Below are 288,358 nucleotides of genomic sequence, written 5' to 3'. Positions count from 1 at the left end.
CTAAGCCGAATTTACCTAGACCACATCACAGTCTGGTAGTAAAATGGTCATCTTCCTGATAATCCAAGTAAGTGTATACCAATATTAGAATAAGACTGACAATAATACTTCCCATTCCCTCCTAGTGTATTAATAAACCAATTGTGTTTCTCATCTCTGTTGTCTGCCTCATTGCTCTTCTTGACCTCAGTCTTCCCCGGGGGGTGCCAGCGTGGGTCCGCATCCCCTAGAGGCGCACCCCGACAAAGGCCGCGGGGGTGGGTACTGAGACCTAAAAGGTGGTGAGGGTTTTCCCACCACCTGGCAGGGGCCCAGTATTGCTGGAGAGTCCCTGGGCACTAATAAATTCACTAACTTAGTGTGCCATATTCTGTGTAGTAATGAATGTAAGACAGATTTCTGAGGCAATTATGGTTAGACAATAGCGAAAAACTTTTATCATTTAGAAAGTATGCATAGAGCCCCATGCAGATATAAAATTGGCTAGAAAGTACATATACGCAAATTGCAGGGCTCTTAGTATCAGCAGCCTTTTTTCCTTCAAATATGCAGCAGTGCGACATATCTTTCATGATTCTAAGTGAAAACACAGGGAAATAAATTCAATAAAACATTTAATGTCCTGCACCAATAATGCTATTGCATCAAAGGCCAAAAGAAAATATGCTAAACGTATCTACAAGGGAGGGGATGCAAGGGGCTGAGAGAGATGGCAGCAAACAAAGTAATGAGAGGCATAGAAGAGACAGCATAGACAAAAACACTTAAATAATTTCCGGAAATTAGTAAAGATACCTACTGATTCTGGATGCTTCTGCTCAAAATTACCAGACCTTCATTTTCCTAATTGTCTACTCAATAAAGTACAAAACAAAACAGAAGAAAAACAAGCAGTCTTGTAGCATCATATAGAGTAACAATTTTATTTATTAGGTAATGAGCTTTTGTGGGTAAGATGCACTTCATCAGAATTTGTTTTACCCACAAAAACTCATTGCCTAATAAATAAAGTTGTTAGTCTTTAAGGTGCTACAAGACTTCTTTTTTTGTTAATTTTTTGTGAAGCTACAGAATAGCACAACTATCGCCCTAAGACTAATTGCCTACTGTATGATCTAATCTTATACTGTGATGCTATTAGAATGTATCACTCCAGCTACTCTTTATTAGCCAGTCAAGAAAGAGTAGGGAGGGAAAAACTAACAAAGTCAGGAGAAATCACATGTGAAAATCACACTGGTGCAAGAAATCACATGTGAAATTCCCTGGATTTTAAAACAGTGGAAATTATTCCTAAGCTAACAAGCAACCTTATCTGACATTTTTGTAAATTCTCTTCTAACAAGTTTGCCAGTGGCAAGCTGTGTTTTGTTGACATTCCTTTAAACACACAGTAAAATTACATTTGTCCATGGCTCTGAATATCCTTACACATTTCCCATGTGGCATGTGAAAATATTCCTGAAGAGTACTGACAATGGTAAAATTGTAGTACAAGTATAAGAATCTCTCCCCACTCTTTCAGTTTTATTATACAGCTGCAGAAACATTAGGTTCTCATTCCTAACTCTCACACATATTCAGGTTTCCCCATTCCCCAATCATATTATCTTACATACAGATTCTAAAACAAATATATGTGTCTTTCTAGCACCAAGACCTTGTGCTTGCTTTCATTTTTGTTTTTCCTTTTATATATTGGGCTTCTTCCTTCTGTCCCAGTATCTGTTTGTTTTGTGATTAAGTTTTAAGTATTTCCCTTCCTTAAAGCTTTCCCTTTCATCTGTCCCTCTTGCTTCTTTCTCCTAGTTTCATTCTTCTGCCCTAGTCTGGTTTCTCCATCATTAGATATTTTCACTCACCCCCTTCGATCTCCCTCAGTTACTGCACTCATGTAGCTGTAACTTTAACTACTTTGATGCACAAGCCAAAATATAATCACTCTCCTTCTATTTCAGTACTTCACTGTCAGTGATTACAAGAGCAAAAATTATAACTTATTTTTAAGGAAGTATAAATGATAAGAACAGCTGTTAAGTAAGAAGGTACAGATTTTTCTTAATTTTGTTTCTAAAATGAATCTTTCTCTCTCTCACTCTCTCTCTCGCTGGTAGTTAGCACTAGCTGTCTAAATTAGGTGATATTAATAAGAGAACATCACCAGATCATGCCTCTGCTAGTGGTATAAACAGATGTTAAATTTGCTGTAAGTGGAAAGATGCCTCTAGTGAAAATGCTGTGAGCCAGAGGTAGCATTGCTGGAATGCACTGGTTAGAAGTAATAAGTTTGCATAACTTGGAGCGACTCACAGATTGTTCTAAGAGGCAATAGGGGCTGCCGAGTCCTTGGCTGCTGCATGGATTGAGATAATATAAACATAGCTTAATATCTCCTTGTTCTTCCTGCTCCCTCTCAGCTGCTGTCAGTCAGCTTGTGGTCTGGTTCCTTAATTCTTGCATTCCCTGGCAGTTTTGTATTTAAACTGAACATTAATTTTGCTGATCCTCTTGAATTTTTTGTCTTCAACTTGACCAGAATGTTCATCTTGGCTGTGTCTATGTTAGAGAGCTTTGTCAACAAAACCCGCAGAGCAACTACAGACAAAATGCATTTTGTCAACAGAAAATGTCAACAAAAATACCAAGTAGACACTCCAGGGGAGGAGGAGGGCACTTTTGTCAACAGAGCAGGTCAAAAGATCGATCTACTTTCATGTGTAGATGCTATCTGTTGACAGAAGTTTTGTTGAAATATCTCTTCCAAAAGTAACTTCTGTAGACAGATGCTTTTAGGGTAGACATTGCCTTTGTGTCTTTTTTTTTTCTCCTCTTGTTTTCCTCAGTTCTTCTTCAACTGAGGATTGGCCTTCATAGGCCTTTCACATCTAGGTGATTTTAACTCTGAATAAATCAAGGTTTCTTTTAGAATTTCATTTACAATTTAACTTTCAAAATTACACAAAATAAATCCACAACTCGAACCACTCTACTTACATGGTTATATTCATTTGGTGAAACCCTCTTCATTCATCCTGAACATTTCTCCCACTATCAACTTTGTTTGTTGTGTGTTGGGACACTAATGTCAATGGGAAAGTGTTGAATACAACAACTAATGATGGTAGACTTGAAATTCCATTCTCAATATGACTCTTCAGTACATTGGCAAACCAAGAAAGAAATCGATTGTTTCTTTTAGCTTCTTTAGATATATAACCAGTTATGGAAGGACCCAAAATATATTTGCTTGAAAGACATCCATGAACACTCATTTTGAAAAGTATTTTGGATAGATTAAGTCATTTTAACATTCAAGAAAACCATTATAAATCATACCCATGCTTGTGGTGATAATGTAGTCAAAGCATCAGGATAGGGAGAAAAAACATGTTTTCAAAAGTTATTGCTTTCTATTATGTTATCCTGACAATCACATTTCCATGTGAAAGTAAGCTAACGCTGTCATCTAAGGTTGCACGATAACTAAAATAGGTGGAGCACATTTTTTCTTTTTTGACACATTTGTGCTCCTAAATCACTTAGATGATTTTGCAACTCCCACATTCAGTCAGTGGTGATTTATAATTGTTACCATAGGATAGATATTAAATATCCTGTATGAAGGGAGTATGATGGGCTCAATCCATTTCCCAGTGAAATGATGACCAAATTACAGAGACACACTATGTAATTAGTACTAATTCATTCCCACTGTGGTGGTCTCATCAAAGAAACAAGTGATTGAATTATCAAGTTGCCCATTTAGCACTATCAAAAGTACCACTAAGTCAAAGAGTAGGTATATTAGGAATGTAATATACCAGTGAATGTACAGCCTGCTGCCTGTCTGAGCCAGGTGTATTTTGTCCACAATTGCACAGAGGAGTTAAGTATCCTGGGCTTCCAAACTGACTCCTTTGAAAGAGCAGACAATATCAATATAGAAAATGTAACAAAGTTCAAAATAACTGAAATATTTAGATTTCTGGAAATTGAAGTTTTCAGCTCAAAATTCCCCTTTTAATTTTAATGCATTTGTGGCAGTCAGCTACAATGAACAATAAATGCTAATTTAAAAAAAAATCTAAAATCTGTTTCCATCTGTGAAAAGGGACGTATCTACAGAAGTTACTGTTGGAAGAGATGTTTCAACAAAACTTCTATCAATGCAATAGACTGTTTAAAAACCATAAAGACACATTTGTAAAAGAATGACTGACTATTTTTGCTTCTTTCTATGCATATACTCTGTGATGTACTGGAAAATGAAGATTTTAGTTAAAATTGGTACTGCTGAACTTGCTGCTGATTGAAGGACATTTTGCTCAAAGGCAGAAGAGATTTCAGTAGCAACAATACAGGAACTTGGGGTAAGACACTGTAAACCACTACTGAAGCGGGCTAGATAGAATATGGTTGACCGTTACTCAAAAATTGCCAATGTAAGTTGGAAAATTGATTTTAAAATGTAGTTCCATAGCGTTACTTTGCAGATTAGAAGCATTTTCACATGGTTTTAGTCAAGAAAAATTATGAACAGTTTTATTTAAAGGGCTAACGGGAAAGTAATGTGCATATTAAGTTGTTTGTATATTATGTTAGCAGGCCTTACTGCACGTTCACCAGAGACTCACATGCAGAGAAGTCTGTGACCAGAATGTTTAATTCTGACATTTTTCATTTTAACCAAAAGTGTGAAATGTTTATCCACAATAACAGTAAGATTACTGTGAGACATTTGTTGGAGTCAATGAACTCCTGAGTAGGAAAGGATTTATGGTCTCACCTGTAGATGAGTGTTGAACCTGGCCTTATACTCCAACTGCCACTAATATACATCCTGGAGAGATTTGATTTCCTTCCAGCTGTAAGGCATACAAAAGGAGAGAATGGGCTTCAAAGCTGGTCTGCCTGCTGAGTGACCTCTCTGAGGCCATGTCTACACTAGCCCCAAACTTTGATATGGCCAGGTAAATGGCCATTTCGAAGTTTACTAACGAAGTGCTGAAATACATATTCAGCACCTCATTAGCATGCGGGTGGCTGCGGCACTTCGAAATTATTGCGGCTTGCCGCCACGCGGCTCGTCCCAACGGGGCTCCTTTTCAAAAGGACCCTGCCTACTTCAAAGTCCCCTTATTCCCGTCTGCTCACAGGAATAAGGGGACTTCGAAGTAGCTGGAGTCCTTTCGAAAAGGAGCCCCGTCGGGATGAGCCGCGCAGCGGCAAGCCGCGTCAATTATGAAGTGCCGTGGCCACCCACATGCTAATGAGGAGCTGAATATGTATTTCAGCGCTTCATTAGTAAAATTCGAAATGGCCATTTGCTTGGCCATTTCGAAGTTTTTGGATGGTGTAGACATAGCCTGAGTGTCATAGAAGACTCAAAAGCTGTCAGCAGCAGAACTTGCAGCAACAGTTTGGATTGGACTTTGTTAATTTATTGATCATTTGTGGGTTCATAAGGTCAAACCTCAGTAAGGAGAAATTGCTTTAAAAACATGCATTGCTGCATTGAGTCACAAGTAGGAAATTTACCTAATCACAGACTGCTCAAACGGCTGAAATATGTCACAACAATGTGAAATAAGAACGTATTTTCAGCATTATATCATTTGTTGCCCATAGTGAGAGGTAAAAGGTTCACTGAAAGTAAGGAATTACTTAATTCTAATTCCAGTTCTTCCAATGTGTCACCATGTGGCCTTAGGCAAGTCATTTAAGGTATATATATTCTTCAGCTGGAAGTTTGCTTCCCAGATTAGGTAGAATATGTCACATTATCAGCCTTTGAAGTCATTTATTGTCCTATAAAATACAACACTAATCACATATGTTCTTTCATATCACACAGTTTGATGTAATAGTCATTATCCAGATATAATTTTCTTTTCTTGAAAAAAATACCTGCTTTTTAATGACACTTTTATTCTTTACCTGGATTCAGCAAAGCAAAAGAAAATGTACAGCTCAAAAGAAAAAAAATCTTTACACCTATCGTCCTTTTAGTCTCCAAAATGCATGGTTTCTTTTTATAAAAACCTTCTGGCTGCATCTAGATTCAGTCCCGCTTCTGGCAGCATGATGCAAATGAATGCTTATTTGCATATTCATACAGCTCATTTGCATATTTGTAGCAGAACAAAAGCCGTGTAGATGTGTCTCTGCCCACAAAAAACACCTCTTTCACCAGCCCCTTACCTCTAATTTTTTTCAAGGATAAGGAGCTGGTAACAGATGGGTTTTTTCGCTGGTAGAACCACATCCATATTACTTGTTTTCTACCATTAATATGTAAATGAGCCACGTGAATATGCAAATGAATGGCCATTTGCAATGTTGTGACTCCTCATTTGGGTCATGCAGCTGGCAGCCAGACTGAATCTAGACACAGACTCTGTGTTTAAAACAAACAGAAGCATAAAGTAAGTTTGACTATGAAAAAGCAAACTTGCATTATATTTGGTATTGCTCCCTTATGAATAAATAGGAATAGATATTATTTTAGTTTTAATATTCAGCATGTTTTAAATCCAAGTATTTTATTCAAGGTATACTATCATGTTCATTGTTATACAATAGTATTCACTCTTTCAAAAAATAAAGCAATACTAGCTCTGGCTTTGGTGAATTCAGAAAATATTACTAATACTGTGATTTTTTTAAGTCAATGGCATGAAAAGCCAGTCATGGTGAAAGCTGCTGTTTCTTTCTAACTCATCTTTTAACCATCTATGACCATGATTCCTAACTGACTCCTACACAAACTTTTGATTTACAATTGATATTTTAATCACTTCTGCTTTAAAGATGAAAGGCTTGTGTCTAATTATTATTTGTGATATTGTATGGTTTTAAAACAAAGCTAACACCCCAAACTTTCCCTCACCAGACTCAGATGAAGGGAATGACTTTGGGATGGCAAGAGATGCAAACATCCCTTTGTATTTCTGCATACTTTCCTCTTATGAGTTTGACTGGAACAGGAGGAGTCTCTGTGACAGACTAGTTATTGGAAGGGTGAACCATTTCAGTAGGTTATGCTATAGAATATAGTTTGCCACACTGCCACAGGTGCCCAGTTTCAAGGGTGGGTCTTGTTTCTTGACACACTGGAATCAGAAGCAGAGTAGAAGAATAAAGTTGGGTGACTAACACCTGATAGGGATAAGACAACCGTCACTATTCACTCTCCATTAAGGCAGGAAGACAATGGGATTGTAGCGTCATGCCTATAAGAGGTATACAGATCTTTTTCTAGACGATAAGGTAATATGCCCACCAGTGCTCCCTGCCCCTCACCCCCCGCCAATCCCACATCTGGGACTGTTGAGGTGCTAGTACTCAATACCAGCAAGTACCTGTACAAAAAGTACACTGCACCCACCTGATTAATGGACTAGGGGTGCTATCATGGATTAGAAAGGACTCTGAGGAGGCATAAACAGGGGAATTACAAGTAGAAATAGAGAGGTTATTTTACCTTTATATATTTAGCACTGGTACATACATAATTGCAAGATTGTCTCCAGTTCTGTTGCTCACAATTCAAGAATGAAGTTGATAAATTAGAATGGGTTTAGAATGAACCACAGTGTATGATTAGAGGATTAGAAAATATGCATGATTGAACTCGTTGAGTCTATCCATGATCCTTTAACAAAGAAAAGGTTAACAGGTGACTTGATTACCATTTGTGTGTACCTACACAGTGAATAAATATTTAATAATGGTCTCTTCGGTCCAACACAGAAAGGCATAACATGAGCTTAGACAAAACTCAGAATGAAAATGAGGTGTAAACCTTACATGGTGATAGTAATTTAAAATTTTATAATTAGAAAGGATACATAACCTGTGCAAACTGGTTTCCAGTTTAATTGAATTTAAAGGCCAGAAGGGATGATTAGTTCATCTAATCAGGCTTCCTATTTAACACAGGACTCGTTTACCAACAATTGTTCTGGATTCTTTTCTACAGTTGTTTTTTTTTTTTAATCAAGATTTTATGTTCTTAAAGACAAGATCAAGGAATTATTTTGGGAAAATTATATAGCATGCATTTTATGGGAGGTTAGGCTAGATAATCATGGTGGTCCCTTCTGGCCTTAGCTTCTATGACACTATGAAATGCTATGATAGGTTTACTGTCACAGATTATAAGGCCAGCCTGGGACCTTTTGATCATCTACCAGAGTTTCCCAAAATAATTTGGCCACAGAACACTATTGGGCTTGGAATATATTGATGGAACACATACATTCATTCTGGTTGCGGGGGGTGAGGTGGGGTTCATACTGAAAAATTGCCTCCCATAATGCTCAAATGTTGATGTAAGAGTTAATTTTCAGAGGATTTTTTTTTTACAAGGAACAAAAACCAACAAAGCTATGTCTACACGTGCACAAAAAATCAAAATAAGCGGCCCTTTTCTGAAAGAGCAGGAGGAGCGTCCACATATGTGAACCCATCTTTCAAAAGAAAATAAAAAAAAATGGGGTGTAGACTTCGAAATCTGAACCCCGATCCTAGATCTGGGAGATCGGGCCCTTTCGAAATACTAAATCCAAAGAGTACACATGTAGACGCTCCACAGTCCGCTTTTTTTGAAATACGGGTCCGCCATGGCTCCTGTCAGCTGGGCCGCAGGGCCACTCCAGCTGGCAGCAGCAGGGCTGTATGGTCCCTGCGTTCAGCTGCCTTAAAGCTGCACACACACAAGAAACCCATGGCAGGAAGCTGAGAGAGTGCTAGAAGACTCTGCATGTGCTCCAGCCCCACACTCCAGCGCCGCAGCATGGCCAGCAGCCAGCCCTGCTGCAAGCCCCATGGCCCCGCTTCAAGCCCCCGCTGGGCTCCCAGGGGGCAAAAAAAGAAAAGGGCCCCCTCCTGGATGAAACGGGAGCTGTGGGACCTCCTCAGCCTGTGAAAGGAGGAGGTCCTACATGAGATGGGAGGGCTGGATTGGTAGCTGGTGTGATTTTTATTTCCCGCCCCCCTATTTATTTAAATTCTTTCAAAGCATTTAAAAGTCTCATTCCAGGATGCGACCTGCATCTCTTGTGGAATTTCCTTATTATACAAAGGCAGATTTAAGTGTGCTCAGGTACATAGCTTAGACTTTCTCCTTATAGCATATGCCGTGCTCTCTGAGACCATGTCTATACTTGTGAGCTGACACTCAGGAGGGTGATCTTCCAGAGTTCAATTTTACACATCTAGGGCTGTGTCTACACTATAAAAACAACTTAAGGCTGCTTACTTACTCCACACACACCCTACTTCTAAGTGAAGGCCACAACTATAACAGCATCCAAGAAAGAATTATATGATGATAGAGTCATCAATAACTATTAGCCAATAGGGTCAGGGACTCACTCTTGTTCACGGTGTCCTAGCCTTTGACAGCCAGAAGCTGGGAACGGACAACAGGATATAGATCACTTGTTGATTTGCAACCTTATTCATTCACTCTGAAGCAACTGTCATTGGCCACTGTTGGAAGACAGGATATTGGACTGGATGGGTTATTTATCTGACCCACTATGATCATTCAAATATTCTTATGGTGAGTTTGGCAAGGTTGGGAGGTTGTTTCAAGCCGGAAGAAGAGGTTTGCGAAAGATTTCTTTTAAAGCATGATCCTCATTTCATATGGGTTGTGATTGTTTATTTGATGACCCCCACCTCCCCCGCTGCCTTCTCCCTCCTGGCACAGGGCCTCCGCACCAGGGATCACCCAGAGTGTACTGCAGAGCCCATATGCTCCAAGGTAAAGGAGCTGCAGCAGGTCTATGCCCAGGCAAGGGACCAGACTGGCTGCTCCAGGGCAGCTCCAGCCACATGCTCTACTACCAGAAGCTCTAGGGTATCCCGTGGCCCCAGGACAGCTCGGCTGAGGACCTGCAGCTGGAGGAGGAGGAGCAGCAGCCTAGATCGGGGACCCAGGAGGACGAGGGGACCACGGAGTAGTCGAGTGAGAAGGGGGACCTCACCATTGTCATCCCTTCCTGCTTCTGCAGCTGGGCTACTGGGAGCCAGACATCCCTGGAAGTCACCAAGGGACCTTCTGATATATACAGGGAGGGGAGCACACCCACACACAGGACCAGTGGTCCAGAGCTGCACACAGGCCAGCCCCCACATGGTGGCCTAACAGCGATGCCCAGCACCCACCTTCTGTGGACAGCACTGTAAACCACACAGAGGCAGTGGCCGGTCAGTGCTGGACAGCACCTGGGGCCTGCACACCTCAGGCCAAGAAGGGTCACCTGCATGAGAGACCCCTGGATGCACTCCCGGGCCAGGAGGTCCAGCCCAACAGGGTGGGTCGGTGCCTCTTGGGTGGCCAGTGTCCTTTGGGAAAATGGGGGCCTCATGGGGTGGGCTTGGGCGTGTGGGCCATAACCAGGTCCCCGATATCTGGGGCACATTACTGACATACTGTCCTCTCCTCCACACAGTCGCACCATCCATGGGTCAGGAGAACCCTGTGCCTTCCTTCATCCTCAAGAGCCCCCGTGCAGCCCTCGGAGGTGCCTGGACACCACCCTAGGCAGTGCACTGTCAGGACTGTGGCCAGAGGGCCCCCTGCTGGGCTGAGAAGGACCCAGCCGCCAGTGCCGGGCTGAGGTGGCTGAGCAGCACGTGAGGCTCACCCAGGCCGAGATGGAGTGGTGCAAGTCAGCCTGGGAGAGGCTGCTGCCCACCCTGGAGGGCATTGGCCACACACTCCGGGACCATGTAGCCACCTCCTGGCCCCCCAGCAGCTCCTCCCACTGAGCCCACAACCTCCGGCCCTACGCTCGCCAGCATTATCTGCCGGTGCTACCTGCACCCTCCCTTTCCCACCAGGGACCCCACAACCCAGAAGGCAGGGACTCCAGGGACTGACAGGACTCATGGCACACCACCCGTGCCCTAGAATGAGTGCCTCACCCCTCTCCAAGTTAGGTTCCCCCTGCCCCCTCCATGTTAGGTTCCCACCCCCTGTACATATTTAATAAGAATAGTGCAGATAAATGTTTATTTTATTGTTCACCACTCCATGCTGTGCTCCTCAGGGGGATGGTGGGTGGTGGATGTGCGGGTGCAGTGCTGGTGGGGGTGGAGGGGACGGAGGGTGGTAGATGTGTGTGTGCAGGTCAGAGGTGGCCATCAGCAAAGGCCTGCCTCAGGGCCTCCCTGATGCGGTAGCCATCCTGGTGGGCCTGGTGAATGGGGGTGGTGCCCCGCTGCTCATAGCCAGCACCAGCCGGAGGGGGCTTTTAGCTAAAAGTGGGTTTAGTTTCTAAGGTCACAGGTTCATTTACTTCTGCTGATGGCCTGGGTCTGGTAGCCTTGCAAGTTGGGTGTTGTGTGGGATGAACTGCTGGAAAGTATGAGAAGGTTGAGTTGTGCTTCCTCATCTAAGTGAAGTATGTGACCCCCCCAGAGGCACTGAGACCACTCAGTCACATGGCTTTAGCTCTAGGTCACACAGTCATTCCCTCCTGCAGATGACACATTTCTGTCAGCCTTACACATGGATCTGAATCTAAGTGCTCTGTTTTTAACTCTGCTGCCTCTGAAATACAACTTAACATTCCAGGAATGTTTTGTTATTTGTTAGCAACTGTCTTGATAACAAAATCTTGCCAGCAAGATGGAGAGAAAAAGACCCTCCAAAGTGCTGGAGCTGATGGTTATGTGGTATACCTGCAAAATGCTTTGTATGGGGGCAGGGAGAAGAGAAGTTTATTAACGCTGTAATAATTTATCCTTACCACTTTTATGATGGTCAACCTTAGTGACACACACAAGACAAATGCTGTGTCCAAAGTGTCTTGCACAACAAACTGATTCAATAGTATAACACTGGAATGCAGCTGGCTTGTTTTGAATCTTTGGAGCTGCACCAGCTTACAGAGCACATTCATCTCTGAACTTCAAGTGCCCAGTATGATAATGTCAGTTAGTTACAGTAGTAAATAATAAAAAATAGCTGTCCATAACATTAGCACTGCCAAATGATGACTATTTAGAGAAGGGGAAATGTCTTGGCTACAATTCTAATTTTTGTGTGATAGGCATGGCTCTTGGCACTAATAATTCTGTAAGTGTTTGTTTTTTGAAAGGATGTTTCTTATTCGTGGCAATTCTACAATGGTTGCACTGACAACTGCACTGTGATGTTGTTAATTCCACTATTTCAAATGGCTCCTTCTTATGAAGACTTAGAAATTGGATAATTAATGAAGTCTGAGGGTAAGACCGCTGCACTGAACATGAAATTGAATATGACCAATGGAGATAATTCATAAATAAAGAGCTTTATTCTGAATACTGCAGAAAAAATCAAACCTCTCACACCAAACAGAGAAAGCTTATCACTCATAATTCTGTTTTTATTTTCATATTTGTTACTATTGCAAAGAAATTTAGGTACAATGAATTAAAATAAGATAAGCATTTGGGACTTAGAAGAAAGGTTTGAAGAGCAAATTGCTATTAATTTGCAGGATGCAATAGCAGAAGAAAACTATGAAGTAAAATGGAGAGAATTGAAAACTTTCTTCCTTTCTCTTTAATTTCTGCCTTGCTTGGTTTTCTCAAGTATATCTTTGGTTTTGTCTTTATAGCTAGAGATGTGTCAAATGTCAGTAGAACAACTCTGAATTTGATATTTTTATCCACAACACAAGTCCTACACTGCACAGGCCTGTGATATTTTCATTCTTTGACTATGCAGTTTGTGTGTTCTTTTGCTCATTCATATTAAGTGAATGAGCTCAAGGCAGGACAGTACCCTAGAGCACACACTGTGTACTTAAGTAACTACTGAGTATACAGCATGAATTTTCGCAGCGTGGCATAGATCCTTGATATGTATGGAGACCCACAACTTTGCCCTTTAGATTAAAATATACAGGATATAGAAAATGGAAGAGTAGTATTTCCTCTTCATTTCCATAGCTAAACAGACTGGAGGCCATGCCTTTTCTTTGTTCTGTATTGTGGCAACACTCAACAGACAACTGGAACTGACTGAAAAATTGTTGCACAAACTAAATGAATTAACTAATAAATCAAATCTGTTTTATAAGAAATATTTTGAAAAATTTCCAACTATCTGTGACAATAACTAACTGGTATCAATTATACACTAATGCATTCTACTGATGCAGAGATGATATAAAATAATGAAAGATTATAATGTATGCTACATTCAGTTACACTATTCGTGCTTTTGCATTTTAGTATTAAAAAAACCTTACCTTCAATCTAACTCTTTTGGCTGGATTTTAAGCATATAAAAGTTGGCTTTAAACAGAAACATAACTTACTGTAAATGTATTGATCCCACCCCACTTTAAGACCCTTTTATACAACCATTACTCATTCTGTGTAGTCTCTTGAAAATAGGATAGGTTGTGAGTTCAGTCCTTGAGGAGGCCATTTAGGGACAGGGACATATAGATGTCAGGGATGGTCCTTGGTTCTGCCAAGAGGGCAGGGGACTGGACTAGATGACCTCCCAAGTTCCCTTCCAGTTCTAGGAGGGGTGTGTGTGTGTATCTGTGTGTGTGTGTAACAAGTTGGTCTAGTTTAAAAAAAAATGTAAAAATAGCCTCCATCCTTATTTCCTGACCCACACAAGAGACAGCTGCAGCATTATTGATCTTGAGATCTTGATCTATTGGGCTATTTTTAGAACCAAAATACTGTGTGTTTTAAGTCACCTTGGAGTTTGCATTTTCTGTTGTTTTTTATTTTATTTTATTTTATTTTATTTTATTTTCCTGCTGTGCAAACCTGCCTTTATTTGGTTGTCAGTGGACCTCAGAGGTGACCTGTAGCAATACCTGTCTTGATCTGAGACTCCTAATAAATTCAATCTGCCAGATATATAGTGGAATTGTTTTTTGTATCATAATTCTTTCCTAAATGCTTATAAATATTTATTCAGTATTTTCATTATCTCATATTTTCTGTAAGTGAACATACACTTGAATATTGAATAGAAAAAAATGTAAAGATGTATTCCCTCTGTGGAAGCTGTGGAAATATTAATTTTCTGTGAAATGAATATTCCAGATGTTTGCAGGAATGTGAGAGCAGAGTGAACAAATTAAATTCAGTAATGATGTACCATTTAGCATAGACAGGTTATGAGAGTTGTAAATGTCAGAATCATCATCTTCTCTGTAAGCTCACAGATGAGATTCCAATTCCACTGGGGCTTCATAGTTCTGTCACTAAGCAGAGAAGTGCTCCAACTGTGTGGACTTTATTTTTTTCCCAAAAATATTCATTTGCTGTGAGTTTATCCTCTGAATAAATTGATGATATATTTGTAAAGGAACAAATGTGACTGGCTCATTGTTATAGATTGTTTAATAATCACTGGTAAGTAAAAGACAAAAATAATAGACAATCTGGTTTGTGTCATACATGACATGTAAACATTAGTCAAGGTGATCTTATGAATATCTTTCAATATACATTAATCATCCTTTGCTACTACACATTTGCAAAGTATTTACACAGTGAAAAAAATACAATGTTTGCTTGTGGCTTCTCAAGCTGCAAATCATTAATATTTTATCATTGTTTATGAGAAAAACGATAGAAATGAATAGAGTTTGCTAAGCAGAATTACACTAATTCTCAGTGATAAGAAGGGCACCAACATCAAATGAGCCCCTGAGTTACATGAATTGTCCAACACGTAAAATAAAAACACATTTTTGATCAAAAACCAATTATCTATTTCCCCCACCACCACCCCTGAAGTTTGACATTTCACCGTGTAACTGCACAGGAAATTAAAACTCTTTTCACAGGTTTAATAATAGATGAGAAATAGGCTTTGAAATAATTGTTTTTATTGAGCTCTGTCATTCTCTAGCACAGTGTGTAAGCTGCAGTTCACAACTTGCACCTCTGTCAGATCCAAGATGAATTAGAAGAAAAGCACTATAGGGTTTCATTTGGAGCCCCCAGGAAACAAACAGGTACTGGAAACAAAAGCAAATTTCCAACATTTTTTCTTTTCATTCTGAGTTCTTGTTTTCACTCCTATTTGCTTGCCTGGCACAATATAGTGTAGACTCATGTGTCTTCTGCTACATTTCTAATGTGTATGCCTCTGCAGTCCTATATCATCATGTGACAGCCACTGCATGTTTTCATACTATACCTCAGATTGTGTTTTCATGTAAAAGAACACTTTTAAACCTCCTCTTAGTGCCTAGAGGAATGTAAGTGTGAATGAACATTACATCTTATTAGACAGGGGCCCCTATCAGAACAACCACAGTGCAGAAGGTTGTTAAATACTAAATTGGATTTTAATATTACAAATGAAATCATAGCCATGGAGGGCTGGAAGAGACTTCCAGAAGTTATCAAGCTCCGCCTTCTTCAATGTTACAAGAACAAGTAAATGTCGGCCATCCCTGACTGGTGTTTGTTTAGCCTGTATTTAGAAACCTTCAATGATGTATCTTCATAACAATCTGAATCACAACTATAGATCCAAACTTAAAAGCATTTGAGCTCCAGATCCAGAGTAGAGATCTGCACTTAATTCATTACATTGTTCCAATTTCACAGTGGTGTACTTAGACAGAAGTAGAGTCACAAAGTAGAGTAACACAATAATGAATTAGACACTCTTCATTCTTTCCCTACATTCTCTTTGGTGGACTCCTGCAGTCCTTATGGAAAATAAAGAATTACACAGACTACACTCTCATTTAACTTGTCAGTTTTGCTTAAAGCATACCTTGTATGAGTATAAGAAGCTCTGCTTCTGTGTGTATAAAAAATTGGAAGACTTTTACTCCAGCCAACCTCAGCCAAAGAGTTTGTGGGGCTCAAGGCATCATGCTGATGGTGGGGCCCAGCCAGTGGGTGATGGACGAGAGCATGGGACCCTGACTGCACAGGGCTCAAGGTAACCACCTTGTCCTAAGGCAGGGCCTGATTCCTGGTAGAGGCTGAAAAGAGAAAGTGCTGTAAATTATAGTACATAATTTAGACATTTGTTGAACAGGAATTTGAAAAGCCAGCTTTATACATTTGTCAGAAATTATGGTTTTTGTTTTCTTTTGCTTTCATTTTTTGGTTGAAAATGACTTGCTTGGTAGATGATGTCAATTCAGAAGCAGAGAAAATTGGTGTTCCCTGTTAAGGAAGAATAAGAAATAGGAATGCATGAGATCTGTGTTGCCTAGTAACCCTCAATAAGTAAGCCTTTAAACAGAGGAAAGTGAATAAGTCTGAATCTCCTCTCAGGTACTCTGGTTTTATAGGGATACTTTTGACTTGAAATATTGCTTTTGCCCTACACTAGCCTTTCTTTTAACAAATAGATCTGTCACTGACACTTTCAGCTGCTCATCACAGAAATGTAGAGCTGAAGGAACCTCAAGAGGTTATCAGTTCCAGCTTTTGTGCTGAAGCAGGAGCGAGCATTCATATTTAAATACTATGGTAACTTCTTAAAGCTTAGTTTCCCTGAGAAACATGTGTAGGTGATAAAGAACTATTGATGCCCTGAATGTCCAGAGAACACAAATATGAAGACACTGTTTTCAATGGGTATATAAAATAGTTATAGTATTACATATATAAATTTAACCTCATGTAATGTTCTTGAAACATTTCTATCAGACTTCATTCATTGTGAGTGTGTAGAAGTAGCTATGGTTATGAGTCTAGGCCATGGAATCTCATGGATCACAAAGTGAGCTCAAACAGGTCTAGGAAAGTTGTGATCACTCACCCTTTTCTGTTAGACAGTACCTGACTTTGTTTAGCTAAATAGGATGTCCTACTGCAATATGGAGTTATGGTATAAAAACTTGTGAACCTGTGTTGGTAAAACAAAATCAATAAAGTAAGCAGTAGGTTTATAACCTTAACACAGTCAAGTCTAGACTGAATAGTTCTACAGGGAATCCACTAAAGTTTCCTAATTTGGAATAAATGAGGTAGATAGACCATTATTTGCATTGACTAAAGTAGAGTGAAGTAATTTACGTATACTGATCTGAATGAAAGTGTGCCTGCTACCATCTTTTTTTTCTGGTCAAGAGTTATGCCACTTCCTGATATCACATGTCTCAAAGACGAAAACTTTGCCATTTCTAGCCTGGCACTTAAAAACATTGCTGTTCAGTATAGTCTTACCTACGCATTCAACCTCAGCAATTTTTAATTTTCTTTATGGTGTCTCACAGTGTTTCTATAAACTATAATACTATCCAGATAATTAAACCACCTAGACTGGCCTTTCAAGATCAGTGACATAAACAATTTGTAGGTTTAAGCCAGTAAAAAGGACCATTAATGGTTTCAGATTTAAGAACTGAAAACTCTGCAGGTAAAGTGTCACCAAGGTATTAAGGCAGCAAAACATAGGATTGCTTTCTTCAAATAAACTATGAACTACAGATGAGATTCTTTAAACTTTACACTCTGAAAACACTGTAGGTAAATACATGCTGTCTGGATTGATGTAACTGCACTCATACCTAGCACCAGTATAAAGAAATGGGAATTTGCTCCAGGGGTTCAAATGTCAAAATAGCAAAGTATTTTATGAACATGTGAAAGTGAACTATAGTTATTTATGCTAAGGGCTATTAGTGCCAAGGAGCAGTAACTTCATGAAATTGAGTTCTGTTGTGAGAATTTGCAGCTTATTTAAGCCCTTTAATGAGTGTGAACATCTCTTGTACAGAATCTGTATTACTAGCTGTGCAGAGTATGCGCCCCTAAAAGCATGATGCAATGGAAGTGGCTAGCATTCATGATGCTTATTGTATTTATGAACCATACTGTATTTTTGACTCCTCCACACTGAAGTTCATTTGGGAGACTCCAGTGTTAAATTAGTGTTTGAATATGATGTACAATAGCCTGAGCAGTCCCTTGTCCACTGCTATGGTTTATGCAATTAAGGTAACTATGCATAGATTTATTAAGTGATGTCCATTTCAAGTGGTACTCAATCATATGGCCTACAGTGTAATTTTCCACCCATCCCATTTGAGGTGGCCTTATATAGTATGGGAGACTGTATAGAATCCTGACCTTTCTGACATCTCCAGATAAGGCGTGAACAGCAGCTTGTGAATTTGAAGAGTGTCAGGGACCAAAAGCAAGTTGTTCCTAACTGTGAGCAACTCTTCTGTGAGAGGGAAGAAGGTGAAGCTGTTGTACCCCTCCATAGTAAGAGGAAGGCACCTCTTAAGGGATGTAGGAAATTATTCCCACCACCATAGACAGGAGAGATGGAATATTTTCAACCATCCCTGAAGAATTAGAATTTAGATTAGAAATTTTTCACAGTGAGTGTAATCAGTCATTGGAACATCCTTTCTTGAGATGCAGCTAGTGGTCTATAACCTGAAGTTGTTAAATCAATATTGAATATAATTTTAAAGAACATGTTACAGTGTATCCAGAAGTTATGGGCTTTATGCAAAAATCATTTGGGTAATTCTATGGTATGTGCTACATAAGTCAGACTAGATGGGTTAGGTAATGCTTTTCATTGGCCCAAGGACTATTGGTGAGAAAGATAAGCTTTGAAGTTTACACAGAGCTCTTCTCAAAATATATTGTCTCACCAACAGAAGATGGGTCAATAAGAGATACTGCTTCAACTACCTGATCTCTCTCACATCTTGGTACTGAAACTACTACAATAACAGTCAGTCTAGATAATCAGTCTAGTCACAGGTCAGTCTAAAGAATCGGTCAACCCATTAATTTTATATTTTTTGAATATTTATCCCCCTCTTTTCTCTTGCAAAATCCAACAAGTGGATGCTGTATAGCAGCCAGAGGCTGATGTTAACATAAGTCGGCAATATAGTATATACAAGAGTTTGGTGGCAGCCACCAAAACAGTTAACAATTTTAAAATGTGTGGATGGATTGTGTATGAGGAGTTCAGGTTAATTAACCTTAACACAAACACTATAAACTTAGCTCTATGATAAAGTCAATGCCGTGATTACATATACAATATAAGTAACTGATTGGTCCATTGGGTTGACTTTATCCCATTTGTTTTAATGCACTTCTACCAGGAATAAATTTGGCCTGTTTTCTCTTGTATAAGTGTTTCCCCGGAGCTGGCTAAATTTTCAAGGAAACACTTCTGAAATACTTTAATTATGTATTTATTTACTTATTTATCTGTCTACTGTTGTCTTGGCAGCTTCATATGCAGTTCCTGTAAAGTGATTTACAATTCTTGTAGTTTGAGTATTTGTGTGTGATCCTTAGAGACTCAGTAAGTAAGGCTCCATATACTGACCACAATTTATAAGCCCATGGCGGCTCCTGTCTGACAACTTGAACCAGCTAAGTAGGGGCTTATTGTAGACTAGAATAATTAAAACAATGATTGATGTAAAACTCTGTGAGTGAAATTATTCTTATTTCTGAGTGCCTGTTATACGGTACTATATTATTAGCTGTAGGAATATTGTTTGTGTCACAATGATTTGTGTCATTTTAGGATTGAATAAAGATCCATCTATGTTACCAGCAAAATCAGACCTGCTGATCTCATTGTAATTTGGTTGCAAAGTTCTTAGTAAGGAATATAATTAGCAAATATGTATATCCAACTGTGATGCAAAGATTGTAGCAAACATAGGCCGTGTCTACACCAGCCAAAAACTTCAAAATGGCCATGCAAATGGCCATTTTGAAGTTTACTAATGAAGCACTGAAATACATATTCAGCTCCTCATTAGCATGTGGGAGGCTGCGGCACTTCGAAATTGATGCGGCTCGCTGCCGCGTGGGTCGTCCAGATGGGGCTCCTTTTTGAAAGGACCCCGGCTACTTCGAAGTCCCCTTATTCCTATGAGCAGATAGGAATAAGGGAACTTCAAAGCAGCTGGGGTCCTTCCAAAAAGGAGCCCGGTCTGGACGAGCCATGAGGCGGCGAGCTGTGGTAATTTCGAAATGCTGTGGCAGCCCACATGCTAATGAGGCGCTGAATATGTATTTCAGTGCTTCATTAGTAAACTTCGAAATGGCCATTTGCATGGCCATTTTGAAGTTTTTGGCTGGTGTAGATGTAGCCATAAGGTTCTAAACACATAGACCTCTTTGCACTCTGCACTGCTAATGAATGCTGCAGAATATTTAATATTTAAATATTTTAGGATAATATACATAAAGGGGGTAATTTTTAAGTATTCTTTAATTCCCATACTGCTGAGAAAGAGAGAGAGAGAGAAGAGGTTTTACAAAATGAAATATCTCAATTTTTGTCCATTTCTATAAAATTCTTATGTGTGCAAATGGTAGCAGGTGAAACAGTGACTGCTCATGAGTTTTGTTTTACAACAACAATAACAATCACAACAACAAAGAAAAAAGAAAAAAAAAGATGTTTCAGATGTAGCACCCTTTTACTTAGAAACCATCCTGCCTCTTAAAGTTCTTGAAATAGGAGTGCAAATATAGTGTTTTACCTTGCCGCCATTACTGTTAATTCTGCAAAATTTAAAGGAAAAACCCACACAACTCTTTGATCTTGGAAACCAAATGTCTCTTTTTTTTAAGTGTCTAGACATGATATATTTAGAAATAAATAATAATACAGGCTGAACCGCTCTAGTCCAGTACTCTTTTATCTGGCAACATCCGTAATCTGGAATGATTTTAGTTCACCAGATGACCACTTACGATTGGTGTGACCAACTTTCCTGTGGTCCCATTAGGTTTGTTTACAGCCACCAGTTTGGGCTGTCAGTGTTCTGTGCTGTTATTTAGCTATAATTTACACCAAAAGCCTACTAAGGGTCCAGTAAGCAGTGGAAGTATTGGTAATGTGCAACAAAATATTAACTTTCTGTCATCTGGCAAAGTCTCTTGTCTGGCACTGGTCAATCCCGAGGATTCTGGATTAGAGAATCTCAACTTGTATTAATATATGGTCTCTACAGGGGGATGAAGAACAAAAACCTGGGACTTATTCAAAGCAGGAGGTGTTCTTTCCTGTGCAAAGGAGTTGATAAGTCCCTTAGGAGATGCAGATATAATTTCTACCACTGGTGGACATAGCACCACTATCTCTGATCACACTACAACGTATAAAATAGTGATGCAGTAGTGCCTCTGCTTCTGGCAGTATAATGGGCTAGATGTCCCAAGCACAAATCTATCTTAAACCCAGGAAAAACTCAGGGCACCTAGCCCATTCCACTGTCCATGCAGTCCCACCTACACTGTTACTTTTAAGCTGTGTCTACACGTGCACGCTACTTCGAAGTAGCGGCACTAACTTCGAAATAGTGCCCGTCGCGGCTACACGCGTCGGGCGCTATTTCGAAATTAACTTCGACGTTAGGCGGCGAGACGTCGAAGTCGCTAACCTCATGAGGGGATCGGAATAGCGCCCTACTTCGACGTTCAACGTCGAAGTAGGGACCGTGTAGACGATCCGCGTCCCGCAACGTCGAAATTGCTGGGTCCTCCATGGCGGCCATCAGCTGGGGGGTTGAGAGATGCTCTCTCTCCAGCCCATGCGGGGCTCTATGGTCACCGTGGGCAGCAGCCCTTAGCCCAGGGCTTCTGGCTGCTTCTGCGGCAGCTGGGGATCTATGCTGCAGGCACAGGGTCTGCAACCAGTTGTCAGCTCTGTGTATCTTGTGTAGTTTAGTGCAACTGTGTCTGGGAGGGGCCCTTTAAGGGAGCGGCTTGCTGCTGAGTCCTCCCTGTGACCCTGTCTGCAGCTGTGCCTGGCACCCTTATTTCGATGTGTGCTACTTTGGCGTGTAGACGTACCCTCGCAGCGCCTATTTCGATGTGGTGCCGCGCAACGTCGAAGTTGAACATCGACGTTGCCAGCCCTGGAGGACGTGTAGACGTTATTCATCGAAATAGCCTATTTCGATGTTGCTACATCGAAATAAGCTATTTCGATGTTGGCTTCACGTGTAGACGTAGCCTTATAGTGTGCTAGGTTGATGAGAGCTAATGCAGACATGTCTACCGAAGATGGAAATTACACTTCCAGCTACAGGGCAGACATACCCTTAGTCATCCAGGCCCAGATCGCCAAAAGGAATTTGACACATAACTACCCGAAGAAGAGTTCTGGGTATCATCACCCTAACACACAAAAAAAAGATCCGAGCCACCAGATAGGAAATTCAACTAACAGTAAATTCCCAGCAGGTTTTGGCTATTAGATGACAAATATAGCAGAGGAATACTGAAATGTTCATATTTCCAAAGTGCCTGAAGGTATGCCAATCTATTCAACCTATCTCTGGAAGCTGCATATCCATAGTTGCTATAAATCACGTACTATAATGCAAGGGCTTTTTGTTTTGTTTTGTTTTATTTATTTTTTTCAAATTCTGTTCTGAACTGGACTATAATGCTTGTATAATAGAAGTGAAACTAAAGAACAAAAGAGTAGAGATAACTATAAGTGAAAACATTATTGTCATTGAGCGCTGAACTACTCTTCTTTACCCTTTAAGTATTCTGTGCTTTGTGGTGCTTTAATTCCAGCTCAGCTGCCACCATCACTGAAAATCTAATTTCAAGTGAGACACTCTGAATTGCCCAGCCCTGGATCATTGCCACTTATGTCCCACTGTTAGTTCATTTGTGGTTTCTCAATAAAACAATGTGCAGAAGTATCCAAGAGCAAGCCCCCCACTCCCTACAACAATTGTCCACAGAACAGGAAGGCTCACTACTTAAACCCAAATGATCTTTAAGGGAAATAATAGAAGACCTTCTGATTTCGTAGGGTGAACAAAAATTAAATATATTTCATAAAATACTAATGTTACTCCCAAGTTGGGCTGCTTGAGAGTCATGAGCTAAATATACAATCAATTAATGCTGCAAAAATTGAGGTATGATCTTTTTGTTTTTTCATCTCCCAAAGGTTGGATCTACACGAGCCCCTTCCTTTCAGAAGGGGTGTGTTAATGAGAGGGTTTGAAAGATGCGAATGAGGAGCTGATATGAATATGCAGTGCCTCATTAGCATAATGGCAGCTGCGGCAATTCAAAAGTGCGGCTTTTGAATCGCGCACCGCCTATGGAGACAGGGGCCTTCTGAAAGGGCCGCCCAATATTCAAAAGCCCCTTCTTCCTGTATGGTGTTAGGAAGAAGGGGCTTTTGAAAACTGGGCAGTCCTTTCAGAAGGTCCCATCTCCATGGGCGGCAAGTGATTTGAAAGCCGCACTTTCGAATTGCCGTGGCCGCCATTATGCTTATGAGGCATGGCATATTCATAGCAGCACCTCATTAGCATCTTTTGAACCTGCTCATTAACATGTGTAGACACAGGGAAACTGTTTAATAGATTTTTTATTTTTTTTTAAACAAAGCAAGGAAGTTTTGACTGTTTCATTTAGAAATAATAACATTTTCAGAATTTGATTTGGAACTGAAAAATACTCACTTTTCTTTATTAGTCCCTGATTTTTCTTTTTTTTTCAGGAGATGTGGGGCACACAGGTTACATCTACACTTCAGAGATCTTCTGAAAGAATCCTTTCCAGAAGCTTTGTTCCGAAAGAGCTTCTTTCGAAAGAGTGCATCTACACACACAAAAGCAGATCAAAAGAGTGATGTGCTCTTTCAAAATAAAGCTTCCACACAGCCTCTGCTCTTTTGAAACAATGGGCCAGGGATCAAAAATGAGGAAACTTTCAGGAAGGGGAAATTATTCATCATCCAGATTGCTCAAACTGAAGAAATGTGCTATACACAATATTTGAGGGGAAAAAAAAAAAGCATTGGCATCTTTTTTCATGAAGTGAAAATGTCACTACTCAGTTTTGGATGCCAGGTATCTTTGGTGGGAAGTGCTAATAAGCAGGAAGAAGGTACTGCATATTTTTAGTTATACAGTAAATCTTCATATCAAAGTCTTACAGAGTTCAGAGATGTTGTCTGCCAAAAGCTCCTGGAGTTAGGATTCTTCATTTATCCTTTACTTTGATTGACACATGTTGGAAGTTTAATAAATAAATAATTGGATTTTTTTCAAGGTTCATTTGATGTTAAGACCAACATAGGCCTTGCCAGAATGTTTGAGGTTGATTGCCTTTGCCTCTGAGTGAGTAATACTATGTTTTTTGAACATTGTGGCTAGAGATGTTCACTTTAGCTTCCTTGCCTCAGAATGGGTGCCATATTCTCCACCTCAAAGAACTGTAGTCAGGAGAAATGTCTTTTGTGCAAAATACTTAAACTGTTTTTGTTGTATTTTTGATGCAGCCTAATCTTTCCAAATCAAAATATTGAAGCACTTAATGATGTATCCTTCAATATATATCAGCTACTACATTTATTTTGACTTTGAAGACCGTTATGAAGGTAGTGTGTACTGATGGGACAAAATCTCAAAAAGCGTTTGTTCCATAGGAGACATGATTTGCTTACAGAGTTCACATTTAGTTATGCTATTAAGAATCATACACAGATACCTGTGTGGCTTATATGGAAAAGTACAACCACATTAATCCAGTTATTTAAAACATGCTCAATTAAAGACAAAATGGGTTTGCTGCATACTGATATTCACTACCACTAGCTGCTTTAACCTGCTTGGTGCCATGATTGCACTGCTGTTTTGATTTTTGTGATGTCTATATGATCACTTGCAGAGTTAATTAAAATGATGAACAGAGGAATGTTACTAACTCACAGGAGGTGGACAGAAGTTGAGAGTGCTTTCTCTGCCTCCTTTCATTACTTTTGTATGCGTTCCCTGTAGCCATCAGTTGTTAACCAAGTCTTCAAAGACTGAAATATTTGTCACACATCATGGTTGCATCTACAGCACATTCCCCTTTCGAAAAGGGAATGCAAATGAGTGAGATCAGAAATGCAAATGAGGCTTGGATTTACATACCTTGTACTTCATTTGTATATACTCATGTGCTCTTACTTCTGGAAGAACTGTTTCCAGAAGGAAAAACAGCCATGTAGATAGGGTTCCTTCAAAAATAAACCCCGTTTTCAAAAGAACCCTTCTTCCTGAAACAAAATAGGAAGAAGGGTTCTTTCAAAAATGGGATTTATTTCCAAAGGAACCCCAGCTACAGGGCTGTTTTTCCTTCCAGAATAGGCTCTTTCAGAAGTGAGATCATATGAGAATATTCAAATGGGGCACAAGGTAGGTAAATCTGCATCTCATTTGCATTTCCAATCTTGCTCATCTGCATTCTCCTCTTGAAAGGGGAATGTAGTGTAGATGCAGCCCATGGGTCCATTGATCTTACAAGATCTTGTTTTAATGTTTATGTTTAGTACTTCCTCTTTACCTTCCTTTTATTCTTTCCTGGGCACAATGGTCAGTCCTAGTAGGCCTAGGTCATATGTCCAAAAGGTTGTATTTCTTTCTTTCCCTTAGCCCCTCACAGCAGATGCATAGAATCTCTCTGCACCTTTGTTTTAAACATAAATCACATAAGCCACATCTTTCTTTTTACTAAAGGTAAGGGATTACATCAGATTTGGAATAGGGATTTTTTGGGTGAAGAGGAGCTATAGCATTTCACCACAGCTTCACACTGTGGGCAGTGTGGCTCCCTCCATCCCAGAGGGTGAATCAAGAGTCATCTGGTATGATTTGTCAGAGAAAGTCTTTGATTTCACTCCAGCTATACCAATTTACACCTGCTGTATAACCAACATCTTTTGAACCTTCCTACTGATAGCTCGTGCAGAATTTCCCTCTTTCCCACGCTATGCTGCTGCACATGAAGTCACTTAGTTCTGCTGGTGGATGCATAGGGTTCAGAAGCAGGAGGAGTTTGAATCGAACTATTCCTCACTCCTCATTTCTAGTGAGACCTTGGGTAGGAAAAGAAGGAAGTATCTAGGTATTCTCAAGGTCAGGGTGAAACGGTACACTGCCCACGTAGGAAGTGCAAGTGGTTGACTGCTCCTTACAATCAGGGTGTGGTCACACTTGGCCAAAATTTCTAAATGGCCATGCTAATGGCCAAATCGGGGGATACTAACAAGGCACTGAAATGAATATTCAGCGCCTCATTAGCATTCTTCTACCAAACCCTTCTGCCTCAGTAAGGAAAAAAAGAGCATGTGCAAAAATAAAAAACTGACTTTTATATTTTTTCCACACTCCATTCCCACTAAGGTGCTTCTAAATGGTCTGCCCAGGAAAGATGCAAACATGGCTGTCATTTTTGCTTCCTCCCTCCCACCCCATATTTCTACTGCTTCCCTTGTGTTTTACCCTGGAGGCACCAGCCATATTTGGCCACAGTTCGGACTCTAGAACTGAGGTTAATGCTCAGTTTTTAATCAGTACCCTAACTTAGGCAAAATTCCCTGCAAAAGGTTTTGACTGTGTAAGGTCTTAGGGGAAAAATAAATAACTAATGGACTTTATGATTTGGTTTCGACCTCATACAAAGAACCACTGAAATCAGTAGAAAGACTCCCATTGACTTGAATGTGTACTAAATTAGTACTTAACCATTGGAATAATTTAGAGTGGGTAATGGGTGTTCTTCAATGACAATTTTAAAATCAAAATTAGGGTTTTTTTTTGTTTTTTTTCCCTGAAATATATGCTCTGTACTTTGGGAGAAATACTACATCCTGTGCTATACAGGAGGTCATCATAATAGTCCCTTCCACACTGGTAATCTACAAATCAGTTCTGTGGTAAGTTTAATGCAATATTAATCATGCAATATTAATTACTACATTATGTCAAAGTAAAACAAAAGAAAAAAGCCACTCTAATTGCACGATGTCAGTGTCACTTGCTGCAAAGAGGGGATGTGTGCTCAATTTCTCTAGGCAACTATGGAGGCATATTTTATAAAGGCATGATGTTACTATAGAAGTGCACCCACATCTGCTTACTCCTACCTCTTACCAAACTGTGAGTAGATTTATGTCCAAATGGATTTTCTCATATATATTCTAAGAAGGCTAATGCCTTGTTCATCCAGTATCCCTAAGGCAAGCGAGAGGTGAGGGAGGGAGAGAAAAGTTTTAATACATCAAAGCTGCTCATTTCTCAGCTTGGTTTTTCAGATAATTTAATGCCTTTGGAAATCACACAGGAGTTCCGACTGTCGATGTGGCATTAAACTGCATTTTAAGTGCCAGTATAAGATGCAACAACATCATTACCTTGAATTAAAGTGCAAGAAGAGCATTCTACTGGGAGCATTATGATATCCTACATGAAGAAAGTAATTCATGAGTACTAGTCATAAAATTAGCCTTATACTTCTGTTCTAGAATAAATGAGAGAACATTCTAAGGAATGTGTGCTAACTCAGAAAAAGGCTACCCCTCCTAAATCTCGATAACTGTCTAGGGTAGTCTTTGACAGCTGGGTGCTATTGCAATTCGTACTAATGGTGACAATGTGGACTGTGCTAAAACAGAGCTTATTTCTACTTGTCTAGCATGGGCATGAAATTAGGTGATATGGTAATGAGCTGATACAAATGACTTTTATGACTTTTGCAGTACTACCCAGCTGATGTAGGCAATCAGAGGAAAGCTATTGTCTGCCTTTTGTGATCATTTTAATCACTGAATATGTTTTGTTTCATTTAATACTGATGTTGGTTAAAATGCTAAAGGAAAATAAGTCAGTTTTTCTTCCCACCCAACTCCCGCAGATAGCAAAATAACACCGTACAGGTAACAGGAATGAGGACAAATAATTAAAATTTGTATCCAAGAACTAGTGAATACATGTTTGTGCCATTAAATAGATTTTTTCCCTCAAAGAGGTTTTGAGAGAGGAACCAGTATATTCTTTTAATAAATCCAGAAAAGTACAATAAGCAAACAAGTATGAAGCTAAGCAAATATCTCCTAACTCATTTACTTCTACTTTTCCTAAACTAATCAAATATAAATACAATGAAGTATAAAATTATGGTTCTAAATGGAATTTAATCAATTGATCAATGGGTAATTACATCAGTTTATTAATCTAACATAAAAATTACTTTGACATTTTATGGGAAAGTTAAGAATGGAACACCTTTGATTTAATTTAATCATTAGACTGAACATCTGTTAAAACTGGACTGTTCCACCTTAAGTTTTTCTGAACATACAACCTTGTGATATATTCAGTTGTAATGGGGCACTACTCACCACCATAGATGAATGTTGCTGGTCATGTGGAAATTGTCACATACAGACTCTGGAGCATCCTCTTCTTGCCCATATCATCTTCACTACTGCATCATTCAAGAGTTATCCCTTACCGGGCAACCACAAACCCCCTATGCCCACCTTGCCTCAGTGACCCACTGCCAGTATTCATCAAGCCCCTTACCTCAGGGGTGAACTGGAGTCTGAAATACCCTCTCATCATTTGCAAAGGATTGGACCTACTGCCTTCCACTGCCCTGGTAGCCTCTCTACTGCCCTTTTACCTTCAGGTTTTGTCTCAGGCCCTGCAGCCTGGGGATTGCTTGCTCAAAGCTCTCCACCTCAGGGACAAACTTTGTCCACTTAGAGATTTCAGCATGTTGGTTATAGCTCATCATGGACTATTAATTTGGAACTTTGATGTGAGGTCATAGTAGCAGAATACACTCTGAGAATATTCTGCTGGTGAATACAAGACATCTTTGTACAAGGGACATGTGATAGGACTGTGAGAAAGAGACAGAGCTCCCAATAGATTTCCATCTAGCACTCCTATTTTAAATTACCCTTTCATACATCCATTACAATAGTAAGCATGACAAGAGAAAAGGAGCCAGGGGGAGAGAGCTGCAGGAGAGTGTCCTGGAAGCCCTGTCTGTCAACAGAAAACCCCAAGAGGCCAGGTCTACACTACAAAGTTTTATTGACAGAAGTTACTGTCAGAACTTACTCCCTGACAGAATCTCTGTCAACAGAACTCTTACACACTTAATAAAGGCTTTCCCTGTTGATGCCGTCTGTCAACAGAGAGTGGCCAGACTGCCCAGCCTTCTGTCAACAGAACAGCCAATAGGAAACTCTGCAAACAGAGCTTCCTGGTGAACCAGAAGTCTTCTCTGTCAACAGAAGCCAGCCCCGCCCCCCAGAGTGTCTACACTATTTTTTTGTCCACACAATCTGTTGACACAAGCATTATGCCTAGAACAGGAGTAACAAAACTCTGCCAAGAAAACTGCTGCATTCTGTCAAAAGTTTCTTCACAGAATACATTTGTAGTGTGGACGCTCCTTGTGGTTTGACTTCATTCCTATTAGCACTACAATCTTATTTTGCTGTCTGCGGGATTTGGACGGGAAATAAAACTGACTTATTTTCCTTTTGCAGTTTAACCAACATCAGTATTCCATTGTCTAAATCATTGATGAAGGTACTGAACAGAATTGGCCCCAAATCTGATCCCTGTGGAACCACACTTGTTATTCCCTTCCAGGATGATTGTGAACTATTAATAACTACTCCCTGTCTATATCTACACTAGCACCCCCTCTTTTGAAAGGGGGATGCTAATGAGACACTTCAGGATATGCTAATGAGTTGCTGCAATAAATATGTAGTGCCTCATTAGCATAATGATGGCCACAGCTCTTCAGAAGTGCAGCTTTCGATCACACATGGCTCGTCTACATGGGGTCCCTTTCGAAAGGACCCCACAAACTTTGAAATCCCCTTATTCCTATTTGGTTGTAGGAATAAGGGGATTTTGAAGTGTGCAGAGTCCTTTAGAAAAGGACCCAGTGTATATGAGCTGCACACAATTGAAAGTGGCACTTTTGAAGTGCCATGGCCACCATTATGCTAATGAGGCACTGCAATGAGTATCATTAGCATATCCCCAAGTGTCTCATTAGCATCCACTTTCAAAAGGGGGGGGGCTAGTGTAGACATAACCTCTATGAATGATTATCCAACAAGTTATGCACGCACCAGCTAGTAAACCCACATAGTTTGGATTTCCCTAGTTTACTGATAAGGTGGTCATGTGATACTGTATCAAATGCCTTACTAAAGTCCAGGTATACCATATCCACTCTTTCCCCTTTATCCAGAAGGCTTGCTCTTATTGTGGAGGGCAGTGCTATAAAGCACACTGAACAATTTGCGTGCACTAGGGGAAAATGAGGCACGACACAAAATTTAAATTTTGTTGATTTTTTATGCCCTCGAGACACTCAGCCACACCCCTAGAGATGCTAGCAGAGTGCCTCACTGGATTTTACCCTGCAACCCAGCGCAGTGTGCACGGTGGTTGATCGCAACGGGGTTTGCAGGGTTGTGGTAAGAATCCACAGAAATGGTGCAGTAACTGTCTGACCCTGAAAAAAGGAGTGAGGCCCTTTAGGGTGACAAACACAAAGAAGTTTATTAAAGGGCAAAGGAAACACACATAAAGATAAACCTAAAATAACAGACTAAAGATTTCCCTTTTCTCTACTAGTGTCTAGCACAGGGTTTATCTATTTACAACACTAGCCCTTGAATTGTGTGACGCTGCAATGGACAGCACCCTCAGAATGTCCCTTTACTTACAGCACATCCCAAGAATCCAATGTCTTCTTCGCTGAGTGCTGCAAAGGGGAAAGTTATTAATGCACAGTATTTCACAGTCCTCTTTTACAGAGGTGCCAGTTAACGGCTATAAGTAGTATATGACCTGCTATGGGGTGTTATTCCCACACAAGCGGGGGGGAGACCCACGAGGCTCTCAACCCTAGTCCCGGAGTCACCGCTTACGATGATTCCGGATGCTCAACCTCCCTCTCGATCGGGGGGAGCAGATGGAATGGGACCGCCTCCTACGACAGTTCCCGGGTTTTTGCGATCGCCTCTTATGATGACTCCCTTTTTAGGATTGCCTCCTACGATGATTCCTGGTTTGGACCGCCAGTTAAACAGCGGATCCACGTTTTTGGGACCACCTCTTATGGTTGTTTCCCAAATACAAATTCTATGCCTCTTACTGGCTGAGTAAATTATGCCTCTACAATGCTATGAGGGTTGAATAGTATCTCGGGCTGGCTATAAATAGCGCCCCCTGTGCTTTACATTAACTAGCAGAACAAAGGGTTACACAATTTAATCGTGTTGGTCAAACTGGGGCAGTCCCAGCCTACCACCTGTAATGTGCTGCTATTGCTTAACACATCCAGCAGCAGGCGAAGATACAACAACAAGCATAAAACATGCACATTAAGTAACTCATTACAAATACACCCTTTAGTTACCTCTCTCCTTAGCTCTGTTTCCAGGCGCTGGGCCTGCAATCACTTCATTAAGATGCTAGGAAGTTATGGCTGCACAGGTGCGTTTTTACAGCACTGCGCTAGGCCTGAAAGGAAAGAGGAGAAATAAGAGCAGGAGGAAAAAGGACCAACATGGGAGACAAAAAACCTCCTGCAAGCAAATTTGCAAACAAACCAGGAAGTTTGCAGTGATTTCAGAAACAGCCTTTAATTCTCCCCACCGGCCACAGCAATGGTCGATGAAGAGAAGGGCAGGGCCGCTGCTGCGGTTTGCCTCCAACGCAGGGGTGCGCTCATTAGGCGACACCTCCTGGGTAAGGCAAACCCTCCTGGAGATCCGGAGCCTTCAGCGATGTTGTTCAGGAGCTCTTCTCTGTCCCTTTCTGACTATAGGAGCAAAGTCCGAGTTCCTGTAGTCGATCCTCTTCTTGTCTTTGACGGCCCACGACAGCTGGGGTACGACGATTGACACGAAGATCCGACATCTTCTTCTTTCTTCTTTCTTCTTCAGCTCTTTTAGTAAGTTCCCTCTACTGCTGCTCCAATGCAACTTGAAGGAGAATCAGGGTCCAGAATGCAGCCAGGGGCCTCAGGCTCCTAACTTTATAGAGTCAGTGAGGACCTGGTTGAAAACCTTGTTGCATTTTGGTTGCCACGGCAACCAAGGAAAGTTCTCTGTGACATATTTATAAGGTATCGAAAACTAACCAATTGATTATTAGGATTTCAAACTTCAACTTATACATATTAACTACCCCTTATAAATATTAACACCAACTGTCATTCTTGTTTACTTCATATTACACAGCCTTTTATAGTGTTTTTAAGGGCGATTTTTACACTAAACCTTTTACAAAGCGTTTCTATGGGTTTGATAGGGAATAAAGTCACAAATTAAACAACATAGATGTTTAAATGCTCAGTTCCTAAGGTTTTTGGTTAAGATGCGGGGAGAAACACACAGACACCACAGCCCGTGGCCAGGGACATATTAATCACCTCAGACGAGGATATTTCAACAGTTATCCATATAGCTATTGAGTTGGTTTGAACTGATTGATTCTTTACCAATCCATACTGACTCTTACTTACCACCTTATTATCTTCCAGATGTTTCCAGATGGATTCCTTCATTATTTGTTCCATCGTCTTTCCTGGCACTGAAGGTCAGCTGACTGGTCTGTAATTTTCTGGTTGTCCTTATTTCACTTTTTATAGATGGGCACAATATTTTCTCTTTTCCAGTCTTCTGCAATCTCTCCTGACTTTCATGACATTTCAAAGATGATAGATAATAGATCAGATACCTCCTCTACCAGCCCCTTGAGTATTCTAGGATGCAATTCATCAGGTTCTGTTGACTTGAAGACATCTAACTTTTCTAAGTCTTTTTTAACTTTTTCTTTCCCTATTTTAACTTCTTAACCCACCACATTACCACTAGCATTCACTATGTTGAGCATCCAATCTTCATCATCCTTCTTGATGAAGACTGAAACAACAAAATCATTAAGTATTTCTGCCACTTCTACATTTTCTATTATTGTTTCTTTCTCTTCATTGAGCAATAGACCTACCCTGTCCTTGGTCTTCCTCTTCTAAAATACTTGTAGAGTGTTTTCTTGTTTTCTTTCTAGATTGAGCTGATTTTGTGCTTTCGCCTTTCTAATTTTGCCCCTTTGTTCTTATGTTGTTTGTCTTCCTCCTTTGTATTTTGACCTCATTTGACCTCCTTTCCACTTTTTACATACTTCCTTTTTGATTTTTAGATCATTCAAGACTGCTTGGTTAAGCCAAGCATGTCTCTTGCCACACTTCAAACTTTTCTTATGCAGAGGAATGGTTTGCTTTTTACACCCTTAGTAACATCTCTGAAAAAAAAAAAACAACAAAAAAACTTTCAACTGTCTTCAATTTTTCTCCTTGTAGTTCTGCTTTCTTTTGGATCTTACCTACCAGCTCTCTGAGATTACTAAATTCCTGAAATCCATTGCCTTTATTTTGCTGCTGTTTCTTCAACCACTCCTTAGAATCATGAACTCTATCATTTCATTGTCTCTGAGAGGTGGCTGTGGTGTTCTGTTACCAAACATGCCAAGAACAGAACACCACTGGTCATTACCTACAGCCCCCAACTCAAACCACTGCAATGCATTATTAAAGACCTACAACATATCCTTAATCAGGATGCCACACTCCAGAAGGCCCTAGGTGACAGGACTGTTCTCTCCTACAGACAACCTCCCAAGCTTATGAGGATTCTGACCCACAACCACAGTCTATACCGCAGGAACACCAGTCCTGGAACTTTTCCTTGCAACAAAGCCCTCTGCCAGCTTTGTCCACATATCTATGCTGGAGATACCATCACTGGACCTAACCAGGTTATTCACAGAATCACGGACACATTCTCATGTTCCTCAACTAACATTATATATGCCATCATGTGCCAACAATGCCCAGATGCTTTGTATATTGGACAGGCTTCAAAGTCTGTTAGCAAAGAGTTAATGGGCACAAACCAGACATAAAAACACTCCTGATCCACAAACTGGTCAGTCAGCATTTCAATCAAGTGGGCCATTCTGTTAATGACTTTAAAGTTTGCATCTTACTGAAGAGGAATTTTCACAACACTCTTGAAAGAGAGACTGCTGAACTCACTTCTATATTCAAATTTGACATATTGAACTGGGATGGGAATTTTCTGGGTCATTATAGGGGCTCATTTGCATACTTGGCTTAATCTAATTCTTGACTCCCCCTCCTTCCCTTCTGCCCCTCTACTCTCTGATTTGCTCACCCTAATATTTTTTTTTCTGATTTGTCCACCTTGATTACATTTTTTGGTTCTCTGTGCCCTAAATATTGAGTCTGTTCTGGTATGACTATGGTCTGAAGAAGTGGGTCTGTCCCACGAAAGCTCATCACCTAATAAATTATTTTGTTAGTCTTTAAAGTGCTACTTGACTGTTTTTTTGTTTTGATAGTGTGTAAACTAGCATGGCTTTCTCTCTGTTACTATTCAACATGCAAGGCACTCCCTTTTAGCAGTTACCTTTTTGGCCCTCTGCTACTCACAAGCTCCTGTTGATCGCTTGGCCTCTGGATTTTAGAATAACTTACATCTTATTAGAATAATTTACAGATATTGGAAGAATTTACCAAATTTTTATGAACTCTGGCCTTACTTATAGCAAATAAATGCACTAGTAATTAAAAAGCTCATCTATAAACCCCTTTATACTGACATAGTAAGAGCTGAGGTGAACGTGGAAGGGTCATATGCTTGATCCTAATGCAATTCAGACCAATGGGAAAATTCCCATTGACTTGAATCCACCCACAGAAAGTTTTGTTCCTTGAGATGTTTTCTTCCATTCCTGAGAAAAAGTAACAGAGAGTAAGCCATGCTAGTTTATACACTATCAGAACAAAAAGCAGTCAAGTAGCACTTTAAAGACTAGCAAAATAGTTTATCAGGTGAGCTTTCGTGGGACAGACACACTTCTTCAGACCATATCCAAACCAGAACAGACTCAATATTTAAGACACAGAGAACCAAAAACAGTAAGCAACCACTCCTCTACTTAAGATACATTGATGACATCTTTATGATTTGGACCCATGGTACAGAGTCTCTAGAAGAATTCCACAGAGACTTTAACAATCTACACCCCACCATCAACTTATGCCTCGATTACAACATGCAAGAGATACATTTCCTGGACACTACAGTACTAATCAAGGATGGCCTGATCAGTACCACACTGTACCGAAAACCTACTGATCGCTATACTTATCTACACTCTTCTAGTTTCCATCCTGCACATGTGACTAGATCCATTGTTTACAGTCAAGCTTTTAGGTATAATCGCATTTGCTCTGATCCAACTGACAGAGACCAAAAACTACAAGAACTTTACCAAATATTCATAAACCTGAATTACCCACCAGGAGAAGTGAAAAAAACAAATCGACAGGGCCAGACGCATACCCAGAAACCAGCTACTCCAAGATCAGCCCAAAAAAGCCAAGAACAGAACACCACTGGTCATCACCTACAGCCCCCAACTTAGAGCACTGTAACGAATTATTAAAGACCTGCAACCTATTCTTAATCAGGATGCTACACTCCAGAAGGCCCTGGGTGACATGCCTGTTCTCTCCCACAGACAACCTCCCAACCTCATGAGGATCCTTACTAACAGCCACAGTCTATACCCCAGGAACACCAGTCCTGGAACCTTTCCCTGCAACAAAGCCCTCTGCCAGCTTTGTCCACATATCTTCTCTGGAAATACCATCACTGGACCTAACCAGGTTACTCACAGAATCACGGGCACTTTCTCATGCTCCTCTACTAACATCATATATGCCAACATGTGCCAGCAATGCCCAGATGCTTTGTATATTGGACAGACTTCTAACTCCCTTAGACAAAGGGTCAACGGGCACAAAACAGACATCAAAACACTCCAGATCCACAAACCAGTTAGTCAACATTTTAATGGAATGGGGCATTCTGTCAATGACCTAAAGGTATGTGTGTTACTGAAGAGAAATTATCGCTCCGTTTTAGAAAGAGAAGTGGACGAACTGACATTTATATTCAAATGCGGCACATTAACACATGGTTTAAATCGTGATGGGAACTTTCTGAGTCACTATAGGGGCTCATCTGCATACTTGACTCAATCTAATTCTTGATCTTCCCCCCCACTCCTCCACTGTCTGATTTGCTCACCTTGATTATCTTTTTCTGATTTGTCCTCCTTGCTTACTGTTTTTGGTTCTCTGTGCCCTAAATATTGAGTCTGTTCTGGTCTGGCTATGGTCTGAAGAAGTGGGTCGGTCCCACAAAAGCTCACCTGATAAACTATTTTGCTAGTCCTGAGAAAAGTTTCTTTATCCAGTCTATCAAGAAAACTACCTACTGCTATCTGTATATATAGGCAAGTACTTCCTGTGTGTTTGTTTCAGGCTTTCTGAACGTGAACAATTTATGTAAGTATTTGTTCTTTGTGTAAGGAATGTGGCAGCACAAGCTAAAGGATTTGAGGAACGTGTTCTTCACAGATCATTTACATGGATATGGAAAGAGTTCATGGTGTGTTTATGTAAATAATTACTTTGCAAAACCTCCTTGGTAGCAGGAAAAAAAGCAGAAAAAGATAATCAAGGTGAGCAAATCAGAGAGTGGAGGGGTGGGGGGAAGGTCAAGAATTAGATTGAGCCAAGTATGCAGACAAGCCCCTATAGTCTGCATACTTGGCTCAATCTAATTCTTGACCTTCCCCCCCCCCCCACCCCTCCACTCTCTGATTTGCTCACCTTGATTATCTTTTTCTAATTTGTCCTCCTTGCTTACTGTTTTTGGAAAAAAAGCAGTGGTGTTTCACCTATAGTAAACAACTTATTGTTGCAAATTCACAAATTAAACTACCACCCAATGTAGAAATTGTGGAGCATCACAAAGTCTTGTGGGGGTACAGAGCAGTCATCACTGCTGTGTAAGATGTATCAGAGAGGTAGCTGTGTTAGTCTTTATCTTCAAGAACAAGAAGAAGTCCTGTGGCACCTTATAGACTAACAGATATTTTGGAGCATAAACTTCTGTGGGCAAAGACCCGCTTCGTCAGATGCATGAGACATCATGCATCTGACGAAGCGGGTCTTTGCCCGTGAAAGCTTAAGCTCCAAAATATCTGTCCATCTATGAAGTGCCACAGGGGTTCTTGTTGTTGCTGTGTAAGAAGTGGATCACACAGAGCTCCCCTCAGCAGAGCACTGTGAATTAGAAGGAGAAAGGGATACTGATTGAACCAGCTGGCTGGGAGCCTTTTGGCTATGCAGTAATAAGTCTGGTTTGACTAGTTCTTCTCCTCCTCCCTCCGCCCCCCCCCCCCCCAACTGTTCAAAGATAGAACTAAAGGCCAGACCAATGCTAGGGTCTGTGTTTATTGTGTGAGAATCTACCCAGGTGGATACTGAGATTCTTTTGGCTAGGCCCAGACCTGAAATCACTGGTAGCTGAAACCACAGAAAGCTGAAATCACGGGGTTTTGCCCAGAACCAAACCCACAAAGCAGCAGATATTTAGGTCTTTAATGACCAATATGCATCCGTTACATATGGAGATTTGATTTGGGTTTTTGCATAGGGAAACAGAAAAATCACACTACTTCTTCCAGTGAGTTTGTTTTCCTAAATAATGTGAATAATGTGAATAATGTTTCATGCTATCTTTGTATGTGGAAAACGGTAATATTTTTCCTGTAATTTTGTGAGCTGTTTTATTGGGTTATTTTGAGTGGTATGGCTGGTCTTGAAGGCATTTTCTGAACTTTTTACTAATCTTTAATCTGAGATGCATAATTTTCAAAATATGTGGATGTCTGAGAAGCTTCTTATTTGAAATGTCTTAATTTTCCACAATGTGTAATGTAATGTCACTAAATCTCTTCTTAAATTAGATTCCATGTCAGACAAGCAGAAGCTGTGGGATGCAGCATTCTGGAGCATGAGAGGGTGGCTAAATAACAACTGCATTAACAACTTTTCAAAAGATACAGTTGGAATTTAATTTTATGCATATCCATCATAGGTCATTCATTGCCTTCTGTTTAGATATTTACAACATCAATAGCATATTAAATTTGTGCAAAGCTTAGTATGTGGTGTGAAAGCAAAATCCAGCTGTAAAATAATTTGTTATATTTTGTGAATTTCATTATCAGAGCTTAAAACTATTTTATTAAGTATGTGTAGAGCTACTCCAGAAATATCTCATTTTATGATATATTTGCTTTGCTTGCTTTATGTGGTAATAGTTACTACTACAAATATGTGTGACAAATTGTTTGGATGAGATGCTAGGTTATTCACTCCCTATACTTTCCTGTCCTCACCTAGTGGCTGTCACTACCCATCTTCATCATATGAATCTAATGGCATTCTCACTTCTTCCACCTTGTTATTCTAAAATGGAATTCTTTTTGCATCATAGACTGGTGTGAATATAGTCCATTATCAGGAAAGTGAGAAAAAAAAACACTCTGTTTATGTAAGAAATGAAGTTGTTATATCTCTTCTCCCAACATTGCCTTAACACTGACTTATAATGAACACTGGTAAAGATTCCACACCTGGAATTATGGATTCCCTCAACATGCTGCCTCTGAATCATTTTCACTCTTCACAGCAAAATTATCATTTTTTTGTGTGTGTTTGAGGTCCGTAGAAGTTTTTCGTACTTAAAGATGAATGTCACTGTGAACATAGATTTTTGTATCTGATGCTTTTGCTAATGGGATTCCCAGTTCCTCCTGTAATATTCCATACTTCCAAGACTTCAGCATAAGCTCAGAGTTTTGTCTCATGAATGTGATTCCTAATGTGTAGTTGTGTTACCTTGTTAACTATGAGACATTTTAAAATCTGTGGAGTTTCTGTATTATTTCAGGCATTTTTTTCCTTCAATATTTGTCCCCAGACCACAAAAAGGGTATGAGCATAAAAGCTGTACAAGTATTTTTATTGATACTAAAAGGCCTAGAATTTTGAAAAGCTTGGGGGGTTAATAAATATAAATTTTGTCATGCCAGATCCCCAAACTAACATAAATCTGTATGGTTGTATTGATATCAGTAAAGTTACACTGATTTCCACCAGGTGAAATTCAAGTCTTTTGAAGGAACAGTAACCAAAACTTGGGTTCACAGAAATTTACTACAGGTTGAAACTCTCTAGTCAAGCACTCTCCCATCTGGGAAAATCAATAATCTGGCAATTATTTTAGTTAGCAGGGCGACCACTTATCATGGGATTAGCCAAGTTTCCCATGGTACCATAAAGTTTGTTTACAGACACTAAACCTGGCTTTAAGTGTTATGTCCTGTTATTTAGCTGTAATTTACCCCTTAAGGTATTTAAAGAGCCCAGTCATGTAATCCAGAGTTAGGGATATTTGGATAGAGATATTAATCTGGATAATGGCTCACCAGTCTGACCTAAGAATTTGAGGTTCGACCTCCAACTCGGACTACAGTTACCAAGAGCTAGATAAGTTCTGTGAAAAGAGGTAGTTCTCAGGACTTCAACAGTCACACGCACACACATATTCTAGCACGTATCAGAGAGGTAGCCATGTTAATCTTTATCTTTGAGAACAAGAAGAAGTCATGTGGCACCTTATAGACTAACAGATATTTTGGAGCATAAGCTTTCGTGGGCAAAGATCCACTTCACCAGATGCATGAGTGGGAGGGGGTGGTCTCAGAGGGATAGTTAAAGAGTGAGGTCACAGTAAAAGGGAGGGCCAGGGCTGAGAAGGTGTGTTCAGTCAGAGTGGAAAAGGCCCACAGTATTCTAGCTTGGTGCTCTGCAACTGGTGTGCTGTGGCACACTGGTGTGCTGCGAACTGGTACTAAGTGTGCCTCAGACTCACATGCCAGGAGTGTTGTCTGCCGCTCTGAACATGGGCCCCACAGTTCTTTAAGATAAGTGCATGCTGGCAATGGTAGCAGTGGTGGTAGCAGCTGTGGTGAGTCGCCGACATTGAGTTATTGTGCGGAGTGCTGGGGAGGCTTGGCTCTGGGGAAGAGGTGGGAGATTGGGTTATGGTGGGGAAATGGTAGTGCCTGGTTCTGGAGGAGAGGAAGGGAACTGGGCTAGAGCAGGAGGCTTGGGTTGTCTTACTCTGGGGGAAAGGAAAGGAGGGGATTGGATTATGTATATTGGATGTGTCGTAAAATTATAACAAGTGCTGAAGTGTACCACAAGGTGATAAAGTTGCTGAGCACTGTTCTAGTAGCACAGTTTTATTACAGGAGTAGGATTCTACACAGTCATACATATGAGATACTGTTTGTATACCAATTAGATTGCTCTGATTGATTACATAAATATGGCTTGCATATACAATTACCTCTATGCTTTACCTAGGCCTGGTAAAACATCATGCTCACACTCCTTCATAACAGCCCAAGGAGTTAAAGAACCTGCTCCACCCCCACTGCTGGCGAGAAGGAGAGCAGAGTGGTATAGTACTAGAGGAAAACTTTAAGAAACTGAAAGAGAGTGAGATTAGTACTAGTAGACGAGATATAGGATTTTAGAAAGGATTCTTAGAGAATCTTTAAAAAACACCTATAGAACTCAGTCTCTTTCTACTTTCCATGGGGTACTATAGGCCTTCTTCTGTTACTTTGTCCCCACCTTCTAATACCCAAATTAGGCATCTGTTCCCTAGATGTACAGATGTCTGATTGGCAGAATTAAACTAAGACACCATTTTGAATAGCGTGAGATATGATGTTGCAGCTACATTAGCAAATTCAAAAAAAGAGCATCACATGTAAAATACAAAAAAATACCACCTGGTGACCTTTGTTTCTCTTTTTGGGTGAACAGGATGGCTGGTGTACCTGGGCCATGATATTTTTTGGCACTTGATGATGCTACACCAGATAACTGCCACTTTTTTTTTTGTCAGAATTCGGTTAGAAAAGTGAAGATGGGACATCAAATATGGATACTGGAAACTCACCTTATAGGATATTTATAAACTTATTTTGATACATATTTTTAAATATCTACCTACAATACTAATGTGTAACAAAACAAAACAAAACAAAACAAAAACCCTGCTTAAGCCAATCTCTTGCAGAGTGTGAACTCTGTAGGCCCTTCACATTACTACTAAAATAGAGCAATTTAAATAAATAAATAAATAAAATAGAATAAATTGGAACAACTAGGAATATAGGTCAAGTATGTATAGGCTTAATACATATAGGCTCACAAACTCTAAATCCTACATATCTATAAACTTCAGGCTACAGTAAGCAGTGGAAGTGTTGGTAAGGCTGCTAGATAATATTGACCCCCAGCAAATTCTCACATTCAGCACAAGGCAGGTGCTAAGCATGCTGGACTAGACAGATTCAACCTATATTTTGATATAAATGAATATAAGAACATATCCAAATTCAAGCTATGTCTAGACTGCAGGGTTTTGTCAAGAAAATGGTTATTTTGTCAACAAAACCTGGGCCACATCCACATTGCAAGCATAAACCCTGATAGGTTCAGATGTCTGGTATATGGCTTCATCAGCCATGGCATGAGGGGGTAAACTGCATTGCCCATGATGCAGAGTGGTATCTCTATGTCCCCAACCACCAGATCATGGTGAGGGACGAATATACACACCTCCAGCTTCTAGCTCAGTCTGGAATTGTGGAACACATGGGCTTTGTGTGCCCTGTCTGACCACCTGACGAAAATGTCTGTGAAACAGGTGGTAAACCAGGGCCTGCAGCACCATGGAGAAGAAGCCCTTACTGTTGGTAAACTTGGCTGCACGATGCTCTGGTGTATGGATTGGGATGTGGGTCCCATCAATGGCTCCTCACAGATCAGAAACCCCAGGGCAGTGAATCGAGCCACAATCTGGTCTAGGTCTCCTAGGCAGATGACACTGCACAGCTGGATTGAGTTGATGGGCTTCATGATCTGAAGAAGGAGGCGAACAAACACGCATAACAGGGAATGAAGGAGAGAGCAACTGACCCCTTGGGAGGTGCATGTCTCATTCCTGTCCCCTCTTCCCCGAGCACTCCAGGACCCCACCCCGGGAGGCCACTGTCCCAGCAGCAGGGCTATGTGAGGGTGGGACAGCAAAATCCCCCCTGGATTGAGTCCCCCCCGCAACATATGCGCACACTCCACCCCTCACACCACACAAACCTGCTTCCCAAGGGTCACTCTTCAGTGGAATGTCTCCTCACCTCCTGACCCCATGGGGACTGCAGCCCAAAAGTGCCTCACCTCCATGAGGAGGGCCCCAATGGTTGAATTCCCCGTGCCAAACTGGTGGCCCACCAACCAGTAGCTGATGGGGATGGTGAACATCCCGATGGCAATTGTGACCTGCTTCTCCATGGAGGTGGTGGGCCACAGCTGTGTGTCACATCATTGGAGGGCAGGGGCGAGCCAGGCACAGAGCCCCAAAAAGGATGCCTTTCATATGCAGAAGTTTCAGAGCCACCACTGACTGTCCCACTGGTCCACGAACAGTCCAAATTGGTGTGGTGCCTCCAGATCCTTCTCTCCATTGTGGGATGTGTTTGCCAGGGTGTAGCTTCCACAGCCATGGAAACAGTCCTGTAAATGAGCTCAGGGTCGAGCTCACTGAAGAACAAAGCAGCAGCTGCCAGAAAGTGCATCACAAGTCACAGCATGTCCATGTGGGGCCGTTTCAAGCCCAGGGGCCTCTCTTACTGCATGGCCCAGAGAACAGCTGTGCCATCCAGAAACACGGGGCAACCACAGCAGGCACTGCAAGAGCTTTGCTGTCCCTTGAAGAGACAGACAAGCCCACAGCAGGATCAGGGGAATGGTTATCCAGAGGGGTCCTTTTAAGTGTGTGGCTCTGAAGGGCTCTGGCAACAGCTTTCAGAAGGAACTGGTGACCCACAACACTGGCTGACATGGTTTTGGGTGGCCTTTAGCTGAGTGAGCATCTCACCCATCTGGCTGCTCTCTGTTGGGAAAGCAGATTGCTTTCTTCATGTGCTTTGGTGTCTGGACATGCTCTGTCAACAAGTTTTTTTGGGAAGATTTCTTTAGAGAATACATTTTTTCTGACAGAGGCCTTCAGTCTAGATATAGTCCAAACCTTCAAAATGGCCATGCTAATAGCCAAATTGAAGAATGCTAATGAGGTGCTGAACTGAATATTCAGCACCTCATTAGCATTCACACTCTTCCAGGTGCAGTGCTTCGAGCTGAGCGGGATAAGGGAATTTTGAAATATGTGGGGTCCTTTCGAAGTGTCATGGCCGGAACCATGAGAATGCTAATGAGGCACTGAATATTCAGTTCAGCACCTCATTAGTATTCTTCCATTTGGTCATTAGCATAGTCATTTTGAAGGTTTGGCCAAGTGTGTCCACAGTCTAATTGGGCCAAGTTTTAGTTAAAAGTCAAAGGAAAGAGATTTTATTTAAAAATCCTACTAAGATATCAAAATAAAATGTACTCCCATGCTTGTCACTCATAACAACAAAAACAAGAAGACAAGGTCGGAGGATGAAAGAGAAATTTGAATGCTTTGTCTGGATTATACAGGCACTTAGGAGATTTTGAAAGTCACTGCCCAAGAACAAAACTCCGTCCCTCAACAGACTCCACTTCTGGTGTGTTCAAGGAGAAAAGAGTGGAATTTTTCCAAATCCTTTTGAAAAATTAGTCATGTAGCACTTTAAAAACTAAGAAAATAATTTATCGGGCAATGAGCTTTCATGGGGTAGACCCACAAAAGCTCATCACTTAGTAAGTTATTTTCTTAGTTTTTAAAGTGTTACATGACTTTTTTTTTTAAGATACAGACTAATACTGTTACTTCTCCCTTACATTCTTTTTGACACAGTCACATGGCATCTTTCTTCTGAGGGTCCCAATGTCTCCCTATCTCAGTCTTCTCCCCACTGAATCTGTGCCACCCAACTTTTCCAGCCATGCAGGTTTCTCTAGTTCTTGTCTATCAGTTATTATCCACTGTATAAAGGCCACAAGCAATTGTATTTTAGAAAGCGCAGCACCTCCCTTAGTCCCAAATCCAATTTAGTTCACTGCATAATACTATTTATGCAGATGGCAAAGGAATGAATGTCATTGAAAGAGACTAAACATCCACAATGTAGAATAAAACTGAGAACTAAGCCGTAATGTGTAATCAAAGCTATGATGAATATGTCAATGTACATTCCCAAACTCAGGGACGTAAAAGGACTAAATGGACTTTTATAACGTAATATTATGTTAAGGGACACCTAATAAAAATAGCAAGATTAAACAGCACTTGAAAAATGTCTGCTGTGCACTCATAATGAGAGACTTCTTAATAGAATAGTGATGATTTTCCGAATTTCAATTATACCTTCAAAGTTTGCTATGCTTTTATACTATTATTTTCACTACTTCAGTTGCTGGGCATTAGACACTTCATTAACTTACGTTGCCTCAACAGCATATTAATCATCACTCATGTTGATTCTTTTCTCCTCATGGTATGTATTCTCTTAATATCTCCACTTTATTTTGTTCTAAATTCTGAAAAAATGCTATTAGTTACTGCTAGCCTGCAGATATTTTTTAAAGTTGCAGATTAAACATATCTTAAAACTCAGAGGCTGTGTCTACACTGAATGGTGCTGCCAGCAGCTTGATGAAAAGGAGGACTTTCGAAAATTCACATGGCCATTCATTTGCTTATTTGCGCACGATCACCTGCCGGCAGATGCTACTGCCAGCAGAAAACAAGCAGTGTTAGATGTGATTTTGGAGGTAAACCCCGCCTTCGTCAGCAGCCCCTTATGCCTAGGAAAAATCAGGGATAAGGGGCTGCCAGCGAAGTGGGGTTTTGCCAGCAGAACCACATCTACACTCCTTGATTTCTCCTGGCAGCAGCCTCTGCTGGCAGGGTGATCTCATGTGAATATGCAAATGGACAGCTATTTGCATTTTTAAGAGCCCTCTTTTGCATCAAGCTGCCGGCAGCATGGCTCAGTGTGGGTGCAGTCAGAGATTTTCAGTGCCTGTGGAGTATAGCTGAGTGTCTTAGCATCCATGTTTGGCATGAAACACCCCATGGCAAAAGCACTATGTGATCTCACGTTTTCTGAGCTAGGGTCATCAGGTAAAGATGATTTGTGCTTATATGGTTGTTGAAAGTGATACTAACAGCTAGAGTGATAGAAACTCACCAGATGCTTGCTGATTTATTATGTAGCAGAGGGCATCCGTTTCTGATCTTGCTGCTGTCATCCAGAAGAGGAAACTTAACATTTATTGACATGTAAAATGGTCATCAGTAGCGCTGTTATAACTATTTCATATTTGTCCCCTTTTGGTTATGACTACACTAGCCCCTCCCTTTCAAAAGGGGGATGCTAATGAGTCACTTTGGGATATGGCAATGAGGCACTGCAATGAATATGCAGAATCTCATTAGCATAATAGCGGTTGCGGCACTTTGAGTATGCTGCTTTCCATCCCATGCAGCTTGTCTACATGGGCTCCTTTTCGAAAGGACCCCACACACTTCAAAAACCCGTATTCCTATCTGGCAGGGGACTAGACTCAATGACTTCCTGAGGTCCCTTCTAGTTCTATGACATGTGTATCTCCGTTTTTTTTTTTATATTTATAAAGTGGCCTGTTAACACCTTTGCGGGCATCAATTAAAAAAGGGGAGGTGGACAGATAATGCGTAGCAGTAATGTCATTTGTGAAGACCAGAAATTTAATGTTGAGCAAGAATATGAATTTAAGGACCCAGACTCCTCTTCTGAAGGTGTTACGCAGGTGTTTTTTGAGGGTGAGGGCAGAGAGGTCAGGTGATGTGTGACATTAATAGACAATAGGTTTAAAATGACAAAAAGAAACGTTTCACCGCACAATCCACAATCACCCTATATAACTCATTGCCAGAGATGTGTGAAGGCCACAACTATAACAGAATCCAAGAAAGAATTATCTGATGATAGAGTCATCAATAATTACTAGCCAATAGGGTCAGGGACTCAAATTCTTGCTCACGGTGTCCTAGCCTTTGACAGCCAGGTTGGGAGGTTGTTTCAAGCTGGAAGAAGAGGTTTGAGAAAAATTTCTTTTAAAGCATGATCCCCATTTCATATGGATTGCGATTGTTTATTTGATGCCCCCCACCCCATCCTGTTTTTAGGGTGGATTGGTAGCTGGTGTGATTTTTATTTTCCTTTTTTTTTTTTTTTTGCCCCTCTATTTATTTAAATTCTTTCAAAGCATTTAAAAGTCTCATTCCAGGATGTGATCTGCATCTCTTGTGGAATTTCCTTGTTATGCTCTGAGACCATGTCTATACTTACGTGTGAACTGAAACTCAGGAGGGTGATCTTCCAGGGTTCAATTTTACACATCTAGGGCTGTGTCTATACTATAAAAATAACTCAAGGTTGCTTACTTACTCTTCATACACTCTGCTTCGAAGTAGGGCACTACTCCATTCCTGGGACTGGAGTAAGGACTTCAAAGTTGGGCTCCCTACTTCAAAGTTAACTTCAAAGTAAGGGACAATGTGTGTAGACTCTCTGCTGGCTACTTCAAAGTAGTGCCTAACTTCGAAGTTAGTTCCTAGTGTGGACACACTCTCGTTGTGCTGAATTGAACCTCGAGAGCCTTGTTCTCCAGTACTTCTTGCAGTTGCACAGAGTAAAAGGAAGTCAATAGAAGCATTTCTCCCATCAAGCTACTGCTGTGGGGATGATGCCAAAGTTGGAGCACGTTGACTCTAGTTATGCAATTGACATAGCTGGAGTTGCATATTTTAATTCAAACTTAGCTGTAGTGTAGATGTGTCCTGAGTGCCTACATGTAGAGGACAGCTTTCTAGGTGAGTTGCATGTTTTTGTCAGTTCTACCTGCCTGACTCGGCAGGGCCTGTGAGCAGCATGTGGCAGTGAGTAGGTTGTTAGCCGATGGCCAAGGATGTTTGGTGAGGTGCCAGCTATGCCCGTTTTATACCATCCGTGACTTTAACCACTAGGACGCACTGTCCCTTCGCGGCGGGCAGCCCGGGCTAGGCTGACGGATGCCCCAAGGTCCTAAACACCCGTGACTTTAACTGCTAGAGCTCAGAGCCCCTTCGCAGTGGGCAGTCAACACTGACTGACAGGTGCCCCAATGGCAGCACTAAGAGCCTTTCCACACCCGTGACTTTAACTGCTAGAGCTCAGAGCCCCTTTGCAGTGGGCAGTCAGGATTGACTGACAGGCGCCCGAAGAGTTTGCCCCGTGGAGGCGGCACAACTCAACGCTAGGCTCTTAGTACTCTCACCTAATGGCCAGGCTTTATAGCCAAAACGGCTGAGGTTCTTTAATTGTGTTGGCTGCTTTACAGTAAACCAGAGAAACAAGTCAGGCTTATGCACAAACGGTTACCAAAATTTATTAACCTAGATTCTAATCATGTGGTTACAAAATTGCTAGTGCCTACTTATTTAAATGTATAGATGTTACACACACAAACAAGTTACAAAACTGAAGCCACTATCCCAAAGAAAGAAAACAAAGTCTAGAGCTCTATTTCAAAATATGTGTACACTAAAGATAGGAGATCAGGTGTGGGTGCTTCTTACCCTCCTTGCATCTCTCGATTCCAGCGCTGCCAAGCCAGGATCGGTCACTCAATTCCGCAGAAAGACGAATAAGGGACAAGGCTTAGGGACCCTTTTAGCTGCAGAAGCCTTGGGAGGCTGTCACTTATCTGACCAGCAGATAGATAGTGAAAAGCACTCAAAAATCATGGTGCTGTAGGTCCCATACTTATACCTCTGTACTCCTTTATTCTCTTTCTCCTTTCTTATGCCAAATTGGGGCTGGTCTGTCTGGGTGATGCCAGCTCTCGCAAGAGTAGTTTACACTTGCAAGGGAGAGAAACAATAAGTTTCGACTACTGGACATTCCTTTTATTAGGGTAAATATTTTCCCACCTAGGATGTTGGTGTGTGTGCATCACGTTATTTAGTAGGGGCTAAGAGCCATGTCTGTCACAGCTTCGCTGTCTGCTGTGAGCCTAATCCTTGTATATGTTCCCAGAGGCACATTGCAGCAGCACACCCGTGCTTCTCACAGCTTCAAAGGCTGTGCTGGAATTTATGTTAAGTGCCCTGTTGTTTTGGCTCCCTTGTTCCCAGCAATGCTGGTCTGAGAGGGGGCTGGCTGTCTGGCTACAGTAGGTATGTGGAGGAAAGTAGTGAGGATAGTAAGCCTGCCTTGGGGACCATAAAACACGGGAGAGAAGGAGGAATGATGTGCAGAGGCAGCACACATCAATAGTGGGGCTTGGGCTTCCTGGGCCTGCAGTGGGGAAGTGAGGAGAGCGGAGAAGGAAGCGCAACTCTCATCTGTTGAGCCAGATACATGTCACTGTGCAATTCTTTTCTTCCACTCCAGCCTTTTCATTTTTCCTCAGTTCTTTTGTGGCTGTCTACACCCATCTGACATTCTCTCTCATGATCAGTCAAGGATTCATCTTCAACATTCATAGCTGACAGTATATTCATTTTCATAATTACCATGTGTGATGATGATTAAAGTAATTTAAAATCTGACAAAAGCCTGTTAGGATTTTATAATAAGGGTGGCTCAGGCAAGGCCTGAGTCAAGTGTATGGAAAACAAAACAATAAAAAAAAGTTGCCCAAAAATAAAACCTGATTCTGATAGTCTACCTTTGTTTCACCTTAAGAATGGCTTTTTCTCCCTTCCTGAAAGACCTATTTGTCAAGCCCTTCTACTCTTTGGTACAGTTAATTCTGGTCAGGAAAAGAAACTGGACCCAGTGACAAAGATGACCAACTGCACAAGGTTAATAAGGAAGAGCAAGTAAATGCAGCTTCCACAATCCAGATGAATTGCACTAGAAGGTGCTACCCTGTATCTGTTTTATCAACTAATGAGGTTGAATAAATAATAAATAAATTATTGAATAAATTTACCTATGATGATATTTAAAGGGATGACAAGTAAATTAGAGATGGTAAATGGAAATTATAATAATCCCTATTTTCACTGAGCATATTTAGGATCAGGTGACCTAATAAGTCTAGACACATGAGAATTAGCACTTGTTTCCTCAGGAGCATTTTTAAACTCATTGTTGCATTTCAAACTACCATATCCTACGCTTTGATAATAGTTATAAATGTAATTACGATAAATTCTCCAATTGTATCATATTATTTTCTAGGCAATCTAATGAGAGTATTGTGACCTTCTTTCTGGAGATCTTAAAAGATGGAACTTCCTGTAAGGATTTTTTAGCATTAAATATTTAGAAGGCAAAGGAAATATCTAACTCAATTACAAAGTAATGTTGTAGCTTTATTTTCAGTCAGACTTCTTGTACCAAGAGAATTAAAGGATATTTGCAGATCCTTAGAGCTGCCTGTCTAATTAGCCTAGTTAAATTAAAATATAAATCTCAGTGGGATAATAGATTATTAGATTATCTTTCCAATATTGGCAATCACACTTTCTCTTAGAAGAACTTTCCCCCAAGCAACTCCTTTTCCTTTTGTTAGCCTGTGCCTTTAGGCTTTGGGGACTGAAAGTGATTAGGGCTGGTGGACCCTAATAATGAAAGAATACCAGAGGTATGAGTTTCTCATTAAATAAAAATGTATCTCAAATGGCTTCTGCTCATGTAGTTGTCCACATTATTAACAAGAAAGAGAGAAAAAAATGGCTATTGGGAAAAATCAGTGAATGAAAGGCCATTCTTTTGTAAGTGATTTAAGAAAGATGTGAACGGTATCAGCATATTTGTACTATTGATTTAATTTAGTTCAAGAAATATAAACAAGAGGTGCTTGGGTTACATGTGAGTCAGAAGATATAAAATGAAGCACAGAAAATATCTGTTTTCCTTATTCTAATGAAGGTCCTTGCTCAATGTTTGAAGAAACTGACACTTTCTGTCTCTCTGTGACACTTGGTCATTCTCATAATGAAAGGAGAAACTGATTTATTCAACTATGCAAACAATGCTTACAGTCACTACGGCCGGCTGTTCAGGAAAATTTCATGTATTTCATCTGAAATGGTTCATCCAACATTAGTGACAAAAATATGCTGGCTTCTGCTTTGTTAAACTACTTGCATTAAACTTTTTTCTTGAAATGCCTAATAATTAAATCCTACCCTACTTTAAAAAGTTGTTACCGTCAAGTTTTCACACTGCTACTATCTCATAATTAAAATGCTGGCCTGCCTATCTCCCTTTCTTACCTGTAGTCACATTTTCTGATGTATTAATTGCCTGTCTTTTACTTCTACTTGGTAAAGTTGCAACTTATGTATGAGTGCTTTATCAAGCTGAAAAAAAATATACTTTGAACTTTACAAGATGTATCCACAACATTGCAGACAAAAGTTACAATGACATAATTACTTGATGACATGAATTAGGATGAATGAATGTTATAATTTTCGTGTAGGACTTATTTTGGAACTATGAGAGAAGACTTAAGATTGTGTATCACACAATGAGGTGTGAATAAAAAGGGAAGACTTCAGAAATTAAATTAGAACTCACATAAATACAGTTTGACTTTGCCGTTGTATAGGGAACATGTTACTCAGAGTTTCAAATAGTTTTTGTGGTATGTAGCCAGACAAAGTCTCCCCTTTACAAGCCAGCTTGCTCGCTGCCCCCCCCCCACTCCACTGAGGAGCCTCGCAAGCACACACGGCACGGAAATGGCTGCTGACAGCACAGTCTTTGATGCGTCTCATTGAGGCCCAGATGTGCTAGCTCATCGTGACCCTGAGAAACAGAAAGTACAGATAAAAGGCTAACAGGCCAAACTGTCAACAAGAGAAGGGGGGGAGGGGACCTCAGGAAATCACCCCAGCTGGCATTGATGGATATGATGACCACACAGCCATCCCAGAAGAGGAAGTCTCCACCCACACAAAAAGAATGCCCTTGTAACAAACTGGCGTCACAAAAGACAGACCTGTACGATCTGGCACCTTAAATAAGAAAGAGAATATGTAACCTAAAAGGGGTATAAAAGGTGGGCCCAGCAGAACTCTAACATTGAGTGCATCTCCACCAACTACCTGCTGGTCGGGTCAGGTGATTGCCTCCCGAGGTCTGCAACTGGGGACGCCCAACCTCGTATTCGTCTTTCCACGGAATTGAGTGACCGATCCTGCTTGGCTACGCTGGTATCGAAAGATGCAGGGAGGGTAAGATATACCCATGCAAGGTCTCCTTTTTTTTTGCACAGTTAAAGAATTAGAGCTCTGTAACTAGATGTCATTGTATCAAGATAGCATTGTGTTAGATGGTAACAGATATCTTTGCATTGGATTGTAACGTAACCTGTTAACACCTGTACTTTGCTAGCATATAAGAAGTAGACAATAGCCTTTTGTAACCGCACACTTATAACTGTAGCTTAAATAAACTTGTAACTAGTTAAGATCTAAGCCTGACTGCTGTTACTCTTTGTCACTGCAACACAGCTGGCACAATAAAAAGAACTTTAACCATTTGGTTACCACAGCCTGGCCGTAGGCGAGAGTGCTAGGAGCTCCCTCCTCTAACAGTAAAAAACTGGGTTGTTTAGGACCCAGGGGAATACCTCACCACACTTTACCTGGCCACCGGCTAACAAGGTAGTGCAGGTGGTCCTTTATTTCTGTCAGCAAAGGCTTGTGCTTTAACCAAGGAGCCTGGATCTCAAATCCATGAAGATAATGTTACAGGTAATATCCTTTGTGGGTGTTGATGGAGACTTTGCTTGAGCTTCATTACGTAGCTGTTTCTGCCCCACTGTGGCTCATTTTTCCCTTCTCTAGAGCTGCAGCTACATGGGGTGCTGCTGCCAGCAGGGTCATGTAAATGAGGGCGCTCAACAATGCAAATGGCCACTCATTTGCACAGTCATGTGCCTCATTTGCACAGTCACACAAGATCACTGTCCTGGCAGAGGCTTCTGTCATCAAAAAACAAACTGTCTAGATGCGGTCCTGTTGTCAAAACCCCCCTTTGTTGACAGACCCTCATCCTTGAAAAACATGAGGGGGGCTTTCACTGACAAAACCCCTTTTACATGGCTTGTTTTGTGACAACAGAAGCTTCTGCTGGGACAATGATCTCATGCGGCTATGCAAATGTGGTGTGAGAATATGCAAATGAGTGTTCATTTACATTGTTGAGTGCCCTCATTTGCATGACCCTGCTGGAAGCAGCAACCCATGCAGACATAGCCAAGTAGTTAGATTATGAATGTGACTCCCTTGTCCATTCATCTGCTGTGGTTGAACTCTGGAGATCTGGATCCAAAATGATGATTCTCATGAAAGCCTACATTACAACTCAATCAGATGAATTGGGCTACAAGGTGCTACCCTGTACCAACACTACAGATGTGTCTCTACATTACACACAAATTCCAAAAGCCTGAATTTTGAAAATTGGAATAGAAAGATGTGATTTTGAAACAGTGCGTCTACACACACAAAGTGGATCATAATACAAATCCGCTCTTTCAGAAGAGGTTCTTGGCCTTTCAAAAGGGAGCCTCCACACAGCAACACAAGCCCTTTCAAAAGAACAAGCCAGAAAACACCACACACGGGGTTACATGGCTGACAAGCCCTTCTGGGGCTTGCAGTCATCTGTCCTCTTAAAGGGCCCCTCCCAAATGCACTCACACTGAACACACAGAGGGCTGCTGAACTGTGGACTGCATTGCAGACACCCTGCTCACAGCAAAGGCTGCAGTGCATGGATCCCCAGCAGCTGTCTGAGGGTGACATCACTCCTGACCCCAAGGCTCAGCTGGTTATGGTCATCCTGGCCCTGCTGGAAGCCCTGCAGTCTATGACCCCTCCCACAGGGGTCCTGCAGATCCCAGCCAAAGGGCACTCACAGTGCCCCATTCCCTGTCCCCTCTGGCACCCCTGGAGGTACCCCAGCAGCAGAGACTGGTGGAAGAGGCTGGTGATGGGCCAGTAGGACAATGAAAGCTGGCTCCAGAAGTTTAGGATGTCGAGGAAGGCATTCATGGAGCTGTGCCACTGGCTCGTACCCACCATGCAACATGATGACACCTGCATGTGGACTGTGCTCAAGAAAAGAGTGGGGATCACATTGTGGAAGCTCACCGCCTCAGATAGCCACCGTTCAGTTGGACACCAGTTTGAGGTAGGCAAGGCCACTGTTGGGGCAGTCCTCCTGGAGGTAAGTCAGGCTGGAGTCCCACACCCACCACTGGAAGGAAGGAGTAGGTTCCTGGGCTGGGGACCCTGCAGAGGACCAGGTTGGGGCATGGAGGGACACAGGGCACCCCTCTATGCATTCCCAATTGTTGATGTCCTCCCTCACACAGGTGGTCCAAGCGATCAACTGCATCATCCTGCAGAGGGCCATCTGGATCAGCGATCTTGATGATGCCATGGCAGGATTTGCAGCCATCAGGTTCCCCAACTGCTTCAGCACCCTCGATGGAACCCAAATAGTGATCTATGCCCTGGATCATAGTGCAGGCCACTATATAAACTGAAAGGGGTACTACTCACTGGTGCTGCAGTCCTTTGTGGATGCCAAGGGCTGCTTCACTGACATCTGTGTGGACTGGTCCAGGTGAGCCCATGTTGCCTGGGTATTATGGAACTTCTGGATGGGGCACCAAATGGAGGAGGGCACCTTACATCCCTGCCTGGGAGATCCCCGTGGGGGCCATCATGATGCCGCACTGCATAAAGGCCAATGGGGTACACCCTTGAAGCCGTGGCTGATGCGCCCCTACACAAGGCGCATCACTCCCAGCCAGGACACTTTTAACCAGTGCCTCAACCACATCTGCAATACAGAAGAGCAGGCTATCGGCATTCCTGGGCTGGCCAGTGCTGTGGTGCAGCATGCCCTCATCCCCCAGAGGCTGAGACGTTCTTTTACCCTGGCCTCTCTCCATGAGGGGCACCTCCTTTACTGGTCCTGGCTGGCCTCCAATGAACCCTTTGGCTAGGAAAAGTAGGACTCCTGGTGGTCCCAGGGATCTTGGGGGCTTGCCATCCAGCTGGTGGGGTGTTTGGCTGGAGTGTGGGAGCAGCTGCACAGTGTGCCTGATAGATCTAGTGCTCCTGAGGCTGTCAGTACACACTCAGCTTCCTGCATGGGGTTTCTGGGTTCTTTCAGCTTTAAGAATGGCTGGACCCAGACACCATAGAGCCTAGCTGGGGCTGGCAATAGCACCTCTGCACTCCCTACAGCCACTGCCATGGCAGAACCGCTTTTTTGAAACAGCAGGCCACAACATCTACATATGCCCTCTTTCAAAATTCAGTTTCGAAAGGGGCCACTCTACCTGAAATTGGGTGGAAAGAGCGATTTCGAAATGCGCACCTCTTTCTGCCAAAAATAATTTTGGAACAGTTCGTTATGTGTGTAGATACTCCATGGTCTCTCTCAAAATTAGGCCCCCTTTCAAAATTGATTTTGAAAAAGGTGGCTAGTGTAGATGCACCCTATATGAAAATCAAGTTAAGCTGTCATGTTTTAGTTCCCTGCTGCTCTCTCCATTGTTCTGATAGAAAGAAAGCAGAAGAGAGAAGCACTTATCAGAAAGTTTTCCTGTTTGTTTGTTTAAAGAAAGAAAGGAAGAGATAGCAGGTTTGTTTTAACCCCATTATTCCCTATATAGCCACTGGGTCAGCGTATAAGGCATCAGCAATACTTTACACACACTAGTAGTTCTCCTCATTATTCACCTCAAACACCACTGGTGCCCCATGGGAGTTGTCATCAATGAACCCTAATGAGTCTACTAGTCTCCAAATGCCAGTTCTGAACTGCTCCCAATGCCTTTCATCCCTCCTCTGGCAAATCCAATAAGGTTATCATATATTAGACTATTCTTTTACCCTGTGTTTAAAAATAAACTTAAGATAATAGAATCTGAACATTAATTTACTGCAGTTGTAATGTCTGCTGGCCTGATCTTGCAGTTCTGACTTATGTAGTTCACACCGGTGATCTCAGGTAAAAGTGCTAGGACTTGTTGCATTGACAAATCATGCAGTTATAGCTTTAAATAAGGGGTTCTATAGCTACCTGCATCCTCCTGCTACACCATGGAACAAATTGTACTGTAAGACACTTCTTCAAGTTCATCTTCCATGGCAACTGAGTAACAATTTCCTCATCTACCATTACCCATAGTCCACTAAGTCTTCCATCTGTATCCTTCTATTTTCTGTACCTCACAGCTCCCTTTCTTCTGACTACCACAACGCTCACTGCTGCATCCCCTACATACTTATTCTCTCATATTATGCTACATTAAATTATTTATCTGAGTATTGCATAGCAAAAATGGACAAATTCAACTGTAGAGACAATCAATTTAGCACTGAGAAAGAAGCAGGTACTCCAGTTTATGAGGAGATGCTACGGACAATGAACCACTTCTAGCAGAAAATAGTTACATTTATATGAAGGAAGAATCTAACAAGTACTCTTCATAAATTAATGATTTCGATCTACCCTCCCCAAATCCTCCCTTGCAACTTTTATCATATGGCTTAGGGGCCATGATTGCGGGGGGTGGGGTGGCGCAGGGTGATATTATAATTGACTTATTTGTAACAGATGTCAAGCAAGTCAAGAAGCTGAGATTTTTCAGGACTGTCACAATATTCTTCATTTTGGGTAATTGTTAGTTGTACACCTAGATTATTGGAAAACCAGTGGATTGATTAATGAAGCAGGAAGTCATAGATATAATAGGATGAGAGGAAGATGATTCTTTTGTGCTTCACTCTAGATGCACTGGAAGAGGAAGGGCAAAGAAGGGACTGGGCATGCTGAAGAGGAGGCAGTTGCACAAACAAGAGATTTCTGCCCTAGAAAATAGAGGGGAATGGTTAGATTTTACTTATTTTTTTCAAAGAAACAAAAAGAAGCAATTATGACTGTAGTGGACTCTGAGCTGTTATAAAGACATGCATTAAGAGTTAACATTGGGTGTGTCTAGTTATAGATCCATTCAGGATCACTCCAGTAACAGTTTAGTTGTGTCACAAGGGTGTTTTCTTTGTTCTTGGGCTACCTGATATTATATAAGTTGATTTTAATGTAAGAACCATCACACGTCTGCTGACGTCCAATTGGCAGAATTGTTGCTTAAAATCAGAGTGATAATAGCATTCAGGTATCTACTGTTGCAATAGCTCTGCCCACGTAAACTACAGTCCTGTGAACTGTTGTTGTTAAACAAGAGTACTTTGATCCTACCTATTCATTCCAATTATATTTAATTAACTTTTGGATATATTAACAAAAAATCCTTGTTGGTGAGTGCTGTAGTGGTTGGCTTGTATTCTCTGTTGACTGCCAACTAAGTCAAACATTTTATTTGGTTAATTGAACAGTGTTCCTTGCAATGACAGTTAATAGGATGCTGGTTTCAGGTTCCAAATATGTCGCTGTCATTGTTACAGCATTTTTGGTGATAAGCCATCGTATAATATATTCCAAACATTAAAACATGCATGTCTCATTCCAGGTTAAGATGTTTAAAATGTTAAATGTGAGCCACAAATATAATTTACTACATACGACCAAATATAATTTTAAAATATATATTTTCTATGAAATGCAGTAATCTTAATACAACAGTAAGTCTGTACAATAAAGATATTAAAATGTCAGGAAATATGAAGATTCCAACAGTGAAGTGAACTCATCCATATAATTAATTTTAAATGTGTAGCATGTCTTTTGTTTACTAGAAAAAATAACATTTTAATCAGAACTGGCTCCAAATTAAAGCTAGAAAATCTGGATGCAAATTTTGGTTATTGAGTGAATCTACTAAGTTACACAATTAGCTAAAAAGAAAGGCATAACTGCCGTGCTTTAATATTAACATTAATGGATCTGTTGCAATTTTAAGTATGTAATCATGATGCTCCATTAAAGTTTAGATGTAAAAGGTAATATAATCCAGTTTTCACATTTTTTACATTTTTGTAATGTTTAAAGATGCGAAGTTATATTGTTTTTTTTGGGAAATAGTTTTTTATTGGTTGGATGGCTGACTTTTGATTTACAGAAAAAAAGATTTTATTTATCCCACTTGTTCTTAGATAAGACCAGAAATTCTAATTTTCCATGTGATTTTATGTCACCCTAAGTCTCTGGACACTATGGTTGATCAATATGCTTCTTGGTGAAATATCTGCCACCTCTAGAGAATTTTTCTTGTCCATTTAAATAGGTTTAACCTGTATAGTCTCTGGAGACCTAGGCTACGTCTACACGTGCACGCTACATCGAAATAGCTAATTTCGAAGTAGCGACATCGAAATAGGCTATTTCGATGAATAACGTCTACACGTCCTCCAGGGCTGGCAACGTCGATGTTCAACTTCGACGTTGCGCAGCCCAACATCGAAATAGGCGCAGCGAGGGAACGTCTACACGGCAAAGTAGCACACATCGAAATAAGGGAGCCAGGCACAGCTGCAGACAGGGTCACGGGGCGGACTCAACAGCAAGTCGCTCCCTTAAAGGGCCCCTCCCAGACACACTTTCATTAAACAGTGCAAGATACACAGAGCCAACAACTAGTTGCAGACCCTGTATATGCAGCACGGACCCCCAGCTGCAGCAGCAGCAGCCAGAAGCCCTGGGCTAAGGGCTGCTGCCCATGGTGACCACAGAGCCCCGCAAGGGCTGGAGAGAGAGTATCTCTCAACCCCCCAGCTGATGGCCGCCATGGAGGACCCCGCTATTTCGATGTTGCGGGACGCGGATCGTCTACACGTCCCTACTTCGATGTTGAACGTCGAAGTAGGGTGCTATTCCCATCCGCTCATGGGGTTAGCGACTTCGACGTCTCGCCGCCTAACGTCGATTTCAACTTCGAAATAGCGCCCAACACGTGTAGACGTGACGGGCGCTATTTCGAAGTTACTGCCGCTACTTCGAAGTAGCGTGCACGTGTAGATGCAGCCCTAATGAAATAAAACAGGAGACTTCAAGAGAGCAACTGAGAGAGGAAAAGGTTTCAGGTCTAAATGCTTTGGCGTTTTGTTTAGCTTTGGACAATTTTAGTTACTTGGTTTGAGGAAGAATGGGCTTTTGAGATCAGGGGATCCTTTTGAAAGGACCCGGCGACACGGGCGGCATGAGTTTTGAAAGTGGCAATTTCAAATTGTACGTGGCTGCCATTATGCTAAAGAGGCACTGAATCTTCCTGTCTGTGCCTCATTAGCATCTTCCAAAATTCCTCATTAACATGCCCCTTCTGAAAGGAGGGGACTAGTGTGGCCACAGTCTAAATCTATTCAGAATGAAAGAATATATTTTCTGTACAGAATAAGGATGCGAAAATATAATATTAGAGGGAGAGGAGAATTTCAGTAGTTGAGATGTGGAACACATTAAATAAGTTGATACTATGGAGAGTCATTTTAAGACAACCTCATAATAGATGCAATATTTTTTTCCTGCTGAAAATACAATACAGGTGATTCTTTATCTGTTTTTCTCTTGCTTTGTGTATCTCTCCACCCCACACATGCACTTTTGTTTTTAATTATATGATAATCATCTGGAGGAATGTAAAAAGGTACCCAAGACAAGCACCTGGGGAAGAAGAGCTCAGAGAATCTGAGGTGCAGCAGAGAAGGAACAAAACAGCATTTCCATGAAGGGATACATGTAGACTCTTAAGCCCATTTTTGGAATTGAATTAGGAGCAGCAAACATTTTGAAGAGCTTTAGATCAGAATTGAAGCAGAAACTTAAAAAAAATCAATCTTTAAAATAATTTCTTATGGGTTGTTGTTTAGTATATTTGTATAGAAGGCCCTTAGCTGAGGTTGAGGCGCTGAAATGGCAGGGGCCTGTACAAACCTGTAGTAAGAGACAGTCCACTAGCACACACTGTTACACCCTCCATAGTTCTAGCAGTGACCAAACTTCAAGACAGTGGGGAAAAAAAACATTCACCAGGATATGTTATCTGAGTTGTAAGCTCTTTGATTACATCTACACTAGAGTTTTGTACACAAAACTCACAGGCTATGTCTCTACATGATCCTCCCTTTTGGAAGGGGCATGCAAATGAAGCGGGTTGAAAATGCTAATGACGTGTCGATATGAATCTTCAGCACCTCATTTGCATAATGATGACCACCTGGAGCATCAAACATGCCATTTTGAATTGCAAACTAGCCGTGTAGACAGGGCTCCTTTTGGAAGGAAACTCTGATTTCGAAAGCACCCTATACTTTGGGAAGAAGTGTGCTTTTGAAATCAGAGTTTCCTTTCGAAGGAATGCTGTCTACATGGCTAGTTTGCAATTTCAAAGCAGCACTTTTGATGCTCCAGGTAGCCACCATTGTGCAAATGAGGTGCTGAATATGCATATCAGTGCCCATTGACATTTTCAACCTGCTTCAGTTACACATCCCTTCTGAAAGTGAGGGGCATATGTAGATGTAGCCACAGATTGTCTCCACATAAAACGTGTTTTATCAATAAAAAAGCCGTGCAGATACTCAGGGGGCCCTTTTGTCAACAAACCAAACCAAAATATTGGTTCACTGTAAGCTGTGATCTGTTAGGTGTTAGATGTGATCTGTTGACAGAAGTTTTGTCTGGACATCTCTTCCGACAATAACTTCTGTAGACAGATGCTTCTGTGTGTAGATGTAGATGTATTCTTTGGGAGCAGGGACCATTTCTTTCTGTTGAATTTGTACAGCATTGTTCCTAGTCCATACAAGGCTCCTAGAGCACCATGGTAATGTAAATAAGTGATACTTGCGTTCTTGCATTTCTGGTCCAGCTAGAAATTATTTTCAAAAATACCATAAGATCTTATTTTCATGTCTCCAGACCAATTTTAAAAACCTCAATAGTACAGGTGTCCGTAAGAAGACAAACCTCTGAATCAAAAACTCCTAATATATTCACATTGACACAACACTAATATCAATGTGAGAGACCAAACAGCCTTAGAATAAATTCATGGAATTCCCAGAGAACTGAATGGAACCTAAACGTTTGCTGCAGGGCTGATTTGATGCAGAGATGATGGTGAAATTAGGTCAGAAATATGTCATTTAAATGGCTCCTGGGGCCAGCACAGAAGCAGCAGAAGGCTCCTTAACATATAATCCCTAATTTAGGTTAGCTCTTCTCAACCAGCCATCAGGACTCTGCACATTCCCTCACTGCAATGAGAACAGCAGGGTCTTTAGCCTGCAAAAAGCCCTGAGCTCTGACCTTATGTTAGGAGCTGAAGGTTCACCACCAAATCCCAGGACTTTTGTCTTTGGGAGCTGTTCAGTTTATCCTTTTTTAAGCATATTGCTGCAAGCTATGATAAATTAACTCGAGTACCATAGTGCAGTATGAAGTGCATTCTTACTTAACCCACTGAGGCTTGAAGGTTGCAAAGAAGGCACAAAGCTCCCAACTCCTCTGTCAAGTGGCTCAAAGAAGGAAAAATTCCCTTTGACCCCCAAGCAGGTGAGCAGATAGACACAGATCATCTGTCAAGCTGTCTTTCCATGCTGCTAGAATAAAGCTGGAAGAGGCTGTGCCTAGCCCCAACTCTAGGTTTAATTATGTTAGCTGGGGAATGCTGACCAATCAGCATACTTCCTGCCCACTGTTCAATCAAGCATCAGAGGCTACGTCTACACATGCCCCAAATTTTGAAATAGCCATGCAAATGGCCATTTCGAAGTTTACTAATAAAGCGCTGAAATGCATATTCATGCTAATTCATGCTAATGAAGCGCTGAATATGCATTTCAGCGCTTCATTAGTAAACTTCGAAATGGCCATTTGCATGGCCATTTCAAAATTTGGGGCATGTGTAGACATGGCCACAGTCTCCCAGAGGAGGGATGGAAGAGCTCTCTAGTGTCCTCGACAAGAATCACCTCCCTCACTTCTGGAACTTCCCAATTTCCTACCAGTCCCATTAAGTTTCTTCACTCCCTGGGTCACATGGATAGCATTTTGTCTCCAGACAGGCTTTTCTGGTTTGAGAAACATTTGAATATTTATCACACACATATTTATTACTTTACATTCTGTTGCAGAATTATGCTCTTCTACCACAAATATGAGCAGCAAAATCTATTTTGTTATTCTCTTCCCTTTCTAATGCACCCGGCACAGCAGTTTACTTTATTAATTATTCATGGCTGGGAAATTATCATGACTTTGAAGCTTAACATGAAAGATTAAGGAAAATGTAATGTTAACTAACTTGTGCACAGAAGGCCCGGGCCATATCAATTCAGACTGTACAGAATTTGTATGGTAAATTAACTCTCAAAAAGTAAAACTTCAGATGGAAAGGGCCATGTTTTAAGCAAGAACATCAGATCAGAGTCTTTTAATAAAAAGTCCCGACCCATGAATGTACAACAATCTGCCAATCTCAATTGAGCAGAAAGAGTGCAGAATTTTAAAATGCATCAGCCAGATGATTTTCTCCTATTTCCAGCATGCATGCATAGTAGAAACACCTCTATTAACATTCCCATGTATTACAGCTTTTGTATTAAGCACAGCCATTCTTCAACCTTGTGGAGGAAAACAGTTGCATTTTCTAGAAACAAAGACTTGCATTAATGCATGTACACAGAAGGCAGCACAAATATTTTCAATAAGTGGGAGAGGAGTCCTTTAATTATGTTGTAGCAAATACATATTACAAATGTGTAGCTAGAATAATAGTGTGTCATGACTTGTTTTGTTAATACATAATTCTGCTGAAAATATGAAAGGGTTATACAATTTAAAATAATGGCGCATAATAAAAATGTTACATATTTTGGGTGCTATTTAACAAATAATCTAAAGATGATTTTTGTATGTGAAAGTAAAAATCATGCTTTTGAGGGAAATTAATGTTTGAATTAAAAATCAAACCTACTTTCACATAGGGTTTGTCTCTTCATAAAGATTCACTTCCATAACATCATAGTTAATTGAAAAGTCCACTAGTACAGCAGCTTTGCAGGTCACTGTTTTATGGCTTGCAGACGTCTAAGTCCATTGCAAATGTCCATGTAATGTTAAGAATTGCTTTAGTGTATTTAAAACCCACTAAGGGCTTGTCTACACTAGCTCCTTACTTCAAAGGGAGCATGGTAAGTATGGTATCGAGAGATTTCGAGGAGTAAAATTTTGAGGAGCAAAGGGACTTTGAAGATGCCCAGGCACTTCAAAGTACCAGCGGGTTAGCTGGGGCTACACACGAGCTGGCACTTCGAAGTTTAACACTGCGGAGCTGCCGCAGGGGAGAATTAGCTTAATGAAGTCCTGCACATGCAGCGCAGCACTTCATTAATAATCTCCCAACACCTTACTGTCCATGCTCCCTTAGTGCCTCCCTGAATATCCTAGCCACCAGGTAAGACTTCGCCCCAGTGGCAGCAAGCTCCCAAGTATCTTAGTTGCTGGGGGAGACTACCCTGTGGCAGAAAGGTCCCAAAAATATTTTTGGTGGCAGGGCCAGGTGAAGGAGTCCCACCTGAATATCTTAGCCACTGAGGGAACCTTTCCTACTGGGGGAGACTTTATTCAGGGGCAGCAAGCCCCTCAAAATCTTTTCCGCCCTTGGAGCCCTAACCATACACAAGCCACAGAGAGGAAGCCGTGCTAGTCTATACACTATCAAAACAAAAAGCAGCCAAGTAGCACTTTAAAAACTAGCAAAATAATTTATTAGGTGAGCTTTCGTGGGACAGACCCACTTGATGGTCTGAAGAAGTGGGTCTGTCCCACAAAAGCTCACCTAATTAATTATTTTGCTAGTCTTTGAAGTGCTACTTGACTGCTTTTTGCTTTCATGCACAAGCCAGGATGTCCAAGCTTCCCATGGTTTGCTTAAAGCCCCCAGTCCCGGCTTTCAGTGTTCTGTGATGTTATTTAGCTGTAATTTACCCCTAAAGTCTTTTCAGAGCACAGTAAACGCTGTCAGTAACGCTACCAGACAACATTAACCTCCCTTGGTTCAGCATTGGTCAGGTCCCCAGGGTGCTTGACTAGAACGTTTCAACCTCTAGTGCCACTAAAGTTAGGGAAGTGAGGTGCTATGCAGTGTAAGAAAAGGGTACTACTATCTAGACCTTAAATATCTTAATCTCACAGGAGTTAAATTCAAGGCACACCCTTTCATAGTTATATTGAGTATCCTTATGTTTAGTGTATTATAATTTGTACTAAGAATCATAAATCTTGTTACCTATAAATAGTAATTAGGAGGAATATAGCATGCATTATGAGGTACTGAAAACACTGATTATGTTCCATATCGTGTCTATTTGTAACTGTATACCCCACTATTTTAATATGAAGCAACCTTCCCTTTAAAAATCTTCTCACTAGCAGGTTTCAGTGAAACAAAACAATTTGTATGAAAGAAGAAAAAGAAAATGGTTGTCCTGGATACCACAGTAAATAAAAAAGCAATATACATTCTTTTTAAATGCAACCATGTTGCCAGTTAATGAGGAGGAGGTCAACATTTCAATAGTCTCTTTTTTTTTTTCAATCCATTTAGTTATTACACTGTGCTATTTAAACAATACTTTCAAAATAAGGAAACATACTCAAATTAAACATCCATTAAGAATCAACAGCATGCAGATAAGTAATTTAATCAATTTCCTTGGTAATCTGGAAATTCTTTGAGTATTTTAGTTTTAATTTAAAACAGGAAGGTATGCACATTATCTAAATGAAAAGACTCAATACAATATCTTTGCAAGATTGAAGTTATTATAATAATATTCATAATGTGACATATGTGGTAGTTTGAATAAGAATGAATGGAATTTGGGTAGAAACAAAAACTTTTATGAAGGGCTGAAAATTAAGGAAGTAGTAGACCATAAAATTGAAACAGCTCCATAACACTGCATTTGTTTCAGTTCTTTGGGCATATTCTGCACTGACTCACATCTACCGCAATTTAACTGATGTTGATTCAGAATTAGATCTAATAAAGATAAGGTAGGCATACAGTTTTGACTCTCTCTTCTCTACTTTTAATCACCTCTAGAGGCTCAGACTCAAAACCTTAATTCAGTAAAAACAGGGTAAATGTAATCCTGTTTTGAGGTCAAACCCGTGAATTGTTCTCTGAATGTATGTCCCTGTGGATCCCACTCTAGGGCTACGTCTACACATGTATGCTACATGCGACATTGAAATAAGCTATTTCGATGAATAACGTCCACACGTCCTCCAGGGCTGGTGCCGTCGACGTTCAACATCGACGTTGGGCAGCACCACATCGAAGTAGGCGCTGCAGGGGAGCGTCTACACACCAAAGTAGCACACATCGAAATAAGGGTGCCAGGAACAGCTGCAGACAGGGTGACAGGGTGGACTAGCACTTCGGGGCAACAGCTAGCCGCTCCCTTAAAGGGCCCCTCCCAGACACACACAGCCTGCACAGTACGCGGTCTGCAGAGCCATAGGCACGCACACCTCGATGACGCAGTTATGGACCCCCAGCAGCAGCAGCAGCAGCAGCAGCAGCCAGAGGTCCACCCAGCCGCCCCTGCAGGAGCAGTGCTCGCCCTGCTAAATGCCATGCAGAAGGCAGCTGATCACCTTCTAGTCACAGAAGAGGAGCTGCCCCAGGGGAGGAGGAAGCAACCCCAGACTCTGCAGCCCCCCCCCGCCCCCTGCCGCACATGCCTCCGGCTGTGGAGCTACCCCACGAGCACCGACTGGTGGGAGCAGCTGGTGCTCGGGGAGTGGGACGATGACCGCTGGCTCCAGAACTTTCATATGAGCTGGCAGATATTTCTGGAGCTCTGCCAGTGGCTCACCCCCGCACTGAGGCACCAGGACACCGCCATGCATCGTTCCCTCAGCGTGGAGAAACGGGTCAGCATCGCTGTCTGGAAGCTGGTACTCCAGACAGCTACCGATCCGTGGGCCAGCAGTTTGGCGTTGGCAAGGCCACCGCTGGGGCTGTCCTCATGGAGGTAAGAGGACCCACGGGGAGGGGCAGGCAGCCCTGGCAGGGGAGGGGAGCCCTGGGGAGGGGAGAGGAGGTCCAGACACACCCTGCACACCCCTCATTGGTGCTCTCCCATGTGCTTCCCCTGCAGGTCGTCCGCGCCATCAACACCCTGCTCTTCCACAGGCTCATGCGGCTTGGGGACCCGGATGCCACCATTGCGGGGTTTGCCACCCTGGGCTTTCCAAATTGTTTTGGGGCTCTGGATGGGACCCATATCCCCATCCGTGCCCCAGAGCACAGTGGAGGACGCTTCTTGAACAGGAAGGGCTACCATTTGGTGGTCCTCCAGGCCTCGGTGGGCAGCCGGGGCTGCTTCCTGGACATTTACTTTGGGTGGCCTGGCAGCACCCACGACGCCCAGGTGTTCAGGAATATGGGCCTGTGCCGCCGGCTGGAGGCAGGGACCTACATCCCCCAGCAGGAAATCCCTGTGGGGGACACCACCATGCCCCTCTGCGTCGTCGCAGACGCGGCGTTCCCCTTCCGGCCCTGGCTCATGCATCCTTACATGGACCATCTGTCAGCCAGCCAGGAGCGCTTCAACATGCGCCTGAACCAGGCACGCCAGGTGGTGGAGCGCACATTTGGCCGCCTCAAAGGGTGCTGGAGGTGTCTCCTCACCCGCCTTGATGCGGGCCCCAACAACATCCCCCAGATTGTGGGCGCGTGCAGCGCCCTCCACAACCTGGTGGAGAGCAAGGGGGAGGCATTTGTTCAGGGCTGGGCTGTGGAGGCTGGCAGGGCCGACGTGCAGCCACCCGCTGCCCCCCAGTTGCCAGATGGACCCCAAGGGGATCCGGGTCCGCGAGGCCCTGCGGGCCCATTTCGACAAGGCCGCGGAGTGAACGCTGGCAGGCCCCCCACTGCACACCCCCATCCTCCACAACAGTCCCTGCCCCTACGCCCACACCACAGAGCACCCAAGAGCACACCCCCCCACTTTTCTTGTAAATAAAAATAGAGCTGTTGTTCGTGAAACCACAAAACGTTGAATTCTTATTATTATATTATTTACAACAAACATAAATATTATATATTATACGATAAGCAAAAAACAGTGGAACACAAGGAAGGGGAGAACTATTTACATGGGGGGGCAGGTATCATAAAATAACAGGGGTCTAATACAAACTATATACAACACAAGTAAAAGGGGATATGTACAAAGGGGGGGGGCACGTCCTGGGCTCCGCACCCCCTAATGTCCAGCGCTGGGGGTGGGCGGCCGCGATCCGCGCCTGCGCCTCAGCCTCAGCCCTGGCCGGGGCTGGCTGGGGGCCGGGCGGACTGGCAGATATGGCCGGCAGGTGTCAGCAGGCCCCAGGTCCTCCTTGGCGGAAGGCCCCTCGGTGGCAGACAGCGGTGCAATGGCGGGTGGAGCAGTGGGTGGAGCAGCGGGTGGAGCAGGCAGGGCGGGCAGACCAGCGGCCAGCATGGCATGGGGGGGCCAGGTAGTCCGCAATGCGCTCGAATGTGCACATAAAGGCCCCCCATGCCTCCTGGCGCCAGGCCAGCGCCTGCTCCTGCAGGTGGAGGTGCCACTCCTTCACCCGCAGGTGCTGCTCCAACACCTCCAGCTGCCGCCGGAGGATCGCCAACAGCCAGGGGTCCGTTGCCATCCGGGGGTGGTGCTGGGTCCACCGTCTTCCCCGCCCTGGGGCTGGTCGGTGCTCCGCCGAGGGGCTGGCCTGGAGTGATGGCCCCAGGGGGCTCTCCGGGACCACTGACACCTCGCTGGCACTCTCCAGTCCCTCCAATGGTGCAGCTGCGGAACACGGGGGGGAAGAAGAGTGGAGACAGCCGTTAGTGTGGCCCCCGAGCCTTGGCCCTTGTCCCCCCACCCCTCTGCTGCTGGTTCCCCATCCCTGTCCCCGGGAGATGCTGCTGCTGCTGCTGATGGGTGTTCCCACCCCCTCTCCCCGGAGGACCCTAGGTTCCGCTCCCCCCATCCCCAAGGATAGGGCATGGCACTGTCGTGCTGGGGGGGCAGGGGCTGATGCACTGTTCTGAGGGACTTGCCACTGCTGTCCTTGGGGCCATGGTCATCTGGGCATGTGGAGGGCCCTGGTTATGTCTGTTGCCCCTGCCCCTCAACCCCGGGGGGTGTGCACCGGCGGGGTATATACCTTACGGTCCGCTCCCACGGTCAGGGGACACCCTGTGGGCGGACGCCTTGCTGAAGCTCCGGGATGGGATGGCGATCCAGAGCCCCCCATTGCTGGAGGAGGATCCCCCCTCCTCCTCCTCCTCCGGTGTCCCAGGGATGGGCTCCTGGGGGGGCCCCTGGGGTGCGGGGCTTGCCTCCAGGGTGGACTCCGCCTCTGGGGCCTGCTGGGGCTTGTCGGCTGAGGTGTCAAGAGTGGCCAGCGGGGAGGAGGTGTGCCGGGGGCCCAGGATTTCCCTGAGCTCCCTGTAAAAGGGGCAAGTGACGGGGGCGGCCCCAGATCGTCTGGCCGCATCCCGAGCCCAGGCGTAACCCTGCTGCAGCTCCTTGACCTTACTCCTGACGTGGTCAGGAGTGCGGGCAGGGTGACCCCAGGAGGCCAGGCCCTCAGTCAGCCGAGCGAACGCATCTTCGTTCCGCCTCTTGCTCCCCATTACTTGGAGCACCTCCTCCTCGCTCCAGAGCCCCAGCAGGTCCCGGAGCTCGGCCTCTGTCCAGGAGGGGCCCCGCTGCCTCTTCCCCAGCTGGCTGCCAGCCTTGGAGCCCTGGCTCCCCTTGGGGGGGGATGCCCTGGGGTCACTTGGGGGGTTGGCGGGCAGCCATTGCTGCAGGGGTGGTGGACTGCGGCTGCAGAGGGGAGTGCAGGCTGGCTGCGTGGCTGTGCTGCAGCCTACATTCTCTCTCAGCTTCCTGCACAGGAAGGCAGGGGGTGGGGACCTTTAAGGGGCCGCTGCAAATGGCGACCATTGAGCTCAGGGGCTGGAGAGAGCATCTCTCAACCCCTCAGCTGATGGCTGCCATGGCGGACCCTGCTATTTCATTGTTGGGGGGCGCGCATCGGCTACACATGCCCTACTTCGACGTTCAACATGTAGCCGTGGCGGGCGCTATTTCGAAGTTGGTGGGGCTACTTCGAAGTAGCCAGCACGTGTACACGCAGCTTAGATGTGCAAGTGCCTCATGTGTACAAGATCAGACTCTTGAAACAATTTTATCCTTTGAGCTGCTCCTGTGTTGTACATGCACCTGCCCACACCTTGAAAGCGAAGAGCAGCCACCACAGCTGTTCCTCAGTTCCTTCATGCAATGTGTAAAAGGGAGCTGAAACAAGAACTTTTCAGCTGTTACCACTTATCAATTTATTTCTTGCCATTAGGATTAATTCTCTTCAAATTTTCCTTCATTTATTACATTTTTGCAGATAAATACAACAGTGGTATAAAATTTTGAAGAAACTCTTTGCAAAAAAAGAGGGATTCAAGGTTCTCAGGTTTCAAACCATGCTTGTCTTGTGGTGGACTCATTCTGCTTACAGCTAATTATGATTACTGTCTTCTTTTATGCTACATGGCTGTGGCCACACTTGGCCAAAATTTTGAAATGGCCATGCTAACGGCCAAATCAGAGGATACTAATGAGGAGCTGAAATCAATATTCAGCACCTCATTAGCATGCTGCCGGCTGTGGCAATTCGAAAGCGGCGCTTTCGATAGTGCACAGCTCAGCTACACGAGGGTCCTTTTGAAAAGGACCCCCTGTGTAGCTGAGCCATACACAATCGAAAGTGGCACTTTCAAAGTGCTGTGGCTGGCAACATGCTAACGAGGCACTGTATATTTATTCCAGTGCCTCATTAGTATCCTCCGATTTGGCCATTAGCATGACCATTTTGAAATTTTGGCCACGTGTAGTCACAGCCCATCTATATTTTGAGCTGGGGGTGTAAATTCCAATTTGTAGTATTTTTGCCAGTTGCTATTAAAGACCCTGGTTTGGTGCTGGCAAGCATAGAGCTATCAGGAAAGTCTTCAGTGAGCCCAGATCCGATCATGGTACTGGGTACCACCTGTTGATGATCACTTGGTTTGCCAGGATCTGGATTTAATGACCTTCTGGACATGACTGAGAAAGAAGAAGTCTTGAATCATTCCCCAGGGAGAGCTATTGGGAGAACTATAGGTTCACATTTTTTTTTCCTGAGGTAAAGATGATCTTGATGAGATCTACTTTCTAATCAGGTGACTTGCATTTCAAGAAGTGGCTGTCTGCCCACAAAAGCTTATGCTCCAAAAAAATTTGTTAGTCTATAAAGTGCCAGAGGACTTCGCATTGTTTTTGCAGGTAAGGACTAACATGGAAACCCCTCTGATACTTCTAATCAGGCACAAGTAAATGAATAATAAAATATATGTGCTGTTGAACAAACTAAAATTTGATTTATCCAGTACTACTGTACTGTTTTGCTTTTTCAGGGGAGCTGAATTAGGAAATAATACTATCTCCATACAACTCCCAATAATAGATATGGAAACCAGTTTTCAGACCAAAAAGAAAAGATATTAACACTATGAACCTGAAAACATTTATTTTTTAAAATTACTTCATTAAAAAAGCCTGAAAACTTTGGCGCCTGTGGGGAGTGGTAAACCTCTTCTTTGCATATAAATATGTACATATTTGATTAGATTTGAGCATTTGTTCTAAAATGCTACTTAATTCTTGCAGCTATTGCTGAGTAAAGGAGAGAAAATAAAAGATAAGAATTCTGTCCACTCCCAAAATCGGATTGTTTCAATTGTTCGTCCAGAGGAAAGTCAACAAGTATTTTGGAAGATGCTGAAAGACACTATTTTACCTTTCTCATTTCAAATTCTGGAACTTTTATTTTAGTATAGTGAGCGTACTTAACTGATAAGGATGACGTTTTAGAATATAATGGAATATTTAACTTGTAGTGTACCATAGGATAATTTATTATTGCTAGCTAGGAGAAATATGACCTATTTTACATCAAGATTATATTTTTTCCAACTTGGTCCTTTATAACCAAACCTGTATTACAGTCCAAGTGCTCTTAACATTTTTATTGTTAATCAAAGGTTGGCAAGATTCTGTATTATGTTGCTCTTCCTTGCTTCAAAAATACAATATCCTGAAGCAGAAGTTGGAAAGAAAAAAATCTGAGATTAAAAATATTTCTAATAAAAAGTAGAGCTGGATGAGGTGTAATCTTTGGTAATCAGACACCATTTCAGTGGGGACTCAATGAGCTGGGAAGGCAATATTTTTGCGTACAGTGTGCTTTATTTTGTTATTTTACTAAATATAAATGTGCAAAATTAATGCCAAATGTGCTTGCACCCAGCACTTGTATATGCACGGGGTAAGAGACAAGGAATCCTCTTCCACACAGAACGACTCCAAAGGCACACCGTCACTTCTACTTAACACAATAGGGAAGGAGGAATATAGGATCTCCACAACACAGAATCTTGTAGCATCTGTTCCTTCACAGCGTTACTCATGCTTTGCTACTTCTACCTCCAATTCAATGCTATACTGCTCTCCTTGAGTCATTCCACCCATGTAGGCAATATGATGACATCCATTACACCACCAAGGGGCCCTCCATGACCCAAAGGCAGGAGCGGATAAGAAGATTCAGGAGTAAGACACACCATTGCATCATGTTACTTGAGCTAGCTATACTACTAATAAGAGTTTTTGTGGTACCGACAGGTATTTGCGCCCTACATTATCTAACTTGCGAGCAGGTGGGAGGAGCGGCGAAGGGTGATCTGGCCTTGTCGCAGACAGTGTCTGGTCTCTCCAGGATTCAGGAGTTCCTCCTCCTCCTTATGTTGTTGCCCCCCTTTATGGTCCTGCCATTTGCTGGCTCCACCTGAGGCCTGACACATCACATCCTGGTTGCTTCTGCTTCTCTTTGCCTGTAGCCCCTCTCAGCCCTCCCTACCCATTTTACAAAACATTACATCTCATACTTATTTTTTTGTTTTTAAGGTACTCAGCTGGCACCTCTGGGCTGCTAGGTCAGAGGCCATAGGTCTTTCCTGAACAGGTTTTTCCTGTTTGTCAATTTTAGACCCAGGGGGATGAGGCTGCTGAAGCCACGTATTGCTAATAGTGCAGTCTGCAAGCAATTCAGTAAATTCCCATGCTAACTGGTTTAGACTTGCCCAATTCACTTGGTTCCTCAGTTCTTTCTCTGGGGTTAGTGTTTTAGCCCTTTTGTGCTGAGGCATATTTCTCTATAACGTTTTAAAAGGGTCTCTGGACCCTGCCTCCATCCCACTTACCTCACCGCGTTGTTCAAGTGCCCATTCAATTCCCCCTAATATGCCCGAGCGTGGCCATTCACTTAGGGGTCACCAGCTAATTTTGCACAAATAACAGGTGGAGCCCTGGGACAATATAGTCACAACACCTTCCCCAGTCCTAATTTATTAAAATATTAATGTAACATTATCTGTGCTTTAAAATCTATTCATGCTTATTACAACTCATGATGCATAATAAAATTACACTTAAATTAATTTTAAAATAAGAATGACATGACATTTCTTTTGTTCATTAAAGTGAATTGCTTAAACAAAATGGAGTTATAGAACCTTGTGACCCTTCACACCTGGGATCCCAGAGGCAACTGCCCTTATGTTAATCCACCACAGCCTGAAGGGATTAGAGAATTGTTTCTAGTCCCTTAAAGACTGATTTTAGCTTGCAGAGAACAGAAACAATTCTTTGTGACTCAGCTAACCAATCATAATTTACCAATAGAGGTCAAATGTTGACTATACATAGAACTGAGACAAAGCAATAGCTGTGTTAGTCTGTATTCTATCACAACAAAAAAGCAGGCATGTAGCACTTTAAACGCTAACAAAATACTTTATTAGGTGATGAGCTTCCATGGGACAGACACACTTCTTCAGATCATAGCCTTATCAGAACAGAGACAATATGTAAAGCACAGAGGTCCAAAAATTGTTATCAAGGTTGACAAATAAGAAGAAGCAGAGGGATGGTGGGATGTGGTGGTGTGCTGTGGGGTACATAAGAGTTAGATAAAACAACAAAGTATGTGAAAGAGTCTTTATAATGGGTCCGGTAATTGCCCCCTGTTCAAACATGTGTTAATGTGTCGAATTTGAATATGAATGTTAATTCTGAGCATTCCCTCTGTCGACGGTTGTTAAAATCCCTTTTCTGTAGAAAACAAACTTTCAGGTCTTTAGTAGAATGGTGCACTCCATTAAAGGGCTGGCTGACAGGTTTGTGCGTTTGGAGTTTTTTGATGTTTGTTCTATATCCATTCATTCTTAGTCAAAGAGTGTTTGCAGTCTGTCCTATATACATGATGTGTGGGCATTGTTGGCACATGATGGCATATATGATGTTAGTTTACAACCAGGAGAATGTGTATGTGATTCTGTAATTAACATGGTTAGGTCCAATGATGGGTATCTCCAGAACAGATATATATACAGGACAGACTGCAAACACTCTTTGACAAAGAGAGCCACCGGGGCTGCTTGGGGCTGCCAGAGTGGCTGGAGCCACCACAGCTCAGGCCCTTAAGAGCAGCCAAACCACCAGAGCTGCCAGTGGAGCATCTGGGGTCGGATGCACAGCTGCCATCATGCACTTCTCCCGCCAAGTGGTGGAGTGCATGAACACAGTGGTGGATGACACTCCCCATGTGCAGCTCTAGGAGGAGCTACATTTAAATGTTCCAAGAGTTGCATGCCATTACAGAGCTGGAATCACCACACTACGGTGTCCTGTTTGCCACACGTGGTGAGTGATGAACATATTGGACGTTGCAGTTCTAGTTGGTTGATTTAAAATGATACATAATGCAATTAAAACAGCATTTAAGTCATGCAAATCAGCTTGTGGGAGAGTGCCAGATTAGAAGTGCTGGTTTTAGCTAGGATGATACATTATTCATTTGCCACTGCTTAAAAAACATGAGAAACCAGAGCTGTTGTATGCACTAGGTTAAAAAGCAAATCACTTCCGCGACCATGCTCAAGCTTGCCACAAAGCAGTAAATCTCAGGTGTCACAACAGGTAGATGATGAGTAGGTTGTATGAGTGCTTTAAGATCAATATTGTGGAAAAAATTAGTCAGGTGTTACTGTCTGTATAAAAAATTAAGAGATTTATTAACTTAACTCCATAATCTGAGACTTTGTAATGCCTTTCTTTGAGGTCCCATTATCAGACATAAAAGATTAATGTTATAAAAATGTTGCTATGATTGTTAATGAATTTTTTTGTTTTATGTTTACAAGCAAATGTAAGTATTGTATAGCATATTATCAAGCTGTAGCTGTTACAGTTAATATATGTGGTACTTAAGGAAACCTCCACAATCAATAGAATGGCATCAGCTTCATTAAATCATGTACGTTATGAGTAACATAAAATGTTGTTTCTTATTTATTTATGGCCTTATAAAGTGAAATGGGTCCTAAACCTTTCACTCTAAGTGTGTATTTTATTTTCTCACTTGCAAGGGCAGAATATTGCTTTGTATATTATTCTTGAGACATTGAATGGAAAGTATTAAAGAGTTAAAAGTGAGTAAAGATTTAGAGAAACAGTTTCACTATGACTAAAAAGAGTTAATATAGAAAATTATTAATTGGCTCAGAATGTAAAATTTTAGATTTATGTTGTAATGGAAGCATTTGCTGCAGAAAAAAAATCCCTCACCTTTCAAGTAAAGGTTGTAGTACTAATGTGGCCGTCTGTTCCATCTTCTGACATGAACAAATACATTTGCATTAAAATATCAAATTAAAAGCTTCAGGAATTGCAAGTAATGTTAAGGAATATTATGCTAAAACGGTGCCATTTAATTGTGCTTTGTATCATGTGCCCACAAATGCAGTATGCCTCAAACACCATTGTATATCTATGCCAAGTGTTTGTAGAGAAAAAAAATATGATGTTTGAACAAACTCAAGCAGGGGAAAACACTATACTCACCAACGACTTCCAGATCAGATATTTCCTGGATAGAACCAGCCAAACGATAACCTACTTTTGTAGATATAGAGCACTAATACCTATGTCTATTTCCCTCCAGCACTGTTCAATTGTTAAAATATGTGTTGCCTCTGAGGTGTTTTGTTTAGCTTGCTGGATTTTTCTTCTATGTCAATTACTAGGACACCAGTTCAGCAATGAACAAAGGCTGATGCTTCACTTTAGGTGTGCACTTAAATAATTGCTGAACTGGAGCCTCTTCACAGGAGCCACTGGTAGTCAAGTACAGTACAATCTGAGTTAAGATAGGAAGGGCTGATGTCTGACAATATTCTCTCCTGGGAATTAAATCTCCAGAACAACCTCTTGGGGAAAAGCACTTTCAAAACATTCCCCTTGACACTTTCTTTCATGAACCACAGGAAGAAGTCACTTCTGGCTGGGGGGAAATAGTGCCAGGCAGAGACAGGTTTTTTTTTGGTTTTTTTTTTGTTATAATCAGTACCATGGAAATCAACCAAGTCTTCCATTCATTTTGCTGACAGAATTTGTAATAAGGAACTCTGCCTTCCCCTGCTCTCAGATACTAACAAAGAAATGGCAAGTAGGGGTAAAAAGGGCAGGGCAGTTATACAAGGGAGCATACTACCTTCTGCTAGAGGATACTTGAATTCCAGGCAAAGTAAAATCATCTGATCACTAGTAGTAACACAGGAATTGTTATGCCATTTGTATTCATGGTTCATCCTGTTTACGTGTCTCTATCTCTGATAGACAGCTGTGTCTGATACTTTACCAGAAGAATGCCATACAGCATCGAGCCATAGTGTGTAAAGAGAAAGGAAGGGAAAGTCTTCCTGATCTCTGCCATGATTTACCTATTTCCACAAAGAATGACATTGCAGTATTTCCAGTTAGCATATAAGATACAGGCCTTAAATTACACCATTTTATCAGGTAATAAAATAACCATAGTTCATAACACACAAATAATAACATTAGAAGGTGCATTTAGATTCTGTGCACTTCACTAATATCTGACAACTATGGTATTTAAAATAAGAACAATAACCACTTGTCTTAATATTTAAAGTGTGCGCCTAAGAGATCTGGTACCTCAATCACAAAGTTAAACAAAGTAATTAAAAAAAGACACTGTCAAATGTTATTTCTAGATTCTAAAATAGCCTGGTTTATGTTGAATATTCAGAATTGCAGCTATCCGTTTAAATACTGCCATGATGAAAATGCTTGATCAGTTTCATATAAGTACTAGGTGCTTAACTTTGTCATGAATTATCCTATTCAAGTCAATGGGATTATTCACCTGTTCTAAATTAAGCGTCGGTGCCTAGGACTGAGCTGCTTAAGAAAGCTATAAGTGGAAACATACACTCTGTCTTCTGACACTATGCCTGAATCATACCTGTTCCATGTTGGCAGACCTACATATTGATAATTTTTTTTTGAACATCAAGAATAGTTTTAAATGAAAAAAAAAATCCAATCCAATTTTGTACATTAGCCATATTTAAAGTGGAAGATAAAGTGTGATTGTTTTATTGACACTATTTTAAGAGGTTCTTACTCTGTATTGCACGGGATATCTTTATTTATGAATGATCTTCTTACTCTAGATGTCATCACTTACAGAACATCAATAGACCCAAATGTCTTCAGTACAGTAAATGGGGAACCCAACTGACATTTGGCATACAATATTAAAATTAGAACATATTGATCTTTTATGAATGATGTATACTGCATCTTATTATTCCCAAACTATCAATAAGGCAAACGTGTTCATTTCAGAAAATCAGAATGAAAAATGAAATATGAAAATACCCATTATGGAAACAAAATTAAATAAAAATAATACTCAATTTATATATTCATACACTTAGTATTTCTGTTTATAATATTACTAAATTAGTCTTTGATCAATTAATCAAAAACATGCTTTGTGTATGTGTAGTTCTATTAACTTTATTGTAAGTACACAAGTTCATAAAGTTAAGCATGTGTGTACAGAACCAGGGATTTAGACAACCAGGCCATGTCTACACTAGCCGGCTACTTCGAACTAGAGGGCACAATGTCAAAATAGCATGCGTCACGTCTACGCATGCCGTGAGCTACTTCGACATTGAAATCGACGTTAGGTGGTGAGAGGTCAAAATTGCTATTCCTATCCGAAGATGGGAATAGCGCCCTACCTGTGTAGATGATCCGTGTCCTACTACTTGGAAATAATGGGGTCCTCCATGGAGGCAATCAGCTGAGGGGTTGAGATGTGCTGTCCAGTCCCTGCAGGGCTCTATGATCACCACATGCAGCAGCCCTTAAAGCACCATGCACTCAGCTTTCCTGTGGCAGGAAGCTAAGAGCATGCAGGCAGCAGCACATGCACGTATTAGACTGCACACTTTCCAGAGGCCCCGAACCAGGTGTCTGCCCACCGGGGTTCCCCTGACCACGGCAGTGGATAATCAGGTACGTACCCCCCAAGAGCGCACACTCCCAGGCCATGGGGCAGGGGCAGCAGACATGACCGGGGTCCCCACACACCCCCAGTGGACCCTGACCCACAACTGCCCAGCCACAGCATGGTCCCAGGATGGCAGCATGGCCATCAATGCCTGTCAGCACCCACATCCATGGACAGTACTGTGCCCTAACCCCGGGGATGGGGGGACCATGGAATGAGGCCAACCAACAGAAACACCACGCCCACAGACGGGTGCGGGGACGGAGACCCAGCACCCAGGGTGGATGGGGGGGCATGGGCCATGGGCCAGGGCACAGTACTGACAGCCTTCTCCTCCTTGTCTCCCCTTTTCTGCAGCCGAACCATCCAAGGCCCCAGGCAGCCAGGCACCCTCCATAATCCCTGAGAGCCCACTGGAGGTCAGGCACCGCCACTGACCGGGGACATCGCTGAGGCCAAGATGGCAATGCCATTGCTGGACCCAGGGGATGGCCCCCATGGACTCCCAGCTCCTGGCGGCTGTCCGGCGGCAGGCAGAGATGGACGAGGAGCAGCTGCAGTTTGACAGGGAGGAGTCCACCTGGTACTGGGCAGTGTGGCAGGAGTTTGTGGGGATCTTGCGAGATGTCGCTGGCTCATTCCAGGAGGCTGTGGCCCAGCTGCCCCTCCTCGGAGGTCAAGGGCATCCTCATCTCCCCTGGGGAGGGCTCCCCTGCCAGGAGCTGCTGGGTGGCCTCCCATGCAGCACCTAGAAAAGTGCTTGCTCCCTGGGTGACAACCTGGAAGGCTTCCAGGTGCTGCTGCTGCTGCTGCTGCTGCTGCTGCTGCTGCTGAGGGTCCATGCCTGCTGTGCCTCAGTCTGCGACAGTGTGGCTAGCACTCTGCAGACCTCGTGCTGTGTAGGCTGGGTGTGTCTGGGAGGGGCCTTTTAAAGGAGTGGCTTGCTGTTGCCCCAGAAGGGCTAGTCCAGCCTGTGACCCCATCCTCAGGCCTTTCTGGCCCTTTATTTAGAAGGGGAACACTTGTATATGTGGACGCTCTGCTTTTCCTTCCGGGGCAGCCCCTTTCGACTTTCCCAGTGGCTACTTCGATCTTGAACATTGACGGTACCAGTCCCAGATGATGTGTGGATGATACGCACTGAAATAGCCTATTTCAATGTGGTTACTTTGAAAGAGGCTACTTCGACGTAGTGGCCTAGTGTAGACGTAGCCCCAGTGTTAAAAACTACCACTAGCCACCATATAACTTCAAATTTGGGGAGGTAAACAAGCTTTGCTTTAAAAGGTGGTATTTTTCAAAAGCACCTGGGAATTTAGGAATACAGATTCCATACTGAAAACCATAATACCTGTTTTACAGATTTCTATCTAGCTTCCATCAGTTTCACATATATGGGAGAGATAGCTCAGTGGTTTGAGTATTGGCTTGCTAAACCCAGGTTTGTGAGCTCAATCCTTGAGGAGGCCATTTAGAAATTGGGGTGAATAGATGTCAGGGATGGTGCTTGGCTATGCCAAGAGGGCAGGGGACTGGACTAGATGACCTCCTGAGGTCTCTTCCAGTTCTGGGAGATGTGGGTGTGTGTGAATTCTGAGTCTGGAGGCCCAAAAGCTGTTGTATTAATTTAGATGGCATAAGTGGGCTGAAGGTATTAATATAATCCAGTCACTGCTCAACATTAAACAGTGTTAAGTGGTCTGGAGTTTTGTATACAGGGTCTGCAGCCTGTTTAGCAGGGGTGTCGTTTCAGGTTTGGGGTGGGAGGCAGGAAGTGGGGCTGAGAGCTACACCAGACCCCAGGGCAAGGTGGGAGGAGGCCCATCATCTTGCCAGGGAAGAGGTGGGGCTGAGGGCAGAAGGGGTGAGGCTGAAGGCAGTCATCCCTCAGGCCTGCTCCCAAGGTGGCAAAGTGGCAGAGGTGCAGTGCTGCTCCAGCCCCTCTGAACTGCACCACACGGCAGTCCATAGGGATCAGAAGATCCCAGACACCCTTGAAAGGCTGATTTAGGGGCATTTTCCAATCTTGACCCCTGCTGGGGCTTCCCCCCCAACTACAGAAGGTGTGGGGGACCTGGGCTAGAGCTTTCCCCTTCCCTCTGGGGTTGGGTGAGGCTAAGCTTCCCCCTCCCCTCTCTGTGTGTAGGACAGCTGGTCCACCCTCTTTCCTGTGTGTATGTGTGCACGCGCGCACATGCCTGTATTAAAAAATGCCTCCATTATTAACTGAAGGGTGTGGTGCCATGATGGCACACATCTGAAAAAGCACACATGACCTCAATATTGGTACAAAAGACAAAACTCACTCCACTTATGAATGAAAAATCTTAGAGAAAACAGTGCCTCACATCTCAGTCTCCTGAACTGCCCCTCACAACTTTCAAATTTCTGACAGGCACTGTTTTATTGCAGCATCCCTCAGGTTAGGGGAGCACTGATGGAATGTGATAGCACACTACTTGTAATAAATTTGTTACTTTCACCCTGGCCATGAGTAAATACAAAGGAGTGGAAGGAAGTTCCAATCTTAATGTTTTTCTAAGGATTTGAGAGTATAAACCACCTCTATGACATTCATTGAATGTACTCACGTTTGAGAGACTCTGCTACCTTCAGACTACACAGGATCTCAGCAAAAAGGTGCGAAATATTAAAAAGAGCTAAGATTACTCACCTTTTGGAATAGAAGGCTAGTACAGGACATATAGAGCTACAAAATGCCTGGCTGCTTAGGGCAAGGATCTGTTGTTTCTTCATGGTAACCACTAGCAAAGGTGTTCTGGGAAAAAGTACTTTGAAGTCAAAAGTGCATCTGCTATGCCGCTGAGGAATCAACACTTATGCGTTTTGTGTGTAACACTCTGGGCTGTGGCTAGTAATCTGACCCAGCCCATTGTAAAGGAAAGTGTCTCTCAGACAAGTGTGAAATAGGGAAGTTTAAAGAAAGTGTAATTTAAGCCATGTTTGTGGCATGACAGCATTTGTATTTCTTGAGAGCAGAGAAAGATCCCAGCAGGTGGTGAAAGAGCAAAGAATATGCAGCCTGGGAGTGGAGGAGAGCCAGAAGAGTGAAAATAGCTTTTCAGTTAGTATGGCTGAGGGTAGGAGTGGGGCGGGGAGGACCAGCAGAGCCAGAGATGTATCACTAGTATTTACTTGTATCGCTACAAGTGTCCTACATTCTTCACATTCCTGGGCATGAAGAGAGTCAGGATCCAATGTCCTGAGCTATGTCTACACTACAGTGATCTGCAAACAGAAGTTACTGTCGGAAGCTATCTTCCAAAAAAAAATTCTGTTGACAGATGGCAGCCGCACATGAACACGATCACTCTATTGATCTACTCTCCTGACAGAGAGCAGCCAGACTGCCAGCTGCTCTCTCAACAGAATGGCCAGCCAGAAGCACTGCCTGGTGACCTGGAAGCCCTGTTTGTCGACAGAGGGACCTCCGGAGCATCCATATGGCTTTTTTGCCAGCAGATTCTGTTAAGAAAGGTGTTCTGCCTCGTGGAGGAGAGGCAGAGGTCTGTCAACACTAGTGCTGCATTCTGTCAATTTACTGTTGACAGAATGCAATTTTAATGTGGATGCTCGACAGGTTTTGTGTGAGTTAAAACTGCCCCATTTTATTTTACTTGTATCACTACAATCCATAGCAGAACTCTTCTTTTGATGAGATTCTAAGTTGATCCTTATCCTTGATCCCATTTTCTCTAACAAAGCTAAAAACAGGACACTACTATAAGTGAAAGGATGATTTTTAAATATTATAAATTAATTGGTGATTATGGTGATAAATTATCAGTAGTTTAAGAACTAGAGGACTCTAATGTTGTTTTGCTAAATTTGTTTGCAACAAGAGCAGATCCCTCCCCATATTTTAAAGTTTCCCTATAATCCTTTCTGACATACTGTCATTTGAGGTAAATTTTAAAGCAAATAACAATATATTCAACTGGCTACAATTCTGTAACATGGTACTCATGTTTAACTTTTATGGGCTGTGTATAGTCTTACTGAAGGCAATGGAACTATTCGCAGTGAACAAATGCCAGCAGCATTAGGATGTTTTAAATGATGTATAGATAAGACATTTATTACAAGGGTAGCTGTGTGAGTTTGTATCTGCAAAAACAACAAGAAGTCCTGTGGCTCCTTATAGACCAACAGATATTTTGGAACAAAAAAGCAGTCCGGTCGCACTTTAAAGACTAACAAAATAATTTATTAGGTGGTGAGCTTGCCTGGGATAGACCCACTTCTTCGGACCATAGCCATACCAGAACAGACTCAATACTTAAGGCACAGAGAACCAAAAGTAGTTATCAAGATTGACAAAACAGAAAAGTTGTAATCAAGGTGGGCAAATCAGAAGAGAAGAGGGGAAATAGGAGGGAGGGAAGTCTAGAGTCAGATAAAACAAAGTAGGTAAAAGAGGCTATATAATGACCCAAGTAATTGGCATCCTGATTCAAACCACGTGTTGATGTGTCAAATTTGAATATAAAAGAGAGCTTGGCACTCTCTCTTTGCCGCCGATTCTTAGAGTTCCTTTTCAGTAAAATGCAGACTTTCAGGTCATTAACAGAACAGCACATTCCATTAAAGTGCTGGCTGACAGGCTCGTGAGTTAAGAGCTTTTTGATATCTGTTTTGTGTCCTTTCATTCTTTGTCGAAGTGTGTTTATCATTTGTCCTATATACAAAGTATGAGAACGTTGTTGGCGCATGATGGTATATATGATGTTAGCAGAGGAACATGAGAATGTGCCCATGATTCTGTGAATAACCTGGTTAGGTCCAGTGATGGTATCTCCAGACTAATAGGTATATGGACAAAGATGGCAATGGGACTTGTTGTAAGGAAAAGTTCCAGGATTGATATTATTGTGGTGTGGTTGCTGGTGAGAATCCTCATAAGGCTGGGGGGTTGTCTGTAGGAGAGTGCAGCCTTGTCACCTAGGGCCTTCTGCAATGTGGCATCCTGATTAAGGATAGGTTGTAAGTCTTTAATGATGCATTGAAGTTGTTTGAGTTGGGGGCTGTAGGTAATGATCAGTGGTGTTCTGCTGTTGTTTTCTATGGACCTATCTTGAAGAAGCTGGTTTCTGGGTATTCATCTGGCCCTGTCAATTTGTTTTTTTACTTCTCCTGGTGGGTAATTCAGGTTTATGAATATTTGGTAGAGATCTCGTAGTTGCTGGTCTCTGTTTGTAGGATCAGAGCAAATGCAATTGTACCTAAGGGCTTGACTGTAAACAATGGATTTTGTTGTGTGTGTAGGATGGAAGCTAGACGTGTGTAGGTAATTATAGTGGTAGGTGGGTTTCTGGTTGAGTGTGGTCCTGATCAGGCCGTCCTTGATTTGTACTGTAGTGTCCAGGAAATGTACCTCTTGCATTGAGTAGTCGAGGCATATGTTGATGGTTGGGTGCAGATTGTTAAAGTCTCTGTGGAATTCTTCTAGATATCATTGATGTATCATAAATAAAGGAGGGGTAATAGGGGATGAGAGCTGAGGAATTGTTGTTCCAGGTCAGCCATAAATATGTTAGCATATTGTGGGGCCATGTGGGTGCCCATAGCAGTTCCACTAATCTGGAGGTATAAGTTGTCCCCAAATTGGAAATAATTGTCGGTGAGAACAAAGTTACAGAGCCCAGACACCAGACTGGCTGTGGTGACATCAGGGATAATATTTCTGATCGCTTGTAATCCATCCTCATGTGGAATGTTAGTGTACAGAGCCTCTACGTACATGGTGGCAAGGATGGTGTTGTCAGGAAGGTTTCTGATGTTTTGTAATTTCCTCAAGAACTCAGTGGTATCTCAGAGATAGCTGGGAGTGTTGGTGGCATAGGGGTCGAGGTGGGAGTCTACATAACTAGATAGTGTGGTGGTATTTTGGAGCATAAGCTTTCATGGGCAAAGACCTGCTGTGTCAGACACATGAGTGGGGATTCCAGAGGAAGGTCTAAATATACAGGCTCTTCAAAAGAAGGGAGTCCCAGTCAAGAGGAAGGCCAGAGCTTACAGGGTCAATTCAGTCATGGAAGACGTGGCCCATTATCAGCAGCTAGCTATCTGTTTGTCTATAAGGTGCCACAGGACTTTTTTGTCTTTGCAGATAAGACAGTAGAATCAACAAATGTCAAAACCCTCACCCCACTTCTCTGACATCTTTAGACCAGGCATAGATGTATCAAAGAATCATAAATGGGGCTCTGAAAATCTAAAGAAGTCCAATTGTCCCAGCACTGTGGGAAATGGACCACAGAGGACATCCTTTAAAGCCCTGGCATAGCATGCTATATTCCCATCTCTAACCTATAACACACTGATGATTCCAGGCACCACTGTTGTTCATAGGACAGCCCAAAGAGACTGGAATAACTTAGACAGATATCTATGGCTGTCTAATTTTATGCTGTAGGCCACTTCAGCCTGTGGATAAGCCAAGGCTCAGTGAGGCAGCTTAAAACCACCTTTCCCTCATCTCCTCTTGGCCAAGGGTTGTGTTCTCTGCCTCTTTGAGGAGCAGTGCAGAGTCTCAGCTGGATAATTATGTTCAGTGCTTTTTCTCCAAACTGATTATATTGTGGATGACATTGTTTATAGAATCATGGTAGACTTTTTTCTTAGGCATCATTTCTATTAGTGAAGGTTTAAAAACAGCTGATCTCTTTGTGGATAGATAATCACTGATTATTTTTCTGTCTCATATTCTTCTGCCATCAACTTCCCCTTCCTTTGCCTGTAAATGCACATCCCTTGCTGAATATCTTAAAAAGGCATAGCAAGGAGAAATATCTTTCTTATTACAGCAGTATATATTTTAGTAAGAAGTTTTTATGAATGAAAAAAATGAGAACTCATCAGAAGTTATCAGATTTATAAAGCTACATTAAAGAACAATGACCCCAAGATACATGAGCAATATATCAGAGTGTGAGCAAATCTGGTGGCATGTAAATTATATTTTATTTTTCATATAAAACTGCAAATTATTTTTAGGCCTTTATTAAAATGAGAAACAGGTTCTTGCCATGAAAAGCTTGCATTCTAAATAAACAAAAGTCAAGAATGAGGGAAATGGCTATAAAATACAAGGTAAGTGTTTGCAGTTCAGTTTAGCGTGGGTTTTTAGGTTTTTTCTCTAATGACTGATACTATTCTGAAACTCAGCTATTATGAACCAAATGCTGTCTCTGTGATTCTCAGAAGTGTCTGATGTGTTCAGCTCAATCTTTGCTTTTCACATTCCTATATTCTTCACATCCTGGTTGAAGAGTTGGCTGATTAGAGTTCATGCACTGCTGGGTGGTATACAGGAGGCTCTACACCTCTCTGGAACTTCTTGGATGCCCCACAGCCACAAAGGAGTACTTAGGAAGCAGTTCCTATGTGTCCCTTAGTAAGATGCTATGGTTTTGTCCAGCTGTTACCTGGCAGCAGAAGGGCAGGGGAGAAAGTCTTATTATTTCTCTCAGGGAATAATCACAGGTCAGGCAGACTCTGATGCCTACATATTATTTATGAGCAAGAATCACAATATTATGACTTATGGCTAGGAAATTAATTTTTACACAACTCTCCTGATAAAAGTAAGCAGTTCCAGTTGTTTTTTAAGTCAATAGGAAGTGGATGTGTTCTGTGAGTTGCTGTGTGTTCACAGGATTGGACCATCATTCAGCCTGTAAAATATATGTATAGAAAATTAGCCAGAGGTGTTGCTGATTGCAAATTAAAATTAAATGACAAGAATAGAGTTGCAAATATGCTAGTGTGACAAATTTTAAAAGCTATTTGGCATGTCAAGTTTACCAGTTGCGAACCCAATACCTACACATCATGAAGTATAAGGATTAAAACAGCTGAAAGAAATCAACTGCCGTGAACAGAAGATGTACCTTTCATGAGAGAAGAGACCTGACAGCAGAAAAGATCAAAGTTTCTGACTCTGTTTAGCTTCTAGCATATGCTTCATAAAATGTAAAATAAAGTGAAAATAAATGTTAGGCTGTGTCAAATCCTGAGAAACTCCTATCGGATGCAAAGATTGTATAACATTTTATCAAGGCTCTCAGGATCTGCCCTGACGACTATTTTTTAATTCCTCATATTCAGCGTGTTTAGTTTGTGCTAGAAGATTGAAAATCTTGCAAATTTATTATAACCCAGTTAGTTTTAAAAGGATATATTAGAACTGATAATCTATGGCCTTTGTCCTCCTGTTCTGTTCTTCCTTTAATCAATCAAGCAAGCAAGCAAACAAACAAACAAACAAACAAACAAAAGCCCCTAGTTTGAAAAGCCTTACTTGCACTTCATCTGATGGGTGCATTATTGGCTGTTTTCAGATTTCAAAACAAAGATGTGTTATTTAGAACAAACCATTGCTATGGATGATGTTGAGACAATTAAGCCATCCACATAACATTAATAAGTAAGTCTCTGGGCTCTAAAGAAGGCCACTCCGGTTTTAGCTCTGGGAGAGGAAGGAACATGAGGGATCAAAGGCTGCTTGCATGTATTATTTGAACTGGAAGTATAATTTACATCTTGAGAATACAGTAAGGTCACAACATTCACGATGGTTCCATGTTCAGAACCTTCGTGAATGTTGCTTTTCATGAATACAGGAGCTCTGGAGCCTCAGGGCAACAACAGTTGCTGGCACTCACCTCCACAGAGTATCGGGGAAGCAGCAGCTGCCAGCACTCCAGGCCCCAGAGCCCCATGGAAGTAGTAGCAGTTGGAACTCTCCTCCAGGGAAGCAGTGGCTGCCAGTGCGCCAGGCCCCAAAGCCCGGACAAAGCGGAAGCTAGCAGTGCTCCCAGCCTGAGGAAGCAGCATTCACGAATAATTGAATTGGCGAATGTCGCACTCGCAAATGACAAGACCTTACTGTACACATCAACACTAGATCTGACTGAGCCACCCTGAAAAATATAGGAATGTTACTGCAGCATGAGTAGCCTGAGACCATCTACGGTAGCTCTACACAGCAAAGTTATTTCAGAATAATAGCTGCTATTTCAAAATAACTATCTTAGCTTCTACACAATACAAATGATATTCTGAAATAATTTCAAAATGGTAGTTGGCTTATTTCAAAATTGGTAAACCTCATTCTTTGAGGAATAGTGCCTATTTTGAAACAGGTCATCCCTCTGGCTGTGGCTACACTGTCCCTCCCTTTTGTAAAGGGCATGTAAATGCAGATGATTGAAAATTAAAGCTAAGCACTAATTTGCATATTCAGCACCTCATTTGCATGTGGATGGCCACTCCATGTTCCAGAAGAGCTGCTTTTGAAAGGAAAAATGGTTGTGTAGATGGAGTTCATGCTAAAGAAGCCGCACTTTCAAAAGCATACTTCTTCCTGTGAAAAACAAAAATGGGGAGATGAGTGCTTTCAAAAAGGCAGGGTTTCCTTTTGAATGAACCCTGTCTATAAAGCTTTCTTTGACTTTCAAAATCAGCTCTTCTGGAATCGAGATCCAGCAGGAGTAAGCAAATAAGGCATGAGATATTTAAATCTGCACTTTATTTGCATTTCCAGTAAGGCACATTTGCATGCCCCATCCAAAATAGAGGGGCAGTGTAGCCACAACCTATCTTAACAGAACCTATTGTAGAATAGCTATTTTCAAATAAGCCATCATGCACCCAATAACTATTTTGAAATAGGCTCTGTGTGTACATGCTGTATTTCGAAATAGCTAAGTGCTATTTTGCAATGCATTTTGTGTTTAGCTATGTTATTTCAAAATAAGTTATTTCAGAATAGGTCTTCTGGAATAGCTTACTTTTGAAATAAAGCTGATGTATAGACATACCGCTAGTCTCAGATATCCTTGTACTTATGGACTGCATCTACACTAGTAAGTTCTTTTGAAAAAGAACCCACTGAGCATCTACACTCAAAATATGCTCTTTCGATCTGAAATCAAAAGAATGCAGCACTTTTTCTGGCAGCCCTCTTCCTCTCCCAGGTGAGGAAGAGGGCTTTTTTCTGAGAGATTCTTTTGGGGGGAAAAAACATGTGTAGGTGCCCTGGCGACCCTTTTTTCAAAAGAGAAGTCCTCATGGCACTGAATTTTTTGATCCCTGGCCCATTCTTTCCAAAGTTGGGGGTGTTGTGGATGCTCTCTGCTGAAAGAGTGGATCAATTTTTGGATCCCCTTTTTTGTGTGTGGACATGCGCTTTCAAAAGAAGTTTTTTCAGAAGAGATTTTGGGAAGACCTTCTATCCAAAAATCTCTGTAGTGTAGACATATCCATGGTGTGTAAGCCCCTTTTACCACTCACCCCATCACAACCATACTTCTATTTTTAGCATGTTGCCCATGGTAGTTTTGAGATGTAGGTACAATTTCCAGCACAAGATGACATGGCAGACAGTAAATGGACATACCTTTAAGGGTATATTGATGATCACATGCTTGCTCACTGCCTTTTAAAAATTATAAGTATTAGTGCTCTCAGTAACTGAAATTCTTTCCCATGCTGGGGCCAACACAAGGCCTATGTTTCATTTAAACATCTTCTAAATAGGTTTTAGGCCTTGAGAAGGTCCCAGTAAAGCAATACATTTCACCCAAAGTAAGTTTATACATTCATCTGGTAACTTAAATCCACCTGTTTCTTTACACAGGAATACACAATATGATTATTGTTATTTTATTCAATATGCTTAATTAGGACACTTGGGTTACGTCTACACATGCCCCAAACTTCGAAATAGCCACACAAATGGCCATTTCGAAGTTTACTAATGAAGCGCTGAAATGCATATTCAGTGCTTCATTAGCATGCGGGCGGCAGCGGCGCTTCAAAATTGACGTGGCTTGCCGCCGCGCGTCTCATCCAGAGGGGGCTCCTTTTCGAAAGGACCCCACCTACTTCGAAGTCTGCTTATTCCCATGAGCTCATGGTATAGAGTAACTTCTCTGTACTGCAGGACCTCAAAATCCACAAGGTTTCTTGATCTCTAGTTTCATTATCACCATATCCAATTCAAAAACACTCCAAGCTTTTTCAACACCCAAATGTATCTGAGTTGAGCATCACATTGTTTCTAGTATTAGTTACAAAGATAATTCATTTGAAATGGCAACACTTTGTGACTTTTGCTCTTTCACACAGTATTACCAAAAATATAGGCATAAAATTTCTCTCTCTCTCTCTCTCTCTCTCTCTCTCTCACACACACACACACACAACACACACACACACACGTATGTGTGTGTACTCTACTTACTGTACAATGTACCTGAGAAAAATGAGTGCAAAATATTTCAAATACAAGTTATTCTGGAAAAGAAAAAGTTACTAATTACTAACTCTGTCATAGAATAGACTTCTGCACATTTAGCCTCAAGTCAGACTGGCAAAATGTTTCAGTACTCAAAAGCTCTTAAATTGAAGGGAATTCAGAGAACAGTATCAAAGGATTAATGATTTAGAGGAAATGACTTATGATGATACATGAAAGAATGAAATAACAATCTTAAATATTTGTGAGGTGCCTATTGCTATGTGCTACAGATCTGAAACACACCTTACTAGTGTTAGCTCAGTTGTTACATCTACACTGCACATAAAATCCCACAGGCTGTGCACATCAGCTGACCTGGGCTTGTGGTGCTTGGCAGGCCTCCTGACAGGGGGTGGGGGCAGTGCGAGCAGCTGCCCCAGGAGCCCCATGTGATGATTCAAAATGGTCCAATTGCCACCGCTACTGCAAGGATAGTGGTGGCCAGAGCCCCTGGCCTTTTAAATTGCCTGGGGGGCACTGTGTGGCTCCCAGCTCTGCCCCTTCTGCAAGAACACAGCCACTACCCCCACTTTGCCCAGGGGCTCAGCCAATCTGTCCGTCCCCCTCGGGTTTGGGCTGAGGGACCATTTAATTGCTGCATAGACTTCCCAGCCCTAGCTCTGGGATCCTTCCTCTTCAATGCATCATTCAGTATGAGCCTAAAAATTTACCCTGAAGTTAAGCAATCCACAGCCTGAGACCTGAGAACCTGAGTCACCTGGCACAGGCCAGCTGTGGGTGCCAAATTGCAGTGTAGACACACTCTTAGGCTGGCAACAAACTTGCTGGGACCCTGTGCAATATGTGTGGGTGGGGATGTGGTATTGTGTCTTTGACCCCTTGAAGGCGCAGGTCTCTGGACAGAAGGGTTGGGTCTGGGGACTAGCTTCCCCCAGCCAGTCCACAGCACCGTATGGGATGTACGCAATGGCTCATTTGGTAAATTAATGGGCCTGGGCTCTGACTGCTGCTGCTCTAATGGTATCAAGAGTGTCAGCTAGAAGCCCAGGGCCCCTTTAGACTTCCAGGTCCCATGGCAGCTGCCCTGTTTGTGTCCCCTCATCCCATTCCTTGCTATCAGCTGACCCAAATATGCAGAAGGACTATTCTGTGAATTCAGCACTCTGATTCCTCATAATTTCTTACTGTGTATATGTGCTTTTCCATATCTGGTACATTTTTGTGAATGACAATGAGATGAATTTAACCAATAGAAAATATTTCTTGATATTCCTCCTATTTTTTTCTGAAGGTGAAATATTATTACTGAATAGTGTTGAAAATGTTCTTGCAAAAGCCCTGGTCTTTGAATATTTTAAAATTGGGAAGATATATAGTCACTTTTATGGCTAAATTTGTAAACACTTCAAAATTAGGCTCTGTGACACACACATTTTTTACTCTTTGAAAATGACATAAAATAGATATACCCAAGTGGAAGAAGGCAGGAAATTAACAGTGATGTGTGCTGCATAGAATACATGTATAAAGTTTCCAAGAGCCTCTTCTTCAAGTTTTCTTAGCTAGGAATAAGATACTATGAGGTTAGATGGGCAGAAGTAAATGTGGATTTAAATTATTATGCCTAAGAGACTTGATAATCCCTTGTGAACAGTGACTTCATGCTATTCTCAAAGAGTGCTCATTATCAGATAGAATTTTGTAACTCGGTTGTATAGACTGAGTTGATTGTCTACAATTCATGGCATTTTTCTAAAGGTGAAGAGACCTTCACTGGAGGGCATCCAGTATGGAAATTACTTGTGGGAAATGGTTTCATGACTTAGACTTAAAATTCAGACACGTTCTTTAAGGAAAAAAAGTTTTAACTAGGTCTATAACCTAAACCTCAAGTCTTCTCTGTATGTGAGGTTAGTAGCTAAAGATACTTAAATCTACCATATCATCAAGTTGAAAGGAAGCACTTAAGATCTATTCCCTTTGCAGCCACATTTAACAGTTTCAATTAGCATCCTAAACAGTGCGAGTTTACTGTTGGGAAAAGTATATCAGAAGATACAGAATTTGTCAAATAAGATAAGAACAGCTGAAGTACCAACTCCCACAATTCTTGAACTGAAAAGGGCCATTCTTTCCACATATGTGCACACTTTAAAAATGGATAGATATTTTATTTTTTTTAAAGTACTGGGTAATTTTTTTCTTATTTTTCAAGTGCATTGGTTAATCTCCAGAGTATTGCTAGCTTGAAAACATTAACCCGATCGAGATCTACTTAAATCTTTTCAAAGATTGTAGGCTAAGAGCTCAGGAAAAGGCAGTCTGCCAGGAGCATGGGCTGGCAAACCAGGGATATAGTCTTAATTCCACAAATCCTTGGAAGTCATGGAACTTGAGGACTGTGTCATCTCTATCATGTGAAATTGCAAACTCTTCCATTTGGAGAAAAAAATAATCTTCCATGGATCATCCTTGTACAGATTCAAACTGAAATAGGGTTTTGCATACTGAGAAATGTTGAGCTCCTAAATTTTGATCTGAAGACTAATTCAAAGTTTTATTTTTCTGTAAAAAACCATCGTTACTCTGTTGTAAACAGTCGAGATTTTAATGACTGTTCATCTGGGTGCAATATTTGTTCATTCAGATCTACCCAGTTTCATAGCAACATCTCAGAAAAAACTTTGCCATGTGTATCACAGAGTTAAATGAAAATCTTCTTTTCACAAAGTAGAACCTGACATGGTTCAAATGTTAATTAGTGAAGCTAATTGCAACTTTCCTAGGAAACTCAGCCTCAATTTATTTATGAACCATTGACAACAGATGTAGCATTTCCAACTGACAACTTTCAATCATTTTGTTTACAATTAGGAAATACCCAAGGTGTTTTAGGTAAGAGATTAAATTATATTATTTAGCAGAAAAAAGAAATTAAATGTATCACAAAAATGAGGTGGAAATTCAAGCACTTTTCAAGTCACTACTTAGAAGGCTGGAACAGCCCTTTTTCTTGCATTGCCTCTGCAGTAGACACAAAACCACACCATCACCAGAAGAGCAGTTTCCTGCAACCAGGACATTTTCTACCATCTGCAGGAGTCTCCCAGCTCATTTTGTATAGCATTGCATTCTATATAGTATCTGGCTGGGATGAATCACACATTCATCTCTTCTTTCTTTTTAAACCTTCATTTACTATAACCCTAACGCTTCTCAGCAGCACACAGTAGTTCTAGGCACATTACCCAAGCCCTTTTTTATACTGAAGTCATCCAGCTGGCACAGCAGCACAGGACTGAGAACACAGTGGCCACAAAGGGACTTGTGGTCATTGTGGCAGGGGCCCAGTTGAAAATCTTTGCCATCAGATGTGTTCGAACAAGCCCTGCTGTCAAGTTCCTGTAATGATTACTCAGGATGAACACCAGGTTAAGCATCTGCTTCTAAATTTTAAGTACTCCAATTAAGGTGAGTGACACATCTATGCACGTCAAGATGTCAGGCTATATCTAGATGGTGCATTCGAGAATACAATTTTGTATATAATTTCTTAGCCAGTATCGTTTTATACTCCTCATACTTAATAGCAAAATAGTTTTAAACCGTAACAAATTCTAAAGCAGAATATAGATAGGATCTTCAAAGCAATCTAGCTCCCATTGAAATTCAATGAGAGTTGGGTGTATAATTCCTTTAGGTGCCTTTGAAAAAAATCCTAAACAATATCTACTACTCTAATACTTCAGAGGATATTAGACTATGTCAGCACCTTTACTGATATATAATGTAATAGGGGCCAGATTCTTAATGGTATTTCGGTGCCTAAGTATGTAGATAAGTATCCCACTAAGTGCCAAACTACCACTAGAAGTGAGTATAATAAGATTCAGTACACTGCTTATTTTCCTTTTTCATCCTACACAGTCATTATAATGACATTCAGCTGAGCTTGCTGAAACCTGTGACTTTCTGAACAAATGGAATATTGCCATCTGATCGCTGTTGTTTCACTTGCCTTTGACATGTAATACAATAATAACAGGAATGATCTTAATTATTCTGCTCAAGTCATTGCTTTAGGAAATAGTCCCCAATCTTAGAAACAATACACTACTTGCAATTGATATAATATATATACTGATTTCAGCCACATAATCTCTAATTTAAATGTAGATGCTTAAATAGCCTGTAATTTCAGATTTTTAAGGTTTTTGAGTTTTATTTTTAAGGAAGGAATTGGATGTGCCTAATAAAAAAAATGGCGATTTAATAATATTGGATGAGAAAATCTAGGTAATAACAGAAGCTAATGCACCACAGATGGAAGCACCCTAACCAAGTCTTTACTTCCTAGAGAAAAACACATAGGAAATGGCTGAAAGGTAGAAAATCTCCAATATGATTCTTTGCAATCTCATCATCCCATAGGAAGGATCAGGCTGGGGGGAGGTGTGATCTCTGCCCCTATTGAAAAGCAATGGGGCCAACTTTACAAACCAGATTTATCGTGAATCTCCATACTAGCTCTAGCCCTCTTGCATCCCTTTCTCCTAATTCCCTGACTGCTCCATGAAACCTGTGCTACTGGGCACTCTGTTGGATAGTGGTGACTCCTAGAACCCCAGAAAGTATGAAGATTTCTCAGTGAAAAAAAGATGGTAGTTTTCTAGGCTGAAAAATCTTCTCTTACTTATTTCTTTGTGACAGTAGGAGGAAATGATTTGCACATTTTCAAATTAAATGCCATTTACATCAGCCTATTTTGAGTTTAGTCCTTCAAGCTTTTAGTGGTTTTAAAAGTGGATGATAGTAATAAAGTTTTGCCAGTGCTATAACATCTTACCATATATTTCTTTTCTGAAATAGCAGATTCAGTCATTGGAAATTTAATAGCTTCAGTGACCACTTGAGAAACACAGTAATGCCAGTTGTGATTCAAATAAAATTTATTCAAATTATTCAGTCTTTTTATCAGGCAGTGCCGCTGCTAAGAACTACATTGCAAGTGTTCAGCACCTCTCTGGATAGGTTCTACACAAACATCTCTTTTATTTATTATGAAAAACTTAATAATTGTAAATATCAGCTCAGAGATCCAGTTCAGAATGTACTTACTGTTTCCTTATTTGTCATATTCAATAGAGATTAATGGATTTGTAGCCACTATCAGTGTAGACAAACGCATTAATCCACAGTTGATGAGTATTGCTAGCTCATATGAGCTGCGTCTACACGTGCCAGCTACTTCGAAGTAGCCGCGCCAACTTCGAAATAGCGCCCGCCATGTCTACACGTGGTGAGCGCTATTTCAAAGTTGAAATCAACTTAAGGCATCAAGACCTCAAAGTCGCTATCCCCATCAGGAGATGGGAATAGCGCCCTACTTCGACGTTGAACGTTGAACGTTGAACGTTGAACATGTAGCTGATCCTCATCCCGCAACATCGAAAGAGTGGGGTCCGCCATGGCAGCCATCAGCTGAGGAGTTGAGAGATGCTCTCTCCAGCCCCTGAGCTCTATGATCGCCGGGTGAAGTGGCCCCTTAAAGCTCCCCTCCCCCTGTGTTCCTGTGCAGGAAGCTGAGAGTGCATGCAGGCAGCAGCACTGACATGCGGCCAGCCTGCACGCCTCCCTGCAGCCCCAAGCCACCACCCCCTTTGCGATGGCCGCCCGCCAGCCACCGAAGCGCCCCCAGGGCACACCCACCAAGGGGAGCCAGGGCTCCCAAGCAGCCAGCCAGCCTGGGAAAAGGCAGCGGGGCCCCTCCTGGATGGAGGCCGAGATCCCGGACCTGCTGGGGCTCTGGGACGAGGAGGAGGTGCTCCAGGTAATGTGGCGCAAGAGGCAGAATGCGGCTGCATTTGCTCAGGTGGCCGAGGGCCTGGCTGCCCGGGTCACCCTGCCTGCACTCCTGACCACATCAGGAGTAAGGTTAAGGAGCTGCGGCAGGGTTACGCCCGGGCCCGGGATGCGGCCAGCCGATCTGGGGCCGTCCCCGCTACTAGCCCCTTTTACAGGGAGCTCAGGTCCATCCTGGGCCCCCGGTACACCTCCTCCCTGCTGGCCACTCTTCACACCTTGGCCAACGAGCCCCAGCAGGCCCCAGAGGTGAAGTCTGCCCTGGAGGCAAGCCCCGCACCCCAGGGACCCCCACAGGAGCCCACCCGTGGGATGCCAGAGGAGGAGGAGAGGAAATCCTCCTCCAGCAATGGGGGGGCTCCACATCGCCATGCCATCCTGGAGCTCCAGCAGGGCGTCCGCCCAGAGAGTGTCCCCCAACCGTGGGAGCGGACCATCAGGTATGTACCCCCCTGGTGCACAGCCCTGGGGTTAAGGGGCGGGGACAAGAGACATGACATGGGCCCTCCACATGCCCAGATGACCATGGCCCCAAGGACAGCAGTGGCATGACCCTCAGAAGAGTACATCAGCCCCTGCCGCCCAGCATGACAGTGCCATGCCCCATCCCTGGGGATTGGGGGAGCGGAACCTAGGGTCTCCTGGGGGGAGAGGGGGTGGGACACCCATCAGCAGCAGCAGCAGCATCTTCTGGGGACTGGGATGGGGAACCAGCAGCAGAGGGGTGGGAGGACAAGGGCCACAGCTCAGGGCCCACACTAACGGCTGTCTCCACTCTTCTTCCCCGCCCCCCCGTGTTCTGCAGCTGCACCATTGGAGGGCCAGGAGAGCGCTGGCAAGGTCTCCGTGGTCCCTGAGAGCCCACCGGGGCCATCGCTGCAGGCCAGACCCTCGGCAGAGCACCGACCAGCCCCAGGACGGGGCCAACGGTGGAGCCACCACCCGAGGACGGCCACGGACCACCAGCTGCTAGCAACTCTCCAGCGTCAGCTGGAGGTGTTGGAGTGGCGCCTGCGGGTGGAGGAGCAGCGGCTGGAGCTCCAGGAGCGAGCGCTGGCCTGGCACCAGGAGGCATGGGGGGCCTTCATGTGGACGTTCGAATGCATAGCGGAATACCTGGCCCCCCCATACCGCGCCGCCTGCCGCTCTGCCCACCCTGCCTGCCGCTCCACCTGCTGCTCCAACCGCCTCTCCAACTGCTGTCCCACTGCCATCCGCCACCCTGGGGCCTTCCACCGAGGGGGACCTTGGGCCTGCTGACACCCGCCAGCCATACCTGCCGGTTTGCCCGGCCCCCACCCAGCCTCGGCCAGGGCTCAGGCTAAGGCGAGGGTTGTGCCCTTCAACCCCGGGTGCTGGACAATAGAGGGGTGCGGGGCCCAGGACGTGGTCCCCCCTTCCCCTTTGTACATCATATATTTGTATATAGTTTGTGTTAGACCCCTGTTCTTTTATAGTACCTGCCCCCCCATGTAAATAGTCCCCCCTTTTGTTCTTAATATATATATATATATATATATATATATATATATATATATTAGTATTCATACAAGAGAATTCACTGTTTTTTGGTTTCAAAAACAACAGGTCCATTTTTATTTGCAAGAAAAGTGTGTGTGCTCTTGGGTGCTGTGTGGTGTGGGCGTAGGGGCAGGGAGTGTTGTGGAGGATGGGAGGGTGCAGTGGGGGGCCTGACAGTGTTCACCCCGCAGCCTTGTCGAAATGGGCCTGCAGGGCCTCCCAGACCCAGATTCCCTCGGGGTCCACCTGGCGACTGGGGGCAGCAGGTGGCTGCACGTCAGCCCTACCAGCCTCCACAGCCCAGCCCTGGAAGAATGCCTCCCCTTGCTCTCCACCAGGTTGTGGAATGTGCTGCACGCTCCCACAACCTGGGGGATGTTGGTGGGGTCTGCATCCAATCGGGTGAGGAGACACCTCCAGCACCCTTTGAGGTGGCCAAATGTGCGCTCAACCACCTCGCGCACAAGGTTCAAGCACATGTTGAAGTGCTCCTGGCTGGCTGAGAGCTGGCCCGTGTAAGGGTGCATGAGCCAGGGCTGGAGGGGGTACGCTGCATCTGCAACGATGCAGAGGGGCATGGTGGTGTCCCCCACAGGGATCTCCCACTGGGGGATGTAGGTCCCCGCCTCCAGCCGGCGGCACAGGCCCGAATTCCTGAACACCCGGGAGTCGTGGGTGCTGCCAGGCCACCCAACGTAAATGTCCAGGAAGCGGCCCTGACTGTCCACCAAGGCCTGGAGGACCACTGAATGGTAGCCCCTCCTGTTCAGGAACCGTCCTCCACTGTGCTCCAGAGCACAGATGGGTATATGGGTCCCATCCAGAGCCCCAAAGCAATTTGTGACGCCCAGGGTGGCAAACTCCACGATGGCAGCATCCGGGTCCCCAAGCCGCAGGAGTCTGTGGAGGAGCAGGGCATTGATGGTGCGGATGACCTGCAGGGGAAGGACATGGGAGAGCACCAGTGAGGGGTGTGCAGGGTGTGTCTGGCCCTCCACACCAGGGCTGCCCTCCACCCCAGGGCTCCCTCCCCCAGGGCTGCCCTCCACCCCAGTGCTGCCCTCCACCCCAGGCCCCCCACCACTGGGTCCTCTTACCTTCATGAGGACAGCCCCTGACGGTGGCCTTGCCCTTGCCAAACCGCTGCCCCAAGGACCTATAGCTGTCTCGAGTGGCCAGTTTCCAGACAGCGATGCCGACCCGTTTCTCGACACTGAGGGCACGCTGCATGGAGGTGTCCTCGTGCCTCAGTGTGGGGGTGAGCCACTGGCAGAGCTCCAGGAATGTCTGGTGGCTCATGCGAAAGTTCTGGAGCCAGCGCTCGTTGTCCCACTCGCTGAGCACCAGCCACTCCCACCAGTCCGTGCTCATGGGGTAGCTCCACAGCCAGCGGCATGTGCGGTGGGGCGGGGGGCGGGGTCGGAGGGTAGCAAGGTCTGGGATTGCTTCCTCCTCCCCTGGGGGCAGCTCCTGTTCTGCGAATAAAAGGTGGTCAGCTGCCTCCTGCATAGCATTAAGCAGGGCAAGCACTGCTCCTGCAGGGGCGGCTGTGTGGACCTCTGGCTGCTGCTGCTGCTGCTGCTGCTGCTGGGGATCCATACTGCTTCGACAGGTGTGCGTGCCTGTGGCTCCACAGACCAACTGCTGTGCAGGCTGAGAGTGTCTGGGAGGGGCCCTTTAAGGGAGTGGCTAACTGTTGCCCCGGAAGTGCTAGTCCGCCCTGTGAGCCTGTCTGCAGCTGTTCCTGGCACCCTTATTTCGATGTGGGCCACGCTGGCGTGTAGACGCTCCCCTGCAGCGCCTACTTCGATGTGGTGCTGCCCAACGTTGACGTTGAACGTCGATGGCACCAGCCCTGGAGGACGTGTAGACGCTATTCATCGAAATCGATGTAGCATACACGTGTAGACGTAGCTATATCATTACTAATCTAAATCACAGTTTCTCAAAATGAGGTTTGCAGAGGCCTAGAGGTCCACAAGGCCCACTGATCAACTCTTTCCACTCTTGAGGCTAAGGCAGGCAGGCTCCCTACTTGCTCTGTTCCACCTGCTCGCGATGTGTTCTGGTTCCACAAGTTCCCAGAAACAGATGCTAAGTCCCTGTTGCCTCTAGGTGCCTGGGTGGCTAGGAAGGCTTTGCGCTGGCTCCACAGGTCCCAAAGGCCAAGACCTGTGACTTATAGAAGCAGCAAGGGCAATGCCTGTGAGAAGAGACCAGTGTGCACGGTCTCCCTGGCATTCCCTCTGCCTAGGGACTGCAGGATACTTGGCATCTGCTTCCTGGGAGCTGTGGCAAGCACCACCAGGACCTGCATCTCAAACCCCTCTCACATGCCCCCTCTGCTAAGCCCAGAGTCCCTGCTTGCACCCCATACCCATCATCTCTCACCCCACCCCAGAGCACATACCCCTGGATGGAGTCCACACTCTCCACATCTCAACCTCCTTCCCCAGTCTGGAGTTTCCGTTCACATTCAAATGCCTCATATGCAGCCCTAACCTGGAGCTCACATCCCAACCTCTTTTGTCCAAGCCTGGTGAATGTGAATGAGGATTGGATGTCTGACAAAGGGAGTATTAGGGGGAGTCCTAAAATATCAAAATGGGAGTAGTTGGGTTTTTGAATTTTGGGTTTCTGAGGTTCTCAGACTGTGGGTCAAGACTGCAAAATGGGTCAACCCCATTTTAATAGGGTCTCCAGGGCTGAGTTTGACTTGCTCAGGTCTAATGCTGAAATCTGAACTCAAGGCCTTAGCCCTGAGATGCAGGACTCAGGTTATAAGCTCCCTTCCTGGTGCACTGAAAGTTGAGAACCCTGATTTAATTCAATGCATACCTCTTTCACCACTGCCATTTGTAGGTTTAATGATGATCATACTTAGCATGCAATTGCTGACACACAAATTTCACTTCTGTAGTTTCTATATCCAATTTAGAGCAGACATTATATATCAGCCAGTCACGTCTCATACCACTACACAAATGTGTCCAGTTCTTTTGCTTTCATGAAAAAAATATTTCCTATTTAGCAGACATCAGATGCACCATGAGATCTATCCTTGCTTTTCAATACATACCACAACACACCACAACACAATGCCCATTTCTATTACTGAAAGCTGCACATGAACCTTCAGAGGAAAAAAAAAAGTCAGAATAGCACACATTGTACTTAAAATGACATAGTTATGAAAATAACCCGTATTTACACAGCCTGTTTGTGTTACCAAGATAGTCAATGGTAAAAACCTCTATAACATATTTGTTGATGAAGGTGGCAATTTAGAATTTTTCAGCTGTAATTCCATCCTTTCTCTGCTGCCCCAAAAGGGTGATGTAAAGATGAGTTTACTCCCTTTAACCCTCACCCTCATTCCAGGAGTTTGGGTAACAGGAAAAAATCAAGATATCATATGGGCTACAGGTATCTGGGTTACGTAGTGCCTCTGTGCGCTTTTGGGAAGTGTGTGAGCATGTGAATGTGTTTCTTCCTCTAACCCTCTTTCACATGCCAAATGCCATCTGCAAGCATATAGCAGAGGAGCCTGCTATGGTTCCTGTGGCCATAGGATCCAAGTGTGTATGGTTTAGATCTCTAGCTCAAAGGTTCTGGTGGGTTCCAAAAAGATTGGAGTGAAATAATCTAAGGAGCCAGAGTAGATAGTGAGTGTGGGTGTTTCCCCTGGTAGAAATTTTTCCATGACTGGGGAAGGTAAGTAGACAGTTTTGGAGGCAGGAAGTTAGTGCCATCAGGATGCAAGGTAGTTGGGGTGAGCTCTTCCCTTCCTCAGTCACATGAGAGCATTCCAGTTCAGGGGCTGTTCAACATGGCTTTCCTCCCATCCCTTGGAGGCTGATGAGAGGCTGAGTAACCTCTGGGGCGAGAGACAGGTGGCTACTTTGGCTTTTCCCACTACACCGTGTGTAGAGCTATACTGCACCTGGAAGCTTCCTAGAAGTATGAGTAGACAGGTATGTGACAATGCAGCAAGAGAGCGCATGCTGAAAAGTAGCTGCATAACCCCATCAGCTAACTGCCTAAATGTAATCATGCCTGGTCTCCTGGGAACATACTAGGCAGCTATCCTGAACCTTCAACTGTGCCTCTGGATATCTATTATGTGTCTGTATATGTGCACTGGGAAGCATGCCAAGCTGCTGTGTCAGAAAGCCAGTCATGCATGAGTGGCCCCTTGCGGGAGTGGCGGTGGGGGTAGGAAAGGGAGACTGTTTAAGCTCTGCCTTCCAAGATAGAGCCCACAAGGGGCAGAAAGGAAATTAGAGGGAAAGGCCTCTCAGACTCTGACATTACTGTCTGTGGAGTCATGGCTTTTAGCATGTCAGTCTTGCTCAGAGCTAATAAGAGGTTCAGCAAGGAAAGGTTCAGAGAGGCCTTAGGACATGTAGGGTTGGGCAGAGGGGAAGACTCCTAGGTTCTGTCTAGATGGTGCCCTACGCCTGAAATAAGCTACACAATTTCACTATGCAAGTTGCATAGTTTATTTTTAATAGAGTTTGAAATAGTGCATTTCAGCATATGGCACTGTCTAAACTCCTCATGTAATGAGGTTTATAAGGATGCCAGAATAGCATACCCATTATCTCAAAAATTGTTTTGAGACAATGAGCACATTGAATAAGTGCAGGCAACTATTTTGGTATATTACAGTATCCCCATATGGCAATCCACCATCTAGGCATAGGGATATCAAGATATCATAATCCTAAAAGAATACAGGGGTCCTGGGACTGACCCATTCCAAGCAGGTCTAGTGTCAAGGCTGTTGGTGTCAAGCCACTCATTTTCAGTTCGTGGGGATGTCAAAGCATGTATTTTGTTGAAGTTCTGTGTGTGAACTAGGATCCCATCCATTCAGGATTGGAATGGTTATTTCCTCTAACACAACTTGGAGAAGGAACCTGAGATGTTATGACTATCAGTAATGGGTGAAGTACACACAAGGATACGGGGTCACTAGTGAGGATAAGAATTCAATAGGAAATGTCATGCTGTCAGGAGAAGCTCACAACTGTGTGTGCCTACCTCAATGCAGACTCAGAAAACAGGGTTGAAACCTCAAGCCAGTGATATCTTAACATAGCCTTACAGACAGGCCCCTTAGATGTTGCAGTCTATCTTACCAACCAGAAAACTGGACTTAGTGATAAATCACTTAAAGCAGAAACAACACATCATATGTAGGCTGCTTCTTATCCAAAGAGACCAGTTACTCACTCCAATCAACTGTTAATCTAGAATTTACACCAAAGATAATGCTGGTAGACACTTTTATAGTAAGCCAAAGGTTTATTAGCTAAGAAAAGAAAAATAATTATCAAGAGATTAAAGAAGATAAAATATAAGCACAGGCTGGTCTCAATTTGTCATTCAAAATCATGACATGATGTAAAAAAGTACCAGTTTCTCAAAAATTATTTTTTCTGGATGTTTGGAGATTTCTGCTTTTTATATTCCCTGTAAAAGCCTAAAGCAGTCCAGAAATGAGGGATCTTTCCTTGAATCCATTCCTCTAGCGTTCTCTCACAGAAAACAAGCTGACACTGTCACTATCACCCTGGGCATTTCCTTTGCTGAGAGTGCAAAAAACAATTTGTGTCTTTGACCTCTGAAAATCACAAAGAATGACCACTTGCTTTGAAATTAGCATTCCCCTGTCCAGGTTCTTCGTTTGCATTTCAGAAGGCTTCTTTCTTGCCAGATGTGTTCTTCAGTGCAGAGTATTTACAATGTAACTGTTTTCTATTGCATTATAAAAGGATACAGGTAAGTAAAAATAATGTATGTAACAGTCCATTAGTTTTCATTAATTTAAAAAAACAAATGCATTTGGCATTTGCTTTGAGCTGTACTAATACACAAATGAATTGAGCTGGAGCTTCAGCATGAGCTGGCACCTGGCCTGCCAGTGCCACAGTAGGTATGTGCTAAAATCCTCATATTTATCCCTTTTTCCAGGAGCATGTGAACAGGGCTAGTGGTTAAATTTGTCAGCAAAATACTGTATATTTAGCCAACAGGATGGTGACCATTTCACCCTAAAAGTTTGCTGCAGGACCTCCAAGGTGTGAGAGCTTTGAATTGGCATGGACAGAGGGGCGTGTTCAGGGGAGCAAGGAAGAGGTTATGAGAGACAGCATTTGAAGCTAAACACACATGCTGTGCTACGTGCAAGGAGCCAATTTGTTTGGAAGTTTACACGAGGCTTATAGTAGTGAGATAAATCTGAGTTGGTATGAAGAGAAAGGAATGCTCTGAGGTCAGCTGATTCAATTGTTATTCTCTTTGGCCACTAGGAAAGAGCCACAGAATATTATTGTACCCATGGGTGAAAATTATTTGTGATTTTGTAATGGAATTGACTTATTTATCAGAGAGATTTAGGACGGACCCATGACATTTTCCCTGGAGTCTGAAATGAATAATATGGTGAGGAACCATTAGGCCTCCACAGACTGATTTATAGGTCATCTGATCTTGTCCTCTCTAACAGGGTGAATTGGTAATTGCCTACCAAAATAGTAGTTGGTACCAGTTATTTCTGAGACTCCCACTTGGAAACAATTATCTTTTTGGCCAGTGCAGGGTGGGAAGAGAAGGGAGAATTGCTAACTGTCAGGGAACCTGGCTGTGTTGGCGGAAGCAACCAAGATAACTGCTGGTACCTCCTTACTGGCAAATGTCCAGAGCAAATACTGATTCCATCTGAGTTCGTTTGCCATATAACAAAGATTGGAAATGAACTAAGGGATAGGTATTCCCCCACAGAAAATAAAGGATGGAACTGAAACGCCTAATTGCTCATACAGTTGGGAGACAATCCACTTTCCCCAGTCTCAACGCTTATCTGAGATGAATGTGACAGGGTCCCTGCAATGGGTTGGTGACCAACTAAGGAGGGAGTAGTGGGGAACATCCAAGGGGAAATTCACAGAGTTATGTCTAGATAATTTCTGACACTATTAATAAACTTGTGGGCTAATGAATCCACATTCCTTTCATGTTGTTTTTCTGTGTCTCTGGGAACACTTTTTCAATGACTGCCGTATGTCTAGAGTCATGCCATGGAGACAGAGCAAAATGTACCTCAATAAGTGTATGGCAATGGAGTCTTTTTGACTCTATAACTTCTGAGACTCGATTTAAGTCTGAAAGCTACTTCAAGGACATTTGGGGGAAAAAAAACAAAAAGTGGTACGATTGTAATTTTCATGTGTCCTGGAACCTTTGGATCTCCCATTAGAAGAGAAAGTGATGGAATTAGCAGCATCACACTATCTGACTCCTATGAAGGACCACCAAGGTGAATAGAGTCTCCTACACCCTCCTTTCCTTTGTACAGGGACTTACGTGCGTGCACAAAAGTGAAGAGGGCAGTAGGAATGTCTCTCTCTCTCTCAATATTCATTGCTATGGTGTTTGTTTGCTTGTTTAAAGTTACTGAGGGATAACACCTTAATGTATTTTTCCTTGGTAAATTAAAATGCTGACATTATGAAGCTTCAATTACAACATCTGCAGAAATAGTGCTATATATTGACAAAAAAATCAAACCATGTTAATGTTGAGAAAAACAAATTTTCCTTTAACTTTAGATATTAAGTGACTGAGAATATAAAACGGTTTGTAAAAGCATTTCAGACAAAAGGCAAACATGACCTTTCACCGTGATGATGATCCCAAGATGTTTCTGCCTGTTTGTATACACAGACAAGTAAATATTGAATTGATTTCAAAGAACTGTGATGGATGGCACAAAAAAGGTAAGTTTTTATTCTAAAAAGTGTACCTTAAAATATTTATCTAGCATGTATGCAGAACTGTGCACAAAAGAATAGATTCAGAGTATAGACAGTCACCATGATTACCCCCAAAACTAAACTATTGACTCTTTTGTTTGTGGCTCCTTTTGTTTTTAGTGTTCCTGACATGAGTAGATAATGGAAAGCCAGGTGTCTTGTTATTCAGGAAATTCTTGTTTAAAAACCTTACAGGAGGGATGGGGAATCTTGTTGGGTTGGGGAAGCAATGAACCAGACAAATCATCTGGGGCCACTCAAGTGAGAAGCACTTCAAAAACTCTCACTGACTGGCCCCGACTAAAAAACTAAACAAAGAAACATTCTGCTATTTTCCACTCATTTCTTCACACACCAGCACCAGAGCCTAGGGGACCAGACCTAGTACATATTAGGGGGTTGACTGCAGAAGGCTACTGCCAGGAAGTGGGCAAGGAGTATAGGGTCTGGATGGGCGGGAGGGTGCAAGAGCAGGCTGGGGGTGGAAGATCTTGACAGGAATGGACAGGGGTGTGGATGGGCTGGACTGGAGCAGGTACTGGATGGGAAGAGGGGTGCAAGAAGGTTTTGAGTGTGGGATCTGGAAGGGAGGGTCAGTACAGAACAGAGGGAGTGTGGAGAGTCAGGGTGAGAGGGTTCAAGAAAGGGAGGGGAGTGAGGGGTCTGGGCAGGAGGGAGGGTACAGGGAGGATTGGGATGGGTGTCTGGGCAGTAGAGGGTGCAAGAGTTGACTGGGGGAATGGGGTGTGGGTGATGGAATTACAGCTTACATGTGGAGCACTCCCAGGGGCATCTGGGCCAGCACCCTCCCTCCCCTCCACTCCCAGGCACAGCCCTCCACTGCTCTGGTAGGCTGAAATTCCCATCAATCAGAGTGGCAGGATAGAACATCCAGGAAGCACTGCTGCTACTGCTGCATCTCCCCGTCCCCTTTCTGCAGCTGCCAAATGGCCACGAGCAGCAGCAGCACAGTGCAGAGCAGCCTCCTGCCTCTCAGTGCCCCCTTCCCTTCCTGAAGAACCCAGGGGCAGGATCTGGCCCTGACTTCCTTGACCAGGCCAACAAGGCTTCAGGCTTCCCACCCCTCACCCTATTACTGGCTGGATGCTGCCATGGAGAGCCTCAAGTTTCAGAGTCCAGGTCCAAGGAAGCCATAATCCAGATCCGGACAGTCTTGGCTAATTTATAATATGTAGCCCATTCCCATCAGTTTCACTTGTGAAACCTCATAGCCCTATAACACTAAATTTATACATAACTATTTTCTTGTAAAATTTTCATGAACCTGGATTTTGTTGTACAAATCGTTACCTTTATTTTGAATTTTATTTGAATTTTAGAGACTCAGGACATTGCACTGGAGTTTATAATCACCCACACACAAAAACATTCAGGTGCACACATTTCACTTCTTGAAAACGAAGATAGCAGATCTGAAATTAATAATGAACATGATTCTTTTCTTGATATATGTTGAAGCGCATTGCACAAAAGAAATCCACTATCCCTCAAATTTTAGAAGTTGACACAATATCAGCAATGAGATGAACTCAGTATGGGTTTTGAAAAGCTTGAAACCAAGCCAACACAGTTTAGCAAATTCAAAATCATGAGATTCAATGTCAATTTCGAGATCTAAATTGTAATGTAAGAACATTGATTCAAAATAGAGACTTTTTTTTAAAAAGTAAGCAGAGGACTGAATTAAGGAGCTATAAACAGGAAAATTATTTATTGGACATGTTAAGAAATTTGGAAAATCATTAGCACAGACACATTCCCAATATCTTAGCTATTATAGTACAAAAGTTATTTTTCAAAGATAGATGAAAATTTTTTCTTGTTAAAAGAAGTCACCATCTTACATATCAAATCAGTATTATAATTTGACTGACCTAATTGTCTTCTCCTTCCTCTGCACCTTAATCTAGTAGGCCAAATTATCTCCAGAGCTTTTCACCCTATCAAAGAGAGCATATCAGGTTGGTTTGACAAGATTTCCTGTTGATAATTCCACACTGATTGTTACTTAGCATGTTATTGGCTGATATTTATAAATCGATATGTAAGAAAGTAATGGAGCAATTAATAAAACATAGTTAACATGATTGGTCTATTATTCCCCTGGTTGCCCTTATTTCCCTTTTTATAGGTGGACACATGTATATGCCCTTTTTCTAGACTTCTGGCATCTGTTCCATCTTCCACAACTTTTTGAAGATAATTGCTTATGCCTCATATATCTCCTCAGGCCAGTTTCTTGAATATGTATTTCATCATGTCGTGGTGACTTGAAGCAATCTCAATTGTCTAAGTATTTTTTAACTTGTTCTTTCCCTTTTTCCTCTGATCCTACCTCATTTCACTGGCACTCATTCTATTCAATGTATCCAAACACTGATCAAACTTTTTGATGACAATTGAAGCAAAAATGTTATACAACATTTCTTCCATTTCCAGGTTTTCTGTCACTGTTTTTCCTCCCCTCATTGTGGCGTGATTGAGAAAGGACCTTCCCTGGTCTTCCTCTTGCTTTTATTCTATTTATAGAATGTTTTCTTGATACTCTTTATGCCTATAGCAAGCAGGGCTGATAGCAACCATGGTCCTGGGGCCAGGTTTGTGTGTGTGAGGGGAAGAGGACCCAGCTCTCCATTCCTTTTGTGTGCTGAACATCATAATTTTGTACCAATATGCACTTTGAACCCTTTTTCAGAGATTAGTTGTCAGTGGTTGACAGTGAAGATGGAAGGGCATATCAAGTGGATTTTTCGGGGGATCAGTTCTGTTCACTATCTCTGTCAATTATTTCGACAAGGCCACAGAGATCTACTTATGAAGTTTGTGGAGAATAGTGGGATGTCTACTGTTTTTGAGAACAGGACTAAAATTCACAGAAATCTGGAGAAATGTTCCTAAATAAATAGGATTAAATTCTGTAAGGAAAACTGTGAAGTACTCCTCAGGCATTTGCATGGTACCTGTGAAAGAATGTTGCAGGAAGGGGTCTCAAGGTCACAGTAAATCACAAGCTAAATGTGAAATAATTGTGTTATATTAAAAAGCAAACAGAATTCCAGAATTCATAAACAGGAATGTTGTAAACAAGACTCAAGGGCTGCGTCTATACCGACAAGTTTTCTTCCGAAAAGCTGGCCCTTTTTCGAAAAACCTGTGGTGCATCTACACACAAAATTGACTCTTGATCTGAAGTGGAAAGAACACAGCACTTTTTCTGGTGGTTCTACCTCTCCCAGATGAGAAGAGCGTCTTTTTCCAAAAGATGTGGACCAATTGGAGAAAGTCTAACAAAAAGCAAAAAAAAAAAAAAATGACAATGTCTAAGCAACACAACCTATGAGGGAAGATTTCCCCTCTGAGTCTTCTCTGCTCCAGACTGACAAAGCTCAGGTTTTTCAAATAGTTTATTACATTATTTACTATTTTATTACAAGGAGGAAGAAGAAATAATGCTATTAATAGCAGAAAACAGGACAAGAAGGAAGCAAATTGAAAGTGGACATGAGGAAAAACTTCCAAACTATCACAGTTGTTAAGCCTTAGGGTAAATTTCCAAGGGAGGATGCGGAATCTCCAGCCATTGGAGATTTTGGAGAACAGGTTAGACAAACCTGCTAAGCATAAGCTAGATGATTCTTAGCTCTGCCATGAGTGCCAGGACCAGGACTAGATGATCTTTTGGTGGCCATTCCAGCCCTAGAATTCGATATTCCAAATCTGATGGAGAGCTTTGTATAAGCTCAACCATCTTTCTAGCAAGTTTTAATGAATCAACTTTATTAGTTCACCAACAGTACTCCTAAAGATTTCTTCCTAGTTCAAACGCTCCATAAAGCCTTTGTCCCTCAGATCACTCTCTTCAGTGCCCCATCACTTCAGCATTTCCATTTCATAAATTCATATATTCCAAAGCCAGATGAGAACAATGTAACAATGCCAGAGAACTTCCCCAAAAGTAATTCTTAGACCATGTTTTAGGAAAAAAAAATCCAATCTTGATTTTAAAATGGGCAGTGAGTGTCATTATGATTAGTAAATTAGGTCAACTGGCAACTTCTTGCACCATAAAAATGTAAGCTTTATTTCCAGCCAGAACTTCTAGCTATTGTATTGTACCTTTTCTGCTAGATTTGAGAGGTCATTATTAAATATTTGTTCCCCATGTAGGTGAGATGAATTTATCCCCCCTTCACCAAGGTGCAGCCTGGAACAGGATACTGCTGAGTCCTCTCCCTATGGGTTTTTTTCCCCTCACACTGTTTCCGTGACAAGCTGCCACATGCTTCTGGTCCTGCACTCCCCCTCAGCATTGTTCACGCAGGCAGGAAGCACCCAGCTGCAGTTCTATGACTGCTTCTCCTTAAGCACTCAAGGACTGACAATAGTATGAGGTGTCTGCCAAAATACTGGGAGGTTTCTGCTAAGGGTCACAGATATTTATTGTCCTGCCCCTTGTCAAAAGTCCTGACTAAGTCTGCCATTTCTAGAAAGGAAAGTGGACATGCACCAGCTGCTGCTCCTGAGCTGAGATTTTTTCCCCCTCACACCTAGGTGTGGAATACTGTCCCATCTAGTGGCAACAAGTTACTTACAAAGAGAATAGTGAGTCTGCACTATAGCCTTATCTAATAGCCAGCTAGCTTTTAGCTCATGCAATAGATGTTCATTTACTAAGATCTAGAGGAACCAGGTTTCATTCTGCCCACAGATGACTAAGGTCTACTGGCATTAAAATAACACCTACAATTTAACAGGATATTACTGTTCAACAAATTAAGATGTTTTGTACACATTATGCTTTGTGAGTTGTTCTGAACATATCATAATTATATTACTCTGGTGAATATGAGGCGCAGAGTGTCTCTTTAGGTCATAGTATTACAGTAGGTATTTAGACTAATCAACCTTTGTTAACCTCAGCCTTTTCTTTGTTACACTCAACAATCTCAATTTGTTTAGTTTATCATTACAAGGTATGTCTTCTAATAATTTAATTATCCTGATGACTCTTTTCCAAACCCTCTATAATTTATCAGTCTCCCATCTTGAATGATGCACATCAGAACTGGATGCAATATCCCAGTAGCAGTCATAACAGTGCCAAAACCAGAAGTGATGTTACCTCTCTACTCCAACTGAAGATCCTTCTTTTTATGCATCACAGGATGGCATTAGATTTTTGGCAACAGCATTACACTAGGAGCTCATGTTTAGATGATTGCCCTTCATTTTCAAATCCTTTTGAGAGTCACTGCTTCTCAGGATCCAGTATGCTCTGAGGTATATTGATCCAAACTCATACCTTCATATTTGGAATTCACACCTTTTGCTGTCCAAGCAACAGGTGTTAATATATTTCCATTTAACATGTTAGAACACAATGAGATAATATATCTATGTGCTACAGTCAATCAAGGTGCATTGTGTGTGGGCATCTCTCCTCTCTCTCTCTCTCGGGTTCATTGATACATTCCTTCACTACTTGTAATTTTAATTGCTTTCTGCACAGTGAACCTTAAGATGTGTCTCATTGCACAGTTAGCATCTCCTAGTTTTGCCCCTTCTCTGTTTGGGCTCCTGAAACATTTGTTTATTTGTTCTTTGTGCCAAGGATATCAACAGTTCAATCTTTCTTTGTTGACATCTCTCCAACTACAGTCTGAAGAAGTGGGTCTGTCCCACAAAAGCTCACCTAATAAATTATTTTGTTAGTCTTTAAAGTGCTACTGGACTGCCGTTTTGTTTTGATATTATTGAACCATGAAAGAGCCCAGGCCTGCCCCTCTAAGTTAGGACTTCAAGGTTATCACCCATTTTAATTATGAAGCTAGATACTCCATGCTTAAATGACTTCAGGCTTTCTTCTCCAAGGTTACACTAGAGTGACCTGCCCACAGAAGTTTCTGTCAGAAGATCTCTTCCAACAAAACTTCTGGTGACAGATCACGGCCAGACTTCCAAGCAAATTGAAAGAGCAATCTCAGAGGAAACAAAACTCAGCTAAGAACTAGGGCTTGAGCCTTTCAAATACCCAGCTCAACTGTAAACATAGATTTAGGTACTTATCCTGTGTTGGATGGTGTTGGTCATTCACTGTAATAATCATGTGCAGTAGAATACATATCTGTTTGCACCTCACTGTCAATATGTCTGTTTCTGTTTTCCCAGTGTTTATTGGAATGAGTAGTCTTCTCCAATTTTATTGACCCAGCTGGAAAGCATGAGTACTATGTGTAAATTTAACTCTTTAAATTTAAATTTGCCTCTTTCTTTAATAGACAATATTAAACAATAAAAATCACGTTATTCAGAGATAGAGAAAATGTAATTTAAAACTCAGTCCAAATCTACTTCAGTAATATCTGTTTTGTATACCAAATCAAAGTTTCAATCTGAATATATCCAATTTGCCAATCTCTAGTGCTGGAAATAATGCAGGTTGGAGTGTATTTATATTGCACTGTATTGTTTTAAAAACTTATATGGATTCCATAATTAGCCACAGCAGAAAGAGTTTTAGAAAGGTAAATATTTCTGAAATATGTACATACTAAGTGATCCTTCACTCTCCAATGTATTATATAAGATGTCCTTGAAGTGTCAGTCATTCAATTCAGACAACATCAGCACCTACTGCTGCCAGAATTGAAAGCTGAGATTGCAGAATCTGAAAATCTAATATAGGAATTAAGGTAGAATGCAGTGAAATATGGTGGAAACAGTATGCTCTTTGCTTTCTCAGTCATAAATAATACTAGCACACAAGGACAAAAAGAAGCGACTAGAGACCTTATATAGTAGTCATAGTTGCCCGCCCCAGCTTTATCATTTTTACTCTTTTAAGCATATTTGTGCTCTGCTCACTATAGAAGCATCTCAGTTCAGGCTCAGTTTTGAGTACAAAACCCCCATAGCTTTGGAGGGTGATGCAGAGAAGAGGGGTAAAATTTCAAACCTGGATTCAATGCTGAATCTCACAGCTTATTTTTATTTCTATGGTAGCCTGAAGTAAAGTCCCGTATCCCAACATATTAACAAAATATTTTAATAATGTTATTCTTGTTATTAGCTCCACACTTTATAGTGGGCTTAATCATTGCTGCCTAATCAAAGCTATATAGTCAAATCGTAGAGTGGTTTATACCTGTACACGTTGTTAGATGATCTTTTGTGACAACCCATACACAATTCACTCCATCCCCATTTCCCACACTAGTAAAAAGGAACAAGTCGTTTCACAAAGATGCTTTAAGGAAGCCAGATTGATGCACTAACTTAGCCATGCATTGGTACATGAAACTAAAGGAATTCATAGCTGTTATATGCTTCAGCACATCAATTGCTATCATACAATGGTAACTGTGTAATAGAAAAAAATAAGGATTACTTTAATTATTGCAAGTGTTCTATAAAGTTTAGAGACCACACCAAATGAGAACAAGAAAGAGGGGGATGATGCCCACGCCCTTTGACTTTGATCAATTGCAGTACATTAGATCTGTTTTATGACTTTGCGCTAGTACCTTAAATGAATGCATTAAGCACAACTGAATAACAACAACAAAAAAGTTTGCCTACTTCTAGACTTTATAGCCAGAACAGCCACAACTGCAAAATATATGAAACAACTGTTAACATTCATATTCAGTTACTGTTTCACATTCTGGTGGTGGTATTTTACTATTATTTAATTGAAGTACTGGAAGGAACCCCAAGAGGTCAAGTCTGGTCCCCTGCACTTGTGACAGGACATAGCACAACCTAGACCATCCATGAGAGGTGCTTGTCCAACCTGCTCTTAAAAATCTCTAATGATGGAGATTTCAATAGGTAATTCATTCCACTGTTTAACCACCCTAACAGTTAGGAAGTTTACCGTAATGTCCAATCTAATCCTCCCTCACTGCAATTTAAGCCCATTGGTTCTTGTTCTACACTCCGAGGTTAAGGAGAATAATTTTTCTCACCCCTCCTTGTAACAATCTCTTAGGTACTAGAAAGCTATCATGCGTGCTCTCAGTCCTCCTTTCCAAACTAAACAAATACAGTTATCTAAATCTTCTCTCATAAATCATGTTTTTTCAAATTTCGATAACATTTTTGTTCTTTTCTGGACCTTGTCAAATTTTTCCACAAATTGTCTGAAATGTGGCACCCAGAAATGGGCACACTGTTCCAGCTGAGACCTAATCAGGGCAAAGTAAAGTGGAAAAATGACTTCGCATGACATCCTAACAACATTCTTTTTAATATATCTGTGAACAGTGTTTACTTTTTGGGTTTTTTTCAACAGTATCACATGGTAGGCTTATATTTAGCTTGTGATGCACTAGGAGCCCTAGGTTTTGCCCCACAGTATTACTTCCTAGGTAGTCCTTTCCCATTTTGCATATGTGTAATTGACTGGTCCTTCCTAAGTGGAGTACTTCACATTTGCAATCATTAAATTTCATCCTAGTTACCTCAAACCAATTCGTACAATAAGGTTATAATTCAAAATGATCTAGACAAAGTATTTGCCACCCCTCTCAGCTTGATGTCATCTACAGACTTTATAATTGTACTCTGTATGCCATTATCTAAAATCATTAGTGGCAATATTGAACAGAACTGGTCCCAAAACTGATCTCTACTGAACTATACTCACAATGCCCATACAGCATAAATATAACTACTCCATGTTAACAGTTATCCTAGCAGTTATGCAGCCCCCTTACTTTATCCAGGTTATGTTTTTCAGCTTGATAATGAGAAGGTCAGGCAACACTATTAAATACCTTACTAAAATCGACCTATACCACACCTATCACTTCCCCATTATCCATAAAGCTTGTTATCCTCTCGTGGAAAGCTGTTGGGTTGGTTTGATGTGATTTTTTTCTCGACAAATCCATGCTGAAAGTTACTTATCACCTTATTGTATTTTAGCTGTTTGCAAATGGATTCCTTATTTATTTGCTTTATTATCTTTACTTGTATAGAAGTTATGGGGATGGGACTGTTATTCCCTGGATTGTCCTTATTTCCCTTTCTATGGATGGGGGCTATGTTTGCCCTTTCCCAGTCTTCTGGAATCTCTCCTGTTGCCCATGAGTTTACAAAGATGACAGCCAGTGGCTCAGCTATTTCCTCAATCAACTGCTTGAGTATTCTAGAATGCATTTTATAAAGCCTTGTTAGTTCAAAAACAACTAACTTGACTATATAATGTTTAGTTTGTTCTTTTCATATTTTACTTTCTGAATATATCCTGTTTTTACTGCTATTCACTAGCTTAGGTGCCAAATCATCAGCAAGCTTCTTGGTGAAAATAGAAACAAACATTAAACATCCCTGTCATTGCCTCATTTTCTGTTACTGGTTCCCCCTCTTCATTTAGTAATGGGTCTACATTTTCCCTGGTCATCTTCTTACTTCCATCATATATGTGGATTTTTTTTTTGTTATGCCTTATGGCTGTAGCCAGTTTGAGCTCATTTTGTGCCTTGGGCTTTCTAATTTCACCCCTACATTCTTATGTTACTTGTTTACATTTGTTCTTTTTTCAATTTGACCCATTTTCCACTTTTTTATCAGCGGTAGGAAGTCATTCAGCAGAAATACTTTGTTACGCTATAAATGTACATTTTTTCAAGATTTGTACGCTACTCAAGTAATTTATTTTCCATGAAACTTGTACTTTTACTCACATATTTAAAAATTATACTTTCTATTTGTCTACTGTTTCTGAAAGTAATTAGTTACTACTTTCATCTCCTCACTAACAGTTGTGTAAGACAGTATTCCAGTTTGCTAAAGCACAGCTGCATGTGCAAGTATCCAATCCTCATGCAAATAACTAACAAGCACAATGACCCTGACAAAGAAGAACCTTTTTAATAGCCGTATTGACACCTTGTCAGTCAAAACCGGTGTCGATGCAGACACCACCAGCCCTAGACGAATGACCAGGGCTGCTGCCCAGGGCCATGTACTGAGGGGGGTGCACATCTATAGTCTCTTGTGACTTTATCTGTGGCCAGCCAGTTAGGTAGGAGAGGAAATCCAGCATCGCAGCCAAGTCAAGGGAGGACAGCATCACTTACTCTGTGTCAGGTAATTCCTCTACTTTGGGGGTGCCCAGGGCAGGGCTCTCCATTCTCCCTGGGACAGAGGGCTCCCTGTAAAAGTCCTATGGCAAGAGGGTGGTGGCAGGCTGTGTTGGAAGAGGCTCTGAGATGGGATGGGTTGATGTGTTTGGTGGGAATTGCAGAAATGTGTGGGTCTGTGTGTGTGTTCGCTCTGCTCTAGTTGTCTGGGGTTTGGGAGGGTATGTCTGTGTGTGGCTTCCTTCTGAGCGCACTAACTGGCTGGGATTTGGAGCAACCCTGCTATCTGGACATGCATTCATATGGAGCAGGTCTGAGTCCACCTCCAACCCCAATTTCTCCTAAGAGCTCCTAAGGGGAACTGAGGAGAAGGACTGGGCTACAAGCTAGGGAGTGAGGGATGACATTTGAGTTGTTGCAGTAGGAACCTTTAAATTGTGTGCTTCCACTATCAGCAGTTGCTTCTGTCTTCCTGGTTCCCTGGCTGGCTTAGAAGTGTTCTTACTTTTGTGGCGTGAGTGGGGGCAGGGGCGGTGGCTGCTGCTGCTGCTTCCCCAATGTGACGCAGGTGGGTGGGTGCAGAGGCCATAATTGTTACTGAAATCAGCTCTCCAAAGGGTCACCTAAGTAAATGAGTCACAGTGGGTCATGTTTGGCTAATGGCTTAAACACATTTACCTTTCATTCAATTCTGGATGACTTAGCCACACTCTCAGCTTTTGTTTATGTGCTCAGTAAAAGTTGTGCTTACCAGTATGCTGAAATTTTGCGTGTTGGGGCCTTATTAACTTCCCCTGACCTGAGAAATTTTTTGAGCACAGTCTTGTTTTGTATCAAGATTAACAATAAGGAATTTTTCTTTGCTCCCACCTTAACCTGCAAACCTTCTTCATGCACTGGAAATCACTGGAGTTCCTAGTATGACCCTGAAGATAAGGAATGATTGTTGTGACTTGCTGTTTCAATGAGGCACTTAAACTCAGAGGAACTCAGTGGGAATATGGGCTCTGCCCTGTCCCACCTGCAATGTTTCACCCGTGCTGTTCTGGATTATAAAACAGTTTGTTGGAATGCACTTTATTTTTTAACTGTGGTTATATGTTTTAAGTTTTTTTGTCATTTTATAGTACCTGTGATTTGGTCACTCCTTAGCTTTATAACTGAAGGCTATGACAACATTTAAATTCTAGATTTGAAATATAAATGCATAGTATGTGTGTGCACAGTATATAATACACACAAATATAGACATACACACATAAGTATATATACATCTATCTATCTATATATGCACATTAAGTGCAGAAACATATCTGATAGTATATATATGAAAAATAACAGAGCCCTATGATAACTTGGGTGGTTATCCATAGATTTCCATAGGATTGCTACTTTTTACTTCTGGATAGTTGAGTACAGTTAACACGTGATACCTCTGTACTTTTACTCAAGTAAGTTTCCAAAAGGATAATTTAACTCTTACTAAATTACATTTTTTGCAACGTAGCTGTACTTTTATTCAAGTAACTTTTTGGGTACTTTCTCCACCACTTCTTTTTATAGGACTGATTTTTTGAATTTTAGATCATTCAATATCTCCTGGTGAAGCCAGGGTCGTCTCTTACCATATTTCTATCTTTCCTATCCAGTGGAATAGGGTGCTTTTATGGCCTTAATAATGTCTTTTGAAAAATTGCCAACTGTTTTTCCACTTAGACTTGCTTCTCATGGGCTCTTTCCTACCAACTCTCTGGCTGCCTCTACTCTACCCCTCCCTTTTGGAAGAAGTATGTAAATGCCGCAAATCAGAAATGCTGGTGATGCACTGATATGAAAAAATGGGGAAGAAGCTTGCTTTTCAAATCAGGGTTTCCTTTCAAAGGAACCCCAGCTACACAGCTAGTTTTCAATTCGAAAGCAGCACTTTTGATGCTCCAGGCGGCCTTCATTATGCAAATGAGGCCCTGATTTTTCATATCAGCTCCCCATTAGAATTTCCAATCCCTGGTATTTACATACCCCTTGCTGTTCTCCTTCCTACCATTCCTTAGAATCGCTTCGGCATCACTTTCTCCCAAACTGCTTTTGACTTTCTAATCCTCAGCCAGTTCCCTCCTATTTATTAAAACTGAATTTAGAAATTAATTTGGAATAAAAAGCACCAACAAAATATGATTTTGTGTGTGTGGGAGACAGTGTTTGACATTTTAGAAAAAAATTAAGTATTGTACATAAGTTATAAGGAATTTATCTAAACAACTTGTCTTCTTTGTAACTCCTCTAATTGAAAGTGTTCAAAATTATTCAATGTATTTTGGGCCAGTTTTCTTCCATGAATTATTTGTAAATAGTTTTCAATGCCTATTCAAGGTTTGTTGTTTAATGGTATTTATTCCAGTAAGTCACATGTTGTTTCAGGTTCCTGACTGAATTTGCTTTTCCCTAATACTTGCGTCTGCAAGAGTTTGACATTCAGTTTTTTTCAGCCAGTTATGAAAGTAGATTTGATCATTCAAATGTTCATAGAACATGAAAGACAGTATCAGGTTGGGAACATGGGGAAATTTTATGTGCTTTTTAGCAACACTGATTAAGCTTTAATTATAAAATGACTAATACTGTTGTGACTTGAAATCCTGACTCTTAATTCATTGGTACAACTCGTGAATAAAGCACTTGAATAAATGTTTGCAGAGTCAGATCTATGTTAGATTAATAATCACAGATTAATAATTTTCAAAGTATCTTACACTGCAGTAATATTTCACTTGGCAATAATGATTTATTGCACAAATGCACTAATTTTTAAAATAAAAGTTCTGTAGGGAAATCTTGGGCTCATTGAACTCGATATCTGAATTCTGATTGATTTTACTTCCTGCTAGGATTGTCAGCCCATAAAAATTGTTCGCACATACAACACCAAGCATGAAATGAGGGAATACAATAGTTTTAATGATCTGTAATGTGAAATAATCTCTACTTTCTAGTTTAGCATCAGCCTGTCTGACCTTTTTGACTTGCTGTCAATAAAAACAAAAATCCATAATTACACAGATTTTAGGAATTGCTCGCTCAAGGGAGAAAAAATTATTTGCTTTTTTAAAAGTTTGTCTATTTACATGTAGACTGTTAGAGCTCTGATGGAGTTGTTAATTGCTAATTCTTTTTATTAGCGTGTAGACATATAGTGGATTTCGTAAAAAAAAACAACAATGAAAGGCAAAGGAAACAAAGGAAAAGCAGTCAAGTAGCACTTTAAAGACTAGCAAAATAGTTTATTAGGTGAGCTTTCGTGGGACAGACCCACTTCTTCAGACCACAGCCAGACCAGAACAGACTCAATATTTAAGGCACAGAGAACCAAAAACAGAAGCGAGGAGGACAAATCAGAAACAGTCAAGGTGAGCAAATCAGAGAGTGGAGGGGTGTGGGGGGAAGGTCAAGAGTTAGATTAAGCCACGTATGCAGACAAGCCCCTATAGTGACTCAGAAAGTTCCCGTCCTGGTTCAAACCATGTGTTAATGTGCCAAATTTGAATATAAAAGCCAGCTCGGCTGCTTCCCTTTGAAGAACTCTGCGAAAATTCTTTTTCGGTAACACACATACCTTCAGGTCATTAATAGAATGCCCCATTCCATTAAAAGGTTGACTAACTGGTTTGTGGATCTGGAGTCTTTTGATGTCTGTTTTGAGCCATTAACCCTTTGTCTAAGGGAGTTAGAAGTCTGTCCAATATACAAAGTATCTGGGCATTGTTGGCACATAATGGCATATATGATGTTAGTAGAGGAGCATGAGAAAGTGCCTGTGATTCTGTGAGTAACCTGGTTAGGTCCAGTGATGATATTTCCAGAGAAGATATGTGGACAAAGCTGGCAGCGGGCTTTGTCGCAGGGAAAGGTTCCAGGACTGGTATTCCTGGGGTATAGACTGTGGCTGTTAGTGAGGATCCTCATAAGGTTGGGAGGTTGTCTGTAGGAGAGAGCAGGAAACAAAGGAAGTTTGACTCCAAAGAGCTACTAAAGGTAATATCTAGGGTTTAGCTTTCACTTAGTATAAACAAGTACATTTAAAGATGCTGCTATAGTTTCATACTTTATGCTGGCTGCAACCTTTTTTTTTCCCCCTTATTCTACTCTCTTTAAAAAAATAAATAAAATTGAAAGAGAAAAGCAGAAAAAAGGGAGACTTCCTCCATCATACTTTTGCTTCTGTATTTTTCTCTCTGTTCCTTTCATCAGTGCTTCTCTGTCTAAACCTCGATCTTTCATTTCTAACTGCAAATTGAGCCTTTTCTAGTAATGTTCCTTCACATAACTGTCTTTCTTTTGCCATTCTTTAATCTAAATTCATTCTCCATTTTATGTCTATTTTCTTTTGATGCTCACCCTTGTGATTACTAAAGATCACAGTATGAATTGTACAGCTGAAATCAATAAGCCTGCCTTCATGTCCATTGTTCACACAGTCTCTATGGGCCCTGAGCCTCTGGACTTCAGAGGCAATTGGCTCATTATTTACTATTTACCTATTTACTACTTTTTCATTTATGTTAACTGAAGGCTTATCAAATGTCTAATTGTTCTGAGCATCAAAAAACACATGTCGAGGAAGACAAGTTTCTCTAGTATTAACACAGATAGTCAGCAAAATAAGTCACGGCTGTCTTAATGATAGTTTGAGGTGAAAATATTAAATTTCCTTGAATCATATAATGGTGCAACTGAGAGGAAAATAAGGCTTAGTATAGCAGAAGGAAAAAAATACTGAAGTTAATGGAATTAGCTCAATGACTGAGGTCAAAAGTAAAGTTATTGAAGAATAACTCCCATATGGACAACTGTTCTGAGACAAATGTGACTTTATCCCAGTTTAATTACTTTGCTTTGAAAATTGAGTAAGTTTTCATTAATAACAATAAGTTATTTCATAATCAGATGTCCACATAGAGAGTTATTCTGGGATAGCTAAATTATATCAAAATACCTATACCAGTCAGTTTTCTCCATATAGACAAGGCCCAAAGAAGATTCTCTTCATTTGTCTTTTTATCCATGTTCTCCCTTTTTTTGGCTATTGCCAACTCAGCATTTTACTATATTATGTTTTATTGAATTCATTACCTTTCCAAATGCATGAACTGTGCAACAATCAGAGGTGCTGATTTGTTAATATGTTTGAAACAAAAGAGGGTTGATGTTTTGTGGTACATTCAAGCTTAATGAATCTAAGGTACCTTTTGGCAATTGATGTGAAAGCTTTGAGTGCTGAAGTTACAAAATGTCTGATATATTAAGTGGCAGAAAAGGACATAAAGCTTCCCTGTGAAAGTGGAGGTACCTAATTTTGTGATTGTGTTTACTGTTTTTCTAACTGTATGTTTCCTAACACGTTCTCAGAGTATAAATTTTACTTCCTTAGCATACCTTTTAATTAAGTTTTTTTAAGTCCCTGCTTGACAAAGTCCAGGCTGGGATAATTCAGTTAGGGTTGATCCTGCTTTAGGTAGGGGGATGGACTCAGTGACCTCCTGAGGTCACGTCCAACCCTAGGTTTCTATGAACTTGAACCACATGGGCATTCAATGGGTACACATGTTACAATTGGCATCCACTTTAAGCATCATACTGTATGTAATTTGCACAGTTGTTGAAATCAGAATGACTGTCTCTGGATTTCTATGGAATTCAGCCTCTATTTGTCCTAGGGATGAATCTGCATCAGTAGGTTCATGTTGCTGACACACAAAAATGAACACTTTCTGTCTCCATGGCTGTGTTTACACTACAAAAAATAACTTCAAAGTTGCTTACTTCAAAGTACAACTTTGAAGTAAGCAATTTCGAAGTAGCACATCTACACATACCCTACTTTGAAGTTAAACTCCCAGGAATGGAGTAAGGACTTCGAAGCTGGGCTCCCTGCTTCGACGTTAACTTTGAAGTAAGGGGAAAAAAAAAAATGTGTTTAGACTCTCTGCTGGCTACTTTGATGAAGTGCCTAACTTCAAAGTTAGTTCCTAGTGTAGAGGCACCCCTATAGTAGAGTTATAGTATGTGTGCTTATAACTCACATTCATTTTTTCTCCATGGAGACCCACTTTAGTAAAACATCTGATTCACTGCACTCCCCACCTCCTGCACCCACTGAAGTGGAAGGAAAGATGGTTTGGAACTCAGAAAACCTGCATTGAGTCCTTAGCTCTGCCATAGCTTTTTTGTGACCTTGGCTATATCACAATTTTTCTGTGCCTCAATTCCCATTTTTTTTTGTCTCTGTGTTTGATACAGTCTGTATATGATTGAACACCACACAGAAGTTGGAAATATTTTGATGTTTTTCTTTATATACCTTTGTCCTCTCCTTCAGTTTCCAAGCAACATACTCATACAGACATTTATCTTGTGTTCTGTTCTGAAATTGCAGGATCTGATTTTCAGCTCTATACAGAGGAAGACAGAAAAGGAGATGAGCAAAAGTGACTTGGAGCAGTTTTGAGGGTTGATGCTTGGGTTATGGGTGAGTCTTTGCTCAGCCTCTTGTTAGCTGCCTGCCATCCAGAAACCAAAAATAGTCAGAGCATGTCAGTGCTTCAGCCATGCTCCCAACACCAGCATTGGATGCGATAGACCTGAAACCTCAGCTTTGACTTCCTCTGCTTTTTTAGTGTTGTGAAAGGACTGTGGTATACCAGGAAACACAGCCCACACTGCACACCTGTTTAAAGTGAGTATAACTGATAAAATACTACCAAATCAGAATGGTAAAAGTTTGTACCTATTTTGTACTAGTCCACATAGGTTTGAGCATAGAGGAGAATCAGTTCTATTAGTATGTCCAGTTACATGACTTGAAATTATGCTGTAGGTCTATTCCTTTCTGGAAAAGTCTCTTTTATGAGGTAGATTTTTTAAATTCTTCTTGTGTTAGGTGGCAAGTTTAGGTGGCAAATTTAGATGAAAAATGTGTAAATTTGTCACAGTATATATACTTGAATAGTAACAGAGAGGGAGCCGTGCTAGTCTATATACTATCAAAACAAAAAAGCAGTCAAGTAGCACTTTACGGACTAGCAAAATAATTTATTAGGTGAGCTTTCATGGGACAGACCCACTTCTTCAGACCATAGCCATACCAGAACAGACTCAATATTTAAGGCACAGAGAACCAAAAACAGTAATCAAGGTGGACAAATCAGAAAAAAATGATCAACGTGAGCAAATCAGAGAGTCGAGGGGTGGGGGGGGGGAGGTCAAGGATTAGGTTAAGCCAAGTATGCAGACAAGCCGCTATAGTGACAGAAAATTCCCATCCTGGTTCAAACCATGTGTTAATGTGCCAAATTTGAATATAAAAGACAGCTTGGCTGCTTCTCTGTGAATAGCGGTGCGAAAATTTTTTTCAGTAACAAGCATACTCTTAAATCATTAACAGAATGCCCCATTCCACTAAAATGTTGACTAACTGGTTTGTGGATCTGGAGTGTTTTGATGTCTGTTTTGTGCCATTAACCCTTTGTCAAAGGGAGTTAGAAGTCTGTCCAATACACAAAGCATCTGGGCATTGTTGGCACATGATGGCATACATGATGTTAGTAGAGGAGCATGAGAAAGTGCCCGTGATTCTGTGAGTAACCTGGTTAGGTCCAGTGATGGTATTTCCAGAGAAGATATGTGGACAAAGCTGGCAGCGAGCTTTGTTGCAAGGAACGGTTCCAGGACTGGTATTCCTGGGGTATAGACTGTGGCTGTTTGTGAGGATCCTCATAAGGTTGGGAGGTTGTCTGTAGGAGAGAACAGGCATGTCACCTAGGGCCTTCTGGAGTGTGGCATCCTGATTATGGGTAGGTTGTAGGTCTTTAATGATTCGTTGCAGTGGTTTGAGTTGGGGGCTGTAGGTGATGACCAGTGGTGTTCTGTTCTTGGCTTTTTTGGGCTGATCTTGGAGTAACTGGTCTCTAGGTATTCGTCTGGCCCTGTCAATTTGTTTTTGAAATTCTCCTGGTGGGTAATTCAGGTTTATGAATATTTGGTAAAGATCTTGTAGTTGTTGGTCTCTGTCAGTTGGAGCTGAGCAAATACGATTGTATCTAAGAGCTTGACTGTAAACAATGGATCTAGTTATGTGTGCAGGATGGAAGCTAGAAGGGTGTAGGTAAGTATAATGATCAGTAGGTTTTTGGTACAGTGTGGTACTGATCAGGCCATCCTTGATTAGTACTGTAGTGTCCAGGAAATGTATCTCTTGCGTGGAGTAATTGAGGCATAAATTGATGGTGGGGTGTAGATTGTTAAAGTCTCTGTGGAATTCTTCTAGAGTGTCTATATCATGGGTCCAAATCATAAAGATGTCATCAATGTATCTTAAGTAAAGGAGGGGTAAGGAGGGGTAATAGGGGACGAAAGCTGAGGAATCATTGTTCCAGGTCAGCCATAAATATATTAGCATATTGTGGGGTTATGCAGGTGCCCATAGCAGTTCCACTAATCTGGAGGTATAAATTGTCCCCAAATCAGAAATAATTGTGTGTGAGAACAAAGTTACAGAGGTTAGACACCAGATTGGCTGTGGTGACATCAGGGATGGTATTCCTGATTGCTTGTAATCCATCTTTATGTGGAATATTAGTGTACAGAGCCTCTACATCCTTCGGGGCAAGGATGGCGTTATCAGGAACATTTCCGATGTTTTGTAATTTCCTCAGGAAGTCAGTGGTATCTTGGAGATCGCTGGGAGTGTTGGTGGCAAAGGGTTTGAAGAGGGAGTCCGCGTAACTGGAAAGTCCGTTGTTATGGGTGCCAATACTCGAAATGATAGGGCGTCCAGGGTTTCCAGGTTTGTGCATTTTGGGACGTGAATAGAATAATCTAGATTGGGGCTCAGATGGTGTGTCTGAGTGAATAAGGTCCCAAGTAGCAACAGGGAGTTTCTTAAGTAGTTGTTGTAATTTTCTTTGCAATTCCAAAGCGGGATCAGAGAAGAGAGGTCTGTAAAATGTGGTGTTGGAGAGTTGTCTGGCTGCCTCCTGTTCATAGTCTGACTTATGCATGATGACAACAGCACCCCCTTTGTCAGGTGGTTTGATTATGATGTCTGGGTTATTTTTGAGACTGTGGACAGCATGGCATTCAGCATAGTTGAGATTGTGTCTCATTTGGCATTGTTTGTGTATAATGTCAGCCTGAGCATGGTTGTGGAAGCATTGTATGTAGAAATCCAAACTTTCACTACGACTCTCAGGGGGAGTCCACATAGAGTTCTTCTTGGTGACTTCTAAAATAGAGACCCAGAAATTTTATTATTTAATCACATGTATTGAGGGGAGATGACAAATAAGCATGGCTCTGGAACAGGAGATTGAAAATTAATATTTTTGCTGGTGAAATCTCACACAGTTTTTGAAATGAATCTGAAATTAATGAGCATCATATTTTGAAATGGTTTCTGCTCTAAGTAATTATTTTTTTTTAAAAAGAGGGTGTGTAGATTCTGTGAGACTTGCCTCTGAACAGAGGCAAGTTTGATCTGTGAACTTAATGCTTGAGAAGATCAATTCTGGTATTAGATATTATTTGAAATTTATTATAGGACCCATCATATTTGTTCTCAGTGAATTTTGCTATACAAATAATTCTATTAGCAAAACCTTTTACATAAAAGTTGTAAGTTTCATGTTTTGTCTGCCAATAATGGGCCAGCTTCTTAGCTGATGCATGTCAGAATTAGAACTACACTGATTTATGTCAGCTGAGTAGTGGGCCCACGGTTCAGGACCTATTTATTATAGCCAAAGCTGTAAGCATAGCTGAATTTTTCCACACGTCTGGACAGAATATACACACTCCTCTAATTCTCCTATGTATCTTCTAAGCTGATCTAATTATTGAAACCATTACTAGCGAAAAAAAATATTTAATGATTAGAACTCTTACATCAACTTCACCCCAATTTAAAAGAAGTTTAAGATCTATCAGGAACAAAAGAATTTAAACTCCTCAAAGTGTGGTTTGTAAACCTGCATATCAAGCAGAAATCATACACCTGGTAATGACCTGTGAGGAACAAAATGATACATGATTTACCCATCAATGTCACTGACACTCATTTCTAAGTTCCAGTGAATTTTATTTTCAACTTATGCTCAAGCAGTGGATCAGTTTTCTTTTCATATTAAAAGAAACTGACATTGCTTAACCAGGCATGACCAGGGTTTAGGAAGACAAAGATTTAAAAAACACACAAAAACTATGGCTTATCTTACTCAAGCAACATAAAAATAAGTTTTCCTAAGCCATTTTTCTAGTGTTGGGGTATACCAGAGGAATGTGGAAGAACGTAAGGGAAGAAAATACAGCTGTTACAGCTCAATCAAAAGAAATGGGGGAGGTACTCCAGGTGTCTTCATGTAGGTGACAGCAGAAAGGGTAAGAAGGGAGATTTGCATTGTTATATCATCTCAGAAGGGTAGCCGTGTTAGTTTCACAAAAAAGATGCTGTCCTGTAGCACCTTAAAGACTAACATATTTATTTATTAGGTAATGAGCTTTTGTGGATAAGACTCACTTCATCAAATTTTCCGATGGACAAGTACAATCCAGGATTCTTATAATGGTGGGGAGAAAAAGGGAAATAGGGCATGGGGGTCATTTGTCACTAATAGAACCCATGAAATAATTAAATTAAGTGGGATGGGTGCCATTCCTGCAAATATTAAAGATGGGGAAATTGCCCTTGTAAGCGTAAGATGATTGAGATCCCTCTTAAACAGGAGTTAAATGTGTCAAACTTGCAAATGAATTCCAGTTCAGATGTCTTCCACTGTAATCTTTTGGCAAAATCCTTTGCACAAGAAGGGCTACTTTCAAATCCTTGATTGAATGTGCAGCGAGGCTAAAAGCGTTACTCTACAGATTTTTGTCTATTATGATTCCTGATGCTGGATTTACGTCCATTCATCCTTTGGCACATAGATATAGTAGAACCTCAGATTTGTTTGTCACCTCTGAACAAATGTTGTGATTATTCTTTCCAAAGCTTACAACTGACCATTGACTTTAATATACCATTGAAGCTTTACTATACTGAAGAAAAATACTGCTTTCTGTTCATTATTTTAGTTGTTTACAAGTAATGCAGTACTGTACTATTTTTTTTTGTCTCTGTTGCTGGCTCTTTGTGCATTTCCAGTTCCAAATGGTGTCTAGTTTACTGATCAATGCATAACTGAAGTTCTACTGTACTAGCAATAGAGGAAATAAGAAAGGGCAAAAAGCCAGTATGGACAAAGCTGTTGAAGGATACCAAACCAGAGGTACTGAAAGACTCACAGGAATGTGTGGAAAATAATTTGGATCCTAACTATCTCTACTGATTGTAACCCCTTAAAATGCCTTGTGAATTCTTGCTAAGATACAATTTTGAGAGCAGTCTTTGTTTTAGCTACCTCAGATATTAAAACAAATCACTACTTCTTCTCTGTTGAGGAATTTAACTGTAATGTTTCTGCCAATTTGTGTGCTCTTTTGAAAGCGAGCTAGCATCTCTAGATTTCACAAACTTTGTTGCCAATAGACAGGAAATATAGATTAACAAAAATCTAAGCTTTAAACTGCATTTTGTTTACACAACAGATACACAAAACCAGAATAACAGAACAGAAGGATCCTGCTCAACTCCTTATTCTCATGACAGCGGAAAGGAGATGTTAGATGAATACTGAAAAAGTGGAAATCTGCATGTTGCAGCTGGAAAATGGAGAGGGCTGACTTCATATTGTATACATGCACATAATAAAAGATCTTCAACTGGTGACACAATAGTATGTTTGATATAAGGAAATCTTGAGTTCCAACCCCAATCGCACTTCCACTCGAGCAGGGGTGGGAACCTTTTTTTTTAGGTCAGGAGCCACTGACCCATAGACAAATCAGATAAATCAGTTGGGAGCTACATAAGTGAAAAGCTTGGGGGAAAAGAAATCACCTTCACATCTCACTGAGATGGCCCCTGATTGTGGGTTATGAGGTCTGTGCAGGAGTGGGGTGCAGTGGTGGACTGGGGATGAATGGTCTGGGCTGGAGTGGAGAAGGCTCGGGGGTGGTGGTCTGGATGGTAGGAGGTTGAGATGTGGGGTCTGAGAGACAGGGAGCGAGCATTCTAGGAAGGAGGGGGCAAGAAGGGGTTGGGATGGGGGTCTGGATGGGAGAGGTTACAGGAGCTACCTGGGAACATGGGTCTGGATGATGCAGGCACAGCTACCTTTGGACACACATGGCTCAGTGCCTCCTGCCCACCGCTCCAAGGCACTACCCACCGCTGCTCACATTGGCCAGCATTCCAGCCAAGGCTGATGCTACTTCTCCTCCTTTTCCTCTAGCCAGAGGAAACAGCAGTGGAGCCTGGGGACACATCTTGCCCCTCCCACCCCCAGCTCTCAGATGAGCCCTTGGTCTGGCTCTGGACTGTGGCCTGCCTGATCTGGTCGGTGAGGCACAGGGCTCCAAACCCGCCACTGGTCTGTATGCTGTGGAGGGGAGCTCTGAGCCCTGGGGTCCAGATATAGACAAACTGCAGTTGGGATCCAGACTGTGAGCAAGGGGTTCCCCACCCCTATACTACAGTAAGTTAGGAACAAATCTACTGAAGTCAATCTAGGGATGGAAAAGAACTTAAACATGGCATTGTTACTCTTTTAGGGAGTTCCTAGCTAATCATTTAAAACTAATGTAACTGGTAATAAAGTAAAACTTTGACTGTCTTTCACTCACTGTGTATCTAAGGCTAGGTCTACACTGCAGGTTTTGCTCCCAACATTACTTATTTAAATGTTATATTGGCTGAACAAGTAATGTTGGGAAAACTGCATTCACACAGCCACATTTCACAGCAAAAGCATTGCGAAAGGAGCCTCCACATGAGCCGAAGGTAGCTGTGCTTTTTGCCTTTTTTACCTTGAAAGTGGGAGGGTGGGGGGTCAGCAAACATCATTTGCAGAGCTGGAGTAATTATTTCAAGCCAAAAAACCCTCTTATCTTGAATTATCCTGCTTAGATGTGTGAAGGTGGTGTTTGTTTTTTGTTTTGTTGGGGGAGGGGTTGTTAGTACAACTCCCCCCCCCCCAAAAAAAAAAAAAACAAGCCCTAAAGACTCATACTCATGACAAAAAATAAAATGTAGGCTTATGTTTTATTTGCTTCACTCTGTATTAAGAAAATTACCTGGTTCTGAAATTTTCCTTGATGGAGCTCTAATATTTTAGTCTTTTTAACTTTCAATGGCTATGTCTACACGTGCACGCTGCATCAAAATAGTCTATTTTGATGAATAACGTCTACACGTCCTCCAGGTCTGGCAACGTCGATGTTCAACTTCGACGTTGCACGGCACCACATCGAAATAGGCGCTGCGAGGGAACATCTACACGCCAAAGTAGCACACATCGAAATAAGGGTGCCAGGAACAGCTGCAGACAGGGTCACACGGTGGACTCAACAGCAAGCCGCTCCCTTAAAGGGCCCCTCCCAGACACAGTTGCACTAAACAACACAAGATCCACAGAGCCGACAACTGGTTGCAGACCCTGTGCATGCAGCATGGATCCCCAGCTGCAGCAGCAGCAGCCAGAAGCCCTGGGCTAAGGGCTGCTGCACACGATGACCATAGAGCCCCGCAGGGGCTGGAGAGAGAGCGTCTCTCAACCCCTCAGCTGATGGCCGCCATGGCGGACCCCGCTATTTCGATGGTGCGGGACGCGGATCGTCTACACGTGCCCTACTTCGATGTTCAACTTCAAAGTAGGGCGCTATTCCTATCCCCTCATGGGGTTAGCGACTTTGACGTCTCGCCACCTAACGTCGATTTCAACTTTGAAATAGCACCCAACACGTGTAGCCCTGACGGGCGTTATTTCAAAGTTGGCGCTGCTACTTCGAAGTAGCGTGCACGTGTAGACACGGCCAATGAAAGTTAACTGTGTGGCTACGAAGACTATTTTTGCTTTAATTAAAACATTTTGTGCTGTAATTGAGAGCAGACTTTTTTTTGTGGACTTGAATAGTTTTAATGAACTAACTGTAGCAACAAAGCATGACTTTAGCTACAGATTAAATAAGCAGAGTTTTGGACCAGAATAGATGGAGCTCAAGAAAGTTCACACTTCCAGAGTTAATAATCTGTAGAGCTGGAAAAGTTACATAATTATTTTGAGTGACATGCGTTCTCTCTGTCTTTGAAGTGTTAAATCTTTTCAATGTTTCTCAGTTAACTAGGGCCGAATTCTATTCCATATACATCTATAGCAAATAGTCTTATAAGTCAAGTAGAGCTGGTTAAGAGAAGTTAATAGCCTTTGAAGCAAATCTTCTGTAGACATAGGATATATCCAGATTTGCACAGTGTAATGAGAAAAATGAAATTTCCCTGAGCATAGTGGCTGGTCCAAAGCTTATTAACATGAAAGGAAACACTCCCACTGGCAGTCCTAGACTTTGGACTCAGTTCTTACACTGTTGTTCAATAAACTGGGGCAAAATTTTGACTTAATGAGTTCAAAATAGGAGTCCCAAGGGTCAACTGACATAATTTCATGGAGTGCCAGTGATGGGAATGTATCTTTCGCTGTGTCTACACTATGAGATAAAATCCAATTTAAATCAGTTAGCTTGATTTTATCATGTGACTGTCTTCACTGTAAAGACCATTAGTTCAATATTGGGTGCACTAATCTCAAGATTACAAAATGGCAGTTATGTGATGTGTATAGTGTCAATCTCAAAATCGGACGTTTGATTAAAGGCAAGTGTGGAAATGGATCATCTTAAAAGCAAATTTATTAGCCTCCAGAGGTATCTCATATGTAACCAGTAATGCCCCTCTGAGTGCTCTGCTCTGCCTGCTGCTCTCCAGTAACAGGAAGAGCCTGAATTTCCAGGCGGGAGCTGACAGCCTGAGAAATGGCTTCTTTCTTCCTATGCAGTTAGGAGTGTGCATGCATCTACCTATTCAAACAGCCCCTGCAGGGAGTTTGCGGCTCTGTCTGTACACTTTGTTTTTTTTTTTTCTGTACAGCCTGACGCCAGCCCCTGACACACCATACCACATGTCAACAAGGCAGTGTGTGTGTGGGGGGGGGGGTCATGCTTACATAATACTCAGAGAAACTTCTCAGTGGTTTACATTTTTGTGTGACCCTCCTTCCTTCTCCAACAGGTGCCATACAGTCTGGGTTTTTCCCACGCTCAGCCACATCACGTGAGCAGCCCCCAACCCAACCCAATAAAAGGAGGTGCCTGCCTTTAGGTGTTAACAATGCTGCCAGTCACACATTTAGGGCTCCAAGGATGGGAAAGATATTCTGGGCTTTGCTGCCACTCTGGAGACGTTTCCCCAGCGGTTAAGTTACTGGGGGCTTTGCTGCCACTGTGGAAAAGTCTGCCACGGTGGTTAAGATACAGGGGTCTTTGCTACTGATGTGATTGTCTAAAAGTTACAGTGTACAGAGGAGTGGAGGGTACATCAGCCAGCCTGAGAAATCCTGCACCAAACCCAAAATGAAAAAATAACCTGATCATATCTGCCTGAATATTTCCGTTCTGTTTACATGGCTGGGGGGCAGGCGGGGGAGGGAGGGAGAAGGCTTCAGCTGTGAGGCTGCAGGTCTCCCCACCCCCTGGCATGGAACCCTGCAGATGGCTCTGCGCCAGCTGTGGTGTCTCCCTGCCCTCTCCATGTTCCCCCCTCCCCACACATAAACGTGAGATACACACACGTGGAATATGCGAATCTCTAGGGATTACTATAAAACAAAAAGTGCCACTAATGGCTCTCACTAAAAAGTTTAGATTAATAAGCAGGTTTATACATCTTTCTAACTTTACATACAAGAAAGAAGTGTGGACAAATAGAATGTACACATTTGGAGGATCAGGCTCTTGAATTACACGTCACTCCCCTGTTTTTCATAAAGCATATTTGAGTTATGCATATTTATAAACCAAAACATATTTCCATCAAAATATATAATGGTGAAATATAACAAAATTCCTTCTTGTCCCAGGATAGTTTGTTTTTCTTAAGAGCCTTTAGGGAAGGAAAGTGTGAAAGGCATTCTGAAAAAAAAAATCTCAGGGACACCCATGTCCACTTGCATGGTGATACCCTCAAAAGAATTCTAGTAGCTTTAGGGAGCATAATACCTTTGAGGGGGGGGGACAGAATAATTTGACTCTTTTCCAACAAATCAGGTATTTAATCATTCTATTCTTTACTACAGAGTGAAACAATTTGCCTGGTACTTAACTTAGACTTACTGGCCTTTAACTGCTGGAATTTTCTGAAAGTGTGGTGGGTTTTATTTTTTGTTTGTTTTTGTTTTGTTTTGTTTTGTTTTTTATACTTAATTGGCATCACATTAGCTATCTCCTAGTTTTTTGGTGCTAAGCTGATTTAAATGATAATTTAGAACAGTTGGTAGATCTGCAAATTCATAGACTCATAGGGTTGGAAGAGACCTTAGGAGTCATCAAGCCCAGCCCCTGCTCAAAGAAGGGCTGGTCCCGACTAAATCATCCTGGTCAGGGCTTAGTTAATCCAGGATTTAAAAATGTCTAAGGATGGAGAGTCTACCACCTTTCTAGGTAATACGTTGCAGTGCTTCACCACTCTCCTGGTGAAATAGTTTTTCCTAGGTTTTTTTTCCTAAAATCCAATCAAGCTTTCGTCTACTGCAACTTGAGACCATTGATCCTTATTCTATCAGCTGTCACCACTGAAAACACCTCTCTCCATCCTCTTTGTAATCCCCATTCAGATAATTGAATGCTGCTATCAAATCCTCCCTCACTCTTCTCTTCTGTAGACTGAATAAGCCTAAATCCCTCAACCTGTCCGTCATGTGCTCCAGCCTCTGAATCATTTTTGTTTCCTTCCACTGGAGTCTCTCTAATACAACCATATTCTTTTTGCACGTGTTGGATAAAGGGGAATAATCACTCTCCTTGATCTGCTAGCAGTGGTCACACTAATGCAGCTGAAAATGCCATTAGCCTTCTTGGTTACAAGGGCACTTTGTTGACTCATGTCCAACTTCTCATCCACTGTAATGCCATGTCATTTCCAGAACTGCTGCTAAGCTGGTCATTCCCCGGCCTGGAGCAATGTTTTTTTTTGTTTTTTTTTCTGCTTTTTGTCCTAAGAGTAGGACAAAAGTGTAGCACTGCTTGTTAAACCTCAGCTTTTTCTTGGCCTGCTCTTCCAATTCATCCAGGTCATCTGGACCTCATTCCTACCCTGCAGCATAGCTACCTTTCCCCTTAGTTTTATGACAGCTGCACACTTGCTGAGGGTGCAATCCAGTCCCTAGTCCAGGTCATTAATGAAGATGTTGAACAAAAAAAATCTGAACCGTGGGAAGCTCCACTTGAAACCGACTGCCAACCAAACATTGAGCCATTGATCATTACCTATTGGATCTGACCATCTAGACAGATTTGTCTACCTTATAGTCCATTTATCTAATCCATACGTACTTAACTTACTGTGGGAGACTGTATCAAAAGCTTTACTAATGTCAAGGTAAAAAAGCAGTCCAGTAGCACTTTAAAGAATAACAAAACAATTTATTAGGTGATGGGCTTTCGTGGGACAGACCCACTTCTTCAGATCAGAAGTGGATCTGTCCCACAAAAACTCATCACCTAATAAATTGTTTTGTTAGTCTCTAACATGCTACTGGACTGCTTTTTTTGTTTTGATAGGACCTAGACTAGCATGGCTATCTCTCTGTTACTAATGTCAAGTTGTATCATATCCATAAACTTTCCCATGTCTATATAGCCAGTTAGCTCATCATAGCAGCTCATCAGCTGGGTCAGGCAGCACTTGCCCTTGGTGAATCCATGGCAACTATTTCTGATCACTTTCCCCTATTCTGAGTGTTTCAAAATGGATTCCTTTAGGATCTCTTCCATGGTGTTTCCAGGGACTCTGATGGGAGGCTGACAGGTCTATAGTTCTCCTTCTTCCCTTTTACAGTTGCCTTTTTCCCCTCATCCAGGACCTCCCCGATCACCTGAAGTATTCAATGATAATAACTAAAGGATATGCAATTACATCAGCCAACTCCCTGAAGCACGCTCGTATGCATTAGATCAGGATTTATGTCTGTCCAATTTTTCTAAATAATTCTTAACCTGGTCTTTCCCTACTGAGGGCTAACCATCTTCTCCAGATACTGTGCTGCCTAATACAGCAGCCTGGGAACTGACCTTGTCTGTGAAGACAGAGGCAAAAAAAAAAAAAAAAAAAGTATTACAGGTTTTTCCATATCATCTGTCACTAGGTTATCTTCCCCATCCTGTAACAGCCCTGAACCTTCCCTGACAATATTCATATTGCTAGCACTAGAAACCTTTCTTGTTGTCTTTCTTTCTGTAGCTACAACTCCAATTGTGCTTTTTGCCTTCTCTATTGCACCCCTGTACCTGCATATTCAAACACTATGTTCATATTTTTTTGCCAGTCGTTTGTACAATTTTCTACATTCTGGAAGCTTCTGTTTTGTGTTTAAGCTCACCAAAGATTTATCTATTAGGCAAAGCTGGTTGCTTTCCATGTTTGCTTTTCTTACTGCACATTGGGATTTTGCATTGCTGAACTTTCTGCAGGGCTTCTGTAAAATACAGACAGCTCTCCTGGTCTCCTTTCCCCCTGATGTCAGCTTCCCAGTGGATCTTGCACATCAGTTCCCTGAAGGAATCAAAATCTGCTTTTCTAAAGTCCAGGGTCTGTTTTCTGATGCTTTTCTTTCTCCGTTTGTTCAGGATCCTGAACTCGATCATCTCATTATCTCTGCTGTCTAGGTTACCACCCACATTTACTTCCTCTACCAATTCCTTCTCTTTGCGAGGAGCAGGTTAAGCTGAGCACTGCCCCTGATGGGTTTCTTCAAAAATTTTCCTGGATTGTCTGTGCACTTCTGTATTGGTCTCCCAGCAAATGTCAGGGTGATTGAAATCCGCTACAAGAACTAGGGCCTGTGGTCTGGCAGCTTTCTTTAATTGTCCAGAGAAAACCTCATCTACTTACCCCAACATCACCCTTGTTACTTCCACCTCTAAACTTAACCCAAAAACTCTCCTGTTTTATACCCAAGGTCTGAGTAACCATACTGCTCTCTAACCTACAGTAGAACTCCTTCACCTCTCCTCCCCTGCCTGTCCTTCCTAAACAGTTAATAATATTCCATGAGAGTGCCCCACTCATATGAGTTGTCACACCAAAGTCTGTTATTCCAGTTTCTTCAGAACTCAGGTGAACACCATCTCCTCTTGCAACTTTTACTACTTTATCTGATCGTTTTGTCTAAAACCATACCTAATATCTCAATCTACAGTAGCTAATTAGTGTTTCTCTCCTAAAATTGTCCTCTGGTTTGGGAATCTCTCTCAGGTCTACAGCTGTCAAGAGCAATGCTTTAGTTTCTCCACAATGATCTTATCCTTGTTTGATCAATAACCCCAATATTCTAGTTTCTTTAAAAAGTTTCCAAGCAGCTTTCAGGGATTTGACTTCCAGCGCTGTTTCTTTTGTTTTTAAATAACTTCCTCAGTTTTATGTCACCATCCTTTCTGAAATTAAATATTACATTATGATCACTATAAGCAAGCTGTTCATCTATATTCCTCTCGTGGACTAAATCAAGAATTGCTTTTCCTCTGTTGGGTTGAAGGATTAACTGGTGCAAGAAGCAGTCGTTTAAAGTGCCAAGAAACTTTTCTTCTTTTCTTTTCTGCAACCCATGCTGAGGTGACACACGTACTTAGTCACTATGGTGGTAGCTGAAATGGAGGGGGGCGTTTTGTTTGTTTGTTATTTTTTTAAATTCGTGTAGCCTCTAATCACCCTGAGTCTTTCACTTCCATTATCACCATGCTGGACACTTATTCAATAGTGTGCTTATAAAATTTGTGTACGGCACCAAGATGACATAGTCTGTAAGCATGTTGTAGGGCAAGATTAGAATTCAAAATTAACTTGAGAACTGTTTTGGTAGCAACAATATTAAATTATGTAAAGCAAAGGACCAAGAAAATATAGGCAAGAAAATGGGGAAGTACCACTGAAAAGGATCCGAGGGTTTGTAATAGATCATAAATTAGATCCAAGATAACAATGTGACTCAGTTTCAATAAAAAAAGTGCTGGGATGCATCAACAAAAGTATCATATGCAAAATGTAAGAGGTGCTCTGCTTAGCACCTCTTAGTAACTGTGTCTAGTTTGTGACAGTAAGCCTATGTCTACACTAGCCCCAGAACCTTGAACCGAATAGGAATAAGGGGATTTCGAAGTGTGCAGGGTCCTTTCGAAAAGGACCCAGTGTAAACAAGCCGCCCGCAATTGAAAGTGGCACTTTCGAAGTGCTGCAGCTGCCATTATGCTAATGACATACTGCATATTCATGGTGTGCTTAATTAGCATCTTTCAATTAGGTTAATTATCATGCCCTTTTTGAAGTTCTGGGGCTAGTGTAGCTATAGCCTAAGAAAGAGATAAATTGGAGAGATCAAAAAAGGTTTACATATACCCCCTTTTTCAGAAGTCAGGTTTTCGAAAAAAAAAAAATGCCAGCAGAGGGCACATGCTACAAAGTTTGATCAGTTCTTCTCTTCTTCACTGAAGTTATGCCAAAAGTAATTAAGATCAGCTTCACTAAAGGAGATATTAGGGAAAATGCTCTTACTCTAAAGATGCTGGACTAGCTTGCCAGAGGAGATCATAGAATCCCTGTCATTGAAAAATGCCTGTAATTTTTAAGAACAGGTTAGACCAACTCCTGTCAGAGATGGTCTATAATACTTGCGCCTGCCTCTGTGGAGAGAGGAGGACTAGATGACCTTTCTCTTCTTGTGCATGGGATAATAATGTGCAATCTGCCCCAACCATTAGGTGAGGCAGCAGAGCCATGATGATTTTGTTCTGCACACTCTTTTTAGCACTCTTCATGGGTAAGAGAGGTTGGCTGGCCGCTGTTGGGAACAGGACACCAAACAAGCTGAGCCATTGTTTAGATTCAGTATAATTCCTGTATTGCCCATGAAGAAAAAACACAAAAACCTACAAGCAAAGAATATATGTGAAACATAACTATGCTAGATTAGGAAAATCAGATTTGTTTCCTATTTTGATGAATAATGATTCAGAATGTTCAAAATAACTTAATGCTGAAATTCTTAACAAATTCTTATTTGTGCATGAACATATTCAGAAACAAAATAATACATGACATTGCAAGAAGAACTTACTGACTCTTTTATTTTTATTTTTATTTGTTTTAAAATAACCACCCTGCCACAGATCCAAATTACTGATAACTAGCTTGGGTCCTTTCAGCTCATGCTTTGACTGCCAATGTTTCACTTTACTCATTTCATGCTTGACCTGCTGCAGGGTAGCAATGGTATATACAAATATATAGTATTCTTTTCTGCTCCTTGGCTGCAGTTTGTTAAAAGGAAAAATGTATCAGAAAATCTATATTGAATTAGTGCCCATATAGAAAAACCTTATCTGTGAAAGGCTTAAACCAAAATAAATAAATAATTAATTAAATAAAATCATGAACTGAAAACTCTGTCTGCCCAAAAAGTTACACCACCTCTAAAGATTAGCACTCAGGGGCATTAATGATGGAGGTGGGACCTCAGCTTAACCACTACAGATTAAGGTACACAATTATATTCTTCAGCATCGACATTTTCACCTTTGCAGGCATAAAAGTGCCATGCAGATTCAGACTAAACCCCATAATTTCAGCACTCTCTTTCTACTCACGTTGCTTATAATAAGGTATGCCACTGAAGCATGCATGAACCTGCATTTAATTGTCAGCATAGCCCTTCATTTAACCAAGTTAGTTAACAGTATTCCTGTCACAGTGAATGTGGGAGGCATCCAAATAGCTGCAGCAAAACAGAGCAAGTTCAAAGGCTTAGTGCAGCTTATGAAAAAGCTGGTGAGTAGTAAATCCTGCATCCCAGCCCACCCTGCCCCAGTGAGATACTCTGTAAACTGAAAATACAGTAGAAGCTTGAGTATCCAGCATATAGGAAACAGGGGTTCTGGATAACACAGCTTTTACTGTACAAAGGACACATTTACATCTGAAAAGGAGATACTGGGCCTGTGGCTTATTTCATCACACCATTTTAAAGAAGGAGCAATTCCACTGTAATCAGTTGTTACACCAGTGCAGAGTCAGGGTGACTGAGATCAAAAATCAATCCCTATGTATGAATCGTGAAAGACAATTGGCCCTTTATTGGTTAAGTATAGGATACCTTGTTAAAAATACCCACCACATCCTATATAAATTTAAGAATGATTTTTAAAAAAGGGAAAAAATACATTAAAACAAAATGCACAACCTTACCATCTTTGTGGCAGTGTTACATTTGCACACTGTCAAGCAACTTGGGATGGGGGAGGAAAAATATATATTATATTGTAAATTAGGCTAGATTTATTTACAGGGATGGCCTGGGCATATGGAACTCAAAGGAAATAATTTGCCTCATTTTTTCATGAGCACAGTTAAGAAAGTCAATCGATTAGTAAGCTAGAAGCAAGATGTTTGTGTTAGCGGATATAAGGGGGAAGACCCTGGTTCATTTAAAATGGACAAGGTAAACCTGACTGTAACTATGAGAACAAAAAAGCAGTTCAGTAGCACTTTAAAGACTAATAGAATAAGATATTAGGTGATCAGCTTTCAGAGGACTTAGAAGTGGGTCTGTCCCACGAAAGCTCATCACCTAATAAACTATTTTGTTAGTCTTTAAAGTGCTACTGGACTGCTTTTTTTTATTTCCATAGTATATAGACTAGCACGGCTATCTCTCTGTTTGTGATTGTAACTATGTAAATAGCGAAAGACTAGGCCATGTGTGTATAATGTGTGGCAAGAGAAAGCTGTACAGGGATTGGTTCCTACAAAGTAACACCGCCAATCCAGGATGATCTGATCCACCTGCCTAATTCAGAATGCATGTGATATATATGGAGCATTGTGCTGCATAACTTTGGATGTGAGGTATACCCTAAGCCGAACCCTTATGCTTGAGAATTGGCTTAAATGATTTAAACAAAGAAAAATGTCCATGCACTACCTCTAAAGTTGATCAGAAAAAATATCTAGGTAATACGCAAAAGAAAATGTTCTGCAACATAATGTAATAGCATTTAATATTTGAAATTTTGACCTTTAGCTGTTGCTTTTATTTCAAGCAGATCATTCCATGGATCATCTTAACAGGAAACACCTACAGAATACTAAATAGTCAGAATAGCACCCCTTATTTTTAGTCCTGCAAATCCATGGTTAGCTGTCTTACATTTGCCTACCTTTTTTGTCATCTCACAAATGAGATGAATCACAAAATTTGTGTGGTGCTCCACTTAGTTTACTTACATGTAATTAAGAAAATATGCTTCTTAGGTCAACATTATCTCAGCCATGTGGTTAATGGAAATGCTACATAGTCATCCAAATGGCTATCAAAAACATAACTGAGGGATAGGATTTTCGGGTGGGCCCCACCAATTGGAAGATAACTTCAATAACTTCTGTTTCAATATTTAAGTGCTCCATGGAACTGTTAAAGCTATTGAACTATGCAATGACAAAAAAGTGTGTAGAGTTTGAAAAGTAGCCTGTGTACCCACTTATATAACTTTGGGGACTGGTAGCTCTTTCAGATTGAAAGAACTATTTGCTGGTGGTGGTCATTAAAAGTAGGGTTCTTTTTTCTCCCCCAAAAGTAGAGCTAATAAAACATATCTGATGGAACTCTTTCCCTTAAAGTATTAATTTAATGAAAACAAAACATATCATAGGAACACATCTGTTCTATCAAAACTTTCAGTGAAAACCAGGCAGGCTGGCCTCTCTCTGTCTTGACTGTTTTCTTGATGGCCTCCTTGCCCATCAAGGGACAGATGTGCTGGCAGGATAGATGGAAGACCAGCCATCTGTGTACATTGCCTGCTGGCCAGCTTACTGGCTATTCAGCCAGCTGCCCAGATCTCCAACTGATGGCACAACTATCTAGAGGGCGAGAACTAAAATCGATTTTTCCATTTCACTCTAAGGTCCACAAAGATGGTTGTTTGTGCTGATGCAGAATGAAACAATGTTCACAAAAGGATTTTGAAATGCAAATTCATTTTTCTGACAATCTGCAATAAGAGTCACAATATCTGAAATGTTTTCCTTTAAGTAGAATAGGAAATCTGTCTCAGATATTGCCTTCTGCTAACTGTGGGTAGATGTTAATATGATAGCAGCTGCTGGAGTGTGAATATGCAAATTTGCATCAAATTCTCCACCTCCATGTTAATCTTCAGTATAAATCCAAATCTAATAAGAATGTTGGTCCCAAAGCACGAAGATATTGCATAGTAGGGGTGCACTTCCTTTTCCTCTCCACATTTTCAGAATGGCATCTAAGTCCAATTTGAATCTAACCTAATCATTAAGATGTTTAATTTCAGAAATATTGAAGTGAAATATTTCAGTACTTCTGATTTTTTCCCATCGCTACTAAATCATTTTGGTCAAAGTGTTTTCACTGAAATGTGGGTTTGGATCAAATCAAACGTTTAGCAAAGAAATTCATCCATCTGTGGATTGAACGGATTTCATGATGGTTTTTTTGTAGCCCTTCTGAATGCAAAAATTGAATTCAGAGAATAACCAGGAGAACTGGTTTGGTACTGAGTTTGCAGAGACATTGTATAAATTCCACCTCCAAAACTGGTGACTTTACCTCAAGGTATAAGACTTGTTGAAGAGAGGATTCCCTCAAGTGTCTGGGCCTATCTTCATTTTGAGAAAAATGTAATTAATTGAAGCTTAGTTAATTAAATTAAAAATATTGACCTGCTGCTGCTGCACTTCTATTTTGATTGCATAGCTACGTTGGGATTACTCCAACTACAGTAATGTTTCTTGTTATGGAAGTAAGACGGATATTAGGTGTGTCAGACTAGCTAGACAAAGCAAGCCCCAAGCGATAACTGGATTCTTCATACAATAACTAGAGGCACAGCATACAGATCATCTCACCAAGAGGCATGAAGCTAGTTAGTGTTTTTATTTAATGTTATCAGAGCTAGACCTAATATAGGCCACATTTACATTGAGCCAGCAGCATGATGCAAATGAGGGGTCCCGGAAATGCAAATGAATGCTAATTTGTATACTCACACAGATAATTTGCATAGTCCCAGGAGATCGTCCTGTGGGCAGAGATTGCTGCCAGCAGAAAACAAGCCATGTAGATGTGGTTCTGTCAGCAAAAGCCCCTTTTGTTGGCAGTCTCTTAGCTCTGATTGTTTATCTCTGCTGCTGCAGCTTCTCCTGCACCTCATCCCAGTTGTCCTTGTCCTCCTCCTCATCCAGAGGGAGAAGCCAAAACCTCCCACGAGGAAGAAGCCCTCACTGCTGCAACCTTGAGTCATCAGGCGGGTCTGGCGATACATCAACAGTTCTGACCGGTGGGACCAGTTGGTCATGGGACAGTGGGATGACCAGCAGTGGCTGCAGAACTTCCACATGCAGAAGGAGATCTTCCTGGATCTCTGTGCCTGGTTCAGCCCTGCCTTTTGATGCTAGGACACCAATCTGCAGCCCATCCTGCCCCAGGGAAGAGGGTCAACATTGCCCTCTGGAAGCTGGCTACCCCCAACAGCTACTGCTTTGTGGGGAACCAGTGGGGCATGGTCAGGTCTATCATCAGGGCCATCCTCATGCAGGTAAGGCACTCTTAGGTCTCCTACCCTGCACATGGGGGGAGGAGGGTCCTGCCCAAGGGGGACCCTCAGGGAGTGGGGTCAGAGGTGTGAGAGGGGAACCATGCCATGCCACCCACACACAGTCTTGCTGCTTGGCAGGCAGCCTCACAGGGTGGGGATCCTGAAGAGCTTAGGGGGCAAATGCTCCGGGGTCAAGGGGTCAACCCACCCCCATCCCTTACCCATGTGCCCCACCTCCTCCCATTGCAGTTCGTGAAGGCCATCAACGCATGCCTAGTTTGAAGACTCATCTGTCTAGCAACATTGACATGGTCATGCCTGGCTTAAATGCCCTGTAGATCCCCAGCTGTTTGGAGCCAATTCATGGGACACAAATCCCTGTCCACACACTGGACCACAGTGCAATGCAGTTCATCAACAGGATCCATCCATCCATCATGATGCAGGCCCTGGTTGACCACCAGGGAGACTTCATAGATGTGTACGTCAGGTGGGCAGGCTGGGCACATGACATGAGGCCTGTTCTGGAGGATGGAGGTGGATGCCTTTGTCTCCTGGCAGGAGCTGGCCATTAGGGACATGGACGTGCTATTATCCATGGTGGAGGACGCCATCTACCCCCTCCTGCCTGGGCTCATGAGGCCTTACACTGGTCCCCTGGACTTAATCCATGAACTGTTTAATGACCACCTTAACCAGGCCCAGATGCAGGTGAAGTGTGCCTTCGGGTGCCTCAAAGCTTGTTTTTGTTATCTGCTTACAAGCCGGGAAGTAGTGGGGAAAAATGTCCTCCAGGTTGTGGGGGAATCTGTGGATGGAAAAAGAGGAGGTCTTGCTCTCACGGGGGTGGAGGTGGGGAGGTGGCTTCCAGACACACCTATGAAGAGCTGGGCACAGCCCCTATCTGCCAGGCACATCAAGACAGTCTGTGGATCCAGGGGCCCCTGAGATAGATTCTCCCAGAGATTCCAATAACCTCCCCCACAACATCCCCAGGGGGGACTCTAGCCCTCAGCCTCAACCCATCCTCACAATGACACCTTCCTTCCTGCACTCCTCCACAATAATGAGGGACATGGGGGTGTTGCAAGGTAAACTATTTGCAAACTATATATATAGGAGGCATGGGACAGGGAACAGACACCTGAACTTTGTAAGGGGGAATAAGAGAGGGGGACAGGCCTGAGTACAGGGAGGGTGTGGGGGCTGCAACCCAATGGGGGAGTGAGGACCCCAAGAGCACCTCCTACCATGGGTTCAGGGTCCCCATCAGGGTTGTGGACACAAAGTATGGGCAGGGAGGGGTTGCAGCAGGATCAGGCTTGGTAGGTGAAATAGGGGACCTGGAGGGCTGGGGGAGTCGTGCTCATTGGGGGAGCAGAGGAGGCTGAGGGAGCAGAGGAAGTGGCCAAAGATAGATCCCCAGGATGGCTGTGGGGATGGAGAAGTCTGGCAGGGGTAGTTGGGGCAGCAGGCATAGGTGGTTGGGGTGGGATCTTGCCTGAGCCAGCCTGGTGGGGATCACAGCACACCCTGCCTGCACCTGCCCCCTATGCCCCAGGGCATGTGCCCCTTGGGGTACTCACCAGAGGGTATAGATTTGGACAGGCCCTGGACGTGCCCTGGCTGGAGGAGGGGCCCAACCCCAAGGAAAGGATGAGGGTCCCCTTGCAGGTAACAGAGGCTGTATTGCCCTCTGGATCTGCCTCACCCTGCATCTCCAGTTGCTGCTCCTGTGCATGGGGCTCTGGCACTGGCGGAGGGGGTCCTCCTCCACTATATCCAAGGAGCTTGGTAGAGAGTGATATCCTCTGCCTGGAGGAGTTTTTTGTAGTATGGGCAGCTTGCCCATCATGCCCCTGACTGGCCGGTGATGTACCAGACCCTGATATAGCCCTGCTGCAATTGCTTAATTTTTGCCTGGACCTATTCCATTGTCTGTGCAGGGCATCCTCTTGCTGCTCAGCACCATATCCTCAGACCAGAGTCCCAGCAGGTCCTGGATCTCTGGCTCCATGCAGGAGAGGGCCTACCTCTTCCTGCCCAGCAGGGTTCTGGGGGTCTTCTCCACACTTTCTAGAGGGGATGGGGACATCCTGGGCTGGCTGGGAAGCCACCGTGTGTAGTCTGTTGCCACAGGTAGTGTCTGGGAGCAGGCTTCAGGCACACATGCTAGCTCTGCTGTAACACATGGCATTCTTCCTGGTCTGGGGTTTCCAGGGCTCCGGTGCCTTTAAGGCTTGCTGGAGGCACAAGACATGGAGCTCTGTTTGAAGTGCGTAGCATCTCCTGATTCCGGCTGGCTGGAAACATGGACTCTTCTGTTGACAAAAGTCCCCCTGAAGAGTCTTGCAATAGTTTTAGTGACAGAATCTGTTAACAGGGATGTTCTACCTCGTGGGAGAGTGAAGAAACTCTCCTAAGAAAAGTGACAGGTTTTGTTGTCAGTTTCTCAACAGAATACATTTTAGGTTTAGATGTTCCACTGTTTTTCTCAACAAAACCCCAGTTTGTTGAGATAACTCTATATTGTAGACCCAACTTATGGGAATCAAAGTGTCTAGGGAAAAGAACCCGCAAATTCAAAGAAGCTACAGGAGGTGGATATAAACAATACTAAATGATTAATAAAGCATGCCCATGATTTCAATATTTCCTATGTACTTGTTATTGCAGATATTTTCTGTACTGGGTACAGCAATGATCCACTGAAAGGTTTCTGACAATGAAAGCTGTGAATACCACCAGTTCTTTCTAACTACTATGAGCATTTCTTACCTTTACATTACATGATAAGGTTAATTTTAAATTTCAAAAGCCAATTATGTATGGTTCTGGTTTTTACTTAATTGTGGGGAAGCAATTTTCCTTACAAAAATATTTTTGGGGTGAAGGGTTGGTTTCATACCATATAAAAGATAAACGGGTTTGAAGGTGAGATCAAGGAGTATAAACTACCTTCATGCCATTAGTTACAAGAGACCAAGAACAGGGCTAGCTGTTTACCTTGTACCAAAAGTGGTAATCTATTATTTCTATATAGTGATGTTCTAATCTCAGATTGTTAATCTTTAAATAATTCCATTTGAAAATTCAAAATAGGCATGATAAGAAGTGGAAGATCTGGAAATCTTTAAGAATCTGTGTTTAAAATTTACAACATACTTCTTGGATGCAGTAGGCTTAATTTCAACCTGCCAGGCAAACATCTGGATGCCTATCTGAACCAGACTAACTGAAAATGTTCTAGGGCAAAGCCATCACTAGTGTATATACTTCCTTAGTAAACAGACTCAGGGCAGATACTAATAATTGCATGAAAACCTTAGGCCAAAGAATGAGAGCAGAAAACTATTAGTTTTGAAGGAAAAAAAAAAAAGCAAAAACAAACAACATACTTGCTGATAGTTTCCAAGTATTATCTGAAACCAAAGTTATAAGGTCCAGCAAAGATGGAGACATAAATTCTCCCCAACCCCCAGCACATGTAGGCTCACATGTTACAATATAATTTTACACAGTCTTAACCAGATGGCTGTAGCTCAACTATTGAATGTATAAACTGGGAAATAAGGGAGTGCAAAAACTTGTTTAGGGATCATTTTTTCCCCACCTGTTATCCTTCTGCTCCTGGTCTTTCTCTCCTGAGATGGTGTTTTATAGACCATTTTATATTAATGATGTTGAAACTGGAGCTAGTTATTTTGGCATTTTGTTTCCTCTTTTATGACTACACTGACTTCCCCTGGCTGTGCCTTTAGCAGGAGTGGTGAGTGCTGAAAGAGCCTTTTGTTGGTTCTGCACCACTAGGAGATTTCTTCCAGTAGAGGGACTTTTGCTTAGCAGAATCTTAGCTTTGGGTCACCTTGAGATGCGGGTGTAGCACAGTCGTATGGGACAAACTAGTCCTGTTAGTGCAGAAGAATATGTTGGTGACATAGGATATAATTAAATTAATATTGAAACACAGCTACAAATTAAGTGCTTATGCTTTGAAGTACAGTATAATTTAGATGTTGGGTGCTGCAAACTTCTTGAGCTCTAATTAACTACTCAATGCATAAGAAATGAATGACGATATTTTTCCTGGGAGGAAAAAGAAAACATTTGCATGTATTTAGATCAATCATTTAATATCTGTCAACAAATGGTTATGAGGTCTCAGAGGCAAAAATAATCTAATTGGCCCTTAGCTTGTGGAAGCGACTTCGTGAATGGGAAGATACTATTTTACAAATATTACCACCAATTGGAATCCTAGGGCTGAAACAGACCTCAGAAGGTCATTGAATCCAGGCCTCTGCCCAAAGCAACTTTAATAATTAGATTATACAGTGTTTATAATGAATTATATTGTAGGCAATTAAATCAGAATGGGAAGTTAGACAATTCCCCACAGAAGTTATCATCTTTACTAATAAATGCTGGTGCAAGGTAATAATTAGGATAAATTCCTCTTCGTATGCCTTTATTAGTATAGTTCTCATTGGAATAGCCCTGATAAAACATAGTAGGGTTTCTTCAACTATTTTAATTGCATTTACATACACCTGGATCAGTTTGTTGCAATCCAATGATTCACATGTTGAAACAGACAGGCTACATCTACATTTGCCCCCTTCTTCGAAGGGGGCATGGTAATCAGGGTGATGGGAGATTACTAAAGAAGTGCTGCGATGCATACACAGAACTTCATTAGGCTAATTCTCCCCTGCAGCAATTTTGAAGTGTCAAACTCCAAAGTGCCGGCATGCTGTGTAGGCCTGTGCACTTCGAATTGCCCATGGCTACACTGCATGCTGGCACTTCGAAGTTTTACCCTTCAAAGTTGCCGACTTTGAAGCTTGACACTTTCAAATTGCCGCAGGGGAGAATTAGCCTAAAAAAGTGCTGTATATGCATCACAGCACTTCATTAGTAAACCCCATCACCCTGATTACCGTGAGCACTTAGAAGAAGGGGGAAAGTGTAGACATAGCCACAATGTTTATGACTTACAGTGAAGCTCAACTCTGTGGCTGTGTATAGTTTTTGTCTATTGTATAACAACCTTCACCTCAAGATCTTTCTACTTTAATACTGTCTCTCCTACTCATGTGCAAACTGGGATAGATCATCAGCTGTTGTAAATCTATATAACTCCACTGCCAGAATTCATAAACCAACCAGCTTCTACCTCAGCAGTCCAGATTTTGCCTCTGTGGCTAGCTGTCTTATCCTTCTATATCCAAAACTTTATCCCCTCCTGCCCCCGCTTCTGTTTTCTGATGTCAGGTCACTAGCTTGAGATTAATTTATCATGTACATTTGTCACAATACTTTATAATAGATAGTCAATATAGATTTTAACCAATTGAACTACAGAGGCTGTGCTCATGATGCTTACATTGCATTAATTATGGTGCAAATTCTCATTCTTACTCTTTCCTCTCCACTTACAGATATTTGACCACATAGAAATTAATTCTGGAGAAAACATTGGAGCCCAATTAACTTGCATCCTTATGACAGTGTTCCTTAGCAACACTAGTATTAATCCTTATCGCAATTTTTCTCTAATAGATATTTCTTCAGGGGAGCTGAGGGACCATTACTGGACAAATTAAAAGTGCTTAATATTGACTGTGATTATCTCATCCAGAGTCATTAGTCCAGATTCTGACTTACAGATAGAGTCACAATTTGACTGAGGTCTCCCTCGGTTGCATACATATATCAGAATTTTATACTGTTTCTCTTTTTGGTTCTGAGATAGGTGCTGGCCAGATTCTGCTCTCACACCACTATGATGTAAATGAGAAGTAACTCCACTGTCAGGGTGATGGAAGACCTCCCTCTGTGACCATAGCTGGTAAGTCGATTGGAGGTTACCATAGTTGGAATTGCATATCTACAATTGACTTTAAGGTCTAGGGGTGTAGACCCGGCCTAAGAAAAATCAAATCAGAAATTAGGCAGCTAGCCTGATTCCGATCTCGGCTTCTTTAAGATGTTGAATGTCCTCAACAACTCCAACTATCCAGCTGGGGATTCTGCCTGGCCAGCTAGTCTCCACCAGAAACAGTATGGCAAACAATACATTGCTTCTCGAAATCCAGAGCTATTGTCACTGCAGCATTTGATCCTGAAAGGGTGTAAAGTATGGCCTCAGCATGAGCACTAGGAGAGAGCTCTCCCAGCACTCTGGCTTGTTCTACACTAGAGAGTTTTGTTGACAGAAGGGGCCTTCTGTCAACATAACTCAGGGAGCATACACACTTAAAGCATTCTGCCAGCAGATTCTCTACAGAACTCTGCATTTGCCTCAACAGTATTATCCCGCCAAAATTTGGGGTATAGCACTCTGTTGACCAAGTACTATCTAAAGAAGTGCAGTTTAGACACTTCTGGAAACACAGAGAGCTTCCAGTTGCCAGGAAGCCCTCTTTGCAGAGCTGCCATTCTGCTTTCTGGCACCAGAGGGCAGTGCAGTCTGGCAGTTCTCTGTCTACAAAGCAAATCGTGTGTAGATGCAATTTGTTGACAGAGCTTCTAGTGTAGACATAGACTCTGTGTATACCAACTCCAAGAAGGGATTAGTGTTATGGGGAATTACTGGTATACATGCTTTAAGAAGTATACATGCTTTAAGAAATGTTGTAAGAAATTTTGTTCTCCTAGCTTAGCACTAGTCACTAAATTTGTTGAAGCCTTAGGCCCAGGTCAGGCTGACGTCAGCAGAATACTAGGGAGGCGGCTGCAAAACCAGTAGAAACTGGTTCTTGATGAGCAGAAACGGAGTTTGAAAAGACAGCAATGAGAAAGGAATGCAAGGAGTTTGGATAACAATTGCTTGAAGATGATCGGGCGTCTACAGCAAGATCATCTTCCCAGCACCTGGATCTATCCAATTAGGAAGAGTGAAGACCCCTACTCAAATTAGGGGATTGGACTCGAGGCAGGGGCATGGGCAGTGTTACAAACTGTGGGGGTATAATTATTAATGGTTTCTGCAAGGCGGGGTCCCTCCCTGGAGGCACCCAGCTCGAGCTGTACTTCTGTACATCAATAAACCTGTGTTTTGGATCGGGCCCTTAATGTAGTATTTGCAGGATCCTAGAGTCGGACCTAGTCCTGTTGTGGTGGCCGGTGAGCAATTCCATAACAGTATGGCACCCCAGATGGGACTCTAGGCGACCATCGTCGGAGCTTCTCGTCTCCAAACGTCCACTTGGCGCCAACGGGTGAGTTCACCTGGGATCTTTGGCAACAGGAGGCACCGAAGGGTGAGTCTTAAAATCCTGCATTCTAAATTCTAAATTCTGGTACCAGTTGAAGTGCACTTGGGGAAGTTGCGCAGCCTGATCAGCGTAAGGTGCAACCTGAGGTAAATACAGGATGGGTAATTCTTCTGGCGTAGAGAAGGGGACGCCCTTGGCCAAAGTGCTGGAAAACTGGAGGAAAATTGTTGGTACCAATAGGCCGGGGAAGAGGCGGCTTGTGCAGTTATGTCAGGAAGACTGGCCGCTTTTAACTCAAGGGGGTAACCAAGCAGAACAATGGCCAGGTGAAGGTACCTTTGATTTACAATCGGAAAGCAGGTTCCCTAAACAAATGGATTATTGGTATGTGTGGGATAATTGGGCATTTGCTAGGCAGAAAGAGAAGCCCAGGAAAAATTACTTAAAGGCCTTACAGAGCTCTGCTGCTGCATCTGTGCTTGTGGAATCCGCTCCACCCTATGCTCCCCCTTCTGCTGTTCTTTCTTCTTCACCTCCTTCCCTCCCCCACCGTTGTCTTCCAGGATCCCTTAACTCAGGTCCCCTTAGGACTGAAGCCTGCGAGGGAGGGAGGGGAACAGAGGCAACGGAGGGTGTTGATAACTAGCGTTAACAAACCTTGGAGACCTCAGGATCTGATTACTTGGAGCCAACAGCTTCCCAGGCTTCGAAATAATCCAAAGAAGGTTGTGCAGGTAATTCGAGGAATATTTTGTGAAAAAAAAAAAATGATTTCTCTCCAGAGGGCATTAGAACCAAAAGGTAGCAAAATTTCTGAAACACAAGTTACTGGGAGTAAGGAATATCAGAGCAGTTGCATCTGGGCTGTAAAAAACAGCTTCTTGGATAAAAGCCCAGATTATGAGACCTTGAAGAAACTGCCCAACTCTGAAAGCTGTTAGTTTAACTCTCTGTGGTACAGAGTGTAGTCATGCAAGCATTTATGTTGCAGTATGTGTGTATCCGTCATGGAGTTTTGTTTAAATTAATTGTTTTGCTAACACGTGTTTGTGTTAAAATCTGATAACTTGCCCTTACAGCAACAAAGAGCTGTTTTGGTTTTGTATTGCCAAGTGTCTGGCAATTAGAATCTGTATTAATCTGCATTTCTCATCCGTTTGTGTTTGAAGCTCATTTGCTTTTGACCGGTCTGGGGTAGTTTTGTGTATCTGTTTGTGTGTCTTGTTGGTGTATCCATAAGGAGGGGACGCCTTCCGATCTGGACACCTTCCAATATCAGAGAACAAAAGTTGTGTAAAACCTAACTAAGATCAAAGTTAAAATTTTCCCCTATGTTGTACAGTTAAGTAAATTATAGTGGTAACACTAATATATAGAAATAATAGATGAGATGTATTTGAAATCTCCTGCTAAGCGTTATGCCCAGCAGAACCACAGAGATCTGCAGAGTCTGGTAAATCAAATATACAAGTTAGAAGAAGTGTTTAATACCAATCTTCCAATAGCTCTCAGCATTATAAATCCAAGATTTACAAAAGGAAGGGGTACTCATGAAGGCCCAGAGCCCCTTCAATAGCCCAAATTTGGCCAGTTTAAAAAAAAAATCAATTTTAAATTTCCATAATTCAGTAAAACTTGCTAAAAGGAGATAAAGGGTTTATATTGGGATTTGACTGCCCCAAATGTATGAAAAGGAAATGTAAGCTGTGTACAGCACTGTAAAATTAGTTAGAGTAGTGAAATGGGTGTTAATTTAAAAAAAAAAACCGGTATGTACTTAACATGAGTGATCCTGTAATAAGGTGCAATGTATATAACTGTCCTTTAATAAAGGGAAGTAATAAAAGTCAAAGGGGAAGTCAGATCCCTGTAATAACATCTTCAAAGGGTGAAATCTAAACTACTAAAGTTTTCATTTTTAAGGGAGCAAGCATGTGATTTGAGGGAAAGAGTAAGTGAGTAATCCCTTAACTCTGAAGTGTCTGAAGAGGATTCAGAGTGAGTAGCTTACAGAGTTTAGAAGGGACTGAGCATATGTGTAAATGGAGTATTCTAAAATGTAATCTGTCACTCCCATAGGGGGGCAGAAAATTGTTCTTTTGTCTTTCAGAAACACAGGAAAAGTTGGTAGTTACTGAAGAACAACCTAAACATCATGAACTTCCTTTTAAAATGAAAAGCGTGGTTTTGTATTTTGTTTGTGCATGTCTTATCAATAGCGTTATCAAATTGTCTATATTGGTAAGTTAAACTATACATGGGCTCACAAATTAAAACATAAAGGGTCTGTATATTGTTGCCTTATTAAATGCCTTGGCTGACACAGCAGCTAAAGCTGCAGACCTTTCCTCTCTTGGGCCACTTCACTGTTTCCCATTTTTACAGATTCCCAGTCTCCTATTGCAACCCTTATTGATACTGCACTATTCCAAGATCAGGCCCTAAAGTCAGAAGAAACTGTCTGGAGACTGGATAAATGCCTTTTGCATCCTGAACACCTTTGGCGCTCCCCGGACGGCCGCCTGGTTGCGCCCTAGGTCCTTCTCCCTTATCTTGCCTGCATGCACCACAGCCTGACTCAGGTAAGCGAAGCAGGGGGATGATTACTGCTGTTCAAACAAATTGGTTTGCTTCCAAATTCTCCTAAGTGGCCCAAACAATTGTCTGGCTTGCCCTGTCTGTCAAGCCTATAACATGGGCAAACCTGTACAGACAGTTCTGGCAACCAGATCTCCGCCTTTTAGGACTGTTCCTAAATTTATAAATGAACTCCATTCAACTACCCAAATGTAAATCTTTTGAATATGTACTGGTTATTGTTTGTTTGTTCTCGGGATGGGTAAAAGCTTATCCATGCAGGAAAGCTAATGCCATCACAGTGGCTAAAAATCTTCTAAATCACTTTATCCCATCCTGGAAAATACCCCTTGTGATCTCCAGTAATAGAGGTACTCACTTCACTGGACTTAGTCCCTATGGGATTGTGTGTGGCTGCCCTAAGAAACAGCTGAGCAGCCTGAAGATTGACCAGGCCAATACCACACTTATCAAAGCAAGCACAGTTAAGTACTGTCAGAAACTTATGAGGTGTGTGCAGTCCTATCATTCACAGGTCAAGGACGCTTTCCTGGAGGCCCCGATTGAACCGTGCCATAAGCTGCAACCAGGAGATTGGGTCTGTGTAAAGGTCCATCAGCGAAAGACTGCCCTAGAACCAAGGTGGAAGGGCCCCTACCAAGTCCTTTTGACCACCCATACCGCTGTAAAGTGTGAGGGACTGCTGACCTGGAGCCACACCTCCCACTGCAAACTGGTTCCAGCTCCTACAGAGGCAGGTCCTGAAGAGGCGCACCGCAGACCTGGTACCGGCAATCCAGGCCCAGAGGCAGACGAACCTGAGGAACCAAGACTAAGGTACCAACTGCAGCCCAGGAAACCTGCCAGCGATAGGTGAAGAAAGCAACGAAGCCCTGAAGAACAGTCCAATGGGGCTGGCCAAACAAATCCTGCTGAACTTACATTTAGTTTTGTTTTTAATACCTAGTAGCTATAGCCTATATGGCTCAAATACGTTTATGCTTTTAATGTACCAAGCTTCCCTAGAATTTAACACCACAGATGTTGGATATGTGCTCATAGCCCTGTACATTCAAAAGGAGGTGTCCCAATGATTCCAGTTCCACTAAATAACACTCAGAAGAATGGAACATGGTTTGGTAAATTGGGCCAAAATAACACATGGTATGATAAAGGGTTTAATGGCCTAGGAGATGTTCGTTTAGCCATAACCTCAGTTGGAGAATATTATTGGACGTGCAATGGCACAGAAGGCCGAGTGGGGAAAAGCAGGTGCGAGATAAGCATTGTCTAGAATGAGGTTTGGTGTAAGATAAAGGCCTTGCCAACCTTAACATCTTCAGGTACTATTTGCAGTAAATGATGAAACCCCAATGCAGTAAAGCCTTAACAGCTAAGGCTGGCCATTATTTCATATGTGGCCAAAGGGCATATAAAACCCTGCCCATAAGTTGGAGTGGAACCTGCTATACTGGGGCAGCCTTCCCAGCCATTTGGATAGTAGACCATCTTCCCAGTAGCAAAGTCCGAAACTACTGAGAGATAATGAACGTGCAATGGTATTGGGGAGTCACGACCCCAGGTTTGGGTATGGTCTTTGCAATGAAGAAAATCCGAAAGCTGGAGAAAGCTTTTGAAAAAGTAGCCAATGCTACAACCAAAGCCCTCCGTGCCATCCATAAGGAATTGGGAAAAGTTAGGCAAATGGTCCTCCAAAACCGGTTGGCTTTAGATTACCTCCTAGCTTCCCAAGGGGAAGTCTGTGCTCTAGTTGGATCCCGATGTTCTGTGTATGTAAATAATAGTAGCTATAAAATCTATGAGGGGGGGTAAAGGCAGAGGCCCATGCCAGAGCCGGGGCACAAGCTGCCTACACCGCCCCTGAAGGTCACTGCAAAATATGTTAATACGCTCTGTGCAAGGTTATCGTAAAATGTTTATGCAACACAAATTGTAATAAGACTAGGCAGGGATGCCTACAAAATCAAAGGGGGGACTGTTATGGGGAATCACTGGTATACATGCTTTAAGAAATGTTGTAAGAAATTTTGTTCTCCTAGCTTAGCACTAGTCACTAAATTTGTTGAAGCCTTAGGCCCAGGTCAGGCTGACGTCAGCAGAATAATAGGGAGGCGGCTGCAAAACCAGTAGAAACTGGTTCATGATGAGCAGAAAAGGAGTTTGAAAAGACAGCAATGAGAGAGGAATGCAAGGAGTTTGGATAACAATTGCTTGAAGATGATCGGGCGTCTACAGCAAGATCATCTTCCCAGCATCTGGATCTATCCAATTAGGAAGAGTGAAGACCCCTACTCAAATTAGGGGATTGGACTCTGGGCAGGGGTATGGGCGGTGTTACAAACTGTGGGGGTATAATTGTTAATGGTTTCTGCAAGGCGGCGTCCCTCCCTGGAGGCACCCAGCTCGAGCTGTACTTCTATACATCAATAAACCTGTGTTTTGGATTGGTCCCTTAATGTAGTATTTGCAGGATCCTACAGTCGGACCTAGCCCTGTTGTGGTGGCCGATGAGCAATTCCATAACATTAGTTAACAGCCTGGAAACTCATTTAAACTGTCACTTTACTGTGCTGTAAAGTACTGCATGTGGTTGTTGCTTTTCACACCCCTGAGCCTGAAAGTTGCAGCAGAGTAAAGCGGCACGGTACTTAGCCTTAGTGATATTTCTCCAGTGAGAAGTGTGAAGTTTCTCCTGCTGCATCCCCAATTAAAAGGGGAGTCCTTTATATATTCCTTACAGAGAAATATTTCAAGAGATCATGAGTAGTCTTCAAACTAATCTCCTCTGGAACTCAGATTGTTACTGATGGACATTGTGGTAAGATTCAGATCATGCTGAAGTGACACAGCAAAGATTATTAACTCAAACTCCTTTATACCCATTTCCTGTACTGTTAACATCAGTGGTGTTTGTAATTTTTCATAAAGCAACTAAAAATTTATTTTTAGAAAAATGTGGCAAATACAGTATTAATCAGTATTTCTTTACTCTCAGAATACTTTGTATAGCTTTCAATGACCTTACCTTTCAGCAAGATGAGTTAAAGGCAAAATTTCAGACAGTAGGTCCTTTGATTAGAAGAAAGATCAGAGCCTTGACAGAGAAGCATGGAATGACACCATTCCTGTAATCCTTGTAGCAAAAAAGCTATAAACAGATGCACAGAATCAAAGAGAGGCAAGTAAGTTGTAGAATTTTAATGTAAAATGTAAAGTACTTTCTATCCTAAAGAAAAGCAAAGAAAGGTAGAAAGTGCTTGCCAATATCGCAGGCACTTTGTGCTTTCATTAGATTTTTTAACACAACAATATATTTATATATAAATATTTAGACAGTTTATTTTCCATTACCATAAACTTGCAAGCGACTCATTGAAATGTCTTCACCTTGTAATTATGCATCCATAGTGTTTGAAATCCTGATTCCTTTCCCATGATTAAGAAAGCAAAAACAGAAGAAATCACGTACAACTAGTAAGAAAAAATTACTTTAAAATCAAAATATTTATTATGGACAAAATTATATGAATCAAGCAACTTGTCTCGATTTGAACTGTACAAGCTCATACTGTAATATTATAAATGTACACAGAGTGGCTCTGATTCCTGTGAAGAATGGTTCTTTTGAATACTTTTCATGTGATTATAAGATGATTAAAAGACATACTGGCTCAATTAAGGTATACTTAAAATTCTAGGTTTGTAGTTTAAATTTTACACAAATACAAGCTGATTCTTGCTGCATCTCATACTTAGCTGTTGATTTATGTGAAATGAGTTAGTAGTAATAGTTCATAATGAACAAGTACCTAATTCTTAAAGAGAGGCTTAGTGTTCCAGAATTAGAATTAGAAATAAACAAATTTGTAACAACACATTCAAAATGTTGGTTCATTTTTTCCACTTTTTGGGCTGAATCAATTTAAAAAATGCTAGTACTGAATTTGCAGAGTACTTTTGAGGCCAGATTTTCTCATTATTCAGAAAGTCTAGCCAAGTATCACCAAAAAAAAAAAAAGTTGCAAGTGTGGATTCTGAGCATTAATTGACATGGTCGACCACATGTGACTTGTTTAAGGTGCCACAAAGTCAGTGGAAGCTTGAAGAATTGAACCCAAAGCTCAAGAATTGTTCTCACATACAAAACCATTGTCTCCCTGTAAATGAAATTAATTTAAAATATAACTTGTACTATTCACCTATACTAATGATAAAAAAAAACCTTATCATCCATTATTAATTATGAAGGTCATAACCTGTCCCCACACTCTATCATCAGAGGAGTTCTTGCTATTTTTGTGTGAGGCATTCTTAAATTAGATAACTGAATTTATCCTTAACAGTTTTAAAGGCATATATTATAACTTTTCAAATAATGCAGAATTATAGCGGCTTAGGATGATCTCTAGCTGCACAAGTGATCATGTTTAACTTTAATGATTGGAATACCTTAATGCAAACTCAAAATTTCAATTTGATTCAATTTCTAAAGGACATTCAAGTAGTGTATTCACTATGGCCACATCTATGCTAACAAGTTGTTTCAAAATATATTTTGAAATATTCAGAGAGCATTTACCCACAAAAAGTCTTTCAAAATTAAATTGAAAGAACACCATGCTCCTTTTGAAAGTTCTCTTCCACTCCTGATCAGGAAGAGCACCTTCTTTTGAAAGCTTCTTTCGAAAGAAAATGTGCGTAGATGCTCTGCAGACCCTTTTCTTTGAACTAGCAGTCCTTATGGCACCTGATTTTTCAGTCTCTGGCCCGTTCTTTCAAAAGGGACCAGGGGGCACTGTGTGGATTCTCTCTTTTGAAATAGCAGATAGCTCTTTTGATCTGCTTCTTTGGGTGTGAATGCACTCTTTGAAAAGAAGTTCTTTTGGAGACGATCTTCCAGAAGGACTTCTTTCAAAAAATCTCTATACTGCAGATACAGCCTATTTGTTAAAGTCAGGGAAAAAATAATGGCTTCAAAAATCATGCTTATGTAGGATGATCATATTGCCCTCTGGCAAACACAGGACACCGGCCTGCAGGGATGGGGGGCTGCCGTTCCGTGTCAGAGCTCCTCAGCAATGGGGGCAGCTGCCCCACAGTGACTCACCAGGGATGGGGGCGCTGCAGCCTCCTGATAAGGGGGGAAGTGGAAGATGGGGCTCCAGAACCTCCCATCAGGAAGGCGCCAGGGAATGAAGGGGTCACCCTGTGGCAGAGCTCACCGGTGCCAGGGAATGGGGCAGCCACCCATCAGAGAAGCTTCCTGGTAGTGGGGGCTGCTACCTCAAGACTGTGGGTGTCAGGGAACAGGTACCCTGCAAAAGACAGGACAATTAGCTCATTTTCTTAAAAAAAGTACACAGCTTAAATAAGGGACTGTCCTGGGAAAAAGCGGGATGTATGGTCATCCTATGTTTATGAGGAAGTTTGAAGTATTTCAGGGACTTTTGGTCAGATGCATGCAAATACTAAGAACTCATTTATAATATGCTTTGTGCACACAAAGGCAAGTCATTCTATGCAGGGTGGGATTTTAAGCTAAATTTAAATTATTCAGCTGCAGTAGTAAACAGTTAAACACCACTTAGTACATGTACACCTGCCCATAATATACCAGATTGCTGACATAACACTCCATCATTTAGAGACTCTCTTCACTGCCCAAACTATTGCCTCTGACACATCCATCTACTTGCCCCATAACATAAACACACACTGTCATTCACTTCCGCCTCTATGCCTACACATACATACACACATTAATCTTGGGGTAGAACCCTTCCCACTTTGTAGCACCCTCAAACATTCACTGTCACTGGGGATAGAAGGGATGATTCATTCTTTCTCTCTACACAAGTGAGGAGGAGAGTTTCTGGTGGGCTTTTCATCCCACTGTTGGGTCTCCAGGTTGAATATATTGATTTATATACATCTTACTATGCTTCAGATGAAACATAACCACCTGAATTTCAGTCTACCACACAGCAGGGACAGTTGAAAGTGACAGTAGAGGATCAGGAACTAAAATGAATAGGTGCCAAGAGCAGCATAGCTTCCCCTGCCTCTGTTAAAGCAGAGGAGTTCCCTCTTACCCCTTGGCTTGCATAAGTACCACTCTCCCATTGTGCGCCCCCACCCTTCCCCTTGTCTGGTAGAATTACAGCTCAATGTCCTGCTTTCTGCTGTAACCTATGGAGAGGGTGTTGGGTAGTGAGAATTCAGGATCAAAAAAGGGGAGCAGATTGGGAATATTTTGAAGAACCCTAAAAGCCAGGGAAATGGAAAGAAGGATGCTTCAATGGGAGAATAATACATATATATTTCTCCTTTGATTTATTCAGAATGAGCTCCATGAGTGGCCCTCCTTCAGCTCAGTGGCCTCAGCATCCTATGGGGGTGCCAGCTGTGGCCCCACAGGCCCCTTGTCCTCCACTTCTCCCCCCCACACCTCTTGCACAGTGGGGCACTGAAGCCCTGCACTTCTTACTCCTGCCCCTCCCTCCCAACACTTTTGGAATACGCAAATCACCTGACTTGCTCTCCATTGTATGCTGATCACCTGCTTTGCGCTCCATCACCACACCTCCACCCGCCCCCCCGAGCCAGAATTCCATACACAGCTAGTTTGTTGTGTGTCCAGCTCTTGGATGGAGGAGGAGTGGGATGGAGCATAAATCAGGCAATTTGTGGTGCTCCTAAGGTGGAAGATAGGCAGTGTGATGCTCTGGTGGGCATCCAGGGGTTCCATGGGTTGCCTACCACTGGTCTACACAAAGAACAGGGAGGTATAATGTATTACCCTTAGAATTGGATAGCTGACTAAATCTGCTCCTGATAGTTAAAGATTTAAATTATGCTAGGAAGCGATGTTTTCTTTTCTAGAAAGAAGGCTTAAAGTATTTTATCAACTGAGAGCACAGCATCAGCAATCAAACTGAAGTAATAAGAATATGACATATATATGGTGAGAACACATCATATGAAGGGTAAATTGTTAATCAGAAAAATTTCACTTCAGATGAGGATTTGTGGTTATCCCCATACAACCACACATAAAGTCACATGTAACTGCTTGTTTTAATATACTGCCCTTTATTTTTCACTGTTATTATTTTTGCCTTTTATCTTCTGACTTTATATATCAGTTTCTTCTAGTAATTTTCACTTTAGGTTGGATTACTGCTCTCTGCAAAAAAAAAAAAAAAAACAAAAAAAACAGACATTCACTATATTACTGGGTAATATAAATAAAATATCTTTCAAGAGTAAAGCCCACTCAGATTTTCTTATTATAGTTAGAAACAAAGCTGACTTAGGTTTGGCTAGCAAAGCAGAAGGCAGGAACCAAACTTCCTTGTTGCACGTACATCTGAGCACCTTAAAACTGTAAGAACAATCCTCAAGAAACCAAATAACTGGATGTGTATGATTATTTCAGAATTTTTAATGCTAAACTTTAAAATCTCTGGTGGAAGCACAGATGGAGACAATGCTGTCACTGCAGAGATTGCTACTAGAAACAGATTGAGTCCTGTAATCAGACTAGACTACTAATGGCTACAAGTGCACTTTGCCTAACTGACATTGGCAGACTGCATTCCTCACAGCAGTAAGCATACAGGCTGTGTCTTGCATCTCATTTCCAACCCTGGCAGGCTAAAATAATCTGTTAATGAATGAAGACATCTTTAAGCATGTAGTCAGATGTCAACAGCAGTTGGTAATCTTCCATAACTATCTTATTTTCATTCTATTTGTAATAAAGCAAAAAAGTAAACTACAGATGCTTGCCCTGTAATAGACAAATGACCTGAAAGGTGTTTGAAAGTTGCAGCTACCAAAAAAAGTAGACATCTCTTATTCTGTGTAGAGGTTCTCTCTTTAGAGTGCAGACAAGCAATACATTTGAAAGCCATTTTGGAAATAGAATACAGCAAAACCAATCAACCCTTTTATTATCATTAAGCGTGCCATGACTGGAGGGAAGCTTTGGGAGATTTATTATTAAAAATGACACACAGTACAGGAGATGTTTTTCCAATTTATTTGTTTGTTACAGCAGATATCAAACTCAGCCACAGAGTAGATAAAAAAGCAATAACTGAATTTCAATAAGTTCCAGAGATTTACTATATAGGGTTGATGTCATCAGCGACAGAATTTTACTGTAAAACTTCAATAATTCTAAATGCTACGTGTAAAATGGCTTATCTTATGTACTGGTTAGGAAAGCAGACAGGCAGATAAAATTCAGTAGTTGTTTATACTCAGAGTAGCAAATTGGTTTAAATTATTGTTTTTTTTTCTTCTCTCCTTATATATGCTTGTGTAATTAATATGGATATCAATAAAAATTACATGAATGTAAGGTTACAGCATGCACTTATGTTCTTTTAAGTAGGCTTATATTACAGGAAGAATGGTCATGTAGTTAAGTAATTTGGATAGAGTAATCAGGTGATCGAGATTCTATTTCCCAGACATTGCGACCTTGGATATGTCACTTAACTGATTGCATGAGGTTTGTCCTTCTATCAAGAACTAGGCATATTAATACTGCCCTAACTCATAGCTAGCATTGTGGGTTTTATTAATGTTTGACATGCAGTCTGTAGACCCCTGATATAAAATCCATAGAAAAGTCATCAAATTAAAGAAGTCCTTTAACAATTGCCTGCTAAATAGGGATGGTCACACATCAATTCCTGATGCCTCATGAACTACCTAAACTCCTTACAGCAACACTTTCAGGCACACGAGGGAACAGGATTGATGTCTCTAGCATCTTGTCATTTAGAATTAATTGTAAGTAGTGTCAAATAATTTTGCCATGGCTGGTCCCAAGCCCTGATGAGAAAGGAGGAGAGCAGGGCATAGGACTAGCACCCTCACCCTGTAAAACATTCCTAGTAACAGAAACATTGACAAAGGTTCCACATATTCCACTCCTGGGAGAAAAAGAGCCCTCATCTTGAGAGAGTATGATATAATGTAATGAAAGTTGGAAGGAAGCTACAATGCCGAACACCCTTTTATAAATCAGGAAAACCCTGCTCATTGGAACATAAAATATCAGAACAATGTATGGAACAGGAAAGGCAGAGCAAGTGACTTCAGATTGGAGGTGAGCCCATGGACTAAGACTGACAACAGCCTCATTCAGAAATAAACAGATAAAGGTGAACATCATCCAGTGCACCATCAAATGATCACAATGAAGAAGATGACTTATTCGATAGACTGCACAATGTACTTGACAAGGCTAATGACAGAAGAGAACATCATGATGGGAGATTTCAGTGCCAAACTTGGAGTGAACAACACCAGCTATGAAGAACTGATGGGCCACCACCATGATCGGATGGGAGAGATGAATGAAAATGGAGTAAACTTTGCAGACATCTGCGCCCTTAACAACCTCGTCATTGGAAGTATTGTGTTCCCTCACAAAAGAATTCACAAAGCAACATGCATGTCTCCAGATCACTTCAGAGAACCAAATCAACCACCTTAATATATCAAAAAATCAGAAGATCACTATGGCCGTGTCTACACTATCACAAATCTTAGAAATGGCCATGCAAATGGCCATTTCGAAGATTACTAATGACATGCTGAAATACATGTTCAGTGCCTCATTAGCATGCCACCAGCCATGGCTCTTTGAAATTGCCTTGTTTCACTCCCCTGTGGCTCATCCAGATGGGGGTCCTTTTCAAAAGGACCCCCGGAACTTTGAAATCCCCTTATTCCTATATGCTGGGCGGGGATAAGTTGGTTGGATCCTTTCAAAAAGCATAAATGTAGCCTATATGATATAAGAGTGAAGAGAGGAGCTAATAAAGCATCAGACCACCATCTATTGATTTCCAAACTGAAACTGAATATGAAAAAGAACATATCAAAAACAGCAACCAGAAGATGGAGATTCAAGAGGCTGATGATGTAAGATACAAAGATGCAGGAACGGTATCTGCTTATGTTGACCAATGAGTTCCAGGTTCTACAAGAACTGTATGATGAAGAGACAGATCTACGTGCTTTGTGGCAACAGGGGAAAGAAACAATAACAGCATCCTGCCAAGAAGTAGTTAGACCATGAAAACCCCAATGAACGGAATGGATCTTGGCAGAAATAATGTGCAAGATACAAGAGAGAAATTGCAAGAAAGAGGTAGTTAACACCAGCTGCACCATAGCACCAAAGGCAGAAGTATAGAAAGAATACACAAAAAAAAAGGTGAGGGAGGTAAAGTGTGAGAAGATGGACAAGTGGAATTTCCTAGAAAATCTGGTAGAAGCTGAAGCGACAAGTGGAAACATGAAACAGCTATACGACACTACCAAGAAAGTTTCAGGAAAATGCAGCAGACTTGAATGACTGGTCAAAGACAAAGGACAGGTGATAGTAGCAACAAAGCAGCAACTGAACTGATGGGCAGAACATTTCAAAGAGCTTCTCAACAAAACAGCCTCAGAAAATCCATCAGACATGCAAACAGCAGCAGTCGATCTTCCATTAGACTGTGACAAAATGACTAGAAAGGAGATCAGGAGGACCACCTTGAAAGCAAAAAGTGGTAAAGATGCGAGCCCAGATAGCATTGCTCCAGAAATCCTCCAAGTGGACATGGATACCACAGTAGAGTTGCTGTTTCCCATATTTAAGAAGATCTGGGAAGAGGAGGATATACCAACAGACTGGCTACCTCATGAAGATCCCAAAGACAGGAAGCTTAAGGAAGTGAGAGAATTATAAAGCAATCAAACTTCTATGAGTGACAGAAAAGATCTTCAACAGAATTGTCCTGGAAATAACGAAAAACGCATTGAACCCAGAGCAGCAAGCCAGCTCTCAACAGAATAGGTCATGCATTCACCAGATCCCAATATTGCTCCAATATGATTCATAATCTATAGAATTGAATTCACCACTTTACATCAACTTTATAGGACTATGAGAAAGTCATCAACAGTATATACAGGAAAACCTCTGGCAGCTGCTTCAGAATTATGGCATGCCAACAAAGTTAGTCAGCCTCATTAAGAATGCTTATGAAGGAACAGCCTCCAAAATGTACCTTGGGAACAGTTCACAAGGAGATTCAAAGTGAAGACTGAAGTCTGACAAGGCTGCTTGTTGTCACCATTCCTCTTTCTCCTGCTGATGGACTGGGTCACGAAGACGACAACATCAGGGAAATGGGATCCAGTAGACGCTGCGGACCACCCAGCTGGATAACCTAGACTTTGCCAACAATCTGGCACTTCTGTCCCACAGCCACTGACAGATGCAAACTTTGCTGACATCTCAGCTAGAGTTGTCTAGAACATCCACAAAAGAAAAACTAAGATCTTGAAAATCAACAATCAATTGCTCAGAGCCACTCATATTTGGTGGAAGGACAATTGAAGAAGTTGAGATCTTCACATACCTGGACAGCATCATTGATGAAGAGGGGACACCAATGCTGATGTGAAAATGAGGATTGGAGAAGCGAGAATAACTTTTCTTCTCATGACAATCATCTAGACTTTTAAGCAGATCAGAACTCATATTAAAATGAGGTTATTCAACTCCAATGTCAAATCAGTACTACTGTATGGACCAGAAACTTGGAAAACAACAAAGATCACTTTTTAAAAAATCCAGATGTTTATCAATAATTGCCTCCATAAAATCCTCCAGATCCAGTGGCCATACACCATCAACAACCAAGACCTGTGGCAACTGACTCACCAACTTCCTGCTCAAGAAGAAATTAGGAAGAGAAGATGGCAATGGATTGGACATACCCCTAGAAAACCAACCACCACCATTACCAGGCAAACCCTAAGCTGAAACCCCCACAGAAAAAAAGGAAAACAGATTGCGCAAGAAACACATGGTATACATGCCTGATGGCAAACACTAAAAAAGATGGAATACACCCTTGTCAGAACAGGGAAAGATTGCCCAGGACAGGGAAAGCTGGCAAATAATCATCAATGGTCTATGCTCCAAGTTGGAGGAATGAAAGATACTACTATGCAGACAATTTTCTATTTTGTATAACACAAATACAAGGAATTTTTCACTGCAAACAGATATAAAGTCCAGTATAATTCATTCACAATATCTGTCCTGCACCTTGAGATATATGGCTATCTGGCTGGAAGAGAAGAAGTGTGTTTTACTGCTGGAGGAGAAGGGACAACACAGGCAAAACTTCTGCAAAAGTCATCAATGTGGTTACTGACTCATCACCCAGGTAGGAGGGAGTTTAAGAGGGATCATCCCTTTTACCCCCTTCCGCTATCACACAGAACAAGGTAGGCAACAGCTACCCTCCATTCCTATTCAGGTAATAAGCATGTCTGGTTTGGGGACATATTTTTCTGGCCATTACAATAGCTGCCCCATTAAGGGGACTTGGAAGAAATTTTATCCTTGCCACTATATTGTACTAGGTGTAATTGGGGTTTGCTCACCTTCCTAACATCAGGTTCAGGTGGGCTCTGTTCATGTATGTGGGAGTAGGCCATATGGTGCAACTCATTATTAAGCATGGGATAGGTATTCTGTGCAAGTACTCCATGAAAGGCATACAGTAACAGATAAATGGGCTGAAAAAGGATCTAAGGAGAGGTGTTCAGTAACTAAATGAGTGAGCTGGAGGTAATTGGAGACTCCTTTGATTGGTAAGGTAGGGAGCTAATCACCCTGTTAAATGTCTCCTGTCCGTCAAACGATCTGCTGAAATAGACAGGTCATCTCTTTTTCAAGTCATTAACAGATTACTCATTGCTAGATAACTGGGCTATTTTATATTTGCTTTAGTAAGGATTAAAAAGCACAAAGTAGACGTTAAAGGACAAGTATTAAAATATTTTCCTTCTTTACCCCTTTCCAAACACTTTTGAAACAAATACTTCATTCCTGGTTCCGTTCCTAACTTGGTTGATCTTAGTCAGATAACTTATCCTCTTTGAGCCTTAATTTCGCTCTGCATGAGGATAATGCCATTTAATCAATCACAATTTAGGCCTCATGAAGCCCTAACTAATATATATGAACATCTAAGACCGAAACATAGGAAGGGGCAACAAGGGGAAGAGAAGCAGGAAGCTGTTAGAACTCAAACAGGGCCCTAATTCAGCCATTGGATATTGATTGTGCACAGGTGCAAGAGTGTAGACACGTTTATTTGATTATAGGCTGATGATAAAGGTTTGGGTAAAGAATTTATTGGTAGAATGTATTAACAAAATCTGGCAGTTTTCCTAAAGCACTTGATCTACAAATACATTTTCAAGCGCTGTACAGGTTTGAACTGTATTTATCAAAGCATATATGTTAATAGTTAATTAAATGGTTGAATAAAAGTTCATCATCCTAGCTCATTGGTCAACTAATCCACCTTCCTCAGAGAAGATGTTTGTCCACCCTGGAACTGCCTTTCTTGGCACTCTTCTGCCTGCTCCTATACTAATCTCCCATTTCCCTGTCTATATTCAGATTAACAAAATTACTGTCATGGAATGAGAAGTGGCCAATGTAATTTCCACAGAGGCAATGGAGTCCTCCTTCCAGAGGAGTAGCACATTCAAGTGCAGCTCATTATCCCTGCCAGAGATTTTAGTCTCAAAATAGGTACCATATTGACATAGGAAGTCCAGGCAACCTACTCACACACTAGGATTTCTTGAAGAAGTTACTGTTATTAACAATTTTCACATTTTTTTAGTAGCTAGAAACTCCAGTCGTGAATCAGAATTTGCCCTCCTTCCCTAAGTTCAGTGACAGCAACAAGAGATCAGAGTTCAACTTAAGCTCAAAAAGCAGGTCCTCACAAAACAGGACAGCTTTAATGAGACCCTGAGCATTGTAAACTTCTCATAAAGGGGAAAACAACTACTGACACTGTTTTTTTTTTAAAGTATTTGTTTGTTACATCACTTATATCTGCACAATATGGAGCTCAGATGATTTCTTAAGTGATTCTATTCCCTTTCGAGTTATAATGACCAGTGATTCCCCCATAATCTATTTATGGAATATTCAAAGTAGGCTGAGTGGAACTAAGGGAGACGTGCTATAAATACGACAGTTTCCACACACATTCAATTTAATTCAGGTTGCATTTTTACAGTAAAGAAAAGCAAAATGGACCCCCTGAGCAAATATTTAGTAAGCAAATGCTATGAGATATCCCAGTTCTCTCTCTCTCAAGGCCTTGTGCTTTTGGAAGGAAAAATGAAAGATGTAATGTTGGGGCTTGAAGGAAAATGGAAAGTCACCAAGAGACGTTTTGTGGCTGCTACTTACATTCAACAGGCCTTTCAGCTGAAAGGCAAGGCCATGTGGGGTAAAAATTAAGATTTCATAAAGGCTACTGAAAAAATAGATTGATACAAAAATATTTTCAAATAGGCATAACCTTTCCATTCTCACCTCATAATGCATTATTTTCTAAAACAGAGTTCACTTTTCCTAGTTTTCCTCTGGCAGTGTTAGAATTCTCTATCAGTCAGAATATAGCATCATCAAGACAGTAAAGGATCCATGACTACCCCTAATTTCCATTAGGCATTAATTCAAAAAAGCGCTTAAGTCAAAGGACAAATCACATCCTAGAGGTTATGCATATGCTTAAATACTTCCACAAACTGGGACCATATGTCTCTGAATAGCTGGCATCTTAGCATCTTAGACTCTTGGTTTTCTTAATGGCACTAATGTTCTGGTAGATACAAAATTATACCATAATTAAAAATGTTAAAGCTCAAAACCTTAAGGTGTATTGTTTGCATAGAAGAATTTGCTTTGCAAAACATGCAATTCTTTATTCTGTAATGATAATGATATAGTGATAATTATGCTAGAGGTGTGCCTCACTTTGAAACCATAAAGGAGTGAAGTGATTTGTTAATTCGTTAACTGTAGTAAAGAATAATACTAAAGTGTTGTTAAATAATTAAATACTTTCTATCCATGGGTAGAGGTGTCTGTACCTCTTTCTTGTTTATAAGTGACATTTATATTGCACAGTCTCATAAAGCATGCATTAAATTTTATAAATAAAATCACTGTACTGCAGAAAATATTTCTACAGTGTATTGAAGCATTATTATTTGCTGTATAACAAAATAACTATTTGAAAAGAAGGCAGCCATTTTAGTAATTACACAGGAAAGTAGACTGCAATCTATACTGGTCTGACAGTGGCAAACTTTCACAGCGTTCTTTTAACCACTTACATGCATGAAGTGTATTTAAATCCTACAGCCTTTATGTCATGTCCATTACTCTGGATAGTTTTGAAGTCGATCACACCTGACATCAGAAATCAAATTGTCACGTGCAGTGTTGCGCTATATGATTTAGAGATCAAGGACTAAATCTACAAATGGATTCAGACATTTCACTTCCTCTTCAGGAATCTAAGTAGAAAATTATGTTCCTCAAAATCCCTGCTCAGATACTACTTAGCCCTGTTGATGACTCAAGTTGCTCAGATTTCTTCTAATGGGGATACTCACAACTGAGTGAATACTAACAGAGCTGAGTTGTTCACAGTTTGATGGGAATCTCAGGCTGCTTTTACACTCTGAAATAAATTTGAATATATTAATATTGATTTTGTAAATTTGATTTTGACTATCCTCACTTCCGCACATGCTCCTCACAAAGTCCACTTATTGCTGTCACACTCAATTGGAAAACATTCACTGTTGCAGTAGTGCATTGTGGGAACCTATCCCACAGTTCCCTCATCCCTGCAGCATTCTGGGTATACTCACTGGTCTGACATCATCATGCCACATTGCATTTTCCTCATTTTTCCCTCCTATGCTAAGCAAACATCCATTTTTCCCGCTGCAAGGAAGGAAAAGTAGGCCATCCATAGACATGGCAAAAAAAGTTTACAGAAATCTCTTTCAACTGAACATCCAGTGAGTGTTCACCCTCCCGTGATTGCATCCGATCCCTGAAAATAACACAGGGGTATACTGTAATCTCAAAGTTAGAAGAAAGAGGATAGAGAAATCTATGAAAAAAGATCTTTGTCTTCCCTCTTCACTACACAGACATTGTCAACACAGGGTATGGCAGTGAAATTTTGTACACTGAAGTTATAATGGAAACACGAATATCAACTGCCCCACACCCCCCTGCTTTTTTGGGCAGGGTCAAAACATGAAGACAGATAGGAAATGTTAGGAAACTGATTTGTATAACAGAATTATCAAACCAGCAGATATCTGCAATGGACAGTAATCCCCCAGAAATATTTTTAGTGGGAGAGGGTTACTGTGGTCTGTGGCTGCAGAGCTGGTTGAAGTAGTCCTCCTGACTATCTTAACCTGCTGACGGAGACTTCCTTCTGGTGGCAACAAGCCCCTCCCCCCCAAGGATCTTAGCCACCAATGGCCAGTTGAATTAGTCCCCCTAAATACCTTAGCCACTGGGGGAGAAACCCGCCCTCCTGGTGGCTTCAAGCCCCTGAAGTGGTTTCCTGCTGGGGGAGACTCCCCCCGCAACAGCAGCAGCAAGTCCCAAAATTCTTTCCTCCCCTTGGAACCCTAAAAGTGCACAAGCTAGGACATGGTCCTGCCTGGCAGCATGGTCAGTAACAAATGGCAGGTGCACTCTTTTATTGGGTCAAGGGCTCCTGATGTGATATGACTGAGCATGGCAAAGACCCCAACTTTGTGGTACCGGTGTGGGGGAGGGGTTTGCAAACAAATTTAAACTGCCGAGAAGTTTCTCGGCCTCTTATGCAAACACGGACCCCGCAACAGCCTTGTTGTCACGTGGCGCTGCAGGACAGCAGCAGGTCCCCGGAGGTGCAAAATAAATAAATAAATAAATAAGTAAATAACCCAAGTGTAGAGGCAGAACCATGAACTCCTTGTCGGGGCTATTTGTACCGGATAGATGCATTCACAGAGTTAATTGCAAAGAAAGAAAGACATTTCTCAGGCTCTCATACAGACATGACCCCCACAGCCACAAGCTTCCTGGTCCTGATTTGAAATTCATGGTCTTTTTGTTACCTAATTCTGGTGCACCTGGAGAGCAGTGCCAGAGAGCAGCACTGAGGGGTGTTGTGGGTTACAAAGAGGGCACCCCTGAAAGCTAATAAATTTGATTTTAAGATGCGGCACTTCCACACTGGTCTTTAATTGAACTTTTGAATTCGAGCTTGACGCTATACCCGTCAGGGAATGATGATGTTGTAATCTCGATAGTGCTCTCTAAAGTGAGCTAATGATATTTACAGTGAAGATTGTCATGTGGTGATATCAAACTAACTGACTTAAATTTGAATTTATCTCATAGTAGAGACGCAGCTTCAGTCTATGCATTGCCTCCTACTTACCAAGTAGGTATTTTTTAGGGGCCTCCTAAAAGCATGGTCAACAGTCTCAGGTATTGAGAGCCAGAGCCAGACTGCCAATGGGAAGCAGGGGAATGGCAAAGGGGGCAGTTGTCCTCAGGGCCTGTGTTTTAAAGAAGCCTGGATCTATGGTCACTGCAGCTGCTAATTTGGCAATAACAGCAGCCAGAGTTCCAGGCCCCTTTGAAGTCCCATGGCTGCACTGCTCTGGCTATGCATGGCTGTGAGGGAGTGGAGAAGCAGTGGTGCTGACAGGCCCCATGGGCCCTGGGGCAAGGTGGGAGTGGAGCTTGGCTCTCTACCCCCAGAAGGGGCACAGCAAGGCACAGAAGGGTGGGGCTTGGGGCAGAGAGCCCTGAGCTCCCTCCATCCCCACTCCAAGAAGTTTCAAAGGGGCCCAAAGTAACAGCTGGAGCTCCAAGACCTTTTCACATGCCAGGCCGTTTGGCAACTGCCCTCAGGGGCCCTCTGAGCACCGGGGTTCAGCTCTCAGCATCGCCTAACTATGTTTGGCCTCATCCCTACCCGGGCATGAAGCTGGGCCCCCTTCAGTGTCTTAAGCCACACCCCTCTATTTGACATTTATTCCTAGCTATTTTAGGGGTCACCCTGCTCAGCTTGCTGGCCTTTATGAATTTGATTCTTTTGTTACCAAATGCTCTTCATGCACTGTATAGAGAGCATGGTTTCATACATAAGGGCTGAGGATTCCGCTGAATCAAGGACACCTAAGTCACACTTGTGATCGAGACCCAAATTGGTAAGCTTTGGTTTGGTAAGGATACAGCTGACAAGGCTTTTCTTATATATTATTTTCCTTTCACCTTTGTGCTTTCAATTGTAAATTGCTGACATTTCTTCCTCTATTGTTTTCTGTCTTCTGTGGTTAGGATGTTCCTGACAGCTCTGCATTGAAGTATACAAGTTTAGGATTCCATTTTAGTAACTAGTGCCTGAAATAAAAGCTTATCAAGGAAATGTTTCTGAATTCAAAAAGCCTATTTTCTATGTGAAAAATGACAATTAAATTCTGTTTTGTTGATGGCAGTATCAAGAATCTCCTTTCCCCAAGAAAAAAAAATACTTAATTAGTAATCTATAATAAATTTCACCTAACATATATCTAGTATATTTCTGAAGCCACAGTTCTCTAGTAACTTCACAAAAGTGAGCAAGTACCATTGCTTATGAATCTCTGAACAATATTGATACAAGCTGTTTTTTAAATTTCAGTGATCAAGTCCAAAATTGTGGTTCAGAACATTAAGGCCCCAACTTCGGACTCCTCTTAATCATGTGTTAACACCTATTTTTCCTTTTTTTATGCAGTTACATTTATGCACCTACATTTATGACATGTCCTTTCATCAAACTAAGCAATCCTAAGCATTTTCAGTATTTTCTCATTTGGAACTCTTTCTAAGCTTCTAATAATTATCATGTCTCTCTGGAACCCCCCTTTTTGCTATTCCTTGTATTAAATAGCATGACTGGAATGAACTCAGGTATTTCAGGTGAAGCATACCATTGACTTTTATAAATAATTACATTGCCAGTATTGTTCTTACCTTGGTCTTTATACTTCATAATGTGTGCTTGACTGTTGATACACATTGAACAGGTATTGTGACTGAGCAGTCTACCATAATGTCCATTTCTTTGCTTAATAGATATGAAGAACCCCATAATATACAACAGTAGGTCTGCTTATTCTTCCCAGTGTCTATTAATAACGAATTGATTAGTACAGCACAAGGACAGCTGTACTATTCATTTCCTGGTATCTAAGATGTCCCTGAAATTCCTTATTGCCTTCTCCAGCCAGTTCTTGGAAACCTATGGTAAAGGCCACTGCCTTAATTCATTTCCATAAGCTAAATTTAGCTTCCAGGACTTCCTTGCTGTCGTGTGTAAATCATCTGTACGGACATTATTGCCCTCGTGAGTCAGGGACACCATGATTTTGGTGGGAAGGGGCAGTGTGCGAAAAATCCCGTCAGACACATGAAGCTTTAAACTGTCATTGCTTGCCCGTTGGCAGCACTCTAACAGGTTTTTTTGACCAGTATCACCCCCAGGAATTTGAATTGTTCCATGCACTCATCCATATTCATGAATCAAAGGTGTCCAGATATGCATAGGGGCAATCTGATTGGGTGAGCCTGGATGGTTTGCAGAACCTTCCACCAGGGGGTGGACCTGATTGAGGACTTTACCTGTATGGTGATGGACTCATGAATAATTCATGAGAACCTTCTATATAAGCAGGGGTCACAGCCCATTCTACTCAGCCCTGTATGGGAAGGTGTGGCTGAAATAGTGTCTGCCAAGTCCCTAGGCCAGCCCTTTGGGTGAAGATTGAAGACTGAGGCACAAGACTGCCACTTTTCACTGAGGCACAAGACTGTCACCACCCAGTGTCCCTGAGGCGGCATCTTCAGCGGCGGGGCAGTGTCTCTGTGGGGGAACTTGCCGGGGGTCGAACTGGGTGCGTTCGCACAGGTACTGAGTCACTGGCATAGTGAACCCCAGAGCCTGCCAGAAGCAGCCTAATACCCGACCTGACCTTTTCACCAGACAAGTATCCTAATTCACCAGCAGGCCTGCGCTTTGCGCAGGACCTACAGCCAGCATCACCGCTTCAGCCAGTAGCTAAGGGACCCCTAGTGGGGGATCAGGACCAATCCCCCTGCTGTGTGCCTGCCTGGCAGGGCAGGTGCAGCACCCCGAGGACTGACCTTAGGCCGGGCCTTGTTGGCCTTTGGCTGGACTCTAGACCAAAAGGGACATTTATTAAGACTATTTATAATTGTAATTGCGAACTGTTACTACTTTAATTAATCTGCTTCATAGATAGTGTCTTTTAATGTTAGTTATATGGTTGAATTGTTAGTAATAGGTAGGATTATTAGTAATAGATAAAATTGTTAAATTATTTGGTAGTTAATTATAGATAATAATTGTTAATTATTAATACTTAGTTATAGGGGAATTGTTAGCAACTTATTAGAGAAATACATACCAAGGTGAAAGTGTGGCCTCCCTTTTTCCTCGTTTTCCTTCTAGGCTTGACAGAGAGGTAAATCCTCCATCAGCCTTTCATAAAATTATTTGGATCAGAGTAGCGACCTGATCCCGGTAAGGGTAAGAGGAGTTGCGCCCTCATATTACTTTTCTTTAAACTTGCTTCTGTACTTAACTTACCTGAGACCTCATCACAACCTTGTATTAAACATGACCACCTTTCTCTTAGTTCAAGTAAGTGCATATTGTTATTCGGATAAGAACTTGCAATAATATCTCCGTTCCTTCCCTGAGTATTAATAAATTAACTTGTTTGTGTTTCATAAGATTATGTTGCCTGACTCATTGTTCTCCTCAGTCCTAGTCTGCCAAAGGGGGTATCAGCGTGGGTCCATATCTCCTAAAGGCGCACCCCGACAAAGGCCATGGGGGCGGGTTCCAGGACCTAAAAGGTGGTGAGGGGTTGCTCTTTAGCGTCCTCCCATCACCTGTCAGAGGCCCAGTATTGCCGTTTATTTCTCGGCATTTGCTGGAGAGTCTCTGGGCACTTGCTACACTTGAGTATCATTAGTACCACTGCATACTCAGGCATGTTAGTTAACCCAAGGGTGGGTTTGTTGTTGTTTTGTTTTTAAATGCATTGCCTAGAAGTCTTTTGAAACCTATCATCTTGCAGCAGATTGGCAAGTCAAATGAATCTCAGTCTCTACAGTCATATAACTATCTCGAATCTTTAATATTTTACACGGAGATACGTTACAGTGAATGGAATGCATGACTTCAAGGATAAGCTCAAAATCTGACCTCTGAAGTTATAACAGATCCATATTCTGTTTTACAATTCAAAATGATTAGTCTTAACATACTTGTGTTTGGTTATGTCATCCTACTGCTCACAGATAAACTGCAATGTAAGGTCTTATGGATGTAATTAGGAACACATGACACTCAGTTTTGAATTATTAAAACATTTAATCATCAAGGGGCTGAATGTCATCAGCCTGATCCAATAAAGTATGTTCATAGGATTAAGAATGTTATTAGTCTCATTGGTCACATGCTTAAAGTTAAATACAGGCTTTGATGAAACATTTAAGCAAAGCAGGAAAAAAAGATACTTCAATAGGGATCATAGTAGAAAACACATTAATCTTCAGGAATTTCAAGAGTTAATATCTTCTACAGGTTTCACCTTCCTGGTCTGGCACCACTGGGACCTCAGTGGTCCCAGACAAGAGATTTTTGCCAGACTAGGGGTGGTGAATGCCTCCCCTTCCCAGTCCCTGGCTGCTTCCACTGGTACACTGCAGTGGAGTCCCTCGGCTCAGCTCTACACGAGGATGCTGGGGGATGCTAGCTCCCTGAACAAACGTCAGGTGCTGCAGGCTCTCTGACCTGAGGTCCACGGCAGGGGCTGCCAGGAGATGCTGGCACCCCAGCAATGACCCCTGCAGGGCTACTGAGGGACACTGCCTCCAGATCCGTTACCTGCTGCCCCGCAGCGGGGCTACCGGGTGGCCAGCTTGGCTGCCCTCCTGGTCTGGCCCTCTGGTCCATGAGCATACCTCATCTGGAAGGACAAGGGATGTCTCCAGATGAGAGTGCTGTTTTTCTGAGGTGTAATCTGTATTTCATTTACAAGACAACTCCACACTTTCCAATATATGTTTATCTACTTGGCTCTTTTTCCAGAAATCAACTGTTCAAACTGATCTTTCTTCTCAATCTGAACTGTCAGCATAATTTTAGATTGTGTAGTCTTTCATCTGAAGTGTTTGTTTGATAAATAAATATCCTGGAGTGTCTGAAAAAAACAGCTTAATATTTTAAAATTGTGCCTTTACATTAAGTGTTGTTTTCTCCCAAAGGGCTGACTAATGAACTCAGTGATTTAGAGTTTACTTAATAAGAATTCAACCCTAAGAAATAAAAATAAGTTGTGCCTAAATAAGAACTGTAGCTAATTAAATATACATAATTTCATTCTTTCATTTTCTTTGGCAAAGCTTTGCAAGTCTTAATATAACTTTAATCAGTATATTCAGAATGAAGCAATAAAAATTGAAATTAGCTTTGAAAAATGGAAATTAAGCAAACACTTGCAAAGGATTCTGTTCTTTTGTCAGGGTGCCAAAGCAGAATTAGAATTCAACTTTATGAAATTTATTAGAGAATTAGTATAGTTACATGAAAGAGAAAATATGATTTTTTGCTGTTTTAATTATATGCCCAATTTGGTGCTATTACGGCAGTTTTTCTTGATTAAAATGTTTAATGGGTACATTACACAGAAATATCTGGCATATTGACAATTTGAAGAGTTGACTGAGCCAGCTACTGAGGCCACTAAAGAACAGTCATGTTAATCCTGACTATTGGTTATTCCTAATTGTACTCCAGGTGAGAGCTGGTATGCACAACCCTCCCCAACCCAAAGCATGCGAACACAAATCATATAATCATAGTTATAAGATATTAAACAATTAGAACTTTCATGAAGGCATTAAAATTTGTCATGAGCTATTTCTGAACTCGTTTAGGCAGATAGATTTTAAATACAGATTTTTGCAGTTCTTTTTCACATAATAGCCCGAGTTTTCAGAGCAGTGCAGCTGCAAAAAAGACAATTGCCACAATGGCATGTGAAATCATAGCTCAATCCATACACAATTTAGGCAGGCAGTTGCAAGAACACTTTGGCATTGGATTTTTCAGAGCAACCCATTCCACATTTTGTACAAACAGCCGTTTGCCTGTGCATTTTTTGGCCAGCACTGGCTCTTCCCTCCCCACCCCTCTCATTTTCCTAGCTGTTGTGCAGAACTCCATATGCAATTTGGCTGTCACCCTCGCAGCCAAGCAGTAATATAGTTTATTGAAATCTGCTTTGAATCAGTGTCTGTTTTACTTTTAGGTCCTGCTGTTACCTAACACAATATACCCATGCACACCAGTGACCTATTGCAGATGTCAAAGTATTACAGTTTCAGAACATTGTATTTAATTTAATGTGGAATGCTGAAGGCAGGCTGAGCTGTAGCTCTAGCGTCAGCCTAGTATGCCAAGGAGTTTTCTGGACAACCCACTTGGTTAAAGATCTTGCAGTATGAATTGGAAGGGAAGTGCACTGATATTACAGGCTTGCTGAAGTGAAGAATGACATTAGAAGAGGAGAGTATAAAAGGCCCAGTATTAGGATTATAAGAGACAAACCACCTGTAAGGGAGGGGAAGTAAACACCTCACATTTTCACAACTATACAGAATATCTACATTAAAATAGTCACTTGAAATGTGAGAACAGACCTCTTACAGTAATGTTATTGTGTTATAATTTGAACTCTAGCTGACAATCATCTCATACCGCTATATGGCACCACCATTGGTGGCATACCACTAACAAAGATAGAGTAATGGTCCATCAACATGGAGTTGAACATGCAAAAGAGACACTGATATACATATCTTGTGCTTCATTTGCATAATCTCTTTTTGGAAAAGACATGTTTGAAAGAAAAAAAGCAGTGTAAATGGGGCTTTTTTGAAAATAAACCCCATCTTCGAAAGACCCCTTCTTCCTGAAACAAAATAGGAAGAAGGGTTCTTTTGACAATGGGATTTATTTTCCAAAAAACCCTGTCTACACTGCTTTTTTTCTTTCAAAATCATCTCTTCCAAAAAGAGATTATGCAAATGAACCATGAGATATGTAAATCAGTGCCTCAGTTGCATTTTCTGTTTCCCTCATTAGCAGTCCTCATTTGACAGAGGAATGCAAGTGTAGTCCCAGCCCCTATGTTCTATTTCTGCCTGATTTGGTTGATGACCATGTCTACGCTACAGATTTCCACTAGAGCCGGTATACCAGGGAACGGCATGACCAGATGATTCTTAGCTGATGAGTGCCAGCAATATTCTTTAATGTAGACTCAGTCAAACTGACAAACGGAATTTTTACTTCTATCACTTGGTTATATTAAACTTGTAGCAAGAGCAATGTTGTGGTTATTAGCATTTATTAGTAAAAACAAAAATTTTAGACTTTTTCTTTCTAGATATTTGATTTATATATTAACTATTCTTTAGAATCCTTATGATATTAACAAGGAGTATGTTAAATTCTGAGGCCCAGAACACTGGTCCCTAACCACTAAGTAACCTTAGTCAGGAATTCTAAGCATTATATTTTTTTTAATAATTGCGTCTTCATATCTATAAAGTGCCAGGTATTCTTGGGGAAAAAAGACAACCCCTTAACATTATGTCTATGTAAGAGTACATTAACCTGGGATACTGATGAAAGGTGATTGTTACAGCACATTTCCCATGAGAGAATCAAGGAAGAATAATTTTGGGGGAAGAAAGAGCCACTATTATCTTGCATTGTTAATCTTACAGATGTAAATAATAGTGTCTTCATGCATAAATCAGTTTAACCAAGAATATATGAAAACAGTACCAGCATATATACTTATTTTGGCAAAGAATGGATGTTCTTCATCTAAAAACTCTATATAACAACCCTGAAGTTGGAGGTTAGTTGTCAAAAGAAAGTGCTGCATTCCACACAATACAGAAGAGACACCAAGACAGCTTTATATTACATTGGCCGTGTCTACACTAGTCCAACACTTTGAAATGGCCATGCAAATTTGCTGTTAGAAATCAGGGGAGTTCGAATCTGCTAGGGTCCTTTTGAAAAGAAGCCCCATCTGGACAAGCCGCAGGGCGGCGAGCTGCATCAATGTCGAAGTGCCGCGGCTGCTGGCATTCTAATGAGGCACTGAATATGTATTTCAGCGCTTCATTAGTAAACTTCTAAATGGCCATTTGCTTGGACATTTCAAAGTTTTGGGCTAGTGTATAGTTCTGTGCTAATCTTGTGAAATAATTCCAAATAAGCTTGTTATTCAACAAACTCAAAACATTAACCTGAGGTATGCACCACAGTATAGTTGCTTTGAGACTACAGTAAGCACTTCTAGTGAAACCATAGCCTTGGTTTATCTTAGTGGTGCTCTTCAGCTATTCTCTTTCTGCCCATTTGTCTTGGTTTCACTCTTTTCTCTCATATGCATTGTCCTGCAGTTTTTCCGAGCTGAATCTCATTTGATTATTCCCTTCCTACAATTCAGTTTCTCTATGTGCCTTTCTATTATTCATCTGTCCTCACTAGTGTCTGTATCTGTCCCCAACTTACAATGTTTTCTTCCTGCCATTTCCTAGACGTTAAGTACACCTACTTTTAACAGAGATTCCTGTATCCCTTAGCTAAATACCACATATTGATATCTTCATCTGGTACATGTTGTAGTCTTTGGCTGGTTTACAATTCACATGCACGCATTAATATGTGAATTATTTCTGCAATAGGAAACACGGAATGAAATCTATGTATTACATCCACCAGATTCCCTTCAGCCACTACAGTTATATTTCTATTTGATAACAGATTTTTCCTATGTGTATTTATTCTAGCCACATTTGGATCAAAATGGATTTTTGCTGTGTTAGGGTCAGGAAGGCAACACAAGTCACTGACATCATAACGTGGAACAGCAGTGAAGTAGAACTGAGCTGATGCAAAAGCCACACTGTTCAAATACTTTAGGCCTACTCCAGTGCTTTGACCCAAATAACCTGAACTACAAATAGCAAATAACATCTCCTGTGTTCTGAATCAAAAGGGGAAAATAAGCTATTTGGGTCAGAGCATACAAAGAGGCCTACCCAAGTGACTAGTCTCTTCCAGACACTGAGGTTTGCATATCTTGTGGTTCCATTTAATTTGTAATTTTCCCATGGCTCCAGACCAATATGTCAAACAGAGCTGAACGTTAAAAACATTACCTAAAGCCCCATTTGAGTTTCAATCTCCTCCATTAATTTAAAAATATAAAGCAATATACAGAACTCTGTAAAACTAGCACACTCTTCTTTAAGGGTCTAATGTATTGGGATAAAAGATAAAAATAAATATAGGGAGACTCAGCTTTCAGCTGCAATTCCCACCCCCTGGATATATTTGATGTGCACTACATTTAGGTTAATGACATTGTCTGCTTCCCCTTTCAAAGTTATCAAAAACAAGCTGACTTTTCCAGTAAGTCTACAAAGCTTTTGTTCTCACTGGTGTGTTACTCATCATCCACAGAGAATTTGAGGATATGCACAAGGGATGGTATTTAGAACAAAGATTTTAAGTGCATACAGCAGAGTTAGGATATAATCATTTATGAATTTCCTGTTCATTAAGTTTCACATTCCCAAGAAATGGTAACATTAAATGTACACCCAGTGGCAACTATACAACTAGATGTATGCTACAATGTACTATTCCAGACTGAGGGGAAATCAAATTCAGGGTCATGAAGAATGAATTGGTGTATATTGTGGTTTCACAGAAACTCACCAAAAATAATAAAGCAGTAAACTAAGTATATAAGCTGAAAAACTCTCTGTATCTATTCTCAAATTATTGAATTTCTTGTAATATTGAAAATGTTACAGAAAGTTCAAATTTCACGTGATTTTATTTCTACAAAATTAATCAGAAACCCTGGAAGTACTTCAACTATAGTGGGTAAATACACATGCCTAATCTAAATATAGCAAAGGGTACAAATTCAAGCTTTTTTGATATTTTTATTGCAAAATTCAAAGTTTAGAAACTGTTCACGGTGTAGGGCCCTCTGCAGCACTGAAGTACTGCACCGGTACTCCATTTAGGTTGTGCAGGAGGTATCCCTGCACGTAAGAGGACATGTTTTTAAATAGCTTAACTCTGGTATAGTTAAAGAAGAAATATCAGGTTAGGTTGGGAGTGGGTCACTGGAAGGAGAACCCCAGAATCTGTATATATACATATTAGTTGGAGAAGAAGAAAGCTTCAGGCACGTGTAGAAAAGAAATAGGCTGTATCATGGTGAATTATGCAGGAGAGCCTCTTACAGCCAATCAAACTTTCCTGTCATGACAGTGGTCTTAAACACAGGAGGTGGTTTATATGCTATTAATTATTAGATCTCCATCATCACAATATCATTCTGTAGGGCAGAGACTTTCCAAAACACAGGAAAACATCCATGCCCCTGTTGGTTCCAAATAATTCAGTAGAGAAAGGATAGGCTAGGGCCTAAACCCACTCTCACTCAAAGATGCCATTGGTTTGCAGGGTCTGGGCTATACATGCATTAAGGAAAACAGATACACTTTGAGGACTCAGTATTCAGGATCAATAACTGTGGTCTGTCCCGTGGGAGATGTCTTGCTATCACAAGTTTTTTCCTCTCTGGATTTGCTATCTGAGGACAAAAAAATACAAAACTCCACATGGAAATAAGAGCTCAAGTTAGGACTCGGTGCTAACATGCTAACTACACAATTACCTTAAATTTACCAAAACTATTTCAAGCAAAGCCAAGAACTGCAGGTTGAATGTTTTCACGACCTGTTAACTCAGATGTAGACTGTGATTATGTCTGTATGCCTCCAAGCTGGTGTTTGTATTTGCTAACCTACATAAAACAGATAACTCCAGGGAGGTAGGACACGAGATTGTGAGGTATCAAAGAACTTTCAAAACAATAAGCTTCCATGTATGTCTTCTACCATTGTTTTGATATAGCTGACATTCCTGACATTTCACGTTGCTTCTAATTAGGGGACTCCTGCAGATATGCTTGGTGAAGAAGCCAGTCCATAGGTGCTGAACTAGTCAAGAATCCAATTATACTTCATCAACACAGTGTCCAGCTGTGGGGTCAGGAAGGCATTTTACCCCAGACCAGATTGACATAGACACTGGAAATCACTTGCTGATTTGAACTAGAATAAGTGGTGTAGTGTCTGTTACTTGAAGTATTTAAATGAAGATTTGAAGACTTAAGTAAATCAGACATAGGTTATATGTTTATTGAAGGAGTGGGTAGCTGTAAGATATTTCTTAAACAGAGTGTTGAAATTTTATAGTCTGTTAGCTTCTAGATTTTCAAACTAATTCTCAAGGTGATCTTTAAGCACTTTGGAGGACACAGTTAGAATTAAAGTCCCTCCCAGCTTGTTGCTCTCAACAAATTTTATAAGCATATGCTTTATTTCATTATACAAGTCTTTAATGTAAATGTTGACTTGTACCAGATCTAGGATTGACTCTCCTGAATTCCACTAGACATACCCTCCCACTCTGAGAGCAAGGCATTGATAACTGACTCAGATGGGTTGCCGTGTTAGTCTGTAGCTTCACAAATAATAAGCAGTTCTGCAGCACCTTACAGACTAACAAATTATTGGGTCTTACACACAAAAGCTCATGACCTACTTCTTTAGATAAATGGAGTAGAAGTTAGATCATGACCTTTCATGGGTAAGCTCATCATCTACTAAATATGTTAGTCTTTAAGGTGCTATAGGACTGCTTGTTATCACTGATAACTGTAGTACAGTCTTTTAAAGAGTTTACCCATTTCTAATAATTTCTTCTAAACAACATTTCCATAGACTGCTTGTGAGATCATCATATGAGACTGTCAACAGCATCACTAAAAATCCTGACCTATCACATCCATTGCTTACCCTAATCCACTGAATAAACCTGTTAAGTCAGTTAGGTTGTCCTTGCAAATCCATGCATCTAAATTAGGCTGACTGAACTACAATTCCTCAAATCCCTTTTGGTCCCTTTTGTAAAGGTAGCTATTTTCTTTATCCAACTCAAAGCCTCTAGGACATCACCAATGAAGTATCATGACAGCGCGGGCAGAATCGCGGGGGAGAAACGACCCCCCGCTGACCCCGCACCAGCAATCTGTCGGATCCCTCACGGGGCTTCGAGCGAGGGCACAGAGGAGTTGGCAGCAGGCCCCACCAACTGGAGGTGTGCCGCTCCGCCCCTCCGCAGACCAACCCCACCCACCTCCGGCAGGGGGGCCTGGAGCACAGTGTAGATGTGAAGGGAGAGACCGGGGGAAACTGATCACTGGTAGGGCAGGAGCTGGCCTATTGGCTAAAGGGAAGGGTGAAGCACGGAGAGGAGGGTAGAATTAAACAAGGATTATATTTATTAGCACAAACAGTAATAGTCAAACTAACAATACAACAATTAAACTATAACACTATATACTAACTTATCTATAATTTAAAAACTTACAACAAATGTCATTAAGGATTCCATTGATGAAGTCTATGAGAGACTTTCCTTGCTAGACACAAGGACAAAAGGTTTAGTGAGCTCTTTTTGTTTTCTCCGGGTTACAAGGGGTAAGTTTTAGTTTGCCCCCCTCATATACCCTGGGCAACTGATTAGGTTACCCTATCGGATCCCTTGCGGACCAGCCTGACAAGGTTCCTTTCCCACTGATTCTTTCAGCGGGGATTGGAGAGGATGGGGAAAGAGAGAAACAGGGAAGAAAGGGTTATAAAGAGAGAGAGAGAGAGAGTATAACAATAAAATCCTAACTAACAAACTTTCAACTATGGGGTTGTTAAGCAGGTGTGCAGCCCCGAATAATAATTAGAAATTAGCTTTAAGCTATGTTGTGGTAAATATACCACGTGGCCCGGTTTAAGTTATAAAGTTAATATCCTGGGGCGTGGGGATTTTACGTGTCCTGTAGTTTGGTCCGTTGAAGTGGCTGCGTCCGGTGATGGAAGGCTGAGGCGGTGACAGCGAGGTCGATGGTGCTGCGCGAGTTGCAGGCTTTAGGCCTCAGTGGGAATGGGCGCAGTACCCCACCCTATTGATGGGGCCAGTTCGCCCCACTCCCCGTCCGCTCTCGGCCTGTTGTCGGCGGCTGGATCGAAGATGCCGCAGTGATTTTTTCAGCAGTCTCTGGGTGCTAAAGGGTGCGGGTGCAGTACTTCACCCTAAGGGTGAAGCCAGTTCGTCCCTCACCTGAATCACCTCAGAATACACTGCCTAAGCTCTTTTAGTGAGAGTGATTTCAAGTAAAGTGATTTCAAGTAGCCTGTCTCAGCAGAGCGGACTCTGCTGGGTGGCTGCAGCGCTGCAGGCTCAGGAGACAGGAGCTCTCCTCAGCTCAGGAGCTCTTCGCAAAGTCTTCTACTGGGCGAGCAGGTGCCGACTGGACTGGGCTGACTGACTGACTCACTGGCTGGCTGACCCCCCAGTGCTGCGGGGCGCCGCCTTATATGTCCTATACTTATGAATTATTCATGAGTTCATTATCATATGAACGTTCTGAGGGGCCTGTTCCCAACCAGGTCCCTCTCCAGGAGCTACCTCACCTTGGACCAATGAGGTGCCTGGATTTTGAAATTCATGATTTGAAATGTCTGTGAGTTCAGGTTACCGGTAAAACCAACTGACACAGAGTGACCGTTACTAAGGGCGCAAAATGGCAGCCTATGTACTTTTTAGGGTCTACCTGCCCCTGTGGTGATATTAATGGCTCAAAGGCTTGTTTCCCCTGGCCCACGGGGACGATAATGCCTGAGGGATGAAAAATCCCTGACATATCAAAGACAATTAACACTTCAGAATTAGTTCTTTAAATAACCTATCATGAGTTTCATTGGGTTCTGCCATCATACATAAGTCCTCTTTGCATTCTTCTTTCCAATGAAGGTTTGCATTAGTTCCTCTTGTTAGTAATATTGTATTATATCTGCTCTTAATTAATCTTATTGGTGAAAATTGATGACAAATCCTCCCAAATGCAGGTGATTGGATTAAAGGACCTATTGGAGGACTTCAAATCACAGAAACATAGGACTGGAAACACTTCAGCCTTTTTGTTACTGAAAGCTCTCCTTCCTCCCCTAATTAGAAAAGCTGCACTTTTCTTCACCTCTTTCTTTCTATTGTACTAAACAGCTGTTTGTCTTTTATATCCTATGGTATGGAAAAATAAATTTTAGCCTTTCTGATGTTGTCCTTATATGCTTGTTCTATTCTGTCACTTTTCATAAATGTGTTCATATTTCAACTTTTTATAGTTAATGTCATTTATGATTTCCTCTGTTTATCTCTGTTCTTCCCATTTTTTCTTTTGTTTGGGATAGATTGCAGTTATGCCTTTAAAATTGTTTCCCTAAGAAACTGCCAAGTCTCCTTAATGCCTTTCTGCCACAGATTCTTTTCCCAAGGGACCTCAAACTTAGAACCCAATGTCTGCTTTTTTTGAAGTCCACTGTCTCTATTCCATTGCTTTCACTTCTCCCCTCCTTAGAATCATAAATTATTTTATAATCATTTTAACCCAAACTGCCTTCCAAGTTCGGACTCACAACAATTTCCTCCTCTTTGCAAAGAATCACATCTAAAATGCCTATTTCCCTGGTTTCTTTCTCCATTCTGTGAAATAAAAAAAGTTGTCCCCGTGGCTGATGAAGTAAAGATTGTATAATAGCTTTCACAATAATAGTTAATTGCATGCTAAATACTGAAGTGTTCACTTTTAGTTCTTGTTTCAAGACAGCACCACTATTCAAATCACATACAATGCTTTTTGAAGTTTTCTTAAACTCAGTAGGTTTGTAGTTCATACTTAAACGTCATCCTGAATAGGAATGGATTTAAGTATGTGTTTAAGAGTTTGCATCTACAAGCCTTACGTTCATTCTTCACAGGACGTACCTGTTTAACTCCATATCTGTTCTGCAACACCATTATGGTCACATAATTAAGTACTGTGATGAACCGGATCTAAAAAATCTGCTTTGGCACATCCGACTTTCCCTATCTCTGTGCCTCAAATTTACCTACTAAGCAAAACAGGAGTAATGATCTGTATTATTTGTAATATGGCAACACCCATTGGCCATGAACGCTAGAGGCCTCATTCTGGTCATAGCGCAAAGAAAGAGTAAGAGACAAACTCTTCCCTGAATAATGTTCAGCTTGTTACACCAATGTAACCATGTAATTAAATTCACCAGTTATTGCCAATGACATTTTCAAAACCATCATTCAGCTTTCATGTAAATATTTAGGTACCTACTTTGTTTTTAGAGGACACATGAGAAGCCAGCCAAGTCTCAGGTCAAGGCCTCACTCAAGCCAGGGGGCTACTTATTGGCTACCCCAGGTTAGATTCACCCAAGGAGGCTTGACAAATTGCAATGCTTAATCGCCCTAGGAGCAATTAAATGTTTTGCAAAAGCCCACATGAATTCTGAAGTACCTAAATTCTGTTTGAGGTCTGGGCCACAGTATGCAAGGGATATTTTCAAAGTATCATATGGAACAGGATTTGAGGTCCTAATTCCCTGAGGGCCATTTGAAAATTTTTCTATAGAATTAAGATGCAGTTGTCCAATATCACACAGGAGAGATGCAATATATTCCATTTAGGGAAGAACAATCAGTTACACACATATAAAATGGAAAGTCTAGGAAAGAGTACTGCAGAAATGGGTCATTGTGGACCATAGCTAGCCTATGAGTTAACAATGTGACACTGTTGGAGAAAACACAACACAAACATAATTCTGGGATGTATCAACAGGAATGTTGGAAGCAAGACGTAAGAAGTTGTTTTTCCACTCTACTCTGCACTAATCTGGCTTCAACTGGAGTACTGTGTCTGGTTCTGGGCACCAAACTTAAAAAAAGAAAAGAAAAGAAAAAAAAGTGGAAGAATTCAGGAGGGTGCATAGGGAAAAAAAGACATTGGGGGGATAGAAATAATTAGCTTTGTTTAGTTTGGGAACGAGAGCAATGGGGGACATAATAGCTTTCAAGTACCTAAAAGAATGTTAGGAGGAGGGGACAAAATAATTGTTCTTAACTTATGAGTATAAGAAAAGAAGCAATGGGCTTAAATTGCAGCAAGAGAGATTTAGGTTGGACACGAGGAAAAAATAAACTTGCTGTCACTGTGAATAAACACAGGAAAAAATTGCCTAGAGAGGTTGTAGAATCTCCATCATAGGAGGTATTCAAGAGCAGGTTAGATGAACATCTGCCAGGGACAATCTAAATGGAGCTTGGTACTGCCGTGAATGCAGGGGACTGGACTTGATGACCTCTCAAGGTCCCTTACAATTCTAATATTCTATGATTTCATAGAAAAGCTGAATACTGGAAGCCTGTTCCATTGCCTTAAAGGCAGTCTCCTCCTCACCTCATCTTAAACAGGCATAAATAAAGCTGATAAAATGCAGATATTCATTCAGGAAACAGTAGAAACAGTATTCAAGACATCCTTGCTATGAGCCTTGTACACAATTCAAAAGCTGAGAAAGAAAAGATCACCCAGTGTCAGGTGCTGGCTGTTCAGAAAAGGGTGAGCTGTAATTATGTAATAAAAGAAATATGAATGCATTCATTTTCCTGCCACTCATACATGGAACAATTGTTTTTGTTCAAGCTTTTCATTTAATTTCATCTCAAAGCAGAACCCCAGCATAGAAATATTTAAGCCTAAATGGTGAAGGTTTCACAAACTCATGAACAACTGACAGAGGATTATAATAGAAACTGTTTTGCAACCTTAACTATAACAGGTCATGAGCAATACATGACTGTCAAAGTTTTATTTAAATACATCTCCAGGGAAAAGACAAAACCTGCATGTTCCAAGGCTAAAGAGCCTTTCACTATTTGAGTTACCAGACATAGAATTTTTTGGCTTTGAAAGCTGGTTGTTTTCTTATACCTAGAGATGCATCACATATCAAAAATGGTTTTGTTTTAGTTTTTAATTATTTATAATATAACACAAGTGCATCACCATGTGTTTCCATTAAACCTATATTGCTATGAGCCCCTCTCACATCTAAAGGAGCCATGTAGAACAATGTGAGGCAGGCAATTGGACAATAGGAAAGATACATTATATAAATAGCCTCAAAGCAAATCTGAGCTTACAATGCCCTCAGTTCAACATTAATACAATTTCATTCACTTAGTTGCTGATAAATTTCTGAGACAGAAGACTATTGTTTATGCTTCTCTTAATGTGAGTATTTGTAAGCAAGGGTGACTTGGCTTGCCCTATTTTGTGTTACACATTTCAACTGTCTGAAATTCAGCAAAGCAGTGATCAACCCCCTCCTCCCAAAAAGATACACGTTCTGTTAAACTGAAAAAGATTTTTCTTCCAGGTTCATCTAATTTCAAAACTTTAGCATCCCATAGTTTGTGACTTTTGCCTAAGTGAAAAGCAGCCTAGGGATTGCAGAAGTTGGCCTGACATCTGTTGCCATTTTTCTGTTTTTTCTTCTCATGCAGAACATTTGCACAGATCAGATAATTATTCTCTTTCATGTAATGATTCACTGAAATTATTTAAAAAGCGAAATGTAAATGTGTAAAAGTTAGATGACGACTTAATTATCGGAGCAAATCTGCAAGTTTTGGGGAAGATATTAATTAGCATTCTGTTTCAATAGCTAAAATATTTGTGAAGTGCTTGCTTAGTCCTTATAATTGCTACATGCACAACTATTAATTAGTTCCCTTCATATAGCTAATGAATCCCCCAAATCAGTCCCCTTTGTATAGACAGAGTAGGAAGGAAAGCATATCAGTTTCTTTGTAAAAATGCCAAAAAAGCTAGTTTGAAAGATGGACTTAGGGTTTGTGGCTAGCCCTACCAAGTTTTTCTTCCTCCTTAGAATGAATTGAGTTACCACTCTACAGTGACAATCAGCGTGAGGATATTGTGTAGGATTAGAAGAGAAGCTAACATAAATTGTATAAAAATATTATAGCTGGTCAAAAATTTTACCAACAAAAATAGTTTGTCAACTGAACTGCTGCAAATAATTTGGACTTTTTTCTATCAAAATCAAATTGAAAACCAAACTAATTCAGTATTTGACCAAAATATTTTGATTGTAAACCACCACATCCCTCATGGAAATTTAATTCAGGCACCTGCTGTCACCATTCCCTTCCCTGGGTCACGCTCCCAGTTGGACTCTCTCTGCCTACACTATGGCTATGTCTACACTTGCCAGCTGCTTCGAAGGGGGCATGGTAATCAGCCTGATCAGAGAATATTAATGAAGTGCTGTCATGAATATGCAGCACTTCATTAGGCTAATCCTCCCTGCGGCAACTTCCAAGTGTCAAACTTCGAAGTGCTTGTATGCCGTGTAGCCATGGGCACTTCAAAGGGCCCATGGCTACACGGCATGGCGGCACTTCGAAGCTACTGCAGGGAGAATTAGCCTAATGAGGTGCTGCATGTTCATTACAGCACTTCATTAGTATACTCCAGTGAGGTTGATTACCATGCCCCCTTCGAAGCAGCTGGCAAGTGTAGACATAGCCTATGGGTATTTGAATGCTTGTGACAGCGATGCAACATGGAAAATGTAGTCGAACCAAAAATTTTACATGGGAGGATCTAAGAAAATGCAATTTCTCCCTGCAACAGATTGATTTAATCTTCTAATTTGCAGTTCATATTTAAAGCTAACTGTGTAAAGTTAGTGTATTTTATGGTGCGATATTTTTAAGCTTGTCAAATGATGTTATCTGATCACAGAGAATGTTTAGCACAGGTAATGACAGGTGGCAAGATTTCCCTGAAACCCTGTCTATGTATCTTCAGGAGCCATTGCACAGCCAGGCCATAGATCTCTATGCACCTACACACTTGATTTTTGCTAGTGGTCTTGGCAGAAATTTGTTAATTAGTAATTATTTTCAGATAAGACTTTGGGTTACCAACACACTTCACTGTTGCACCTAGGCATTTACGGTGGTGCGGCTTAGGAAACTAGCCCATAGGAAGATTGGCTGGAGTATATTAAAGAGCTAGTTGATAAAAACAGCTCTTCCAGGTTATTTCTAGCCTCTCTTGGTAGTGACACACTCCAGGTAAACAACGGTGATCTATATCCAGGCCCATACACAGGAATTTCTGTGACAGGGTGATTTTTCTAAACATAGACCACACTCCAACCGCAGGCCCTTCCCTTCTCCCAGTCCTTGGCTCTCCAGCCTAGCCTTGCCTCTCTCCCCACAGCATCCCTTCTGCCCATGACACTGCTGTGTGCACAGGGGCCCCTGCTGCCCTATCTTTCCTCCCCCTCCTACCTGCCCTGCACACTGGGTTCTGCTGTGCACCCAGATCTCTACTAGCTGTCCCCAGCCACGTGCATGCACTGGGACTCTCCTGACAGACTGTCAGGAGGGGAAGCAGTGTTCTGTCTAAGATTTTCCATCCGTGGACAGGTTCAATTTTCTTCTGGGTGGGATAAAATTTCTTATGTGCAACACCAATATTGAGCTGGTGCACATCCATGCACCACCAGTGCAAACAAAAAAAAACTTGATATAAATATATATTATCAACAGTCTCTAGGTGTGGAAGACAATATGTTAGAATAAGGGAATCATTAACAATGAGCAAAGCTTATGATGCTTATTTAATATGAAATAAAATAAAAAGAAAATGGACATTACTCTTGGAATACCAGTATTAACACTGTAACAATTCAAGCCACTGAACATATCAAAATGCCTATTACCCACACATATCTCAGCTTTAAGACGCTAAACAAATCCACAAGTCAATCAGAAATACTCAAGCTCATAGTACATTGAAGCGTTTGAGGCTTCCCATTGCTTCTCACATCAGCTGCCTATGCTTCGGGAGAGAGCATTCACACCCTTTGCACCCCTTCCCCTCTGTTCGTGCCCTTCGTGTCCCTCACCCCAACGTACCAGCTTAATATCCCATTAGAAATCTCTCCAGCTGTTCACTCCTCTAAATCGTTAAGGCTTCTCACAAAATGTAACCAATGCAGTATCTGAATATGCTAACCCTCTCCTGATGTTACTTTATTTCCCAATTAATTTTTATTGTGAGGGCTATATTATGCCAAAATGCAAAGGACTAACTCTGACTTCAGTAACAGTATAAATAAGTTGTGACTAATGTAAATTAAGAAAATTTATAGTGCCATTTAAAAATTAAGCACAACATATTTATAAAGGGAAACTGATACCTTGGTACATTGATTTATCAGTGGTGCACAATGTATCTAGATGATTATTTCAAGAAGAGACTCCAAATTCTTTAGTTTTTTTCTTAACCACTTTTGTGAATAATGTATTCATTGCCATATATTATAAGCATTTGAAGAATAGTTTTCACTGTGGAGATTGATTTTGCTGACTGTCTGGCTGCGGTTACACTAGGAAGTTTTGCCTGCAGAAAACCCTGATTTTGTCTACAAAACTCATGGATTGTGCACACACAAAATGCATTTTGCTGACAGTATCTGGACAAAACACAGCAGTTGCACTGGCATTATTCTGCCTCAAACCTTTGAGACAGAATGCTGCTGTCAGATTCAGCAGATTAAAAAAAAGCTGTGTGAACTTCCCCCAGGGGGCCTTCTGTCCACAGAAAGGACATTCAGAGCACTGGGCAGCCCTGTCTGCTGGGCATCCGGGTGCCTGTTTTGTTGAGAGAGCAGCTGGGCAGTCTGGCTGGTCTGTCGACAGAGAGGAGCACTCTCCCAATTTGCTTCTGTGTATGGCTGCACTCTGTCAAGAGGTTTTGTTGGGAAATCGCTTCCACAGCAACTACTGTCCACAGATTGCTGTACTGTGACAACAGTCTCTGATATTAAGGTAGTGCATCAGAATCTGTCCGGCGCACAAATGCATCTGGGGACAGGTCAGATATGCATTACATTCCCTGAGATTTGCAAAAGGATGTAAATACACAGTTACTGGAGGCAAACTCAAAATACACAATTTTTAAACTTACACATTAACCAAACTTCTGATTACTTAATGGATGCTCATTAATATTTCTCTTTAATGACTATGCCTGAAATTATATAAATTAAATGTGAACCACTGGGACATTAGCTTAAAATGAAATCTCTTCAGAGTATAACAAACACTATGTAAATTTGCTAGAGAGGCTATTGTGTACTACTGACTGATGCTCTTTGCCTCTTCGATAAGAGTGACTTTTTATATTCATGAGTGTGACGTATTTCAGGTTATGACTTTGGTTGCAGATGTATGAGGGAATGAAATTAGTGAATTGAAACAACAAAAACTAGAGCTGCAGAACACCTGGGGGGAATCTAGAAAGAGAAACTCCTTGTTTTTGCTACAAATCACTGCACCTTATTCACAGCAGGAAACCGTCTAAGACAGGTATAAAAAGAAAAAAAAATCACAGAGGGTATGAAACATTCTGATATCATATTCACAACATGCCCTTCCAGAATTACGACCAGCCAGAAGCCCATTTAAACAGATCTATGCCTTTGGATATGGATGGGGTGGAAGGAAAGCACACAGCTTAAGAAAACAACAGTGTGGTCTTCCAGTTATTAAATCAAGAGGATTCTTGAGTTCTCAGGATTTAAGTCCAGAAGGTGCTGTTACGCTGTCTGACCTCCTAGGCAACTTATTCAAGTGCTTAACCACCCTGACAGGAAGCGTTTCCCAATATACAGCTATTGCTGCAATGTAAGCCCAGGAGTGACAAGTGTAGGTGGGCACCAAGACGGCAAGAAGGGACCAAATGCCAGCAGCGCAGGGGGGGGTCCATCTGTGCCCCCTCCCACACTCACTGGAAGCAGCAGGGGAAGCAGAGCAATGTAGTTAACTCCACTTTCCCAATCACATTGTGTATGTGGCTGGGGGTGGAGAGGCTGTGTCCTGCCCTTTCCTGAGCACACACACTCACCAGTGGGAATCAGAGTGAGCTGGGGCCTCATCATTCTTCTTTCAATTTACTCTCTAGTGCATCAATACAACTTATCCATTTACTGGACGTGAACATTGTCAAGTCTCTCCAGCTCCCCTCAACAGAACCCATTCCCCAGAAATAAGTACACAACCTACTATTCCTCCCACACAAGTGCAAAATACTCCTGTACTAACTTTGGCTACACTAACAGACACCTGTGCACCCCTGCGCTCTCTCTCTCTCTCAAAAAAAAAAAAAAAACAGCACAGACTGGCTAGCTCAATTTTTTTTGTTTTTCTTCCTACAAGCCATCACCACTAGGATCAGACACCCCTCTCAGTCAGAAAACTCCTAAAAGGAAACAAAGCATCAGGCATCGTGTACTAGTGGTCTGAACTATACCCACTATGTCTTATGTGACTGCTCAGCACCTTCTTCCTCTGTTTCCTACAGTCTGAGCACCGAAACACCAGATGTTCCTCTTTGCAGCCAGACATAATGTAGACTTACTGGCTGGAGCAGTTTCAGTACCATCAGGAGCAGCCCACTAGCAACAGGTAGTTTTACACTCCGCAGTATATGAGACACTCTGCATAAGGCATAGTGTTATTGATGGTAACTAACCCCTAATGGATCTCCCTCCTATCAACTCGCTCACTGGCAAAAGTTCCACATTATTATCTAAAATAAATTCTTACCATGACCAAAACAGAGAGGGCCCTACCTTTACTTGTTTTAACAGTAAGAAATTAACGTAATATTGTACTGCATACTCAGAGCAAAAGCAAAAAGTCGCAGCCCAGATAGTAAAACAGGCACATACCAACTGGCTGTTGCATTAAAGCATCCTACATTGGAAAGTGGGAGGAGTCAAAAAAAAAAACGCAACGAGGGCTTTGGGGATAAACATGGAACGCTAATTTAACATATATCCTTGAGGGGAAAGCAAAGCCATAGGTCCAGAATGTATTCCAAAACCCAAGCAAGATTTTTTTAAATGTTCGCCAAGATCATTCAAAGTGACTTATCTAATAAGCATAAAACTAATTTAAACTTTCCAGCCCACAGCTTCATCAAATCAGGTATCCTGCCTCTGGCAATAGCCAGTATCCAATGTATGATCTACTACAAGAATGCAGTAAGAATGATTTTGACCCTCTCACTAATTTGCTTGAACAAAAGATGACTAGAAACTGCTCATTCATTCACAAAAAGATCAGACATTAGGTCACATCAAATCGGTCATCATTAAGAAACATTTCCAAACTGCTAGAAATAGACTTGCTGGAAACACGGGAGTCTATTTTAACAAGAAATTTTTAGTGGTACTCATTGTGCCAATGTATCTTGTCAAACAATTACTAGCATAATTTAAGACAGTGCTATATAGATATGTATCTCAAATGTGTGTCACTGGAACGGAAAATGAGAATACCTGTTTTGCTACACAGTAAACAATACATGTTTGATCAGAGTAAACTGTGCCTCTGTCCTCAAGAGGTTGTCAGCAGCCCAGATATTGCCCTGAGGATAAGCTATAACAACCTGAAAACTGGTACATACAATACATAAAAAGCGATGTCTTGTCACTAGTGGCCCCACAGCTCTTGTATAGATTTCTGGATATTAATGAGAACATGAGCCAGTCAGAACACATGATACAACACCATTCATGACAGGAATAATTTCAAAATCTGAAGCCCAAAAAGCAAAAGTATAAATCATGTCTCACAGATGAGTATGTGTATATAATTGGATTATAATTATTCTAAAATTGTCTCACAGAGAGATTAAAAGTCAACTGCAAGATGTTCATGTCACACACAGATTTAAAAACTTAGTATAAAATGAAGGTGTATGTATAGGAATCTAGGATTTACTTACCACTTATTACATGAACTGGGCATGACAAAATTTTTAGGGTATTTGCATAAATAAGTACTAGCTCAGAAAATATTTCAACTCCACAGTTCAAGCATCTCCACCTTCCTGGGATCTATTCCTCAGTGTTCATTTTTACTGTGTCAAAATACATGGAGATCAGAGTTGCTGAATATATTTAGATGCATGTCCATTTCCCATCTGCTATGATGGGTGAAAACAAGCTACATACTCAAATTAAAAAAAAAAAGCCACAAGTTGGGCTGAAGAGTAGACACAGAAAGTGGGTGAGGCAATAACTTTTATAGGACCATCTGTTGGTGAGAGAACAGATGATGGTCTTATCAAAGTTATCACTCACCTTCTCTATCTAATATCCAAGGGACTGACCCCGCTACAGAACTGATCAAAATTTCACATTTGCATCTCTGGGTACAAAAAATAGTATTGCCCTTGTCATTTATCAGTTTGCTGAAATATGGCCTGGAAATAGTACCCTAATAAGTAAAATCAGAATATCCACTGTAATTAATATCCAATATAACTAAATAATTGAAATCCACTTGTTCCTTTATTTCACCAGAGCAGAGAAAACTACTACACCAAGAAAAAACAAATATCCAAGAGGGCAGGGGACTGGACTAGATGACCTCCTGAGGTTCCTTCCAGTTCTAGAAGATGCATATTCATAGGATTTCAATGCCCTACCAGGCCTGGGGGAGTAAAGTGGGGTCCTCTCTCTATCTCTTCCTAAACCAGGGCATAAAGAGGCGAGCAGTTTGTCCTGTTTGTACTGCTCAGAGAAAGAGGGCAGTGGGAGGGTGTGGGGAATCAGAGCAGCTACTGAACTACTGGATCTGTGCTTTCCCTCTCTGCCGCACTCCCATAAGAATAGCTGGTAGATGGGAGATGCTCTGCAAGCTTCCAGCATGGATAAACATTCGAAGGTGGTGACCGCTTCCATCATTGTGAGGTGTGCTCCAAGATCCTGCCACTTGCAAACTAATTGCATAAGTTGGCAACACTAGTTAACAGCTAATTCAAATGCGGATGGAACATGTAATGCTGTTAAACGGGGAAGGGAAGCATCTGGACAGGTAAGTTTTAAGAGGATGATACTCCTGGCTGATGGTTCATTGATGTCAAAAAATCATCTTTTTTTACATGTGAATGGGATACACAGATGTGTAGGAAAATGAAGCTGAGTTAAAAATCTGAGGTAATTGCTGCCAGGAAATATTAGCTTCTAGATTATTAAGTATTCCAATAAATTGTCACAAAAGGAAGCTAATATTCAATGAATTATGTGACACCACCAATACAGGGGACTGAGATTTATTGTAATTTACATGGGTGGGATAAACACAATTAATAGTAATTAAAAAAAAACATAGAATAGCCAATCCCTTAAAAAGATCTATAGCTTTTGGTCTTTTCAGAAATGAGGATTATTTTATGTTTAAAAAGGAATGTGTAAATAAAAACAACAGATCAGAAATAAAAGCAATGATACATATGGATTCCTTGGCCTGCATTGGAAAGCCTCAGAACAAAAGTGAGATGAGGGCACCAGATGCTTCAAGCTCCTTTTTGAAGTGAGGAATGAAATGCACACATAAAACTGAGATAGGTGGCATTCAAACAGAATTCAAAATAAGATGGATTGGGGCAGAGAAGCAAAGGTGAACTGAATAGTTACTAATAATCTATGAGTTTGCATCACTTAACGTTACCCTGGAAATGTCTCTCTCTCTCTCTCTCAAAAAAAAATTAAGCAGTTGGTGAGAGAAAGTGAGGCATAATGAAAACTATACTGTAGAATTCTCAAAATATTTAAAAGAAAAGGGAAGAATAGACCTGAAGATGTATCCTGCAGATTTTTTTTTCAACTAAAGAAGAGTAGGTACTGATATGTAAGGATTTTTGTTGTCCTGTTTTGTTTCCAAGCACAGAACTGTAAAACATTTCTCTCGCACCAATAATGGCAAAGAGGGGGAAACAAAAAATTAAAATAGGTAAGAAATGAGTATCAGCAGTAAGCTACAACATTAAGATGCATACTTTTAAGGAAATTAGATATTTGTTAATAGATTAAAAGTCTGCTAACTGTAAATGTGCATACAATTTTATAACTTGCCCAAGGACAGCCAACACTGACAGTCTGGCCAATGTTTAATGTGTTGCTAGGCAAGGAATAGACAGAAATCAGCTAAAAGGTCACTCCAAAATTGTGAGAAGGAGTCTGTCAGGCATGCTCAGTCCAAAACTAGGTCAGGGTTACCATACTAGTAACATCCCATAATACTTAAAAAACCTGTATAAGAGTGTGGAGGAGTTAGCAGTTATGAGTGGTCTAAGCATGGACCAGCAAGGCTCTGAAGGTGATTAAGCAACAGGTAAGCTAATGCTGGTATTGAAAAGATAGAAGGAAGAGAAAGAGAGGAAAGAAAAATTACCTTTCATCTTGTGAGAACAGATTAGTAAATTAGCATTTACGGCAGTGGTTTTCAACCACTGTGCCATGGCGTACTGATATGCTGTGAGAACTGCCCATGGGTGATGTGAAATTTCATCAATTTCCCTTGGCTGTGGCTCTTTGCAGACTCACTCCATGGCAATGGGGATTGACAACCCCACACAAGCTGGACTCAAGAAGCAAAGCTGCCTGCAGAGCCACAATGAGGCAAAAAGCTGACCCCACAGGATCCCACAGAACTGGGAGGCAGCTGAAATGCTTCTTTCTTCTGAACAAGTCAGTGGGGAGCCCACCCCTACTTCCTGCTGCAGCAAGGGGGAGAGAAGGAGCCTACCGGAGCTGGGAATTATTTAAATACCATGCTTGGCTCCATCAGGCTGCTGAGGAGGGGAGCTGGCTTTCAGTGGTTACTCATTTACTCAACAGCCCAAGCATGGCATTAAGCAGATTTTTCAAAGTGTCTGTGCACGCTGTCTAAGATGATATATTCTGTTGTGCATTTGAAACAATGCATCTGATCCTCGTTTAGCTTGTTGTATGCACTACAATTTTGCAAACCTCTCTAGTAAGACCTGTGGGGTTTTTTTGTGCTGGTACTGAGAGCTGGCACCTTGGTAGCCCTGGCTGTGGGATAGGATTGGGGAGGAGGGGTGGTTTACAAAAATGACACTAAGTCAGACAGTAATGATACTAAATGTATATATGATGTTTATGAGCAATTGATTCACCTGAAAAAATGGGTGGGCCATGAAATTGTCTCATTACGATGTGCCAAGTTACTGAAAAAGTTGGGAATCATTGATCTAAGGGACTAGGAAGAAAGAAATCTGAGTGCTACTTTAGATCCCTGAATCTGTTCTTGGGATAATAGTGTCTGATGAACATGACGTTGTTTCATGCCTTTTATAATACCTTTCCACATGAACAATTTTTAATAAAAATATAACCTATTCAGGCTATGGAACTGAAGTTTCCAAAGCATTTTGAAGACAGGATTCATTGTTTAAGATACTGTTTCTATACAGAGGTTGGGAATCACAATGCAATAAAACCTAATATGCATAAATTTATTTTTACCTGATAAAATATGAATAGTCATGAGAAGGATCATCGCATCCTAACCTCTTACCTTAGCTACAAAATTGTGTAGACTATTTGTTAGACATAATTTGTACAGGCCCAATTCATAGGCTCATTTGTACTTGCCCCCTAAGCCATTTAAACACAGCAACCTTTAGACCTAGCACTAATTAAATTACATTTAACTTAGTTTAAGAAAATGAGCAAATATGAATTTGTTTGCTTATTTTTAAGCAATTACAAACAGTTTAGAATAATATCCTTCTTATATGGGAGCATTTCCCAGCCTACTTTCAGGCAGAGTCTGAACATTGTGTAGGCTCCAAACACAATGTCTGAGTTTATTTTTAGTTATTAAGACAGAAAATTCAGGTCTCATTTTCCCTTCAACCTTAGATTCAGAGTTCTTCCTTCACAACATGTCTGTCTACACACTTATTTCTTTCCTTACAAAGCCTCTCATCTGACTTACATACAGGTGGGATAAATAGCCACCTGCCTCCACAAGCGAGAAACATCCACACAAGTGTTTCTTAGTTAAAAGAATCATTACCTCCTCATAGGGTGTGTCTTTTCAGGAAAGCACTGCTAATCCTTTTTTTCAATTAGAATCTCACTGTAAAAGAACACTAGCCACTTACTATGACCTTGTATTTTGAACTGATCTTTTTAAGAGAGAGTGAGCCGTTTGATTTATAAGAGAGAGAGCCAAAAGGTATGTTGCCCACTTCTCCATAAACTGCAGGACACTGATAGGGCTGCTACCCAGCCAGGCAGTAATTTGGGTAGCATATAGCTCCTTATGAGACGAAAGGAACTTTTGTGTACCTAAATAACTTAGGTACCTCTATGGTCCTCCATTACCTGAATATTTATCCCTCAAAATCTTTAATATGTTTTTTCTTACTAAACTTCCATAATTCATAGTGATGCTATTATGCCTATGTTAAACAGGAAATTGAGACACTGGCTACGTCTACACGTGCAGCCAACATCGAAATAGTCTATTTCGATGAATAACGTCTACACGTCCTCCAGGGCCGGCAACGTCGATGTTCAACTTCGACGTTGCTCAGCCCAACATCAAAATAGGTGCAGCAAGGGAACGTCTACACGTCAAAGTAGCACACATCGAAATAGGGATGCCAGGCACAGCTGCAGACAGGGTCACAGGGTGGACTCAACAGCCAGCTGCTCCCTTAAAGGGTCCCTCCCAGACACAGTTGCACTAAACAACACAAGATCCACAGAGCTGACAACTGGTTGCAGACCCTGTGCCTGCAGCATAGATCCCCAGCTGCCGCAGAAGCAGCCAGAAGCCCTGGGCTAAGGGCTGCTGCACACGGTGACCATAGAGCCCCGCAGGGGCTGGAGAGAGAGCATCTCTCAACCCCCCCAGCTGATGGCCGCCATGGAGGACCCAGCAATTTCGACGTTGCGGGACGCGGATCGTCTACACGGTCCCTACTTCGACGTTGAACGTCGAAGTAGGGCGCTATTCCTATCTCCTCATGAGGTTAGCGACTTCGACGTCTCGCCGCCTAACGTCGAAGTTAACTTCGAAATAGCGCCCGACGCGTGTAGCCGCGACGGGCGCTATTTCGAAGTTGGTGCCGCTACTTCGAAGTAGCGTGCACGTGTAGACGCAGCTACTAAGTGACATGATCGTAGAATTAAACCTAGATCTCCCAAGTCCTATCCTTCCCCAAATAGGATGCTTCTGACATTTCAGTAGCAACATTTAACATGCATAATGACTGTAACATTATCAGTTGATAAGAGAAAACGAATAGAGAAAAGCATCAGTACAAAAGGAGTGAGAGTCCACTGAAATGATTTGGGCCTTTAATTATAAATGGAGATTCACCATGTCTGAGCTCACTATACAGAGTTTTCAGTATATCAGAATTTGAAGGGGTCAGTTTGTTAGTGCCTACACAGGAAATGTGTGTTATACACAAATGCGCGCATCTGCTTCATAATTGCCCTACTGGTCACATGTACACAAAACTGCCATGTAACTGTGAACCAAATTCTTGATATTAAGCTGGGGTAAAAATAAACTGGATTTTAAAAACTCAGTTATGCTGTTCTTTTCGGTGACTACTGGATTTTGTGTATTGGCAATAACACTTGAGGCATGCCTGAGTTATATAAAGGAAAGCATCAGAGAGGATTTAGAGTAGTTTACAGAACATTCATTGTAAAACATTCCACCATTTCTCCATTTCAGATATTTACATTACTGAAGACTCTTGCATAAGAAAAAAATACTCAAAGATGTGCACCTCACCCGCCCAAGAATCACCCCCAAATCCTTCTGTGATTCTAATTGATCTATTTAGGCACCCTTTTTTCCCAGGAGGTTATAGAATCATAGAAAGCTAGGGCTGGAAGGGTCCTTAGGAGGTCAGCTAGTCCAGACCCCTGCCTAAAAAAAGATTAACCCTAACAATCCTCCCTGCCAGGACTTGGTCAAGATGGGACTTAAAAACCTGTAGAGATGGAGATTCCACCTCCTTGCCCGGTAAATCATTCTAGTGCTTCACCACTCTGCTGGTGAAATAGTTTTTTCCTAATATCCAACCTACACCTCTCCCTCTGTTACTTCAGAGCATTGGTTCTTCTTTTACCATCCTTCAGTCTTGAAAACAGCCTTTCTCCATCCTCTTTAAAGCCTGCCTTCAGGAAATCAAAGGCTGCTATCGAATCGGACCTCAGTCTTCTCTTCTGCAAACTAAATAAGCCCAAATTCCTCAGCCTCTCCTCATAGGTCATGTGCTCCAGCCCCCTAATCTTTGTTGTTGCCCTCCACTGAACCAGCTCCAATGTATCCTCATCCTTTCTACACTGGGGGGCCCAAAAGTGGACATACTACTCCAAATGTGACATCACCAGTGCCAAATAGAGGGGAATAACAGCTTCTCAAAATCTGCTGGAAACGCTTCCCCTAATGCATGTCAGTATGCCATTAACTTTCTTGGCTACAAAGGCACACTGCTGATTCATATCTACCCTCTCATCCACTGTAACCCCCAGGTCCTTTTAAGCTGTACTGCTACCTAACCAATGGGCACCCAGTCTGTAACAATGCTTTGGATTCTTCCATCGCAAGTGCAGGACTCTGCATTTCTTCTTGTTGAACCTTATCAGATTTCTTTTGGCCCAATTCTCCAATTTATCTAGGTCACTCTGGACCCTATCCCTATGCTTCAATATATCTACCTCTCCCCCTAGTTTAGTGCCATCTGCAGATTTGTGGAGGGTGGACATCCAGGTCATTAATAAAGATGTTGAACAATACTAGCTCTAGAATCAGTCCTTGGGGCATTCCACTTGAAACTGACCACCAACTAGACATAGAGTCACAGAGTACTACCTGTTGGGCCTAACCGTCTAGATAGCTTTTATCCACCTTACAGTCCATGTATCCAATCCATACTTCCTTAAATTATGGGCAAGAACATTGTAGGAAGCTGTATCAAAAGCTTTGCTAAAGTCAAGGTATATCACATCCATTGACTTCCTCATGTTCTCTCACCCAATTATCTCATCATAGAAGCAATTCAGACTGGTCATGTGTGACTTGTTTTTGGTGAATCCATGTTGACTACTCTTGATCACTTTCCCCTCTTTCCCCTCTTCCAAGTGCTTCAAAATGGATTCCTTGAGGATTGCCTCCATAATATTTACAGATGGGCACCATATTTGCCTTTTTTCCAATCATCCAGGACCTTGCCTGATCTCCACAAGCTTTTAAAGATAACAGCCAAAAGTTCTGTAATGCCTTCTGCCAATTCCCTCAGTACCCTGCTATGCATTAAATCCAGACCCATGGATTTGTGTGTGTTTAGCTTTTCTAAATAGCTCTTAACCTCTTCTGTGCCCACTGAGGGCTGCCCACTTCCTTCCCATACTTCATTGCCTAGTGCCATAGGCCAGGAACTGACCTTGGAGGCTGAGGCAAAAAATGCATTGAGTACTTCAGCTTCTCCTACATCATCTGTCACCAGGTTACCTCCCTCATCCAGTAATGGCCCCAAACCCTCCCTGATAACCCTTTTACTGTTAACATCCCTGTAGAAACCCTTCTTGTTGCTCTTCACATTCCGAGCTAACTGCAGCTCTAACTATGCTTTCATTTTTTTGATTACTCCCCCTGCATTCTTTAGCCATATATTTATGCTCAACAGTCGCCTGTCCAAGTTTTCACTTCTTATATGCATCCTTTTTTTTGAGTTTAAGCTCACCAAGGATTTCTTTGATAAGCCAGGCTGGCTGCCTACCATATTTGCTTTTTTTACTCTGCTTTGAGATGATTTGTTCCTGTGCTTCAATAAGACAGCTTTAAAATACTTCAAGTTCTCCTGAAATCCTTTCACTTTCATATTAGTTTCCCAGGAAATCCTGACCATCAGTTCTCTCAGGGCATCAAAGTTTGCTCTTCTGAAAGCAAAGGTCTGTATTTTACTGCTCTCCTTTCTACCTTTTGTCAGAATCCTGATATCTACCATCTCATGATCATTGCAGCCCAGGTTGCCACCCACTTCTATTTCACCCACTAGTTCTTCCCGGTTTGTGAGCAGCAGGTCAAGCTGTGCACAGCCCCTGCTCATTTTCTTCAGCACTTTTACCAGAAAGTTATTCCCAGCATTGTCCAAAAACTTCCTGGATTTTCTGTCTGCTGCCGCATTGGTATCGCAACAAATGTCTGAATGATTAAAGTCTTCCATGAGAACCAGGGCCTGTGATTTGGAAGCTTCTCTTAGATGTCTGACGAAATCCTCATCAACTTCATCTACCTGATCTGGTGGTCCGTAACAGACACCAATCACAACATCACTTCTGTTGCTTACATCTCTAAGCTGAACCCAAGGACTCTCAACTAGCTTTTGTCCCTCCATATATTGGAGCTCCAATCAATCAGAGTTCTGTTTCACATACATTGCAACTCCTCAAATTTCTGTGTCACATACATTGTAATTCCTCCTCCTTTTCTCCCCTGCCTATCTTTCCTGAACAGTTTATACCTTTCCATGACAGTGCTCCAGCTACGTGAGTCATCCCACTAAGTCTCTGTTATTCCAATTACTTCATACTTCTTTGACTGTGCCAGGGCTTCTAATTCCTCTTCTTTTTTCTCCAGGCTTCTTGCATTTGTGCACAAACACCTTAGATAGTTAGCTGATTGACCTACTTGCTCCTTTCATACCAGGGGTCCTCCTCACTTGTTCCTTCCTCTTTCCCCACTTACCTCAGAGCTTGTGTCACCATCCCCCCATCAACCTAGTTTAAAGTCCTCCTCATTAGGTTTGCAAGCCTGCCCACAAACAAGCTCTTTCCTCTCTTCGTTAGGTGGATCCCACCTCATGATAGCAATCCTTGTTCCTGAAACAGGACCCCAGGATAAAAGAAACCAAATCACTCTCTGGAATACCACCTGTGTAACCATGAATTTACTTCCACAATTCAAAGATCTCTACCTTGAATCTCAGTTACAAAGAGGTCCCTTTACATTATTGAGGCGAGGTAACATAATTTATATAATCTGTCCAAGTCTTATGACTGGATCTTATACTAAACGAGACTCAGGCCCAATATCCAAGGCAATGAAAAGTCACCAAAGTCCCCTGATGTTAATGTGATGAGAAACAAAAACACGCAGTCTGCAGGAAGGTGCTGAACCTTTTCTATCAACTATGGTGTTTGCAGGGTACTAGCAGGATCTGGGGTGGGCACAGAAATTAGTTCAGAATATAGGAGGGAAGTGCTCCAGGTTGGACCAGAAGGCTGGGATTGAGATGGGATGAGGGTGCTCTGGCAAGAGTGCATGCTCCAAGTTAGAGCCTGGGATGAAGGGTATGGGTTGCACCAGGAGGAGGCGCCAGACTGGTGCCCAGGGGCTTGGAATGGGGCTTGGGCTTGAGCACTGAAGGATAGGGTGCAGAGGGGGCAAGTGCCCAGGACCCCTGAAAATTTTTAAATTGCTTTTAAATTACTCAGGCAGTTGTGGCAGATGGCAAGCTCCTGCCAACCCCCATGCCTCTGGCAAAGCTAACCCTCTGCTAAATAGGGTAGAGGTACAGAGTTTGGCTGCTCCACTTTGTAGAGGTGTTAATAGCATAGAAGGGAAAGAATTTTTTTACAACATAATTCTTCTGGAGTTTTGTAGCTATCTGAAAACTGATCATTAAAAAAAATCCTGTGTTACTTTATTAATTGGTGTATGGTAAATTAAAAATTGGAGGTATACCTATCTGTAAGGGAAGTTGAAGGATCATTGAGTCCAAACTCCCACAGCAAGACTTATCACCGGCCCTGATGGATCTATTTTTTAAATTCTATTTTCCCCAGACTTCCCTAAAAGGCTTGCTCAAGAATTAAGCTCATAAGTCTGCTTTTACAAGGCCAATACTTTAACCAGTAAACTATCCCTCTCCCCCTTGAAGAAGTTTATCATGGCTCCTGTTTATTTGTTTGACTTTTCAATTAGAATTGGATTTCCAGAGAAGTGATTCCCCATCAAGTTTTAGCATTTGTTTGGGAAGGGGTATTTGAACCATTATGCTGCAGCCCTTATATTAATCTGGCCCTGTCCTGGGGAATGGGAGAGCTAGCTAGGCCAGGTCTGCTGGTGGTGGCTGGGGAGGAAGGAATGGCCCACAAGCAGCAGCTAGGAAACAAACAGGCACTATAGTTTATCAGTTGTTTCAGGAAGAAGGGTTCTTTTGAAGACGGGGTTTATTTCTGCTTTGTTTCTTTTGAAAGAATCTCGTCCAAAAAGGGTTTATGCAAATGAAGCACAAGATATGTAAATCAGTGCCTCATTGGCATGTTCAGTGTCCCTCATTTGCATTCCCCTTTCAAAAGATGAATGAAAGTGCAGACACAGCCCAAGAAATACACCCTCTATTGACTGTTTCCTTCCCGCCTTTTGTTGGTGACTTATGGGGCAGAGTGGCAGGAAGATACTGACTTGTCAATGCTGCCCTAAGTGAGACTGGGACATGTGGACAAAGGGAGAGTAGGAGAGTGGAACCAGGCAAATTAATTAAAAGGATATCCTTCTTCTAGGGAGCAGAAGTTAAGAAGGAGCTGAAAGTTGAGGGGGTCACAATTCTGAAAATGAGGATATATTGACAATTTGTCAGTGCAGAAAACTGGAGTAAATAGAAGTCATCCTTAACTATACCAAGAGTTAATGGCTTCCATATGCAAATTAGAACAGTGAAAACCTGAACACCAGCATTCATTATTTCTGTCACATGCATGCTAATATGTCCTTAGCTTTTCGGCATAAATAGCCAGTATACAGCATGAAAGACAGAAATACGGTCTGTGAACCTCATTATAAAAAGATTGCTTCTATCTTCATTTTATAGAATTTCATAAAGAAAACATTTCAGGGGAATGATTGTTCCTGAGAGGGAGAAATGTGGGGCAGACATCATTACAAATCCAACAATTTCACAGGGAATCGATAGAAAATCCATGCTGAAACTAAAAGTCTGCAGACAATATTTCCATGCAAAATCCAGGGATTTTATGGGGATTGAGGAACCCCATGCTATATCAAGGAAAATTGGGGGATTTATGTCCAAAACAGAAATGTTTATTCACCCATGTTGTAATTCAGGAGTCATCTCCATGTCAGTGACATGTAAGGCTCATAACTCTCAGTAAAGAGGATTTTGTATTGAATTAGGACACCATCCCTCCAGAGAAAATGCTTCTTCCTAGACAGGTTATAAAAATGCTTCAATACAATACACTTGACCCATCTGTATACCTCCATTATTTATACCAACAGCAAGACTTAATTTTCAGAGACATTTGCATAAAGATAAGTGTACCCCTATACAAAGGTTTGCAAAGTCTTGATGCGTGCATATTGGGTTTGTGTGCACACCGTCTAACTTGGTAAATACATGTTCTATAATTCTACATCCATATAGCTTAAGCTTGGAAAGGAAAAGTCAACCTGGTAATTTTATACCAAGAACAGCTTTCACTGTAGATCATTGTGATCTACAGAGCTTTGTATTTGTTACAAAAAATCACTTTTTCACATACTATGATGAAACTGCAAATACCATCTTATTTAGAGGTAGAGAAAGGCTGGTTATAATACACACCATTTGTCTATGAACAACAAAGAAACACATACATGTCATATGGACATCTATGTTGAATTTCTTGATGGAGTATTTTCTGATGCATACATTTCCTGCATAACTTCACATACTCAATCATTGAATTTTTCTAAATGCCAGTAACATAGATGACTAACATAGTAAACTGATTTTTAAAGTGGTCTTACGCTGCATTTTATGTCTGCAGTACATAACAAGATTTCTTCAGTTCTATCTGTAAACATTTTCCATGAATGTCAGACCCCTTTTCACATTTGCATTTTTATGGTAAATTTTGGGGGGTTTGGTTTGTTTGTGGGTGTTTTTGTTTGTTTGTTTGTTTGTTTGTTTTTGAAATTAGAGACATCACCAAGCTAAAACATTGGGCCAGAAGCTCCTCAAACTTCATAGTAGTTCAAATCCAGCACCCAACTTCAGCTCTTGCTTGAATGATAGCAGCAAAGTCAGCCTATTATAGAGTGGGCAAGTTCATTTCAAAATAATTTTCATAATGTTTCAGGCCAGCTTTTCAAATCCCAATCATGCAAACTGTTTCAGAATTTTTTGGAAGTTTTTCCTTTTTGATTCCTGCTCCCATCTCACTCTTCCCCCCTTTTTACCACTGAAAATGGGAAGGAGGCAAAGGATAATACCTAAACCAAAAATGGAAGACAAGAGTGAAAGATGGGGTTTAGATTACACTGAAGCACTGGAAAATTCTGGAAACCATTACTTTTATGGAAGGTTTCATTATGGTTTTAAATGCCACTTAACAAAAAGTCATTCTGATTTAACAATTTGAACTAGTTTTCTTTTAAAAAAAACCACAACATTCACAGACTTCTTTCTACACTTTAGTTATTAGACATTTTAAAAATTGGCCACTACTCATGGCAATAGTTCCCAAGTCACCCTTAAAATGCAATTCAGGAGCAGAAAGTCAGGCCAAAGAATAAGTTTCTTTATGGAACATCCCCAACAAGGAGGATGTTGTAGGACTTTAAATAAATATAGAAACACCTTTTAAACTATTTTAAGTTTAATGCCTCCTGCTGTGACATATACTTGATGCTGTGTGGTACACTAGCAATATCCCCAAATGCACTTTTATACATCCTGATACAATGCAATGAATGATGTACAAAACAGTAACTGAAATCTATGCTTGGTGAGCATATATATGGGAGCTGGATTTACAATATAACAGGAACAAATGAGTTCTAGAGAATGCTGATCAGCATGGCATAGGTCTGTAACAAAGTATCTGATTCATAATCTCCCCTTGGGGTGAAGGCAGGCACCTCACTGACCTTGTACATTGTTCCCTATGGTATAGTGTAGCCCTCACTCTAACTTTTATGAAGCCTCCTCTCTTCAGGTAGGGAAGATAAATCAGTTAACAGAAAGAAACTAACTCAACAGCCTCCTGGCTCTCTCCAACAGACAATGGAGAGCTAGCTGTTTCACAGACCCCACAGGAAGTGTTATCTACCGCATGGCTATGTGATTATAACCCAAGTCTTGATCCTGGGAATTTCAACAACAAAAAGCTTACCTCATCACCTCTTTTCTAAGAATACAGACTAGCAGTGTTTTTAAACTGCATTTCGTCTGTAACCCTGAGCTCCAGCTCTGCTCTTTTCAGAGTCCTGTTCAAACTGGAGCTGCCCCTAGACCTGAAGCCACTGAGGTGCTGTGGCTTGGAGTTTATTGTGACCACAGGAGTACTTCAACACACACTTAATTATGCATAGGGAGAAGACTTTTTGAAACCAATAGGAAAAAAAGATCATGTCCCTAGTAAAGATAACTATTTGCAGAAGTGCTTGCTGGAGCAAGGCCTTACTGAGCAAATTACAATGAGATGTGGGAACAGCTAGCAACCAGATGAAAAATCTTGGAAATGTACCTGTGGATGGAGCACTAGAGAGTCATGTTTTAAGAGAAATCTATTAGAAATTATTAATAAGATATATTTTATATTCAATACTGTGGTACAAATATTGGAGGAGACTTGTAGATGACCTGTGCTGCACCCAGAGTACAAGGGTTTAAGTCAGTCCCATCATTCTGATGCAAAAACTAACAAATGATGGAAAAAAACCTGGGAGTAAATATTGATAGATAAATACAACAGTAGATACAAATTTGAGGAGCTCAGCAATACAATGATTGAAAAAAATTGGAGAGGCTGAATTTGATTTTCAGAAACAGAACAGAACTTAAATTACCTCAAATCAAAAGCAAACAAATCTAGAGTGCTGTCATTGAAAATCTTATCAAATCTAACAGCCAGTTTAAAAAGAAATTCCTGGGCGTGTTTCAGAGAGTGGATGTGAAAGCATGTCAGAGTTTTGAAGATATTCCTTTGACTGTTCAATGCATAGGCAAACTTCCTGAAGTTTATACTTGAATCCAGACCACCAGAGGTTTATGTTATAAATTAACCTTTGATTTTGCACAGTCCTTCAGGAGCTAGCATTCTGGAAGGGCCATAGATCACTATTTCCCCTCTTCTGTACAAGCCAGAGTCTTTGTAAAATATTTGATATGGCTCACATTGATCTACAACATAGCCAGACAGAGACAGTCACCAAACCTAGTAATTTGTGCTAGTAGCCAGAGGGGAGAAATCTCCAATTTAATTTCCTACTTGTTCAGCAGCGTGTGGTTTCAGCACACTACACAAACACTGCAAACTTTGGAGTAAATCATGTCCCTGAATGCACAGGTGCATGCTGTTCTATAGGTCACAAAACGGTATAATTCTACCTCACAGTAAGGATTGCATGGAGTCTGCACAGAGGAACATCTTCATATTTTGGATCTATTACCAAGCATGTCTGATGATTTTTGTTTGCTTGGTTTGAGGGGTTCTTTGGGTGATGGCAAGCAGAGGAAGAAGGAACATGAACCCACAACACTTGTCAAACCCAAGCTTTCGAGAAAAACTGTACAGTTCCACTGGTATGATATTCACTGCTAAGGAGCACGGTCTTTGGATGAATAAGAATTCCTTTTCTGCTTTTTGCCAGGTGCCATATTAATCAAGCCTTTAAAGCTCAATCCCGCATCACTGACATCAATGGGATTTTCACTAATTTCAGTGGGAGCAGGAGCAACTTAATAGAACAATTATCCTTTAAACATCTAAGAGATTGTTAAAGGTAAGCCTGAAACCTCACAGGGCCCTGTGACACACTGTAGGCATGATTATACCCTTTTAAACAAGAATTCATCTCCCTTTTGAAAACATGACAAATTAGGGACCCAGAACGTATATTTCAATCAGCTGCAGGTCATCATCAACCATCTGAATTTTACATGCAATGGTTTGCATCCCAGGTGTTCAATGAACTGCTAACAGCAGCTGTGGAATCAGCTTATACTATTCCTCACCTGTCTGTTTTCATTCCTCCTAGATGAACATTATTCTCAGGAGGAGAATATAGAAACAGCAAAATGAGTAACTGTGATCATTATAATGAAAAGAAATATTGATTATAATAAGACCCATCTTCCCTGAAGTGGTCTTGACTTGGTCAGGGATGCTTCCGAGGCAAGTTTGGCAAGTAATCACTATACCTGTCAAGATCGACCAGAGTAGGCAATTCATAAACTAGAAAACATGTTTTTACATTAAAGCAGCAGAGATTCTAGTGATTTTCCATGCAGGCACTAAGTATGCTTTCCCAGAACTGTATTCAAAAGGATGGAATACTTTTGACTAGAGTGCAGACATTTTTCTGTAGTATCTCAAAGGGTGAGATAATGATTTTTTACTTGCCCAGCTGGATGAACCGACAACCTGGTAAATACCACAGGAGGTGAGAGCAAAGTGTCCTATCCACATCCCTGTATTTCAGTGGGTTGACTGAACATTAGTGCTAGGCACAGTATTACAAGGTGAGGAAATGGGTCTCTGTATCTCATGAAGCTTCTATCTGCTCTGATGTAGAAGAGGCAAGTGGGGTGTGAGTCAGGATCCTTTAAGTCTGAGATCTGGTCTACACTAGCGATCAATGTCTATCCCAGATACATAATTCTAACCACACCATTAGTGTAGCTAAAATCGACATTTCAGAATCGACTTTGTACCCTGGTGTAGATCAGGGCTCTTTGGGTTTGCACCAATGTCCCTTTCTCCAGCTGATGTCTGCAATGGAATAACCTTGCCAGATAACTTGGGATAGTGTCTCATTGTTTTTGTTTTTGTATTATGTACGACATATTATTCTGCAGCATCATGGGGTGTACTAGCTGTAAGTAGCAAGCTGAATGCAAAAGGTAGTTAAGAACAGTGGTTTTATAATCAGTAAAGAGAAAAACGAGCAGTATGTTTACATTCTAATGTCTTTAACAAGATTTTTATCTCATTACTCTCCAACTAACATTCCCAGGTCCCTAGGAGCTTTTGATCAGGAATCAAAAGAATTTTCATATGCCCTATTTACACACTAAATTCAAAGACCTCCTCTTTATGGTACTCAAAGGGAGAGCTTAAACAGCTCAGAAATTCAGAGTGCGGCAATGTACTTTACTTAGGATCTGCTTTTCTGAAAGTTCAAAAGGAAACCTTGTGATTGGTATTAATTTTCAATACTTCTGCATCAAAGTGCAGTTGTGGGACTCTGGTACCTGAAATAAATGAGTGTTAGAAAATGTTTATTTCAGGCCATGAAGCTTTCATAAAAGTCAAGATTTTGCTTTCATTGCTAATAAATATGTGGCTATGAAAGATTGCACAATAATGAGGTTATTGATAACATAGTTTGCCTATTGTATTCAGTTCAGTAATTTCATGCCATTAGTGTAACATATTGTCTTCTCTCTAAAGTGCAGTAAAAATGTGTCTACTTCAGGGAAGCACCTAAGCATGTACTTAGAGATACACGTGTGTAAGTATCACTGAAATGCCTTGGATTTAATTGAATATGCTTTCCTACAAGGATGGTTTTAGGACATGCATGTACTGCTTGCCTGTACTGGAGCTTGTGTGTGGTGCACAGGAAGGTTGCATTTGCACAGATGAGTGGAAGAAAAGCATGTGCACTTTGTTTCCAAATTATAATGGGTTAATGATTTTTATGACAGTAAAGATAAGACACAGCCAATAACTGGTTGTGTAACTAGACAAAATGTTGGCACAATCAAGATTCCTTATTTTACAGGTATTGATTGAAGAATGTATCAGATAAAATTTTTCTTGAATTAAATGAAGCACATGACTAATTATTTATATTTTCCTAAATTTTTATAAATCAAACATTCATTCATAAAATTCTGCAAAATGTTTTCTCTCTTTTCTGAGATTCATATTTAATGTGAACAATTTCTAAGTAGATGGGTACTTATCAAGAAAAGAGGGAAATTAAAGAAGTAGGAAGAAGAAGAAAAGCAAGTTCACAGGCTTCAACTTAGAAGAGAAATCCTATGAATATTCCAGTGTACAATGCCCTTTTTATTTTTAAAATAGTAAAAAAATGCCATATTGGACAAACTTCTATGTCTTTCAATCTCTGCATCATCACCTTGTCTTGGTGAGTAGGCTTCCATGTTCCAAAAAACCTGAGACTGATGTCATTGGGAGTCTCATACTCCCAGCAGAGTCGTCCATGGCATCAAAGTTCAGAGGGAAGGACCAGATGAATAATAATCCTAAAAGTTCTCAAAGGCAGAACAGGTGGAGGATATCAAGGATAATGCTACAATGTCTGTGAAGGCAGATGAAGGCTGCAACAGACAGGAGACACACAATCACTAAGGTTCCTATGCCATTGGACCTGGGCCTTCTATCCGTCAAGGAGTGTATGGTGGTTGCAACACAACAGTCCCCCCGCATTAAAACAAGTCAGGCACAGGTGTCTTCTTATGCAGATTGCTTTCCTAACCTCAAGCCCTACAGTGACTGGCAAATGGCAACAGGAACAAGACTGAGAGATCCGGAAGTCATGGAACAGCCAATAGGTATTGGATGTGTATATCCATCATTCAGTTTCAAGGATGGGGTGGTAGCATAGTCTGACAGCTGCATCCATGACTCAGCAGCCCTATTTAGGATCTGCTCAGCTCACCCCACATGGGGAAGGGGCTAAAAAAGGTGCCCTAAAACACAGTCCACCTTCACCCCCCTGACTGGATAACTGTGTCCAGTGGGTTCAACTCTGTGTGGTCAAAATCAAAGGGTAAACTTTGGAATATGGAATATTTGGACTCTAATAGACAACCCAGACAGTGGACAACTTCAGAGACATGCAGCAATTATTGCCTGCAAGCTGAGATGATGCAAAATCAATATAGCTGCCCTGGCAGAAACATGTAGACAAGAAGGACAGCTAAAAGAAGATTGCAGAGAGTACACCTTTTTCTGGAAAAGAACTCCAAAGGAAGAAAAACTATTTCACGGAGCATATTTGCTATCAAGAACAAACTGACAAAGTCCCTGTGGGTATCAGTGCGCACCTCATGAGGCTCCACTTGAAGTTTCCCAGCAACCAGCAGGCAACTGTGGTGAGTGCTTATGCACCAACTCTTGATGCCGAAGATGATGTAAAGGAAAAGTTCTGTATCAAATTGAACACAGTCTTTAAAGATATCCCTAAAGAATACCAGAATATTCTCATGAAGAATTCAATGCCTGGGTTGGAAGAGATGAGGACCTTTGGCAGGCTGCCATCGGAAAAAAAAAAAAAGGGAGTTGGCAACAGCAACTCCAGTGAGTACTCCTCCTTACAAAAAGTTCAGAATGCCATCTTCCACCAGAAAAACAAATTTAAGACCTCATGGAAAGATCCATGATCAAAGCACTGGCACCTCATAGACAATGTCATCATCCATGCTCGGGACCAGCATGATGTCTTTCTCACACATGAAATGACTAGTGAAGATGGATGATGGATGAATCACAGACTTATTTGATCCATGACGGCAGTTAGGATTGTCACAGAATGGAAAACTTGGAGGAAACTGATTTGATGAAAGATCATCATATAAGGCTTGAAGGATGAAGTGAATTCCATATAGCTTTTCAAAGGAAGCTGCTAACAGCACGCCATGAAAATGTGGAAGAACATTGGTGTCAACTGAAAAATGCCATCATTGGAGTCTGTGAAGTAACCACAGCTTACCAGGCTGGGAAACATCAGGACTAGTTTGATTGGAATGATGTGGAAATTGAACATGTGATTAGGGCAAAAAAGGAAAGCCTTTAGGGATATCAACTGCACGATGAAGTAAGAGGCATATGCCTTGGCCATGGCAGAAGTTCAACATAAAATAAGGACTCTGGAAAACCAATGGTAGACTGAGAAATTGTGAGAACTCCAGCATCTTGAAGTCATCAATGGTACATGAGATTTGTTCTGTGCCACCAAAGTAGCTTACAAATTAGAAACCATGGAATCAATCCTCTGAGATTAAAGGATAGTACACAACTCTTGAAAGACAATGAAGCCATTACTTCTCGCTGGAAGGAGCACTTTTTTTGAATTTTTGAACTGACCCTCCACTGTGGTCCTAGAGTCTCTTGACCAAATCCCTCAGCAACTGCCTAGGGTTGATCTTGCAACACTTCCTAGACTGAATGTGGTCCAAGCTGCCATCAAAGTGATGAAGAGCAACAAGGTAACTGGACTAGACAGAATCCCCACTGAAGTCGTCAAAGACGACAGGTCAGAGGTCCACAAACAACTCCACTTCCTATTTCTCAAGATCTGGGATAGGAAGCAGATGCCACAAGATTTCACAGATGCACAGGTCACCAGTCTCCTTAAGAAGGGTGACACGTTGGGCTGTGAAAACTATTGGGATCATCCTCCTGGCAGCATCAGGGAAAATCTTAGCTCAAATCCTGGCAAATCAATTCTTGCCACTCTCAGAAGAGATTCTCCCAAAATCTCAGTGTGGCTTCCAACCATTCCCAGGAACAGTGCACATGATCTTCACCACCCACAATTGTAAGAAAATTGATATTGCAAATAAAATCAAGCCTTGCATGAGTTTCATCAACCTGACAAAAGTATTAAACTAAAGCAATTGTAGTGCCCTGTGGAACATCCTCTCAAAGATCACTTTCCCCAAAAAAATTGTTAGCATCCTGAAACTGATTTACAACTACATGGCTGCTGCAGTGCTGAGAAACAGTGGATTTCCAAAGAAACCCCCTTTAGGTTAAAACAGGAGTCAAACAAGGCTGCATCATTGCCCCAGTGCTGTTCTGCATCACCATGACCCTTAACTTCACTAATGGCAAGCTTCTGGACGATGTGAAGATTGTATATAGAATGAATGGGACTGAAGGCTAAGAGAGATTTTCATGAACTTGATCACTAAGCTCCAATACTTAGATGACAACATGGTTGCTGTTTTTTTCTCCTGGAGCCCTTCAGACCATCTTAATCACCTACACCAAAGCACATGAGAATCTCAGATTCACACTGAACTTCAAAAAGACCAAGGTGCTCCACCAGCCCTTGCTGATGAGGCAAACTCATGTACCCTCTATTGAAGTCAGCAGAGAATTGCTAGAAAAGGTGAAGTGTTTCCCATACCTTTAAAGTCATCTTTCCACTAAAGTTTATATTGACACATAAATCCAGCATAATTTGAGCTGTGCAAGCTCTGCTTTTGCTCACTTGAGACAAAGGGTCTTCAAGAACAAGTACATCTGTGCCAAGACAAAGCTCCTTGTATGCCACACAGTGGTTGCTCCAACATGACATATGTGAAACCTGGGCAAACACAAGTGTCATTTGAAGCCACTTGAACAATATAATCAACACTGCTTCAGGAGAATCCTAAATATATCTTGTGAGGATAGGTGCATGAATACTAGCAAAGATCAAACCTGACCAGCATTGAAGCCATTATCATTTACCAACAACTTTGATGGACTAGTCACACGGTCCAGATATCTGATCAGCTCCTCCCAAAACAGTTTCTGTTTTCTGAGTTGGAGGAAGGATGGAGGAGCACTGAGAGTCAGACGAAGTGATTTAAGGACATGCTGAAGGTGCACACGAAAAAGTGCACCATCAGTGTCAACACTTTGGGAGAACATTGCCCAGTACGACCAGTGAGGTGGTGAGGAGCAGATGGCACAATTTGAGACGTCCTGCCACAAAATAGATGAGGAGAGGTGGAAAAGGAGAAAAAATAACAATATAAATTGTTCCATGCTCCTCCAACAGCTATCAGAACCTGCCCCTTCTGCGATAAGACCTACAGCTCCAGAATTAGGCTGGTCAGCCATCAACAGACTCACAGATAGGATGACAGGAAAGTGTCCTACTTATTATCCAGTGACCACCAAGAAATACTTAGCAAGTCTATCTGTACAATACAGTAAACAGCATCTAGAGCTCATTTACATAAGGAGGATCTGTTTTTTTCACATTGTGCAAATGATTCATGGAACAGCTCCAAAAGCTGAATTAGCACGTGCTATCTGTTAATACTCTTCACACAAAAGAAAAACGAAAAGAAGAAGAAAAAACCACAACCCCCACACCACCTTAAATACTATGGAGTATTCCGTAATGAAGACCCAGTGATTTTAAGTATTATTACTCATACAGTGATTGAGACGATAGTGCGGTGTTAGTTTCTTCTATGATTTTTTTTTAACCCTGAAATTAACATTCTTGGCAGATATTAACAGGACGACTTGCACTGTACCTACCTGGTTTGGCACCCTCATACCTGACCAGTCCTGAATCAAATTCGCTGGACCAGGATGCCACTGTGGTGGCAGCAGAGGGGCCAGCATTAATGGAGTGGAGGTGGGAGTGTAGTGAAGTGCTTCAGGGAAGAAGCAAGCTAGCTGCATAGCCCAGAGGACAGGAGGGCAGTCCCACAGGAGCACTGCCCCATGGGACCAGAGGTCTGTGGCTAGTGGTGAAGTCCCGTGGCGCCCAGACTGCACTCCCAGTCCTTGGCTGAGGGGCTCTACAGCTGTTCTGTGTCTTCCCCTGTCTGCTTCCCCATTCCCACTTCTCCCCCTCCCTCCCTGAGTTATAATGCCACAAATGAGGTTCTTGCAGTACTCTAGGAGGGCAGGAGAGGAGCTGCTGAGCTCAGGATTCAGCATTTTCCCTCTGTGAATGTCACAGTCCGGATAACAGATGTTACTTGGATGAGGGAAGTTTGGAATACTTAGATCCAACCTGTATTTTCACACACTATAATGAACAGGAAAATTCTGAAGAGGGTGTTTTGCAGTGGATAGGGCAGGCCATGCCTGCCATGCCAATCAGTATGATTCAGCTCTTTCTGCGTTCTTAAGTGAGTAACCAAAATACAGGAGTTTATAATTTTATCCATTTTCTACCACTGATATTTATTAGAATTGTGAGTGCATAAGGTGAGAAATGAACCAAAATAATACATCTTTTTGAATGCATTTTCCTATTGTATATTTCTTCAGAAAATCCTTTTGTGGATTTCAGTGCACATGTATTTAGAATGTCTTAATTTTCGATGTCCATTGTTAAGAAAAATAATAGATTGTGAATCCTCCCAAATCCTATTTTACTCTTCTGTAACTTTCTACGTGGATGCCAGTTGGAGTCTCAAACAAGAAGCAAATGGAACATTTTAATGTTAAGTACTCTGTCGGTGAAAAAAAAGGGATGCATTCTTTTTCAACTCCTTTATCCAAATCAATATTTTTAAATATTTTATAACTATTAAGAAATTACAACACTATATTCAGTCACCATCTTGGTAGTTTTTGGTCACAATCCATGTATTTTTCTTCTGTTTTTTTTTGTTTTTATTTTCATGTTTATTTGATTCAAAATATTTTAAATTCAAAAATCAAATACTTATTTTAAAGGAAGTCTCTTAACCCTATACACTATGCAGAAAGTTTTTTAATTTTTTTTTAATACTAGTTTTCAAATTGTAAGCCTAGTCTCAAAAAGTTAACATCATACCTGAAAAAAACAAAGTGCAGTGATTAAAACCCACTATATACTCACAAGGTAATTTATATTTTTGGGTGCTTTAAAACGATTAGGTCAAATTCTGCACTGAAACACAGCTCTTGGGTGTTAGTAAAGTTTCACATGGTGCAATGCTGAATCTGAAATAAGCCCATTGAAAAGGAAAACGCATTTTAAGTGAAGGATGCCTTATCCCTGGTATAATAGCCACAACACTGGTTTTGAATTTCACATGGTTTTCTATAAGAAGGTTATACTGTAATGATATTTCCAGCTATTTACAGACAGATTGTAACAAGCAATGCCATTCATAAAGTATTTGTTCATCCTAGTATTTGCCAAAACAAAAAAGCAGCCATGTAACACTTTAAAGACTAACAAAATAATTTATTTTCCTATTTGTATCACTTCAAGACAGATCATGAAGAAGTGGGTCTGTCCCATGAAAGCTTGTCACTTAGTAAATTATTTTGTTAGTCTTCAAAGTGCTACATGACTGCTTTTTTGTTTCAATAGACTACAGACTAACATGGCTATTTCTGTGTCACTAATATTTGCCATGCTAGAGTGAGCATTTATATTATGTACTTATCTTTGTGTGGTTTACTTAAAAAACATACAAAGCAACAAAGAACTATGTTCAGTAAGTATTATATTAAAAACAACTAAATTCTTACTGAATACAGTCATTGTTTTTAACTTTGTATGTTTTTAGTATACTACAGGTAGGCAAGTAGGTAATACAGATGTGTGCTCTATCACATGTTGTTGCATACTGGCAAATAAAGGAAAGTAATCAAAAGAACCAAAGTACTTTAAAACTTGTTTTTAAAGGCAGGTATGCACACGAACATCAGGCCTTATACCATAAAGGTCATGTTATCCAGCACTTGCATAACTGTCAAGTTCTGTTATCCGGCATCATCTGGAGGCCACAGAGCTTGCTGCCTTCCCAGCAGCAGCAAGGTCGGTGGCCTGGCTTGGGCCAGCTTCCAATATGAGGGTGGCAGAGAAGTGGCCTTACCAGGTCTGGCAGGGTAGGGCCAGTGACCCTATTCAGCTATCTGGAACATTTGATTATTCAGCAGTCCCCATTCCCCAGGATGCTGGATAATCAATCCCGTGCAGTATTTAAGTTTTGAGAGCTCAAAGTCAGTGGGTTTTGCTGCCGGGTACTCAGCAATTTTGGAGAAAAAAATTCAGACAATTAGTAAAATGCCTAAATAGTGACTTTGGGTGTTATCTTTAGAGTAGACATCAGACAAGTACGTCAATTAACTTCAATGGAGTGATGACAATTATACTGTCTGAAAGCCCTGCTCCAGGGAATCTCTTGGTCCTAGTGTCCAGTGTTCACATAATATATCAGAGGAGATCAAATATTTTTCAGTTAGGGTGCTATATATAGTAGAATCTCTATTATCCAGCACCTCTGGGGAACTGGGAGTGCCAAATAATCAAATGTGCTGGATTGTGGACTGGGGCTGTTGGCACTGCCATGAGCCAGACAGCTGGTTTCCGGCCTTGCTGCCACCAGCCCCAGCATGGCAGCTGTTTCATAAAGCCTCTGTTTCATCCAGTATGATGCAGATGTAAGTAACTTTCTGTAAGCTTTGTTTTTCAGCAGCTGCTAGGTCTATCTTAAGTATTATAAGTTATTAAGAAATTGTTTATAGATACCATAAGTCTGTAAGAAATCCTGGCAGTTCCTTTGTAAAAGAAATTACTGTGAAGTGAGCTTTCCTTTGTGTGAGTGAGGGTACTGTGAATGTGAGTGTGTGTACAAAGAAATCAGTCCCTGAAGCCAGTCTGCCTGCAAAAGCAGATGCCAACAGCACCTTGATGGTGGGAGAAGAAGAGCTAAGCCCTGCAAAAGAGCCCACCTTAGAAAGAGAAGAAGAAGATCAAATTCCCATCTGCCGTTAGCTGGTGACTTGTGGTCATACTGTGTCCTGGGACAGTGGTGATGACATGAACATACAGCATCCTGCAGCAATGGGAGAAGACAAGAGCTGTGGATTGAAACATATAAAAAGATGGGTGCGAAGCTATAAGGTTTCATGGTTCTTCTTGCCACCACAACTCTGCAGGAGTTAGTGTCAGCTAGCTGGTGAGGCAGAAGGAAGCCCAGGGCTCTGGCCCTAGGCCCGTCCCCAGGGTGGATGGTAGTGAGTGCTCCTGAGTGCTACACTGACAAGAAAGAGAACAAGCTGACAAAGGGGACATACAGTTAGCTCACTGCCTTGTATTCATGACTGCAGGCAGACACACTGGACTCACTATGCCTTGTCTTCCTCTGCTGTCCTAATGCAACTCTTCACCTGCATGAATTCACCTGTGTAAGTGTAGGAGGACATGAGTGCATGTGGGTGTGTACTTGAAAGCTAGTTCCCCTTTTTCCTTTAATACAATAGTGGCATTTAATAAAATTCATATGAATTCAACCATGGGGGGGTGGTCTTTAGTGTAAAACAGGGCAACAGCAGCAAGCCCCCAACCCCACTACCATAGGCATGGCATGGCAGCCAGCCCCAATCTGCTGCCACAGGCTATGGCATGACAGCCAGCCCCCAGCCCATCTGTTACCAGCTGAGCAGCTGGCCACACAGCCTCCAGCTCCTTTGACACCACTGGCTAGGCAGCTGGTTCCCAGATCCACTGCTGCCAACCCTGCAGCAGCAGACCACATGATCATATGGTCAATTAACTGGTGCTGGTTAATTAAGCATGCCAGTTATCTGAACCCGGCTTTTACTTTAAATAGAAAACAATTCAAACAGGTGTTTATTAAGTTTTCAGATTTTCTAACGCTCAAATAACGAATACTGATTCCCCCACATACACGTATTTTTTGAGTAAGAGTTGGGGGAGGGGTGGAAAAAGAGGAAATAAAAACTGAAATTCACTAACATTTTTGTTTTATTTTATTAAAATTATAATTTTGACTATTTTCTTGAAAAATGAGATTCTTGTCTAGAAATATTCTGACCATTTTAATTGCAAGCTCACTTCACTAATTATTTAAAACACATTATTCTGGTGGTGTTGTCACATGTATTTCTCTGACCAGGGTACAAATATCTTGTCCATGAATTTAAAATTGATTTAGAGAAACTGTATTATTTCCTTTACATATATCATTTGGTGTGGTCATTAGTCTTGAAACATCCATTTGCTTCTTAGGCAAATATATATTACAGAGGAAGCTCTTCTTCTCTCCACTGTTTAAGATGCTTTGTTTACAAGTGGTGTCAGCCTCAAAAACTTCACTTAGTCTTGTTTTTAGACAGCAGGTTTTCAGCATTGTATTAAATGATCTAGAAAATGTAATTTACACAGGACACAGCTGTTAACACAGCAGTAAATGATATAAGAAAATTATCTGGCTTTTTCCTAACTTTTTTCATTAATTGGTCAGACAGCACACCTTGAAATGTATAAGATAAATAATTACACTGGCAATTATACCATGGTATTACAGAAGTATGATTTCATTATTTATTTATAATTCTTTATTGGACTTCCTAAATTGTGTTAATTTTCCTTTCTCTATGTATGCTTGGGAAATATAAAACTAAGTAATTACAATGAGTTATAGTGGAAACAAAACATAACATATTCTTTTGTTGCATGTGTCCTCTTTCCTCCTCACTACTATGAATACATTATATATTGACTGGCACTTCCTAGGAAGAAGGAAAGAGACTGTCAATCACAAATACATACTGAAACAACTCCCCCTAATACTGCTCCTTATACTTGAAGTCTGGAGCCAATTCCTGAACATATGTTCTAGTTCCTAACCCCAACAAAAGAATAAAGAACATATGAAAAAGGTAAACAACATTTTCATTTTTGTTTTCAAAAACTTTACCTGCTCTCATTTGTCAGGCAAAACAGCACCTTTTTGAGGACCTATCTTTAAGGATGCACATGCACATGCCTTTTGGGGGAGAGGGAGTGAATTGAAATATACATGAAACTGATGGAATAAATATTACCTGGAATTCCTCCTAGGTCTTAGATCCCAAGGTTCCAGAATCACTGAGTAGCCTACATGCAGTCTGGATAGAAAAAGGTCTAAAATTAAGAGCATAAGAACTGCTGAGAACCAAAGATCTGAAGTGGAAGATTTGAAAAAGGAAAAATACAGTGCTAGAGTATGGATCAAGAAAATGCCGAGAATTTCGTATAACATGGGGCCTGTGTTAACCTAACAGAAGCATTTGAAAAGCTTGTTTCCATATGTAGACACCTTACACAGTATTCTGTTTTATAATTTTGTCTCCTGGTTCTTTCATTCCATAGACCTGAAACATGTACTTCCATATCCTGTACAAGGCTTTCTGGAGACAACTGGACAGTGATTGTCTTACAGACCGAAGAATTTCATAATCAGGTGACTAAAGGCTTAAACAAAGGTCCAGTTTGGAAAACGTACATGTGATGGGAAGAGGTCAAGCAGTAGAGAATGTGCCTGTGAAATACAAAAGGTTTATCATAGGAAATGTAGTCTGGACACAGAGATGAGTCCCTTAGGAGAGAATAGGTGCATGAAACACCACAGCACTATACGAAGATTAATGCCAAACCCACTCAAAATAAAATGTTTTAATTTGGTTCAACAGTCTGATTGGAGAATGGTGAAATGTTTTGTTTAAAATAATAATTTAAAAAACCCTGTAATTTACATTACACAAAAATTACTGTATTTCATTTTTAATCCTGATTTGTAACAAAAACAATGTATAAATATTAATTACCCCATCTTACACTAACTGTCTGTCTGCAAATTGACTCTGGTATGCCAAGATCACACCACTTCTTTGCATGTAAGCAGAACCCCAGGCTTTGAAATAATTTTTTTTTATTTTTAAAGTTCAATACATCACACTGTGCATTGGAAAAGAGTTTAGGGAGGAAAACACCGGGTGAATGGAGTGACATGGACATAAGCTACTGCACTGGCATAGTTGTGCTGCACCAGGAATTTGCATTAAGGTAGATACTGTTGTATTGACCAGATCTTTAAGGGTAGTCATTGTGGAGGTGAGAGATTGAACAACAGAGAGGAGGCAGAAAGGAGAATTTTGGGAGGAGAGGCAAGAGAGGTAAAATATAGGAAGGCTCAGAGAGTGGGTCCTCAGATTGTATTTTTACATATCTGGGAAGTCTGCTCAAGACTCAAAGCCATTGTTCTGGGGCCTCAGCTATCCAAATATCAAAAGTTTCAGGCAAAAACTGTTCTACTGAGTTTAAACTTGAATATATTCACTGTCATAATCACATCAATACAGTATTAGTCTGGCAGCACCATTACACTTAAAGCTCTGTCACCATTCCCAAAGCAGTTTTTGAGTGTTTTATAATTCAGCTATTTTAAATCACATTAGGATGAGATTTGACAGTGCTTCCCATTCTAGATGCATTTGTTCTTACAAAATTGCGTTTAAATTATTTTGTTCAGTTTTGAAGTTAGAAAATGAGTGCTGAGGAATTCTGGATGCTCTCCTGAGTCTCTCCCACTAAAACATGCTTATTTTATAACCCTGAATTTTGCAGAATGTTATTAAATAAGAAGGTTAAGCTTTTTGATGCTGAGCATTGTAAGTGCTTAACTCTTGGGTGCCTTGCTGCTTAGTGGAATTCACAGCCCCATGTCTATACTGTTTATAAACATTGGGGGCTGGCCCATGTCAGCTAACTCACACCTACAGGGCTTGGGCTATGGGCTGTACAACTTCAGTGTAAATGCTCAGCTTCAGTCTGGAGCCCTCTAAATTCAGTTTCTAAAAATCAGATTCAAAAAAGCCAGAAAATTGAGGTCTATAACAGAAAAGAGGAGAGGGCCTCGGGATAAATCACTGGCCACTTGAGGGCATTAGATACCTAACATGGGTCACATTGATGCTCAGGATTCAGTTGTGAACCCTCTCCTTCAGTTAGGTACCAAAGGCAGGTCAGCCCTCTCTCTGAACAAGTCAGGAGGTGGTAACCCAGTGGTGGATAAACTGTGTCCCATGGGCCACACACAGATCAGCAAAATAAGCCACTGGTGGGTTGCCAGGTAAGTTGCTGGCTGAGTTTTGCCATTCCTGGCCAAAGGGAGCTGGAGGAAGTGGAGCTGGCCACAGGAACTTGCTAGCTGCCACTTCCCGTAGAGTCTATTGGCCAAGAATGGCGAAGCACGGCCAATGGGAGCTGTAGGTAGCCATACCTGCAGAAGCAAGGTAAACAACCTGGCTGACATTCTGCTAGCAGTTTGTGCCACAGGTTGCCCGTTACCGAGGTAACCCTTTCAACTAAACAGCCCCATGGCTAAAACATGTATGCAGGTCATGGGATACCTAGTAACTCATTCCCCTTTGCCTGAAGTGGAGCAAAGACCTGAACCTAGGTCTTCCATTTTCCTAACCACAAGGCTATCAGGTATTCCAGGGTGAATTTCAGTGTAAGATTGTAATTATGAAAATAAAGTTAACAACACTTTAATTATGGTTAGTGAATGAGTTTAGGGGAGGAAACACTAAGACCTTGCAGGTATAACAAAATACATCAGTTAAGGAAAATGCGTACAGACAGGGCTCATGCCTACAACCTGGCAAGATCAAACAAAGTATTCACTCATTCTTCTTGCTCACATAATCCAATCTTGGAGTCCACAACAGTTTAGGCCTTGCATAGAGCTCAGCTATCAGAGGAGAAGCCCTCCTCCACTCCTTGCAACTTTTACCCCAGAGATTAGAGCATCCACACCAGAGTGGGGAGACTCATGATCAAATACCCCTTTAGGTTGATCCAGACTAAGGATTTGAACATAGAACTCCAATTTGTCAGGTGAGCACCCTAGCCACAGGACTAAGGGTTTTTTTGATGTTTCTACACTATTGAACAACAGGAGAAATTAAGAGCACCTGCACCCCTTAAACAACCCAAAGTTCATCCCTGAGAGGGTAAATATGTGTTTTCAAGTTTCTTCTATTTCTGGGGAGCTGAAGATTTGTATATGATCTCCTAAAGACTAAGTCAGCACTCTAACCACTAGATCAAATTTTATTGGAGGGACAGGAGAATGCATTGGTGTCATCCTGCAAGAGAGGGAACTCAAGCTGCTAACTCCAGGAACAGGTTTACTGCTGTGACTCCCAACTGGTGAGAGGTTTGACTTAGGCTGCACCCTGTCCTTGACATTTCCTCCTGGTTAGACCAGGAAGTTTCCTGCTCAGTTTGCTGGCTTTTATGGATTCTGTTCTTAGTTGCCCACCTATCCCTGTGCATTGTACAGGAAGTCTGGGCAATGTAACTTCATGCTGTGACTTTCATTAGGCAGCAGGGTACCTAATCTGGGCATTGCAACACTGAGTCTAAGGTGAAAGTCATAAGTGGGCAATAAGCCAGTGGTGGTTCACCAGTGTTAGCTCATGGCAAGGAGCCAGCACTTTATTTACATATGTGTCTGTAGACGTGGCCACCCACAGTTCCCATTGGCCACAATTCCTGGCCACTGGAAGCTGTGGGAAACTGCATGGGCTGGAATACCACTTCCTGCAGCTCCCCTTGACTGGGAATAGAAATCTGTGGTGAACAGGAGCTGCAAGCAGCTGTTCCTGCAGATGTAAAGGTAAATAAAATGCTAGTGGCCAGCTGGGGCTAATCCTGGTGAACTGTGTCTGGCTCATTCTTGGGCAATATTGTCTACTGCTCTTGCCTTTGACAAGAGAACAGAAGCTTCAGATTAAGTTTAGTAAATTGGATTGAATAAAATTTAAGGAAAAGTTTGCCAGAAATAACAACTAAGTGGAAAAATAATTAGATTTGAGAAAGACAGGAAAAACCCACCTGGAAAGCAGGTTATATATTTCTGTTTAGACAGTGCTTCTCCTTGCCTTCTTCAATAAGCAAAAAGCCCCTCATTTGGCTACATGAGTATTTAATCAAAATAAGAAAGCAATAACAATAAAAACAGGCAGCAAGACTTCAGTAGTTGTAATCCATTTCATCTGAGAAGCTAAACAATTTACAAGGTATATGTTTTAATGTTATGCTATTTTTACAGATAGGTTTATATCGAAACATCTTAAGACTTAAAGGCCTTGCCAAAGATGGAGGAACACATTATTAGAATCAGGAGCAGAAGTTAAGACTACAGCTCTGAGAATGTAACACACTCTAAAACATTAATTCCGTTCTTTGAAGGTATAAACATACTTGTAATGAATAGCAGAGAGAGTCAAGGGCCTGTATGAAAGAAGTCTCAAAGTAAAATATCTCAAACAATTTATCATGGCTGCACAACTTGATTGAGTAGCTTAGCTACAGAGAGACACTTTGTTTAAGCTCCTCTGTTTCTTTACAATGGGGAGCATTCAATGCCCTGGGTTCTAAAGCTATGTAGAACTGCAACTTATTCCCTGTAACCACATATTCCTAATGCTTTGAAGCATTTTACATTTAAGCAATAATGTTTTAGAAGTCTTTAAAGCATAAACTTATACCTGTAAGCTGCGTCTACACGTGCACGCTACTTCGAAGTAGCGGCACCAACTTCGAAATAGCGCCCGTCGCATCTACACGCGTCAGGCACTATTTCGAAGTTAACTTCGACGTTAGGCGGCGAGACGTCGAAGTCGCTAACCTCATGAGGAGATAGGAATAGCGCCCTACTTCGACGTTCAACGTCGAAGTAGGGACCGTGTAGACGATCCGCGTCCCGCAACGTCGAAATTGCTGGGTCCTCCATGGCGGCCATCAGCTGGGGGGTTGAGAGATGCTCTCTCTCCAGCCCCTGCGGGGCTCTATGGTCACGTGGGCAGCAGCCCTTAGTCCAGGGCTTCTGGCTGCTTCTGCGGCAGCTGGGGATCTATGCTGCAGGCACAGGGTCTGCAACCAGTTGTCAGCTCTGTGTATCTTGTGTTGTTTAGTGCAACTGTGTCTGGGAGGGGCCCTTTAAGGGAGTGGCTGGCTGTTGAGTCTGCCCTGTGACCCTGTCTGCAGCTGTGCCTGGCATCCCTATTTCGATGTGTGCTACTTTGACGTGTAGACGTTCCCTCGCTGCGCCTATTTCGATGTTGGGCTGAGCAACGTCGAAGTTGAACATCAACGTTGCTGGCCCTGGAGGACGTGTAGACGTTATTCATCGAAATAGACTATTTCGATGTCGCAACATCGAAATAAGCTATTTCGATGTTGGCTGCACGTGTAGACGTAGACGTAGTGTGGAACAGAGAGACTCTGAGGTTTGTACAAAACAGAGGTGAAACTAAGTTGTCTGACCATATACCACAGCAGCCACATATAGCAAGAAGAGGGAGTGTTTAGACATTACCACAGGAGAGCACAGCATGTGTAGGGAGGGACAGAGACGAAGGGAGAGTAGGCTTGTCCTAGAAGTTGAACCACTTGTGCATTGCCATTCATATATGCCTTAAAAACACTGGAAATCTGCCTTCTCTATGTCAAAACAGATTTTGAAAACAATACAGAAGATAACAAACATAATTCATGTCTTCAGTGGGTTTTGGATTAGGGTTTATATATTAACATACAGCAAGTTTAAGGTTGAGAATGTTCTGAGGAATTTGGAAGTGTCTGTTTCATGCTTGATGTGCTGCCAGAATGAATGTCACTTTTCCTTTATTCTTCCATATCCATTTCATACCATAGTATTTCAGACTAAAAAAGATTTTACCTAATATTCGTGGATAAATCTTTACTTAATATGGAAGAATATATCATTCCCTCAAACTCTTAATAATAAAGAGTCATTTTCTCTAACATTTTGCCTTATATGGGGGAAAAAGAATTAAATTCAATCACTTTTCTAACTAGTTTGGCAAAAAACCTGAACAACTTATCTCAGTCATCTTCCCATCAAAAGTGAGTGTTAAGTGCTGACACGGTGCTATGCTCATGATAATGAGATTCATGAAATTTCTTTTTGCTATGTTATAGCTTTTCATTTTTATCTGATATTACCTACCACTCATTCCTATCAGTAGCACAAGCTATATTAGCATTTGTATCAGTATCATCATCATCATCAACATTTTTTTTGTTTATTTATGTAGTTTTCCTTTCCCAGAGAGATGAAGGGAGAAAAAACCTACCGGATGACCTCTTCCCTTCTTCCTAAATATATGCAACTGCTAAAAGGTCATGTTTGAAGGTTGTATTAACAATAGGCTTGGAAAAGGATAGCAAAAAAGAAAAAAACATCTCAGGTATATGCCATAATAGTATATTAAAGTGAGCTGAAAACAACCTACATGGGTCTGAGATGAGACTTCTGATTGTCTGATAATTAATTTGGTTTACTGTCACCTCTTTTCCCTCTCACCGCATACATCTCATCCACCTACATCTTCTCCTAATATTATAAGCTTTTTAATGTACCTGGATTGCTTCTAAGCACCATTTTTCAGTACAAATAAAAATAATAAGCAGAAGATCATGAAATGCAAAGCAAAGCGCTACTGCAGTGATTGCAACTCAGGGTTCCTTTTCAGGCTTTTCCGATTACTTTGCATTTATCTGTCACACAAACATTTTGAAGAAGGCCTTGGAGGTTTTTCTGCAGTATCCACACAGGGAAAAAATAAATGTTGAAAAAATGAAAAAAAAATCCTTATTCCTTTTGTTTTCAACGAGTCAGTGAAAATGGAGCATCTTTCCAATGTAGTCTTCATACAAATAAAATTGTCAGAGCGAAATGCATATATTAAAAAATATAAAGTAACCTCTGTGTAAATTTGGAAGCAGCATTTGTGTCATACTTTGAGTTTTGAGACTAGTGGCTTGAGCTGTGCTATGAATTGTAAGTGTTTTTTTGTTCCTGTGTGACTAAGTCAGTCTTATTCCTGGGTTTCTGGCCTCTATTCAGTAAACTTGTCCCACTCAAGGACTCACGTGCCCTCGCTTGTGTGAGGGGTGGTCTGGGGGGAAACTGGTCCCTGCCCACTCATGCCATGTTCTGGCCCAGGGACCTTATGCAACTGATAGTGGGAAGACCTCTCTCCCTTAGTCCTTGGCACAGCAGCTCTTCTCCCTGGGCCACTTCCCCAGATGATTCCCTATGGTACCTTCTCCAGGCTGCAGTCTACACTCTTGATCTGCTGAATCTCCTCCCTCTCACTGGTTTCTGGTGTTCCTCATCCTCTCCTCTGCTCCTCGCAAACATACTCTCTCTCTCCTACTACTCTGGTCTGGTCTTGTCATCTCACCTCACCTCTCACACTCTGTCCCCAACCTTCCCACTTTTATTACACCAGTCATGGAGTCCGCTGGCCCCAATTAGGCTGAGCCATCTCCCACCCAGCTGTCTTTGATTGCCCAGCTGGTGCTCCGCAGGCCCTTCTGCTTGTTTGGGGTCCCTCTGAAGAGGCCCTCTGCCCTGGCCCTGCCAGTCATCCCCTACCCTCTGCTCAACAACCTGAGGTTGGGCTACTTGAGGTGGGCAACAACACACTCTTGACAAGCCATCTGTATTTCCATTTTGGCTTCCGGGTCTATGTTGAAGCTTGAAATTGAAGGTCTACATGGATAGGAACCATCTGGTGACCCTAGCATTTTTGTCTTTGTTTCAGTGCATCCATTGTAGGGGTGCATGATTGGTGATCAGAGTGAACTTCTGCCCCAGGAGGTAATAGCGTGAGCCCTCCATGGTCCATTTCACTGTGAGGCATTCTCTCTCCACAATGGCATATCTTTGTTCATGTGGCAAAAGCTTCCTACTAAAGTGTAGGACTGGATGTTCCTCCTTTAAAACCATTTGTGACAATTCTGCCCTGAGCCCGACTTCCAAGGCATTGGTTTGTAGGATAAATTCCTCCTTAAAATCAGGGGCTGTGAGGACTGGGTCACTGAAGATGGCACCTTTCAGGTCTATAAAAGCTTCCTCAACCGCTGGAGTCCATTTTAAAATGTCAGGGTCACAGGCTCTGATCAGGTCAGTCAACAGGTACGCCGTGAAGCGAAGTGGTGAATGAACCAGCGGTAATACCCAACCAGGCCTAGAACGGCTCTGACCTGCTTCTTTCTGGACAGACAGGGCCAATTTTGTAATCCCTCTACTTTATTAAGTTGAGGCCTTACCATGCCCCTTTCTACAACATACCTGAGGTACTTAGCTTCAGCTAGCCCGATTGCACACTTGGTGGGATTTGCCATAAGACCAGCTTTCCTCAGGGTCTCCAACACACCTTCAACTTTCTCAATGTGTGTGTCCCAATCTGAACTGTTGACAATGACATTGTCTAAGTAGTCAGCCACATACTTAGCATGTGTACATAATAGCTGGTCCATAAGCCTTTGCAATGTTGCAGGCACACTACACAGGCCGAAGGGAAGGATGGTATACTGGGAAAGTCTGTATGGGCTCAAGAAGGCAGTCTTCTCTTTGGCCCTCAGAGCCGGAGGGTTCTGCCAGTAGCCCTTGGTTAAATCAAGGGTGGACAAAACTGGGACTTTCCCAGCTGATCAATCAGTTCATCTACCCATGGCATGGATAGGCATCAAACTTGGACACCTCATTCAGCCTTTGGAAGTCATTGCAAAATTTTAGGCTTCCATTGCGCTTGGGTATCATTACAATAGGGCTAGACCACTGGCTGTATGACTTTTCAGTAACTCCAAGTTCCAGCATTTTCTTAACCTCCATTTGGATCTCCCCTCTCTTCTCCATGGGTATCCAGTAGGGCTTGACATTCACTTTAACTCCTGAATCAGTAACGATGTCATGGCACACCTCTGTTGTTCTTCAGAGTTTAGCTGAAAACACATCACGATTCCTCACTAACATGTCGGCTACTTCCATGCATTGATCCGGGGTCAACTCAGGGGATATCCCCACCTGCTTCTGTGGGTTCTCCTCTTGGGCTGGTGCTCTCAGAACAACCAGCTGTACTTCTTTGTCCCACCAAGGCTTTAGCAAGTTGACACAATACATTTGCTCTGACTTCCTCTAGTCAGGATGGCGAACCTTGTAATCCACCATGCCAATGACTTCTACCACCTTGTATGGCCCCTGTCAGCTGGCGAGTTTACACTCAGCTGTTAGCACCAACACCATTACCCATTCTCCCACCTGGAATTTCCAGGGTGTTGCTTGACGATTGTAGTGGACTTGCTGGGCTTTCTGTACCTTCTTTAAATGTTCCTGCACTATTCGGGTGACTCTGGCAATTTGGTCTGTCATCTGGAGCATGTAATCAACTATGTTCCTCCTCGGGCTGGGCTGATCGTCCCATGCTTCTTTGGTGAAGTTCAGAATTCGCCGGGGTTTATGAAGTTGAATGCCCCTTCTAGATATGCTACCAATTTCATAACCTAGGTGACACAGAAATTACAATCATACTACCATGGCCCTGTTGTTGCAGTATTTAAGCTGCTGTCAGTAGGGCTGCATCTCTAATATATGGCATTTAAAACCAAAACAGAGAGTGAGATTAGAAAACATCTTAGCAATAATCAGATCCATGACAAGAAGGTGAGTTAATGGGTGAAGTCCTCTTAAACCATACGCAAAATAAATTAGAGCATAAATTTAGGAAAACGTTGTCACTGCTATAATGGTAGTTCCTTCTGTTAAGATAATCAAAGAGCGTGTAAAAACAGTCACACAGAAAAGCTGTCTAAAAGTCAAAGTACTAATACACAAATGAAATGCTAGTTGCTGTTTTTCATAATGCAGTAAGTACATTCATCTTTACAAATCAGTTTATGACTCAAAATAATGTAACTTTGGAACCTGTTACTGCTCAGGTAGCACACTACTAACAACAGAATGACAATGACAACAGCTATTAGATATTTTAAGCAAACTACCACTACAACTCCTTAACAATACTTTTATGATCAGTTATGCAAAGTTATAAGGGTATCAGGATGCATTAATTTTAACCCTTTCACTGAAGGACTTCATTGCAGCCTGTTGAACTATGATTTCTGTTTATCACCAACATGCAATCATCACCTCCAACATGGACCACCTGGGATCTGAATCAAGCAGAAAGTGCTCAAGTTTAACATTTTAAGCTTATTGTGCTTTAGAGTTCATCTTACCATGAAAATTTGTCACAAAGGCTACATCTACACAGGCAGCTTCTGTCGACAAAACTGGGCTTTTGTTGACAACACTTGCCGAGCATCTTTCCGGTTAAAGTGCTCTGTAGAGAGTTTGTCTACACAACTCAGCTGTTCAGTCACTAGTGTTAACTCTGTTACCAATCAGATGTAATTCCTGTATTGGCGGTATTTTGTCAATGGAGTGCCCACGTCAACACTTACGTCGACAGAGGGGGCTTCTGGTTCCCCAGGCAGCCCTGTTTGCAGAGCTTACAGTCAGCCATTCTGTCAAGAGAGAGCAAGGCAGTCTGGTTGCTTTCTGTTAATAAAGCAGCTTTCTCTTTCTGTCTGCTTTTGTGTGTAGACACTATCTGTTGACAGAGATACTGTCAAGGTTTCTCTGTTAACAGTGACCTCTGTCGCCAGAGGCTGCCCATGTAGACATAGCCAAAGTGTGGTAGTGCTTACAGAAAAAGGAGAAACTGAAAAGCTGGTTGAAAGTTGTGACCTCTGAGGGCATCTGTCTGTTGAATATCAAATTAGAGAATATACTAGATGTATTATTCCTCTGAGAACCCAGGGGACAGTGATGAAAAGTACCTTTCCCTCCCCCACCCTAGATGGTCAACCTACTTAGACAGATAGAAATGTAAATTTTGCAATGTATTCCAAGTGAGGATGTTCAAAGGAGGCAAAAAGACTCCACTCAAAATCCAGGTGGTAGAAGGATGTAACAAGCGACGTCCTCACTAAAACAAACCACCAAAAGCACCTTTCACTGGAGTTCTGCATGTTCTGAGAGTTTCAGGTGTAAGGTTGCCGAATTCCAGGTTCTGAGTGTGCAGGCTATGCTTGGATACATATATGGTTAAGTGGCAGGCATATTTCTTCACACTAAACTGATATCTTGAGCTCCCGCCCATTGCATTAATGTTCTCTTACACTCAAGAAAACAATATAGTCATCTTGTAGGGCTGTGAGTCAATGATGGATAAGTCTAAAGAAACATGGGTGTAAAGGGTGCCAAGTTTGCAAGATGAAACCCATTGTGGAACTCTACTGAACCATTTTATGGTGAAGTTAAAAAGGGCTGGAGTCAGTAGCTGAGGAACTAGGGAATAGAGAAGTGGTTAGAGGCTACATCCCATTTTTGGGACATTGAACTAGACTGAAGACAGTGTTAAATTTACATGACAGAGACCAGTCTTATATTGACTAAAGACTTGGGTAGATGACAATCATTTTTTTAACATACAATTTTTATGTGTCCTATTTCAGCATAGCTTTACCATGGAAACTCTGTAAAGATAAAAGAGTATAGATTATAGACATATGATGATGGACAGTAGAAATTGTTGATGAGTACAACAGAAGCATGAATTAGAAGTCAGGTTCTTCCTCTCCAATTGCCTTAACCACTGGGCTACTGTGTATTCCTCCTTGGGTCTCTGACATCTTTCCTGTTGAAGTTGTTTTGTATTGTGCAAAATACTTGAATGGTCATTGAGCCAGACACAGAATGAGAATGATTTTAGTCTGGTGATAGAATGAGATTAATTACACCACACCCACCTCTGTTGCCTATTACATGAGTTCCCAGTCAGGTCTCTGGCCATCATGTTTTGTTTGACTGAAAATAGACTTTTTGGGGGAACCATGGCAGAAAGAAACAGCCAGTGAAACAAAACATGAGTTATTTGCCCGGCTGTAGTGATGGGTAGCACTGTCCAAATACTATGTTATATGTAGAAATATTCTAATAAATAATATGTAAACCTATGTTTATGGGTTGACATTTTTGAAGTAATGCTACAGTATGTACAGATACAGGCACACTCGTCAAATAACAAAGAACTTTGCTGCTATAAATTTAGGCAGTTGAAATATATGTTTCTTCTCAGCATTATTAAAAATATATGATGTAAAAATGAATCTATTATCTATAACTACAGAAATAAGCATTCAGAAGAAATGTGATTTGGGTTTTTAAAATGTTTAATTTTTATTACTCCTTTATAATTGAAATTATCCATGTGCTTTTGAGGTCAGTGACAATTGTACTGAAAGTGGATTCCATAGAAAGGGTCTGGGTAGAATCAAATACATTAGGAAATTTCTTAACATAAAACATCATTCTCTGATTATCTTAGCTACTGATTTTAAATAAACTGATCCATAAATGTATTCATTTTCACAGTAAATAATTTAAAATGTTTTTATGATTAATTCAAAGTTTGTCTGATAAGACATGGAAAATAAGAAAATTTTTGGTGAGATTTGTATTTAGTGGAATGTTTTTCTTTCAAAACCCCCATTGAATCTAGGACCTTTAGTGACATGCCTCTAATTCTGTTTTTTAGTCTGACTAGAATTTCTATGTTTTACCACTTCTTTCTAATAAAGTTAATCATATTCAAATAGCTCATGTTCCATTTGAGTGCATATATTTGCACATGACTAATTTATGCATTCAGATTTGCAGTGTGCATACATAAATCAGTCAGTTTCATGAACACTTCGCTTGTTGGATGGTGTGTGCTCATGCAGATACCTTATCTATAGTTGTGCATTGGTTGTTTATTAGCTGTATGCAAGTGTACACAACTCTAAGTTTGAAAATGTGGCCTTAAATTTGTTATAATAAAAGCTAATCATTTTTAACCTCAGCAACAGGATTTCTGGGGTACCTTATGAAAAAAGTTATGATTATTTTTTGAAATAAATATTTTTTAAAAAATCAGACAGAAGTTGACCATTTACTTTACCTCTCTAGTCCTGCTTTGATGTTTAGCGCAATTGTAAAATTATTGCATAAGCATGCAGATTTAAAAAGGCTCTTTTCCTGCTGTATTTTATATCTCTCTTATTTTCACAAAGTCCTGTCATGTCTTTTCAGTTTGTCTTTTGGGGATATTTTTTATTTGGAAGAAAAGATCCTTTGTAACCACTACTGTGAAAAATCCATTACATGCTACAGAAATGATCAGCGTGGTGCTGAATTCTGACTGAGAGCTGAAGGTCCTCGCTAACACTGTTCTAAGAGATCAATGGGATGCACTTTGAATGGCAAGCATTTTAACTGGCTCTATATCCCACTATAGAAAAAGAAAAGATCAGAACTGTAGGTCCTAATACAGACATGCATGTTTGTGTCAGCCCTTCTGGACTGCTTTTGGAAATGAAGATCGGAAAATACATGGTAGAAAAAGAAATACACAAGCATCTGCACTCTGCATTGTTTACCTAGGCAATAGTGCATAGAAATGTTTAACTGCAAAGGTAATTAACCATTACAACATCACAGTAACTTTCAGCTCTGCTACAATCTCCAGGTACCCAGCAAAAACCCTGTGAACTTTTGAATTTCATTTTCTGTTTAGCTAATATAGCAAGACCAACAGCGAACCTGAGCATGCATGCTCACGGAAGCAAACAAGCTCCAGCATACATCATGCAATAAATACTGGATTTGATTACTGTGTGCATTACCTAGAGAGGTGGTGCAGTCTCCATCCTTAGAGGTTTTTACCTCCTGGCTTGACAAAGTCCTGACGAGGATGATTTAGTGAGGTTTGATCCTGTTCCTGCTTTGGGCAGGAGGCTGGACTTGATGAACTCCTGAGGTCTCTTCCAACCCTATGATTCTATGATTTTAGGCTTAGAGGAAAAGGATTGTGGATATAAGAACTGAGGGCTTGTCTCCATTACCTCTTCAGTTGGTATAAGTTATATCACACATATGAAAAAGCCACCACACTGAACAATGTAAGTTACATATATCTAAACCATTTTCTACACCATGCTATGTTGGTAAGAGATGCTCTGAAAACACGGCTTCTCCCTCTTGTTGACGTGGTATAATTATTCCAATAGGAGAGCATTCTCCAGCACAGAGTGTTTTCATAAGACATGCTACAGTGGCACAGCTGTGTGGTAGTGTAGACTAGCCCCAAGTTTAAAAAGACTGAATCTTTGGCTGCTTCTACACTCTCACTTTCCCATTGGAGCTGTCACGGTAACAAGGCAATTCGAAGCAGGCTAATGAAGTGTCAATGTGCATATTTGGCACTTCAGCAGCATAATTTCGGTCACATGAATTTCAAAGTGCAGACTGCGAATTGCAGATTGTCAGTGGAGATGAGGGCAGCTTCAAAATAAGTGCCCCACTTCCACATTCCCTTATTCCCACAAAACTAGTTCAGAATAAGGGAATGTCAAAGTGGGGTGGTTACTTCGAAGCTGCCTCCATCTACACTGTCAATCTGCAATTTGAAGTCTGCACTTTGAAATGCATGGGGCTGCCATTATGCTAATGAGATGCTGAATATGCATGTTATCGCCTTATTGCTTTGAATCGCCTCATTAGAATGCCACCTGTGACGGGAAAGTGAGAGTATAGAAGCAGTCTCACTTTTGATTCAGCAATTGGACAGCAACTTCTGTTGAAATGGAGCCCCAGTCAAACTAGAGGGTTGGAAGGATTTGGCCTATCAGGGACCCCCAAGTGGAAGATGGGTGATTTCTAATATATACAGTGTGCTTTTGCCATGAATAATAAATGTGTTCCGCTTTGCAAAAATTATGTAATCCTAGTCATTGTCCTTGGAGAGAAAGCAACGTACATGTGCTAGCCTCCCTGGACTGGCTTGCTGCAGGTTATCACAGTGGCCGTGTCTACACGTGCCCCAAACTTCGAAATGGCCACGCAAATGGCCATTTTAAAGTTTACTAATGAAGCGCTGAAATGCATATTCAGCACTTCGTTAGCATGCAGGCGGCAGCCGCGCTTCGAAATTGACGCTCCTTGCCGCCGCGTGGCGCGTCCAGATGGGGCTCCTTTTCGAAAGGATGCCGCCTACTTCGAAGTCCCCTTATTGCCATGGTATTTCATGGTATTTCATGGGTATTCCCATGGGAATAAGGGGACTTTGAAGTAGGCGGCATCCTTTCGAAAAGGAGCCCCGTCTGGACGCGCCACGCGGCGGCAAGGAGCGTCAATTTCGAAGCGCGGCTGCCGCCCGCATGCTAACGAAGCGCTGAATATGCATTTCAGTGCTTCATTAGTAAACTTCGAAATGGCCATTTGCATGGCCATTTCGAAGTTTGGGGCACGTGTAGACGTAGCCAGTGTAAGACAAAAGACTGCAGTTTATACTCTGGTCGGGAGAGAGAAGGGACATGTATCCCTGCCCGTGTAGAGATAAAAGCTAGAATCTACAGACATGAATGGGCATTCTTAGAGCAGATTTCAGAGACGATCAAAGGAGCAACATTCTGGATGGATAATTACAAGATATACAAAGTGCAGACCATCCAACTTGAAAACCTCAACTTTTATCTCCTGGTTGTCAGATCTGTCATGCAACTAAGATTGACGATCTGGAGCATCCCTCATACATTTCCCCACTTTTTGTTTTTTTAAACAGAGACAAAGTGCTCATCTCTCCTTCCATAATTCATTCCCATCTCCTCCCCCTGGAGCACTGTAGAGCAAACACTACCCTTTGGAGCATTGTTAACCTATATCACTCAGGAAGATAACCAATGATCAAAACAAATATTTACAAAATTCTCAAATATGTACAACGCCAAACTGAATCTGCAAATGAGTGAGAAAATACATATTTGCACCAGGCGACCTTTGACAATTGTGACATTTTCATTGAACGTTTCAGAAACTACCCCTCTGGAAATAAAGAATTCATGATCCTCATTTTCCTTTGCATGATACTGTATTTGGTCCAGCCGAGCTGTGTGACTTTTTAAGTGGTTATCAGTTTTTGGTTGTACATTTTAATGCTTTCACCACATGCAGCAAACAAAGACTAATTTATTAGATTCACTCTGAGGATTGCAATTATAATCAAAGACAAAATGATCTAGGTTTATATAATACCAAAATTAGTAAATGAGCTAACTAACAATATTATTTCAAATGAAGATCTTTAAAAATATTACCTCTAGGCATATTTAAATGTTTTGAAGTACTTTGCATAAGCTCTAATATTACTGTTTTGTTGTATGTGCCTTAACAAAAAAGTGTTAATAAAGAATGTTAGGAAAAAATAAAATTAATATTGTCAAATTGCAGACATATATTTCATTGTACCAGAGAAAACTAAGAAGATGATAATTACCAAATATGCAATATTGCATAGCTTAAATCTTTATGGCTTCTCCCTGTATTAACTAATAGCATTCAGAATGCTCATTGTGAACAATGTTTTGAGGTCTTCACTTCTGAAAACAGTTACTTCAGTTGAAGCCACCAGAAATGACAACAGAGCAAACAAAACTCTACCACTGATGCAAAGCTCAACACTCAGACTATAACATCTTTTGAAGGGGGCTTTCAAAAGTGGCATGCAAATGCAGCAGATTGGAAATGCAAATGGGGCACTAATTTGCATATCTGATGCATCATTTACATATGACAGCCACTTGCCATGCGGGAAGAGCTGCTTTCGAAATACAAAACAGCCATGTAGATGGAGTTCCTTTTAAATGAAGCCCCTCTTTCAAAAGTAGCCTTCTTCCTGAAAAATATTAGGAAGAAGGGTGCTTTCAAAAGAGGTGCTTCCTTTCTAAGGAACCCCATCTACACAGCTGTTCTGCATTTTGTAAGCAGCTCTTTTGGAACAGCAAGTGGTGGTTATTATGCAAATGGAGCACTGAATATGCAAAATATTGCCTCATTTGCATTTTTCAATCTGACACTTTTGCATGCCTCTTTCAAAAAGGAGGGGCCAGCATAGATGTAGCCTTACTGTGGGATAACTAGGCACCTGCATGGCAGAAAGTTGAAAGATAAGTGCAGCCTTATTTATGGTGGGGATATATGATGGCAGCTTCAAGGAGAGTGATTTAAAAAAACCAATAGTACCTGTAGGAAAAACAATGCTTCTGAACAACCAGTATCTCAATTTAAGAGAGTCAACTGTGTGTATTTAAAGAATGATATAGAAGGAAAAAAGTAGATTCTCTTACTTTGCAGAGCAAATATATAAAGCATGAAGTTCCATGTCTTTTTAGGTCCAAATGAAATGCAAAAGGTACTTTAAAGGCATTAGCAGAACACACTTGATTTTCCGGCTCATGCCCCTGAGAGTTTAATACTCTTAATAACCTAATAATTATTATCCATAAGAAACCAATCAGCTAATATCTTAACTCATTTCCCAGGGTCAGCTCTGTGTGTCGTTTACTGATTTATGTGAATTCTTTAATCTTAACTTAATTACCTAATCATAAATATTACGTAACACAAGGAATTATAATAACTTCATGTATTAACTACCAATGCATGCAATAATGCTCTACATTTCATATTCAATGTCTCAATTATTTAATACTCAGCTGCTTAATACTTTGTTATGGAGATTTAAATGTCTTTTCTCTTTAAATGAATTTTCTCCTGTATGCAAGCATATTGTCGTGGCAGAAACCTAAAAAAACACAGGTTTATAAATGGCTAATTAAGGAACTTACAAAAATGTCAGTAGATTTTGGCAAGATTATGTTCTCTGATTCAGCCACCTGATACTGTTCTGGTGGCTCAAAGGGCCTGAAAAGTTGCCAGCTATCTCCAGTTGTTTAGTCATCAGTTGTAGCAAGTTCTCAGAACAGAGCTAGTTTAGCCATCTCCTACAACAATCAATGATGAGGCATGATGTATCATGGCTGAAACCCTGATGCACTCTGGATATTGTCTACGATAAGGCCACCTGAAGCAACACACAGATAGTGATTTTTAGAGCAATTCCCACAAATTCCCCTATGGCAAGGAAAAATCCACCTATAGGACAGTTTTGAGGTTGCTTTTCACCTTTAGAGGGCTGTGGGTGTGGGGGGATCTGTCCTATGTGTTAAATTTTGGGGATCTAACTATTCACATGTCTGTTACTTTTTTTAAGCTTCCAGAAGACAACTACAAAATCTAAAGATGGATATACAATATAGGCAATCAAAAAGATAGCATCAGTTACATACATTTAAAAAGAAAAAAAATACTATTATTGGAATAAAATACAGGCATATTCTAATTGTCCATGTTTAGGGTTAGGATTTGCTTAAAAAGTGATCAGTTACAGTCAAAGAGAGATTTCAAGCTATAATGTTACATTACTTGAAAAATATAATCTTGGGGTGTTATCTGATTATTTTTCCATCCAAAAAGCAATATGGATAACTTTCATATATTTGTATTACTTTTTGGGTACTTCTGTCATTCCTGAATGGCACTCTGCAACAATCTTTAAATAACAAAAGATACTTTAAACCATTTAAACTTTATTATCTTAATTCTTCATTTTGCTGTGCTATTCTAGCTTTATGTGAGTATTATTAATCCATTGATTTTACCTGAGATACACCAGTTTAACATCGGCACACTCTCAGGATAAATCAGGCCTTATATATTTGCAAATGATTAACCACAGACATCTTAATATTGCATAGGGAGGAGCTAACCCTCCAAAAATAAACAATACTGTGATATTAATCACAGTGCATCAATATTTAAAAAAAACTCACTTCAGACTTTCTTGTCAAAATAGCTCATAATGTCCTGGGGAAGTTCTATGGCTTGTGTTACAGTGGATGTCAGATGAGTAGATGACAATGGTCTCTTACCATCATGGAATCTATAATAGAAAAGCAAAACCTTTAAAAATGTGCATGAATGCATATTTCTTTTGTCAAAAGAACATAAGAACAGCACTACTGGGTCAGACCAAAAGTTCATCTAGCTCAGTATCCTGTCCTCCAACAGAGGCCAATGACAGATGTCCCAAAGGGGTAGTCATTGAGTGATCCCTCTCCTGTCACCCATTTCCTGCCTTTGACATTCAGAGGCTATGGACACCATTGCTACACATGCTGGCTGATAGCCATTGATGGACATAACCTCCATAAATACAGTCAGTTCTTTTTTGAATCCTGTTAAACTCTTTGTCTTCTCAACATCCTCTGGCAAGGAGTTCCACAGGCCTAGTACATGCAGTATGAAGAATAACACACTTTTGCTAGTTTTAAACCTGCTACATTTTACTTTCATTTGGTGACCCTTAGTTTTTGTGTATGAGAACAAGTAAATAACTTTTCCTTATTTACTTTTTCCACACTAATCAAGATTTTATATACAGATTGAATCTTTCTTGTCTGGCACCCTCGGGAACGGAGCACTGCCGGACAAGAGAATTTGCTGGACTATGGGAGATCAATATTTTCTAGAACATTACCAAAACTTACACTACTTACTGGGCTCTTAGAAGACATTTATGGGTAAATTACAGCTAAATAACAGCACAGAACACTACGAGCTAAGACTGGTGGCTGTAAACAAACTTGATGGGACTGTGGCAAACTTGGCTACACACATGATAAGTATTCTCCTGGTGAACTAAAATCATGCCAGATTATGGAGTTTGCTGAATGAGAGTTCTGAATTAGAGAGGTTCAATCTGTCCCCTATCATATCCACCCACTTTGTCTCCTTTTTTTTCAGAATTGAAAAATCCTAATCTTTTTAAACTTTCTTCATGTGATACTGGTTCCAAATCCCTAATAACGTTTGTTGCCATTTTTTGAACCTTTACCAATGCCAATATTTCTTTTTTGAGACAAGGCAACCACGTTTGTATACAATATTCAAGATGTGGATGTACCATGATTTTTTTAGAGAGATAATAATATCTTCTCTGTCTTATTCTCTAACATAGCATTCTGGGTTTTTGCTTTGTTCTGTTTTACTGCTGTAACACTTTGAGTGGATGTTTTCAGAGAACTATCCACAATGACTGCAAGATCTCTCTCAAGTGGTTATAGCTAAATTTAGTCCCCATCATTTTGCACATAGAACCGCGATTATTTGTTCCAATGTGCATTACTTTACAATTACTAGCATTAAAGTTCATTTCCCATTTTTTCACCCAATCACTTAGTTTTGTGAAATCTTTTTGAAGCTCTTCACAGTCTAATTTGTTATTTACTAGTTTGAGCAATTTTGTACCATCAGCAAGGTTTGCCACCTCTCAGTTCACCCCTTTGTCCAGATCATTAATAAATAGGTTGAATAGAATTGGTCCCAGTACAGACCCTTGGAAGATACCACTCGTTACCTCTCTCCATTATGAAAAACTTGCCATGTATTCCTACCCTTGGATTCCTGTCTTTTAACTAGTTTTCAATCCATGAGAAGACCTTCCCTCTTATCCCTTGACAACTTTGGTGAGGGACCTTACCAAAGGCTTTCTGGAAATCTAAGTGCACTGTATTCACTATATCCCCCTTGTCCACATGTTTATTGGGCACCTCAAAGAATTCTAGTAGATTAGCAATGCATGATTTTTCTTAACAGAAACCATGTTAACTTTTCCCCAAAAAGTTATGTTCATCTATACGTCTGACAATTTTACTGTTTACTATAGTTTCAACTAATTTTCTTGGTACTGATGTTAGACTCATTGGTCTGTAATTTCCAGGATTACCTCTAGGGTTCTTTTTTTAAATACTGGACTAGCATTAACTATCTTGCAGTCAAAAACTGATTTAAAGGATCAATTAGAAACCACAGTTAATAATCCCACAATTTCACATTTGAGTTCCTTCAGAAATCTTGTGGATGAATGTCATCTGGTCCTAGTGACTTTTTTCTATTAAGTTTATCAATTTGTTCCATAGCATCCTTTGATGACACCTCACTCTTCTACAATTTCTCAGATGTGTTACGTAAAAAAAAGTGGCTCAGGTTTGGGAATCTCCCTCACTTCCTCAGTTGCAAAGACCAAAGCAAAAAATTCATTTTGTTCCTCCACAATGGCCTGGTTCTAAATCATGCAGTCTGTAAATTAGAGGATCCGAAAAGATACTTCAGAGAGTTAAACGATACAGCAATTACATTTTTTCAGGAAGACATGCAGCAGCATACAATGAATTTGGTTTATGTATAATTATCATCAAAGGCATTTAGCAAATAAATCTACGTTAATAACAAATATACAATGTTTTTTGATAAAACTATATGTTGCTGGCAATATTAACAATGTATGTATGTGTCTTTCACTGGTAAAATATGCAAAAGGTTACTGCAACCTAAAAAATGAATACGTTTTGTTGTGGATTTGGATACAGTCTACATTTAGTGAGGTTCAGTTATTATTTTGTCATCATAAAAAGAGGTCTTTCCCTGCCTATGTCTAGACTGCAGGTCTTTGCTGAAAAAAAATCTTATCTTGGAAGTGATCTTCCGGAAAAAGCTTCTGTTGACAGAGCATGTCCAGACACCAAATCACCTTTAGAGAGAGAGGCCAGAAAGATGGGATGCACACTCAGCAAAAAGACCACCCAGAACAATGTCAGCCATAGTTACAGGTCATCAGTTCCTTCCAACTGCTGTTGCTGGAGCCCTGTGGAGACAGGCACTTAAAGGGACCCTCTGGACAGCCTGGTTCTGCTGCGGACTTGCCTACCTTTTTGAGCCACAGCAAAGTTCTCTCTGTGCCCTCTGTGGTTGCCTGGCATTTGCGGCCAACTCAGCTGGTCCCTGGGTGTCCCACACTGACAAATTATGGCATGTGCTGCGCTTTCTGGCATCTGCTTTCTTATTCATCACCAAGATCAACCCTGAGCTCATCTACAGGACTGTGTCCCTGGCAGCAGGAGCTATACCCTAGCAACTGCACCCCCATGGTGGACAAGCATATCTGGAGGCATCACACCAGTTTGGACTGATGAGACCACATGGTCATGGAGTGGCAGGACAACCAGCAATGGCTCCAAAACTTCCACACGTGAAGGCCACTTTCTTCGAGCTCTGTGCCTTGTTCACATCTCCCCTCTGGAGACATGACAACAAGCTGCAGCATGCCATCCCCATGGAGAAGTAGGATGCAATTGCTATCTGGAAGCTCACCATCCCTGACAGCTACAGCTCAGTGGGCAACCAGTTTGGCATGGGGAAGTCCACCATTAGGGCCATCATCATGGAGATAACACACTCTCGGGCAGCAGTCCCTGCATGGGGGACTATCAGGAATGGGGATCATGGCACATGAGTTGTGGAGTGGGGTTGGGGGAGAAGCTCTGTCCCTGGAGGTTTGTGCTGGCTCACCCTCACACAGCCCTGCTGCTGTGTGGGTGGCCTCAAATGAGAGGCTCTTGGAGTGCTTGGGGGAAGGGGACAGGATGGGGATGGTCACCTCTCAACGGCCCAGGCACTCCCTCCCTCATTCTCCGTCTTGTGTGCTCATTTGCTTCCCTCTGCAGGTCATGAGGGCCATCAACTCAATCCTGCTGCAAATGGGTTGGGAACTCAGAACATGGGGAGGAAGGGGAGCTGCAAACTAGGAAGGGAGTGGCTCCCTGAGCTGTGCTGGCCTTAGGAGGCTCTTCCGCTGTGTATTCAGGGACTCTGTTGGGGCTGGCTGGTTCCAAGAACATGGGGAGGTGTGCACGATGGGGGCTGGAGTGGGGTCTGAGTTGGCAGGGGTGTGAGGGAAAAGGGAGGCAGAGGCAGGGGCATGTGCATCACCTGGAGCTGGCAGGCTGGGATCAAAGGCATCTAGCATGGGGGCAGGACAGTGGAGAGCAATAGGAGCAGCATTGGGCAAGTGGAGTAGTATGTCCTACCAGATGGTTGTGACACATGAGATCGTCCTGGATGTGGACCCACTTCCTATGGCTCCAGGGTCTTTCCACAGGTGAGGTTGTGGTGGCTTGGCCCTTGGTCATGGCTGAGCTGGCTGTGCAAAACACAAGGAGAAAGGAATGGCCAGTCATTCATGTGACGCAGTTCCTAAGGCTGAGCCTTCCACTGTGAGCAGTCACCAACACCTGGGAGCAAGGCCATGTGTGGCCTGTGCAGTGTGTCTTGCTGAACAGGGGCCCCAAGGTACCTACAGGACCATGCTGCCTGCTTCCACACCCCCGGACAACAGGCAAGCTGGGTAGGGGGGAAGTCCAGCCACAGTGGATCCCCCTCATAGCTGGCAGGGCAGCCAGGCACATCCTGGCCCTCCATGGGCCCCATCATGCACCTGTGGCTCACAGAACTATCCACAGGAGCTAGTGCTGCCACACATGGGCAGGCATGCCCTTGTGCTGTGTACGGCACCCCTTGGTGTGCCCAGGGTCATGCCAACACCTTTGTAAATAGCCTGCTTCCAGACATGGCAGGTGCTGGGAGGCCTACCCCGCCGAGGCCTGACATTTGTCTGATCTTCCATGAGCCTGAAGGAAGAATGCCACCCAGGCTTAGAGGCTGCCTGCTGGGTCTGTATGACACACACTAACACTACACGTGGTTCTGTGTGCAAAGATTGCAGTGTGATGTGCATCCCGAGTTGGCTGATTGATTCTTGCACCATCAAACTCCCCCACCCTGGGCATATGCTGCATGGAGCATTCACCCAAGGAAACCTCCCTGGCACCAGAAGAAGCCTGGGTAGTATTCTAGCTTACTGTCACCAGTTCCAGGACAATGGTGAGGATCCATGGCTCCTCCAGCTCCAGCTGCTCCTTACCATGCTTGCCCTCCTCCTTTGCCATATTGTCTTGATTTAAAACAGTGGCATCCAGACCCAAGTCCAACATCAGGCTTAGGGCAATTTTTCCCTCCCCCCAGAATCTAATCTAGCTCCCAGTAGAGTAAGGGCAGGTCAGTAGTTCTGCCCCCAAGGGTTTTGCACTGTCCTGGGCCCCCAGCTAGCCCTGGTGCAGCTCCTTGACTTTGCAGCACACCTGGCTCCAGGGTGCATTAGGGATGCTAATGGTCTATGCGGACCTTGGCCAAGTGGACATAGATTTGCACATTTCTTCTTCTGGCCCAAGTGTCCCAGAGGTGGTACCTCAGGCCTGGAACAGGCGTGTGCATGACTCTTCAGCCCTCTGAGACTGCTCCCTGGAGGGGTTGAGGGGGGTGTTGTAGGAGGGCCTTTGCCTCAGACATTGCTGTGTTTGGTTAGACTGTGAAGAGCCATGCAGCATGCTGCTGCTCTCCTGACCAGCTTCCTGCCATGGGGCTTGTCCTGGCTCCCTGTGGCTTTAAAAGAGACAGGAAACAGGAACCATAGAGCACAACTGACTGCTGGACACCTGTGTGACATCCTAGATTCCTCTTCTGTTGACAGAAGGCCCTCCATTATGTCCACATGACTTCTGTTGAGAGATTTTTCTCAGAAGAGGTGTTCTTCCTCATGGCGAGTGGGGTATAGCTGTCAACAAAACCCCTCCATTCTGTAGACTTACTGTCAACAGAATGTACTTGGAATGTACTCATGGCCTGTGTTTTGTAGACCAGACAGCTGTTTTCTTGACAAAACTGTCTAGACATAGAGTCTAATATGTTAATAGTGTACCAGCTTTTGAAGTTTTCTGCCACTACGCTGTGGTACTAGGACAACCAATGGAAGGAGTTAATGTTAATATGATGCAGGTGTCACCTTCAGTTGAAAAGGAGAGTAAGGTAACTTTAATAAAGCTATCAGCATTGGAAACTTTGTTAGCAGTTTCAATGCAGATGACAAAGATAGAAATTCCATGTTTGTTCAACAAAATGCAGATGACAAAGATAGAAATTCCATGTTTGTTCAACAAGCCAAAGAGATTTATTCAATATCATAGATGTAGTATAGTCCCAGTTGACTTTTATCTGAATTTTCATGGAATACATTGTATGGAAATTTCTACAACAACAACTTCTTCCCTGCTTGCAAGCAGTTAAACTATAGAACATGGTACTATTGCCAATATTTCTCCTGTGAATAAAATTAAGACTCAAATTTCCAGGGAATAACCCTTTTGTCAGCACTAAATTAACTTTAAAACTAAATAAATAATGCACAGCCCACATGTTCCTTCCTCAGCCTATTTAATATTGCATTTCACATACGTCATTGAGAAAGTTATCACTAGGAAAACAAGGACATAAGGGACTTACAGAGGTATGATAAACTAGTTTCTAAGATCTGTGAAATTGAAGGGTGTGTATCAAAGGAAAAAGGAAAGCCTTCATGCTACAAACATTTCTGAATTTCAACTGATAAAGTACAAAAGGCAATTTATCTGTTAGGTTTCTTAGTGTTACTTATATTTCAGTAGCATCCAAAGAACACTATGTGCTGCACAAGCACATATGAAATTGTTACCTGCACCATGGTCAAAAAGCAGAACAGATTTAGAAAATGGTGATAGCTTTTTTTTTTTTAAGGTAAGAACTAAAAAAAACAAAATAGAACACCAATCCATACTGTGATTAAATGGCAAGGTGCAAGAGGTTATTTGAGACAAATTTGTATCCTTTAGTAAAAAGAAATACAATCCTAGTGAACTTAATCAAAAGCAAAATTCTCAACATGAAAACTAAAATATTTTTTAGATAGCAGAAGCAAGAAATCTGTGAATGACTCATTATATATCCCAGCCTGATAAAAACGAGTGGGTGCAACACACTGTACAACTAATAGCCTACTAGATGCACCATATAGAAGGGATCCCTTACTTGTGTAAAGTTCTGTCCTTTCCATACAACCATATATTTTGACTTCAGCAGGCTCCCTGAACATACAAAGCTGTCTTTTAACACAGAAAATATTGGAGGATAGGAGCTAAAATGTTTACTGTGAATTATTTTTCACCAGAGGATTTGTGAGATGTGTACATGTACTGTTTTTTTGGTAAATAAAACAAGCAACTGTCAGAAACCAGGGAGTCAAAAGAGGGAACTATGGAAAAAAACTGACAAATTATAAAGCAAAATGTCACTGGAATCAGATTTTTTTTTAAATATCCAAGAGGTCTGGGAGGAATGAGAAAGAAGTGATCCACTGGCCTGGTCCTTGATTAGGTCTCCATATTCTGGCTATGTCTACACTAGCCCTCCCCTTTCAGAAGGGTCATGGTAATGACCGAGTTTGGAAGATGCTACAGAGGAACTGACATGATTATTCAGTGCCTCGTTAGCATAATGGCAGCCACACATGATTGGAAAGTGGCACTTTTGGAATGCACGCTGCCCAAGTAGACGGGGGCCTTTCGAAAACACCCCCTGAATTCAAAAGCCCCTTCTTCCTAATACCAAATAGTACCTTCTGAACTCTCTCATTACCATGCCCCTTCTGAAAAGAGGGGGCTAGTGTAGACATAGCTACTAGGTTAATATAAAATAAGTAATATTTCAAAGGCAGCATTTCTATTTCTATTCTATTCTATTCAAAATTCAATATTTCTATTGCTTGGGAGGCTTAATACATGGAAAACAGAAAAGGATTCAGTACTTACATTCTTCTTACAGTAAGAATTTTTTTCCCTAAATACTGTAATATCAAATGATTTGGTCATTCATTCTGGTGAAATATCTGAGGCAAGACTTAAAAGAAGAGAACACAATTCAAGCTTAGCAAATAATTCAATTGTATAGTATGGGATTATACCATTATTTACATAATTTTCCATTAAGAACAGGCTAATTTTAATTTTCTCCTACTGAACCTAAACAAGATGGTCTGAAATGTTCAGCTGGAAAATGTAGTTTGTGGCTAAATCAAAACTTTCCACATAACCATACCAATTCCACTGAAATTTTCTCAGCAAATTAGGCAGGCAGGCAGGCAGGCTTGCTAGCTGTTCTGCATCTGGATTTTTTCTAACTGAGTCTCCCAAGGTACTTTCAATGCTGTCTGACTTTTCAGGGAGACAGACAGACTAACCTACATCTAGAGAGGCAGAATGCTTTTGTCAACAGATTCTGTTGAAAAATTTCATTATGTTTAGGGTGAATTCTGATTTAGAAGTGTTCAGTCATAATCCCACAGATGGCAGGTTTGCCCCAATGACTCCTCAGTCAAAAATCTAGTGTGGATGCTCCAAGGAGTCCTTGTGTCAACAGAGAGGTCCTCCTTGGCACCAGCCAGGTGGAGCTGGGAGATCCCCATCTACCACAATAACAGCTCTAGGCTCTTTGCATCCGGCCACTTTTAAAGGTGCAGGGAGCCCCAGAAACCCCGTGGCAGGAAACTGAGTGCATGGAAGCAGCAGACACACAGGCTACTGGCACCCACACCCTCACACCTACCCACCTCAGCAATATCCCTGTGATGGCTGGCAGCCAGCAGCTCCATGACCCCCAGAGGCCCTTCAGAGAGCTGTGGAAGGGGTCCCAGGAGCATCCCCATATCACAAAAGGCCTGGCCCCTTCCTGGATGGAGCCTGAACTGTGGGACCTCCTGGGCCTCTGGGCAGAGGAGTCCCTGCTCCTGGACTCCGCCACAAAATGCTGCAATGAGGCCAGCTATGCCTGGCTTGCCGCCACTCTGGTGGACTGGGGCCACCCAACCTGGACAAGGGAGCACATCCAGGCCAAGGTGAAGGCAGGGGCAGGGGCACACATGGGCTTTTTCTGTTACTTTTTAACAGACTAACTTGTTTCAATTTAAACCCATTGCTTCTTGTCCTATTTTCAGAGGCCAAGGAAAATAATTTTCTCCCTACTCCTCATAACACCCTTTTAGTTACTTTTAAGCTAATATGTCGCCTCTCAGCCTTCTCTTTTCCAAGCTGAACAAACCCAATTATTTTAATCCTCTCTCATAGGTCATTTGCTAGACCTTTAATAATTGTAGTTGCTCTCTTCTGAACCCTTTCCAATTTCTCCATATCTTTCAAAATATTTGGGCCCAGAATTCCAGCACAGGATTCCAGTTGAGGCCCAATGAGTGCAGAGTAGAGTGTAAGAATTACTTCTCATGTCTTGCTCATAATACACCTGTTAATGCATTTCAGAATCATGTTTGCTTTTCTTTTTGCAACAGCATCAAGCTGTTGAATCATACTCAGCTTGCGTTTCACTATGACCCCTAGATCTCTTTCCACAGCACTCATTTTTAGGCTGTCCATTCCCACTTTGTATGTGTGAATCTTAGGGCTGGAAGAAACCTCAGAAGGTCATTGAGTCCAGCCCCCTACCCAAACCAAGGCCAGCTCTAACTAAATCATCCAAGACAGGACTTTGTCAAGCTGGGACCTAAAAACTTTTAGAGATGGAGATTCCACCACCTCTCTAGTTAACACATTCTAGTGCTTCACCACCCTCCTAGTGAAATATTTTTTCCAAATACCCAACTAAAACTCCCTCATCATATCTTGAGACCATTGGGACTTTTTCTGCCATCAGTCACAACTGACAACAGCCTCTGTCCATCTTCTTTAGAACCCCCATTCAGGAAGTTGAAGGCTGCTATTGAATCACCTCTCACTCTTCTCTTCTGAAACCTAAATAAGCTCAAATCTTTCAAACTGTCCTTGGAGGTCATGTGTTCCAGCCCCCTAATCATTTTTGTTGCTCTCTGCTGGACCCTTTCCAATGCATCCACATCCTTTCTATATTGGGAGGGCCCAGAACTGGACACAGGAGTCCAGATGAGGCCTCTCCAGAGCTGAATAAACGAGAATAACAACTTCTCTAGATCTGCTGGAAATGCTCCTCTTAATGCACTCCAATATGCCATTAATTTTCTTGATTACAAGGGCACACTGTTGACTCATATCCAGTCTCTCACCCACTGTAATCCCCATGTCCTTGTCTGCTGTACTGTTACTTAGCCAGTCAGCCCCATCCCGTAACAGTGCTTGGGTTTTTTCCATCCCAAGTGCAGGATTCTGCACTTATCCTTGTTGAACCTCATTAGATTTCTTTTGGTGCAATCTTCCAATTTATCTAGGTCACTTTGGACCCTATCCCCTTCCCCAATGTGTCTGTGTTTCCCCCATTTTACTGTCACCCACGAATTTGTGGACGCTATAATCCAATCCCTCATCCAAGTAGTTAATAAAGATATTGAACAATACCAGCCCTAGAATCAATGCTTGGTGCACTGCACTTGAAAGCAACTGATTGTTCTTTCCTAAGTGCAGTACTTTGCATTTGTCAACATTGAACTTTATCCTGTTTGCCTCAGACCATCTCTCCACTGGCACAAACTACTCTGTGAAGTTGTAGATTTGTCATCTCTTTCTGTTTTCAGATTAAGACCAGAAGTCTTTCTAAAGATATGCTTCAATCAAACAAGTTCTTGGACTCAATACTGGAATAATGAGATGAAACTGTATGATCTATGTTATATATACGGACAGATTAGATTATCTAATAATAATTTCTGACCTTAAATCTTATAAAAAAGAGAGGCTTCATACCTGCAAAGTTTTCTCTTATAGTTTTTTTTTTAATCTTACAATACTTTATGTGACTACTCACCATGTCATGACTATTACGCTTTAGTGATTTCTGTTTTGTCCAAAACCCCACCAGTTACCAAGGGGCTGGAGAAATTTACAATAAATACCAAAACCAATATTTTCCTGTATGTTTCCATATAGTCAAAGAGCTCAGGGGTCTACCAGCCCCGAGCAAGCACATTCACTTTTGTCCCAGTCTCTTCTTTTATGTTGCTCAGAACACCTGGTTCCCAATTGCTAGTTCAAGATAATTAGCCTTTAATTATTACCAGTTATATTTTCCCTTGCAAATCACTGGAACCTCTAGTATGCCCAATTACCATATTCTGACTCATCCCCCACCTGCCGGCAATAAGGAAATATTTACATGAAGGATTAACCCTTATTCCACCCGTTTTCCAGATAGTCTTTTCAGGGTGCAATGTATGAAGGTACTTAGGTGTCTAAATCTCATTTTAAGCATGACAGTGATCTACTGAAATTCCTGTTTGATTGTCATGTAACCCTGCAGGTGCCCAAACTCACTTGGTTACCTAGGTTTTTGCTTATGAGCATACAGCCTGCCTCATTCTAGGTTCCCACATGCCTATTTTATTTTATGTTTTAAATCTTAGCCCAACATTAGAGAATTCACCTGAAAGGTGGCAGAGCCCTATTCAGTTCCCTCCTCTCCCTGAATGAGAGGAGAGACTTGAACGAGGCATCTCTCATATCCCAGGTGAATAGCCCAACCACTGGGCAGGAAGTTGCTAGTGAGATGGTCCTCCTTTTCAATCCTCAGGTGTTTTTGTGAACTTGCCTGAGAAGCCCAAATTCTTTTGGTTGCCTCTGAGCAGTCCTACTGGATCAAATTCCCTGCCTCATCTTGGGTCGAGGTGTGTTTATTTTCCTTAACTTCATGGCTCACTATCAAAGATGCCAACCTCCTTTATCCATCTGGGACTTAGGACACTTCCCTCGTTGGCATCCCCAGTGGTTAGCTTAAACAGGGAGAGGTCTAGCCAGCTGGCTTTTGTGGACTACATTTCTAAGGTGTCTATCTCTCCCCACTCATTGGACTGGAAGTCTAGGCACCTGTTTCTGGCCTTGTGGATTGCAGAGCTGTTCCTGTGATATGCTAGATGCCTGAATCTTGGGTGACACAATGCTCAGTGTTCTAATTCCTAAGTTCCTTTTGTGCATCTGCACCCACCTGTTAGACTGTGAATGCACTGCATTTAATACATATACTTGCAGAATGCCTGGTCAAATGCTATATTTGAACAGAAAATGCTCCTAAGTGTTATTTGCACCCTATTATAAGGTTAACCACAGAGAAAACCTTTAAGTGTTCTCACAGAAACACACATTATTGTAAAAAAAGCCAGTGAACACACGCTGTCCAAACCTTTCTATTTCCTTTCACTAGCTTAACACTGTTAAGTGAACTAGAATATATTTCCAAGCATCATTGACATGTCAATTAAAATATCAAACACAGAATTTTGCTGCTTGAATGCTTACACACAGGACAGCCAAATAAATAACATTTTAAACTGCTGCAGAATTTGACTCTTACTACAAAATATAATTTTTTGTTCAACCTCCAAGCAATCAGTTTGTAATACTTGTTTATCTTATTAATGAACCCACTGGCTAACACAATCTTACCTTTGAACTCATTGAGATTATTGATATGTGTAATTACTGATATGTGTAATTTTATTCAGATGACATACATGTTTTGCAGAATTAGTACCAAGTTCTAAAAACATTTATACTCATTTTTAATTCTATGCATATGAATAGTGCCAGTGACCTCCATGGGACTACTGATATATGTAAAATGATTTACATGTGTGAGCACTTCCAGAAATACAGCACTGGATTATCAATTCTTTGAGGCAGGAGTTGTATCTTCTTCTGTGTGCACTGTTGGAATACGGAGAAAATGATATTATATCATACTAAATTAGAAATATTTTATATCCAGTGTCAGAGAAACTGGAAATATTGTGTACACCCCTAAGTTAATCGATTTAGAAGCTATTGTGTGTGTACATTTAAAAAAAAATGAAACTTGGCAAACCTTTTGCCCATAATTCTGAGAACTTTTGGTACTTTGAAGAGGAATAAAAATAAAGCTATAGCCTTGTGCTAACACAATACAGTAAACTCTTTCCTATCTGGCAGCCTTGGAACTGGAAGTTTGCTGGATATGCAAGTATTCTGGATAATAGAGAGGTATAACTAGCAATGCATAACACTAAAGAAAAATAAGATTAGATATTAAGAAACAAATGAAAATGTATTCAGAATACTTTATTTACCAACAACAGTAGTATTATATACTGTAAACATACTGTATTTGCTATGTTTATTTGTATTTACATTCACTATACTGTACTTATGGACAATATAACTAAAATTAATTATGGTTAAAATGATGGTTATTTGAGAGTTCTGGATGATAGAATCCCAGATATGACAGCTTACTGTAACTGCTTTTTGTGAATGTTTTATTTTCTGCTCATGCTTTAGATTCATAACAATCTAGTTCCAGAGAAGCCATTAGACTCTTCTGATGAAATACGCATTTTTAAAGTATTCTACACTGTATTTACATGATACACGGTAATGAATCCAAAGGCATTAACTCATATATTTTATTGAAAGATATTTTATTCATCTTTTTATATTATAGTAAAAAACCTTAAAATATATATATTAAAAATCTATTTAAAATGATACTTAAAATAACTCAAGTGAGGTTATTCAGATTTAAGGCTGAACCTGCATTCTTCATTTACAAATAGATGCATACATAAATAATAAGCATGGCAAAATAAATATGCAAGTTAGTACTAAAAAATATAGAATATAAGTGCCTGGTCTACAGCAGAAAGTTAAACCAATTGCAGCTCCTACAAGACATTTGTAGAAAACCTTGTGCCCACACAAATGGTCTGAATGGTTTTCAAAAGGTTCAATAACTATTTGAAACAGTGTAATCACCAGTGAACACTCTCCCGGTTCCATCTGAACATACTGAGTCCCAGTATAGGTGCCGAGAGGTCGAACCAATTCACCCATATTTATCATCCCATCCCAGCACATTGGTGGATTTGCAAATTTTACCCAAATGCATTGAATCTGGGAAATAAGCATTGTGCCATCAGTACGTAGAGATCATTGTAACTCAGATGTTTCAGAAGAGTGCTAATATGTATGTAGAGGAAAAACAAAAGCCAATCCAGCATATGTAAGTGTTCAGATACTGTGACAAATGGTTCATTTCCCTAAAGCATATCATGCCTAGAACTAGAAAACAAATCTGTGTTCAAACTCTTAGCTAGACGGCTTATCTGACTATCTCTCAAACACTGTTCAAACAGCTTATATCTGTGAACACTCACATTCCTAAAACTCCAGGTCTTCCACCTTATAACCTTGTCTGTTAATGAGATATTCAGACACACACAACAAATGTGACCATCTTAGTCTAAGATCCCAGTAGCAACGCAAGTTCAGTGCATGGAACTGCTTTCTGACAATTTTTCTGTACATTTTATGCTTGTACTATAAAGGCTTTACAGGTTGAACCTTTTTAATCCAGGACTCTCTGGTCTGTCAATATCTGTGGTCAAGCAGAAACACTGCTGGATCAGAGAGCCCTGGTAGCTGAGGGGGACCCAGCTAGGAGGCTGGCAGCTGGCAGCTGACAGTGCCATCCGTGGCACCCACCACCAGGCCTGCAGCAGGGGGGCTGCCAGTGGCTGGGAAGCTATAGCTTGGCAGCCCATTGTTAGGGAGTAGCAACCTGTGGTCAGGAAGCTGTGGTCCAGACCTGTGGAGGAGTGGTTATGGATAGGAAGCCATGGTCGTGGCCAGGAGTCTGACTGCTGGAGCACTCTCAAGGTTTCTCAGCTCAGCACCAAGGAAAAGGCCCTGCACATAACACGCCTGTGGGATGAGAGAGACCTCAGTTCTGATGGGAGAAACGATTTGAACTGGTGTCTCCCATCTCTCATTTAATACTAACGAATACTGATGAAGTGGGTCTTTGCCCATGAAAGCTTATGCTCACAGGACTATTAGTGACATTAAAAAGTATCAGCGGCACTTGGACAGTACATAAAGGTCAAAACGTAAGGCACATTTTGATACTCCACCTCGGAAAGGTTGCTGACCCTGATGTAGACAATACCAGAAGAACCGGGGGAAATGAACCAGCAAAGTAGTATGGGCAAGTAGTGTGTTGTAGGAGTCTTTTAGATCCTGGATATCACTCCCCTTCCCATAGAAGATCATGAGCTTAGATCTGAGACTGCCGCTTACTGCTACATAATCCTGCCGTGTAAGGTATCAATCCCAGTGCATAACCTCAGTTCAAGCTCTGTATTATTCCTTAACATTTGGAAAAGTATATTCACATTTACCAGCCAGCAGGGTAACGGTACCCAATTATTGTAGGTCACATTGCTATGACACAACTAATTGGATTATATCAGTAAAGACAGCGTTGCAACTCAGATTTCTTATGCCTTACATCTGACACAAATATACTGTTGAAAAGATCAACCTTCATCAAGTGTTTTAAAAGAGATTTCAAATGGGATACTCCTGCACAGCTGGCAAGCTTCCATGGGTATTTCTAAGAAAAATGGAAGTCATTGCATTGTAAAGGAATATTGAATCTCAGTCTGTAAAAAGAGCTGCTCTATCTTGAAAAAAACATATACCTCTTCTCTTCCATGAATATCCCTTCTAACTGAGGAACAGTAAACAAACATATTTTTATAACATGAGAAAGTGTACTCCCAATTCAATACAGCTGGCCAGAAATCAAAACAGCTAGACACCAAGTATTTGCTTTGACTTTAATGATTCTAAAAGTTCAAGGCATCAGGCAATAGATTAATTTGCTGACACTTCCTTCAATCCAGCTATGATCATGCAAATCTGTAGAAGGCCATTTGTCTTTTCCAGTCTTTTAACATGCATTTTTATTTGGTCAGTCCTAGCATTTCATAAACATAGCCTATATTCAATTTAATAAAACAATAAATGACCCAGACTTTATTAAAGCAGTATTGAATACAAATGCATATTTAATACAAAGCTAGGAAAGGCAAATGGCAAAATTGTCATTGTAACATTAGTTTGCCTAAATCCACATGCTAAATATGTTATGGATATGTACTGAACATATTAACTACTGTTATAGTTTGAAATCTTAAATCTGTGATTATTAATATCCATATTATTGTAATTACCAGCAGCCTCAACCAGTAGCATGGGTCTATTGTGCTAAGCATTGTACAAAAACATACAAAGATTTGGAGCACATCCAGAGAGCTTCTAAATATTAGTATATTCTTAACTGTTGCACTGCTATTCAAACAAACATTGAAATTCTCTCTCTCTCTCTTTTAAAGGAAGCAAGTAAAATAAAAGAAAGAAAATAGGATATTGAACCCTAGCACTTCTGCACTAAAAGAATGAAAGTACCACTAGTGTTCTAGGATAAAACCCTGCCACTAGTATTTCTGATAGAGTTGTTCATCTCTTCTGGGAATCAGCCATTAAAAGGCACATATGCTATGTATTTTCTCCCTGAAAGGGGACATGGTTAAGGCTGACCAGAATTCAGTCAAATCCATGTTGGCATACTAGTTTTCTAACTGATGCTGCCTGGGCCAAGAGCAGTTTGAATCCTGGAACTCTGACATTAAAGCAAAAGCTTCCGTTTTTACAGCAGACTTCAACTTTTAAAGCTGGAAGAAAGAAAGAAAAAAATCCACTATTCATTTTACTGTGAGCTTCTATAAGTCCATGGAGAACCACAGAAACCATAGGACTGGAAGGAAGATTGAAAATAATGTCATTTTATTTTAATATCAAGAAGTCATTATATGTATTTTAGTGAGACGTGACACAATGTATAAATTGGAAGCTCTCCATATTCTTGCTGTCATGCTGTCTGGAGTGGTTCATAGTCAAAAGTGCCAGCCTCAGGGCAAACTATTAAAAAACTGGTCAGACGCCCCCAAGATGTCTGTATGTACAAAAATTGAAATTTATAATTAAATTTCACCAACCCAGTAAAAAAATACAAGTTTCCAAAATACTGCAATATTCTTACAGCGGAGTCACAGGCAGTCTGCCTGGTCACTAGTCTCTCTTGTTACCTAGGCAAGCTGGATTACAAGATGAATGGATACTTCTCCCAAAGATCACACAATATTCAGGTTGTTCCCCCACTTCGACAGTCACTTACCCTGGCTCAATTTGTATCTCAGATCTTACATCAAAGACAATGCCTGTGCCCAATTCTGTAGTAAATTATCTCAAGATTATTTAACCACAAAAGAAGAATTAAGCTGGTTATTTACAGGTTGAAGCATACAAGAATCTATATACAAATGGGTTTCAGTCTAGGATTCAAAAGGTGAAAGAGTTGTAGTAATCTGTTAGTACTAAATGTCTTTTGGGGCTAATTCACATAAAATTGTAGGGTTTTTGTTTGTTTGTTTGTTTGTTTTTTTGTTTTTGCTTACTTTTAGGAGTCTTTGCACCTCAGAGTCCAGACACCATAAAAATGATTCATTTTCTCCTTGTCAGGGATTTTTATCACCTCCGCTCCAGAATCCAAAGAGGTGTTATGAATTTATCCAAAGATCTCCACTCCCTAGAAAGAGTTAGGAGCACAATCAACATGGCTTTTCTTCCGCTATGTGGCAGCGCACCTTATTTGCTTTCAGTGTACTGTTGTACACTTTACCATAATTAATGCTACTTTTCCTGTTGGTGAGTTACACAATTATGGAGGTTTACAAAGCAATGTACTTTTTTCCTGACATGCATTTGTAAGTATTCAGTGAGGCCTGTAACCTTAGCATGAGTTAGCACATGGTCTTCCAGCATCACAATGACATTACAAAAGAAAAACAGGAAAGGGCTATTAATAGTTTAATACTGCTGGTTAAACCGCTGTAGTCCAGCACTTTCTCACCCAGCAATATCCTTAATTTGGCATGATTTTAATTAACTGGATCCCCACTTATCATGGGTGTGGCCAAATTTCCCATGATTCCATAAAGACTGTTTCCAGCCACCAGTCCTGGGTCTCAGTAGTTTGTGCTGTTATCTAACTGTAATTGAGCCCTACATATCTTCCAAGAGCCCAGTAAGCAGTGGAAGTATTGATAATCCTTCTAGACAATATTGAACTCCTATGGTCTGGCAAATTTGCTCATTCAGCACCAGTCAGGTCCAAGGGTGCTGGACTAGAGAAGTTCAACTGTACTAAAACTACTTGAACTGTACTTCAAATTAGCACTGGGCTTCCCAATCCTAGCAGCCAGAGGCACACAACACTGGAAGACAACTCTTCATCCAATTAAGGACAAATTCTACCTGAAGCTCTGTGGGAGACAAAATACGTAAGAAGTCACTCCCTCACCTGGCAGACCCCTTTTTCCAACCCAATATCAGACAGCACTTCTGGCTTGCTATGTGGGTTAGAAGTATGCCACCCTCCATGAAATGGTGTAGCAGTATTGACTCTCCCCCCTGCACTGACCAGCATTTGGAGACACACCACGTCCTGCAGCATCATGCTTAAATAACAATACTGAACACTCATCACCATGGTTTTCTTGAGGATTAAGCATCATTATGAGATCATATTGCATCCCATGGAGCTAAACTTCTTAGTATGTGTATGTGATGGAGTGGGCACTCACATCCTGTAAGCCCCCCCCTCCACTGTGGGTCAAGTGTGTTCTCTTAATTTGTCTAGGGAACCACGTGCTGATTGCGTTTGCACTGAGCCTAGCAGCCTGGTAGGCAAGACTAAGAGCTGAGAGCTTCATAACAAAGTTTTGATCCCTAAATCTTTCAGCAGCCATCAATCCTTGGGTAGGTTGTTACTTATTTAGGAAAACCATGGCTTTAAAAGCCTGTCCATAAATGACAAAGAGGAGCACATGAACAAGCATAACTAACAGGGGACTTTTGTGAGGCAGTTTAGAGGGGGAGTAAGTGAATGGTAGTTAGATAAACTTTTAACTTAAACCCAAAGAGCCCTTGATAAAAATAGAGCAACTAAGGAATTAGCTTCAGGAGTGAAAAAGAGAATGCAGACAGAAGTCTGGCAACAGAGGGAGATTATCCAGTTTATTGCACTCATTGCAGCAGAGCTCCTGGCCCTCAGAGACAGTCATAGGCTTTGGAGACCAGAGTAGATGAACTGGAGGAGCTAAGGGAGAGAAAGAGGTACATAGATGAGACTTTACAGGACACAGTGAAATGGTCAGTTTGCTCCTGTGCTGTTTAGGAAAATGGAAATCTTAGATAGGAAGAACATCCAACTGCAGTGGAGGGAAACAATATCCTAGCTGAGACCTGTCTTCCACGGACCTGTCATGCTGATGAAACCTCTCTGGGGGAGGGATATCCAGTTATCAGGAAAAGACAGGTAATAGTATGGGAGACTGGACCATTAGAAATATATATACATGGTTTTGTGAAGACTGGGAGAACTGTGCAGTGACTTCCCTGCCTGGTGGAAAGGTTGTGGATCTCTCAAAAGCTCCAGATAGACTTATATGTAATACATAGGAGGATCCAGTGGTTATGGTACATGTAGGTACTAGTGTCATAGGGAAGGACAGGAGAGAAGTCCTGGAGACCAAACTTAGGCTGCTAGTTAAAAGATTGAAGGTCAGAACAATCATGGTATCATTCTCTGAGTTTGTTCCAGTTCCACAACTGTGGCCAGTTAGACAGGCAGAACTACAAGGACTCAATGCATAGTTGAAAGGATGAGGTAAGGGACAAGGGGTTTAGAATTATTAGGAACTGGGGAATCTTTTGGAAAAGGGGGAACCTGTACAGAAAGGATGGACTCCACCTAATACAAAATGGAACCAACTTTGGGATCACTTAAAATTAAAAAGGTCATAAAGCAATTTTTAAACTGGAGCTGAGGGAAAGCCAACAGGCATGGAAGATGTCATGGTTTGTGCAGAGACATCCCTAAAGAGACCATTTATTAATGAAGATTCTCCATATTGTAGTAAAGAAGAAAGGATGGAAAATGACTAAATACAGGTGGTATTGGATCAGAAGAAGTCAAATGAAAAAGTGTCCCATTCAATCGCATCATTTAATAGAAGACAGCTAAAAACTAACACGTTTTAAAGTGATTATATAAGATAGGTGAATTAGAGTGCTACGTATTAAATGAGGATATTGATAGTAGCTATCAGAGACATTTGAACAGAAGTTAATCAATGTGATATGGTAATATCAAGGTACAAAATGTATCTGCGGGACAGTATAGGTTGTGCTGGTGAAAGAGCAGCACTATGTATGAAAAGAAGCAGATTAGATTGTGCAGTGGTTCAAGGAAAAGGAGGAGGTAGAAGAGGGATTAATAACCCTGACTATTAAAAATTTGTTCCTAATTTCTTATTTGATTTTTTTTCAGCTTTAACTTCCAGCCACTAGCTCTTATTATGACTTTCTTTGCTAGATTACAAAACTCTGCAGGACACAGTATTTTCTGCTTGTGAAGGAGATTCGGTTAATTTACTTAAAGTATCAGAGTAGTTTTGCAAACCCCATCTCCCCACAAAAAATGAGGGAGACAAACAAAGAAGAATTGTCAGTTTTAAAAAGAAATCCTAAAAACCTAAAGAATTCTTATTCCAATAAAAAGAATGATGTTCTTTTTCTCTTCCTTGGATAGCAGTGCTGTGTAACTTACTAGAAAGGGTTTTTGCTTTTTTTCCCCCTCAAGAAAGGGTAAATATTAAATCTGCTTCCACATAAAATGCTTCTTCAGGAAAAGGACTAACATTCTGATGTCTTCTAAGAAACATGGGAGCTAAAAATTTAGCACTCAGTAGGGCATTCAAAGCTTTCTTACACTGCACTCCAGTCATAATCAATCTGCCACCCGATGAATATTTTTCCAAACAACACTGTTCTTTTCTAGTTATGACTAAATGAGAAAGATAAGCTCAACAGGAGTGAGATAGTATTCAGCTAGTATCATATGCAACTATACAAATAATCAGCCTTTTGTTTTGTCAGTTCATACCAATACAGTCACTATACTAGGCAAATTATTTTTAACTAAATGGAACTGAAAGAAAATATTCAAAACCGTGTAGATGATCAAAAGTGACAAAGGCTGCATAGCAGCTTTAGTAAATTCTACTGATTTATTGAGCAGGATTGAAAAGAGAACAAAACCTTCAGGAAAAAATAGTATAAAATATATGTACTTCTGTGTAGAACTAGGGGAATAAAATAGCTATATAAAATTAAGCTTGTAGACAGTACTAAGAGATCCATCATAACCATTAATGTGTAGATTTTAATGAGCTTTCCAAAGTAAGTCTTAAAGAGGACACCCTGTACTTTTAATTTTATGTTACACTGCAGATAGTAGAAAAGGCTGACCACCAAATAGATTATTTTGATGCAGTGAGTTGGAATTAAACAGATATAAATTTTACAAATATGCATGGGACCTGCCATTCATGGTTGATATGTGATCAGACTGTAAGAAATATAGTATATCATATTTCATTCTGTTCTCTCTTCTGTTATTCTAAATCAGAAGCAACTCCACTGAAACTAATGGAGTTGTGCCCCTGTAAACCACATATAAATGAGATTGGATTAAGACCTATTGTTTCTCACATATGAGATTCAATTGTGTAGAATTGTATCAGATTTCTAAATGAGGCATAAATGTTTGGCTTGGCATAAGATAAATAGTTTACAGGATTGTAAAAATTCAAAATAAATAATGCTATATATGGTTAGTGTGACAATTCTGTACCGATAATATACTCATCCCAAGAAATAGTATTAGTTCTAAATTTATCTTTTAAAGCAACATTTGATAAAACAAAAGCATGAAGTTCCTGGTACTTTAACTTACAGATTCAATACAAAAGGTAATGAAAATATGTACTGGATTTCCTGGTCAAGAATAGTGACTCCAGTTATGATCTGAACTGGGGAAAGAAGGTGGTATTATATCGATAAGTGCTATGTTTACTTCCTGCTTCTGCCACAGATTTTCTGTGAGATTTTGGGCTAATCACTTACTCTGTTCCTCAATTCCCCGTCTGCTACAGAAAAGAGAGTGGGGAGAGAAATTAGTTTCATAAGATGAAGATAACATAACTGGCCATTTGGAGAATAAATTGGGTCCTCAATGGTGGAAGGTAATTTGACAAATTTTCAGATAATACACTTGTAAAATTTGACTGAGCATTAAGATTAAGTGTTAAGTCATCCACCTTGTCATGTCAAAATACCCTCATTGTTTCCATCATCAGAAAATCATCTAATGGATCATTAGGTTAGATACAGATAGTGGGGAAAAGAGAGAGGACAGAAATATTCAGAAGAAAATTTTCAGAATCTGTGTATCAAAACAGATTTTACAAATTTTGCAGCATTATATTTGGACCAACTAAAGAAATAAACAGAAAATTGAATTTCTTAAAGAACCTAACAGCAGTTAAGAATATTTAAAAATTGAAGTGAGAGGGACAATATTTATTATGTATTAATTTTGTAATGTAGTTACTACGTATAAAGCCAGCCATATGTTTTGTGCTACTAGACTTTTTCCTGAGAAGACAACTTTTTGGACAAGCATTTACTGAATAATAAAGAGACTGTTACTATGTTAAGAAGACAAGAAGATAATTCCTAAAAGTACATTATCTTGCAAGCAATGTTTATTGTATTGGGAAAAATAACATAAAAAGTTTCCAGACAAGTTATATTTACATTTGAAGCAAGTATAAAAAAATCAAAGGATCATAAAATAAAAATATTTTATTTACTTTGATTTTTGGAGATAAAATCATATACATTATATACCTTGGCATCAATTAAATATCACCTATATAACTATACAACAATGATCCATTTTTTCTTCAGTGTAGTTTTTTGCCATAATCAAAGTAAAAAGAGCTTACCAATACTCTATTGAACCTCATTAACCTGTCTTCTGACTTCTATCTTCTCATCCTCCCTGAAAATAGATAGGGCTCAACATGCCCCTGAAATTCAATATATTTATGATCCTTTTAAAAAGGTAGGCTAAACATTACAAAGATAAGGGCCCCTGGTGGGAACGGTTTGCCAGCAACCCCCCCTCCCATTGAAACCACAGGAACTCCATCTCAGCTGAGCACAGCTTTGACAATTTGAGTTTGGGGAAAGGTGTCACTCAACTAGGCTGACTCCATGACCACATTTGACATGTTGCCAAAAACAACACTTTAAATTCCACCTAGACACAAGCTACCATTCAGTACAGATCATGAGTATCAGTTTAATATGGTCACAAACAGATGCTTTATTCACTAAAGCACACGCCATTTTAGACTTCTGAAAACACTTATGTGTGAAACATAAAGAGTTAATCAGAATAATCTAATCTAGAAGTGACAAATGCATGGAGGAGGGTGGCAATATCTACAACCTAAATAATCTTTCTGGTGAAGCCTGCAAAGAAAGAAGCAGTTCTGATCACATCAGTCGCTTGATCATTCAAGACTTTTAGGGAGTTGTTGGTTAATGAAATCAGGAGAGCTCCAATTTTGATAACGAATGAACAGAAATACTATGAACAAATTCCTCAGTCAAGGGCCAACAGAATCTCTTTTCTCTTTTCTAGTGTTTTTTGCCAACCTACACATTATTTTATATTTTTTGTCCGAATTGATTGAGTGTCAGCCATCTAGCCCTTAACCTATCTTTTATAGTATGCTTCTGGTCATTCAGTTGGGATGTACATAAAATCTAAAATCAAAATATGTGGTTGTTGCACAGTGAAATGATGAGAACTGCTGTATGACAATGAGTCATAAATGTTAATAATTAAAAGTTAAATCCCCAAAAGCTGGTGAAGGAGGTGGGGAGAGAAAAAAAAATCTCAACATACTTAGAAGTGGTCAATAGCACATGACTTATGAAATCAGAGTAGTAAAGAGAATAGTTGGCAGCACAAGATGGTGAAGCATAGGATACTAGACTATGCCTATTCAAGCTCGCTCCTCAGTATTGAATCTAGTAAGTTGTGCCTGTTTTGGTAATAAGTGTCATCCTTGACTTTTGAGTTATCTATGCAACTTCTTGCAAGACATTTCTATCTTACTTTTAGTTGCTGAGATGAAAGATGAGCAGTGGGATCAGGTTGAAGGTAAATGTAAGTTTCAAACTTTTAGTGGAGAAAGTCTGGAACTAGTGATATGAAAATGAATAAAATGATAGATACTAAGTGATAGCCAAGACATTTTTCAAAACTTCCAGAAATAGAAATAGTTCAGAGACTTTTTTGGTACATCTCAAAGGAAAAAAAGAGGCCAAGAAAGAGAAAGAAAGAAGCCTATAGGTCAGGCCAAATGTTAGACTCAATGCAAGGACACACAACATCATAAGTAAAGCCTGGGAATAAATTATAGTTTTTGATTTAATATTGCTCAATTTTCTCTAACACCTGAAAAAATTTAAATCTTAAGACACTGTTTAACCCATGTGGAGGAGAATAATTTCATGTAGTCAAGTGTCAGTTTTCTTCTTTTAGTCTCAGAGGCTACGTCTACACTAGTGCACTATGTTGAAGTAGCCTATTTCCACATAAGAACATCGAAATAGGCTACTTCAATGCGTATCATCTACACATCCTCCGGGGCTGGTGCCATCAACATTCACTGTCGAAGTACTTATGGAGAACATCGAAAGGAGCCACCCCAGAAGGAAATGCGAAGCTTCCACACACACAAGTGCTCCCCATCAAAATAAGGGCCCAGCAAAGCCCCAAGCTGCTCCCTTAAAGGGCCCCTTCCAGACACACTCAGCCTGCACAGCATGAGATCCACAGAGCCAACAACCGGTTGCAGACTCCGTGCATGCAGCATGGAGCCCCAGCTGCGGCGGCAGCAGCAGCAGCAGCCAGAAGTCCTGGGCTAAGGGCTGCTGCACGCAGCGAACATACAGCCCCACAGGGGCTGGACAGAGCATCTCTCAACCCCTCAGCTGATGGCTGCTATGAAGGACTCTGCTATTTCAATGTAGCAGGAAGTGGATCATCTACAGACGCCCTACTTTGAAGTTGAATGTCAAAGTAGGGCACTATTCCCATCTTCGGATAGGAATAGCTATTTCGATGTCTAACATCGATTTCAACATCGAAATAGCGCACGGTGTGTGTAGATGTGGCGTATACTATTTCGACATTGTGCCGGCTACTTCGAAGTAGCTGGCTAGTGTAGACGCACCCAGACTGTCACTCTTTACTGAGTGTTTGGACAGCACCTCACACAATGGGATCTGAAGCCACACTGTGACATTTGGATTTGTTTCCACAATTCTTGTTAATTAATAAAACAACAACAAACCTGGATGAGGAGCAAGGGATCTGCCCGGTTGATCATGTGAACATTGTTCAGTTTAAAAAAGTGTAATTTTGAGTGGGTAAAAGAGTGATGCTTCCACCCCATGCTGAAGATCTTAGCCATTGTGTTTACCTTCAGTGTCACAGTTTTGAAAAAGACCCATCAGATGTTCTGCAAATGAAGTAGAGACCTAATCCTGCAGCTCTTAATCAGGGATTTTTTTTCTAATAGGATTCGTTCTTGAATGCCGGCTGCAGAATTTTGCTCCCAATAACTATTTGGGAACAACGGAAAACTGTCTTAAAATTTCAATTCCTTTCATTGTGTTTAAATGGATGGGAGTTAAAATTTCCTTATTATGAAACATCAACAAATTAACTTAAATAAGAATTGACAGTGCTATACCATCTTTCATCCAAAGATCTTAAGAAACCTGAGGAACTGGGTGAAAACTGTATATTATAGCAGATATCAAATAATCCATCACATAAATTCAGCTACTTCTAGAGCTGTGGACATTAAAGCTGACTTTAACCACCACAAACCTACACTCAGAGAACTGTTCAGTCTAGAAGAAGGAAAATTATATTTTTTGAAATCTTCATAAGAAAAAATGCAATAGACATTCTAAATATTACCTGACAATTACCTGAAAATTATTTAGGGCTAAAATTTTCATTTTCTTCCATTACTGGTTTCCCACTCCAAGAGCAGAACAGGGAAAATCATCTTTGAGAAAGGCATGGCTGTTTCCCTGCCCCCTTTTGTTCTAGGGATTTTGTACTAATGGCATATTAGCATGACCCTTCACAACAGCACAACTTCACTAGACAACTGTCTGGAGAATCAGAGTCAAGCATCTACTCTGTTGACCCGGGCAAAAGGTAGCAAGATATGTAGGTATATAAATTTGGGAAGGCTCGCCAATCTGACTTAAAGTTGAAGATTATAGGTCCGCACCTCCCCCGACTTAATGGTGAGATCTGAGGCAAAGCCTCAGGACAAAGCGGAGGTGAGTTTTCGGGATTCCCAGTCACAGCACAGACAATGATCTTAACAATACCTATGCTTTATTTAATAGTATAATAATACATATGCAGCACTTAGCCAAGACACTACAATAAAAATATATTGCGGTTAGTACTTAGATTACAATCAAAGATCTTACTTAATATTACTAAGCAATACCTATTGTTTTACTGATTAATCTTATGGTTTTATCCTGTGTCTAGCAAACAGGATGCAATACACACTGACTTCTTTTGAACTCTTTAGAAGCGGAGACCAGCTCGCTTCCACGTCTCAAAAGGGAGTTATTGCAGTGGTTCAGAAAAGGAAGAAGTTAGCTAAGAGTTCTAAGAAATAACAAGAGTAGAATATAACAAGATGAGAGAGAGACAGACGGGGAGAAAGAGTTCGGGTGATAGGCATCCCGTTGGTGCGGATCCATCTGGCACAGCTTCACATGCATCGCTTTGGGCGTTCATTACATGCCTTTCTGTTCTCCCAAATGATTTTTATACCCTTTTTCCCTTGTGTTGACTAAATTAGGGTCTGACCTAATCGAATCTTGAATATCTACAGAGACCCCCATATGTATAATGACCTATTCTATTCATCCTGTTTTTCTTGAGTTTAAAAGGAAAATTCCCATCTTAGCCCTTTTACCTGAATATATCGGATGACCTTTTATTCTTTCCCATAAGTGAGAGAAGGTTTGGGTGTATTTTGCTATTTGAGAGGTGTTTTTAGATGGCACAGACTGAAATGATGCACCATTACTGACCTGACCTTAAACCTACTTATAAAATGATAATTTGTCCAAGCCTTCCCCCTCATGCCTTACTTACTGGGCAGGCCCCTGGCATTTCTGCTAACAGGAAAGAAGGTAAGCATAGATTCTTCTAGGCCTCAATTAGCCAAACTATCATGGCTTCCTTATATCTACCCTAGTTATAATACTATAAGCTAAGCACAGGCAACAACTCTCGTTTGCCTCTCTGGGCAGCTGCGCAAGACTATAATACAACACTACATCACTTTACATTTTGCTGCTCAACTCAGGATTCAGCCCATAATTTACTAAGTGGATATAAATATGCTACTAGTTTGGATGTGCTTCTGCAGCTGTTTTTAATGGTCAACAATTTTTTACATTAATATAGTTTTACTGAGCCCTTCTGATAAATTGTAATGTTAGACTCAATGAAGATGGTTACCCTAGATAAGCCGTCATATTTAGTGGTGATTTATAAGGGTTCAATGTGGCTCAAAGCCAGGCTGAGATACTTCTCATGGCACCTTTTCACAGCAGCTCAGAAACAAAGAAAGAAACTATAAAGGAAAGATGGAAATTCTACTCACTTACTGAGCCTATATATTTTATTTATTTGAGCCTCTCACCCTCAATAGAGTAATTTACAAAGCAGTTCCTCATTAGGTTGTGACTTCGTAGCTTGAGATGCATGGGACAAAGGAAACATGTGTGCCTAATAATTTTAATTCATGAACCAAACACAGGAAACAATATAGCTAAGGAGAATGACTGTTGTATAATGTTGGTGTAGGAAATGGAGGGGCTAATGAGTTTATTAACAAATACGTTACAGAATGAATAATTAAATTAGGACGCACTGGCTTTAACGTTATGCTTTTCAGCAGATGCAGCACTATTTCAAAGCAGGATCAAATAAAAGATAATGATATAGGCACCAGGAGTGGACAGATTGGAAGCAACAAGAACAAAATCCAACATGCCTGAACACCTACACAGCTACTATGGAGCAATAGACTGAAATCACTACAGGTTGGACCTCCCTGTGGACCACCCACAGGACCTGACTGATCCAAAATGAGGGAATTGTGGCCTCCACTGACATTTGCTCCCCATCTTGCCTCCACTGCTGGCTCTGCTAATTTATGCACTACAAAGACAGGTTCCCCATCTTTAATATTCATAGTGATCTGAGGCAAATCATTTAATAGACACTTGCAGCAAGTAATATTCTTTCCCCTCTTCCTCACTCTTCACCTCTCTCCTTCTGTCCTATGTAGCTGATCTGGGAGTTTTTATTTAATTTTTTTCTCTCTCTCTTTTATATTTTCATCATGTCACTTTAGTTTCATCAGAATTTCCAGATCTGAAGAAGTGAGTGTCCCACAAAAGCTCATCATCTAACAAATTATTTTGATAGTCTTTAAAGTGCTACATGACTGCATTTTTGTTTTGTGAAGATACAGACTAACATGGCTACCTCCGTATAGCTAGAGTGGTTCAACCTGTACTAAAATTCACACTGGGGACATGGAAGCATTTCAGAGTTTCTGGTGGCATATGATCTCAGTGACTACATGGAAATGGACAGTGATAGAAAAGTGTCCTTATTAACTATAGCTAGGGCAGTTGCCCTAGATGGTTGTAATAGTTTCTAGTTCTCATCCATAGCACTCTTTTAAGTTGATTTGTCCCTTTTAACAACTATGCCCTACTTCATTTCCAAATACTGAAAGCTATTAAAGATGCTGTTTCTGAGAGTGCAAAAGTTACAAGAGGCTACTGAATAATATTGTTTAGATTTGCAACTCAAGAACCAGTTTTGGAATTTCAGCCATTTAAGTAATTTTCTGTGGCTGGGAAAAGAAATTTATAGAGATGCAAATGTATTTGAAACTCATTTTCTTTCAGAAAAGGGAGCTTTAGAAGCAGGAAAAACAAGTATTAGCGAAGTCTCCAAAGAGCCTATAATAGAAGCAACACTAGCAACACTACTGTTGACCATTTCTAACAATGAAAAAGATTTATGGTAAATCCGAGGTTTGGGGTCTTCTAACAGAAAACTCAGATACATCTATCTTATAAAATGACATGTGAGAAGATTAATGCTCCAGGGTATGAAATGAAAACTAACTGAGAAGCATGAACATAAAACTAACAGCTGAAAAGATGACATGCCTGTAACAGCCACATCACAGTATTTTGATTTTTTCTGTCCTACAAATATTCCTTGGATGCCTCTGCAGAGGGCTCAGGTGTAGATTTACTACAAGAGAAATTTGTCACTGATGACATCTTACATATGAATCCAGATTTGTTGCAAACCCAGACATTTAACAGTTTTATGAAGAGGGAAGGAGGTGTACTAGTTGTAGTTTGGTAAGACTCTGGGGTGTGACTGTGGCAATCAAACATTATCCTCTAACTTGGAAGGGATTCTCAACTGGCATAAACATCAGGCTCTAATTTCTGCTGAATTAAATCTATAAAGTAGCTTCATAAAATAGAGTATTTGTTAAAAGCAGGCTGTCCATGTCATAATGAAAATATCATACACATTAAATAGATTAATAGCATTCACATATTACTACATTCCTACTAATCTTTATGGAGTCTCTGTTACTTTTCCCTTTGTGAGATATTTAAATCTCTTCTTGCATTATGTAGGTTGAACCTCCCTAGTATAACACTTTCTGGTCGAGAAACGTGTGGTCCAGCATGACTTTAATTAGCTGTCTGTCAACTTGTCATAGGTGTGGCTAAGTTTCTCATCATCCTATAAAGTTAATTTACAGCCAGTCCTGGCTTTCTGTGTTCTGTGCTGTTATTTATCTTAATTTACCACCTAAATCTCTTCCAAGCGCCTAGTAAGCAGCGGAAGTGGTGGTAACGGTGCTAGACAATACAGACCTCCTGTGGTTCAGGAAATCGTCTGGTGAAGGTCAGGTCCCAATAGTGCTGGACTAGAGAGGTTCAACATGATGTTAGTTTGGCTGATTTGTTTACATAATTACATATTATGCTATCTACCAATTTAGATATATCACTAGATTTAGCAGTGGCATCAGAGGTAATATAAATTATGGGGCATGAGTAGATTGCAAAATGGAAGTGTACAAAAATAACAAGGCAATATATCTATACTAGTTAGACATTTTATTGCTGAGTTAACAGGGTGACAGTTTTACTCCAAGGTACCTATGAAGTTTTGCCCTAAGACCCGTCCACTTCGAAGGGGCCAGAAGGCAGATGTAACATGTAATCCACTAGGGAATAAATGCAGTCCTCATGTAAATGACTTCATGATCTCCATGCCACCTCCACAGCTGTCTCAGGATCAGGGGTCTTTCTAAGGTGGGCATAGACTCAATGGGCATATTGAATGACGTAGGGGAGGACAGCTAGAATGGAAAGTGGGTATATATTGGGGTGGGATGAACTGCAGTTAATTTGAGACCCAATGAAGGCACCAACAATGGATTCAATTCAGGACAGCATTGCAGTCCTAGATGTCCCAGAGCCAGGGAAGAATCACGTTCCAAGAAGGCAAAAAGGGTATGTGTTAAGAGAATCAATGCACATGAGACTGCTTGGCTTGCTAATATTTATATCATTTTTCCAACATATGCAGCATTGTCTCACAAAATTATACCATCTCAGTTTACATCCAGCTCTGAATTTGGTTCAGGGGCTTACTTAAATCTCATAAAACTAAACACTAAAATATATATTTTTTTTTTACATTGACTGGCTGCCAATCTAAATTCAGTGCTCTGTAAACCTGTAAATAAGTATCTGCTCAGGGATTAGCATATGGTCCTTTAAGGTAATTATTTTTAGCATCTCTTCTGTAAAATTTTTACTAAACATTTGCTACACATAAATAGCAGCATCAGATTTATTTACACTTCATTAGGGAACCATGTAGTGAATCAGACTGATCTAGACTGACTTCACAGGAAGTTTACTTTATTGCTAGTACTGAGTAGGGATGGAAATTGAGTCTAAAGAAACATGATTTATAAATAGATACCAGCTGACAAGCATTCTCCATTTACAAATTAAACATACAAAAAAGTAATCATTTTTCTAACACTTGTGTCTTTTGTATGCTCCTGATAATCCAATTAATAAAAATGCCACATATTTATTTGTTATTTGTGTACATAAAGGATGAATCCTTAGCTATTACCGAATTGGGCTCGGGCCAGTTGGCCTAGGGGAGAGCCAAGATGACCTACCTTTCTCCCAGTACTAGGATCAATGCGAATTGGATCAAGATCAGAACAGTTTAGACCACCCTTAGGTATGCCCTGAATTTTCTCCTAGGCCTTGAAGGGGATGTTTCACAAACCAGTCATCAGGGTGCAGCATTATTACAGCTGCATCCTCTTACTGACAAAGCCAAACATATGGAACATAACTACTATGACATCAGGGGATTCCCTACCCATGGGAGTGTGGTGTTTTTTGGTTTTTTTTGTTTTTTTCCACTGTAGAGAGCGCAGAGAGGAAAGGCAGGTGGCAGAGAAGGATTTTGCCCTAAGGCTACAGAATAATTGAACACAGCCAATTTCTTTTGTTTACAGCAAATCAGTAACTGTAGATGAGATGTATCAGAGAGGTAGCTGTGTTAGTCTGTACCTTCAAGAACAACAAGAAGTCCTGTGGCACCTTATAGACTAACAGATATTTTGGAGCATAAACCTTCGTGGGCAAAGACCCACTTCATCAGATGCATGGGGGGGCAGGGTTTCAGAGGAGTATTTAAAGAGTGGGGTCCCAGTAAAAGAGAGGGCCACAGTCAACAAGGTCTATTCAGTCAAGCCGGAAGTGGCCCATTATCAGTAGTATGTATAAAAAGAGGAAAAATATAACAACAACTATAGCATCAGGGGCTCCTTTACTTGCACAGTTACTAATATAATGTACGCCATCATGTGCTAGCAACGGGCCACTGCAATTTACAGTGGCCAAAATGGACAGCCTCTATGTAAAATAAATGGACATAAATCAGACCTCAGGAACAGTGAAGTACAGAAACCTGTGGGAGAGCACGTCAATCTCCCTTAGACACTCAGTAACAGGTTTAAAAGTAGCAGTCCTAAAACAAAGAAATTTCAAAAATCAAATGGAGAGAGAAAGCTCTGAGCTGCAGTTTATTTGCAAACTTGACTCCATCAACCAAGGTTTAAACAGAGACGGTGAATAGCTGGCCTTACAAAAGCAGCTTCTCTGCCCTGCATGTTAATATCTCCACATTAGACTCTGACAATGGGCCGCATCCCCCTGTCTGATCTGACTTGTTTTTAACTCTTTTGATACAGACTTACTGGCTACCTTTCTGATACTTGTCATCACACAAGGCACTGCATTTAGCTGTATTGAGTAGAAATCCATCAACCCGATGAAAAAAACTGCACAGATACAGACAGACATCATCTTCCTCTCCAAATGCAGACCGAAGGACATCATACCAAAAGGACTGAAGGTGAAAAACCCACTGAAATTAACATACTACACAGATTATAGTGAGAGATTGTGCCACACACTCTGAGGAACTGAGGAACCACCTGATCAGCATCCCACACAGCAAACAGGAAAACATCAAAAGAGAGCTCTCAATTCTGGAGACCCTCATAAATCAACAGTCTTCCACACAAACCTCCACATGGCTGGACTCTACTAAAACAAGACAGGAGATTTACAATGCACATTTCTCTTCTGTACAGAAGAAAAAGAACTGTAAACTATCTAAACTCCTACTTTCCACATGGGGCTACAATAGCAATACCCTTAACGCATCCTGCAATATTGTCAATCTATCCAACTACACACTCAGCCTGGCAGAAGACTTCTTGCCACAGGTCTTCTGGTTGTTCTGTAGATAAGATACTGAAACTCAACTTGAGTAAGGTTAGCACCCTACTGTTCATGTCAGGCTACTGAAATTAATGGGACTTTATGGAAAGTAAGGTACTACTGAGCAAGATTTGAGGAACACAAATGTCCAGTGCTTTTTTGTGCAGGTATGTAAACCTTTTTTCAGAGCGCTCTGTCTGGGTATCCCACAGCAGGGGCTGATGGCAGGGGTCTGTGTCCCAGCTGGGTGGCTGCTGGTAGAGCTCTGCGCCTCACCCAGCCAGGTCCCAGATATGGGGTTGTAGGTCTCCTCTTGCCCCCAGCTAGGCAGTGGATACCAGCACCTCTTATTTTACAAAAAAAAGCACTGCAAATTGTCTTATTACAAATTATTATTTTAGAGCATTTTTGGTTTGAACCATAGAAACTGAAGGTATGATAGATCTTTGATGAGTCAGCTACTTTTCAGTTGTTCCCAGGTGAACCTGAGAAGACAGGTTTCTAACCCTTTCTGATCTCACAGTTAGGATAGAAATTTGACAACTGTAGGCCTTCCCTGAAAATACCTTAGTGCATTTTGTATCAGGTGTGTCATAAATGCTGAGAAAATAACTGTTGTGCTGTGAGTTTGGTGTTTTTGCTCTCCATCCTATCCACAATCAGGAACAGGAAGACAGAAAAGTAAAAGTTCATCAAACTGTATCATGTTCAGAAATGTTGGTTTCAGCTTGATTTTCTTTTCATTCAAAGTTTGGATTTGGGATTTTGTTTGTTTGAATTGCTTTCTTTTGGACACTTAGGTAGTTACTCCCAGGTACCTATTTTCTGAGGAGGAAGGTATTGGTGGATATTGGTAAAGTGTTACAGGAAGGAGACTGGGGGCACCACTCTCTCTCTTTCTATTATCTCAGCATCTGCAGCAGGCAGGGACGGGATAAACCAGATGGCTGAATTAAAGAGGCCATAGAATGGCACAATTATATAAATATCTTGTTTCAGAGAGTTAGTTCTGCTAGTCTGTTTTAATGGAAAAGGCCAGCAGATTTATTTGGATTTTGGTTCCAGCCCACAATAGCTTATGTCCAAATAAATTTGTTAGTCTTTAAGGTGCCAGAGGACTCCTCATAGCTCTCAGGGAGCATAATTCTTGGAAACTCATGTAAAGCAGCACAAGATCTCAGTCACTGCAAAAAGCGTGTGCCATATTTCCAATCTGAATTTATCCAGCTTCAACTTCCTGCCATGGGGCCTTGTTATACTTTTCTCTGTTGGACTGAAGCATCTATTCTTAAATATTTATTCCTCATGTTGACACTTACAAACAGTGACAAAAAAATCCTTTATTGGTCTTGAAGAGATCAATATATGCAGTTTATCACTCCAAGGCTATGTCTACACGTGAAGCCTACTTCGAAGTAGCCTATTTCGATGTGGAGACATCGATGAATAACATCTACACGTCCTCCAGGGCTGGCAATGTTGATGTTCAACATCGACGTTGCACAGCACCACATCGAAATAGGCGCAGCGAGGAAACGTCTACACGCCAAAGTAGCACACATCGAAATAGGGGTGCCAGGCACAGCTGCAGACAGGGTCACAGGGCAGACTCAACAGCAAGCCGCTCCCTTAAAGGGCCGCTCCCAGACACAGTTGCACTAAACAGCACAAGATCCACATAGCCGACAACGAGTTGCAGACCCTGTGCATGCAGCATGAATCCCCTGCTGCAGCAGCAGGAGCCAGAAGCCCTGGGCTAAGGGCTGCTGCACACGGTGACCATAGAGCCCCGCAGGGGCTGGAGAGACAGTGTCTCTCAACCCCCCAGCTGATGGCCGCCATGGAGGACCCCACAATTTCGATGTTGCGGGACGCGCAACGACTACACGGTCCCTACTTCGACGTTGAACGTCGAAGTAGGGCGCTATTCCCATCCCCTCATGGGATTAGCGACTTCGATGTCTCTCCGCCTAACGTCGATTTCAACTTCGAAATAGCGCCCAACACGTGTAGCCGTGATGGGCGCTATTTTGAAGTTGGCGCCGCTATTTCGAAGTAGCGTGCATGTGTAGACGCGGCCCAAGACCGTTTTTCTAGTCTTCTAATCTTTTTTGTGGATTTTCTCTGAACTCTTTCCAACTATCACCATTTTCACCAGTTCCAGCTTTCTTTGTTGATGAATCACAGGATTGCATCCACTTTTTTGGCCACCGTTTGACAACAGAGCTCATGAATGAGTTAATTATCCACCAACAATCCTAATTACCCTTTTTCCAGAGTCACTGCTTGGCAGCATAGAGTCCTTCATCCTATTAATATAGACTAAATGTTCTTTTCCTAGATATATATATATATATAACTGGACACAAAAAACCAAATGTTACATACATATATATATATATATATATATATATATATATATATGTATGTAACATTTGGTTTTTTGTGTCCAGTTTCGTGAATCAATAAATTGTCCTTTTTATTCTGCACCACACTCCCAATTTTTGTTTCATGGGCTAATTTTATCAATGATTTTTTTTTAATTACAGGTTACTGATTTAAGAAAAAACAATAGTGTTTGACCAGAAGCTATTTCCTGAGGGGGTCCCACTGGAAACACTTCAGCTTTGATCATGATTCCCAACTTGCAATTATATTCTGACTCCAAATCTGTTAGCCAGTTTTTAATCAATTTCATGTGTGACATGTTAATTTTATATCTTTCTTTTTTTAATCAAAATGTCATGCAGTACCGAATCAAATGCCTTAGAGACATCTAAGAATCTTACTTCAACACAACCGCATTTATCAATCAAACTTATAATCTTATCAAAGAAAGATATCAAATTAGTTTGACAGGATCTAATTTCCATAAACCCATGTTGATTCGCATGAATTACATTACTTTCCTTTAATTCTTTTTAGTCAAGTCTCTTATCAGCTATTCCATGATCTTGCCAGGGTTCAGAGTTAGGCTGAAAGGCCTAAAATTATCCAAGTCCCATTTCCTCTCTTTTCAAAATGGTACATTAGCTTTTTTTGCAGTCTTCTGAAATTTCTTCAGAGCTCTAAAACTTATTAAAATTAACATTAATGAACCAGTGAATTCCCCAGTCAGCTCTTTTTAAACTCTTGGATGTAAATTATCCAAACCTGGAGATTTATAAATGTCTATTTTTAGTAGCTTATGTTTAGCATCCATCAGAGACATTATTGGAATAAAAAGAGTACTATCAGTACCATGTGTTGTTCTACCTCATGAGAAATTTCAAAACATTTCTATGTTCGTTATTCTTATTTTAGTGCAGATTCTCCATCTTTTCCATCTCTTAAGAATTGAATTAATAGAAACAGTAATTTTCCCCTTCTCTGCCCTACTGCCTTTGGCTTCACCACTGCACATATGTATATATTTTTGCTTGGCTGGCTAAGAGACTCTTTAGAAACAAAAACAAAAAAGCAGTCCTGTAGCACTTTAAAGACTAACAATATTGTTTATTATGTGATGAGCTTTCGTGGGACGGACCCACTTCTTCAGATTTGGAAGTGGTTCTGTCCCACAAAAGCTTATCACCTCTTAAATAATATTGTTGATCTTTAAGGTGCTACAGGACTGCTTTTTTTGTTTTGTGAAGATACAGACTAAGACAGCCACCTCACAGTTTCTCTTCTGCATTGTGTTTCTGAAGCTACTTGACACAATGCTGTGTCACCACATCATTTCAAGTTTGCCATCATAGTTCCCCAAATTTGTGAAAACAATGAGAAGTCCTGTGGCTCCTTATAGACTAACAGATGTTTTTGGAGCACAAGCTTTCATGGGCAAAGACCCACTTCATCGGATGGTCTTTGTCCATGAAAGCTTGTGCTCCAAAAAGCTATTAGTCTATAAGGTGCCACAGGACTTATTATTTTTGCAGATACAGACTAACACTGCTACCCCTCTGATAGAAAATTTGCGAGCCCCCACCCCAATATTTTGATCTATTTTAACAAAAGGGCACTTTCATTTGCCTGACTGTAGAGTAATAATCTTACCACAAGAAAAGGGACTTCAATGGTATTATGTGGTCTTGCGAGTACAAAACAGGTTGCATAATATACTACAGCTTAGCATTTTCTTGGCAAATGAGTTAACTACAGCATTAGAGGAGTATGATTTAACACTGCTTAGATTCTGCCTGGATGAACAGCATTGCTAAGGTACCTAATAGTTGTTTATACAGTTGCAGCAAATTTTAGCTACAAGCTAAAAGATGTGAATTCAGCTCAATGCTTCAGTACAAACTGAGTATGATCAGCAAGGTACCCTTTCTTGCCTCTGTCACTGAAGACAACTATTCTCTATTTGGAAAAAGCATTTTGCTTTCAGAAATGGCATTATTTAAAGAAAACTATAATTATATATAGTCAAGTACCAAGAACATACAGGCTACATCTACATGACAGAGATCTTTCAAAATGTCCTTCTGGAAGATCTCTTCCAAAAGAACCTCTTTCGAAAGAGTGCATCCACACACAAAAAGGCCATCAGAAGAGTGAACCGCTCTTTCAAAAGAGAGCTACACAGGACCCACTCTTTTGAAAGAACAGTCCAGGAATTAAAAATCAAGTGAAATGAGGACTGCTCTTTGGGGGGGCGGGGGAGGAGGGGCACTGGGGAGTGTCTACACATGTTTTCTTTTGAAAGAAGCTTTCAAAATAAGGCATTCTTCCTGAAAATGGAGTGGAAGAGTATTTTCAAAAGAAGCACCACATTCTTTCAGTTTAATTTTGAAAGAACACTTTTTGTGTGTAGATGCTCCACTGAATATTTCGAAAAAGCACCTTCTTTCACAAAATAGTTTGAAAAAACTTGTTATTGTAGATGCAGCCATAGTGATCTACCAAAAGTCCTAAACAACTTACTGGCGAGGATATAAACCCAAAAACCCCCTCAAAAATATCCCAGGACAAACTACAAAAAACAGTTCTGCCTGTAGAGATTCTATTCTTTCTTGCCTTTCCTTTGGAAAATACCACCAACAGTTGGAGTAGTGAAACATTAATTCTTGTATCCTTCACGAGGATCAGATACTCTGTCTGCTTTTGCTGTGTGGAAGGGAACTGAAAGGATGAAATTTCACTGGGAGATTCAGGGGGAAAACAAGATGTGCAATACATTTTCTCTCCCTCAGATAGGTATATAAAGTGTGATCAATGGTATGTGTCTAAGAAACCTCAGGGACAAGGTGAACACCTGCTCTATGCAGGATACTGCCATTAAAGATCACTAGGGATTGTGATGTTTAAAACATTATAAATGACCTCTCCTAGAAGCAGTATCATCTACCTATTGAGGCTTTTCAATAAAACTGCACAGCATCTGCACATGGGTGTGTTTGGTTAGACTGAAACATGTAATAAAACCAAGAAGATGGTTTGGGAGTCTGGGAGATGCATTCCAGGAACTGTGTTCCCCATATACAGAGTCAGGGATTGAAAAGTTTTTCATTCAGGCTCCTAGTTCCTAGTCTTTTTTTTTTTTTTTTTTTTTTGGGGGTGGGGATGCTACTTCTCATCACTTCATTGCAGCGTCTGTTTCCAACATGGAAAATGTGCACTTGCCGTTATAGCATTTTAACCCTATATCAATGAGCTCCATAAAAAAGTCCATAAATATAATAAAGAAATATTTCCTTCCATTAAGCACCTTGTGGGCTGTGAATGGGAGAACTGGGATCTAAAATTCCATCACAAAATATTGCATTTTATTATGATATATTAGATAATTATACACACAGCTTTTCATTTTCAACAGTACGTTGGAAACAGATCCAAGAACTTTCTGGATCATTTATTTATCTTATGGTACATCAGAGAGGAATGTTTTGTTGTTTTCTTGGCTGAAACTGCTATTACCAAAAATGCTGTGATTTTATCGATCATGTCAAAAAGTAATTAGTAGAAAGAGTAAAAATAAGTGTTGTTAACATATGAGGACAGCACATTCATATATAAATGTGTCTAGGTAGCCCATATTTGAGAAGTAATAGGGCATTCAATGGAAGCATGCCACAAATTGCAATTCCATGGAGGTGAATTTTTAAAATTTTCTACAAAAAGATATACACATAAATCATACTGGTAAAAGGGGCTTTTGCACATTGTGGCCCCATCCGATATGCCGATGGAAATGTTAATTTTATGTGTCAAGTGATAAAGAACTAGCACTCTCATTTCTACTTCTGCCCCCCCACCATACTACAAACAAAGCAGGAACTCGTAACTGTAAAAGCTAAAAACTCACCTTTAGCCGTTCCTTTTTTTTTTTTTTTTTTGAAAACATGGTTTCAGTGTTCCAATCTTTATGTGATAGTCCTAGATGAAGCAAAAAGAACAAACACACCCGCTGTTAGTTGCTACTTTCAAATATTAGTGGATAGGGAAGTATTCTTGGCATCTAAAGGACTTTGGAGAGTTATGAGATAAAATTATTTCAATAATAGCTGTTCTGAAAGTTCCTCATCTAAATTTGGCTTCTGGATAATATATAAGATGCCATATGGGAATCTGGTTGCCTTTCCAATGTGGCCAAGTTACAAGAATGAGTGAAAAGAAGCCAGATATTGTATTACCTTTCAATTTGCATTTGAGAGCCACATTCAGAGGGGCAAGATCCATGGTTTTCATTCTAACCAGTGGTCAGTTCCTAGTTATCCTCCTCAAAGCTGGATCCTGTGGCTTATTTTTCATCAGCACTGCCAGAATTCTTGTTCTTTATGTGCTATTCTCTGTCTATTTCTTTCCCTTCCTCTGCTTCTCTCAGTTTGATCTATCATTAAATTCCCAAGAGTAAGATGATTTAAATGAGCCATCTGTTATCTAGCCACACGAACAAAAAACAAATAAAAACAAAAAATCTTCATAAACAAACAGGAAAAAAATCCTTTGCTCTTCCCCCACCCACAGAGAGTGGAAAGTAAAAGTTTGTAAACCAATGTTAAAATTGGGAAACAAGTGAAAACCAGTAAGGCACCATTTCCATAAAGAAATTAAGTGTTTCAGTACGCACTGCAGTACAATGGACTTCATGGTTCAAATGCAATTCTCAAACTTCAGCAATTTGAGGATCCCCATTTTGATTTAAGTTGCTTTGGGAATTGACATGTTTCTCCCCTCTCTGAGCCCCTGATGTCTGGTTCATAACACTCTCCTCCCTCTGTCACTTACTGTACTGGTGAAGGCTGTGTTGCAAGAGATCAAAATGTTCTGGTTAGGGATATGTGTTTGGGGTGTGGAGAGGTCCAGTGATGGGAGGATGGGTGTAGGAAGGGACTCTGGGCTGGGGGGTTGTGGTGTAGGAAGGTGATGGCACTGTCTGGAGGTGCAGACTCCGGGGTGGAGATGGGATACAGGGATTATGATGTAGGAGGATGCTCTGGGCTAAGGCAGGCAGTTGGAAAGTGGAGTCTTGGTGGCGCTTACCATGATTCCTTGAAGTTGGCACCACATCTTTGCAGGAGCAGTCAGGGAAGCTCTGTGTGCTACCTTCATGCCTTCAAGAGTCAACTCCACAGCTCCCATTGGTCACAGTTCCTGGCCAATGAGAGCTGTGGTGCCAGAACATAGGTGGGGAAGCCAAAGAGGTTCTACATGCTTATCTTATGCCTAGAAGCACCATTCCCAGATTTCCTAATGGTTGCACCTCCCAACCAATGGGAAGTGCAGAGGTGAAATTGAGACAGGGCAGCACATGGAACCTCTGTGACCATCACGGTGCAGAGACCTGGCAGACAAGTTCAAGGAGGGGAACCAAGACAGGTAAGGAGTTTGTCTTAGTCCTGGGCTATGAGCCCCAGGAGGAACAGAGAAGGCTGGGGAGGAGCTGATCAGTGGGTCCTGTGCACAGACTTCAATTTGAAAAATGTTGGTCCATATAATAGTGAAGATGTGAGATTTGTCCTAGTAAATCACTTTCATAATCCTGTAATGTTAACATGTTCCTAAATATTTTAATCAGAGCTGGCCATAACATCTTTGTGATGAGATTCTGAAACATTTTTCTATTTCTCTTCCTCTAAACATAGGTGATTCCTGTACTCACGTGACTTGCAGAGTTGCATTTTGGGGCTGACATGTGAGATAAGGGCTACAGCTTCTCTTTGCAGCCTTCTGCTACTGATAGCACCTTAGATGCTTTTTACTTGAAAAACATGTTTATGGACAATATATTGGTTGAAATCAGTTCACATTTTCACTACAAGCTGTACCTCCCTTATCCAGAACCCTCAGGACCTGAGTGGTCCCAGACAAAGTGATTTGCTGGATGAGGAGTGGTCAGGCGAGCTTCCTGGATGGTGCAGGGCTGGGGGGGCGGTTCCTGTAGGGCTCCCCTGCAGGCCTGCTTGGTCCCCTGGTGTAGCAGGGGTCCCATCAGCTGCAGGACTGCCATTGTGGCTCTGTACCCCTGCTGGCTCTCAGCCACAGGGCTGCCATGGTCTCCCAGCCCCAGCTAGGTTCCCCAGAGCTGGAGTCACAGCAGGGCTCCATGCCCTAGCTGACTCCCAGCCACAGAAATGCCAGGGTTCCTTCAGCCCCAGCTGTGATCTGCATGGATGCTGAGCTGCAGGCAGGGCTCTCCACCCCAGCTGGCTTCCTGATGTGAAGTTGCCAGAGTTTCTTGGGCTGAGGTCCCACAGCTGCTCTCTGGTCCAGCAACAACCATTATCCTGCCAGATGAGGCCTGTTGCTGGCTGAGAAAGTGCCGGATAAGAGAGTTTAAACCTGTACAATCTTTGCATGGAAACAAGATAGTATTTATTTGAAAGATATTATTCTATGGCTATATTTACACTCGCGAGGTTTGTTGACAAAACTCACATAGCATCTACACGCAACATGCATTTTGCAGACTGTTTATTGACAAAACTTGGCGCTTCCTCTGGCAGCATTCTGCCTCTCTACAATGAGGAATAAAGCCTTTCTCAACAGTTTCTGTTCACAAAAAAGCCATGTAGACACTCTGAAGGGCTCTTGGTCAACAGACAGAGCTTCCAGTTCACTAAGCAGCCCTGTTTGCTGAACTTCCGGTCGGATGTTCTGTCGAGAAAGAGCAGCCAGGCAGTCCAGCTGCTCTCTGAGGATAGAGCAGATTGCTTTTTCAATCCACTTTTGTGTGTGGCTGTGATCTGTTGTCAGAAGTTTTGCCAGAAGATCTCTTCTGAAAGTAACTTCTGCCAACAGATTACTGTAGTGCAAACATAGCCTGTGAGTTTCCTTTATATTTCTAGATTCCCCTTGGGAATCACTGCTATGATCATCACGGGATTTCTGCTGTCTATATTTATTAGAGCTGGTCAAGTTATTATTGTTGTTTTTCATGGAAAATTCAGTTTCTGCAAAAAGCTTCAATTTTCTCAGGGAAAACCCCTATTTTTCTGGAAAATAAAACAAAAACATTGATCTCTGACAAAAATCAAAATGAATATATTCCATCCAAGTTAGCTCACTTATTCATTCTGATGACCAATTACATGATTAGCCTCATTGACACTATTTGGATGACTCGAGAGTGAGTACTCACCAACAGGAATGTATATTCCACAATCTAGCCTCAGTGCATCTATACCCCTTTTCTTTCCACATACTCAGTGACCATGTGTGTTATAACCAAATCAATGACCTGCCACAGAGTGGCAAACCAGGTATTACAGGGCCTGGAAATACGCTGCTACGTGCTCCCTATCCTGCTACAGACATCCTGCAGATACCTAATTCCAAAAAGTTAGGATAAAATGATTTGCAAGGATAGAAACATAATTCCTCTCCTCTCCTCAGCCCAGTACAGAAGCCTGTCCTAACTGGCTCCCTTCCTTTCATATTACCACATGAGACCATCTACTTAGTTCTAAGTTCTTCTGTTATCTGTCTAATGTAATTTAGCATTGCATTTATACCCTATCCCTCACCACAGTATTTGAATACATTAAAACCAAAGTCTATTATCTGGTCATGTCAAGTATTTGAAAATTACGTATGGATCTCTCGCATGGAACCTGAAAGGAAAATGCAAAAGAGGAAGACCTTGGACAATGGGGAGAAGGTCTACTGGGGCTGAAGGACAGCAACTGGGGTTCTCTTGGAGCCAGCTGGAAGTTTTGTCCCAAGACATAGTGAAGTGGAGAAGACTTGTAAATTAGCTATATTCCACACAGAGTACAAGAGATAAGAAGTAGTAGTAGCAGTAGTAGTATGGCAGGTGAATTTTATAGAAAAATGTGGACTTAGAGATAGATCTGAATTAAAAATTCAGAAGATTATGTTGTAAAGAAAGTAAGCATAACCATATATCGTGTTAGATTTTCAGGCAAAAAGAGAATATCGATGATCTGTTCTGACCACCTGCATTACCCAGACCAAAGGATCTCACAAACCCTTAACTTCTGTTGAATGATAACATATTCTACCAGCATATACAGTCTTGATTTAATGACTTCAAGTAACAGTCTGGGTAAATTGATCTGATAGTTAACCTTCACTGTTTACAATTTATTTATAGTCTCATTTTGTTGAGCTTCATATTCCAAACATTTGTTATGCATTTTCTACTACACTTCACAGCCATCAGCTATCAGCATTCTTCACCCCACAGGTATTATTACACTGCAATCAAGTCACCTTCTAGTGTTGTCTTGGACAAATTAAATAGATTGTGCTTCTTTAGCCTCTCACTTTAAGGCATGTTTTTCAGACCAACAATTATTCTTGGAGCTTTTTATTCATCTCCTAAATTTTTTTAACTTCCTTTTTGAAAAATGGACTCTAGAACAGACACAATATTCCAGAAAGGGTCCCACAGTGCTGCATGCGAGAGTCATACAGCTACCTACTCCTTTTTTGGAGTTTCTTTGTTTTTACTGCAGGGTAATATATTCCTTCTAAGCAAACACATTGCAACTGGGAGCTAATGTTGAATTGTTTATGTGGTATGATTCCAAAGATTTTATTTTTTCATATTCATTCTTTTCTTAAGTACAGTGCCCATTTTATAAGTGTGGCCTAAACTCTTTATTACCAGATTTATAGCCTTTATTTGACTGTATTAAAACACATTTGTTCAAAGAAGCCCACTTTACTAAACTATGAAGGGAATGTTATATAACTGACATGTTCCCAATATTATTTACCACACCACCAGTTTATGCCATTTGCAAACTTTAGCAATAATACTTGTATACGTTGTTCCAGATTATTTATGCAGTTATTGAATAACAGTGGGAAGAGCCTACTAGCACACCACCTTTGGACAATAGTTTTGCATATACTTTTTGCAAGCAAACAGTTAACTGGTTTTTAACCATTTAAAAGGGGCTCAATTTACTCTATACAGTGCAATTATAGTAGAATACAATGCAGAAATAAGTTGAATATCTTACAGATGACTAAGTAAACGATATCAGCATAGATACTATTTACAATCAGACTTGTGATCTTATTAAAAATATATGAAGACCTATTTTCCATACAAACATGTGGATTCAGATTAACTATGCTACCATCCCTTCGTTCTTTACAGACTGCATTGGGTATCATTTCACTGCTATTATAGGCTATGTCTATCTAAGGTGACCATATCTGTCTAGGCCAAATAAGGGACACCTGTGTGGGAGGGGGTGGATAGTGCCTCTCAGATGCAGGAAATACAAGTGCCTTGGCCAAAACAGGATGAATGATCACCCTACTCAGGGGGTGGCTACGCTGTGAGGGCTACCACCCTGCTGGGGGGCAAGGGAAGGAGTGCTCCCTAGCTGCAGAGGAAGCTGTGGCTCTTGGCTGCCCAGTGCCTTGGAGCACTAGGAATAGGGGTGCTGCCCTTCAGGGGACCTCCCAGACTACCCCATGCCTTGGGGTGCTGGGAATTGGAGTGCAGCCATGCCAGAAAAAGCTCCCAGATTCCCATAACTGCAGGGAGCTGGGAAGCACCTGCGCTGCTGCAGCTCCTGGCTCCCCTGAGCCTCAGGAAGTGAGCAGCCAGGCAGCAGCTGCACCAGTCTGACTCCAGGTTCCCCCACGCCACAGGGAGATGGGCAGCAGCCCTTCCATCTGTCTCCCATCTCCCCTGAGCTGCAGGGAGCCAGGTGGCAGCCACACCATCTGGCTACTGGCTCCTTCAAGCTGTGGAGAGCCGGGAGCCAGGTGGCAGACATCTCCCTCAAGCCACAGGGAGCTGGAAACCAAGCAGCAGACATGCCAATCTGGCTCCTCCATGCTGTGGGTAGTTAGGCAGCAGCCTCACTGGTCCAGCTCCCGTCTCCCCTGAGCTGCAGAAAGCCAAGACTTACGCAGCAGCTGCCTCCCCCGAACCATGGGGAGCTGGGAGCCAGGCATCAGCCACACTGGTCTAGCTCCTGGCTTTCTCAAGCTGCAGGGAGATGGGCAGCAGCTGCACCACAGTTGCTGGGAGGTGGGAGTCAGGTGGCAGCCATACCAGTCTGGCTCCCCCAAATCATGGGGAGCTGGGATCTAGGCAGCAGCTATACTGATCTGGCTCCTGGCTTCCCTGAGCTGCAGGGAGTTGGGAGCCAGGTGGCAGCCAAGCTGGTCTAGCTCCCAGCTTCTCTGAGCCATGGGGAGTTGGGTAGCAGCTACACCAGTCCAGTCTCAGCTTCCTAGAGCTGCTGGGACCTGAGAGCCAGGTGGCAGCCACACAGGTCAAGCTCCCAGCTTCCTCAAGCCATGAAGAGCTGGGAGTCAGGTGTTAGCCACCTCCCCCAAGCTGTGGGGAGTCAGGTACCAGGCGACAGCCATGCTGGTTTGGCTCCCAACTCCTCCAAGTTGTGGGGAGCTGGGCAGCAGCTGCACCGTACGGCTCCTGGCTCCCACAAGCTGTGGGGCCCTTGGACGATAAAGATATAAAAGGAGCGATCAAGGAAGACAGTGCCACTGCGGAGTGATTAAATGATTTCTTTGCTTCACTCTTCACGGCTGAGGATGTTACAGAGGTTCCTAAATCTGAGCCAGCCTCTTTAGGTGACAAATCTGAGGAACTCTCCCAGATTGAAGTGACCTTAGAGGACGTTTTGGAGTTAATTGATAAGCTGAATAGTAACAATTCTCCAGGACCAGACGGTATTCACCCAAGGGTTCTGAAAGAACTCAAATGTGAAATTGCGGAGTTAACAACAGTGGTTTGTAACCTATCCTTTAAGTCCGCTTCGGTACCCAAGGACTGGAAGACGGCCAATATAACGCCAATATTTAAAACAGGCTCCAGAGGAGACCCTGGCAATTATAGGCCGATAAGTCTAACATCAGTACCAGGCAAATTAGTAGAAAAAATAATAAAGAATAAAATTGCAAGGCACGTAGAAGAGCACGAATTGTTGGGCAAAAGTCAGCATGGTTTCTGCAGAGGGAAGTCGTGTCTAACTAATCTATTAGAATTCTTTGAAGGGGTTAATAAAGATGCGGACAAGGGGCACCCAGTGGACATAATATACCTAGATTTCCAGAAAGCCTTTGACACGGTCCCACACCAAAGGCTTTTATGTAAATTAGGCGGTCATGGGATAGGAGGAAAGATCCTTTCATGGATCGGGAATTGGTTAAAAGACAAACAAAGGATTGGAATAAATGGTAATTTTTCACAATGGAGGGGGGTAACTAGTGGTGTTCCCCAGGGGTCAATCCTGGGACTGATCCTGTTCAACTTGTTCATCAATGTTCTAGAAAATGAGGTAAGCAGTGAGGTGGCAAAGTCTGCAGATGACACCAAGTTGTTCAGGACAGTCAAAACCAAAAGGGATTGTGAAGAACTACAAAAAGATCTCAGCAAACTGAGTGATTGGGCAGCAAAATTGCAAATGAAATTTAATGTGGGTAAGTGTAAGGTAATGCACATTGGAAAAAATAACCCAAATTACACGTACAACTTGATGGGGTCAAATTTAGCTACGACAGATCAGGAAAGGGATCTTGGAGTTATAGTGGATAGCTCTCTGAAGACATCCACGCAGTGTGCAGCGGCAGTTAGTAAAGCAAATAGGATGTTAGGAATTATTAAAAAAGGGATAGATAAGATGACAAAAGATATCATACTTCCCCTATATAAAACTGTGGTATGCCAACATCTTGAGTACTGCGTGCAGATGTGGTCTCCTCACCTCAAAAAAGATATATTGGCATTAGAAAAGGTTCATAAAAGGGTGACTAAGATGATTAGGGGTTTGGAATGGGTCCCATATGGGGAGAGGCTAGACAGACTGGGACTTTTCAGTCTGGAAAAGAGGCGATTGAGGGGCGATATGATAGAGGTATATAAAATCATGAATGGTGTGGAGAAAGTGAATATAGAACAATTATTTACCTTTTCCCATAATACAAGAACTAGGGGACATCAAATGAAGTTGATGGGTAGTAGGTTCAAAACTAATAAAAGGAATTTTTTCTTCACACAGCGCACAGTCAACCTGTGGAACTCTTTGCCGGAGGAGGCTGTGAAGACCAGGACTTTATTAGGGTTTAAAAAAGAGCTCGATAAATTTTTGCAGGTTAGGTCCATAAATGGCTATTAGCCAGGGGTAAAGTATGGTGCCCTAGCCTTCAGTTCAAGGGCAGGAGATGGATGGCAGGAGATAAATCACTTGATCATTGTCTTCTGTTCTCCTTCTCTGGGGCACCTGGCATTGGCCACTGTCGGCAGACGGGATACGGGGCTGGATGGACCTTTGGTCTGACCCAGTATGGCCATTCTTATGTTCTTATGTAAGCCAGGTGGCAGCCATGCCAGTCCAGGTCCTGGCTCCTCTGAGCTGTGGGGAGCCAGAAGACATGCAACAGTCATGCCAATCCAGCTCCCAGCTGTGGGAAGTGGGGAGCCAAGTGGCACCCACACCAATCCAGCTCTCAGCTCCATAACTGTGGGGAGCCAGGAACCAGTGGCAGCAGAATATGTAGCAATTAGTTTTGAACCCTTTGTTAAAATAAATGGGGACACCTCCCTGGCATCCAAATATGGGACTCTCATGGCCAAAATGGGTCAAATGGTCATCCTATGTCTACCTGACACCATAAACTTGAAATAACCTATACAAATTGCCTACCTTATTTCAAGTCAATTTCACAATAGGCTATTTCGGCATACAGCACTGTCTAAATAGTACCACATGCTGAAATAAAGCCCTATTTTGAGGCATCCCTATACTCCTGCATCCCTGTACTCTTCTGTGTGAGACCTATTCCACTGAGTCTGTTTTAGAAACCTTTAAATATTCTCTTTTTTGTCCTTCATTCTACTGGTCATAGATTTTATTGTGACATTTTTGGCATCCCTTATCAACTATCTAATCAACCAACTTCTAATCATTGTGATCAGTTTCCCCATGTTCCCATTTTTCCACTTCTATTGCTAGCTTCACCTCCCCTGTTTTCCATTTAGACTTTGGAATCAAAGAAGCCTTATCTCAGAGCTGTGCAAATTTATCTCTACACTAAATAAATTACCTTTAAACCATTCGCAATCATGATTGGCCATTCTATGCTAAATTATTTCTTGCTATCTATTTTGCTGATAATTGTGTTCAGCTTTTCTGTTATAGAAAATATATAGAATTGTAAATGCTACTTGCTTCTATGGGAAATTTAATAGAACTATATCTTCATAGGTTAACATATATACTTTGGCTTTCAATCATCAAACTATACAATCACTTAGCATTGCACATTTTGAGCAGTCCAGTAATCATGCTGCATAAAGTTTATTACATGCATAAATCTTTGAGGGATCAGGGCCTTTAAAAGGCTTTTTCTAAAAGATGGGTTAATACGCTGTGTAAAGGTGTGATTTTAGAAGCTATTGAAGTATTTGAATTGATTTATTTTAATTGATCTGATTAGATTGTACTGGTACATACTAAATGTGCCTTAGTGTGGTTCAGTATAGCACTGTATTAAAGCATGTTAATGTGCTTGATAGAGATTAAATATTGTGTAAAGTGTTTACTCAATTTGGAAATCATAACCCTCCACCATGCATTAGTCTACTATATAGACAAGCCCATTAACTATAATATAGCTGAGTAATTCACAAGGAGCCTTGTAATTGATTAGTTCAATTTTTTCATGATCATGAGATGTATTTTATTAAGCGTGTACTGCTTTTCTGAAAGTTTTCTGATTTAAAAAAAGATTAACAGAATTGTTTTAAAAGTACTTCTTATGCACTTATTTTGAATGAAGAGTTTAAATAATGCCTCATGCGTCTGATGAAGTGGGTCTTTGCACATGAAAGCTTATGCTCCAAAATATCTTTTAGTGTATAAGGTGCCACAGGAATTCTTGTTGTTCTCAGTTTAAATAAAGTATCCAAAGAGTCTTCATGACTTATTCTAAAAATCTAAAATCAGAATCTCAATTATTTGCTACTATCACTATACAATATTATGGACATGACTACAAATTAACCCATCCTTTACATTTGAAGTCTGGAAGTAGCTATGTTACTGATATTAGTTTCTTTTTTTCAGCATGTTTATAAAACAACCAGTATGTGTCATGATTTAGTGATCTGCACTATCCAACATGAATTTTAGAAAATTGTTTACATTGTTATTGTAGGGGCTTGTCTACACTACAACCTTCCTTCGAAGGAGGGATGGTAATTAGGGTGTTGGGACTTTACTAATGAAGTGCTGCGGTGCATATGCAGCACTTCATTTAGCAAATTCCCTCCCCCCCGCCACGGCAACTTTGAAATTTTAAACTTCAAAGTATTGGCTTGCATCTAGCCGTGGCTCATCTCCTCCTCAAAATTTTGAGGAGTAAAGGGTCTTCAAAGTTGCCTTGGCACTTCAAAATACCGGCAGGTGAGCCACACCTAGATGCACACCAGTACTTCGAAGTTTTAAACTTTGAAATTGCTGGGTGTGTGTGTGTGGAATTTGCTTAATGAAGTGCTGCATATGCACCACAACACTTCATTAGTAAAGTCCCAACACCCTATTAGTAAAGTCCTAACACCCTACTTACCATCTTTCCTTCAAAGGAAGGTGGTCGTGTAGACAAGCCCTAGGAGTGGCATTTCTATTCAGTGCATGTTTTTCCACATTACCTATGTTATCACTACAAATTATGTTTGGTCAATATTATATGACGGTCACATATTTTTAGACTAGTAGAAACAAATATATATTCCTAGCTAACTTACAGAATGGTTTTGTGAAGGCACTGTGATAAGAGAATATGACCACTGTTCAAATTAATACCTTCTAAATTGAGATGCAACTAAATTCCAGTGCTATTTGATTGGGATTAATTATGATACCATCCCTTAGTTCTTTACTGATTGTACCACTGCTAAGTGAGCAATGAACAGAGGATAGCCAAACTTAAGAAGTTTGCCTGGGGGAAGTTCCCACGGAGATATTGTGCCTTTCAGGCTTCCGTGAGCAGTAAAACACAAATGCTGAATAGGCTTGTAAAATGAAAACAATGGGGGTAGTGAGTGATCAGCTGCTGTGACCTGAAAAGGATGCATTTCTCTCAGAGGACTGAAGTGACTTCAGCTGTATAAAGTACAAGCTGATCTCCATATTAGAGAGGAGTTTAAAGGACTAGAGGTCCAAATGTCCACCCTTTGTTGCATCAGAGAAAATGAAGACTTTCTGGATAGAAGTCATAGCTTGTTACTGCAAGCACTACACACTGGAGAATCAGAAAAAAAAGAGTTCAGCAGGGAAAAAATCTGGCAGCATGGGCCCTCGAAAAGAAGAAAGTTTTGAACTCATGTACCTCTAATGCAGACACAAGAAATTGTTTTCAGATTCTCTGCACAGTTACTACAGCACAGAATGGTTTGGAAGAGTTATCTGAGCAAATGGCTCAGGAGACAAAAAGAGACCCCACCAAAAGGAAGGCATGGGATGTATTGTCCTGGGGGCAGGGGGTGACCATCCCAAGAGGAGAAAACTGATGAAAGGTGGGAACTGCCTGCTAAGGGGGGTGTAGTCGTCCATCTGCCATCCACCACAGGAAACTCGACAAACATGCTGCTTGCCTTGAGTTAGAATTCAGGATGTGGTGGGGTGCCTGCTGAGACTGACTAAACATCAGGCTATTACCCCTTCCTCCTTCTCCACATGAGCATCAATGACTTTCTGCAGGTCACTGCAGATTTCGTGGCTCTGGGAAGAAGCATAAAGGAATCTGAGGAGCAAGTCATGTTGTCCATCCTCCATATTTCAGAAAAAGGCTCAGGTAAGGACCATCAAACTATGGCGGTAAAAGCATGGTTGCACAGTTGGTGTCAGAGAAAGTACTTGAGATTCTTTATCCGTGGGATGTTGTTTCAGGAAGTAGGATTGCTAGGAACAGATGGGACACACCTAATGAACAGAAGGCAGAACACCTTTTGCAGGCAGGCATGCTAACCTAGTGAGGAAGGTTTTAAACTTGGTTCACAGGGGCAGGAGGAACTGTGACCTAAGCCCTGTGGTAAGAGGAAAAGAGGAATACTGAGAGGGAGCACAGAGGATGGTGCAAGAGGAGGGGCCTCCGGACTCATACTGAGAAAGTAGACCAGATGGCTAGTTATTTTAGTGCCTGTATATGAACACAAGAAGCCTAGGAAGCAAACAGGAAGAACTAGAAGTTCTGGCATAGTAAGAAAATATGATGTGATTGAAACAGAGACTTGGTGGGATAATTCACAGAACAGGAGCATTCTTATGAATGGGTATAAACTGTTGCAGAAGTAGAAGCAGAGAAGAAAAGACAGAGGAGTTGCACTGGAAGTAAGAGACAAGTGTGATTGCTCACCGCTCCAGTCCGTTGAGAGTCTTTGGGTTGAGCTTAGAAGGGAGAACAACATGAGTTAAAGCTGTGGAGGTCATCTTTGATAGACCACCAGGACTGTGTCTACACTTGGCCAAAATTTTGAAAGGTCCATGCTAATGGCCAAATCAGAGAATACTAATGAGGTGCTGAAATGAATATTCAGAACCTCATTAGCATGCTTCCAGCCATGGCTCATCTACATTGGGCCCTTTTTGAAAGGACCCCACAAATGTCAAAATCCCCTTATTCCTATTGACATTTGCAGGGCCCTTTCTAAATGGTCCCCATATAGGCAAGCCACACATGATCAAAATGTGGCACTTTCAAAGTGCCATGGCCAGCAGCATGCTAACAAGGCATGGAATATTCATTTCAGCACCTCATTACTATTCTCCAATTTGGCCATTTGCATGGCCCTTTCAAAATTTTGGCCAAGTGTAGACACAGCCCAGATCAGGATGATGAAGTAGATAAGGGTTCCTTTGGAAAACTAACAAATTTCCAGACTCTGGTTTTCTTGGGGGACTTCAATCAACTTCATATGTGCAGACAGATATAGCAATATATATAACTCAGAAAGTTTTTTGAAAGAATTGGGTGTAACACGTTAGTCTACGTGCAAGTGTTGTAGGAACCAGCTCAGGGTCATGCTCCTCTGGACATGCTGATCACAAATAGGGAAGAACTGGGAGGACAAGTGGAAATAGGTGGCAAATACAACAGCAGGAACTATCAGATGGCTGAATTCAGCATGAAAAAAGGAGAACAGCAGAACATGGGCCCTGGCCTTCAAAAAAGTAGACTGTCTCCTTCAGGAAATTGATGGGCAGGACCCCGTGGGAGGGGGAATGAGTCCAGAAGGGTAGACTGTAGTTTAAAGAAGCTTTATTGAGCATGTAGGAACAAACCATCCCCATGTTCCGAAAGAATAGCAAAATCAGGAGGCAACCAGGTGGGCTTAAATGGAGAAATATTGGATGTGCTTAAAATGTGCACACAAAAAGGAAGATTACAAGTAGAAACGGAGAAATTATTAAGGAAAATATAAAAATATTGTTTAAACATGCAGGGGTATAAGCGGGAAGGACAAAATGCAATTGGAGATCCAGCTACCAAGGGACATTCAGGATAATAACGAGAGTTTATAAGGGTATATTGAAATCAAGTGGTCAGGGAAAGTGTGGGACACATTATGTGTGGGAGGCAGCCTAATAGCAGATGTATAGAAAGCTGACATACTCAATACATGTTTTGCCTCAGATTTCACAGACAAGGTCAGCTTCCAGACTGATGCATGGGGCAGTGTAGTGTGGGGAGGAAGAGAACAGTCCTCAGTAGTTGAAAAGAAAAAACAACCTAAGGACTATTTAGAAAACCTGGACATGCACAAGTCCATGGGACTAGATCTAATGCATCTGAGGGTGAGCGAGTTAGCTGGTATGATTGCAGAGCCATTGGCCACTATCTTTGAAAATTCATGGCATTGGGGAAGTCCCTGATTGTTGGAAAAAGGCAAACCTAGTGTATATCTGTAAAAAAGGAGAAGAATAATCCAGGGAGTTACAGATTGGTCAGCTTCACGTCAGTCCCTGGAAAAATCATGGAGCAGCTCCTCAAAGAATCCAGTTTGGAACATTTGGAGGAGCAGAAGGTGATCAGGAAAAATCAACATGGATTCACAAGGGCAAATCATGCCCAACTCACCTAACTGCCATTTAAGATGAGATAACAGGCTCTGTGGCTATGGGGAAAGCAAATGACTACAATACTGAATTGTTCACAATCCATCCCAACCCCATCTGTCTTTTTGGGCTAAAAACTGGATATACACGTGGCTGTGTCTAGACTAGACCCCAACTTCTAAGGGGGCATGGTAATTAGGGTGCTGGGAGATTACTAATGAAGTGATACATATGCACCACAGCACTTCATTAGTAATCTCCCAACACGCTAATTACCATGCCTCCTTTGAAGTTGAGGGCTAGTCTCGACACAGCCAGTTGTGTTGTCAGGCCTTAAATGGCTAATAAGAATAGGCAGCATCCCTAACAATATTGTTCTGTTTCCATTTCACTTTGGCTGCATGG

Source organism: Carettochelys insculpta, chromosome 4, assembly GCF_033958435.1.
Source record: "Carettochelys insculpta isolate YL-2023 chromosome 4, ASM3395843v1, whole genome shotgun sequence".
Taxonomy (NCBI): Eukaryota; Metazoa; Chordata; order Testudines; family Carettochelyidae; genus Carettochelys; species Carettochelys insculpta.
This window is presented reverse-complemented; position numbering follows the sequence as displayed.